The 238,509-nt window shown below is 42.1% G+C and overlaps 5 protein-coding genes and 1 long non-coding RNA gene across 10 annotated transcripts; 4 read left to right on the top strand and 2 right to left on the bottom strand.

Annotated features, from left to right (window-relative positions):
- The first annotated feature begins 4,290 nt into the window (after window positions 1-4,290).
- Window positions 4,291-35,238, top strand: PPP4R3A (protein phosphatase 4 regulatory subunit 3A). The gene is made up of 15 exons (XM_083501827.1): window positions 4,291-5,898; window positions 12,078-12,133; window positions 13,701-13,799; window positions 15,116-15,733; window positions 19,428-19,505; window positions 19,588-19,704; window positions 20,344-20,460; window positions 24,056-24,187; window positions 24,289-24,391; window positions 25,451-25,609; window positions 26,891-27,060; window positions 28,845-28,987; window positions 30,522-30,712; window positions 31,654-31,880; window positions 33,977-35,238. The coding sequence occupies exons 1-15, from the start codon at window positions 5,757-5,759 to the stop codon at window positions 34,073-34,075; spliced, it is 2,451 nt and encodes an 816-aa protein (XP_083357953.1). The 5' UTR covers window positions 4,291-5,756; the 3' UTR covers window positions 34,076-35,238.
- Window positions 35,239-42,795: 7,557 nt separating this feature from the next.
- Window positions 42,796-146,614, top strand: CCDC88C (coiled-coil domain containing 88C). 3 transcript variants are annotated; one of them, XM_083500631.1, is made up of 30 exons: window positions 42,797-44,494; window positions 47,172-47,272; window positions 59,461-59,569; window positions 78,387-78,456; window positions 90,439-90,497; window positions 90,873-90,956; window positions 91,363-91,503; window positions 93,807-93,991; window positions 95,625-95,706; window positions 97,025-97,183; window positions 100,651-100,797; window positions 101,144-101,288; window positions 102,641-102,822; window positions 111,881-112,018; window positions 113,610-114,680; window positions 116,265-116,392; window positions 117,917-118,058; window positions 119,557-119,745; window positions 121,254-121,415; window positions 122,865-123,142; window positions 123,819-123,962; window positions 128,215-128,401; window positions 129,408-129,553; window positions 131,540-131,629; window positions 132,601-132,839; window positions 140,112-140,294; window positions 141,476-141,541; window positions 141,897-141,965; window positions 143,116-143,417; window positions 144,096-146,614. In XM_083500631.1, the coding sequence occupies exons 1-30, from the start codon at window positions 44,435-44,437 to the stop codon at window positions 145,107-145,109; spliced, it is 6,072 nt and encodes a 2,023-aa protein (XP_083356757.1). In that variant the 5' UTR covers window positions 42,797-44,434; the 3' UTR covers window positions 145,110-146,614. The 3 variants fall into 3 exon arrangements, with proteins under 3 accessions (XP_083356758.1, XP_083356757.1, XP_083356759.1); XM_083500632.1 differs by lacking the exon at window positions 141,476-141,541 and having other exon boundaries at window positions 42,796-44,494; XM_083500633.1 differs by lacking the exon at window positions 42,797-44,494 and having other exon boundaries at window positions 47,194-47,272; window positions 59,447-59,569.
- Window positions 146,615-149,272: 2,658 nt separating this feature from the next.
- On the top strand, window positions 149,273-166,012 carry GPR68 (G protein-coupled receptor 68). The gene is made up of 2 exons (XM_083503264.1): window positions 149,273-149,562; window positions 164,266-166,012. Exon 2 carries the CDS (start codon window positions 164,377-164,379, stop codon window positions 165,478-165,480), a length of 1,104 nt encoding a protein of 367 aa, XP_083359390.1. The 5' UTR covers window positions 149,273-149,562; window positions 164,266-164,376; the 3' UTR covers window positions 165,481-166,012.
- Window positions 166,013-168,118: 2,106 nt separating this feature from the next.
- On the bottom strand, window positions 168,119-202,738 carry DGLUCY (D-glutamate cyclase). Of its 3 annotated transcripts, XR_014525890.1 has the most exons (14): window positions 202,555-202,733; window positions 186,997-187,108; window positions 185,456-185,609; window positions 184,431-184,629; window positions 183,881-184,031; window positions 183,135-183,257; window positions 181,779-181,976; window positions 180,288-180,548; window positions 179,075-179,174; window positions 178,564-178,712; window positions 173,634-173,753; window positions 171,482-171,633; window positions 169,566-169,660; window positions 169,206-169,419 (listed from the first exon to the last, which is right to left on the bottom strand). XR_014525890.1 is itself a non-coding variant. In XM_083502203.1 (13 exons), exons 2-13 carry the CDS (start codon window positions 187,097-187,099, stop codon window positions 169,276-169,278), a joined length of 1,854 nt encoding a protein of 617 aa, XP_083358329.1. In that variant the 5' UTR covers window positions 187,100-187,108; window positions 202,555-202,738; the 3' UTR covers window positions 168,119-169,275. The 3 variants fall into 3 exon arrangements, 2 of the variants coding, with proteins under 2 accessions (XP_083358329.1, XP_083358330.1); XM_083502203.1 differs by lacking the exon at window positions 169,566-169,660 and having other exon boundaries at window positions 168,119-169,419; window positions 202,555-202,738; XM_083502204.1 differs by lacking the exons at window positions 169,206-169,419; window positions 169,566-169,660; window positions 171,482-171,633 and adding an exon at window positions 171,834-172,079.
- A 129-nt stretch (window positions 202,739-202,867) lies between these two features.
- RPS6KA5 (ribosomal protein S6 kinase A5) lies at window positions 202,868-232,002 on the top strand. The gene is made up of 17 exons (XM_083501844.1): window positions 202,868-203,479; window positions 209,461-209,532; window positions 210,255-210,473; window positions 212,659-212,774; window positions 214,695-214,802; window positions 215,500-215,583; window positions 216,073-216,176; window positions 217,594-217,744; window positions 219,260-219,421; window positions 222,382-222,507; window positions 223,158-223,291; window positions 224,018-224,111; window positions 225,243-225,413; window positions 226,477-226,668; window positions 227,871-228,030; window positions 229,601-229,764; window positions 231,736-232,002. The coding sequence occupies exons 1-17, from the start codon at window positions 203,383-203,385 to the stop codon at window positions 231,973-231,975; spliced, it is 2,394 nt and encodes a 797-aa protein (XP_083357970.1). The 5' UTR covers window positions 202,868-203,382; the 3' UTR covers window positions 231,976-232,002.
- Window positions 207,394-231,932, bottom strand: LOC310707278. Its single transcript, XR_014526414.1, has 3 exons — window positions 231,834-231,932; window positions 211,977-212,040; window positions 207,394-208,349 (listed from the first exon to the last, which is right to left on the bottom strand). It is a non-coding gene; the product is annotated as an uncharacterized lncRNA (long non-coding RNA).
- Window positions 232,003-238,509: the final 6,507 nt, after the last annotated feature.

Below are 238,509 nucleotides of genomic sequence, written 5' to 3' on the forward strand. Positions count from 1 at the left end.
GGCACTACGAAAGTGTCCTCAAAATTTATAACTAATAAAAAACTTCAGTAATAAGGAACAGCTGAGCCCCCTACATCACTTCCTTGAAGCTGCTTACACTTAATATTTAAGGCTGTTGTGGCAATTGCTTATCTCCTAAAAGGTAGGATATTTTCTGCGGTATAGAACAAACCTGTAACATTTAGGTTACAATGTTTGGCTCTTGCGGTGGAATTCAGTTGCTGAACTTACCTTGGTTTTAAAGGCAATACAGTGGACCCTCGCAAGACGAATGCCTTGCAAGACAGAAAACTCGCAAAACGAAAGGGTTTTTGGTTTTTTGAGTTGCTTCGCAAGACGATTTTCCCTATGGGCTTGCTTTGCAAGACGGAAATGTCTTGCAAGTTTGCTTACTTTTTCTTAAAACCGTTAAGGTTTTTGAAGACTTTGGTGATTTTTGAAGCTTTTCCGAAACCGTGCTTCGCAAGACGAAAAACACCGCAAGACGAAAAAACTCGCGGAACGAATTAATTTCGTCTTGCGAGGCACCACTGTATTTTCAGGAGTCTTTGAGAGGTTGTTAAAGCACATCTAAGAATGGCATGTATGTTTGAAAGTTTTGTTTCAGATTTGACCAGTGTTTTTAAAATGTTTGACTTTGAGCCATCCATGAAGCACGGTGTTCACCATACAGAAAGGAAGAGTCAGAGGCCTGTATCCAACAGTGTCACTCTGCTCATTATAAGGCTTCCGTCAGTGGAACAAGGAGGAAGCAGTTTTTGGTGATTCTCCATCTCCCTTCCTAAGCCCCTCACTAAATTTGCTGTAGAGGTTTGGCAAGGGGCATCAAGAGCAGCTTGGGGGCTCCACAGGGGAGAATAGTAAAAATCGATTGCCTCTCTTTTGGGGAAAGATTATGGGAGCCATCTTCATACTTAACTGTTTACTCATGCCAGGATTTGTTTTTTTCTTCTAGAGACAATAATAACTTTTGTTGGGGAGAGATGCAGCCAGCTGCTGTGTCCTATGGCCGCTGATTATGTTGTTTCAGCAGGACACAGCTCTGCATGTGCTCATCTGATGTGTAAGTCTAAGTGGGTGGCTCCTGTTTTCCTCTCTAAACACTTGATGGATGGATACTATATAAAGAAAACAAACTGCCTTAGTTTATCCAATTTAGCCTTGGTTAGAATAAAATGGGGTGTTGTCATATGAGCAATTAATATTTTAATGATTACAAACCAGAATGTGCTCACCTGGCTGATCAAAATAAGTTGTTCATAAAATTGTTTTTGAGGGTAGTCTAGTCTAAACTACAGGTAGTAGACTAGGACTGAAACCCTTACTCAAACTGAACTGATATGACTAGGAAAACTGCTACTCAGCTAATTGCTGAAAAAGCCTTATAATGCAGATAAATAAAACAATGACCACACTATGATGTTGTAATCAAACGCTGTTTGATTAATTAATTAAATGGTGTTTCCATGTGCTCTGGTACTCGTCACAGTGTCCCATTGCGCCAGAAGAGGTTTAGTCCACATGACCTGGAAAGCTGTCTGCAGACAAATTCCGGCTCCCTCGGCCTGAAGTGAGATGAGCATTGTACCCCATAGTTGCCTTTGATTGGACTTAACCGTCCAGGGGTCCTTTACCTTAACCTTTTTTAAAAAAAACACCTGTAATCAAAATACTAAGCTTTAATAAAAAGCATATCAGCTGTTCAGCATATAGAACAGCTTCCCACAATCTGATGCCCTTCAGATGTTTTTCACAAAAGGTTTGAAAGCTGATAGGAATTGTAGTCTAAGAATTTGATAGAAAGATGACATAGGACAAGCATTTGGAACCTGTGACACTCTAGTCCAGATATAGTTCAACTCAAACTCCATCATGGCCAGTGGTTAGGGATGTTGTAAGCTGTGGTCCAGCAACACCTGGAGGACCACACATTCCCCATCCCCGATCTAAAAGATCCTTGCTATTACAGTTGTACCTCGGCTCCCAAACGCCTTGGGAGTTAGTTGAACATTTCGGCTGACTGACCACTATGTAGGGTTCAGAGGATATGCTAAACAGAAGCTATAATAATAATAATAATAATAATAATAATAATAATAATAATAAATTTATTATTTATACCCTGCCCATCCAGCTGGGTTTCGCCAGCCACTCTGGGTGGCTCCTAACGGATTAAAAACAGAATAAAACATTAAATATTAAAAACTACACTAAATAGGGATGCCTTGAGATGTCTTCTAAAAGTCAGGTAGTTGTTTATTTCCTTGAAATTTGATGGGAGGGCATTCCACAGGGTGAGTGCCACCACCAAGAAGGCCCTCTGCCTGGTTCCCTGTAACCTCACATCTCGCAGTGAGGGAACCGCCAGAAGGCCCTCAGAACTGGACCTCAGTGTCCGAGCAGAACGATGGGGGCGGAGATGCTCCTTCAGGTATACTGGGTCAAGGCCGTTTAGCTAATCTAAAGTGGAAGTGGAAGCTTCTGATCTCAGGTGCTGGAAGAACAAGAGTGCACAAGCCCAGTATGAAAAGGACAGGATTTTTCTTGTAACACTAAACAATGGTTTAGCATTGATTCCAGACATAGCCTGAGTTTCCTACTAGATTCAGAAAGTAGTAAGTCACAACCAGAAAAATTGAGGAGGTGCCACCCTGCATCTCAACAATATCATCCACTTCAAATAGGATGGGGGACTGTGTATTGACATACCTGCATTTCAGGGGTTTGGACTAGATGACCCCCCACAGGGCCCCTTCCAACTCTGATTCTATTATTTTGCAGCCTCTGTCATCTTCAGAAGCAGTATGCCTCTGAATGTTTTGCTTGTGCTCTTCTCATAGGTATATGGTTGGCCACTGTGAGAACAGGATGTTGGACTTGGTGAGCTTTGGGTGTGAACCAGCAAGGCACTTCCTATGTTCTCAACCTTCTCAAGAGCTATCTGTGGTGGTGTCAAGAAACGTTTTCTGGACCCATTCATAATGATCTCTGAATATTCAATCACAAAAGTTGGGACAACTCAATGATGCGACAAAAATATTCTTTTTGGCTTTTGTTGCCGTTGTGCTGAGTTACTCAAGCAATCAGTGGGTATCCAAAGGCATCTTGGTGATAAACTAAGTGGGGTTCTTCAGAACAATGTGCAAACTGTTTATTCAGAATAGTCAGTGATACTGTGTCTCTTCTGGAGCCTGTGGTTGGATGAGTCTCCACCATTGCACTTATACTTATGCAGTAATAGTAATAATAAACACCCCCAACCAGGAATTGCCAGCCTCTTATCAGCTAAACAGGATGCTCCCCAGATACTAATCCCACATCCCTGACCAGTAGAAAAAGTGGTTGGGCCTGATGAGAGCTGGTTCTGAAGAGAACCATATTGGTTACATTTTGTGCTTAAGGCTGGCCTTTTTGACTTCTGCTCAGCAAAACTATGAAGAACTTGTTAGTGTTGTATACAGGATGTGCTACTTTTGCAGAGGTTTCTCTGAGCGTCACTGACTTTTGTTTTGAATATGTAATTGTAAGCAGGGGAGAGACAACTATTATTATTTTTATTACATTCATATTCCACCTTCCTCCAAGGACCTCAAGGCTCTGCCCCCCACCTCATTTTTAACCTCTAAACCCTGTGAGGTGTGTTAGGCTGCTAGACCGGAGGTCACCCAGTGAGCTTCACAGCCTCCCAGGTCTGCAGCACTGTGCACTTACCTGCAAGTCAGCAGAGCTGTTTATTCCACTTGTGCGCTAAATGTTCTGAGCGCCCGAGGTAATCCTTTTAACCTCTTGTGTCTGGCACTTTTGATTTATCTCGGGATATCAGCTAGCATGCCCTGGGGCTGTGCGCAGTGGGGTGAAATCGAACACCAGCTGTTGAACTCGTGGAGGCGGCCGCGCAAGTTGCCGCTTCCAGGCGCAGTTCCAGCGGGATGCCCAGAGCGCATCTGTACGGAAGTGCGCGCGCGGTTGCCACAGGCTCTCTTTGGGGGGAGGGGAGTTATCACTGGAACTGGCAATGGATCCCCAGAACACGTGCAGGTGGCAGAGAGACCCAGCTGTGATTTCCCCCCTCGCCTACACAGGTCTTCTTTGGCACGACAAACTCCTTGTTATACCATGAATGTCACCGGAGCTGCCAACTCGCTGGGGCCCGGGGTGCTCGAGCACCCACAAAAATCCCCCATGAAGGGACCGGGCACCCACAAATTTCGGTGCACGCTACAAGGTACTCACAGCCCCGGGCTAAGTTCGCCCTCCTGAATGTCACGTGTGAATAGGGCCACCTTCACGGAACTCGCTTCTCTACAGGCTGCTTCAGACGCGGCTTTTCCTACGCGGAACAAAACGTGTTGTTTTCCCTCCGGGAGAGTTTCCTGCGCTTCTCCTTCGAAGGAAGGGGAGTGCAAAGTGCGAAGAAGCGCGCCTTCAGGTGGAGCCACCATCCCGAGCGGAGCCTCTGCCAGGCTGCTGGCCCTTTAAATGTTCGCGGCCGGCCCGTGCTGCCTTTCGCTCGGAGACCCCGCGCGCGCAGCGAAGAGGTGAAACCAAGATGGCGGCCGCGCCGTGACTGAGCCTTGAGACAGAAGGACACGAACGGCCAGCGCCTCAGCCACCCAGCCCGCCCACGAAAGGGCCCTGCGCCTCGGCCCGCTGCGTGGGAAGGAGCAGGAGGAGCGCCGCGGGCGACGAGGCTCGAGCCCGGGACTCGGCACCGGCGGCGGGAGCGGGAGCAGGAAGAACATGGCGGCGGAGGAGTCGGGCTGGGAGTTGAGTCGCCGCTGCTCGTGAGGGGAGCTGATGGGGGAGACCGGGCCGTGAGGCCGCCTGCGCGCCCCCGGCCCGCCCGGCCCCGCTTCCTCTCCCCGCCCACGCCCAGCGAGGCAAGCAGCGAGGCAGCAGCAGCACCGTCCCCCCACCGCCGCCGCCGCCGGCTTAGGCCGCGGCCTCCTCTGCGAAGAAGGGGCGGCTCCGTCTCGGTCCCCTAGTCTGGCCGAAAGAAGGGGCTTCGGGCCTGGGAGCTCCGCGCACAATAGAGCCGGGCAGAAGACGAACCGGTCCGCTTTGCCCGTTGTTTCCCCCCCGCTTCGCCTTCCGCTCCCCCCTAAAGACGTCTCCCGATCTATCCTTACGGGATTCCCTTCCCGCCGCTCCCGTGGCACTTTTCGGTTTATTTTTTTTATTGGGGGGGGCTGTCGGTTGCGACTAGCTAATCCCCCCGCTTACCTTTCCTGTCACCACTGATCCGCCCGCTTTCTTTCTCCTCCCGCTGCTCTGTCACTTACGCCTCCGATCTGCGCCCCGCTCCTCCACTTCTTCATGCCAGCCTGCCTTATTGGCACACCCGGTTAATTTCTACGCTTTTAGTCACCTTTGTAATTCGGGACCCTTTTCACACCTTTCTTTTAAGGACCCTCCTCGTCCTTCTGTTTCCCCCTCTCAACTCTGCCATTGCTACTTCCTGTTATCTCGCATCCTGCAAGGCAGTGCTGCTTCTTCACTGAAGAAGTTCTGTGTTCCCCTAAGACTTGCTTCCATTCCCTCCTTTCCTCTCCCCCCCCACTTTTGCTTTGGCCCCCTTTTAGGGGTGATGCAGCAGCTACTCTAGCAGTTGCCATAAAGAGGACTGTTGTGGGACACCGTCTGAGACTTTTTATTCTCTTTCCTGCTCCCCTTCACTGAGGGGGGCAAAGCCCCCCCCCCCCCGCACATCAGCTCAGTCAACTATTGTAGTCCCCTGTGGTGTGGCAAGAGGCAGGATGACTGATACCCGGAGAAGGGTGAAGGTTTATACACTGAATGAAGATAGACAGTGGGACGACCGAGGCACTGGGCATGTGTCCTCTGGCTATGTGGAAAGGCTGAAGGGCATGTCCCTGCTAGTCAGGGCAGAGAGCGATGGTAAGTTTGGCTGAATGTGTGAACATGTGCACACCAAAAGTATTAATCCCTGTGTTCATGTTAGTAAGGTGGGAGGTGGTAATCATATCTTGGAACTGAATTTCAAGTGTTGGGTGATGTATATGGGAGTCTGAAACCAGGTAAGTATTATTCAACATATGTTGGCTATCATGACAGATGATTCCCAACAATGTGCCGTTGTTAACTACATAACAGTTATTGCAATATTCTGCTGTAGAATATTTGCAACAATAGACTTCAGCCACTGTGCCTAGATAAAAATTAAGTACTGATTAGCATATTTTGCTCCTAAAATCTTAGGATGGAAGATAATTACAAAAATTGCATTAATTTTAATGAATGTATATGCTGTCCTATAATCCTTGTTATCTCAGCAGGTGTGTGGAATGATATTGACTTCTAATTCCTGCTTTCCATAAAAACCCATTATCACCTTACATTCTAGAGAGAATCTATAGTTCATGTTTGTCAAACCCATGAACTATAGATTGTCAAAATTATAAGTTGAAAAACACACTTACCTTTTTTAACATGATTGCTGTGGCGAGATTCTTTGTGAAAGCATATGAATAATTTCTTTATGATAAATTAAGCTTCAGGATCTGCCTTGTGTATCTGCTCAAAGTAAATAAAATGTTTTTTCCTTCAGGTTTTAGGCCAACAAAAGAAGTACAAATCAGTTGGGGAACAATAGCAATTTGGAAGTTGAGTGAATCCAGTGTGTGCTGCAATATATACAAGCGATCTTAAGTTCTATTTCATCTTTAACCACATTTTTTTCCCTTCCTATTTTTGTTTTGTTTTTAACTTGATAGTGGCCCTTTTAGGTTGGTGCCGAAAAACATCTTCTCCCTCTTTTGAAACTAAGTAAAAATGAAAGTAGACTAGGTGGGGGGAAACCCCTAACAAATAAATGGAACTGATTTACAAGAGAGCAGTGAGACTTGCTGATAAGTTTGTGCATAATATTTCAGTCTTGCAGCATTATCCTTTCCATATTTACTGTTAATTCAACCCTATTGATAGTGCTGTATTCAACTTACCTGGTTAATTCAAGGACTCCCACTAGTGCAGTGGGACTGCACCCCCCCAAGCCACCCAAATCTGCTCTGGGGCAAATGCTTGTACTTATGGAACCATTGTACTAGCACAATGTTGAATTCTACCCGTAGACTCATGTCATTAGTTACACTAAGTTTGCGTGTTAACTCAGGGAATCTTTGTAACTGATTAGAACTTAATAGTCTTAGTTGATTTATCAAAAGTGTGCCTCAAATTATCTTAGTATGGAAGTCCATTTTCCAAACTTTATAAATGAAGTGAAATGGAATTATTTTATTTCTTAATATTACTTTTAAACTTTTCAGACTTTAAAATACACGTAGGTCCCGCTTACCAAACACAATGCATTCTGTGAAATCATTGGTTAGGCAAGCATTCACATAACTAGTCTATAATTTCCTATAGAAATTCAACTGTGGGATTTGTTTTCTTCCCCCCCCCCCATGGTTTCTTCCTGTAATGGCTGTAGCCAATCAGCAATCAGATAAGTGAATCTGTGGAGTGTATAGCAAGGTTTGGGCGTAATTATTTTCATGGGGACATGACTTTTCAGATAGTGAGCGTGCAGATAGTAGGGGCAGCGTGTAAAATAATGTCAATGAAATGTAAACATATAGATATTGTAGAAGTTTTACACAAGTCATGCTTCATGATTTGCAAGCTGAACCTAGTCCAGTTGCATCTCAGATGATGAACTGTTTTGTTGGGATACGAATCATGTGGTATTAACAAAGCTCCCCACCACCACACCTACATAACAGGTATATACACTGCATCACAGGAGCTACTGCCATTAGGAGTGTTTGGGGGAAAACCATGCACATGGCCTAAGCCACATGGTTGAAATAGTCAAGCACATTTCAGCAGCATAGAATTTCATCATGCTCAGTTGTCTTCCCCAGTGCTAGCAAAGTGATGAGAGCCAAGATAAGGCAATGTGGAGAAGGGGTAAGTGGAGTATAGTACTAGCCATACTAGATCAGGCAAGTAGCCTATATATTTGTATATATGCTTTGACATTGACTTGAATGATAAATTGTCAAGGGAGTTTAAAATGTACACCCCAGATAAGGCTTTCTTCTAAGCAAAAATGGCCAACATATGTGGGCAACTTGATTCTCTGGGAAGCCAGAAATATCTCATTTCTCCTCTGCAGCACACACAGACTTTTGGCTGCATGATAAAACTGGAATGAAAGGAAAGCCTATTTTTATTGCATTTTTCCTTACTATTATTATTATTATTATATATTTATTTATACCCCACATTGACAAGGACTCAAGGTGGCTTACAAATTAAAAATAAGAACAGCTTACTTACTGTGACACTTTTTCCACTTACTGTATAGTCATTTTCCTGTGCAATTCTATACATGTCTACACAGAGGTCTGCTGAGTTCATTGGGACTTACTCCCATGTAAGTGGGTATAGGATTGTAACCTGTGAATATTGCAAATATCTCTCTAATCTCTTAAACTACTGTACAGTATATGAGGTAGATTTAGTGGCAGTTATACACTGTTGGGCAAATAGCATATGTCCTGTCTGTTTTTGAACCCACCCTGTTTCTTATGTTAAAAGAAGAGGACAAACATGTTTTTAACATTAGTCCATATTATTCCCTGGTGAAATCTTTCCATGCCCTTAAATCAATTTTATTGAACACCTGTTATCTCAGTGAACTAAGGCAACAGCCACAACTAAACACAATATATTTGGTAATAGTGTTAATCATTTAACCATTAACTTAGTAACTGAAAAGTAGACTCCTGCTAACTGAAATTTGTGGAAGAGATGAGTTTAAAAGGTAACTTTCAGGTACCTGTTCCATTTGTTCAGTCAGTTAACTCTAAGAGAATGTTCTCTGCACTCTCCTGGGATGATAAACAAGAGACTTGGTCTATGCAGAGAACAAAAACTAGGCACTGTTTCTTTCTTTCTTTTTTAACTATTTCAGGCATTTAAGAAGTGTTGAATCATCAGCTGCTTTTACAATTTAATGGTACTGCTTCTCCCCCCCCCCCCCCCCCGGCAGTAATAACTCAGTATTTGAACTGTAAACTTTTTCTACCCTTCAGATGTGTCCTCAGAAGTATGTTTCCTTTGGCTTCAGCCATACACTACTTCTTCCTAGTTGCTGAATGCTTGAATTCGTTACTTTTAACCCATTGCCATGATTAGTTATAGATCTGTACTTTTTTGCAGATAAAATTGCTCAGATTCGGGAAGAAGTAGACTCCACCGTGGGAGCAGGGCCGGGGCGGGAGAGTGCTAGAGTTCTGTCTAGTCAAGTTGAGTGGGATCAATTCCAATCTGTTACCTCCGAGGATGTGGACAGGCTGCTTGGACGAGTGAAACCAACCACCTGTCTCCTGGATCCTTGCCCATCCTGGCTTATAAAAGCTAGCCGGGAAGGACTGGGCAATGGGCTTCGTGGGGTGGTGAATGCTTCCCTCCGTGAGGGAGCCTTCCCAGACCCGCTGAAAGAGGCGGTTATTAAACCGCTTCTTAAAAAACCATCTTTAGATGCGGCCACGATGGCCAACTATCGCCCAGTCTCAAATCTTCCATTCCTGGGCAAGGTGATTGAGCGAGCGGTTGCCGAACAACTCCAGGCACGCCTGGAAGAAGCGGACCATTTGGATCCCTTCCAGTCGGGATTCAGGCCTCATCATGGGACTGAAACTGCCTTGGTCGCACTGGTTGATGATCTCCGGCGGGCTAGGGACAAAGGTGAGAGCTGTTTCCTAGTTCTGCTGGATCTCTCAGCGGCGTTTGATACCATCGACCATAGCATCCTTCTGGACCGTCTTGAGGGGCTGGGAGCTGGGGGCACTGTTATACAGTGGTTCCGCTCCTTCCTCCTGGGCCGTGTTCAGAAAGTGGTGGTGGGGGATGAGTGTTCAGATCCCTGGGCTCTCACTTGTGGGGTGCCTCAGGGTTCTGTCCTCTCCCCCATGCTTTTCAACATTTACATGCGGCCGCTGGGAGAGATCATCAGGAGGTTTGGGCTGGGTGTTCATCAGTATGCGGATGATACCCAGCTCTACCTCTCTTTTAAATCAGAACCAGTGAAGGTGGTGAAGGTCCTGTGTGAGTGTCTGGAGGCGGTTGGAGGATGGATGGCGGCTAACAGATTGAGGTTGAATCCTGACAAGACAGAAGCACTGTTTTTGGGGGACAGGAGGCGGGCAGGTGTGGAGGATTCCCTGGTCCTGAATGGGGTAACTGTGCCCCTGAAGGACCAGGTGCGCAGCCTGGGAGTCATTTTGGACTCACAGCTGTCCATGGAGGCACAGGTCAAATCTGTGTCCAGGGCAGCTGTTTACCAGCTCCATCTGGTACGTAGGCTGAGACCCTATCTGCCTGCGGACTGTCTCGCCAGAGTGGTGCATGCTCTGGTTATCTCCCGCTTGGACTACTGCAATGCACTCTACGTGGGGCTACCTTTGAAGGTGACTCGGAAACTACAACTAATCCAGAATGCGGCAGCTAGACTGGTGACTGGGAGCGGCCGCTGAGACCATATAACACCGGTCTTGAAAGACCTGCATTGGCTCCCAGTACGTTTCCGAGCACAATTCAAAGTGTTGGTGCTGACCTTTAAAGCCCTAAACGGCCTCGGTCCAGTATACCTGAAGGAGCGTCTCCACCCCCATCATTCTGCCCGGACGCTGAGGTCCAGCGCCGAGGGCCTTCTGGCGGTTCCCTCATTGCGAGAAGCAAAGCTACAGGGAACCAGGCAGAGGGCCTTCTCGGTAGTGGCGCCCGCCCTGTGGAATGCCCTTCCAGCAGATGTCAAAGCGATAAACAACTACCTGACATTCAGGAGACATCTTAAGGCAGCCCTGTTCAGGGAAGTTTTTAACGTGTGATATTTTATTGTATTTTTGGTTTTTATGGAAGCCGCCTAGAGTGGCTGGGGAGGCCCAGCCAGATGGGCGGGGTATAAATAATAAATTATTATTATTATTATTATTATTATTATTATTATTATTATTATTATTATTATTACAGGTAATACAGAACCTTAATGCAACAGTTTGTTTCTCCTACTGCTATTGGTGTGGTTCATATATAATAAAAAGCCAAACTATGGCTTTTTGCAATGCATGAACATGCAGGTTTCTGATGAATAAATCACAACTGCTTTTCTCTTCCTCTGATCCTGATGCTGCTGCTGCACTGCTATGAGCAAAGCCATGGTTTGACATGTAAACCAAAACTTGGTTACAGCTTCTGGTTTCTCTGGAGTGAGAGAAATCCTGAGCCTGTGTTCTGATGATACACTAACCCAAACTATGACTTAGCTCACATAAGTGCAGATGCAAAGTGCTTTTACTAAGCCATGGATTGGCTTTACATTGCATGCGAGCTGATTTTGATTTTTGGATTTCTGTGTTCGCATTGTATACCTCTAACTAGACCAGAACAAGTCTAAATTGGTGTCTTCAGCTGGGCTGGGGGGGGGGATCTGTATTTCATCACAAAAATTCTGGAAGCTTGATAATGGCACCTAGAAATTTGAAATTGTTCAGCCTATAGAAAATTGAAATACTTACCAGCCCTAGAGTCCAGTACAAAAGTGGAGTGTAATATATGCAGGACCTTTTAGGAAGGTTTTACAGAAGACATGATTTGTATGGTTTATGTTTGTTTTCTTTCCAGAATGTTTTAATACCTTGAAACCTTCTTTGAGGGAGAGGAAGTGTGTTTTGATATTAACCTAGGAAAGTTTGCTTTGCACAGTCGAGTCTTAGAAAAATCAATATAACACTAACTAACTGCTTTTAATTAAAATTATATATTACAGGATTTCAGTGCTTGATAATCATTAGAACGGCCTTCACCAACTGGTGTCCTTCTCATTTTTTTGGATGTATGCACTGATAGGAGTTGTGGTTCAAAAGGTCTGCAGGACACCAGGATGGCGAAGGTTGCTTTAGAGAACTGTGTGCAGAATCAGTAACCATTTCTTCACAGGAATAGTTGTGTATACCTGGTGAACGATTATTGTCAGTTTGCTTTGTATAGATCATATAAATGCTACTTTATTTCTAGGGGAGGAAATAAAACACTTTCCCCCTTCTTTTTAGGTTCTCTTCTTCTGGAGTCCAAAATCAATCCTAATACTGCTTACCAGAAGCAACAGGTAACAATTTAGTCAGCTATCTTTCCCAGCGTAGGAAATGTTTGGTGGAAATATGACAGTTGGGTCTGCCAATTTCAAGGTGCTTTCAGGCTGTCGTGGCTTGGGCTATGAACTGCTGCTATGACCCAGAAGTGTATCTGTTGATGCTTTACTGGCAACAATGTAACAGTAACATGGTAATTGTTTGTGTCTCCAGCTTAATCTAACAGTTCAGTTACCATAGAACCTTTTGATGTATGGCAGTTTTCCAGAACTCCTTATATCATTCCTCTGTACAATAGTCTTGTGAGTTAGGTACTCTTGAGTGTAATGAATACAGTGAAGTCTAGTGAACTTCACATTAAACTTAACAGATCAGCTAACACAATAAAAAAGCTGCACCCAAAAAGGTGTCAGGAGATTTTTGGACTGATTGACAAACCAAATAGTAACCAATTGCTTGGATAAATTGGGATTCACCAATGGGTTCTTAAGGAACTACTATGTAAAATTGCAGGACCATCCATACCAAATTACTAGTAGATCAGCAATGTAACACCGTCTTTTAAGTAGCATCCAAGGAACTGTATGCTTCTCAGTCAGATTACCCAAGTAAGGCTGCAGTCAGAATAATGTATACTCAGAAGTAAGTCCCATAGAAATCAGTGGGGCTTGTTGCCAGGCTAGTAGGATTACAATTACAGTCTCAACTAGTAGACAATGTAGGGGAGGACTGTAAATAAAAAGATTTTGTGGATTTTCAAAAAGCGTGCAGCAAAGGGCCTTGTGAAAAGTTCGTTAACAACATAGCAGTCATTAATTAGTCTCTGTGATCTTATGGGTTGGTGACTGATTAAAAAACAGGAAAGAGCATATGAATGAGTAAACAAATTTCTGCAGAAGCCTTTTAGTGTAATTCTGTAGGGGAAAAAGCAAATTGAGATAATAGGAAAAGAGTGGAAAATTAAACAACAAATAATGCCATTACCAAAGTTGATGTTGTGTATATTTGAAATGTTGTGTGCATGCAGTTCAAAACCTTTGGGAAATTGTAAAAAGGTTGCATAAAGGCTGCTAAAATTATCAGATGGATTAATTGTTTTATGAAGAGAGTCTAAAATACAATACAGATGGGAGTGTGGTTATTGGTGATAAAAAAGTGAATAAGAAATAATTCTTTATGAAAGCTGGCTTTTAATCAAAATGAGAATGTAGCAGATGTGACAACCATAATTTTATGCAAAGCATGACATAACACAGTGTTGCCCTATAAAATCTATCTACTTGCCAAAATATACATGATGTTTTAGATCCAGCAGCCCTAGTTTGCTCAGTGGCAACTGTATCTCATATGCTAAAAACACTGCCAGCGTGCCGTGCATGTGACTTTCTTTGCACTGGCTTGGTATCCACTGACAATCCAATATGGGAATTTTTAGTTTGTGTTTTTTGTTGTATTAAGAGTAATACGCAAGTGAAACACTTTGCTTTTTTATCTCAGACATTATTGGATCAAATAATTCATCTTTAGAAAATGTTCTGTAATGTTAAATATAGCTTAACTAAACATAACTCTTAACTTTTAAAGGACACACTGATTGTGTGGTCTGAAGCAGAGAACTATGATCTGGCACTTAGCTTTCAAGAAAAAGCTGGATGTGATGAAATATGGGAAAAAATATGTCAGGTAAGTTTTCCCTCTCAAATATTTAAATATTTGTTCCATTTGCAATATTAAGTGAATATTTCCATCACGATTTCCTTCAGAAGCATCCAGATTATTTAAAACCTGAAATGTGTTTAGTGCATATTCAGACTTCCATTCAAACTAACAAATGGGCTAACTAAACAAGAGGGCCAAATACCTACAACTCCTGATTGTCAGCAGATATGAAAACGAAAATATTCCACTGTTGTAGAACACTGGGAAATCATAAATTATCGTAAACCTTGCCATTAGGAAGGTAGTAAGATAGCAATAGCAAAAGTAGAATTAAATTGGTGCCTTTGCACTTAACAGATGGGTTTTTCATCAAGTGGATAATACCATTAATAGAAGAGGAGATTTTTGCCTGTTCCCCTTTCCCTCTGCAGCCCCCAAAAGTAATCTCCAGAGATTTGTTTTGGGGACCCTCCAAAACAGCATGGAAGGTGCTCTGAAAGCCTGTGTGGGAAAAGGGGAAAACTGAAAACTATCATTTCCTTTAGTAGAGACATCTGCTGATCAAAAGTCCTTTTGCAAGCCCAAGAGCATTTCATTGTTTTTATTTGTTAAATTTCTGTCCTACCCTTCCTCCCAAAGGAGCTTGAGTTGAATTCTACCCATACAGTTAATTTGGAGTAGCAAAAATATTTGTACATAAGTATGGAGCGCAGGATTGGCAAGATGGCCCAGTTTAATTTGTAACAGTAGCCCTGACCAGAGTGTGGATAACTAGGTGGCAGTTGCCCAGGGTGGTACTGTTTGCATTTTATTTTAATGTGCTGCCCTTCATCAAGAGAGATTCTTGGGTGGTTTATAAAAGTTGGTGCTAATACATTCAAATAGAAAAACCAAATATTAGTAGGCAAGCGTTAGCTAGGTAGGAGCAGTCTTCTAAAATATTCAGGCTCATTCTATAGTGTTGGTTAGAGGCTGAACTTGGTATTGTGAAGCAAAAAAGCTCACTTCGGTTTTTAGTCGTAAGATAACGATATCTGAAGACAAACCTGGTGCTGCTTGCATTGTGATGCTTGGCTGCCATGGTGCGGACTTTTCTGTAACTAGAACTTTCACCCACCCGGTTAGTTCTTGTATATTTTTTTCAATACCTGATATTCAAGGTTTAATATTTGGTTTTACCCATTTCCACTGGATTGGGTACAGTTCCCTTTTCTCTGCAATATTGTTTAAGATAAATTTATGGTAATAGTGCTTGGATTGTCTGCATCTCTGTATATAGCTGTAGGCATCTGGCTGTGAAAGCTGAAGAGGTCCCCTTTGGTTTTCTCTCACTTTAATAGGTTCAAGGGAAAGACCCTTCAGTGGACATTACTCAGGATCTGGTGGATGAATCTGAAGAGGAACGCTTTGATGATATGTCATCCCCAGGTCTAGAGTTGCCATCTTGTGAATTAAGTCGACTAGAGGAAATTGCAGAACTTGTGGCGTCTTCGCTGCCTTCTCCATTGCGGCGAGAAAAACTTGCTCTAGCACTGGAAAATGAGGGCTACATTAAAAAGCTCTTAGAAATTTTTCATGTGTGTGAGGACTTGGAAAACATTGAAGGACTACACCATTTGTATGAAATTATTAAGGGAATCTTCCTTTTGAATAGAACTGCACTTTTTGAAGTAATGTTTTCTGAAGAATGTATAATGGATGTAATTGGATGCCTAGAATATGATCCTTCTTTATCACAGTCACGGAAACACAGGGAATTTCTGACAAAAACTGCAAAATTTAAAGAAGTTATTCCAATATCTGATCCAGAATTGAAACAAAAAATACATCAGACATACAGAGTACAGTATATTCAAGATATGGTTCTACCTACTCCTTCGGTGTTTGAGGAAAACATGTTATCAACTCTTCATTCATTCATCTTTTTTAATAAAGTAGAAATAGTTGGTATGTTACAGGTAAGTCAGGAATTGTTTTCTTTAATCTTGGATGTTGTGCAGATTGAATGTTGTTTCTATCTAGATTTCCTTGTTTGGAGCCTGATGGCAAACCTGGGGCAATTCCTGTACCTGGAAGATGCAGTCTGGGATGCTGGGTCTTACAGTTTGGCTCCTGTTAATTGGTTTAATTAAAAACTCAAATACTGGGTTTTAAAAGAATTTTGGGTAACTTCTAAACTCTTGAACATAGTGATGTAAAATTTTGCCGGTAACTTATCAAATTGCACCTCTGCATTCCCTGTGAATATCATGCAAATACTTAGCACTAAAAGGCCAGTGGAAGGAAACAGAAACTAGCACAAACCTGCTATGACCTAGTTGTCTGGAAAGTGACAGAATCCATCCTCTTTGAAGGGGCTCCCATTCCTGCAAATTTGATTCAGTTCTGTTTGAATATGTTAAGATACAAACGCATTGTGATTTTTCCCAATGGGTAATACAGTAAAGTAAATCTTTGTTTACGAAATAAAGGAACCCTAAAAAGTAGGAATGAAACAAAACATTGCATGCCCACAAACCAAAACAAATCCAAACTTTTTTTGTTTTTTGCAGAGCCTTGGTGTTTGTTAATTATATGGTTTCAGGGGATGTTGAGAACTGCAGAGGCCCAAGAAGCTGAAGGGAAACAATTTCTGTTTTAAAATGAATTGTAACTTTTAATAGATACAGTTTCATAGCGCCGAAACTGCTGTAGTATGTAGCGAAGTCAGGTGTTCTTGGTATGCCAGGAAAGCCCAAATTACACATCAGAAATTACATCATACTGTACTTCTTTGTTGGTCAGTGCCAAGTTAGACAATTTCTGATCTATTGTGAGGGTTGGGGTTGGGGGGGGGAAGCATTGTGTATGCTTTGAATACTTTAGGTTTTGAGGTTTTTGGGTTTGCAAATGGCACTGTAATTGGGGGACGGGGAGAGTACACCTAATGGGTAAAATGAATGGATGCCACATGTGAATATTTAAGAGTTAAAAGCTGTAACCCATGAACATTAGAGTCTTTTAATACTGGATTACAAGGCACTACCATATGGTAATTTTGCTCTTGTGTGAAAAACTCAGTGATTCTGTGGTTCTGTTGCTTTTTTATTATTAGCTTGGGTAAAGTTGGAGTTAATGAGCTAATCATATTTACTGAAATTAGCAAATATTCCAAAGAATAGGAGAAATATTTCAGGTAATAAAATGCAGTTTAAGGCCTGATGTAAAGTTTTATGCATGAGAAAGAAGAGTTAAAATGCTACGGCTATAGTGCATAACAAACTGAACTTTTTAAAGAGTTGCTAATACAACTTTAAATATCAGTATGTGATACTGTGGTGCAAAGGGGCCAGATTTGGACAATTTTGACTATATTAACAGGAACATTAATGCTTATGCATTGTACAACTCGGGAGTCAGTAAGACTGCATTTGAAATAGTACAAATTTTGTGTGCTCATTTCAAGCGGAAGTATGCAAAGGTAAATATAGAAGGCAGCTTTTATTGTGAAAACATTAAGATGCTAAGTATAGCTGTTCTACAGAAGTAGAGAGGTTTGGAAGAAATGTTTTAACTTTGGCGAACAGAAAAAGAAGAGTAGAAGAGAGCACTGTTTGTAGGATGCTCTTGCTTTAGGTAGTGGAAGACGTGATTGTTGCTGGTTGCTTTTTCAACCTTCAGCCTCCCTGAAAACTGTTCCAGAGGGTTGAGGACACTGCAGAAGAGCATGGGTAGCGACATGGGCGTGGAAAGGGAATTGCCTCCCACTTTCTTAAATGGAGACTCTCCATTCAATCTCAGTCATGGGAGCCTACACAGAAGGGAAACTCTGAATCCAACCCAATTAACTGATAATCATATTTTTTATCATAACCACCTGGTGCACATGAAACACTCCTAATCCTGTACTATTTGGGAGCTGGCTTTTGATGATCAGAGCTAAGCTTCTGAGTAGTAATAAATTTTAAGTATGCTTTTCATAGGTACATTTTTAAAATATTGATATACATCTAGCCTTGGGAATGGGCTAGAGGTATATGAAGCCTTATTTATTTAACTAACTAACTAACTAACTAACTGCCCTATACCCCTAGATCGCAGGGCATAATCACAACATAAATTGCTATCTGTTCGTGGCAGGGGAGAGGGGATGTTCTTTGCTTTGTAAAAGTGAATGTTGTAAACACCTTTTCATTAATTGATCATCGAATGTTAAATCCAAGAGCTATGGGTGGTATTCAACTAAGTTTTACTTGGTAGACCTGTTGAAATCAACTTATGTTCATTAATTTAACACTACCCTTTGTTAACCAAAAATAAATAGTTAAAAATCATGAGGATAAACTGGGAATCACATATGGTACAATTGTTGTGTCGGTTAATACAGAGCTTGAAACCTAGACTTTGTTTCAAACACATATAATGTGTATTTACATAGAGTGCAGTGGGTGATTGTTAACATTTATCAGTGGTGAGATGTACACTTAACAAACTACTATAGTTGAACCTTGTCACTTTTAAAGTTTTGTCCTAGTGGACAGGATAGCTGGCCGTGCTTGATTGTTAGGTCTTACGGCTATTTCACCTACTTTTTTTGTTGTTGTTGTTGCTACTGCTGCTGCTGCTGCTGTTGTTGTTATTTTTATATTTAATTTGTACCCTGCTCATCTGGCTGGGCTGCCCCAGCCATGCTGGGCGGCCTCCAACACATACAAAAACACAATAAAACATCAAACATTAATAGTAACAATCTGATCCAATATAAAAAGTCACAATAACTTTAAAATAAACAACCTATATCAAATAAAGCAATATTCAATAATCCATTAGAATCTAATAGTAAACAGTTTATTAATATTTAGCAACTATTTCTATGTAAAAAAAAGCACACTTGTTCCATGAAGTATGACTTTTAGTGTCCAGGTGATGTGGATGGGCTAACTAATACCTACAAAGGCTTTATAATCTGATTACTTGGGAGATGGAGAGGAATTTTTTAATATTGTCATACACATTCATTTCTTACAAGAGATTGGTGCAATAATGGCTTATTCACATGTACCTGAAACTGCTTAGAATGTGTGTTTATCAGAAGAGCAATATTCTACTTATGTCTACTGTGCCTACCTTGCCCTTTGTGCATTGGCTCTTAAGTTGTACCTGTCCAGTTAGAAACACAACATATTAACAAAGATGCGAGGAGAAGAAGTGTGATACAACTTCCTATTACATAAGTTTATGTGCAAGTGGTGTACAATTTGTTAGCAGGCTTGTGTAAATATGAAATGATTAAATGTATGGAGTCATTTTGGGGGGGCTTTGACTTGACCCAGGCTGTGTAAGCTCACTTGCAAAGGCTAGGAAAAATGTGGTATTAGATGGGAAATATTCTGTCATTTTCTGTAGACAATGTGAATATTTGATTTCCACCATCAAGACAATTCTTTTTTACATTTTGCACAAGTAATTAGGTGAATTGCATCTGAAGTCAGTGGGAGTTTGCCCTTAAATCAAGTTTTGCTTTATATTATTGTTAAAGACAACGTATACCAGTGAGGCATAGCTTTGTCCCTTCAAATGATCTGATTTGTAACTGGTGTGTTTGGTTGGAGAATATATTATAGACCTTTAGTGTCAATTTGTATTTCTAAACATAACATTGATATATTATAGGAAGATGAAAAGTTTTTGACAGACCTGTTTGCACAACTTACAGATGAAGCTACAGATGAGGAGAAAAGACAAGAATTGGTAAGTGCTTTGAAATGAGCTTAGTGAGGCAATTGCTGCATTCTGTTTCTTGGTGAATAAAGTATTGTTTTTTGTGTTTCAGGTAAACTTTCTTAAAGAGTTTTGTGCATTTTCTCAAACATTACAACCTCAAAACAGAGATGCTTTTTTCAAAACATTGTCTAATATGGGCATTCTTCCAGCACTAGAAGTCATCCTAGTAAGTTTGAAAAGTTTACTTCTAAACTTGTATGTTCTTTTCATTGGGGCATTTTTTGAATAAGAAGTACATGTAGCACTGTGTCAATCATTCCATCAGGGCAAGCATTTTGCATTGCCAGAAGAAGCAATCCCCCCTTCTGCGTGTTGTGGTGGTGGTTCTACTGACTCATCTGAGCTGTGGGTTTTTTGTGTGTTTTTTGGCTGGGGGGCAGGGGGGTCCACTGCACAAGCGCAAATCTTTGTATGGGCTTCCACTGATGGGACTCATTAGCTGAATTCTGCCCATAGTCTGGCAATTAAATGTTTGCAACTTTTTTGTACCATTTTGGGATACTACATTATCTATAAAAACCATATAGTTTTATATATATCCTGTCCTGTCATACTCCAGGTAGGGGAATGGAAGAGGGCAGCACCAAAGCATAGGCAAAGCATCAAAAACCGTACTGGGCGGTTTAATCAGATACACAAAACGTGCAAGAGGTTTTGGTTTCAACCTTCCTTGGGGGCAAAGAATATTATAAAATAGACTTCTTTAGTAAGGCATTTTGTCTCAAAAGTGAGCTAATTAAAACAATGAAAATAAGTTTTAGACTACCTTTCTACTATAGTTACATAATTTGTTTTTTGACTGCAGGGTATGGATGATGCACAAGTGCGAAGTGCAGCTACTGATATATTCTCATATTTGGTTGAATATAACCCGTCTATGGTACGAGAATTTGTCATGCAGGAAGCTCAACAGAATGATGATGTAAGTAGGTGGCTCTTACCGTTTTCAAAATTACATTTCCATTAGTAAAGCATGACAATGAAGTATTTCAACAACTGAAGCTTGGATAGATGCTTCAGTATTCTTTTACTGATGTGTAATTGTATAAACTCAGGCAGTTTTCTCACAGATATGTTACTGGCTTCTGCAAACCACAGTTTGCACATTAGGAGCCAGTCTTGGAAGTTTGTAGTCTCTTCCTTTTGCCTCTTGAGCCCAAATATCCCTCTTGCTTGCCATGTCAGCTTTTACCATGGTTCAGAGTTACCTCTGCATTGGCACTAATTACCATATATACTCCAGTATAAGCCGACTTTTTCAGCACATTTTTTATGCTGAAAAAGCCCCCCTCGGCATATATTCGAGTGAGGGTCCTTTTGGGCTGCTGCTTCCTCTTCCGCCTTTGCCACTGTTTGTGGCGGAGGAACAAGCACCCCGAAAGCAGCCCTTTTGGGCTGCTTGTTCTTCCTCCACGACTGCCGCCACCACAAGGTTTGTGGTGTGGTGAACCGGCTTATACTCGAGTCAGTAAGTTTTCCCAGTTTTTTGTGGTAAATACGGTAATAATGATACTAAGCAAATTTCCTCTAAACTTTTATTTCCAAATCCTGTCTTATAACCCCAGGTTTATTTGGAAATGCTAGTTGCCATTAACCATGGTTAGCATTGATACAGGTATTAAATTGTCTTGTAAACATTTCTGCCCCCCCACCCAAGAGAATCTGGCAGAGGAGGAACTGCGCACCCTGGTTCCTCCTCTGCCCTACCTTTCTTTGGTTTGGAAGCTCCAGATGGTACATCATGCTGCAGCTAGACTGCTTCTGGGAGCTTCTTGTGGAGAACATGTGACAGCATTGTTAAAACTACTGCACTGGCTGCCAAGGTTCAAAGTTCTTGTACTAATTTACAAAGTCCTGAACAAGTTAGTTCCGGTGTACCTCAGGAATCTCTTGAACTCCTTATATCCCAGCCCAATTGCTGAGATCATCTGCAGGCATGTCGTTGGTTGTTCCCCAAGTTGGTGAGGCACATTTAACAATGATGAGAAACTGAGTCCTTAGTGTCTTCAGACTAGTCCTTTGAATACTCTGCCATTAGAGATTTGACAGGCACTTTCTGTGCCAACTTTTAAACGACTGCTGAAAACTATTCTGCCAGGCCTGTACAGGCAATCAATAATACAGTGGTACCTTGGTTTTCGAGTGTCTCAGAAGCCGAACCCTTCGGAACCTGAACACTGAAAACCTGGAAGTAATTGCTTCTATTTTCAAACATGCCTCGGAAGTCAAACGATTTCCGCTGCATTTTTTCCTTTTTTCTCCATTGACTTTGCCAACCACCCTTTGTGCTTTGGTTGTCAAACATTTTGGAAGTCGAACGGTTTTCTGGAGCAGATTATGTTTGACCGCCGAGGTACTGCTGTACATCCTTCCACAAGGGTTAATTGATATGTTTTTAACATTTTAATGGTTTTATTGTATGGTTTTTATGTTTTATTGTTGTAAACTTCTCTGGTATATATTCTATGACATAGTGATATATTAATATTTTTATAAATAACTAAAAAGTAGTAAAACCTCATTCTTCATACAAGTTCAGAGGGCTGCTGGAAGAAGAGAGGAGCCTCCTCTGTTTCTGTGTTTGGTGCTCTACTGCATGCACTGTTTAGAAATAGGAGGAGGAACAGAGTTTCTCCTCTAGCTGCCACAGTCCACATACCTATATATAATTTCTTGTTTTCTGTGGTGACCATGCAAATGATGATATACAGAGGCTGTTTTAAAATATGGTTAAAGCCAGCAAGGGAAGGGAGATTCACTTCAGAGAACTGAGAGTGGGGAAAAGTAAACCAGAGTTTTGTCCCTACTGGGCCAATGTCTGAGGACTGATTCACACTTTCCACTGATAGCCTTTATTTGGATACAGAAACCACTGTAGAGAAATCACTCTTAAGTGCGTCTCTAAGTAAAACTTGTGTGGAGAAAAAAACACCCTGAAAATGATACCATGAAGCAGCTACAAATCTGTGAATATAACTATGCACAAGTCATATACATGATTATTTTTGATAACAGTATTTCTTTGGATGATATAGTTTTGTTTTTCCATTAATATATTAATTTTTTGAATACGTTTAATACAAGTTTTTATGCTGAATTGTTTTGCTTTTTTAAAAAAAAAACCATTCAATAAAATCTCTAAAGTGATATCAGCTGAATTGAGAGATTGATATATAGTATGTTAGACCCCAGAACATATTTTTAAAACAGCAGTAGCAATTGAGTGTTTCTATAAATAGGATGCAATTTTCTTATAGCATGTAGTAAAGAGCATTTAGTAGCTAGTGATTATGCCATACCATCATAAATGGCTGTAGCATAGTGTACGGTCAAGGATCTCCCCATAACGTTCAACGATGTTGCATACTATACAACCAGGGCAAAGGTTTAGGACCAAATATATAGTTACATGAAAGCAATCATTTTTATATAAGTCAACTTTTAGCCGTAGGTCCTACTCTGTTGGCTTAGATGTAAAGGTGTTTTGTGTGGGTGGAAACTTCCATTTGCTCACACAAGGTGGTCCCCAGAATTCCACCAGTTTCCCCCTCCTGTTGCAGCTTCCCCAACTCATCCCTTGCTGATCCAGAAGGTCCCGTGACCTTTTGCACACCAGTTTTTAAGGGCCACTGTGGGACTGTACCTGGGAGGACAGGTGGCAGTAAAGCTCCATAGTGCCTCTCTAGACCCAGACCCTTTTCTGTGTTAAAACTTGCAATAAATATTGTAGCTAATACTTTACCTTTTAAAAAGAGACCAAAATATGAAGGGGGGGGAATCAGTCTCTCCCCACTTACTTGGTTTTCTGTATGTTTAATAGAGCTTCTGAACATGATTTTGGTTCTGCAGTTGTTCAGCGACTGTGGACCATCTTTAGTGGCACTGAGTGGTTTGATTTTCTCCATGTGCATGTCCCTCTTGCCTCCCTCACAGAGCAAGTGCTGGAGAGAAATTATTGCAGCTGTTGCTGGGAACCTTGTCCTCTCTATTCTTTGAATGGGAGAAGGCGAGGAGACTTCATGCCAGGCCAGTGATGCTCCTATTAAGAACATCCTCCTATTTTGTGCTCAGCTACAGGATGATGTAGAATATCTCTGCCTTTTTCTGGGTTGGATTCTTGGAGAAAATGCAGAGAAACTTGATGCAGCACAGCCTCACTTGCTTCTTCATGAGTAGGCAGCAGTCTGTCAGTTCCCTACTCCTCACATGGTAGTGATGCATCTATTGGAATTTGGAAAGTACATTTATATGTTAGAGTACTTGGCTAGCATCTGCATAGCTGCTTCAGGTAGGCCCAAGGATGTGTATCTATCCTGTGGGGTTGCAGACGATCCCATGTTTTTTGAAATTTTCCTCACTTCCAGAAACAGCATATGAGTGGCTGCTATTATGAAAACACCCACCCACAGTTCCTGCTTAGATCCAGGCTTTTGTCTAGAATTGCCTCCTGGTGTGTCTTATTTTGCATCTTAGTTGTTACTAACCAGTTCATTATTTAATTTTATTTTTTAAACCAGGATATTTTACTCATTAACCTCATCATAGAACACATGATTTGTGATACAGATCCTGAACTTGGAGGAGCAGTCCAACTGATGGGTCTATTGCGTACGTTGGTGGATCCAGAAAATATGCTAGCTACTGCCAATGTAAGCAAGTATTTATGTGCAGTCATAATATATGCCCCCCAAGTTATTAAGGCGCTTTGTATTATGTGCATTAGGTATAAATTTATTTATTTTTTCTGCAGAAAACAGAAAAAACTGAATTCTTGGGGTTCTTTTACAAACATTGTATGCATGTCCTCACTGCACCACTACTGGCCAATACTACAGAGGAAAAGCCTAGCAAAGGTGAGGCAAGAAATCTTTTGTTGAGGCATCATTTTCCCTATTAAAATGCTTTGGCAAGAGTGTTTTTCTTTAAAAGCATTATACAAATAATAAACTGAATTATGCAAATAATCTAAATAAATTTCGTAACCAGCAAAATGACAGGGTATGTGTGGACGGAGGGCTGCTGTTTCAGAAGGAGTGGCGAGGCACATTGCCCTGTTTCATCCTTATAAAATCCAGATCACTTACAGCTGGGGGGAAGGACAGTTTTTATTTTCATCAAGCAGGTCTTCCAGGTGTAGCACTTCAGAGCTTCCCATAATAGTGAAAATTCATGTACAGTGGTACCTTGGGATGCGAACGGGTTCCCAAGACGCGATCGTGCGTGGGCCGTGTTTTGCCGCTTCCACACATGCACGTGGCGTCATTTTGAGCATCTGCATCTGCGCGAGCGGTGAAACCCGGAAGTAATGCATTCCATTACTTCCGGGTTGCCGCGGAGTGCAACCCGAAAGCGCTCAACCTGAAGCACATTCAACCCGAGGTATGATTGTAATAGAGATCTGAGCTTAGTCTTGGCCCAGTCACTAAGAATCATCCCTATACCTTTGTGCATAGCCCCATCCTTTGCAGTCATCCAGCAGCTTCATGTGCTCCCAGCAAATGTGGTTTGAGTTTAAGAGCAGGAAGTAGATCACTGCATGCCTGGATAGAAGGCACTTAGACTGTGTGTGTCTTGCTGTCCTCCGTGTGTGCAAATGGGATGGATTGTTCTTGAACATCTCATAAAATGCATCAAAATTGAACCTGCAGCTTTTACACTAATAAAAAACTAAAAGATATCAAGGAGGTGGAATAATGTCTACTATGTAGTGATTTGTCTATGGTGCTGGAATCAATTAGTATGTTTTGCTTTATATGCCAAACAAGTGGAACAGAAAATTAAATAAGCCCAATCTTATTTCTGTTTTTGTTTATGTTGCAGAAAATAAATTGTGAGTTGTTTTATGTATCAAAAATAAAATAAAATAATTGTTTATTTTTATGTGATTTTTTATGTTGTCTGTTTTGTTTTAGATGACTTTCAGACAGCCCAGCTATTGGCCTTGATATTAGAGTTACTAACTTTCTGTGTGGAACATCATACATACCATATAAAGAACTACATTATAAATAAGGATATCCTTCGAAGAGTGCTAGTTCTGATGTCTTCAATGCATGCCTTCTTGGCACTATGTAAGTATTTTCATAAAAATCATGGGGATTTACAAACAGTCATGTAAAACACATAATCACAGACAGCTAATAAGAGCCATACTTAAAATCCCAGAAACTAATTAATCAGATCCATGGAGTATCGATACAAAGCATACTAATAGACTGTTAAGTAAATCAGTTGTGGAAACAACATAAAAAAGATCTGAAGGCCTGACCAGGTGAAGATATGCATATAATTAAGTATCAGGAAGCTGCCCTGCCACTACCTACTAAAGCGTATTGCCAGAAAGGGGTATTGGCAACCAGGCAATAGTTGTCACACATTTCTGGATCCAGCAACAACTTCTTAAGGAGGGGATAAACTGTCTCCCCCATTGCATCAACCAGGGTTGAGGGAACAACCCTTCAAGCAGCTTGGTCACGTCATCAGGTTGCAGTAATTGAAATTCATCTGACAAAATTGTCATTTGTGTGGAGCTGCCGCATGTCTCAACCAACCCAAACCATCTGAACTTTTTGTCTGGAGGATCAGCCATTGTGGTGCTTCCATTTGTTTTGGATTGCAGCTCCTGTCAACACGGCCAATGGTCAGTGGTGATAGTCCAAAACAAGTGGAACATTGGCCTTGTTCACACATCATGGTTAGCCAAGTTAACAGACTATACAAGTGTGCTAGCTTTTGGAGAGGAGCTCACAGCTGCTTTGCCACTCTCCTGTCCTAGCACAGCAGCTAAACCAAACTTAGCGTGTTCAAACCCAGGATTGTGATTAAGGTCTCTTCTCCTTAACCACTACCTGTAATCAAGGTTTATCCTAAGGTCACAGTTTATGGTTGAGGAAGAGAGACCGTAACCATGATCCTGGTTTCAAGACAACATACTTTTCCAAACCTTGGCTTAACTGCTGCACTATGCTGTGCTAAAGACTGAAGAGCAGAGTAGATGTGAGCTCCTCTGCAGGAGCCCATTCGTGCAGTCCTGGTAAGCCATAGTTTGGCTTACCATAATAAGCAAACTAGAGGACTGGCTACCTCTGTTTTATGGTGTTATCTGTAACATAGTGACTTTTCTCTTTTTCATAAAGAGTTTTATATGATACTGTGGCAGTCCTTTGTCAGTATATTCTCATCTGACTGATCTTCAGTGTCCTTGTTTCCTTTTCATCATCACGTACTACTGTGTAAAAGTGTTGTGAATTACTTAAGCTGTGGGCCGTTCTCTTAAACTTTGGGTACTGAGGATGTTGTTATTGAAAACCAAATGTGAAAATTGCTTTTAAATAATGATTTTTCTTCATTAGGTGCCCTGCGTTTTAAAAGAAAGATAATTGGGTTGAAGGATGAATTCTACAACCGCTATATAATGAAAAGTTTTTTGTTTGAACCAGTGGTCAAAGCATTTCTCAGCAATGGATCTCGCTATAATTTGATGAATTCTGCTATTATAGAGATGTTTGAATTTATCAGAGTGGTGAGTACCACTTTCTAGAGAAGGGTGGATGTTAACACTGCAGGTGCTGGTGTCAAAAACATTATTAACTCTGAGTATGTTCTACAGGAGGGAGTTTCAGATAAAATAAGGTAACTCCAAGTATCTTCTTGGAGAGAGAAAAAGAAAGTTTGCGGAATGTTGGAATAGGAGGCCTTTCAAGGCAGAAATATTTATTTTTTATATTGATCACCTCGTTAGCACTCTAGGTGATGTGCAGTACTTCAGTTTAAAACCTAAGTGCAAATGGTGACTGTCAAATTCAACAAAAAAAACCAGACCAACACAGTAAAACCTAATTCTAATGACAATCTAATCACATTAATATTCTGGAGTGCTACAACAATTTTGCAAAAGCTAAAAACAAACTACCATCAACTGTTTTTAACAACTACTGATGTTAAAAAATAATCTTTGGAAGATTTTTTTTTTAAATATTAAATTGGTGTTAAAAGGCCTGAGAAGGGAAAACAGTCTTTGATCAAAAAAGTCATTCATGTAAGTCACCAGGCAGGCATCTGGAGTGCATTCACTAACAGAAAGAGGGCCACCAACAAGAAAGCCCTCTTTCACTCTCTTATAGCCACCCGCCACACTTAGTTTGCTTATCTTAAGGCTTGGGTAGGTACATACTCACCCAATAGTCACATCATATTGATAGTGACAGAAGCATGAGAGATGGCGCTGCTTCTTAGGGGAAAGCATTTGTGGTCAGCCTTGTTTATAAGTAGGAGTAAGAATGTACCAATGAGGGCAATTACTGTGAGTTGGGACATTTTGAGCCATTACTTTTGATACCTATATAGAAGTTGAAAGGATGAAAATCCACCTGGTTCAGAAGATTCAGGGCCCCAAAACAGAACTCTTCAAACAAATTAGATTGTAATGCACTCCAAGAAAATAATGAGTGCCTAAGGTGCAGTACTGATGCAGTTACTTGACTGAACACAAAGGAAAACCCATCTCTTAACTACCCAGCGATAGATGGAGTAATGGTGGCTCACAGTGGGTCATCGCTACTGAAGCACCAGGATGTTGAAGATGAAGTTTTTGGCCTGGAATGTGGTGCAAACATTTTTTAGAATTGCAAGTTTAAAAGTGTTTGCAGATTTATTTTGTAATGTTAAAAACGTAGCAGTCTTCAGCATAGATAATCTGAGCAAAATTAAAATTTGCATGTTCTGGCTAATAGATATCTGGCTAGGCATCCTGCTCAAAGAGTGAAGGAGTTAGACTTCAGCTAGAGTTTATTGTAACAATACATTAGTGGCCATCTTTTGATCACAGCACCTCTTTCATGAACTGTAAAATTGTCACTTGTAATTTTCAGTTCCTGGAAGAAAAATGAGAATGGTTTTCCGAAATTTCACTGTTGGCATATTGTCAGAACCAGCTCCTGAGTCAGGATTTTAAAAAGATTTCAAAACCGTTCAAACATTTTGTTGGACATCATAACTTTCCATCTGTTTACTATTCTTTAATCATAGAAGACACTTTCTAAGCACCAACAATGTGTCAGGGACTGATTAAAAACATGGTTCTTCCTAAAATTTTATATTTTGATTTGCTGCATACTTCCATTTGCTGCATTTTCTGTAATGACGGCCATGTTTACCTCATGCTGCTTAGTAGTTGTTTGGATGAAAAAATGACTAGGGAACAAACTTAGAATAATTCCCTTAAGCATTTTAAAAGAATTTTTTGTGGATTTTCTATGCTTCTACTTTTTAACATCTTTAATTGGAAAAAATAACTTTATTTTCTAGGAAGACATAAAATCCTTAACAGCTCATGTAATTGAGAATTACTGGAAAGCACTAGAAGATGTAGATTATGTGCAGACATTCAAAGGTTTGAAATTGCGTTATGAACAACAAAGGGAAAGACAAGATAATCCCAAACTTGACAGGTTAGTGTACACAAATTGTTATTGGCTCTTTCATAAAACATTTTCCTATTGAGGACAAACTAGGGAAAAATGAACAGCACACTTTGGTTCTGTTTCTCAGATGGCTGCTTTTAGTGTCAGTTGACTGACATATTTTTAAGTGAAGATCATTAAGTGAAGCTATAAGCCACTGTACTGTGTTGGAAGGATTCTTTAATTAAGCCACATCAGGATATACAGAGAAATATACATCTCCATACAATTGACCCAGATAATCTCTGGTGGATGACTATAACACACATGCTTATTTCCCAATGCCAGAAAAAGACATAAAGCCCTGGACCTTATTCTGTGATGCAGTACCAGGTAGGCTAAAATATTGTTCTGCCGGCTGCCAGCTTCATATTGCAGGTGTACTTTGTATGCATATCCAAAGTTTGCAAATCATTTGTGAGAGTGTCTCATTGCCCAGATCAAGCAGTTAAGTCTCACCATTTGTGTACCTTCAAGGTAAGAAACCCATCAGGTTGGATTCAAACTACTTGTGGGCAGAGTTCTGTCCACAAGACTCTGCCATTGGAACAAGGGTGGGAAGTGATTTTGCTTTCCCCCCCCCTTCCTCCTGCAACCCCTCATGTCCCCTTCAGAATAGCCTGGGAGATGGTGCTGGGGGCTGAAGGGGGAATCTGCAAAAATTCACCACCATCTCTGCTTTCCTCCAACAAGAGCCTCTGTTTCATCTTTATCCATTCCGCAAACAGAAGCTGTCTGGATACAGCTCATCAGTTGAAAGCACAAACTCTGTCTACTTTATCCCTATGAAGAAATCACTATTTCAGGCAAATTGTATTATCTCAAAATACAACTTCTTTGGAGAGGGAAACCCCAATAAAAGAGTGTGTGCATTGATTCTTGTTGTTCGGTTTATATACTCACATACACACATGGGGACACACACTAACATTTGCATTCATTCCTTTTGGTGTTTGGATAAAAACCTTTGGCAGCCAACTCTTTTTAAAACATTCCATTTTGATAGATTTTCATCATAAAGGTACATGTAGATTTTTCATGTTGGTGCATGTTGGTCCCTCCCAACACTATGATTCAATGTATTTTTGCAATTAAATAAGGTGCACAATTTTTTTTGTAAGTTGTCTCATTCATCTCAGTGCATCTTAGATGAGTGTCTCCCTGGTGATTTTCAAACTTCAAAATGTTTTACAACTTACACCTACAATACGTAGCTGGCGGTCAGAAGTGCCCTATTCTTAAAGAGATGAGAAGATAAAAAGGCATGGAAACAGTGTCAGGAACACACCTAAATGAAATAGTGGTTTCTTGATGTGCATGTGGCTTAGCTTAATGCTAAAGCACATCCACAGCTTGCATAGTGATTGTCCTAGTATATTAGTTTCTAAAAACATTTCTTTAGGCATTGTATCACGTAGTTGTGTGAGAGAAATGTAAAGGTTTTGGCACAAGGCTCATTTTTTAAGCTCTTGCTTTAGCAATATATGAAAAGTAATTTTTTTAAAAAAATCTTTTTTCATAGCATGCGTTCCATCTTAAGAAACCATAGATACAGGAGAGATGCAAGGACCTTGGAGGATGAGGAAGAGATGTGGTTTAACACTGATGAAGATGATATGGAAGATGGGGAGGCTGTGGTGCCACCATCTGACAAAAGTAAAAATGATGAAGATATTATGGATCCTATAAGTAAATTTATGGAAAGAAAAAAATGTAAGTAACTGGGTGGGATTACTATATTTCAGCTTTAAATAGATTTAGCTACCATAGGGCTGTAAATGGATATTGTAAGGTTTAAATGGACATAAGGCTGTAGCTCAGTGGAAAAGCATCTGCTTTGTAAGCAGAAGCTCCCAGGTTCAATCCCCAGTATCTGCAGGTAGGGAGATAGACAATACTATTGTGTAGTGTATTGTATTGTATTGTATTGTATTGTATTGTATTGTATTGTATTGTATTGTATTGTATTGTATTGACAAAACTAAGCTAGATGTACTTTGACTGTGTAAGGCTGCTTTCTGTGTTTCTGTTGAGGAAGCTTTTAATGCAGGGGTTGCCCTCCAGAAGTAGCTGGACTACAACTTTTATCATCCCTGGTCATTGGCCAGTTACAGTTGATCCATCAGGGCGAATAGAACACTGCCCCACCAAGCTTAACCTCCCCTTAGCTAGACCACATCTGCCTGCCTTCTTCCTTCCAAACAGTGTTGCCCTTATAGAACTCATCAGGAAGGTGGATGGGGACAAAAGTAAAATTAGTTGGCTCTGCCTTTTCTTGGTACTAGATCCACCTATTCTTGGTCTTTCTGACTTCTATTCTACTAGTCCAATGGGCACCAGTCCCATTGGCCATCCTGACTGGGGCTGATGGGAGTTGGAGTCCAGCAATCAATGAGAGCCGCAAGTTCTCCATCCCTTTAGTGTATTCACAATAACTTTTTACACAAAAGGCCAGTGTGTGTGTGCGCGTGCGCGTGTGTGCAGTACAGCTAATTAGGCACAGAGCTGCCTCCTGCACTTTTAGACAGTAATAAATTCGTACTAAAATAAGCAGGAATGTAACATAAGTATGATAATAGTACTTTTTGTCTCCTTTAGCCTCTTGGATTTCATAGTGGAACTTTTATTAAAGCTGTACTTGTTTTAAATTACAGTTAAAGAAAGTGAAGAAAAAGAGGTCCTTCTGAAAACGAATCTATCTGGTCGCCAGAGCCCAAGTTTCAAACTTTCTTTCTCTAGTGGTACAAAGGCTAATCTCACCAGCCAGTCATCTGCAAGTAATTTGCCTGGGTCTCCTGGGTCCCCTGGATCTCCTGGGTCCCCGGGATCTCCTGGATCAGTTTCTAAAAGCACATCTCAGATGGCAGCTATAACTACCAAGGTACTATTTTCACTTGACTCAAATCATGCTGTTATCAGAACTATTCCATGGGACGGCCAATCTCTGAATTTCCCATTTGGGAAATCCATAGGTGATTTGGATGGAGTTTGTGACTATCTCTCTGCCCCATGCTTTTAATATGGTGTATACTTAAAAGTAAAGAAGACTTTAAAAGAATAGTTGCTTTTGTGCATAGATGCCCTTTAAAATATATACAAAACATACTGCCTTCAATAGAAATAATTTTAGGGGAATTCATCTTGTTACAAGCAAGATATTTATTAATTAATGAGTTTTTTACAATTGTTTTGTCCATTTAGACTCCTAACAGAGTTGCTTAGGAAATACTTCTACCTCCCCCTGTACATTGACTGAGATTTGGGATCAGTCAAATCAGGGAGGCACAGCTAATTAATTAACAGAATGTATTCTGTCCTTTGGAGCCAAGTCCAAGTGTAAACACTGAATATAAGCCAGTGGTAAGAATTATGGTATTATTTTAAACCATAGCAGCACAGCCTTCCTGCCCCACGCTGCTTCTAAGCAGAGTACTTGGTAGGTAACTATGTCTATGTAGAACCACCAGCTTCAGTCAGCCAGGTCTCTTATCATACATACCAGGCTAGTTTCTTCTCCTAAATTAAATCCTATATGTTAGGTGTGTGGTCTGTGTAATTCTAAGTCATTTAAACTAGGGTTCAGTGAGTAATTTGGTGTGAGAAAAGAGGACCAGAATATGGGGAAGTTTTAGTGCCCTAAACTCTGTTCCCCAATATTGGCCTCTTACTCTTCCAGTGCTATGCTATTCCCAGTGCTGTCTATGGTTCCACCACTGTGCAACATGTTCCAATCATTGTTAGCATTTGTTTACTTTTCATATCTCAATAATTTTTGTACTTTTATGTATTCTTGGAGCAACTTCAGAATGCCACAAAACAGCCACTTGTCTCAAAAATCAACCAAGTATTGCTAAGCCCCAGCACAGTTCCTTAAGCAGTTCAGTTGCTTCCGATGCTCGTGCATGTTGGATTTTAGGATTAGAATCATTCTGTCATAGAGTTGAAAGGGGACCACAAGAATAATCTAGTCCAGCCCCCTGCAATGCAGGGATCTTTTGCCCTGCGTGGAGTTAGAACCCAGAATTCTTCCCCTAAATTGCACTCCATGTGACAAGCAGTATTTTATAAAGTGAAGCATAGTTATTTATTTATTTATTTATTTATTTGTGCCTAGTCTTGTCTTCTGAGAAACTCAAGGCAGCGTACATGAGGTTCTTTTTATCATTGCAACAAACCTGTGTGTAGGTTTGGCTAAGAGATGGTGACTGGGCAATGGTTGTGACTGAGAGGGAAATTGAATCGCGATCTCCAGTCTTATTCTGACACTCTAACCACAGTGTTTCCCTTGAAGCAGACTTTACTATGACTGCTTTCTAGGATTGCAGCTTTGAAATGTGTACTTTTAAAATCCATCAAAGATGGTATGTCTTTATGTGCAAAACGCTGTGATATATATTGTAACATCTGATAGTGTGTTTATACTATGGGGCTGGTCTGCATGCATCTGTCATATATACATATATAATGTTATACTATCTTTTCCCTCCAGAACAGCCCATTGTATTTCTGGGTTGTTTTTATTTTTATTATGTATTTTGTGGTTTTATATCTTGATTTTATTCTGTGAATGGCCCTGAGACCCCTGCGTATAGGGTGGTGTAAAATTCAATTAATAATAATAGTAATAATACCCACATTATTAATCTTTGCTTGCATAGCACTGTGTGTTCCTTTGTATGTATTAAGCCAAGTACAGCTGCTTTTAGCTGCTCATCATACCTGAGCATTGTGCCCCTTAATTGCTAGCAAGAGTCATCTAAGTATGTATATTTTGGTTAAGATAATAACCTCTTGCACAGTATAGGAATTAATGGCCATGCATTGCATTTATGTTTTTGTCTCTGAATATTGTGAATTTGTATCTCTGTGTTTTACATATATATCAACTTATTGGAGTTTTAAGCAGATCATTTTAAGTCCATTTGAAGGATGAAACTCTGGAATAGCTAATGTTTGTAAATCTTTTTTTCTTTTCAGGGAGGCCTAGTGGGGCTTGTAGATTATCCTGATGATGATGACGAGGATGATGAAGAAAGCATACCTTTATCACAGAAAGCAAAGCTAGAGTCCTCATAATGACAGCTCTGAAATTTAATATCGGTTGAGGGATAAACAAAGTTTCCAGAGGGGGAAAAGTTTATAATTAAAAACTATAATTTCTAATGAATTACTGTGTATAACACAGATCAATTTTTAAAACATGGATTTCTGCTAGTCAAGTGCCAATTTGAAGGAGCAGAAGAAGAGGAAATACTATGCTTTATGGAAAAGACATGCCTTTGACCTCTCCAGCTTGGACCACACATTGCCCTTTTCTCAGGGAAGGAAACGGAAAAAAATATATATGTAAAAGCCAACAGGGCAGGAGTTTTGGTAGTGGAACTCTGGATTGGCTGTTCAGTTTGTTACAATCAGAATATGCTTTCTTGGACCATGTACAAGACTTTGAAGAAAATGCTTTTTCTGCCCTAATTCTTCACTAGCTAAGAATGCCAGCAGTTTCTTTGTCTAAAGAGACCTGCCTTTGAAACCATACATTCTGAACATTTTAGTCAAGCTACAACAGGTTTTAAAGAAAAACTCATTGGGGGAGGGCTGAACATAAGTTTCCTCTTTTCTTTCTTTCTTTTTTTTAAAAAAAATAATCTGTTCCCTTTTGCCCTTTAAACTGCAGATTTTTGTTTGGAGCTAAGGGATTTGTCTATCCCTTGATTAAAGATTGAATGGAATTCTAGATGTGGTCACTTTTGTGTCATATTTTTATTTTGCCCCGAGTGTATGCTTAGTTGTTGAGTATATATTTGGGACCATTAAAATTTTTTTGATGTAATATAATCTCACTGTTGTGCTGGTACCTGTTTCACATGTGTAATTCTGTTCTGCATCACAATTCTTGATATGTTTAGGATTTTATGGGAGATGGTATAGTTTTTATTGAAAAAGAGCAAATGAATCTTGCCACAATGTGCATACAAAAGCAATACTATTTTGTGACTAAATATTTTATATTAAACTTTACATCATCAACTGTCTTGAAACAATTCAGGGAAATAGGTTGTTTTTAAAAAAATAAAAAATAAAATAAAGAAACCTATAAATATGAAATTAGTATTCCAAAGAGATTTTGAAATTTCCTAGCTTGGAACCATGCTGGTACATTTAAATCAAATTTGAAATGGTTATTTAAGAGTACTGACACATTTGAGTTTTTAAAATAAAAACAAATAGAAATGAAACAATTTACTGCATTAGTGGCATTATTTAAAAACTTCTGACTCCCTTTGGAATACCAGTTTTACTTTCACAGATTATGCTGGGGCTTTGAAATATTAATGTTGATTCAGGTTATTAATCTATTCTAGTTCTTGATAGGAAAATATCGGTATAACACTGGCTATCTTTTGTCTGCTCATTGCAAACTGGACTAAAACTTGGATTCCATAAGATAGTTATAAGGACTGAATTTCCATTTGCTGGAAACGTGTTACTGGTTGCTTGTTGAGGAGGTAGAGAGAAGACTACAGTTTAGGATGTGTTCTATTGTATAATTTCCAGAGAGATTTCTCAAGTTGGTATAGTAATAGTTCTTGGGTGAACATGCACCTCTGTCCCTTCCTGCAAAGAGAAAATATCAAGTAGTTGAAAAGTATCCTATTCATTGAATCAAAACACCACCATCTTTCCAGGAAAAGTTCTGTTCACTTATCTCTACAGAGGGAGAGAGTTGCTCAATTTCAAGTTTTGAGGTTGATACATTCCCTGGAAAGTATTGAGTCCCAGTATAACCCAGTCATCCCACCATGTAGAATCAACTTTCAAGAGCTGCTTCAAGCAGCACTGATGGTTTTACCCGTTTTTATATTACAGAATATCCCTTTATGGCCTTTAAGCCCTGAGGGGTAGTTTGATTTGTATAAACTTGTATCTGAGTGGAGGTTTTTGGGTTTTTTTAGTGCTCTCTTTGCTCAGTATGTTTGACATTTGTTATAACATGGAGTTCTCTTAATATATTGGACACACTTAAATTTTTGTTCTTTATCACACTCTACCTCAGTCAATAAAGGAAAAAGTAGGCTGTCTTTAGCATTAAAACTTTTTTTAGTAGGCATTACACTCACTGCAAGGAGAGCATCACATTGCTACTTCTCTTTCCTACATAGGCACTATTAAATAATCTGGATTTGATCCTGTGCCATATTTACCTGATCCTCGTGTTCTTCAGTTAGAATTTTCAGCTCCTTGCCTAAGTGTTTCCCAAGCTTTCTTGGGAGATGTTCCAACATTTACATTGATTCAAAATTATTTTGCTTGTTGTAATGCAAACCTGTGGTTTTACCATGGACCAGATAGCCAATCACTTTCAACCTAGCCTAGCTTTGCAGTGTCCAAGTCTTGTACTCTGCCTGTTGAGTTAAACTTTGCTCTCCGCACAGCACCTTCCCCAGTTGGCACCGATGGAAGTTCTGAGACTGTATTTTGGATTATGATTTGATGCTAGAAGCATAAGGTGAAACTGAGCTGTGTGGCTCAGCCATGCGGCGGGCCTGCCAAGAATACAGAGGAGTGGTTTTCCTTGGATTTTAAGGAAAGAAGGTTGGTGTCTGTAGGGAATGCTGTTTGAATGAGAGCAGGAAAGTTGAATAGATTACATTGATTAGCTTGGAGCCCACAATAAATGGGATATGGATCCATCTTCATAGGTGTGAGTTTGTAGTATGTCTGCTATGAATTACTTAAATCACATGCTCCAACAGTTCCTGAGGATCACAGTATATTTTCTGAAGCACATCAAGATACCAATGGATTAAACAAATAACATCCAGTATTGTGTGTGTCTCCATCATGTGATAATAGGGGAAGGGGATTAGCTAGTGTGCTTGGTGCTCCCAGGAGGCAAAGTGCAGAGTTTTCAGACCACCATGGAGATAGGAAGCTTACAAATTTCCATACAAATTTCCTTTTTCCATACATTGAAAGATGGGGAATTAAGAACTGGGTTACAAATAAAAATGAATTTCCTTCCGCTGATTACCTACTGAAGATGTCTAATGCAAAGGTGGGTAGATTAAAACCCCTTCATGAAACACCATGTTTCACCCCATGAAAACTTTTCTGAAAATTGTAACCGTCATATTTACCTTTTAATGTTTGGTTACAAGTACTACATAAAAAGCCCAGCTGATGTATTTATTCATAGCTGTCCTATTACCTTGCTGGTTTTTGTCTTGACAGAAGGCCAGGAGTAATACGTTTTTAAATGGGATCTTCTGCCACGATGATTTTGGTCTACTGGTGTACTGTTCAACCAACTCTCTTTTCTCTGAGTGTTTATGCGCACACACAACCTGACACGACAACTGTTCCTCTGCAGTAAGGAGAACCCTCCTACGGTGTCAAAACTATTTTAGGGTTAGTTTGGTCCCATGTGGTAAAGGGAATTGGTACCACACATAAGTATGCATGCCATACTTTATTTTCAGGGCTGGGAGGAAATCTGCCCCACTTTTTGGCTTCCCAAAAGTGCTCCTTTCAGATTACAAAAACACAACAAAAATGAGAGACTAATGCCAGCATGTTGTAAAACTGTGGCCTGATAGATCAAGCAGACGTGTGATAAAAGCTTCCTAATTAGGCAAGGCAATGCAGCTTGCAGAGTTCTAACCATCATAGGAATTTAGGATGTGGACACCTGTATGGACCCACCATCTACTGCTTACAGAATCTAAACATTCTAGTAAGCTAGAGAATTGTCACCATTGTCCTCGTCACGTTTTGGGTGCTTAGTTGGAAACATTTTGCAGACTTGTGCTTGCCCACATACATGAACTCTAAAAACCTTCGAGCTTCATTTAAATGTCAGTAAAATTACAACCTGGCCTTTGCCACTAAGGATGGGGTTTATTTCAAAGAGCTCCTCTAGCTTTAAATACATGGTGTTGGGAGGGGGCACCTTTTTTCTGTGCCACTGCTTTGCCTAGCCCATCCACTACTACTTTCCAAGAACCGAGATTCTTTTTAGAGGACACATGAATGGTGAGGCTTTGTTAATGCTTGGGACTGTTGCTAGGAGACATTTGGAGAGAGGCGAATAACTCTGTTTACAGTTAGTGCAAAGTATATGCCAAAATGCCTTCACTTTGGAAATCCCCCGTTTGTGTCAGCTGCTGTGGGATGGCAACAAGGTGCTTGAGAAAATAACAGCATTAAAACATTTTTTTCTTTTCAAGTTTTTTTTAAATTTCAAACAGCATGACCTTTTTTCTATTTAAAAAAAAATTCAAGGGAATCATATCAGGTTCACTTAACTCAAAAAATGTAAGGGTGTACTCAGTTGTGTTCTTGATTTACAGCTTTCACCTATCTAGGGAGACCTATAAATCTTATAGTCTAATCCTCTTCTCTATATTGAGAGAGAGGGCAAGACCACTGAGTTCACACCAGACAAGCTTGTATAGAATTGCATCCTAAGTCTGCAATTGTATGTAATAAACTTCCTGGGAAGTAAATCCTAGTGAATAACGTGACACACAAACATGTAGCCTGACAAAATCTCCTGGGCCCGCTGTCACTAGCAAGATGCCCCAGGAATAGCAGTGTTTGGTCCCTTGGTCTGTGAGACCTCCCCCAGCCACATGCAAAGGTCCACAATCAGTGGTTCACATGGTCTCCCTCCATTGTCCATTTCTTTGGTTTTGGTGAGTTCTGCATGGCGGTTTACTGTTTGCCTGCAGCTGAGCAGGAATAAGATCTTAGCTCTTTAATTATAATTTGCACCCCATGTTTCCATAGATCAGGGACAGGCAACCTGTGGCCTTCCAGATGTTAATACACCCCTGAACATTGGCCATACTGGCCTGGGGTGATGGGAATCTAAAAACATCTGGAGGACTACAGCTTCCTAATTGCAATGTCCACTGTGGCTAACACCATTAAGACTACAAAATACAGTAACAACTAAGAGAAACCAAAATAAAAAAGCAGAAAGAAAAAGGAACATCCAGCCAAAAACAAGCAATGCATAGTAGTGTAAGAGGACAAGGAATCCAGCAATACAATTAGCCAGAGCCCTGCCAAACAAAACAAAAAAACTTGGCCCATCCAGCTGGCTTCCATAGTTATCCCAAATGGTGCCATTGCCATGATTTCTGCACCACTTGTGACTGACTACTTGAATGTCTGTTTTAAAACAAAGTTTGCCATGGTCACAAGAGTTTCTTTTCTTTCTTTTTTTTTTTTACTTTAACTAAAGCGCTCAATGAATGGTGTTTTTCAGCCGCTAGGTGGTGGAAACATTCTTTGCATTGCCTGGTCATGGGGAGTGACAGACATTGCAAAGAATGCCTGTTTTTCTTCTTCTTTGTAATACAGAAACTACAATGTTTCAAATCTTGAGTGTCGGGACTATACAAGCTATGCAGATGTTAGAACTGTACTCACAAGAGTGTCCCATAGCTCATTTTATCTATCCAACACGTGCACTGAAAAGTAGAACATGATCAACAACAAAGTAAGTAGTGACAGAACGGTTAAAGAAGGTGCCAGTTGCATTTTGGAAAGCAAAGAGATGGGGCAATAGCTGTTTGAAGTTTATTTAGCCACATACTGTTCACCATTCAGCTGCCACTTGAATGTTCTTCGTACAGTTCAGTTGAAGAGCGCATATGTTTTTGCCAAGTATTTTCTTGCTCTTCTTTCTGTCCTCTAGAGCGTTTCATAAATCACAGAACTGGAGAGTTGGAAGGGGCTCCAAGAGTCAATGAGCCATCCCTGGGTGGGTTCGAACCACCAACCTTCTGGTTCAGAGCCTGACCCACTGCACCACCTCAGATCTCCTGACACTTTGTTGTTGTTGTTGTTTAGTCGTGTCCGACTCTTTGTGACCCAATGAACCAGAGCACACCAGACACTTCTGTCTTCCACTGCCTCCCGCAGTTTGGTCAAACTCATGCTTGTAGCTTCGAGAACACTGTCCAACCATCTCGTCCTCTGTCGTCCCCTTCTCCTTGTGCCCTCCATCTTTCCCAACATCAGGGTCTTTTCCAGGGACTCTTCTCTTCTCATGAGGTGGCCAAAGTATTGGAGCCTCAGCTTCAGGATCTGTCCTTCCAGTGAGCACTCAGGGCTGATTTCCTTAAGAACGGATAGGTTTGATCTTCTTGCAGTCCATGGGACTCTCAAGAGTCTCCTTCAGCACCATAATTCAAAAGCATCAATTCTTCGGCCATCAGCCTTCTACACTTGGTTAGAACACAAAAGTAAATCCATGCCAGGTCTGCTGGCATAATTTCAAAGTAGTGTTATTAACTTGCAGTGGTCATACATATTTTTTTCTGACATTTCTCCATGCAGTTTATTTAACTGCACTTCTCCATGAAACCAGATGAGTCAGACAAAGGGCAGCAAGGAGTTTAAAAGGAAAGAACTGGCATGCATTTTTGCCTTAAGAGTTAACCAAAAACTCCCAAACCAAAATCAACTGCAGTGCCTGCTAGCCACAGATGCAGAAGTATGAGCTGTGGTAAGCTGCAGTTCAAAACCAGCAATCCTATCTGTATGTACAAGGCAAATCTAAGAGCATCACTATTTGGAATTCTTAACGGTTCCCTAGCTTCAACTGAGAATACCATACAATGCCAAGGACATGATGATACTTACATATAAAATAAATATTTTTAAAGGACATGCTACTGCCTTCTAATATCAGTTATTCTTGTTATTATTAGCAGGGTTTGTGAATGCAACGATCCAAATTTATATTTGTGTGTGCGATTTAATTTTCATTCAATTGCATTTCCTCCCCCTTTATTTTCATAGGAACATGAGCATAAGATGAGCCTGCTGGACCAGGCCAATGGCCCATTCAATCCAGTATCCTGTTCTCAGAGTGGCTGACCAGGTGTCTCTGAGAAGCATGGAAGCAAGGCATGAGCACAACAGGACTTGGCCCACATTTGATCCCAAGCAACTGGTATTTAGAGACACAATGCCTCCAACAGTGAAATCCAGTATGCCTGGGAGCGTTCTCCACCCCCATCGTTCAGCCTGGACACTCAGGTCCAGCTCCGAGGGCCTTCTGGCAGTTCCCTCATTGCGGGAAATAAGAATACAGGGAACCAAGCAGAGGCCCTGTGGAACACCCTCCTATCAGATGTCAAGGAAATAAACAACTATCTGACTTTTAGAAGACATCTGAAGGCAGCCCTGTTAAGGGAAGTTTTTTTATTGTTTGATGTTTTATCGTGTTTTTAATATTCTGTTGAGAGCCGCCCAGAGTGGCTAGGGAAACCCAGCCAGATGGGCAGGGTATATATAAATTATTATTATTATTAATCGGAACTTAACATGGATAGAAACCATTGATTTCCTTATTTCTTATATGCTATTGAATTACATGTTTTGGATTAACTAAATAAGAATAACTATTTTTTAAAAAAAGAAATAGTAAGCCCCACTGTGTTAAGTGGAGCTTACTTCCATGTAAATGTATATAGGTGTACAGACTTAGTTTGTTCAAAAATAATCCGCCTCTTTACTGCTCCTCCCAGATTTCCTCCCAGCATAGAGGAAAAAGGTCACCTATTTTTTATTATTTAACCTGTTCAGAGTCTTGAAAATGAGGCAGGCAATCAACTTTCAAAAAAAGAAAGAAAAGTGTGCCAAGAAGTCTGTGGTTAAGAAACACTTGGCTGCATCATCACTATCAAATGTTATGTGCATCTGGTACAGTAATTCCCAATTATTAGCCCTCCTCCACTGCAAAAGTACAGAGGTGTGTCCGAAATGCCAAGAGTCTGTTGTAACAAATTGTTAAATAAAGTACAACAGAGATTCATATCTCCAGTAGTGTGTGTAGAGAGCCAGGAATATACAAACAGGAAGCAATTTCCTACTTAGTTTATATAGTCTTTAAGAGACCGAGAAATTAAAGTCTGCTATTGTCTTAGGAAGATATGGCCCACCAGAATTCCCTAAGGCATAAATGGCCACTAGAATCAGTAATGACAAAGATTGAAGAAAATACACCTGAAGGTTTTATACAGATGGTATTTTACCACCCCCAGGGTTAATTTACCGTATATCTATGGCTCTGTTAAGCCTTGAGTGCTGGAAAAGAACTCTACTGCTTTGAGTACTACCACCATATGTGGTGGGATTGCCCAAAGATTTGATACTTTTAGGATAAAATGTTAGTGGATGTTGAGAGTTCTAACAACTAAAGCAAATATTTCAGACCAATTATAATGAGGTGTCTGTAAAACAGAGAGAAAAATGGGCCTAAGCAAATCCATGGAGGCAAGCGAGAAAAAACCAGGATTGACAATAGTTTATGGGAAGGAAGGTCACACATAATAAAATAAAATAATGCATAAGTCCCAGTGCTTTCAGTGGAACTTGCTTTTGAGTGTCTGGGTGAGCAGGTAGAAGCGAGTTGCAGAGATGATGCCCCAATTTCAGTGGTCAGACTGGAGGGGCTCACCACTGTTTGGGGCAGAGGCCTAGATGTTTGGTCTCTGTTCCTTGTTTCAGCTCTCCCACTCCTTAAGAAGGTCCTCCTGGTAGCTTATCCACTTAGATCCTCTGGTTTGGCGATGCTGTTTCTGAATGCCAGATCGATCCATAATAAGACCGTGGGACTTCCTTACCTTGTTTCCCCAAACTGTACTTTCTGCAGGAGCTGTAACAAGGTTCAAATTATTGCTTTATCCCATTTATACCCCACTAATGAGCTCTCTTTCTCCCCACATGGACCCTGTGAGGGAGGTCAGGCTGAGAGTCGTGTGACTGGCCCAAGGTCACCCCATCAGCTTCCTGGCACGGAGGGGATTTGAACCCTGGCCTCTCCCAGGGCCTGATCCAATGCTCTAACCACTACACCACCATACCCTCCAACATTTCTTAAATGAAATTAGGGACATCTGAAGGAAAAGCGGGACGCTCTGGGATCAAATTAGAAACCGAGACAGATTCTATAAATCCAGGACTGTCCCTGGAAAACTGGGGCACTTGGAGGGTCTTCACCACACTTGCTCCATCCCCCCCTTGTCTCCCTTTCCCAAATGATTCCCAGGACTCTGGGGTTAAATCCCCTATATACCTACAGGCTCGCTCGACCAATTCCCTTTGTCCTTTGGAAGCTTTTGGCATGAGTTCATGTTTAAACACAATAGGCCAGCCTAACGCTGCCGTCATGTTTGCAGAGACCACGAGCCCAGAAGAAAAACATCCTGCCGCTCCGAAGAGGGGAATCGAGCCCCCACTCGGGGGGCTTTCGTGGGAGAGGATTGTTTCTGCGCTGAAAACCAGAGCCTGTAATTCCTCTCCAGTTTAATCAGCCTGCCCGCCTCCTCCTCCTCCTCCCAGCGGATTGTTGGGGACGCCTCCAAAGTGCTGGAGACCAAGCCAGGCGCCTGGGACTGAAACCAGAGGCGCGTGAGGCCACACTTTGCCTTTCCTTTTTGAGAAACCCGAAGGGGCAGCCGGCGTCTCATCCGCTCGGAAGAAGTAAAGGCTAACTTGCTTCCAACGCGGCTTACATCCACAGAAGCGACGGCGCGCACCGCGGACCCCGCGCAGCTCAAGGGGGTCCGGGTTCCCCTCGCGCGCACTTTGTTCTCGCGGCGCAGTTGCTCGCACCTTCCCAGCCCAATTAAGCCCAGAGGCATCTTCCATTGGCCAGCTCCAACCCTTTACCCCAGGCTCTCATTTGCAACCAGCGACGTCCATCAAAGTGGGTGGTTTGTGTGTGTTTGCCCTCCCCCGCTCCCCTTTCATCTTCAGTTGTAAAAGAGTTCCCGCTACAGGTAATAACTGCGCGGCGCAGGAGGACTTTGTCTCTTGCCTGGAAAGAGGGAAAGGGCGAAGCGCGCTAGAGCGCACAGGCAGAGCGCCTGGGACGCGCGTTCTGCTTGGCTTCCAGAAGAAAGAAAACTTTCGGAAGCTTTTCTAAAAGAAGAGGTCCCTTTCCCGTTTGTTCCTTTCCCCACCCCCGGCCCGTCTTGCGCATCAGCAGCCGCCACGAAAGAGGAGCCACTCGCTACGCCCGGAGGCTTCGGCAAGAGTGCGCCGCCGGTTGCTCAGCTCCCGCCGCCGTCGCCGCTCCTTTGCGCGCGAGCTGCGCCCTGTCCTGCCCATCAGCAGGTTGTTGGCGAGGGCTGGGCTGCCTCGAGGAGGAGAAGGAGGCTGCCGCCGCCGCCGCCGCTTTTGCAAGCAGGAGCGCCGCAGGAGGGCGACTGATCGCGACCCGCGTGTGCGCGTCCCTCCCCGCCGCAGCCCAGGGGGAGGGGAGAGAGGAGATGAGCCTCGTATTGTTTCCCTCGTAAGCCAGTCCGCCCGGGCTATGGGCTCCTCGCCTTTGTTCCCCGCGTGAGCGCAACCAGCTCGAGCCAAAGGCAAACGGAGGAGCCCGCCTCCTCCTCCTCCTCTTCGGGGAGCAACATGGACGTGACCATTTCCGAACTCATGGAGCTCTTTCTGCAGAGCCCCTTGGTGACCTGGGTGAGTTTTTGCAAAGACGCCGCCGCGTTGCTGCTGCTGTTGTTGTTAGCAGTTGTTGCCGGGGCAGGGGGCGGGCTGAGCGCCTCTCTGGCGGAGGAAATCGCCTTTCCTCGTGGGGCACCTAGGAGAGGCCACCCAGGAAAGGGGGTCGATTCGGGTGGGGAGGGAGAGAGGAGCCACTTGGCGGGGCCCCTTGGGAAAACACCAACTCGGAAAGTGTGCTTGTTGCCTTGCTTTTGTTGGCGCCGCTTTCCTCTCGGTTTCCGGAAGGAAAGAAGTTGATGGAGTTTGAAGTGGGTGCCTTGTGCTCCCAAGTAATCCCTGCAGGATTACTTTAAAAGAGAGAGAGGAGAAAGAGTGTTAGATTTCCATACTACCTAACTTGTCGCAAAAGTGGGCTTTCCAAATTGAAAGTTTTTATTTTTTTCGGAGCCATGGAACTGTGCGGTTGGAAATGGTCCATTCATTGTGTTCTTTAAAAAAAGAGAGCTATCCGTGATCAGGCTCATTATTGTTCATTCATAAAAGATTCCTTTCTCTTTTATGGGATGTGGCAGCTTGCTCTCCGGCAAGGTGTCGGAAACCCTAAAAGGAAAGGGGGAGGGGACCCCTTAATCTTTTAAACTAGAAGCACTTGTGCATTGTGACTGTTGAGGCTGCTTTGGCCTTAATGCTGCCCAGATGAAGCTTCCCTACAAGAAGAGTAGCGACATTCAAACCCCACCAAGATCACCAGGAGATTCCCTTTTGAAAGCCATAATTGGCCATAGCTTCCTCTCCCTCGCACACTTCTGTTGTGCCCACATGCCGAAGTAGACATGCGCATGATTGTCACCAAGGGCCATGGTCTTCCTGTGCACAAATCCTGCTTAGCACTGGAGGTTGAACCATGAAAGCAAATGGGGCACTGCCCTGCGGACCTCATTCTACCCATAATTCTACCCATAACCAGCCCCACCCACCGGCCTTCTTACTTACTGCCAGTCTAAGGAGTGGCACTGCTTACCAGCTTCCTCCTCCTTGATGTCAGCGCTGCCCTTGCAGAACTCTGCAAGGAAGAGGACTGGGGGCAAAATTAGGAATGAGTTGCCCTTGCCAGTCATTGGTTCTGGCTCCAGCTCCTGTTGGTCTCCCTAAGCTTCCACCCCACAAGTTCCAATGGGCACCAGCCACCACTGCTACTGTCTTTGGGAATTCATGGCATTGTCTCCTTTCCAACACATAATCCTTCCTTCCTTGGAACAGGAGTTTACAAAGGAAGGGGACATCGGATTTCACTTATACAGTACATGCTAATGACTCTTTCTGGCTCCCCCCTCCCCTCTGGACCTTTCATCCAGGGCAAGAGAAGTTTTTTGGGGTTGGCCTTTGGAGCCAGTGCAGTTTTAAGGCAGAAACAGTCAGCAAAACCTTGCTTGGAACAGAAGGAGAGCTAGTTGAAGGAGAAATAATTGAAAAGGAAAGGTAGCGTGTGCTCTTTCGCCCCACTTGAAGCCTGATATGATCCATGTGTTTAACTCTCCAGTTGAAATCAACTGGACCAAAAAGCGCCTCACCTGAACCTGGATTGTGGCTTTGAGGTGTGGAAGGAAATGAAGGATGATCAATGATCAAATGCACATACCTTTGCCCTATGAGTGAGGATTTCCCCAGTCTTGATTGACCTATGCTGAATTTACACATGCAGTGGTAGAACTGACTGCAATACTTCAGGCAGTAGGGTAGGGACCAGCATTTTACAATACTCCCCTGCATATACTCCCTGTACAGGGCCAAGCCACCTGTTAGCCAAGGTGTCTCAGGTGGCAGGTTTGGAGAAGCAGGGGATCAATTCCTCACCTGGCTCACCTGCCTGCCTGCAGAGCTGCCCACCTCCATTTTGCTGAGTGGCTACTGACCTTGCTCCTGTGGCCTGGACAACAGCAGTGTAGTGGCCGTGATCCAAAGGGTTCTCCTGGTCACCACTTCATCTGATCATGGGTCCTTTCTTAAGAGTGAGCCACTGTGGATGAGGCAGCTCTGACAGTAGTAGGCAGTAGCATTTGGTGCTGCAAACAGGACATTGGTGGAGATAATATCTAGGGCTGGCTCACTCGTGAGTAAGGTCTCTTTGTTCCTCTGAACGATAGATGAGCAAAATGTCCCCAAGGAGGCTTATGCGGCAACCTTTCTCCCAAAGTTGTTACCTGCTTGAGTGGAGTTGTTACACAGAGGAGGGTTCAAAAAAGCTCTCTTCTACTTGCTGTCAGACGGGGTGCAGTCAGTTCTACCACATCAGCAGTCTACCATTTGATTTCTAGACTGGCCACAACACCTCATGCCATCTGGTGTGCCATAATAAATTAATAGTAGCAAGCAATGTGTACCAGGCCTGTAGAAGAGGGCAAACTTTTCAGGTCAAGTTGTTCTCTCTCTTTTTAACGTGTATGTGTCAAGAAGATTAATTGGGGAATGGAAATTGGTTTAAGTAAGATCTTGGAAGGAATCGAGACAATGCCAACTGCTATTGAGATGGATTTGTAGCAGAAATAATGGTGGGTGTGTCCTTAAAGTTAGTGGATACTTTTCTCAGGCATCTTTGCTAACATGACTGAAGGTGACGGGGGCAAAGTTGCAAAGTGTTGTCCCCCCCCCTTTTTTTGAGATTATTTCCTAATAAAGCTTTTTTTTCTGGCAGGTGAAAACGTTTGGACCATTAGGGAACGATAATGAAGACAAGCTCGCCATGTATATGGACCTTGCGGATGGAGTCTTCCTGAACAAAATAATGTTGCAAGTGTGAGTTACAACTAAAGGGATGAGTGGGGAAATTATGCTTTTAGAGCTGGTGGAATGAAAGTATTTGTAATGAAAGTCAATGCCATCGATTCAGCACCCTAGTTTCGTGGGTGACTGTTGCTGCCTCTTTCCTCCTGGGAAAATTAATCATGGTTCACCTCTGGCTTTTGATTGACTTGCTCTTCTGTGCTGTCGCTGAGGGCTTTTCAAAGCCTATGGTTCCATCACTCAATAGCAAAGTGCACACACTCTTGGGAAGCACATGGTTCCAAGTTCAAATCCTGGCATCTCCAGTTAGAGCAGGGGTGAAGGGCCTGTGGTTGCCCAGTTGGCTCTGAGCTGCAGCTCCCACCATGGCTGACTATTGGTCATACTGGCTGGGGCTGATGGGAGTTGGTGTGCAGCAGTATCTGGCGGGCTGCATGTTCCCTACCGTTGAGTTAAAGGCTCTTGGGACCAGGTATGGGGAAGATACCCGAGACCTTAGAGAACAGCTGCCAGTTGATGCACTAGGTGCTAGATTCGAAAGTATAGGACAGCTTCATAATGCCAAAGAGATGCTTAGATGCCGGGAATGGGGAGAGGTTGGCTTTTAAAAAAGGGAAAAAAGGTCACGCCTTTTTATTCAATTTATTCAATAATTCAATTTAGACAGAGAGAACTTTTTCTTTTTTAAACATGAAGTTTGAATGTTCTGAATGTGCTGTCCTGCCAGAAGCAGGGTGTGATGTATCAGACAATTTTAGCAGCCTATTGTTCATAAAGCTTTTGCAATCATAAAATCCTTTAGACGTTAACCTAAAATGGCAACGGAGAGAGGGAGGAAACAGTGGTGCCTGGGGAAATATTAATTTGTGCATAAGTGTCTTTTCTTTCTTTCTGTCTCTGAGCTCAGTTAAGCCTAATTTTGACCACATCCCTTCCTGTTACGGATTCTGTAACATGATGAAACAACCTGTTTCATGTGAGCTTTGTGCTTGGCTTGAAACACAGCTGCGTTTCAGAAGAGTTTAATCTCAGCAGAATATGTGGACTTGTGATCTTCTTGCCTTAAAGAAAGGTGTAAGGTTGTCTTCACTCTCTTAATTCAGTTATCACCAAGCTTCATGTCAGTGTAAACGTTCACAGGTTCGCAGCTCTCCAGAAATACAAAGTTAGTCAGATGTGAAACATGTTTTAAGAGTGGTGACTGTCAGAGCACCTCAGCAGAGCTGGTTTTGCTTCTCCTTGTAGTGGAGTTTTCCGGGGCCAGTGTTGGCAGTGTGCCCAGTTGTGCCTCAGGATCAATGAAATTAAAACCTTACTCCCGAAGGGTTGAATCTGTATAACAAGAAACCAGAACTGTGGCTTTTGTGTACATCCAGCCTAAGCTTCCTGCAAAGGTGTTCACAGCTACTGCCTATGACTTTTGCCTTTCATGTTGAGACATTTAGATTCTGCACAGCAGTTACTGCTTTGCCTGTAAATCAGAGGAGGCCTTTTCTCCTCTGCCTCCCACCAACTCCTAAATTGTTTTTTATTGCTTCAGAGAAAGGAATGAATCTGAGTTTCTAGTGCAGACTCATCAGTTTTTCAGGCCTGGTCTAAAACTGTCTTTTAAAGTGTTTGGCTCAATACCTTTCAGTGCTTACTGATTTCAGATTTGACAGCATATTTTTTGACTGACTGAGATAATGTCGGTTATTTTGGCATGTGAGCACTCCCTTTGCTTCCTGCTTTGAGCATCAGTGCAGTAAGGTGCCAATCCCCTTCTGTTAAATAGTCTGAATGCTTCTGGGTTTTTCTTGCCAATTTTATGTGAAATTACATCTGCAATTGGACACTGCATTTCACTGGTGAAATGTATTACCTAGGTGCCATCTTGGAAGGTGGGCTTCGGCTCTGTATTTCCCTGATTGCTGCTCACTTCAGGTTGCAGCCAGACTGTGTTTGCAGAAACTGGAAACAGAGAAGGCAGTATTATTATTTCTGCTATTGCTGATTTACCTAAGAGCTGGAGTGAATGGGTCTTGGTTGGAAATGGATGCAAATACTGCCTCATGCATTTTTATTTTAATCATTGCTTCCCTATTTGTAAAAAGGCAGTGACATGAATATTATCTTATTCATTCATTCAAGGCTGAGTGGTGGAAATTTATTTTCATTTTATCATTGTGGGTGGAATAGAACTAAAAGTGACCCTTTTTTGCACCATTTGCTGAGTTCTGCATTTGCACATATACTTTTAACTGATCCAACGCCAATCTAAAAAAAATGATTTAAAAAAATATTATTATCAAAGATCCAAGTTTGGAGAGTGTATGTGTGTCATTTTCTTCTTTTAAGTGCAGTAATTTTACCCTCACTTTCCTGAAAGGAAGCCTTGTTGAATTCAGTGGGGCTCACTTCTGAGTACACATGTATAAGATTGTGCTGCATTTTGTTTCATGTAGGATGCAATATAAGGACGCGGGTGGCACTGTGGGTTAAACCACAGAGCCTAGGGCTTGCCGATCAGAAGGTCGGCAGTTCGAATCCCCGTGACAGGGTGAGCTCCCATTGCTCGGTCCCTGCTGCCCACCTAGCAGTTCGAAAGCACGAAGTGCAAGTAGATAAATAGGTACCACTCCGGTGGGAAGGTAAACAGCATTTCCGTGTGCTGCTCTGGTTCGCCAGAAGCGGTTTAGTCATGCTGGCCACATGACCTGGAAGCTGTACGCTGGCTCCCTCGGCCAGTAAAGCGAGATGAGCGCTGCAATCCCAGAGTCGTCCACTACTGGACCTAATGGTCAGGGGTCACTTTACCTTTACCTTTAGGATGCAATATGGTACCATTATATATTTAAAAGAAGCTCAGTAGGTAGGTAAGTCTACTAAATTTCGTTCTTGGAGAGAGTGTGTGTATATCAGAACTGCCACTTGGTGGTTAGACAGCTGGGCAACCTCCCTGAAGATGCTGCGTGTCTGACTGATGGACCTCTTTCCATGTAGAACACACAGCTTTAAAAGATTAACTAATCCATTGGGATAGAGAATGCAAGGATGGCTAGTCAAATGAGTTTCTTGTGTATGCTCCTGGGACTGATTAAACTTCAGTAGCTCTCATGACCTTAAAAGGCTTCAGATAGACTTTTTTCCCTCTCTCTCTCTCCCCATAATGCCATAGCCAATTTAAATTACTGCTATGAAGTGTGCGCACACACTCTACCCACGCCTTGCAAGTTGAGACATAATTGAATATCTTTATCTTGTACAGCATTTTTAGGGAACTATCTTTAGATCTTACAGAGCGAATGCATGGGTGGGCAGAAGGGAGATGTAGATTTCTGGGTGATTTTCAGTAGACTGCAGGGCCGTCCCTGGAGGGGGGCAGCTCCCCCCTCAGTCAAGTCAATAAATAAAAATACTTAACTGACTAATTGCATCACAGATAACTCAGTTCTGCACCCCCCCCTCACATAATGCCTGCTCCTCCAATAAATCCTGGCTATGCTCATGTGCAGAGCTCAGGACAAATCATATTGTATGGGGCTCTCCTTTGCTTTGCTTTGCTTTGCTTTGCTTTGCTTTCCTCTCCTTTCTGCCTCTGCTGTGCTCCACCTCTTTATGTTGGTGATGGTGGCAGACTCTGGGGGAAATAGTGGCAACTACACTCTCTAAGACCACTTATAAAATGTGAAGGTAGAGTGGAGTCCCAGTAGCTCCTATGACTGGGTAAGGGTGGCTGGAAGGAGACAGGTGTTCAGATATGGGTAAGTTATTCTTCCCCCTGAAACACCAGGATTCATATAATAGCAACTGAATCACCAGCAAATTCATTTATTTTAATTAAAAGTTTATTGGCACAAACACATACAGATTGAACATAAAATGAATAATTGATTGAATAAAAATAATGGTAAAGGTAAAGGGACCCCTGACCATTAGGTCCAGTTGCGGACGACTCTGTGGTTGCGGCGCTCATCTTGCTTTACTGGCCAAGGGAGCCAGCGTTTGTCCGCAGACAGCTTCCGGGTCATGTAGCCAGCATGACTAAGCTACTTCTGGCGAACCAGAGCAGTGCACGGAAACGCTGTTTACCTTCCCGCTGGAGAGGTACCTATTTATCTACTTGAACTCTGATGTGCTTTTGAACTGCTGGGTGGTCAGGAGCTGGGACCGAACAATGGGAGCTCACCCCGTCGCGGGGATTCGAACCACCGACCTTCTGATTGGCAAGTCCTAGGCTCTGTGGTTTAGACCATAGCGCCACCCATGTCCTTCCACAGCACCACCTGCGTGAGAGAAGAAAAACAAAACACAGGTACAGAGGAGGGTTTTAAAAAAAACAACCACCCAAGAAACTACTGGAAATAAAGTGCAGCATTCAATTGTTGCCTGGGAGAAGAAAAGGCGGGTCAATTGAGTTCTCAATAAAACCTCTGCACATACTTGTCCGTAGAGCAGGGGGTTTAGTGGGCTGTCCAACTGAGTTAGCATAGGAGAGAAACCTATCAGCAAATTCGGAACAACTAAAGGAAAGTTACTCTTCACACAATGGATTATCACAAGGTGTGCTGCTGGGCCAGCTTCTTGGATGGCTTTGAAAGGGTTCAGATAAAGTAATGGGAGGTTGGTATAGCCAGTGACTGCTGTTCATAAGCACAGAAAGTACTTCCTCTGGACAAAGAGACAAGGGTGGCCGCCTGGCATCCTAGCCTTGGCATTGCTAGAGGGTGTACTGTTGTCACCACTTATCCCTGTTCTGTGGGGCCTGCATGGCTATTGCTGTCCTAATCAGAAACCTGTTTTGCTTGTGCTGGAGAACAGATATAAAGCAAAATTCCCAAATGGCTTTGTTAACTTTTGAGAAAACATTTGCGTGGTCACTCCACCCAGTGAATGGAATTTGACATTTGTACGTGCTGGGGGAAGGGGAGTGCAACAACCACTGCAAATACCTGATACAGTCTCCTCTGCTTTTAAATGGAGGGCTAGATAACTTGGGTCTTCAGCTGCTTTCAAACTGCAGTTCCCATCATCCTTGACTACTGCTCTTGCTAGCTAGGGATGGTGGGAGTTGTAGTTCAAAAACAGCTGGAGACCCAAGTTTGGGAAACACCGGGTTAGAACAATGTTGTCGGACTTTGCAACTCCCAACACACCTGACTGTTGACTATGCTGGCAAGGGATGATGGGAGATGGAGTCCAACAGCCTCTGGAGGGCCACAGTTGATTTAAAGTACAGTGGTACCTCGGGTTAAGAACTTAATTTGTTCTGGAGGTCCGTTCTTAACCTGAAACTGTTCTTAACCTGAGATACCACTTTAGCTATTGGTGCCTCCTGTTGCCGCCGCGCGATTTCTGTTCTCATCCTGAAGCAAAGTTCTTAACCTGAGGTACTATTTCTGGGTTAGCGGAATCTGTAACCTGAAGTGTCTGTAACCTAAGGTACCACTATATTCTGGACATCTTGCTGGGAGCAAACACGGTGTGGCTGTCTCTCCACCATTGTCTGCTCTTTGCGCTTTCCAGAGGTACTTGTCCGGATGGCGTTCGGAGAGAGCGTCGTAGACCTTTGGTCTGGCAAAGCAGTTCATCCATTTTCCTATTATGGTCTCGCCATGCATAGTCATCCAACTGAGACCAAGGTGAAGGACAGCCGGCAAATTGATGCCTGTAAGACAATCTACTTCGATGCCTCCTGTGTTTCATAGGCATGTCTGTTTTGCCAGTATCTGCACTTAATATTTTATTAACCGCTTCCCAGGTGGTAAGCTGGAGAACCATACCTTAGCCATTGTTCCAGGGACAGGGGCTTGTTATACAAGGAGAGTTCAACAAGTTATATTGCTTGTCTTTCATTGTCCCCTGTATCCTAGCCTCCTTACTGATCTCACTGGACCAGTAAAAAATTTGTGAACCCAAAACTAATGATTAGATGGTCAGTTCTCAGTGAACACTACTGAAAATTACCAGAAGACTCTTAAAACACGGACAGCCATTCTTTCATTCCCTCCTCACCACTCCCTGTGTACGTTTCGTATGGCAGAGTGGCCATGGAAACACTTTCAAGGAGTTTCACATAACAACTGTTGTGTGCTGAGTTCTTTTATTCCTAGCTAGAGAAAGCAATAACCATATACGCCCCACATAATAAGGACAGCTGTAGAGAAATGACTAAACTGTATGGGCTCTAAATAGTGCTGAAACCAGGATGTGGTTAGATCAGCAGCTGCCCATCACCAGAAGATAGGTGCATGCTTTCAGCTGCTCATCATAAGTGCAATGTTGCACGCCAGATCTTGAGCACAGGAGCAGGTCAGGAAACTATTGTACAAGTTAGGGCAGCAGCTGGGACACTCTCACAAACTGAGTGCATAATACTGGCCAAATTATTTTGGGAACAGAGACAGGTTTACTAGAGTGGGATTTTCTATCTGGTGGCAGGGGCGGGGGGGAAGGCATTAATAAATTGAAATACATCTCCTGCCCTTTATTTATAAATATTTATATCTTCTTCTTCTTTGGCGATCACTCGTAGCTGAGTAAGATTGTCTTCCATAAACATGGCATGATGCTGGTTTATGGCAGTATTTTTTATTGATGGCCAAAATCAGATTGCCCCACTTTGCCCAATGGTTCAAAGGATTCACTCTTGTGCTTTGCACAATATGGCTTAGCTGTTGTTAAGTCCCCATAAATGTGCAATAAAATGCTTAATAAACTCACCTGCTCCCAGAATAATAAATAACTAAATAAAAATGGGTGCAATAATAAGCTAATAAGAACTTGAAAATATTGAAACAGGTATCTGTGTTAAATGCTCTGGAATTTCTGATGCAATAGAATGGAATTGTGCTCATGAGGTGCTCCTGCCAGCAGAAGTGGGGAACTGGCTTTCACTGATATCACCTTCCCCCTTAGTCCCTTGAAAATCTGTTCCAGAGCATTGGAGGACTGTTCAGCACAGCGTGAAAGGTGGTTCGAGGTACTGTAGAGGAAAGGGAGGATCAACAAATAAATGCTACCAAAGGCTGTTCCAGTGGGGGAACTTGCGCTGGATCCCAGTTCCTTCTGAAAATGGAAGGCGCCATTTTGTTCACAAATGGTTGGTTAGAATCCCAGACATACATCTTTTGAACTGTTCCCTGGGGAACCTGGAGGTTCATTGGAAGCTTCTCAGCAGGGTTCCTCACCATAAAGATAAGAAAGAGTGGACAGCTCTGCCCACCATACCTGCTATTTCCCCCCTGGCTTGTGCAGCCACCGCAGAGTGTTTGTCTTGTTTTAGAACCCGCTCTCAGCTCATCTATGAGGCATTGATGGGAGCGGACTGGTTTTTCTACTGCCTACCTCTACTGAGCGTGTCTCCTATTTATATTATTTATATAATATAATATCCTGCATCTCAAACACGAGGCGAGTAAAATGCTCCCTGGAATTCTCTCTTAATGTACCAGAGTTTCTTAGCAGGTGAGTCAATGAGGAAAAGGTTCCCCGAAATAGGGAATAGCATTTTCCGGCTTTTGAAAGCTTACCCAAGCCTCTGTTAGAAGCTCTTTGAACAAAAACAATTTCCGCACCTATTTGGCATTTCAGTTAATCTTGGCATTTTTAGCATAAAGGTTAGACATGAGCTTGTTTTTCCATCATGTTCTTTCCAGTACACTACACTACACTGTGATTATAATTGCAAGCAATAGAAAACGGGCCTTCGGAAGTCGTTTATCTTTCATGGCTGTAGTACAAGCAGTGGCAGGTGCCAAATATCCTAAATCAGTGTGTTTTCTTTTACTTTCTGTTGACTCAGAACAGTGAGCTAACAGGTACTGGCTCTGCTGAATAGCCAGAAGAGCCTGTTGATATGCATATAAAACAATGTGGAAATGTGAACAAATCTGTGAAACCTCTGCTTGTTCAGTTCCCTACCCCCAACTTTGATATATTTGTTATAGGCATTTGCAACCTGCTCTTTATCCAAAGCTCCCCGGCCAGAGAAGCTCCCATGCCCCAAATTTATTATATAAACAAAGACAAGTACAACCCACAGTTCCTTTCAACTCCCAGAATTCCAAAAGTGCACCTGGACCTGACAGGCTTCTAACCCAGACAGGCTTCTGGATTAGGTCATGTTTGATGCTGAGAGCTCAGTTGGCAGGCTGTCTGAGAGTTAAATGATTGAGTTCATATATTCTAAAATTAAAGGAAAGGTGAACAAAAGAAGTTTGGGCCCACAGGGCACATGGCTGTGATGTGAATTTGCCAGAGTGTGGTGTTCACATGCTATGCCTCCTGTGCAATTTGCTTTCCTTTTGTTTTTAAAACCTACTCATCTCCCATATATCAGTTTCCAAACTTTCTTCCCTACAGACCACCTAATGGGTTTTCCACCTGTTGTAATGTCTTTGCACTTCAACCCTGGCTTTAGACATGATTGGGGGAAACCCACATTTGAAGATAATGGTCTGCTGCTGTCATGTAGTTTGGACATTACCCGTGTCTGGCTTCATCATGGTCAGAGAAGAGATATTATTTATTTATTTATTAATAAATTTATATATTTGGTTTTTCAGCTTAAAATTTTATAATCACATATCCAACGTACAACATAAAAACAAGATTCCAAAGAATCTCCTGGACTTCCCTCCTCCCCTTTTGTGGGTCCTATTGTTAGTCATTTCATCCCGTATCTTTTATAATAATCCAAGCCTTTTACACCTCCGTTATGTCCAAAATTCACCATTAAACTACAAGTATTCCAATCCTACTGACGATTTTAGCTGTTCACAATGGTTTTTAAGATAATTTATAAATCCCCCCCATTCCTTATTAAAATTTTGGTCTTCCTGATTTCTGATGCTTCCAGTCATTTTTGCCATTTCGGCATTATCCATCAACTTAATGGGCAGGGGAAGAGATTTAGCCCCCACCTCAAAGTAGCCCTTTACTCCCCTGCCAGTGAACGGCTGGCAGGGGAGTAAAACCTCCACTGTGGGTGGAAGCAAATCTTGCCCATCGCCCCTGGGAATGGGGAAGCCAACCCGCTCCTGACACAGTAGATTTGGGAGTAAACGCTGTTCCTTCTCCTTTCCCCCTTTCGAACATTTCCAGTGTAGGAGGGGTGTGTTGGTTTTTCCTAAGCTTTCCCAGCTTGGTGGGCTATTGGTAGTGAGGGAAACATTTATCCACTCTCAGGCCATGCAGGTCCGTGTTGGGTTTGGGGGAAGAGGAGCGCCTTGGGTTTGGAAAGGAGACCTTGTGCCATCCATGGCAACTGCTTTCCCCTCCTCTTCCTCCCCTTCCCCATTCAACCTTGATGGAACATCTTGCTACAAGTTAATACAGCCATACCTCAGGTTGCGAACGTGATCCGTGCGGGAGGCACGTTCGCAACCCACACGCGCATGGTGCAATTTGGCACTTCTGCACCTGCGTGTGACGCCATTTTGTGTTTCTGTGCATGTGCAAGCACCAAAACCTGGAAGTAACCCTTTCCAGTACTTCCGGGTTCAACACGGCCCACAACCCGAAAGCGCGCAACCCGAAGCGTTCATAACCCGAGGTACAACTGTAAAGCCCAAAGTACTATATAGACAAACCTGAGTGAAAGGGGAAGTGGTCTGATGAAATGCTGCGCTGCGGAGTCTTAATTCTGCTGCTCCAAGGCCAGACTTTGCCTTTTGTGATGGAGCCAGTTTAACAGCCGCCAGTCTTGATAACCTAGAACCAAAAGCCTTTGGGTTCTAATCTTTCCCAGACATCTTTGAAAGCCTCAAGCTTTTGCTTGTTGCCATTGCCTGTTTTATTTTAAATAATATTATTCACTAGATCTCTGGCATGTGGATGAATTGGATTGAGCTCCTTGTAAGGAGAGCTTTCCCTGTTTTGTTTGGGAGCAGCACAGCTGGGCCTCTTGTGCCATGTTTTCATGCTGGGGCAAGGGGCAGATTCCACCAGTTGGTAGATCAGTCCTGGTGGCTGCACCAGCAGTTTCCTCTCAGTCATGGAAATCGCCTCTGAGGAAGGCTGGGACTGTGTGAGGATGGGGAATTTGTTTAAAAACCAGTTTAAAAATTTCAGTCTTGTGCACCTGATTTGATAAGACTTGGTGAGTAGCTTGGGGTAAAAAACTAACCAAGTGTAAAATGATCACATTGTTACAACAGCTCTTACACAACTGAGGTTTAAATACCATGAAACAATCTGTTTTCCTTTAAGGTAAAAAGACTTCCTTAACTGAGAAATACTCAGGGTTAGGCTGCCAATGTGCCTGCCTTTGTGAAAGACTTCATATGTCTGTTTCTTTATTATATAACCGCCACTGCCGTTTAATTTTTGCACATAATACATATAGCAAGCTAGGTGCTTTTCAAATAAGACAGTTTCTGACTAGTCTATGCATACAGTAGAAAGAATATTGAGGGGGTTGACTTGTATCTGGAAGCCACCCAGAGTGACTGGGGTATAAATAATAATCTCATTATCATCATCACCATTATCACTTCAGTCTGTAGATGAGCGAGTCACTTTTTTATTCTGCCTGTTAAGTGGGGAAACAAGTACAATGGTGATATGTCATAGCTGGCTCTTTCTTTCTTTCTTTCTTTCTTTCTTTCTTTCTTTCTTTCTTTCTTGGTTTAATTTTTTTTAAAAAAAACTGCAGTTCTTTACTTGGTAGAACATAGAAAAACAGCCTTCCTATTTGCATTCTGAAGTGATACTGTTTACAGTACAGTGGTGCCCCACAAGACGAATGCCTCGCAAGACGAAAAACTCGCTAGACGAAAGGGTTTTGCGGTTTTTGAGCTGCTTCACAAGACGAATTTCCCTATGGGCTTGCTTCGCAAGACGAAAACATCTTGCAAGTTTGTTTCCTTTTTCTTAACACCGTTAATACAGTTGCGACTTGACTTCGAGGAGCAACTCATAGAACGCGGTGTGGTAGCCTTTTTTGAGGTTTTTGGTGATTTTTGAAGCTTTCCCAAAACTTTTCCGACACCGTGCTTCGCAAGACGAAAAAACTCGCGGAACGAATTACCGTATTTTTTGCACCATAACACTCACTTTTTTCCTCCTAGAAAGTAAGGGGAAATGTCTGTGCGTGTTATGGAGCGAATGCCTGCGGGTGGCAGGGGGGATCTGCTGCAGTCGTGAGCAGAGGATCCATGGTTCCCTTTCCTTCCCTCCTGTGTGGTTACAAAGCATGGATCCACATGGATCCTCAGGATTTTTGCATTGGGCTACTCCAAACTCACTGTCAGATCACATGTCTGTGGCCACAGCATGAACCACAAAAATCATATATCCACTGTTTTGTTTAGAATATTTTTTTTCTTGTTTTCCTCCTCTAAAAACTACGTGCGTGTTATGGTCGGGTGCGTGTTATAGAGCGAAAAATACGGTAATTTCGTCTTGCGAGGCACCACTGTACCTTTGGTTACATACGCTTCAGGTTACATACGCTTCAGGTTACAGACTCCGCTAACCCAGAAATAGTACCTTGGGTTAAGAACTTTGCTTCAGGATGAGAACAGAAATCGTGCTCCGGCAGCGCGGTAGCAGCAGGAGGCCCCATTAGCTAAAGTTAAGAATAGTTTCATCTTAAGAACAGACCTCCAGAACGAATTAAGTACTTAACCCGAGGTACCACTGTACAACACTTTATAGTCTACTCTATTACCCCATTACCTTGGGAAGCATGGTATAAAAGTCATTATACATGTTAAGTAGAATGAGATGTTCATATTTTGGACCACAAAATTTAATTCTGCAAGTAGTAGTTTTAATTATGGAATATGATCTATAGGACATATTGTCTATATGTAGTGAAACTAGCACAATACTCTCTCTCTCTCTCTCTCTCTCTCTCTCTCTCTCTCTCTGTGTGTGTGTGTGTGTGTGTGTGTGTGTGTGTAAAGGCTAGGTTAACACTTTTAGCCTGCAAGCTTAGTTCTCCAGCCATCTATTTTGAAATCTCAGCCTTGCACCTTCAGCCTGAAATAGACCATTTCTGAATCCTAGCACCTCATTCTATCTAACTTGTGGAATGACCTTGTGATTACGAAGGTCAAAGAGGTTATGGAATTTACAAGGGGTTTGGATATTTCGGGAAGTAGCAAAGGAGCAAATAAAGGGCAATTGAGGGACATAGCAAAGATACTGTTTAAACAACAAAGTAATTACTGAATTCCTTTGGATTTCCTAAAATCCCAGCCTTCCTCTTTCAGAGATCCACGACCCACAAACCAGCGTGTCAACAAGCATGTCAACAATGATGTCAACCTACGGATTCAAAACCTCACCATCTTGGTCAGAAACATCAAGACCTACTATCAGGTATATCTTATGTACTTTTTGTCCCTGCTATGCTGAAGAGACACTTGCCACAGGAAATAAAAGAGGAAGTGGTCTGTGATGAAATGTTTTCAGTTAATGCTCTGATCCTTGCAGCAAATCAGGTGTGGGTGCATTTAAATGGGAAGAGTATTTTAGCTCTACATGACCACACATTCCCTTTTCCACCTCCTGGACTGGAACTGGGTGGTTTGTGTAAATTGTTGGACAGTAGACCTGGCTGCAAACTTGTTGAAAGAAGCTACCTTCAAACTATGTTTATAAGTGTACATTGCCAATTTCCCAGAAACCCTTGACCTTAGTAGGCTTGCCAAGGAATTCCATAGCTCAACATCCATCATTGATCAATAAGTAGTAATTTCCTCTGGCATTCTTCTTCATTAATTTACTCTTCTGTGACTTGCATCCAGTTTGAAATGCGTGCAAAATGTATACATGGTCAGGACAAAAAAATCCATTAATAGGAACCATGTGTGGCCATATGAGGGATTTTGGTTTGTGTACCTGGACTATTGGTCTGCTTGAGTAATACGTTTAAAAAGAATGTCACCCCATAGCTCACATTTTAAAAGGACTTCCAATTTCTGTTCTGCAATAATACTTTGACACAATGGATATCAGACACACCAACCTCGGCCCCCTGAATATTTGTTTTAAGGGAGCCAGGCCCCCTCAAATTAAGGCATCCCTGAGCGTGTCACAGGTTCAGTGGCCAGCTCCTCCAGAGGCCTCGGCCTCCTCTGTCGTGCACAGTTCGTCACACGAGCACGACACGCGCTGGGCCCTCTCAGTCTTCGCGGCAACCTGGCACCTCTGATGAATATCATCCAAAAACTTTATGGAAACCAAATATCAAGTCTAAAATAGAATATACAGTAGTATTTTTCTCTAGATGAATGTGACCATCAAATATTAAGTGACTCACGGTGATTACTATTCTGTACCACCATATCATAGTCAGGCCAGTGTACAATGAAAAGACATGAAATACAATTAAAACCAATGCAAATAAATTTCAAAGTGTCTACCAAAAAAAGAAAGAAGCTAAATTAAAAGGTTAAAGATGTAGGTGGAAGAGTTCAGAAGTTAATGCAGCACAGAAAAACGATTGAATAAGTTATTTTTAAAAAGTCAGGAAGGCAATCAAACCTGCAAACAGTGGGATTTTCAAAAACAAAATCTGTGCTATCTGTGATATGTTGGAAGGGTTAACTTCTGAGTCTCCTCAGCTATAATGCTTGAATGTGCCATCAATGCAATAATTAGAGCAGCTTCCCTTGTGAAGTGCTCCCATTGTGTAGTGTCTGGGAACTAGCTTTCATTGTTCACCCTCAGTTTGCATATGTTGCAAATGTTCCCATAGAGCAGCAGAGGTTGATCAGTCCATGCTTCTCTTGGAGATTCCCTGTTGTGTATAAATTAATTCTGACTACTCAGTTGTGTACTGCTAGAAAGGTCAGGCATGTTTCATTGTTTCTAATGAATTAGGAAAACACACAAGCAAATGTGTGGGTTGCATGCATTCCTGGATGAAGATATGTAGAAAAACAGAGTTTACCTGTGGGGTTTTGTGTGTGTGCTGATGTCCAATTTCATCATGCAGTAGATGAACTACTTCACTACAGAAGAGCATGTGGTTCCATCAGGATGGCTATTTTTGCAATCTAGATTACAGTGAAAGTAATGTACTTTACATATGTCAATATTTCTGTCCAGTGCAGAAGCTCTGACTTTCACTCCAAGGTCATTATAGAACCTGGCATCTAGAAATCATGTCTGAGAAGTATTAAAAGAAATAATAATACCATATAGAGGTGCCCTAAGATTTTGCCAGTTAATCACTGGCCATCCTGCTATTACATTCCTGCTTTTCAGACAGATGGTTCTCTAAAACACACAGAGTCCGAGGGCTTGGAAGTTGGTGGAGGAGAGAGAAATAACTCGAAATCAGGCAGCTAACCTGTTCCAGCATCTTACCAGCAGTTCCAGGCTGCTGAATGTATTTTTATACCCTCATAAATCTAGTTGCTATTCTTGTAATGTGAATAGTAAAAATCTGCATTTCATAACGTAGGAAGGCTGGTAGCAAGACAGAGTGTGTTTTTGTTTCTTTTTATCCTGTGTCTCCAAATGTCTAATTACGTGGCTTCTTTGTCTTGCTGCTGCTTTTGTCTCTGGAATAGGTTGTGTTCTCTTTCAGAGTGCAAAAAGGGCACTATTAGAACAAGTGTGTTGTTTTTGTTTTTCTTTTTAAGTAGAGCAGCTTTTGAAAAAACTCCCATGTGGGTTTAGGAAGACCCAGAAAAGACTTCACATTTCGTAACCAATTTCCAGCAGGCCGAACCTAATTTTGTGCCGTATGTAAAACCAGTTGTGCCGTCTGATAGTTATCAGAGTAATTTCTCAGAGTAACCCCCTCTCTGCCCTTTTCGTTTTTAAATAAAAGCTTTGGGTGCGCTACATTTTAAGCAGTATCTCCTAATAGCAGGAGGTAAGCTGGGTTAGCAAGGGAAAATGTGATTGATTTAAATTGCAGCCTGGAAAGGGGGGAGGGGGAAGGTTCCTGAGAAACAATAGAAGTGAGATTTGCTGCTTCCGCAAGGGAAGTGTGAACTTCAGAATGCCACGTTTTTAATTATGGTTTTCCTTTGTCCAGTTCTTTGCTGAACAGCTATATCTTTGTAGGATTGTGTCTTGGGATAAACAAATGTGGCATGTTTAACTTTGTTATTCTTTGGCAGGTGAAATTGCATAGTAGTCACTTTTTTAAAATCCCCCGTTATATTATAATCCTTCAGCTTGGGCTTCTTAAGAGAGCAGGACCAGTAAACCTTTGATCCACCCCCATCTGCCTGAAAATCAGATATGAATACATTCCATAATGTATGTGTTTTGACATTTCCTGTGTTTTGCTTTTTTGGTTCTGAAGGAGAGCACAGCCTTGAAGCCACACTGCCAATTAAAGCATGTTTGGCTCTGTCCCTGGCCTTTGAAGAATTTATGGCTGTAGCAAAATTCTGATCCGAAAATCCACATAGGGAACCCTGACGACATTTTGGCCACACTTTGGGTGGTAGCGTTTATTATTTGTACAAGAACTGCAGCACGCACAACAGTACCTCTGTTTGTTTATTTGCAAGGTCTCTTGCCCACCCTTCGCTATAAGGGCTTGGGGCAGGTTAGAAATAAAATATAATGTATGATGATAAAAGCAAATAAAACATTTGCAATTATGAAACAAACAAACCCATTCCAGATGGAAGAGAACAGCATAAATTCAGCGAAAGAGGATGGTCCCACAGGGGAAAAAAACCCCCAACATACGCCTTAACTGTCAAGTGAAACACAGGCAATTGTAGTATTGCAAGCCATGTTGAGTGTTAGGTAAGACAAGTGTGGCCTTCCAACAAAATGTTGTAGTGTGGAGTGTTCATGTTTAGGGTGCCAGCCAGCTTGTCATTCCCCTTTGCAGCGAACTCTGTTCCATCCCTCTCCACAACAGGCTTGCTCGGCATCAGCCTGCCCCCAAATCGGTGACCTCCAGTGGTTAGAAAAGATGGGAGTTGTAGTCCAGCAAGGGACGGAAACAATATAAGGAAAGGAGAAACAAGGTGATTATTTGTGTGACTTCCTGACACAAATTTGTTGTACTCAGGGTGAAGGATAGACTCATGTGCTTAAATGTGTTCCTTATTGCTAATCAGGTATTCCATCAACTTTGTTCGATGGTCAGCTCCATCAAAACCAATAAACCAGGGAAACCACTCTGGCTGTTTACTGCAAAGCTGTGAACACTAAAGCATAAGGAAATATAGATACATCTGCGCTGGTGGTGTAAAGCGAAGGAGAAAAATGCATCCTTTTAAACTTGGGGATCCTTCTCTGTGGGTTACATTTGTTTTTAAAAAGAAATTCAAGAGAAGGAAGCGATCAAGAAGAGGAGGCAGCATTTAGGTGTGTTCACTTAATGGGAACAGTTGTCCTTCCGCTGTTTCTGTAAGTATTGTCTTGTGTGCAAAGCTTATTTCAAATGTAATCTTGGTGGGGAATTGTTCTAACCAGGAATTCGTGGGAAAAGATTAGTTACGTTTTCGATTTACAGTAAACATTGCACTGCCTGGCAAAAGAATTGTCATTTGCGTTTTGAGCTGTTTGCTTTGGGACTGGCATGTGCAAGTTTTGAAGTTGGGTAGCTGTGGCATCTATGCTATGGCACCACATGTTTCCATCGATCCCAGCTGGTATTTTTAATATGCCAGGAAGATTAGCTACTTCTGGCAGCCATGCAGAGTGTGTAGGGGCCCACAGGCTCTAGGAAGCCCACCAAACCTGGAAATAATAAATTACGCCATGCAATAATTTTGTTGTCCATTGTTTATATGATTTAAGTTTTTCTTCTTCGTAACAAATGTTTGATGCCCGTTGTCATATCAGTTAATATCAGGTATAAAGATGCAACTGTAATCCATATGCATTATGAAGATACGTGCTTCATAGTATGTGTTTTATGGGGCTGCATCTGAGTGCTACCCATGCTGGAGCTTACAGAGCCTTCTTGGTGGTGGCTCCCCATTTGCAGAATGCCCTCTCTGGTGAGGTGCATCCATCTTCCTCATTATTAACATTCAGGAGGAATTGAAAAACATTCCCGTTCCCCCAGGCATTTGATGGCTCGAAGATACTGTTTGGGGCAACCTTGAAATTATTAACTCTGAGGACATGTGGTTATTTTTACTTTTTCATTTTCAGTTGTGTTGTTCTACTGCTTTGTTAGCTACCCTGGGAAATTCTGGGAAGAAGGGTGGCATAGAAATGTAACAAATATATTCCCTCTTTTCATAACAATGGTTCACCTCTGATCAGAAAGTATGTACTTAAGATACTGGAATATATTCAAACTAAATTGGGTGAGGGGGGCCACACTGTATTTTGTGCAAGGGCCGGAGTATGGCTGCCCCAACTTTTTATGCAGTTGTGTTTGAGGGCTAAAGTTGGTGTTGTACAGCCTCAAAGCCTTACTTTCGCTGTACATTATTCTCCAATGGATCTTGAAGGGAAAATCTTTTTCCCCCCTTTTGGAACCCTCTGACATTGAATTTATAAGGGATAAAACTAAATGTGAAATACAGATAATTTTATGGTGGTCTCAGGCAGGAATCAGACACACAGTGTATGAAATGAGTGGCTTAAGCATTGTGGTTTCCTAGCAACTCTTATCTCATTTAAAAATTGCTGTTAACACTTGTGTGTACAAAGATTGCCGAAAGAGGTTTCCTAGATTTCCTGAGTTCAGACTCTCTGCTCAGAGCAGGGGGGGGGGGGGGGGAGCAACAGAAACTTACTTAACTCTTGGCATGTTTGGCAGTTGCTTGTGAACCAATTTTGAGGCCCGTGTGTGGGAAAGTAGCATATGCATTTTTCTCTTTATACAGAAAGAAAAAATTACCCAGGTAGTAAAATAGATTAGTAGTACAGGAATATAGATTTGATCACTGGTGTATGATAATAAAATACTTGAGTTACAACAATTTAAAATACAGTATCACAACAGTTTAAAGCAAATTAACAATCTCAAAAATAGGATGTGCCCTAAAACTGTACCTCTCGTGTGGCAAAGGCATTAAGAAATGTGTCTTCAGCATACAAGGAAAACTACTGATTCACGAGGGTGCCAGTTGCACTCCTTTGGGGAGGGAGTTCCATAGCTTAGTAGCTGCCACACAAAATGGTGTCTCCTGGGCCACCGCCACCTCAAGCTTATGAGGGGGGTGGGAGTACCAAGAGGGTCACCTCTTCTGATTAACACCTAAGAGGGTCTGTAGGGAAGGGGGCAGCCTTCCAGGCATTTAGGACCTAAGTCATTTAGGACTGTAAACACTAATGTGAGCACCTTGAACTGGGCTTAGAAATTGACTGGGAAACCCATGCGACTGTTTTAAAAGGGAGGTTGTATGTTATCTAAATGGAACGTCAGTTATTAAATCTGGCTGCTGAGTTTTTGGGCCAACCGAAGTTTCAGAGTCTTCTTCAACAGCCTCACATAGAGGGTGTTGCAATAACGCAGTCCGGAAGTTTCCGGAGTATGGAGTACAGGGGCCAAGTGCAACCGCACCTCTTGGATGTGATGACACCAAACACCTCTGTCTTTTCCAGATTCAGCTTCAATTTGCCTGTACTCAGAAGGATAAAGAAGACAAGGAAGTAATATCTTCTCATAGTGACATTTAAGGCTATAGTCCAGGCATAGGCAAACTCAGCCTTCCAGATCTTTTTGAGACTACAATTCCCATCATCCCTGACCACTGGTCCTGTTAGCTAGGGATGATGGGAGTTGTAGTCCCAAAACATCTGGAGGGCTGAGTTTGCCTATGCCTGCTATAGTCCTATGCTCACCTACCTGGGAATAAGTCCCATTGAGCCAACCCCTTTTGGTTGACAAGCCTAGGATTGAACTTTAAATTTAACCAGGTGTTGCCCTAGATCTGACTGAGGTGTCTGGATGGTACCAGAGTATAACGTTGAAGCAGGATACACCTCTCTGGGGAGATGGTGCCAAAGTTTTGGAGTTGGTGCAGCCTCGGTGTAGACGCTTGCAGTAATACATGCTTTTATTGGCATGTTTGGTGTGGGGGTTTTCAACCCAGCACAGATATTGACTTTCGGGTTTTAAGCCATTTCACTTCTATCGCACTTTAATCTGGCTAATATGAATTTATTCAACAGACTGATATACCTTCTGTGTTGCTGTCGCTGTCAGAATCACTGAACACGAGGTATAATTGCAGCAAAGCATCGGAACGAGACAAAAACAAACAAACCTCAGCCAGCCATGGTTGAAACTAATGTGTGCTAATGCATAAGAGATTGGCATGGTGGCATCTGGGGCTGGGTAACGTCTGCAGTTAACCATGCAGCGTCGAGACCATTTTGACATTCATTGGGTTAAAGGGAGGAAAAGGTCACTCTGGGGTTAATGCTTGGCTTATTTGGAACAGCTGTGTTGTGCTAAGGCTTAAAAGGCTATGTTCCCTTGGGAACTTGGAAGAAGAATCCATAGCTAGAAAATGGAAGCAGGTGGATCTCCTTTAGGAATCTGTTGGCTTATGGAAGCCCAACATACTCAGCGTATTTCGGATTCAACACCTCATAAAAGGACCATAAATGTTTACAATTGTTTGACCCAGCAGAAAGTTGTTCCTCTTTGTACTGAGTGTTGGGTGTTCCCCTCTCGCAGAGCTACAAATCCCAGAGTTCCCTGGGAAGAGAGATTGGCTGCTAAACCCCTCTTGAGAACTGGAGCTCCGTGAAGGAGAGAGGGGTCTCCTAAGAACTCTCAGCACCTTTAACAAACTACACTTCCTGGGGTTCCTGCGGGGAAGCCATGACTGTTTAAAGTGGTACAATACTGGCTTAAATGTATAGTGCGAATGGGGCCTGTGACCTGCCCCTCTGCTTCCACTTCCAATGCTGCCACCTCCTCCTGAGCTGTAAGAAAATTATTGTTGACCAGAGAGTTCCCATATTCTTTTTGATAATGAAATAATATTTGGCATGCATTGATTACCATATAGAAAAACAACACACTATATTCTAGAGATGCTCTTTATACCTGCAATGTAAGCATGCATCTGGGCTGCGCTTGCACCGTAACATTATTGGAAATGCAAGCAAACTGCTCTCTACAGTCAGCGTCCCTCTTGGTATATACAGTGGGCTTGCCACTTACATACAGTGGTACCTTGGGTTAAGTACTTATTCGTTCCAGAGGTCCGTTCTTAAGATGAAACTGTTCTTAACCTGAAGCACCACTTTAGCTAATGGGGCCTCCTGCTGCCGCTGCACCGCTGCTGCACGATTTCTCTTCTCCCCCCCCCCCCCGATAAATTTTTCTTAATATTACATATATATACATATAAACATATACAAAATCCATTACATAGCTTGCACCTTTTATATCCACTCCACAAATCATAGGTATAATACAAAGTTTTTACAAATCATACGTATAATATAAAGTTATTTTAGGCTCAGCCGAGCCTTGAACTTCCTTCCACTCCTTTGGTAAGTATCAAATAAGTTTTACAGTCACGTATTTTATCTCTTTTACCTAATAATCACTTGCTGTTAGAGTTATTCCAACCCCACCAGTGTTGTCTGAAATTTATTTCCAATATACATCAAATATTTATTCCAATTATCATGAAATTTCTGTTCGTCTTGATCTCTTAATCTTCCTGTTATTCTAGTGAGCTCGGCATAGTTTATCACTTTAACCTGCACGATTTCTCTTCTCATCCTGAAGCAAAGTTCTTAACCTGAAGTAATATTTCTGGGTTAGTGGAGTCTGTAACCTGAAGCGTATGTAACCCGAGGTACCACTGTAATTGCACCTTTAGGTGTGTGGCCGAAAAGGAAAGAAATAAATGAAGAGCGGCAGAAACATGCCAGAGAAATACTTTTTGAGCCCTCCGTTCTGCTTACCAGGCTCTGGGATGGCCGTGCTCCTAGGGCCCTCACACATCCTTCTCCAGAGCCCAGTAAGCAAGGCAGAGGGCTCAGAAAAGCAAGGCTCAGTAAGCAGGGCAGAGTCCAATAGCTTTTGGAAGGCCACATGTTCCCCATTTCTGATTTGGAGGATTTGAGGCTCCTGATAAATTCCGAAGCCCATCCTGCTTTGCAAATACGGTCCCAGAATTCACTCCATTTCCCATAGGCATGGCAAAATTCAACGTGTACTTCACTTGTGTCATGTTGCAAAGTTAGCAGTGCATCCTGACCTACACACAGAGCACCCAGCGTTTTGTCTTTTCTGGGTTCATTCCTGTTATCTGGAAGCCTGATCATGTGAGCTGTTCCTCAGTATCTTAAGCTGCCTTGACAACAAAGCAACTCGTGTGCTAAGCATTGTTGCTGAATCCTTTGCATAATTGATCGTTTATGTACTGAGTTCTTGTACTGAGTAATTCTTGTTTTTTCGCCATTGCCATTTGCTTTGGCTCTTTTGCTTGACAACCTGTTGAAGATTTCAAAAGCAACAGTATAGCCGTCACAGATGACTGGAACATTTGTTTTTAGTAGCCAATTTAAAACCATCCTCTCTGGTTTATTCCACCAGATTGGTTAAATGCATTCCTTTTTTGTTTAGTGTTGGTGAGTCACCCTGTTGCCGATGAAAAGGTATTTGCACTTCATAATTGGTTTTAGTTACTGTTGCCTACAAAAGTTAAGAAACGTTGCTGATTCCTTCCTAGTCAGATTTCAAGACTGATTTGCAGCTGGGACATACATATTTCGGCTTCGTTACCTACCAACCCCAAAATCTGGGATCCCCTCAAAACTGGTGCTAAAGTTTAGCAACTGGAAGCTGCAGATTTCCACACTGAACAAGATACAGTGGTGCCTCGCAAGACGAAATTAATTCGTTCCGCGAGTTTTGTCATCTTGTGATTTTTTTCGTCTTGCGAAGCACGGTGTCGGGAAAGTTTTGGAAAAGCTTCAAAAATCACCAAAGTCTTTAAAAACCTCAAAAAAGGCTACCACGAAGTCAAGTCGCAACTGTATTAACGGTGTTAAGAAAAAGGAAACAAACTTGCAAGACGTTTCCATCTTGCGAAGCAAGCCCATAGGGAAAATCGTCTTGCAAAGCAGCTCAAAAAACAAAAAACCCTTTCATCTAGCGAGTTTTTTGTCTTGTGAGGCATTCGTCTTGCGAGGTACCACTGTACAGTGGTACCTCAGGTTAAGTACTTAATTCGTTTCGGTGGTCCGTTCTTAACCTGAAACTGTTCTTAACCTGAAGCACCACTTTAGCTAAAGGGGCCTCCTGCTGCCGTCGCGCTGCCGGAGCCCGATTTCTGTTCTTATCCTGAAGCAAAGTTCTTAACCTAAAGCACTATTTCTGGGTTAGCGGAGTCTGTAACCTGAAGCGTATGTAACCTGAAGCATATGTAACCCGAGGTACCACTGTACATTGATTTCTTCACACACCCTGCAGTGCTCCCTGGAATAAGGTTGCCATACATCTGGAATTTCCTGGACATACCTGGAGTATTGCAGTCAGAAGCAGTGTCCGGGTGGAAAGCTAAAAAATGTCCAGACGTATGGTGACCCATGTCGGCAGTGTCATTTTTGGCAATTTCCCTTTAAAAAAAAGCTCAGAAACATCATTTCTTTTTGCAATTTTGCCCAAAATGCTCAACAACTTTCTTCAAGTTAATGAACATGTAGACCAGAATCGTCAAATGACAATTGATAATCCACTTTAAAGGGGGTGGTTGTGCATCCTCTCTTTAAGAGGACCTCTTTGGACCTAGAAGTGTTAAATAACTATTGCCCAGTGGTGAAGATACCCATTTTGGGCAAGGTACCTGTGAGAGTGGTGGCCACCCAGCTTCATGTAAGTTTGAAGGAAAGTTGATTATTTGGAAAATTTGGATAACTCTGAGCTTCAAAGTACGGCTGTGCTTCAGTTCTCACTGCTTCAGCTCATAAAAATTTAGAGTTTGTACACTCGAAGGACCACCTCCATACCTACCAACCTTCTCAGGTGTCCTTGGAGAGGACATTCTCTGTGGTAGCCCCTAAACTGTGGAACTCCCTCCCCACAGTGATGCATCTAAGCATATTCATTGTATTCAGCTTTCACTGTACGCTGAAGACACACCTCTTTGGCATTTACACGAAAGCATTTACAAACTACAAGAAAGAAGATTCCACCTAAACATTAGGAAGAACTTCCTGACAGTAAGAGCTGTTCGACAGTGGAATTTGCTGCCAAGGAGTGTGGTGGAGTCTCCTTCTTTGGAGGTTTTTAAGCAGAGGCTTGACAACCATATGTCAGGAGTGCTCTGATGGTGTTTCCTGCTTGGCAGGGGGTTGGACTCGATGGCCCTTGTGGTCTATTCCAACTCTATGATTCTATATTTTCGTGTGTAAGACTTGGTGTGTTTTTTCACTGAAAAATCATCTTTAAAATCGGGGGTCGTCTTATACATGGGTAGTGCCTGGGGGGACGTGGGGTTATTGGCGTCTGCGGCAAGGGGTGGTGTTGATTTGGTGTTTCTGCGGCAATTTATTTTCTAGAACCCCTATCCTTTGCTGAATTTATACTGTTCTGTTCCATTTGTCATTTTTATCATTGCAATGGTTTCATTTGTTTTTATAACAAACATGGGAACCTGCCCTGGGACCTTACGCTAACGGGCAGGTAAGAATTTCCTATAAGCTAACTAAGTAAGAGGTGCATTGCTGTACCAACGGCAATAAAATAAATTAATGCGATGTACCACATGCCGTACATTGCAATATGTGAATGCCATGTATTGCATAGCTGCCATTTCCACCACTTTACATATTAGGGTAAATGAGCAGATTCAAAAGAGCAGCTGTGCTGCTAGGTATAAAATATTCAGGAACGGTAGAGGAGACAATCTTGTTTGTGTCTTCATAAGAGCTCATTAAGCCGAAAATTGTTATCTGCCACTTTATTACAGGCCCCAGAAACTGGGACAAAACTTTAACAGCAGCTTCTCACCTGTGTTTCATCTTTCAAAAACAAATCCTTTTGAAAAGGCTTATTTCAAGTTGCCATCAACAAAATGTGTGGCATATGCCCTGGAGGCAAGTGGTTAGATGTATGGGTGGTAGCGTGGACCTACTATGACTAGGCAACCTGCATTAGCCTCATTAAGGAGTGCTTCCTCTGAGTGTCTCTGTGTTGCATATATGAGGTGAAACATCTTCCTTGCCGTTAATGAGAGAATCATCCCCTCTGCTGTGCGCTGTCTCTTTCATGTGCCCTGTCATTGCCCTTCATGCCGTTTAATTCAGAACTTAGTGGCCCTTGAAATAACTCCTTCAGCTCTTGATGGACATTTTTGCAGAGGCAAAGTAGTCCGTTCGGTTGCGTTTGTTTAATGTATTGCAGTGGTAGCACGATTGTCATATTTCCTAAGCGGGCTGAGCATCAGCAGGGGCCAAGAGGTATAGAAATGAAATTAATAATATAATAGTAGCAATAATAAATCTGATTGGGGGTGGGTGGGAGGAATGGTGCCTAAGACACTCTGTTGTGGTGACTATGACCTAAGTTTAAGGTGCCATTTGGTATTATCTTATACAGTGGTACCTCGGGTTAAGAACTTAATTCGTTCTGGAGGTCCGTACTTAACCTGAAACTGTTCTTAACCTGAGGTACCACTTTAGCTAATGGGGCCTCCCACTGCCGCTGCACGATTTCTCTTCTCATCCTGAAGCAAAGTTCTTAACCCGGGTTAGCGGAGTCTGTAACCTGAAGCATCTGTAACCCGAGGTACCACTGTATATCTGAGTTTCTAACACTGATACTATCTACAGTATTCAAATTGGATGTTGCTCATTAAAAACTTTTTGACAGGCTCCTGCAGGATTAGCTTTTGCAGAGGAATATCTGAGCTAATATTTGTAGCTCTCTCGTTTCCCACCAGCCATGTCTTAGAATCAACTAGTCCATGGCATTCTTTGTGGGGGGAGAAAACTGGTTTGACCAGGTAAATTAACACCTTGGCATGGATATTCTTTCACAATGACGGAAGCAGAGTTTATTGTAGTAGTAAGAAGGGTTTTTAACAAGGCTATTCTTCTTTCAGCCAGGCCTCCCTTACTTTTATAACGTTGCTTGATATGTTTGCGTCTTTCGTGAGGAGTGTTCGAGCAGACTACATGAATTTAATGTTTCCTGCCCCTTGACATGCTTAAACTATGTATGCTTTCTATACTTCCTGGTGTGGAAGATGGTTTTGGTTTCCGTTCCAAAGAATAGCATCGGAACTGCCTCCAAATAAGAGTTATAACTAAATGTATTGTCTTCCATGGACTCTCCTTCATTGGAGGTTATTGAGCAGAGTTTGGATGGCCATCTGCCATGGATGCTTTAGTTGAGATTCCCGCATTGCAGCGGGTTGAACTAGATGACCCTTGGGGTCCCTTACAACTCTACAATTCTACGATTCTTTGCCCCGCTGACGTTTCCCCCCCTCCTTTCGTTTCCTGCATTTGGTGCCTACCCTTCTTTCAGATGGGAGCCTAACACAAACTCCCTCTAAAACACATTAAAATCTACATTTTGTATGTGTTTTTTTTCTCTCAGATAATTCTGTACCATTCTAAATTTCCACAAGAAAAAAGACTTTAATGGCATTATTCAAAAGACCATAACTCTTTGAACACAAACAAACAAACAAACAACCCTCAAAACATATATTTTAAAAAAACCGAATTAGCCAAATGAAGAAAGTTGGCAATGCTACAAGGAACCTCAAAAACTGGCCTAACCGGGAGAATTGTGTGGGTTAATCTTTTTTAAACGTTAATGATTATATGGTGCCTCTTCTGTGTTTGTGACAGACGGCAGGATAAAGAGATCTTAGCAGGTCTGTGTTGCACCTGTAAATTTTTTAAAAATATTTTTTTTGCTGGTGACTTTCCTGGGCGCTCCCAGGAGAAGTATTAAATATCTCATGATTTCTAAAATGTATTAATCAAGAAAGACTGGTGAACTTTTCCTTGACAACTAAAATGTATTTTTAAAAAGCCACCCTAGTCGGAAATGTTTGGCTGATTATGGGAGATGCTTCATATCAGTGGGAGGAAAACCCCAGAGGAGGAGAAACTAAAGCTCCGCAAATGAATTAGCGTTAACAGTATTAGTTCTACACAAGGTGCACAACAGATTACTTTAAATGGAGATAATTGGTGATGTAGCCTTGTCTCAGATTCTTGAGCGCTGATGATGACTAGTGATGGCATATGAAACATCTGCCAGAGCTGGTGCCAGTGGTCAGCATAGCTGGTCACCTGTCAAGGCCAGTGCCTCAGCAAGGACCCCACTGCCAGCTTCTGGAGCCCCCTGGCTCTGCAGCCGTCTGGTCAGCTGCTCTCTCTGAATGAGTTAGTTGTGAGAGAAGCAAGGAGGAAGTGCATTATCCTTCATTCAACTTTCTTGCTAGCTAGTTATGCACACAGTGGCCAAAGGAAGAGGTTTAGTGAATTAGTAGCAGCAACACCAGCACTCTGGAGTTTTTGTCCAAAGGCCCTCTCAGATCTGAACCCCCCTTCTCTTTTCTGTGGGTATATCATGGAGCCCTGCCCCCAAAAGCTTACAATTTATATTGGAAGAGTTTGTTTTTGCAAACCTATACAGTGTTGCTGAAAATGTACAGTGGTACCTCGGGTTACATACGCTTCAGGTTACATATGCTTCAGGTTACAGACTCTGCTAACCCAGAAATAGTGCTTCAGGTTAAGAACTTTGCTTCAGGATAAGAACAGAAATCGGGCTCTGGCGGCGTGGCAGCAGCGGGAGGCCCCATTAGCTAAGTGGTGCTTCAGGTTAAGAACAGTTTCAGGTTAAGAACGGACCTCCAGAACGAATTAAGTACTTAACCTGAGGTACCATTGTATAGTGCAGCTGGGCTTCTAGTTTTCCCTCAAGGATACATGTGGGCCTTTGAGACTCTGGCAACATGTGCTGAGCAGCTGGATTTAATTTTTTTAGCTGTCTGTAATCTTAAGTGGCAAGCTCTTAACACAACCACACTTTATTATCTCCAGTTACTACAGAGAAACCGCCACTGTGCCATTCGGGAGTGGAATCAAATAAAAATCCAGGGTAATTTAACTGGAGAGCAATATAAACATGAAGAGATACTTGCACACGCTTTAGAGTGAAAAGTTGAGGATAAATCAATAGGATTCTTTCTTTTCTTTTTTTTAATTTCCAGTCAGTGATTAAATTAGTAAAATATGCTGCTGGCAGTAAAAGCTTGCAAGCCTGTACTTTCACAATTGGATTTCTCTTCGGAGAATAGCAGATATTTGATTAAATGAGCTTTAGTAATGGGACTTGGGAAAATTTTAAAAAGGTACCGTATTTTTCCGTGTATAAGACAAAAGTAGTCACAAGCAATAAACAAAACAAAAAAAATCAAAAACTGCATAATCAAGTTGAACCACTTCCACATAAATCATAAGATCCGAAATAAATAAACAAAGAATAATATCTGGTGATTGTGATTTACACACCCCTTGGAGAACATTTTGAGGAGTTTATCCATTTTCTAAATAAATAAATATACAGTATTATCAAGAACAACGTACTGGCCACATTATTACGAATAAATCTATATTAGTTTATGTATAAGGATTGAAAGTTGAATTGTCATTTTATTTTTTATGTATTTATAAGGGGGAAATTGGGCAACTTATCCATAGACTGCAGGTTGATAAGGTCAATAAGGACAGTTGTGAACATATAGATTTTTGTGTGTTTGCCTATTAATTACATGTGAATAGCAAAAGACTGCTCAGCTTTGTCCTGTGGGTAATCAACAAATGGAATTTACTTGGCTCAGGCATTAGATTACAAGAGTCAGCGGATTGTACCCTGTGAATTATTTATTTGGTCCCCTTTTTAAGTTGGTACAAGATTGAAATGTGATTTCATATTAGCTCTGTTCATTCTTTGGATTAAAGGATGAATCCTGAAAGTTAACGTAAAGACGTTGGCGTCTGATCTAAGGCAGGATGAGATTGCCTATCTAAGCAAGGTGGGAGGATGCTTGATCTTGATGACTCTGCGGTGATAGTCTGAAGCCAAAATAGAAGTGCATGTTTGTGGGTTTAGGTCAGAGTTGCTTTTCATGCAGGCTCAGTTGCTTCTGAATCACCAAAGAAGCTTGAAAACAAGTAGGACATATTATCTGCAACAGGTGTTCATATAAAACATGCTTGAGGTCTGGTTGGGTGTTTGTAGATTGACTACTAGAATCCTATAAGCAGCCCCAGCAAATGACAGGCGTACTACTTCTGATTTGCATTTGTAGAGTCTATATTGGCATGCAGAAGTAAGGACAAAAACGAGGGATGACCTTGTGATGATGGGCATGTGGTGGTCCCAGCAGATGGTGTGTGTTTCTAAATTTAAAAATGTGTGTATTAAGAAGCTACAAGCATGAATGTACTGCAATGTGCAACCACATGGTGGCTGCATACTTTTATGACATAAGGAAAGACCTAGTCCTCCTTGTTCCAGGCTCCAAGAATGAAGCCAAATTTGTTAATAAATTAAAAATTCTCTTAAGTGCAGTAGAAAGTTTGCCCTTGATGGTAATCAGGTCCTTTAGTTTAGGCAATAAGAAACCTGTACAATCTCCAGATGGGCCACCTGTGGCATCTTCAGATGTTGTTAGACTCCCAACTCCCATCATTCCCAATCCGCGTGGCCCCAATGGTCAGGGATGATGGGAGCTGTAGTTGAGCAGCATCTGTTTCCAGCCAAAGGAATGCACACGGCAGATAGTTTACCTCTCTGTTGTCAAAGACTTGGGATACGTTGATCTTGGTGTCTCTGTTGACAGTCCCTTCTACAGCTCAGGAGACCTATACACACCAATCTAGCGTTTAGGCAGCTATTCCCAGGTCTGCACTCCATGGAGCAACAGGGGACCCCTTCCCCCGATGAGCTGTGCGCATGGAGGCTACGCCTGTGTGGATGCTTCCTCTGCTTACCTCTTTTCAATCCGCTCCTGGTTCTGGGAGACAGTCGTGCAGGAGAGGGTGAGGAAGCACCTGGCTCTTCACTTGCCTGACCACTGGCAAGTGGCACCTGCCCAATAAGCAAAAAAGTAAGAGGTAGTAAAATACTAATGCCCATCAACTTGGGCCCCCCCTCAAATTTTTTACTGGGTGGGGCTGAATGGACCTTGGACCCTAAAAGTTTGCTACCATACAGCGGTTGGCAAAGTTTTTGTGGCTTGGGCCAGTTCACAGTCCCGCAGACGCCGCGGTGGGCCGGAGTGCATGTGCAAACGCTATTTCCGGCACGGAGGAAGCGTGCACAGCTTCCAATTGGTTGCAGGAGCTTCCTGCAGCCAATGGGAAGCCGGCCAGCATCATGGAAGGCGGTCCCCGCTCTGCTCTGGTTTAGCTCACGGGAGCCGACTGAGCGGGCAGCGGGGGTCCATGGGCCGGTTAAACAATCCCCATGGGCCGCTTGTGGCCCATGGGCTTTAGGTTGCCGACCCCTGCTCCTACACGTCCACCCCATTTGAATTTATCATATGCTGTATACTAGAATGGATTTTGCAGTTAGTTTTGTCTGATCAATGTACTGCAGAATGAATTATTTTTAAAAACCCAAAATCTCTAGATGTTCAGTGCTTTCTTTTGGGTGTGCAGCTTAATTCAAAAGGTCTAGAGTCTACAGATTCTTATCAGCAGAGCTGCTGAAAAATATGCCACTATGCTTACCAGAATTGCTTCCAGGAAGCAGCACCTGCCAACATGGTTCCACCAGCTCATACATTACTTCCTGCATGAGTCTGCAACCACAGGACCTCTCGGTAGGGAGCATTTTAGAGCATGCAAAGCTGCCCCTAGACGGGAAGTGGAATCTATGGTTCTATGCCCACTTGTTTCACTTCACATTCATTTGAAGGCATTATAAGACCTTAGCATTCAGTAATGATGATAAAACCGCTTGGCACTGTACACTATATATATATATTAAAAAGAGCAAATGTTGCTGGTCTAAAAAAATGAGGGAATTTGGGGGAGAGGCAGAGATTAGAGGTCATTTGCAAGTGAGAAGCTTCATACAAGGGGCAGGGGACCCCTTTTTAAGCCAAGGGGACACATTCCCTTCTGGGCAGCATTCTGAGAACCACATGCCAGGGGTGGGAGCGGCCAGAAGCAAAAGTAGGCAGGGCAAGAAATGTAAAGTTTTTTAATTCTACAGTAGACTGGTTTCTATGCACACTGTCTCTCACCCCTCTCTGTATTCTATCGAGGCAGTCAAGAGGCATTATAAGAGTTCAAGGAAACATGTCAGGCAGGAAAAAAGACTTAGGGTGCAAAGCAGTGAGGGGGGTGCTCTGCAAAGAGGGGGGCTGGCATGGGGAGAACTGTGAGGGCCATATAGAGGGTCCCAGAGGGCCACATTTGGCCCTTATGTGTGAGGTTCCCCACTGCTCGTTTAAACATTTGCAAGGAAGGAGAGATGTGCGTGTCTGGATGCTGGAATGTTAAGGGGGCGCAAGTGAAAAACGAGAGGGGCATAAAATGATAGCAAGTAACCCAAGAGGAGGATATTGGCACACTGAAGACAAAATAGGTTAAGAGAGAGAGAGGGAACAAGAGGCTGGAAAAAATAAAGAGATTTGAAAACAAAAGTCGTGGTTGAAATGATCTTACAAGGAAATGGAAGATAATCTGTTCCAACCTCCCTACCTCTGCTCCAGCCTTAGCACAGTACAGTGGTACCTTGGGTTACATACGCTTCAGGTTACAGAACTTTGCTTCAGGATAAGAACAGAAATCGTGTGGCAGCAGCGGGAGACCCCATTAGCTAAAGTGGTGCTTCAAGTTAAGAACAGTTTCAGGTTAAGAACGGACCTCCGGAACAAATTAAGTACGTAACCAGAGGTACCACTGTAAAGCACTCTCTGAATCACCCCTGCTGCTTTCTCTTGTCCCCCCGCCCACAAAAAAACTAAGCAAACACACATATACACATACATGTTCTGGAGGATCTTGTTCACCAAATTAGCAAATGTGCAGCTGTGCTCTAAAAGCCCAAGTCTCACTTATGAGTTTTGATGCTGCCTCCATGAACAAATTCACTTCTTCCAGGCAGTAGTATGTTTGTCTAGGCAAGTCATATTAAATAACTAGTAGTTCTCAAAACTGCTTTAAAAACAACTGTCTCTAAAAACAACTAGCATTAGTTTTCATTATTCTGTCTCCTCTTTTTTTCATATTTTAGGAGGTCCTCCAGCAACTGATCATTATGAATTTGCCAAACGTCTTGATAGTTGGCAAAGATCCTCTGTCTGGTGAGTAGCCTTGCTGTCCTCTTAAATTTCAAAAATATTGACTGTATGGAACAGTATTTGCAACTTTCTCAGCTGAAATTAGTTTGGCGCAGAAGAAAATAAGGAGACTAAAAGAGAGGTGGGTATAAGCAAGGGGTAGCCCTTTACAGTATATGTGTTCTGCGTCCATTGGAAATCAGCACTGGAGCCCTTTGCTCCTGAGTCACGTGGGGCAAATGCATTTTACATTGAGTCAGCACTGTGGAATTGCAGTCATCCGAAAGGTGAGAGCAAGAGTTGTGATTTCAGCTGCAGCACCTTTTCCCTCCACAGCTTGTTGCCAAACTGTAAAAGAAATTCTTGGCTATATTGCCAACTAGGGGCAAGGTCCTGTGGCCGCATTTTGAACCACCTTTATGTTTTCTGTACTGCTAAACAGAACTTGATCCAGAGCGTAATGGAAGCCAGGTACAGGTTCCTCTGCTTCGAAAACAGGAAGCCAGTTGTTCAAGGCTACACAGCAGGTGCCAATAGTGGGTTGGTTCCCTCTGTGGTGTAAGCTTCCAACAACAGAAGGTGGGTCAGTTCAGAGCTAACACGCCATATATGTGTCCCCCGGGACTCATAAATAATAATTGACGGGGCTTTTGTGTGGATGTGCTCAACTTGCAGAAAACAGGTTGAAATTTTGATTTAGCGCTGACTAGGACGAAGGCTCCAACCTTTGTTCAGCATGCTGTATCAATGAACAGAATTGAGCGTGGCCACACAAGGGCATCAGATTTGGGATTTTTTTAAAGAAATATTTATTTCTATAAATGTTTATACACTGCACTTCTGGATGGAGCATACCCATATCTTGCATTGATATGGACATGGCATTGCAGGAGCGTCTCTGATCAGTAAGCCGCTTGCTGCAATAGTTTGATCCTCCGGTGTCTCTTCTGAAAGCATATCCAGTGTGGGGTTTGTAAAACTGCCTTGCAAAATAAATAAATAAAACCTTGCCCTCCAAATCCTGTGGAACCCTCACAGTCATCTGGTAACTTAAAGGAGCTGTCAGGTCTTAGTGATGAACTGGGTGTGTGTGTGTGTGTGTTTAAATGATGTGGCTGAAGTACCCTTTCCCCCTTCAGAGCTCCTCCTCCTATCTAGCACTATCAGCTGATTCCTCTTCTTCTTCTCCCTCTCTTTCTTCTTCTTTCTGTGTCTTGACAACTTCCTACTCTTCCCAGACAGCCACACTGTGAATCTGTAAATCTGATACTGAACTATGTGGAGTCCCAGCAATTGCTTTGAGGGTTCTGAGAAGCTTGCTGCAGACGTCTGTTTTTAGCTCTTAAATGTCAAAGCAATTCTTTATTTTCTCCCTCCCTTTGAACTTTTTAGGGTTACCCCAATCAGACATTCTTGCACCTTTCATTGAATTATTTCACTGAACTTAAATGTTTCATATTGAGAACAAACTGTTTTTACCCCGCATTCAGAGGAACTTGTGGAAGAGGGGAGAACAAGATGTGATTCAGGTGTTTTTTGGGTTGCAATTAGACATATATCATTCCTTAAGTCTTTCAACCCAGATCCACCTCCCAACCGCACCTCAAAACTGTATGGTCATGGCATAGCATAGCATTAATACTGTATCTGTGCAGAAATCGACCAGTTCAGAAACTGGAAAGGCCATAGCTCAGCGGTAGAGGGCATGCCTAGCATGCAAAACATCTCTAGGATATAGATAATACAGAAAAGAGTGCTTAAGCATGCACAGAGTGCCTTTATCTCACCACTGAGCAATTGCATTCAATCTGGAATGTGTGACTTCCAGAGAAGCTTGAGTTCCAGGAGTATAATATGATGTAATCCAATACAGAGGCACCTTTTGTTCTCCTGGCTAAGCTGTTGCTGCTCCATCAGTGACCAGTACCTCTCTGGCATCCACACGCAGTCTATTAAGCCCATGAAAGAGAGGAAAACAAAGGAGCAAAAAAAATGTATATAGGGAAGAAAAAGAGAGGACGGAAGTCAGGAAGAGGGAAAAGGTTAGCAATAAATTTGTACTCGTGCACTGATCTCTTATTCAGAGAGCGACTGTAATCCTGAGCTGTCTCTGCCCATCCATTATGGTAGCAGCCCCATTGTAAGGTGTTCATTGAACTAATGCCTGAGACCCAAGATCATTGTTGGGCTTTGGCCATCTCAATGAAACTGATCTCTCCCAGCATTCACATCTCCAAAGAATCGGCATTTGTTTGTAATGTGCGTCTTTAATTTTGTGCCAACTACAGGTATTTTTTTGCCTTTTCCTTGCAGAAGTGTAGGCAGTTGTGTTGGTTTTCCCGTAACAGGGAAGCATTCTGAAACTGGCAGCATTTGCCAGAGGGAGTGAGGAGCCCCAGTCTCGGGCAGGCAGCAAAAAACGAAGGCTTTTGGAGGCCCTAGTAGGGCATGGCCAATGAGCCGCATTCTGCTTCCTGGGTCTTGTGGCTTCCTGGGCCTGCTTTAGGAGTTCAATCAGAGGACATATTTAGGGATTCAATGAGAACACAATGTGCACATATTAGTCTGGTGGTCTTGAGAGATTTTTCAAATCACCCCCCCCAAAAAAATGAAACAGAAGCAAATTCCCTCCCCTTGAACAAATGTGCCAAAATAAAGTCCTTGTAGAGAGGAAAGCCAGGAACCTCCCCCAATGAATGTCTGTATTTTTGGTCCTTTTAATCATTAAAGGTTTAAGCTCCCACTTCCATATTTACTTTTCACACCCAGTTTCCTTCCTCATTTTGTTCCACAATTCTCCAAGGAGGCAAAATGTAGTACAGGATAAAATGTGTCTGCATAACTCTGAAGTGAAAAGTTGGGTGGCGCAAGTCAGCAGATGCTAGTGTTGGAAATTTAGACGATGGATTTTTTTCCTGCATCCTTTTAGATACCATGTGGCAATAAAAAAAAATGGGACCACACTCAGTTTCTGGTGAGATCTGAATAGCCATTGGCTCAGCGACTTAAAGCGTTACGATATCTCTGTGAGCGTTTTAGCTGCTCAGAGGTTTCTGTTGGCTTGCGAGGTCTAGAGACCAGTTGGAGCTGCTGTAGCAAAATGGTGCAAGCAAGAGGCAAGGCAGCCGGGCTGGCCTTGCTATATAGCAGGCCAAAGCAACCTGCGCCATGGGGGGTGGGGGTGGGAGAGAGAATAGATGAAGGCAGAAATTGGTATCTGAATGACACAGCAAGATTTAGTAAGATGTTTGCCTTTGTTGTCCCTGAGAGAAGTTCAGTTCGACTGGAACTCTGCACATATACCAAGTGGTTATTTTGGCTTTGCTCTGAGAAATGAGTGCAGCACCAGCTCAAGGAATCGGCAGAGTTTATCAAGGGAAACCCCCACTGGTTTGTGCCAAATTTCCTTCTCATGGTAGAAGCTGTAGGATTTCCTTGTTCTTACCGGTATTCATAATGGATTGTGTATGATCAAGTCTGATTGCTCCTTGGAACTCCTACCATATCTAATGCTAAGGTAAAGGGACCCCTGACCATTAGGTCCAGTCGTGGCCGACTCTGGGGTTGCGGCGCTCATCTCGCTTTATTGGCCGAGGGAGCTGGCGTACAGCTTCCGGGTCATGTGGCCAGCATTACTAAGCCGCTTCTGGCGAACCAGAGGCGAAACGCCATTTACCTTCCCGCTGGAGCGGTACCTATTTATCTACTTGCATTTTGACGTGCTTTCAAACTGCTAGGTTGGCAGGAGCAGGGACCGAGCAACGGGAGCTCACCCCGTCGCGGGGATTCGAACCACCGACCTTCTGATCGTCAAGTCCTAGGCTCTGTGGTTTAACTCACAGCGCCCCTCACGTCCCTATATCTAATGCTAGTAGATGCCTTTATATAGCATTAATTAACTCTGTACAGTCATGGTGGCATCTATCGGGAAGCACCTTCCCATGGTAATTGGATTGCCTATCTTTACATATCCAGGGGAACTTTTCTGATTTTCTCACTGTTTCCGATTTTTGGTCAATCTCACCTGAGATTGACCAAAGGCCCCTTGTGGTTACGCTCCCACCATATGACAAGAAACTGGTACTGATCTAATGACCCAGTACATGAATTAACATGCCCTTCCTATCCAGCCCTATCCTTAACAAGATCATCCAGTTATTTCCAGAGTCATCACGTCTGTTGCAGTAGCCTCAGAAAAATATACGGTAACCTGCTTCTGTGTGTGGCTGCATTTGAGCTCCAATCCTGACAGCCAAATGGCATGGGCTGGCACTGAGGACAGCACTGGTACAATGGTAGCCCAGAAACTGAGTCGGAAAATGTATAAGGGTGACTATACACAGAAGGCATTACAAAGAAATGTGTCTGCAAATTTGTGGGCCACCTATTGTGCAATCTCAAATTTCCTTTAGAAAAGAAAATCTATTAAGGGGGCAAACTAGATAAATCAAATGTCTTTGTTTTAAACCAAAGTTCTCTTGCTGTCTTCTCCCATTTTTCCAGCCTACGGCTTTTTCCCTCCCTCATTTTGTTTCTTCACCTTTCTATCCTTTTGTTGTTGGTGTGCTAATCTCTTTTTCTCGGCCTCCCACAACAATCCTACCATCTGTTTTTCACCATCCCTTTCCTGTGTGAGTGTGAGGGGTCCAGGTCCTGTACTGTATGTAACACAGCTTCCAGAGTACAGGTTTTATTCCCTCTGGACTTGGCCTACTGTGGGGAGCAGATGGCCTTCCTGCAAATCCCTTGGTTTAATGGCTCAGTGACCTAGTGTGACAGGGGCTGCCGTGGAATTTTTTAGAAAATAAGGGAAATGCCATTGTGTTCGGTTTTTTTGAAGAGCCTTGGCTGTTTGTGCAGACCTAAAATACCAAAAGTTCTGTGATGCTTTAAAGTCTTGGTTTATTGTGGGATTTAGTTTCTGTAGGCAACCCTACAAAGACATTGACAGAGAAGGAGCTAGATATATATATAGATGCATTGCTTGATGCACTTTGAAGAAAAGGGAAGATCTTAAAGTTAACCCAGGTTTGAATCCCTTACTTCGCAGTGGCACTCAGGGGGTAATCTTGGGCCAGTCACTAACTTACCTTACAGGTTTGTTGTGAGGATGATATGAGGATGGGAGAACCACATGTGCTACTTTGAGCTGCTTGGAGGAAAGGCAGGATATAAATGTAATTGCAATATTAATAATACAAAACCTAATTTAAAAGTAGTCTGCCTTTTCCAAAACTGTAAAACGTGGGTGCTGAAGAATTGCCATTTACACCAAATGGAGAGCAGCTGGCCGTCAGATTCCTCGATTCAGCCCTGTCAGATATTGTTAACTGATTCCTGATCTACAGCTTTCCATACAAGCTCTCCCTTTAATTTCTGTTTAAATATTTAGGCTGAGAACTTAAGTCTCCCAAGGCTCTTGGCTGATGCCTTCTGACAGCACTTAACACACACACAACTACCATTTAATTATCGGTATGGTTTCACCAGTCTCAGCTGGGCTGCGGAGCAAGCATCTTGGTAATGCAAATCTAGACATTAAAAGGACAATGCAGAAGGGCTGCTGTGGCCGGGCCATTCTCAGATGTGTCAATCTGCTGTTTTATGCTTGGCATATGGTACAGACCAGGAGGGTGTTAGCACTAGCCAGCTCTGTCACCAAATCTAATTAGTGTTCCTCTTTGCTTGTTTCTCTTCATGCAAACAGGGGATGGTGAACCTGTTAACTTCACCCCCTGTGAGCGTTAATCCAAGGGTGACTTAAAGAAATAATGTATATGGGACTAGACCACAGATGGGCAACTTGAAGGAATAATGTATATGTGGCCTCCAGCAACTCCTCTGGATCCATTATTCCCTTCCATCGGAGTTCCTTATTATTTATTAATCTTTTAATATAATAATGATCTCCTTAGAAGTTTACGGGAAAACAACAGAAATACAGCATTCAATAACAATTCCTGAAAACAAGATAAAAACAAAGCTGAACTGTCCATCACAAATGTAACTCAGCACTGTGTGAAACAAAAAAAAAAGAAGAAGTTAAAAGTCAGGGTCCAGAGAAGTTTGTGTAAACAGACAAGTTTCAAAGAGGCATTTGAAGGGCTTTCCAATTTATTCAAGGGAGGGCATTCCAGAAGGTCCTTCCTGTACATTTCCTTTGTATTTTTCCTTCCTTTTAAAAGTGGCCCTTTCTGTATAGCATCAGAACAATAATGCTTTTTTTTATTCTTTACTTTTTTCTGATTGTATGACTTGGAGAAAAGGTTTCCCACCTCCGGAACTGTCTTGAAATGAAATTAGTAGCCATGAATAAAGTCAGGAAGGAGTTTTAAGTACTGAAAAGCCATTGCAGGATACATCAATTTGCATTGAACATTAAGTGCCACCAGAGGTAAATAGGTTAAGAAGGAAAATGAGTCAATTTACATTTTCATTAGGTAGTAAATTTGGGGGTGGGGGCAAAGTCTTCCTTTGGCTGTTTGAGATTACATTGATATTATTTTGTTATTAAAAATTTTAGGTGCTTGCATTCCCCCCCCCCCCAAAAATCTGGATTTTATTTTTTTTAATTACATGGGCAAGGTCATAGCCATGGCTTGATAGATGCAGAATGTTTTAAATCAATTTAAAACATAAAAATCAACACAAGAGCAGACCTATCTAGTCTAGCCTCCCTGGCCAGTGAGAAGCCCAGAAACAGAACATGAGTACCATATTTATTTATTTATTTAGAACATTTTAAAACCCTCCCTGCACCAGATGATTCCAGGGCAGGTTACAGTAGCATTGTTATGTATTCAGTGGTCTGTGTTTGCCTGAGCTTGAGTCTGGACTAAGGATTCTGAGCCCCTGTGTTCTGATTTGATACATGATATCCAATCACAGAACATTTCAGGATTTGGGTTTCTACCATTGGCCCTTAAACTCTGAGTCGTGATTTGCACCTTGGAAGTTCAGGCAGCCAATCACGTTGGGAGTGGAAGTGGCCCAGGCATTCAGAAATCTATATAGCTTAGCTAAGGCTCTTTTAAGACCATGAGACTCCTAATCTCAGGGTCGTGGGTTCAAGCCACATGTTGGGCAAAAGATTCCTGCATTGCGGGTGGTTGGACCAGAGGACCCTCATCTGTCCTTTCCAACTCTATGGTACAGTGGCAGCTTGGTTTAAGAACAGCTTAGTTTATGAACAACTTGGATTAAGAACGCTGCAAACCCGGAAGTCTTGGTTTGTGAACTTTGCCTTGGAAGCAGAACATGTTCTGCTTCCTGTTGAGTGTAAATTGAGTCCCCCGCTGCTATGGGAAAACACGCCTTGGTTTAAGAACAGACTTCCAGAATAGATTACAGTGGTACCTCAGGTTACATATGCTTCAGGTTACAGACTCTGCCAACCCAGAAATAGTGCTTCAGGTTAAGAACTTTGCTTCAGCATGAGAACAGAAATCGTGCTCCGGTGGCGCGGCAGCAGTGGGAGGCCCCATTAGCTAAAATGGTCCTTCTGGTTAAGAACAGTTTCGGGTTAAGAATGGACCTCTGGAACGAATTAAGTTCTTAACCTGAGGTACCACTGTAAATTTGTAAACCAAGGTACCACTGTACTATGTTTCCACAGCAGTGGACTTGTTTGCATTTACAGTATTTATATATTTGCATTTGTGAATTTCTTCCTGTAAAACATCTCAAAGCCATTAACAAAAATGTTAACAACAAGAACATATGGAAAACAATATTGGATGTAAAACATTTAGAAGAATTACATAGCTAAAAAGCCCAGGTAGATGGGTTTTTAACCTAGTGCCAAAATGCAAAGAATGACTGTGGCAGTCATATTTTGGTGGGGAGAGCATCCTATAATTAGGGCGTTACTAGTGTAACCACCCAAAGAGCTTCAGCCCATTGTTTTCTCCTGCAACTGACATTTCGGAGGCATGCTATGTTTGATACTGGAGATTACAATCCTTTGCACTGGTATGCGGGTCTGTGTTTTAATGATTTGCTGTTAAAAAGTTAGGTCTGTATATGTTTTGATTGATGTTTGATGTATTTTGCTCTTATGTTTGGTTGTATATAGTGCCCGGAGCTCCTTTGGAGAAATGGCAATCCACAAATGCCCTAAACAAACAAACAAACAAACAAACAAACAAACACCATGACTTGTAGCCACGACTTCCCCTCCTGGCAAAATACAAGCACTTAATGCAGTTACAAGCACAGGTACACAAGGAGTATATAGTCAAATATTCCGAATACATATGGCAAACAATTGAAGAGAATTTATAGCATGGTAAACCCGAATTTGATTTATTGTGATGGAAAGGATGCATTTATAATCCGTTTAATCTGCATATTTACTACTCAATGAAATGAATCGGGCATCCCAGCTTTCTCCTTTTTTAAGCATGCACAAAGGCTTATAAGACCTTAATCAAGCAGAGTAGTTAACATGGGAATGCTAGTGTGTATTTTATTATAGGAGTTTGATTACACCGTCTAATGCAGAACCAGTGGCTTGAATCCTAAAACCCTTTGAAATCTCAGTCTAGACAGAACCAGTTTATGTAAATTTGTTTAACCCACTGTGTGGCCCATGTTTCCTGGTTCGGTTCTGCAATGTACTTGGAAGGATAAGTGTACGTTATTCAAACGCCATGCTACTATCAGGTACGCAGCACCAGAAGGCACTAAGCAGGTCTTTAAAATAATGAAATACGATGGTGCTCAGCATAGCAAAATGCATAGGAACAAAGTAATACAAGGCAGCATTTGATATGCAATCAGCTTCATCAGCATTTGGCAGGAGCAGGTGATATCTTTTAAAGAGCTGCCATCAACTTCACTGCATGTCTGCTGCATTTTTTACTTGCTTGCAATTGTTTCCCATTAATGTCTAATAAGAATTCTTTTGTACCATCTGTCACTTGAGCATCAGTCATTCAAACAGAAGCTGCGAAGAGCTGAGGAGTTCTGCTTAACTTAGCCATATAATCATACAACATCAGTCAAAGCTTTCTTGGTTCTGTGGTGTTAAGTGCTGTGCTTGAAATCACTGCTGCATGCGTTTAAAATATACACTAAATTTTGAAGTGCTTTTAATATGTAGCTCTCCCCACACCCTTTTTACTTAAACTACAGTTTATCTTTGTGTGTTAAAAGTAGCTGCTAGGGAAGGTCATGGAAAAGTCCACCTTTTGAGGAAGGCATTGTGGGAAACAGTATTAAATAGCTTTGTATTGGAGGGAAATTGGGGTAGGAGAATAAACTGTAATTTATTACAGTTGGATAGATACAATTCTGCTATACATTGCAACAAACCATAGAAATGGAATATGGAAGACCGTTTAGCATGCCAACATTCTGTTAAACATGTTGTAAAAAAAGTTTGGCTTGGAAATCGGTTCAAAGGACTTAACTATTTTATGTACATTGGATGAATTCTTAAAATATACTCCTGGGTAAGCAAGAAATAAAAACAGTCCTTTTCTCTTGCCAGTATTTTCTTTTTTAATGGTGAAAGTTTGTCGTCGTCCCCGCCTTCCATACTGAATTTCCACTCAAAGTTGATTAGTAGTTCAGTTACTGTGTCTTTTTGTAAATCTACATTAGCATAATTTATTGACTCCATTCCAGTTTCCTGTAGATAGGATCATATACTAGCACAGTCAAGGGGAGAACTATTTTGGACAAAGGCTCACTCATGGAAAGGGCTGTAGCTCAGGGGTAGAGTATTTTCTTTGGAGGCACATTGTTCCAGGTTCAATCCATGTTATCTCCAGATTAGGCTGGAATTGTCTCCAATCTGAAAACTCTGGAGAGACACTGCTAGTCAATGTAGACCACTGGTTCCACTAGTACATGGGAGACCCATGTAAGCCTCACTGTATCCAGGTCTTCATTGCCACCTGGGTGCAATCCATGCAAGCTTATAAATCAATAACCGTCTACAGACAAAAAGCCGTAGCAAATGTAGAAATGTTATTATTGGAGCAAACTGTTTTTTCCAGGTCTGGGCCCCGTGGGTCTTTGTATCCATGTCTTAAAAGAATAATTGAAGTGTAGTACAAGAATACAGAAAGGGGAACATTTTCTGTAAAATAAAGACTTGATATTGTGATGGTCGCTCCACACTTTGGCCACGATCCAGGAAAGCACTTAAGCAGATCAGCTATCTCACCTGCAGCTACACAACAGCTTTTGTGCATTTAAACTCACTGGGAGGCCCAAATTATTTGGTGGGAGTGGAAATCATTTGCATATACAAGTCTATGGAGCCCTTTACATTTTGGTGCCTTTCTTTAGATTGGGGGGGGGGGGCAACAACCTTTAAATGTTGAATGAATTTCACTTACGTGAATGGCATTCATGTCATGACATTGCCGGTGGCAGAACCCAAGTCCAGAGTGGCAGTGTAAGTGATAAGCGCACGTCCAGAGGAAGAAACTGATACAGCTGCTTGCCTGGGAAGCTCTTTCTGTTTCTTCTTTTTGCCTGCCTCTCACCAGTCTCCTTGGCTACTACCGTTGTAGCACTGATAGGCCAGGTATATAGCTTTTGAAAGCCTAAGAAGTAGTTGGCTTGTTGGGCTGGAACTGAAGACCTGGTGTCAGGGTTCAGCCCTGCCCAGACTTCAATCCTGAGGTCTCCTTAGAGGAGGAGCAGCCCCCTGAGCAGATTTTCACACTTGCAGGAGGTCCTAGGAGTGAAGGTCCCAGGACCACCTTTCTGGGTTCCTAGCCAACTCTCAAATTCTGCCTGCCTTGATGTCACCCAGAGCCACAGGAACACAGAAGACAGCATGCCAAGCTTCAGAGTTGTCACTAAACTTACAGTGCTCTTCAACCTTGGGTGGCCAGCTGTTGTTGTAGTGTATCATCTCCCATCATCTCCAGCCAGTTTCTTCAGTGGTGGCAGAGGCAGGTGGAATGCCCACAGGGCTGCTGCCTTAGGGGCTTCTGCCGTCTGAGGCAGCCACCTCAGTCTGCCTAATGGCTGAGCTGGCTCTGGCCTCCATTTTCTTTCTAAGTTCTCAGTCTAAGCTGCTTCACCGCTGAAGGAACAGCTCTCTTCCAAGCGCCCGTCTTTCTGACCCAGACACTTGCGTTCAGATAACCACTAGGTCAAGGACACTCATTGGTGATCTTGAACCATTCTCCACAGACTGATTTTGTTCTGAAGATTTAGAATAGAAAGTACCACTTTGCATTCAGGACATTACAGGTTCAACCCCTGGCATCTCTAGTTAAAAGAACCTTCCAGAACAAGGGTAGGGAATTTCTTATGCCGCAGATCTTTGAGAGCTGATGCTGGTCAGACTGTATGGCAGTACAGTAAATGGGCAGGTGACACATCAGGTTTTATGTGTTCAAATCTCTTGAAATGAGTCTGATTATTTGGTATAGATCAAGGCAGAGATATTTCATGGCGCCTTTATCGTCATGCAGACAAACTGCAGGGAAACAGCAGTCATTTTAATCACATCTAAAAGAAGCTGTGTGAAGAGTCAAGGCGCTTTATTCTCAGCTGAAACAGAAAACTGCTTTTTTTTTTTTAGCAAATAGGTAGGAACACACATGCCAGTACCTTGGGGAAAAGCAACTTGTTTCACATCAGCTATGCGTTGCTGCAAAAATAAATAAATTTGCACTGATTTGCATCAAGTGCAGTAAAACCATCCACTGCCTTTCATTGGTTTTATATTTATATATACTGCTAATTGTGCCAGCTTGTTCTTTGAGTTTTAAAAAGTATTCACAGTGATGAGGTTTGGGGTTTTTTCCCTTAACAGCTACAAGAGCTATGAACTGTAAACACATCATCTCAAAGCTGAAACATTTCTTTTAAAAAGCAAATAAAATTTGATCTGTGACCACAACTGAAATGTAGAGATATGCCGCCTTTTTAATGCTTGTTGCTGAGGAGACGTTGTTAGAAAATCATTGGCCTTTTTCATTTTAATAATCTTCATAATGATTTTCTAATATTTAATGGTCATTTTTCATCTCCTAGGGAAAAGTATGGATGAAATTAAAAAGCTGCTTCTGCTAGTTTTGGGTTGTGCTGTGCAGGTAAGTTTACTCCTAATTTAGCACTATAGTTATAATTAGTAAACCTACTAAGCTAATTACCAATGCAAGTTATTAAATATCCCAGCCACATTTGTTTTATCATTTCCTCTCTAATATTCAGGTTATATAAAAAAAGAAGGTGCAGTGCATTTTCAGTGCTCAATAAACAATTACTGTATTTTTTGCACCATAACACTCACTTTTTTCCTCCTAAAAAGTAAGGGGAAATGTCTGTGAGTGTTATGGAGGGAATGCCTACTGGTGGCATGCCTACGGATTTTCCTCCTCTAAAAACTATGTGCGTGTTATGGTCGGGTGCGTGTTATAGAGCGAAAAATACGGTATGTGATGTGCCTTTTTTGTTCCTCTTGATAGTGTGAAAGAAAAGAAGAATTTATAGAAAGGATAAAGCAACTAGATATTGAAACTCAGGCTGCAATAGTTTCTCATATTCAAGAGGTAAGATTCTCAACTCCTTTGTTCCTGTTCTCTTGTGTTCCAGTGGACTTTCCTCTAACTTCTCATTGAGTACAGGTGGCATTCGTATCATGGCTTTTTGGTTCATGAATGTTTTGCTTTTCCTGTCTATATTAGGGCCATAAATGGGAAATGCAAAAGAAAGATACTCAAATGGGCATAAAAACAAAAACTGGAGCAACTCTTAAATAATAATGCAGAAGTTGGTCTATAATATCACTATTATGTGTTAATGTTAGAGGAAGAAAATATGTGTCATCAAAACCAGCCAGCATGGCCCAAAGTTCGGAGGTGAAGGTTGTTTGAGTGAGGCTGCTCTTCAGGCAAAACTCATGCACAGCTTCCAAAAAAGAGACAAATCTCCTGCTTTTTTCTTTCTTCATTTCAGGTAACCCATAACCAGGAGAATGTATTTGACTTGCAGTGGCTAGAGCTCCCAGATATGGCTCCAGAAGAACTCGAGTCTCTTTCCAGAAATATGGTTTTCCATCTCAAGAGGCTGATCGATGAGAGAGATGAGTGCACAGAGGTATGGATAAAGTATCTTGAATTGCTTTTTATTTATGTTAAAGACAATGCAGTTTGTTTGAAGCATTGTGCTAGACTTTTCTTTTTCTGTTAACCTTTTGCTCTTATATTGATCTCTTCTTTCAAGTACTGGCCGTTTGGGGCCTGTCTTTTTAAATTAATAAATAAAGCCTCTGTTTCTCTCGGCCATGGTCTTAATTAACAGTGCAGGTTTTCCACCTGCGTGTTTCCATAACATGAAGAGCACAGCTTCCTAGTTAAAAACTGAGCCAGATGTACTGAAATCTTTGATGTTTCTGCTTGGCTCACCTTGTATCTCAGGTGTTCTACATAATATGCAGAATGAGGCGATAAAGTTTTGGACTGTGCCATTTCAGACTGCAGGTGTGGGCAGGATCATGACTTTTGAATGCTTCCCCAGGTAAAATTATCCAGTAAGTCCAATAAGCAGCTCAGGACCAGCAAGTGTCGGCTTTCTTTGCTGTATCATGATTATTGCTTATTGCTGTTGGGCATGTGAGATAAAGTAGTGCATTTGGGAGAAGGCAGTTCTCTCTTTTACAAGCTAGATTACTGCAGGCAGAGAGCTTTTTGTGTGCAGGACTATGCATAAAATAACAAAACAAAACAGCCTCCATCTGCAGTCTGAAGTGGCACAGAACACAAATTAACCACCTTGCTCTGTGTTCTGACTTGCTTCTTGACAACCAAGTTATTTTCATTCCCTCTCTGCACTCTTTGCTCTTGACTTAGCACCCTAAAAAGCCTTCCTCCTGATTCTTGCCAAATACACTTGGGCCAGGCTAGATGTGATAGCAGTAGGGCCCAACTTGTAAATGTGGATCTGTCCTGATCACATCAGGAATCATGAGAGGGATGAGAGGGCTGGTTTTAAGAGCAAAAGGACATGTGGGTGAGTGTTTTCTCTCTCATCTTGCCTCTCCACAGTCTAGGGACTCAGCTACATTAGTAAAGAAAAATACCGGTAGTTTTAAACGCGTTGTATTACCGTGACACCAGATGGCGCTGTGGAGTCCCATTTCCCATTATGAGGTTTACAACACTTTTTCGCAAAACATTTTTTTGATGTGTCTAGATCCAGCCTAGCTCTTCCCCTCCCCCTGACACTTTTCAGTTGGGTGCAGTCCTGGTATCGGAACTCAGTGGAGAGGAAAGCGTGCAGGCGGGAGATAAGCTGCAAGGTGCCAGCCAGTTCTCTTCTCCCCCCCCCACCCCAATTTACATACTTGAGGCAGATCTACATTTCAAGTGATGAATCTGCATCTGCTGTATATGACTGTAGGTTTGGGTAAGGGATGACAAGACCCTTTTTCATAACCAGCTTGGTCTTTTTATGCTCAAATATGGAATTTTTTGGAAGCAGTGTAAAGGATGCTGCCCCCATGCTGTTGTAAATGTATATTATTTTCCATACTGTGTTCGTTAGAAGCTGTACATCAAATACGAAGCAGTTTACATTAACATAAAGGTCTTTATAAGGACGCATCTTATATTGTAGTAACTGAAAAGAAGAGAAGGGGCAGATTTCCCCAGATCTCAAAAAGAGATTGGGATTCGTTAGCCTAGGAAAAAGGCCAAGAAGCCTAAGGACATATGACGTTGTTATAATTCTCAAATTGTATAATAAGCCATCTCAACAACCACTTCAAAAGTTTACAGAACTCTGAATGAAAAAATAATTCCATGTAGGAATTGGCAAGTACCCTGCCCTCTTAGCTCCAGCCGTTGACTGCTGAGATGTGTATTTTCAAGACCCACCCTTGTTTTGTGGTTGCATTTTTTTAATCGTTAAGTTTTCAGACTCCTTTTAATGTATTTTAAATTGCTGTAAGCTGCCCTGAGACCTTAGGGTGAAAGGTGGTTCATAAGTTAAAATGCTACTATTACGACTACTAATAACAGCAACTACTACTACATGGTCCTTCGTGGACCGTGACTTCTGATCATTGTGCATTTGTCTATTTCACTGGCTGTGCACTCACTTTAGACAATGTACAGCTTTCTACCGTATGTGTGCACAGAGAAAGAGGTGTGACAATTGCATGGGGACGTAGTGGTCTGCTTTGCACATCACAATAAGCCGAATTATGGCTTGCCATGAATGTGGGGAACCTTTGGCACCATTGCGTACTTTATTTCTGTGCTAGTGCAACTAAAGCTTTCTGTGTCCAAATCTTCCTATAAAGTCATCGACTTTCATAAAGTAGTCTGAGATCCTTTTATGAATGGAGCTATGTGCAAGCTGTATTCTTCACATGGGTTGTTTTGTTTGTTTGTTCCCAGCTCATTGTGGATCTCACTCAGGAGAGAGATTACCTGCAATCCCAACAGCCGCCCAGTCCATTAAAAACTTCCAGCCCAGCCTCTTCGCCAAACCCAGCCAGCCGCCTCTCCAATGAGGACAAACAGCATCTGTCTGTGGAGCTGGCAGACACAAAGGCTAAACTAAGGAGGATCAGGCAGGAGCTGTAAGTACTGACACTAAGCCCCTGGAGCTGCTGGAGAACTATTGGCCTCTTGGTGTCCTTCGATAACACAGAACTGCATGCACAGTGTGTAGCATTTAGCTTCAGTGTACAGTGGTACCTCGGGTTACAGACGCTTCAGGTTACAGACGCTTCAGGTTACAGACTCTGCTAACCTAGAAATAGTACCTTGGGTTAAGAACTTTGCTTCAGGATGAGAACAGAAATCGTGCGGCGGCAGTGGGAGGCCCCATTAGCTAAAGTGGTGCTTCAGGTTAAGAACAGTTTCAGGTTAAGAATGGACCTCCAGAACGAATTAAGTTCTTAACCCGAGGTACCACTGTACTGATCAGTACTGGTAAGTCCTGCATTTAGCTGTACTTACAGAACAGGGCGCTCAGTCTCCCCTGCTGCCTTCCTGAAGAAAGCACTTCGGGGTTCACTTGTTTTCCACAACACACGCCTGCTTTTGCACACTTGCTCATCAACCCACTACATTTTCTTACCTTCACACAGTCTGCATTCTTAAAAATGTATATACCAGGGTTTCCCAAATTTGGATTTCCAGCTGTTTTTGGACTACAACTCCCATCTTCCCTAGCAGGACCCCTCCTCAGGGATGATGGGAATTGTAGTACAAAAACTGCTGGAGACCCAAGTTTGGGAAACCCTGGCATATAGAGAAAAGAAGACGGAAAGTGGTGGAAGTTGTCGCTGTAAATATTTGAATGATCATGTGACACAGACAGATGGCAAGGTGGCTTTTCCTGCATTTATATGCTTCAGGGCAGAAGGCCACATCTCACTTGACATGGCTGCTGCCAGAAGCTGCATTATCTTGCCACACCTGCATCCCCCAACCCTCACCTGCAACAGTCCACGATGCTGAGTCCTAACTACTCATGTGCTAACAAAGATGCACGTCTTTATTCATGGTCCTGCTGTTTCCCTGTGTGCAGTTTTAGCAGGACCTGCCCAATACATTTTGCTGGCTGGGGCAAAGGGCGATTTGGCACCCCACACCCACTTCAGTTCATGTATGGAATCTGGCAACACTGGGAGCTGAGCCTTTTTTTGACACTAGCAGTGGGACAGCAGCCTCAACTGCACATGAAGGCAGCTGGTTAGCTTGGGGTGGAGGGGCATACACACCAGGCTATGTGCAGCACGCAGCTCTTTCCTCTCCTCTCCTTGGCACCTGCAGCCTGAGCCAGCTGTCCCACTCTGCCTAATGGTAGAGATGGCACTGAGTTCTTTAAAAAAAGCACCATGAAGATATAACACCAGATAGCATTATTTTGCCTTGCCTCTTTTTCTTTTCTTTTCCTGTTTTTACTTACCCCTTCCCATGTGTCATTGTTACTGTTGATTCTCTTTATTTTTTGATGTATACATTTTTTTTTGTTCTTGGTTGGTAATGGATAAACCAGAAAATTAAATGACTTTTTTTAATACTGTAGTTTGAAACTGCTTTTTAGTAGTATGTGGTGCTTGCTAAATTTGGTAAATTAGCAACAAGAGAACTTGAATCGTACCACATTTCTCATCTAGGCCTAGATATGGGATATTCACAGTGCCTTAATGGTTCTTGGGACTAATGTGGCAAGATCTTAATCAACTTTTATGAACTCTTTAGGGAAGAAAAATCGGAGCAACTTGTTGACACTAGACATGAAGTAGATCAGCTAGTCCTGGAACTGCAGAAAATAAAGCAAGAGGTAAGGAAATCTATGCAGAAGTGCTATTCAGTTCAGAGGTGGGGAACCTTTTTTCAGCCAAAGAGCAGCATTCCTTTGTGAGAACCTCATGCCTGTGGTGGGTGGGGCCAGAGGCAAAAGTGGGTGGAGCAATGGAATGTGGCTACATTCCAGCCATACAAGGTCGAATCCCCACGACAGGGTGAGCACCCGTTGCTCTGTCCCAGCTCCTGCCAACCTAGCAGTTCAAAAGCATACCAGTGCAAGTAGATAAATAGGTACTGCTGCGGCGGGAAAGTAAACAGTGTTTCCATGCGCTCTGGTTCCTGTCATGGTGTTCCCTTGCACCAGAAGCAGTTTAGTCATGCTGGCCACATGACCCAGAAAGCTGTCTGTGGACAAACACCTGCTCCCTCAGCCTGAAGAGCAAGATGAGCGCTGCACCCCATAGTCGCCTTTGATGGGACTTAACTGTCCAGGGGTCCTTAACCCTTCACCTTACCTAGTCCAACCCCCTGCGATGCAAGAATCTCACCTAAAGCATCCATGACTGATGACCATTCCACCCCTGCTTAAAAACCTCAAATGAAGGAGAATCCATGGTCTTCCAAGGGAGTCTGTACCGCTGTTGAACAACTATTACCGAAATGCCGCTCTTAAATTCTTTTGGCCTATTTCTATTAAGTATGCAAGCATTTTTGTTACTCAGATCTTAAGCAGATAGTTTTACCTGAAGCATAGAATGCCAAAACTTAACTGTCAGAGGATATGGTGGACAAAGCAGTTGCTTAAATGACTAAAAAGGAATGAAACAGATTCATGGAGTAGAAGTCTGTTAGTGACTCTTAGTCATGTTAGCTACATAGAAACTCCATGTTCAGAACCGTATGCTCAAGATTTCCCGTTGCTGTGGAACGGTGGTGGCAGAGGACTATGGACTTTGTGATACTGATCTATTATTTTTATGCTGTATTTTTGGATATCACTTATGGTATATGTTTTTAAAATATGAAGCAGCCTAGAAATGCTTTAAAATAAATAATGAAATAAACAGGAAGTATTGGGGGTTTTTTTCAGGGGTGGCACCCATCCATTGCAATGCCCTCCTGCTTTTTTATGGCTTTGGCATTTTCTTATGGTGGTTTAGTGCATTTTGTGGAGTTCTTTTCATTATATGCATATTTTAGTGTTGCAAGCCATTTTTAGGGGAAGTGGACATGGAGGACGGGGGTGAAACAAGTTTCTACATAAGCAGATAAAATGAGTGTCCATCATTAAAGTGTTTTAAAACTTTGCTGTGCTAGTTTTTTCTCCTTTTTTGGTTTTTGTTTTAACTCAGAACATTAACCTCATGGCAGATGCCCGCTCTGCTCGGGCCTATAGAGATGAACTGGATTCCTTAAGAGAAAAAGCAAACAGAGTGGAGAGGCTTGAAATGGAGCTGGTCCGGTGTAAAGAGAAACTGCATGATGTGGATTTCTACAAAGCACGGATGGAGGCAAGTCAGGTTTTTAACCAGGAGTTTATGTATTTAGATATATTTAAAAAATGTACCACTAAATATAATAAACGATCTCAAAAATATGTAATAAAGGTGCATTCTGTTTCCCACAATGGTCAGCCAGATGCCTACAGGAAGCCCACAAGCAGGTCCAACGCGCAATGCCTTCTCCTGCTCACCATCCCCAACAACTGGTATGCCTCTCCTTCAACGCCAGTATGTACCTCACCCTTGAAATGGTCCCTAGGAAAACATGGCGGCAAATAGCATTAGAGAGGAGTGAGTCCTCTGCCAGCCTGCGGCTCAAACTACATCCCCAGTTGCTGCCTCTTCTGCTCCACAACAAGTTCCGACAAGCAGGAAGAACTGAGGGGACAAGATGGCGGAGTCATCGCTCTAGCCATTGCTTCAGCCCAGGGTTGCCTCCGCTTAAAGCTGCAGAAATCTTAAATCTCCCTTGTCTCCATATGACTGCCTATACCAGCCTGACAGCAGAGGACCTTTACGTTTGTGTTTTCACTAGTAATAGTTGGAATTGTGAGGCATTAGTGTTGAGCCTGTCAGAATTTGAGGGAGCTTCTCTCACCTGTAGAAAAGTCTGTGGCCCTCACTCCTCTTCATAAAATTGAATGCTAAAGGAGCGTGTTTCTCTCAAAACAGTGCTATGCTTCAGCCCATGAGCGCTGCTTTTGCCATCCATGGTTGCTTCATTTTGAGAAAGTAACTGAGTGCTGTTTTAATTTGACAAGCCTTCCAGGAAGCAGCAAGGTGCATGTGGTCTGTAGGCCGCCCTGCTGTGTAATCCCAATGTAGTGTGTGTTAATAATGCACAGAAGAGCAGTGTTAGTCCATTTCCTCTGAGGAGGAGATTCCAGCCCGTCATAAATATGCCATGGCATTCCTCTGCATTGAGTACCATGCTGCTCCTGGAGACTGGATTCTTTCAGAAGCTAGGGAATCTCTGCTTGAGTCCCCTGCTGCAAACACCAGTCAAGATTCCCCAGAAGAAAATGAGAAGTGAGTGGAATAAAAATGAATACCAGTATGCAGTTTTTAAAAGTGCACACAGAGAGTGGTGTTTTAATACTAAACTGTAGTATTCACACACACACACCCCACCTCCCAAGCTATGAAGTCATCTGTGCAGTTGTTTTAGTTAGTTACCAAAGAAATTGTGATTAATGGCTTTTTTGTTAATTAAAGTAGAGAATAAATCTTTAGGCAGGCATTGTTTGTCTTTTATTGCTTACCTAACACAAATATGATTTGCAGCTAAGTGCCCTTTGAGGTCAATGCCACAGGGTACATTTTCCAGGCTCTGACTTGCAGCTTTATAGTTTTGTGGAGTAATTATTTCAATTAAAATGTTGCTTGTAGGCAAAGTTTGAACAGTGGTTTCACTATGTGAATGATACAGGCCACCTAAAGCAGAATTTCATCTGATTCCAACAAACTGCGGCCAAGTCAGCTTTAAACCATGCTTTATTAAGCTGGCTTGTTGCAATCAGCTGTAGTTAGGAATAAGCACAGTTTAGGGTTTATATTAACTTCTGGCATGATAAACCATGGTGCATCATATCAAGAATAAGGCACATCAAACCTCAGGCTCATGCCTTCACCTTCCTTTTTTACCATACTGGAGGGCATGAGCCCGAGACTTGCTGTGACTCTTTCTTGACACAGTAAACCATGATTTATTACCATGATGTCCAAGCTGACCTATCGATTTGACCAACCGTTAAACCTTCAACACATTCACTGATTCTTTTCAGAACTAATTAAGGATTAGATATGTGCTGTTCTTTCAAGTGCTTTCACCTGTTTAATACTATGTAAAACAAGTATCAGTCTGCAGTTCTGTGCACACTTACTTGGGAGTAAGGCCCATTGAACTTTCTTCCAAGTATATGTGTTTAGGGTTACGCTGCAAATACAGAGCTAAATATTGCACTACAGCCTCATGTAAGCTTAGGCTGACCTGCCTCCTTGTTGCAAAGTGCCCTTAAAAGAGGTTCTAAACACATGTTGGCCTTGCAAAGACGACTCTGAGGGGAAGCAGAGCGTTTCTGTAATACATTTGAGCAGGGGAAGCAACCTGCGGGCCTCTGTCCCTTCCCCACAGCAAAGCCTCTCCTCCTAAGGCAGTGGCGTAGCGTGGGGGGTGCCAGGGGTGCCAGCCGCACCGGGCGCAACATTTGGGGGGGCGCGTTTGGCCGGCCCTCCTTGAGGAAGCAGGAACCCCACTGTCCAGGTGGAGAGACCTCCTCCCGCCGCCAGCCTTCGGAAGGCTGCTCCGAAGCCTGGCGGTGGGGCAGAGAGCAGTGGCGTAGCGTGGGGGGTGCAGGGGGTGCACGCCGCCTGCCATGCCGCCCTGGCTGCTTCAACCGCGTCCGACAGCCGGCTCGAGGCTCCTTCCGGCCGGGTCTCCCGACGGGGCGCTGCGGGCGGAGGCTCCGGCACCAAGCGCCACGCCGCCCAGGCTCGGGTCGCTGTCTGGACGCGCGCAGCCCGCCAAACGTGCCAGCGGCGGCGCTCTAGTGCCTGCGCGCCAAGACCGCCCACCCGCCCCGACGGGGCCCCCCCTCACCCGCGCTGGAGGCCGGCCGACGCACTGGCCCCAGAGCCGCCCCCTCCCCGCGCCAGAAAGAAGCCGCGTCGGGACTAGCCGGGCCGGGGAGGGAGACTGAGAAGGCTGCGCCGCGACGCCCAAAGATGCGCGTCTTGGCGCAAAGGGGCCCGCGGCACCCAGACGCGGAAGGGACCCTCTCCCCCTGACCCGCCACTGAACTGCAATTTCCAGCTCCCTTGGCAAATCCCAGTCCCCAATCCCCAAGATGCTTTATTTGAGGCAGGGGTCCTTTAATTGCAAAAACAACACCACGGAGGGCAGTAGTCACCAGAGTAGAGCCGTCAGTATTAATGACCATGGTTAGGGGTTAGGGGGCGCAAATTACTTGCCTTGCCCCGGGTTTGGGGGCACAAATTACTTGCCTTGCCCCGGGTGCTGATAACCCACGCTACGCCGCTGTCCTAAGGGCACCAAGCTATTGCATATGGCTGTTGTATAACATATATTTTGGTGCTAAGTCATGGTATTTTTTTTGTCTTCCTCTTTCTCATGAAAATGAGATGGAAGGATTTTAATATTGGTTCATTCTTTTGAAGGATGCCAGTTAACTTTAGCATTTCATTTGTTATCTAGTTAATGGTTTTAACATATGGATTTTGCTGATCTGAGTAAATTTCCTGCTCTGCAAGTTATTTCTGTCTTTCTACAATTTCCATATCAAAAGTGGCCTGGTCTTGTGATTCTCGAAAGTCAAACTTCTGCTAGGAAAACAAGAGTCTTTTAATTCAAGAATGATGTTGCAGCACACGAAGATTAAATTTCAGTACATTAAAATTACCTGCCATTTGAAGTCTCAGTGAAACCATCCTTTACTTTGTGAATTTGCCATTTTCAGGAGCTTCGAGAAGACAACATCATATTAATGGAAACAAAGACGATGCTGGAAGAGCAGCTGATGATCGCAAGAGCTCGTGGTGATAAATTGCATGAAGCTGAGAAGGAAAACTTGCAGCTGAAATCCAAGCTTCATGACATAGAGCTGGTATGGTGACGTGTTCTTAATTATCAATGGGAATTTTCTTTTAAAAACTAATTATTATTATTATTTTTGAGTGAGAGCTACGATAATACACATCTTTCCTCCAGAATGAAATGCCCAGTTCTTCAGCCTGAGGGCCAAATATTCTCCCACCAATGATATCCATGATCATGCTGGGGATTCTCCCTGTGAGCAGTTTGGCTGGAGAGACTACAGCTCTCCACATGCAGCAGGATGAAAAAATTGTCCATCGTTGTCTTTAGTACATAGCAGCCTTTGCTAGGTATAAATGCTAAGTCTCCAAGCTCGATTATTGTTATGTCTTTCTGTGTTGCCCCTTCTCCACTAGGACAGGGATACGGACAAGAAGAGGATTGAGGAGCTGCTGGAAGAGAATATGGTGCTGGAAATTGCACAGAAGCAAAGCATGAACGAATCTGCACACCTGGGCAGGGAACTGGAGCAGCTGTCAAAGAGCACAGATCTCTCTGATAGTAAGTGACATGGGGTGGTTTGGCACATAGCTGCCTGCCCATTTTTTTGTTTTTACTCTGGTTTAGATACACATAACGAAGGAGGCTTCCCCAGTAAGTGCTTCTCTCTTGTATCTAGGTCCTCTCTCATACATCTTTTCCTTTTCAATCTTTTTTTAAAAAACCCAGGCCATCTCTGGCATCGGGCAAGGTGAAGCAGCTTCCCCCAGGTGGCAAATTCTGGGCTTCTGTAAAGACTAGCAAATTGGCAATTATGATGCTCATTATCTTTTACCAGCTTGGGTGAGGCACTATTTGAATCTTCTGCCTTGAGCACCAAAACATATCAGGCCTTGCCTGCTTGAAAGGGCGACCAGAAGCACACCTTACAGTGTCTCGCCAGTTTTTCAGCACTTTGCAGTAACACATCTTGCTGCTGGCAGAAGCACTGGCTATTTAATTAATAACTTTCTGAATGGTGGATTTTCTTGGATGATGGCCTAATAGAAATGCCTCTGGTTCTGTAGGTAGCCAGATGCAAACATCTGGGCGTGATTTATAAAGCAGTTAATTTCAGGTGCTGTTAATATAATATTAAATGGGGGAATCTGTTCTTTTATACCCATAGTTCCTCACTAGCTTTCTCTGCTGCTAGTGATCCAATGGGCTGATACATATGTAATGCTGATTCCCTTGAAACCACTGTGCATATATTTTGTTAAATAACAATTATCTAAGGAGGTCGTGAGCCTTTGGGAGGGTGTGCCCCCACCTGAGGCGATTCTTCTGCTGTGAAATTCCCCAACGTCTGAGACAAAATGACTGTGGATGTTATTACTGTGAAATTCCTTTGAGATACTTTATTGGATTGTGATTCATAAATGGAATTTTAAAGGCAAAAAATTATTATAAATAGTGAGTCCATAATTCTGCATAAAGATATACATGATCACCAGTATCCTTAATAACAAATCATAGTAAATAGTGATATGTATCTTGCTAGGATTTATTTGTTTTTAAGGATATTGATGATAATGTGTTTGACTTAAAAATATATTAAAGGAATTATTATCTTCCTTTAAATCAATTCCATTTAAATTGCATCTTCTGTACTCAGCTGATCAGTTGGTTATAGTAATCAATAAAAAAACTGTTTTTATGAATGAAAAGAAGAAATAATTTTCATGGTGTTTTAGAATGAAAGGGCATATAATTCTCAGAAGTGAGAATTCTCTCCTTTCCCCTCTTGTTTTTAAAGAGTTGAGTATTGATGCAAGTCAGGTGATAACACATGGGGTTAATCCTATCCTGGATATAGATGCAGGCATACAAATGTTCTACAGTCTTGTATTCTGAATGTTGTATTTCAACAGCAAGGAAGTCTTTTGTCTTTGAACTGAATGAATGTGCATCAAGTCGCATCTTGAAGCTCGAAAAGGATAACCAGAGTCTGCAAAATATTATCCAAGAGCTCAGGGATGCATCGGTAACCTCTGAAGAGAGTAGCCTTAAATTTGTGGAGCTACAAAATGAGAATCAGCAGCTTGGCCAAAAGGTAATTAACAAAACATTAATTGAGCGTACCAGGGGCTGTTTGCCACCTTCTCCTTTTTTGTTCTTAAAGGGATTGGTATTGATCCATTCTCTCATAGCAAGATTATTCATTTTCCCTGCTAGGAAACCCAGTACAGTGCTAGTGTGAGCAAGGAAAGATTCTTGTCTTGGACCTTGAAGAGCAGCTGCCAGTCAGAGAAGACATTATCAGACAAGCTGGATTAGTAGTCTTGACTTGGTTTAAGGGAATTTCATTCACGTTCGTATGAGTAGCACAAACTCTCCACTATATAGATGTACAGTATTTAAGACGTTATGGGGCTGATGATGAATACTTGATAGTCTCTGGCTGGTAAGGTAAAGGGGTAAAGGGACCCCTGACCATTAGGTCCAGTCGTGACTGACTCTGAGGTTGCGGTGCTCATCTCACTTTATTGGCCGAGGGAGCCGGCGTACAGCTTCCAGGTCACGTGGCCAGCATGACTAAGCCGCTTCTGGTGAACCAGAGCAGTGCACGGAAGCGCCATTTACCTTCCCGCCAGAGCGGTACCTATTTATCTACTTGCACTTTGATGTGCTTTCTGACTGCTAGGTTGGCAGGAGCTCTGGCTGGTAGCTCTTGACAATTTAACTTTCATAAATTCACTTAAGCCTTCACTATATGTCAGAGTTACAAACAAACCATGGGTATCGAGCCAAATTGCTTTAATTTTTCAACCCCAATGTCTTCAAGAAGAAGCAAGCAGATTAAACAGACATTTCCATTTAATTTCTGGTCCCCTCTGGTGCAAGAATCTTGTGCTCAGCAGTGGATTTATATTCCAGCCTTTGGCAAAACATGCCCCAGGGAGCCACTTCTAGATGTTAAATGATCTTCTCTACATACTAGGCAGGGCTGCTTTATCTAGACATTTCCTGTAATAGTGGCTGATACACATTTGTAATCTGCCAGCCCTTTGCCAATTTCTTTTCTATAACTGAGGGCTTCCCCTAGGCATCTGTCTGGCTGCTGTGCAAACAAGATGCTAGATGAGCCACTGGCCTGATCCATCTATCTGGCTGTTCTCATGTTAGTCCAAGTCCATTGGAGACACCCAGACCTCTGTTCAGATGGAGTAGAGAGATTTTGTATAAAGCATAAAATCATCTGAGGTTGACTCACCAGCTACATTCAAACTTCACACTGAACTGTGGTTTAGTAGTTTGATATAAACAAGGCTTGCGCTCATATACTCTGCGTGGCCATAAGAAGACCAGAAGCTTCCTCTTCCATTTTTAACTGCAGTTTAGCATTAGCATCTATTCTATCTGTAAGCTGCCTTCAGTCCCTGTCTGGGGAAAAGACAGGATATAAATAAATATAACAACAATGTCCAAATCTAGACAAGCTGTGCTTAATCATAAGGATGGTTTACTAAAGCAAGCCTATTTCAAACCGTGATTTGTGAAATTTGCTTGTTTCGGTAACTTCTAATTATGACCAGCAGTGGTTTAGGCATCATGCTAAACTGTGGTTAATTGATACAAAAGCAAAAAACTTCTGCTCTCCTCCTTGCTCAGCCAGGGGAGCTGAGAGAACATGAGCCAACAGCTTCTTCATGTAACCACATTAAGTCCAAACGTAGCCATTAGCAGGGAAAAGGGGGAAATGCTTTCATTGCATAGAGATTACCTAAATTAGCCAGAAGCTTGGCCAACCATACCAGACGGCAGCAGCTGTTTTCAGTGCTTAACATTTTGTATCCACAGACCTCTTCCTCAAAGAAGTCTGCTGGATATTCTACAGGACAAATTCAGTTTATTTTAATTATCCTAAAGGCTATGGGTCCAATGTGTTGAGATATTCCAGAACCTGGTCAGGCTGTAGTGAATATAAAAATAGGCCATTTGTAAGGCTGAGTATTTATTTTGCCAGACAAAGCAGGTGGTGTTTGGTATGTTGATGCTGGAGTGAGCTGGTAATGCTGGATTGGCAACTGGCTGGATTAGAATCAGAAAAATTGGGGGGGGGGGTCCTATCTATTTCTCCCCATCCCAGTTTATTTTAATTTTACATGAATTAATTGGGGAGGATGGGGAGCATTAGAAAAGATGGATTTTAATTAAAACATTAACAGCAGAATTGTATAAAATGAACGAGAGCTTACTCTTTTAAAGCCCTTTGAGCAGGGGTCTCCAATCTGTGGTCCTGTGGTTTGTGGGCCGCCAGTGGTCTGTGAGCTTCATTCAGATGGTTCCCAGCATGCCTGTGAAATTGTGACTGAAGATAGGCAAGGGCACACCTATCTCATTAAATATTTGTACTGATTTTTAATCGTTTTTACTGCTTCTTTTATTGTATTTTATTGTTTTACAATTTGCTTTCTATGGAATTACAGTTGCTACAACAGGCAAGACATCAATGTGTGGTCCACCAAGGTCTTCAAGAAGTGCCTATGGCAGGGGGTGGGGGAGTTTAGGGAACCCCTTACCTCACAGGTAGATAGAACATTCTGTCACAGAAACCCTTCTTTCCTTATGCCAATGCCATTGCAACATTGCCTGGACTTCTTCTGCTACTTTAGCAGTGTGGGGATGAGCTGGACCATCTGAGCTCCCGCATGGCTGCCTTAATATGACAAAAGGGGGGCTACAGTTGTGCCTTCTAGATTGTGTCCAGAGTAGAGGTGTAGAATTTCTGGAAATTTTGAAACCATGGGAGGGTAAACATCTTTTGTTTTGCTTTTAAATCAGACTAATCTTTTGAGCTGTTGCTGTCGTGGAATTATAAAAACTGAAGGTTTGCCCTGCTTGAAACAAGCTTCTCTACCCTTTCACAAGCAAAGGAACCACTTCTTCCTTCTCTCGTGAGAATGGCAAAAATGCGTCTTGCTTGTGTTTGAGAATTTCCATCTCAGTTTTTTGGGTGAGGACTTGCCTGTCCTCAGTGTAACTGTAAAGGAATTGTAATCATCTGACACTGTATATAGTCTTACATAACAGTCTTCCTGTTACATAGTTTTTAGGTAACATTTTGAGGGATAATACTACTTCTTCTTCTTCTTCTTCTTCTTCTTCTTATTATTATTATTATTATTATTATTATTATTATTATTATTATTTCCCCAGCCACTCTGGGTGGCTCCTAACATAATTAATGATGATAATAATTGTTATGTAGTGTAGTTTCCCCCTGGGCCAACAGGGGGATACTGTATATAGTTTTCACTCAGGTCTGTAGATAGTTTTCACTCAGGTCCGCGGCAGTTATTTTAGGCGGGAACTCTGGGCTGTGGTGGTTACAATGTTGACAGCCGGCTGCCTATAAATACAGGCCGGCTGAGCTGTTCTCAGTCAGTTCTATTTCAGCTTACCACAATAAAGAGCTACTTGGAGAAATCGCTGTGCCGGCTGCTATGTCAACCCACGACTTAACACTGGCGACGAGGGTGGGATGGATGGACATCAGAGCACAGCCAGATGCGGCCAGCCTCTGAACTGAGCTGAATCACTGAGCTGAATCACAGAGCGAAATCACTGAGCGAAATCACTGGGCAGCAGAACCCTTTCAGAGCTGACTGTTCTGGCTAGAGCACTGTGTTCCATCCATCGCCCTTCACACCGGCATCGGAATCATGGCTTCACTTGTGCCTCTACCGCCGTTTGCGCCAGCCTCTGAATCATGGGACTCCTACCTCGCTCGGTTCGACTGCTATCTCCAAGCCAACGAGCTGACAGCAGTATCAAAGGATCGGAAGCGGGACCTATTCCTCAGCCTCTGTGGGCCTGAAGTGTTTGAGACGGCCCGAGCGTTGGTTGCGCCTGAAGCAGTCCAGGCAACACCATGGGACACGATCCAAGAGAAGCTCCGCAACCACTACGCACCAAAGCCGTCCAAGATTGCTGCCCGCCATGCGTTCTACCACCGGAACCAGGCAGAGGGGGAGTCAATCAACAACTACACCACCGCCCTGCGACAGGCTGCAATGCACTGTGAGTTCCGAGACTTAGACGATGCCCTGATGGATCGAATCGTCTGCGGGGTCCGGGACATCCATCTGCAACGGCGCCTCCTAGCCAAGCCAGACCTCACGCTACAGAAAGCCATTGAGGAGGCTGTGGCCTCAGAAGCTGCTGAACGCTCCGCCCAGGAGATCCGCAAGTCCAGCAGCCCGCGTCTTGCTAGGGAGCCAGTTCCGGTGCATCATGAAGAGGCCAGCAGTGAGGAGGCATCCTCCAGTGAAGACGATGACGTGCACCAGACAAAGCGGGAGCGCAGGAAGTTCCAACAGAAGTCCAAGGGCCAACCGGAATGTGCTGGCTGCGGAGGCAACCATTCCCGTGCCAAGTGTCGATTCAGAGACGCCATCTGTAGGAAGTGTTCCAGAAGGGGCCACATCGCTAAGGTCTGCCGATCGGCTCCGTCTGACACCCCCCCTTCATCGACTCGCAAGTCCAAGTCTTCACTCCAGTCTGCCAAGGAAAGTTGTTTCGCTCTCACCAACTGCCGCTGCCCGTCTGGAACCACGATTGGCCAAACCGACTCGACTACGCGACGCAAGCTGAACGTCACGGTGCTCATTGAAGGAGCTCCATGTGACATGGAGATCGACACCGGGTCTGCCCTGTCCATCGTGTCATGGAGCACCATCAAAAGACTGGTACCCAGAGTGTCCAAAAGGCAACTCGACTCTCACCGCGTACACCTGAGAGACTACCAGGGAAACGACATTCCCGTGGTAGGCGTTGGCCGGTTCCGGATCGCCTTCAAGGATTTTTCGGGCCTGCTCCGGTTGGTGGTGGTCGAAGGTCAGCGGCCAAGCCTTCTAGGGCTAGACTGGTTTGATGCCCTCGGCCTGGAAGTCACCGGCATCAACTGCATCTCTAACGCAGAGACTGAGGGTCTGGTCAAAGACTTTGCCGAGGTTTTTGACGGCACCTTGGGCCAATATACAGGTACGCCCATCTCCTTTAGCCTTGATCCACAAGTCGCCCCCATCAAGCTAAAGCCACGCCGGGTTCCCTTTGCTCTCAAGGCTAAGGTGGACGAACAACTGGACAAACTGATCGCCCAAGGAGTTTTGGAGCCGGTTGACCACGCAAAGTGGGAAACCCCCATCGTCACGCCTGTCAAGCCAGATGGGTCGGTGAGAATCTGCGCTGACTACAAGTGCACGATCAACAAGGCACTTCAGCAGCATGCTTATCCGGTTCCTGTTGTCCAACACCTGCTGCATTCCCTGGGTGAGGGTAAGGTCTTCGCTAAGCTGGACCTTGCCCAAGCCTATCAACAACTGCCAGTCGATGATGCCACTGCTGAAGCCCAGACGATCGTCACCCACCGGGGGGCATTCCGTTGCCGCCGGTTGCAGTTCGGGGTGAGTGTAGCTCCTGGCATCTTCCAAAGCCTTATGGAGCGTCTCCTGCAAGGGCTTCCGGGCGTGGTACCATATTTTGATGACGTCTTGGTGTCTGCAGACTCACACCAGCAGCTGTTCGAGCGCCTCCGTGCCGTGCTGACCAGGTTCCAGGAGGCCGGGCTCAAGGTAAAGAGGGAGAAGTGCCAGATCGCCGTTCCACAGGTAGAGTTCCTGGGCTATCTTATCGATGCCTCCGGTCTTCATCCAACCACATCCAAGATCCGCGCTATCCAGCAGGCCCCCACCCCAAAGAACAAAACGGAGTTGCAGGCATTCCTGGGGCTGCTGAACTTTTATAACATGTTCCTGCCCCACAAAGCCACAGTGGCTGAGCCTCTTCACCGACTCCTTAGCACTAAGACGCTTTGGGCCTGGGGTCATCGGGAGACGGCGGCCTTCAACGCGGTCAAGGCTCTCCTTTCTTCAGACAGTGTGCTGGTACAGTACAGTGAATCCAGGCCGCTGGTCCTTGCCTGCGACGCCTCACCTTTTGGCATCGGTGCTGTCCTTAGTCACCGTTTTCCAGATGGAAGAGAAGCACCGCTCGCCTACTTTTCCAGGACACTATCTCCGACGGAACGGAATTACAGCCAGCTCGACAAGGAGGCATTGGCACTTGTGGCTGGAGTGAAGAGGTTCCATGAATACCTCTATGGCAGGACTTTTGACCTCATCACTGACCACAAGCCACTCCTGGGCCTCCTCGCCGGTGATCGTCCAACTCCACCGGTCCTCTCACCACGCATGCTGCGATGGACTGTTTTCCTGGCTGCCTACCACTACCGGCTCATCCATCGCCCGGGAAAATCGATGGGCCATGCCGACGCCCTCAGCCGTTGCCCTCTTCCAGCATTTGTGGAAGACCCGGCTCCAGCTTCATCGCTCCTTCTGATTGAGGATCTTCCGGCAGCGCCTGTATCGGCTGCCACTGTGGCCTCCGCATCTGCCCAGGATCGCACCATCAGCCGGGTGCTCAACTGGGTGTGGAGGGGGTGGCCACAAGGGCCTTTTGCATCGGAGTTCCAGCCCTTCGCAACCAGACAACATGAACTCTCAGCTCATCGCGGCTGCCTGCTGTGGGGAGACCGCGTCGTGATTCCCCAGGGACTCCGTCAGCGCGTCCTGGAGGCTCTGCACGTTGGCCACCCGGGAATTGTCAAAATGAAGGCGTTGGCTCGGTGTTACGTCTGGTGGCCTAATATGGACGATGCCATCACTGCCTGGGTGTCCGCCTGTCAAGCGTGCCAGGAGTCGAGGCCTGCACCACCGGCAGCTAAGGGACACACCTGGGAGACGCCAAAGACACCCTGGTCGAGGGTGCACATTGATCTGGCTGGTCCCTTTCATGGCCGGACCTTTATGGTAGTGGTGGACGCCTATTCCAAATGGCTGGAGGTCGCCCTGATGCCCTCCACCACTACCGAAGCTGTCATCCGGGTGCTGCGAGGCCTGTTTGCAACGCATGGGTGTCCTGATGTCCTTGTCTCTGACAACGGACCGCAGTTCACGTCAGGCACGTTTGAGCGGTATCTTTTGGGACTGGGCATCCGCCATGCCCTAACGGCACCCTTTCATCCATCCAGCAACGGGCAAGCGGAAAGAATGGTGCGCTCGACAAAAGAGGCACTGGCGCGCCTGGACCGGGGAGACTGGCATGAGCGGGTCGCCGAATACTTGTTCGTGCAACACATCACCCCTCATGCGGCCACAGGGAGGAGTCCTGCTGAACTGCTTATGGGCCGCCGCCTCAGGTCACCGCTCGACCGGCTACACCCAGACTTTGCCGTGGCTGAACCCCCAGGCTGTGCCAATGCACCACGGTCATTTGTCCCAGGAAACCAGGTCTTTGCCCGGAACTATGTGGGGGACATCCCTTGGGTGCCAGCCACAGTAGTGGGAGTCACTGGACCTCGCTCGTACCAGGTGGCACTCGAAGACGGACGCTTGTGGCGACGGCACATAGATCAGCTTAGGCGCAGGGTTGGGGACTTGGACACTACCGAGGTGCCCCCAACTGCGCTTGCGGCTCCAGAAGAGACACGTACAGATGGCGAGGCCCCACCTACACCTTCCTCGCAAACTGCCAGCGTGGAGCCGAACCAAGCCGTTTCAGAACAGACTCAGACCACTCCACTTGCGGAGGCTCCACCCACAGCAGCGGATCCAGGGGAGTTGGTTCCAACGCCACCTAGGGTTGCACCACAGCCTCAGCGAGAACTGTGTGGCCCTCCGGACTTGGCTACCAGTCCCCGGCGGTCTGGCAGAGTTTCCAAGCGCCCAACGTATTTAAAGGACTATGTTGTTGGACAGGTATCACTGTTGGTCTAAGTATGGGAAATGTAACCGATATGCTTTTGTGCCTAATTGAACCATTACGCGTAGTGCTGTATATAAGGAAACCATTACGATTGTAACTAACGCCTTATCTCGGTGGGGAGGGGTGTTATGTAGTGTAGTTTCCCCCTGGGCCAACAGGGGGATACTGTATATAGTTTTCACTCAGGTCTGTAGATAGTTTTCACTCAGGTCCGCGGCAGTTATTTTAGGCGGGAACTCTGGGCTGTGGTGGTTACAATGTTGACAGCCGGCTGCCTATAAATACAGGCCGGCTGAGCTGTTCTCAGTCAGTTCTATTTCAGCTTACCACAATAAAGAGCTACTTGGAGAAATCGCTGTGCCGGCTGCTATGTCAACCCACGACTTAACAATAATAATAAATGATAAAACATCAAACATTAAAAACTTCCCAAAACAGGGCTGCCTTCAGATGTCTTCTAAAAGTCAGATAGTTGTTTATTTCCTTGACATCTGATGGGAGGGCATTCCACAGGGTGGGTGCCACTACCGAGAAGGCCTCTTCAACTGCCAGAAGGCCCTCGGCGCTGGACCTCAGTATCCGGGCTGAACAATGGGGGTGGAGATGCTCCTTCTGGTATACTGGGCCGAGGCTATTTAGGACTTTAAAGGTCATCACCAACACTTTTAATTGTTCTCAGAAACATACTGGGAGCCAATGTAGGTCTTTTATTTTGTTTTGAACATTTCATTCACCATTCTGACAAAAAATTTCCATAATGCAAAAAAATTTCAAGGGGGGAGGGGAAAAGCTTGGGGAAAAACTGTTTTTATCTGGGTCTCCACATCTCCACACCAGAGCACTGAATGGGGAACTCTGCTAAGGCAGTGACACATTTGAGGCCTACCCCTTCTGTTCCTGAGAACTTGTGATACAATTCAAAGAGCTACAATTTTTCAGTAAGGGCATACCTGAGAATCCTGGTGCACACAAAATGGGTATTTTTGTCCATTGCCCATTGGATAATCCTGGTTTCTGTATATAACATGTAACTTGGCTGATAGGGATGAAAACATCTAGTTTGGGGAATGACAGACACTTAAAGGTTAAAACAATGTCAGTTTCCAGCACTGAAGTTCTACTGCAAACTGAAGTGAGACATTCAGCAACCTTGCAGAAGTAAAAGGTTGCATTGTTTATATATACAGAGATAGAGACCCAGTTTGTTGAAACTTGTTGCTTTGAAAAAAGTACCGTTGAATGGACAAATATGCAAGTATTTACATTCTCATAATGTCTTTGCATGTGAACAATGTTTGTTCAGGCTTGCATATGATATATTGTGGTAATTTTCTCCCATGCAGATTGAAAAGCTGCAGAACCAGATTGAAAGGGAGAAGCAAAGTAATCAAGACTTGGAAGCTTTAAGCGAGGAGCTGCTAAAGGAGAAGGAACAGCTTCAGGGCAAGATGGAGACCTTGAAAGCTGACAAAGAGAGACAGGTGCTTGCAGATGTAACCCAGAGGCATGTTTGCTTGGTTAGTTGGCTGGTTGGTTATTTAGAAAGACTTCTTGGCCCACAAATAAAAAAAGGCACCAAAACTTCTTCCTGCCAGGAAATTAGGGCTCCGCAGGATCAAAACATGAAGCATTTCAACTTATCCATCACAGTCCACATGGGTGTCTCCACACTTTCAGGTCACCTTGACTTGCCAGTTTGAGTGAGAGTCAAGAGGAAGTAACTCAATTTTCATACTGCCAGAAGCAAAATTGAGTTGCATAAGCAGTTGTGTATGGATCAAATTTATAAAAATGCTGAAAGAATTGCATCACCCTTGCTGCTGTTCTGAATAGCTTCAAGAATTCATTGAAACAACGAAAACTGCCTTATACATTATATTGATCCATCTAACTCAGTTTTGCCTACCCTGACTCCCATAACAGTCCACAGGAACTCTCTTGCAAAGTGACAAAACCAAAATCCTAGGTATACCTAAGTAAACAACTCCCATTGTGCTTGCTTAGTCACATCATCTGTTTGAGTAATATTTGGGCAGAATAAAGAGTAAACACAACTCAGTTCAAGGTGGTGTGGAAATTTCCACAGAAAACCGAAACACTCTGCTTCCCCAAGGTTGATTGGGATATCCCAGACAGATATCTCAGGCCATCTCCTCCACAACTTTAATCCTGCATTGGGAATGTCTTGACACTGACACTGCCATGCTCTGTTACCCCGGGACCTCATAGCACCTCCAGCCAAACCTAAAATGTTTGGCCTACAGTACTTGTCACAGAGGTGCTAACTGCTATCAGGACAGCGTGTCCATAGTGCTATGAGATTTAATTTTATTTACTTATTTATTTATATACCACCCTATACCTGGAGGTCTCAGGGCAATTGAAATGACACAAAATAGAGCAAAAGGATTATTGAACCAGGTGTATAGTATTTATACTCAAGTATGGGTGGTTCTGTGGTGTAAACCACGGATCCTAGGGCTTGCCGATCAGAGGTTCGGCGGTTTGAATCCCCGTGATGGGGTGAGCTCCCGTTGCTCGGTCCCAGCTCCTGCCCACCTAGCAGTTCAAAAGCATGCCAAAGTGTAAGTAGATAAATAGGTACCGCTCCGGCAGGAAGGTAAACGGTGTTTCCATGCACTGCTCTGGTTCGCCAGAAGTAGCTTAGTCATGCTGTCTACATGACCCGGAAGCTGTCTGTGGACAAACGCCGGCTCCCTTGGCCAGTAAAGCGAGATGAACGCCGCAACCCCAGTCATCTGCGACTGGACTTAACGTTCAGGGGTCCCTTTACTTTTACTTCTTGAAATAATGCAATTTCATCATGTATCTCACCTGTTTGGTCTAGGCTGTGTTTCTTGAAAGGTGAATTCCCAAGGGCTTGTTTGAAGCTTTCTGGTACTGAATGCCTGGGAAGGTACCATTACATTTATGTCCTTCTCATGGACTTCCCTTAGACATCTCATTGGCAACTGGGGGAGCAGAATGCCAGACTAGTTGAGCTTTGGGTTGGATGCAGCAGGGCTTTTTGTGTTTGCCTAATATACCATCTTGTTTTGTTTCTGAATGTAGATAAAAGACCTAGAAAAGGAAACGGACCATCTCAACCAAGTGGTTTTGTCTCTGAGGCAGAGGTCTCAGGTCAGTAGTGAGGCCAGGGTGAAAGACATTGAAGTGGAAAACAAAGTACTCCATGAAACGGTTACAGAGACCAGCAGCAAGCTCAGCAAGCTGGAGTTTGAGAAGAAGCAACTGCAGAAGGACTTCGAGCAGGTTAAAGAAAAAGTGGAAAGAGTAGAGGAAATGGACAAGGAGCTTCATCGACTAGAGAGGGAGAACGAGCAGCTCACAAAGAAAGTTGCTGCCATGAAGATCACTACGGAGAAAGTACAGGTTCTTGAGGAACAAAACGGGAACTTGGAAGTGGAAAACAGGAAGCTGAAAAAATCCCTGGACACCTTGCACAATGTTTCTGTCCGGCTAGAAAGCCTAGAAAAGGACAACAAGGAGCTAGATGAAGAGAACCTGGAACTCAGGAGAATGGTAGAGACAATGAAGTTTGCCAGTGCAAAAATGGCCCAGATAGAAGCAGAAAATAAAGAGCTAGAAAGAGAGAAAGAAGAGCTCAGGAAAAACGTGGAGATGTTAAAGATTCTGATCAAGAAATCGGAACGGCTGGAGCTGAGTTACCAGAGTGTGAATGCTGAGAACCAAAGACTCCAGCAGATTATAGAGAACAGCAGCAAGAAAATCCAGCAATTGGAGAAGGAACTGGAAGGCACTGAAAATGAGAACCAAACCCTCCAGAAAAATTTAGAGGAGCTGAAGATCTCAAATAAGCGGTTGGAGTGGCTGGAGAAGGAGAAGAAACTGTTGGAGCAAGAAGTGTCCCAGCTGGATAAAGACAAGAAGATACTGGAGAAGGAGACAAAAAGACTTTGGCAGCAGGTGGAGCTGAAAGATGCTAATTTGGACGAGAACACTGCAGAATTGGCAGCAATGGAGAAGGAAAAGAGAACACTAGAAAGAGAACTGGCTAGGTCCAGAGACTTGTCTCATAAGATGAAAGACTTTGAAAAGGACAATAAAGATCTCCTAAAGCAACTTGCCATTGACAAGAGAACACTAGCTACATTGAGAGAGGTGAGTACATGTAACATTAGTGTCTTTGTCCGAAGTGTGCATTTTAGCATGTAGCATATTAGAACGTTTTATACAGGGTGAGTCCTTTAAAAGAGGCCCCATGGATACAGAGTACAGTGGTACCTCGGGTTACATACGCTTCAGGTTACATATGCTTCAGGTTACATATGCTTCAGGTTACAGACTCCGCTAACCCAGAAATATTACCTCGGGTTAAGAACTTTGCTTCAGGATGAGAACAGAAATTGTGCTCTGGTGGCGTGGCAGCAGCAGGGGGCCCCATTAGCTAAAGTGGTGCTTCAGGTTAAGAACAGTTTCAGGTTAAGAACGGACCTCCGGAACGAATTAAGTACTTAACCCGAGGTACCACTGTACACATATTCCATGGGGCCTCTTTTAAAAGACTCACCCTATATATAACGTATAGCCAATGCAACTGAGGGAATTAGGGGGACACTATGTGGCCATTTGGAGCATAACATCTTGTCATGGCCCAGAGAGGGGGCTGAATTCTCATTACCATTTCTGTTGACCTCAGGCTTGTTGGAGCCACTTTTTAAATTTTTTTACTAGAACCCCAAGGTCTGCCAACCAGAGCCAAGTAGAAAAGGCATTAGACAACACAAAATAATTGAAGAACACTGTGACCCCTAGAAACTTGTTATCTGCAACTGAGCTGAGCTTAGCTTATAGTCCTTTCCCCCCAGTGTCTACCTTTGTTAACTTTCTTCATTGCAGCAGCCTAATGTAAATGAACAAAGTTCATTTGTTGTTGTTCATTTTTGAACTAATGGAAGTTCAGATCCCAATCTACCTTCTCCTCACCCCCACAATAGGTGATGTGCACTCTCCTCTGTGATCCACAATCTAGATGTTGTAGAGTTATTAGTAAATCACTGCCTAGTGCCGACCTGATTTCTGAATCACAGAAGAGAGAGTCATATTTCACAGGCAGGTTGTGATTTCAAGAACACAGAACATCGAAGTCGTAAATCCTCAGCAAAGGTTTCTTCACAAATTAAGGCCTGGTTCACACAGTTAAAATAGGCTGGTTCCAGAGTGACTTTGCTCAAACACCTGCTAAGATATTAAGCCAAGTTAAACATGAGCCTTTGGCTTGTACACAGAGCCTCTTTGATTCCTCTTGTACTGTGGCCCACAATTGAACTGGGAAGTTCCCAGTTATCCATATCTGTTTGTTTCATACAAACTGACAAATTTTACAACAAGCCAAGATACCAAACCATACTTCAGAGTTCTTATTATGTCAACTTTTTTGAAAGCTGGTATCATACTTTGCCAGTTCAGACTAAATGTGCAACTATGGTTAATTAAGGACTATTTGGTTTAACTGTGGTTTATCACAAAGATAAATGCAGTTCTTCATCCAGTGCAAATTTTTATCTTGAGAAGTATTGTACAGTAGATGACATAGTTTTTCTTCCCAATAGTGACAACTGTGCAAGAAAAGTCTTCTGTGAAGTGGCCCAGAGGGCTTCCAAAATCTAATATTGTTGTAAAGAAAAGCAATTATGTTGTTGCTTTCACTGTTAGGCTACTAATTAAGTTTGTTCTTATTTGCAGGATTTGGTTCTTGAGAAGTTGAAGAGCCAGAGATTGTCTAGTGAGATGGACAAGTTGGACCAGGAACTGGAGAAGATCGGATTAAATAAGGAGCTGCTCCTAGAGACTGATAATGGCAACAATGAGAAGTGAGAAGACCACCTTTTTGTTTTGGAAGGATTTCTGGCACATTTTGCCTCAATTTCCCCTCATTACAATTTCCCAGGTTCTTTGTACTCTTGTCAAAAGTTTGTGGGATTTCTCCTATTTGTTTCTTCTAAAGGAACTAAATTACCACATTACTTGTTTCTTAACAGAAGCTTCTATAGGTAGATGAAAGTCCCCTATTAGTCCTAGAGTTGCTGTGAGGTTGACTTTCTCTTCAAACAAGGCTGTCAACAGAGATGCCAGTTGCACAGATGTAGGGACATCTTGCAAGCCATAGTGAATTAAATATGAAGTTTTAGCTTCACTGAGTTTCAGTGAGATCAGGGATTTACTTACCGTAAATATTGCAATTTTGCCAAGTAATGGTTCTGCTTTCCATATCACTTGCTATTTGAATTATTCTCAGGGAGATGTGGATACATGGCATCTGCAAAAATATCTGTAATGTAGTAGAATGGCATGAGCACAAGGATTTACCTTTATTTTGCTCTCCCTTCCAACTGCACTGTTCACCATAGGTGGCAGTGCTACTGTATGTTTAACCCAGTGTGGGGCCCAAGTAGGTCCTCCAGGTCGCCTTGTGTGGCCCACCAAACCATTTGGGCCAAGGCATGCACACCTGCCCTAAATGTGTAGCATCACGTATCCCATCAAGTACCATTGTGACTGGCCCAAAAGGGGTTTTCCCTGTGCTTTGCTGATTGCCAGGGCTTACAGAGTGCTGTGTACAAGGGCTTCACAAGCCCCAACTATCAGCTGGCACAGTACTTGAGAAGAGCTTGCAAACAGAGATGCACAGGGGGTTGTAAGCCCCAGTGATCAGCTGATCCTCAGGACTTGCAATGGGCTACGGCTTTGCCTACACAGTTTGATTTGAAGCTTGACATCATTGTGATGTCAGGAGATTGAAAGGAGCATAGCTTCACCCACCTGTCAAACTTGGCCCTGGGGGTTGTAATGCAGGAGATAAGAATCTGGCCCACTGCCCTGCCCATACCCAGTTCTCTATACCTGGTCTAGCAGCATGCATCCATGGATGCCAGTATACAAGCCCCCACCCCAGGCCAGTCCCCATACAGCATCCTTATTCTAATTTAAGGGACCCCCTGACCATTAGGTCCAGTCGTGACCGACTCTGGGGTTGCGGCACTCATCTCGCTTTATTGGCCGAGGGAGCCGACATACAGCTTCCGGGTCATGTGGCCAGCATGACTAAGCTGCTTCTGGCGAACCAGAGCAGCGCGGGGATTCGAACCATCGACCTTCTGATCGGCAAGTCCTAGGCTCTGTGGTTTAACCCACAGTGCCACCCACGTCCCTAACCCCATAAGTACATCTCTGCAAATGAGAAAGTAGGATACTGATGGAAAGTCAATGGTTCTGTGGGCTCTTTTCTAATATTCAGGAAGAATGGCTGAAACGCCTCAATATGGCAGAATTTTTGCACCTCAGTATGGCAGAATTTTTGTGCCTTTCTCATTACTGATATGGTCATTGTTTCACAGGAAGTATAAGATACTGGAAAGCAAAACTGAATGTGACCTAAAGACAACGCTATCCAATAAAGAAGAGAAAATTGCTGTATTGGAGGCCCAGCTGCAAGAGTTTCTCACCTTGAATCAGCAGTTACAGAATGAACTAAACACCGTAAGAGGGAAACCTTTGCTTCATAATATAAAGGGTGAAACTGCATGTTATGAAAAATTGATTATTTGAAAAGCATGTGGGCCACTTTTTATTCTGGAGAAAAGCGAACTGTGGAATTTGTACTCCATCCAGGTCATGAAATTGTACCCCATGCACACCAGTTAACTGCCTATCGTGCCACCACCCCTGGCTGCTCTTTGCCTTCAAACACGCTGTATGCAGGGACAAATAGCAACTTTGTCTGTTTGTGTAGTTCCATAGAAAACCCATGTGGGGCCCTGACTGGATAAAATAAAAGTGCATATCAACAAGAAGCTTGGCACAAAGTTTAGATGTTTCATTAGCTTGCATTATGATGTTTCTTCAATCTCAACTCAAGAAAGATGGCCTAATTTATGCCAACGTAAGTTACATTGTCTTGATTTACCCAGTTCCAAACTCCGTTCAGGAGGAATTTCATTTGCACTACCCTTTTTTACCATCTAAATTATGCTGAGATGCTAGGTCATGTGACTGAGCTGAAAGAGATTTGGAAGGGGTGTAAGTCTCTCTTTGTCCTTTTCTGCCTGCATCACACCCCTGTAACCCACCTTTTTTATACATTGACTTAATATATACAGTCTCAGGGATTTACATTGGTATATCTTCAGCTTAGCCAGGAAAGCTCAAGATCTGTTGAATCCAAACTCTCCCATCGCAACAGATTTTGGGTTTGGATCATAAAAATCCCCAAACTGTGTGCCGGGATGCATTAGTGTTTTTTGAAATGGATTAAAGGTTCCTGTAAGATCAAAGCATATGCTCACAAAGGAGTGACCTCTGCTGAGGGTAACTAACTCTACTCCATTTGTGAATGAGATGTGGTTGGATCATCTGATCACACCAATACAGGGAGACCAAATTACATGTCCTCAGAGAAGGGTGCCCATTGATTTGCTGAATGAGTCAAGAGGGACACTCAGAGCAGTGGCTCAAAAAAGAAATGGGTTAGGCATTTCTGAGGGCAAATAATATTGGGTTCCATCACTGAAGAAGTCTTGTTTTCATCTTCATACCTAAAAGTAAAGCTTTTGGGATGTAAGAGCAAAGCGTCTCTCTTGTTTTAATTTATAATAAATGTTGCCTCTCCTATAAGAAGTTTGGGAAATACTGGCCTAATGAAGTCTTTAAAAACACAAATTATTCAAGAGATAGATTGCAGAAATTCAAGACCCAGAAAGCAATGACAGGTTGTTATACCCAATGTACCATCAGTGTAAAAACAGTTGAAAACAGGTTTCCATATACATTGCAATGTTTGGGTTAAAAACCTCACAAATATTAATAGAAAAAAGCAATAAAAAGTAGTAGTTAAAGTGATGAATGCTGAATGTTTTCAACAGATATATATGGTTGTGATCATCTGTTTTTTGATAATGGGTTTAGGGTTAGGCTAAGTTACTCCTGTAGACTTCACAGTTCTATTTATTGGCATATTTACAAACAACGTGTATTACAGATGAGGAGGCACTTTGAAGGTGCCAAGCAGAAGCAAGAGGATGGAATCCTTCTGCAGAATTCATTGAAGCAGCCCAATGAAAATTTGGTTTCCTGTCATCAGACAAAGGAAAAGTGGGAAAAGGGACACAAAGAAGCAACAATGGAGCTTCTGAAAGTAAAAGACAGAGCTATAGAACTGGAAAGGAATGTAAGTTTTGTCCTTTACTGGGTTAGCTTATTATGTTCATCCTGTGCGATGCACTGTAGCCAGTGTTGCACTAAGGTGAATTCACTTAGTGGTATACTTGTTCCAGCAAAACACTTTGCTGACGGTGGAACCTTGTTGCACAAGAGACATGCATAAGCAGGTTGCTGATAGCTTTGTTTCACGATGCATCGCTCAATCTGTTGTGCAACAAGTTTCTTCGAGTGCAGCTGTTGCATTGGGTTCTTCTGTTGAGCAGCTTTAAAACTCACCTGTCCACGTTAGCGTAAGAGTCCTGGCACTAGCAGACAGACAGTGTTGGGTACAGCCCATTGATGGTTGATTTCTGTGTATGTGTGCTGAGAGGGAATGACGTGCCAATTACACAAGCCTGTGGCTCTGAAAGCTCTGACATATTTTCCTATATGGAACTTCTCTCTGTAGGAAAATCATAATGTGTGGAGCATCCCTTATTTTATGAATCTGTTTAAACCTGTATTTCTCCTCATTATGGTAGCAATCTCAGAGCAGGTTACATTAAAAAATAATCAAAATACAACATGTACAATGTAACATCATAAATAAATATCCCACGTTACTCTCAGTACCTAAAACTAAAATATTGACAGCAAACAGGCAGTAATGTTCAGCAAATGCCTGAGCAAAAAGGTAGGTCTTCAGCTGGTGCCCAAAACTCAATATATTTGATGCCAGCCATATCTCTGTGAGGAGCCATAACTGAGGGGCTACCCCTGAGAAGGTCCTTCCTCTGGCATGCATTTTCAGAATGCTTTCCCTTCATACTTTATGTCAGTCTTCTACAGTATTACACCTTCTCCCATACAGAGCTCAATGAATGTGCCTGAATAAGAAAGAGGAACAAAGCTCTCTTTTCTTTTGCAGATGCTCGTTATTAAGGCTGGTGGTTTCCAAGCTTCCACCTACAGGCAACCCTTTCCATATTCAGTGGTCTGCCAAGGCATTCATGCATTCTGCAGAAATTGCTGGTGCACATTTGATGGTGTTTGCGCACACTGTTGACACTGTATCGGAAGAATGAAAATGTGACAAAACATACTCAGCACACCTTTGTTTGCATATTGGAGATGATCTGCATTGGTGGGCAATTCAAGAAACTGTCCTGACATTATAGACCTTGTCATTAAGACATCCCTGATTAGCTTCCTAAGGGTCCCAGTTCTCTCTTGAACACAGCTTTAAACCATTGATTTAGGGGAAGAAGGATGAAAGTCCACTACCATTGCTGCTTCATTACCTGTATGAAAGTCTGGGGTTCAGGGTACTTGCAACCATTATTTCCTGCTTTTTTCTTTAACATAGGCAGTATTGGCCCCACTTTAGCATCTATAACTTTTAAGGGTACTCATGAGCTGTTTGCTTGTGAAAAATGGAAGACTGTGTAGGCTCCCCTTGCATCAGAGATGCTCTGAAGAATCTGTAGCTGCTGAATCTTTTTCCTCCTGCCTTTTCATTTCTGTTTCTCCTATCAGAATGCAGCCTTACATGCAGAGAAGCAGCTTCTGAAGGAGCAGCTAAGGCATTTGGAAACCCAGAACACCTCCTTCAACAATCAGATCCTGACACTACAGAAGCAAAATGCCTTCCTTCAAGAGCACAACACTTCCATGCAAACACAAACAGCCAAGCTCCAGGTCAGGAAAATCCCTACTGTGCACATCTACCAGAAACATTTTAGGTGGCTCAGTTTAAAATGGGATGGGATTAGCCAATTTCTAGCATCAGTCTTATCATTTTGAGTGTCCATCTGGTGGTAAAGAAAGATTACCCTCTCCTACAAGGTTGTGAGATTAATACATTGGTGTATTTTCAGGGAAATTGAGGTATGTTTTGATTTTATGGGCGTGATTCAGCTTATGACTTCTGCTTATGCAACGGGGCTTTCTCCCCTTTCCTCCCACCCCCCCACCCCCAAAATTGGCACCACGGTGGTCAGGAGAACCCCCAGAACTGAGGGAGGAGAGGGAGGATCATTCCCTCTAGCAAGCTGAAATGTTTGTGCTAATGGAACGAGTGGAAAAGCACAACATTGGATTTCACCCTTTCTTTTGTTCTTGATTTAGTGCTGTTACGTAATTTGGAAAACTTAATGCACAGGTGGAAAACCTGATACACTCCAAATATTGTTGGATTCCATCTTCCATCATTTTGTGTGATACAGTTCTCAGCTCAAACAAACCAACAAACCAAAATGTGCTTAAAAGTGAGCTTGTTGGCTGTTGGGTCAATCCATTCCTTCCCATTCCCACCAAAGGTAAACATCGGAAACCTGAGTTTGTTGTTAATGGATGTTATATTGCATATTGCAATATAGCATGCACATCTAACAACAATATTTATTTTAAAAATGCATATATTAGGACAAGATGCATTTAGAAAGGCTTGTATTGGGATCAAAATTTATTTTAAATATCCATTTTATGGTTAAAATACATATTTAAATTTGAGTTATTATATCGATTTTTTAAAAAATGAAAATGAAGGACGGAATGGACTTGTGAACACACACGTGCAAGACTTGACACAATCCAGAGACACACCCCTCCCTAGTATGTGTTCCACGGGGGATAGAATTCTGCCCTCCCCCCCCCCCAAACTCCACTCCTTTAATTTCCTCCCCAGCCCAGCTCGGAAGTATAAAATATTTAACAACAATTGTCAGATCAGGGTACAGTACTGATAAAATGCAATAAAAACCATGCAATCAGTATGCAGTAATCAATAAAGCAAGCAAGAATACATACATAATCAAAGGACTCATTGCAAAGTGCAGCAAGACAAAGTCAACCAAAGGCTTGGGTGAATGAGTAGGTCTTCAATTGGCACTGAGTCAACACAAAGCACACCTGAAAAGGAAGGAAATTCCGCAGTCAGGGGGTGCCTGGGTAATTAATGCCTTTCTTCAGTTGCTCCTTATTGATTCCCCTGTCAAGAGGACATTCACACTAGATCTTCGCATATGAGCAGGTAGGTATGAGAGAAAGGTTCTCTATCAGGCAGTGGTGTAGCAGTGCAAGCACCTTTTATTTAATTTACCCCTGTGTGCTGATGAAACGTTTCTTGATTCTCTGAGAAACTTTTAGGTGGAGAACTCAGCCCTAAATTCGCAGAGTGCCTCCTTGATGGCCCAAAACGCTCTACTCCAAAACCAGCAGCTGACCAAGGAGAACGAATGTGACAATCTGTTGAAGCAGAAAGATCAGCTCAAGGCAGAATACGAGTCCCTCCTGCAAGACCACGAGCACCTGGCCTCGCTGCACGAGCGGCAGTCGACAGAATATGAAACGTTGATAAAACAGCACAGCTGCCTCAAAGCGCTTCATAAAAACTTGGATCTGGAGCACAAAGATCTGGGAGAAAGGTTAGTGGGTCTTGCATAGCCTCTTGGAATAAATGAGTTATTCACATCTGAAGCCCCCCTGGGGGATTTACTGCAGGATGGGGTTGTAAAAAGGGTTGCCAACTTAAAAAAACAACAACTCACAAAAACAGGTCTCAGCCTTTACTTAGCAGTTTGCTCTGCAGATATTAGCAGATGATGTTTCCATGTAATGAAAAGCATCACTTGCAGATTTCAGCAGATCAAGCATCTGTTTGAAAGCACAACAACAGGCCGATCTGCACATTCCCCCCCCCCCCCCCGATGACTTGGCAACCTTCTCAAGTTCCTTGTGTTGGAAATATTGTATGTGCCAGTAGTTTCTCCTGTATCAGATGTTTGAAAATGTGTGTGTGTGAAAATATATAAATTACAATGTATGTGGTTTAAGTACATGGAATAAACCAAAAAAATATGGATGTTATCCAGCCATAGATAAGAACTTTCAGGTCCTATCAATCCGAATCACAGACAATTAGGCATGGAAGAGAAGTTCCTAACTTTGGTTGCATTGTGGCTTATGCAAATACATAAATTTACAATAGACCACCAGAATCTGTTGACACAGAGAAAATTAATCTCGATTTTCTGAATCATGTTTTAATCGTGAGACGCATTAAGGCAAAATGGCAGCCATTCTTTTATCTATTTCCTGCAGATATAACAGCTTGATACAACACAAATCCAAACTGGAGGAGCTGGAAATGGTTTTAAAAACAGAAAAAGAGGTTCTGCAGCAGGAAAAGAGAGCAAGTGCACTAGTGACCACGGAGAACCAGAAACTGAGAGAAGAGCTGGAAAGGTACACATCCTCAGAAATTATGCCAGCCCCTTTTACATGTTACTGGGCAACGCGGTACATTCCAGATAATAATAATAATAATAATAATAATAATAATAATAATAATAATAATAATAATAATTTATTATTTATACCCCGCCCGTCTGGCTGGGTTTCCCCAGCCACTCTGGGCGGCTTCCAAAAGAATATTAAAATACTGTGATACATCAAACATTAAAAGCTTCCCTAAACAGGGCTGCCTTCAGATGTCTTCTAAAAGTCTGGTAGTAGTTGTTCTCTTTGACATCTGGTGGGAGGGCGCCACTACCGAGAAGGCCCTCTGCCTGGTTCCCTGTAACTTGGCTTCTCGCAGTGAGGGAACCGCCAGAAGGCCCTCGGTGCTGGACCTCAGTGTCCGGGTAGAACGATTTGGGTGGAGACGCTCCTTCAGGTATACTGGACCGAGGCCGTTTAGGGCTTTAAAGGTCAGCACCAACACTTTGAATTGTGCTCGGAAACGTACTGGGAGCCAATGTAGGTCTTTCAAGACCGGTGTTATATGGTCTCGGTGGCCGCTCCCAGTCACCAGTCTGGCTGCTGCATTCTGGATTAGTTGTAGTTTCCGGGTCACCTTCAAAGGTAGCCCCACGCATTGCAGTAGTCCAAGCGGGAGATAACCAGAGCATGCACCACTCTGATGAGGCAGTCCGCAGGCAGATAGGGTCTCAGCCTGCGTACCAGATGGAGCTGGTACACAGCTGCCCTGGACACAGATTTAACCTGTGCCTCCATGGACAGCTGTGAGTCCAAAATGACTCCCAGGCTGCGCACCTGGTCCTTCAGGGGCACAGTTACCCCATCCAAGACCAGGGAATCCTCCACACCTGCCCGCCTCCTGTCCCCCAGAAACAGTACTTCTGTCTTGTCAGGATTCAGTCTCAATCTGTTTGCCGCCATCCATCCTCCAACCGCCTCCAGACACACAGGACCGTCACCGCCTTCACTGGTTCTGATTTGAAGGAGAGGTAGAGCTGGGTATCATCCGCATACTGATGAACACCCAGCCCAAACCGCCTGATGATCTCTCCCAGCGGCTGCATGTAGATGTTGAAAAGCATGGGGGAGAGGACAGAATCCTGAGGCACCCCACAAGTGAGGGCCCAGGGTCTGAACACTCATCCCCCACCACCACTTTCTGAATACGGCCCAGGAGGAAGGAGCGGAACCACTGTATGACAGTACCCCCAGCTCCCAGCCCCTCAAGACGGTCCAGAAGGATGTTATGGTTGATGGTATCAAACGCCGCTGAGAGATCCAGCAGAACTAGGAAACAGCTCTCACCTTTGTCCCTAGCCCGCCGGAGATCATCAACCAGTGCGACCAAGGCAGTTTCAGTCCCATGATGAGGCCTGAATTGGCCAGATAGAGATGCCTAAAGGGCTACATTCAGCCCATGGGATGAAGGTTCACCACCCCTGCTATATTGGCCTCCAACAGATTGGAATTCATTAACACTAGAGGACAGCAGCTTAGCTTCCCCTGCTTTGGGATGGCATGGTTTATCCCATATCATTGCTAGGGGTGTATACAAACTTCTGCCCAAGTGAGCCCACCTCATTGAAAACAGCAACAACAACAGTAATAATTTTATTTATACTCCGCCCATCTGGCTGGGTTGCCCCAGCTTCTCTGGGTGGCTTCCAACACCCATAAAAATAAATATAGAACATCAAACATTAATAGTTACAATCGGATCTTACATAAAAAGTCACAATAACTCAAAATAAACAACCTACTTCAAATAAAGCGGTATTCAACAATCCACTAGAATCTAACAGTTAACAGCAAAATCAAACATCAGCAAATAAAAATTAAACAGTCCACACCTATCAGCTACAATAAAGAATTACCAATCTATAATCAAGAAAAATAACAGCAAATCACAATGCATAAAATACCACAAAACATACAAAGACCTTGCAAAAGGATCAGATTGAAAAACAAGGACACACAACCCATAAAACTATCTTTAAAAACTATCCCTGAGCTACTCTGTTCCCAGCTGCCTCTGCTGCTCTCAAAGTCATAGTCTGGGAAAGGCTTCCAGGGCTGAAGGGTGGGGCAAGGCAGGTGGAAAAGCCATTGCCTGCAGAAAAGTCTCTCTCCTCTCAGTTCTATGTAAAAGGTGAAGGAATGCGGGTGGCGCTGTGGTCTAAACCACTGAGCTTCTTGGGCTTGCCGATCAGAAGGTCAACAGTTTGAATCCACACAACAGTGGTGGGCTCCTGTTGCTCTGTCCTAGCTTCTGCCAACCTAGCAGTTTGAAAGCACACCAGTGCAATGAGGGGCCACTAGAGGCGCATCGGAAGATGTCTGACAATAACATCTCTCCGACCCACACGAGGTAATTAGGCTGTGATGGAAGTAAATAGCCTCCCTACCCCCCCAAGGTTGTGGGGGGGGCTGCCCTTGCCTACTGTGCCCTATACCACCCCCAAATTTGTGGGGATGGGGGCACTAGGCAGAATGCCCTCCTGTGGATCTCGGCGCTCCTGGACGCTGTCTTTGATCCATGCCTCTAGCTGCAAGAACTTCAAAAGAAACAATTAGGAGGAAGTGAATGCACATATTTCAAGGAAGGAGGGGGAGTAAAGACTGCTAACTGAAGAGATCTCTGATAAACAAGACAGGTCGGAGGAACAAGATAAATCATGAGAAGATACGCCAAGACTCGGTATGGCAAAAGGACTTGATGGGGGAGGGGGGAAAAACTTTCCTTCTTTTTTCCTCTAAGTGATTAACCAAGAATCCCCACCCCTCACAAGTCAGAAATGACTTAAGCTGTGGATTTATGACTGTGGAGATAAAATTTCTAACCAAAGCATGTTTTAAGAAGATCGTGGAATGTATAAGGGCTTTGGTATGACGCAGTTAAAAATACCGTCGCCATGTTTGCAAGTTCTGTCAGAGGACTTAAGTCTGGGAGGAGAAATAGAGCTGTTTTTATATTGTGGGTGAGACTCCTCAGAGGGACTTAAGAACGACAGTTTTGCAATTAATGATGGAAAGAGCGATGTTATTTATGAAAGCGATGATATATGGAAACCATCTCGATTTGAGGATTGGACGAACGGAAAAATTCACACAGGATTATAATTGGTGTTTATCTGCTTAAGGAGATTACCAGAAGAGATCATAAAGAAAAAAGAGAAAAAATATACGAACAAGATGAGATGTGGAAACAGCAAGATAAGACTGGATAGAATTCTGAACTTTATTTGGACTGATTTGGACATTAACGCAGTAGCAAGAAGATGATCGGAATCCCCCTTTGGAACTTGAAATATGGGTCCCCTCAACAAAATTTAAAATTCGGCTTTGTAATTCGGAATTTATGTGATGTGATTTGATTTGATTTGATTTGATTGGTCGGTTAATAAAAATTATTTTTTTTAAAAAATGAAAGCACACCAGTGCAAGTAGATAAATAGGTACCGCTGAGGCAGGAAGGTAAGCGGCATTTCCATGCGCTCTGGTTTCCATCACAGTGTTCTATTGCGCCAGAAGCGGTTTAGTCATGCTGGCCACATGACCCAGAAAAGCTATCTGTGGACAAATGCTGGCTCCTTCGGCCTGAAGCGAGATGAGCACTGCACCCCATAGTCGCTTTTGACTGGACTTAACCGTCCAGGGGTCCTTTACCTTTTTACCTTTTACCTATATAAAAAACATAGTGTTTGCAAGTACATTGCATATAGTTTAGGTATGGAATGTTTTTATAGGCCTTCCATTATACCATTGTCATTTTAACATGATGACGATACTTTCTGTGTCTATGTTGTATATTTTTTTCACCCAGTAATCTCCTTCCCTAGTCATAGGCAAAATTTTGGGGACATAATGCAGGATATTATCTATCACAGGACTGAATGAACAACTGAAATATGCCAGTATTAAAAACATACACCCTCAAACGCTGCTCTGGTAATTATTTTGGGCAGGGCATAATTGTGCTTAAATGGAGTAGGATTAAGTTAAAACCTTGCTTTTGGAAAACAGAGGTACCATTGAAACTTGTAATCCCTCTCAGATTTTACTATTAGCAGATCTAATGCTTGACTAATTATTTGCTAATAGAAATTTGTTTAGCATTCAGAAACACTGTATTCTTACCCTTCAGAAGGACCAAGGTTTTAACTGTTCATTTCTGGTTTGAATTGCTGTTGGAGATTTGGACAGGGAAGCAGTGAGATGTTTGGCTTTTCCCATTTAGGGTTAATTTCTTGCACAGCAAGCTCAAAGCAGAATACGAGGGGCTTCACGTCCACACCAAGGAACTGAAAACCTCCTTGAATAGCTCCCAGCTACAGCTGAACCACTGTCAAGCTCGCTATGATGAGCTGAAGGAGCAGTACCAGACCATGGACATTTCCTTGACTAAATTGGACAACCACTGTGAGGTGAGATCTATGGACCAATAAAATACAGGTGGTTATTGTTGGGATCAGGAAGACTTTGCCAGTCCATAAATAGATGCTGCCTCATTCACAGAGGACCGTAAGCCACGGAAGATCACTCCCACTTCACTGCTTCTCTGTGGTGCAAACAGGAGGAACAAACCACAATCCTTGGCGTAACATTAATGTCCAATCTGGGAGTTATGGCTTCTTTCACTCCAAGCAACTGGTAAGCCAAGAACAAACCTTGGCTTCGGATTGTCCTTTGTTTGGAGTGAAGCAAACAACAATCCCTGGTTCAGCCATACTGTGAAGCCCAGGAAGATGGATTGTTGCTAGCAAGGAGAAATGAAGTGAGAGTTATCTGCGTGTTTGTGGTAAATCATTTACCATGGTTTACTGTCATGTGAGAATGCAGCCAAAGGGAGCAGAATGTAGTGGCGTTGACTTGCACTTAAATGCCAGTAATTTGAAGGGGAAACCCTGGTGTTGGGCTTGGGTTGCTGCCAAATCCTTAAAAAGTGAGATGGGTGGACTGGAGAACAGGATGGGGTTGGGGAGCTCACCTCTTCCATGCCTTCATCTTTTCCTGTCTCATAACTGTTACTTGTTTTTTTAGCTTCTTTATTCCAGCAGGGACTCAGCTTCACAATGCGCTTGAAAGCTCCCCCCACCTTGCTTTGTTAGGGTTTCAGCATCACCCAAGCTGGATTATGCAGCCTGTCATGCCTAGTTTCACTCCCAGTTAAAATCAGTGAATGAATGGCAATGAAAGCGATAGGCTACCACAATATAAATGCAGCAAACAGCCAGTAATTTATTTGAGTGAGACATACTTATGCATGTGCATCTTAGCACTGGTGGCAGTGGTTTGGCACTCGCTATCTGACCGCCAAAGTAGTTGGTGAGCTTTAGGGTACAAAGGACCTTTGGCTTGGTGCTGTTTTATTAATGGTGAATAGACAAGCGCAGGTAGGGGAACTTCACCTGTGATGTGTCTGTTGAATAGCTTCTGGCTCGCCTAAAAGGAAACTTGGAAGAAGAGAATCATCATCTCCTGAGTCAGATCCAGATGCTGAGTCAACAGAACCAAATGCTGTTGGAGCAGAACATGGAGAACAAGGAGCAGTATCATGAGGAACAGAAGCAATATATGTAAGACTCCCCTCCCCGCTTATTTATCCTGTTGTCAGTGAGACTGTTATTGAAGCATGGCGATGAGGGTGCATGGAGACATCCAAGGGGATATCTGAGTCCCTTGGGCCACATTACAGCCAAAAGTCAATTTAAAAAGCTTCTGAGCAACTGGGTGATCCCTTTACTCAGCTTTACGCAGTTTACAGAGTATTGCATAGATCCCTGCTCCTGCACTTGAACAACCTGATGCTAGGGTGTGAAAGCAGATGCAAGCTGCAGAGAGTTATTTCCTGAAAGCACTGTACTGACTGCAGTGTGAGTTGCCACACCTAGTTCAAGGTGTTGGTATCAGTGTGCAAAGCCCTAATGGCCTGGGATGCCAAGTAGCTAGAAGATAAGCCATTGCAGACCTCAGTGGTTGGCAGGCAATGCCCTATTGGTGTCATCACCACTGGGTGCTGCCTGTCTGGTGTGAACTTGTGTCAGGGCCTTCTCAGTAGTGGCCTCTTGCTCATGGAATGCCCTCCCTGATGAGGTGCACCTCTCCCCCTAGTTATTAACATTTAGGCATTTTTAAAAATGATACTAATCCTGTTCATCCAGGCATTCGATGGCTGAAAGATATTGACTTGTATCCAACTCTGCACAAATGGATTTCCACTCAGTGGGACTTCCCCTTCCTCTCCTCCTCCTGTGCTCCCCCAAAACTTCTCTAAGGGCTCCCCCAAACTCTCTGGAGCAGATTTTGGGATTGTGCTGGGGACTGCAGGCAGCAATAGAGGAAGGAGAATGTTCACTGCACATGCAGAAGTTTGTTATGGTGCTGAAACTTGTGCTGGATGCAACCCATTGTTTCTGTCAACTTAATTATTTCTATAAGGCTTGTTTTTTAAAAAGGAATCTTTTTGCCATCCTGGGTTTCTTTGGGAGGAAAGGTGTGATTTATCATTATTATTTCCCAATATATAGTGCAACTGTGCAGGACACACTGATGCCAAGTAATTGGTTTAAGAAGTGCAAGATATAAATACTTAACTAGTGATGCTGCCAATTATCACAGATAATCCTTACGATGTGCTGTCTTGTATTAGCCTCTATGTATAATTCAGATTTCCTCTGGACCATGAAGAGCAGCCTCCCAAGCTTTGTCTCAACCTGTGGCTGAAACTTTGGAAAGTTGCAAAAGCAATTTGCAACAAGACATGGAGGGAAATCAAGCCCTGAGACTTGCCTGAGACTTGCCTGGTGCACGCAAGCCTTTAAGTGCGCCTGAAACCCCAAGTACTCTTGAATGAGTCATGGCAGGCAACAGCTGGAGCAGCAGTCTTGTTTCATTCACTCGTAGTGTATATAACAGCATACATAAAGGTAGTTTTGGGGTTTCTTTTTAAGTGCCAAATGTGCTTACCTGGTATATGGCAGATTGAATGATGCACCTGGTAAGTTATGTAAAATTTGTTGGGACAAGCTGCAGGTATGAAGGTGTGAGGTTCTATTTCACATGGTACTGGCTGATCCCTAAACTTTTAGCAGACATGGTAACAGCCCTGTACTATCCAGGCACCCAACTACATTGTCCAGAGGCCCAGATATACTGTGTGGTCATTAAATCCTGCCATGAACTTGTCGTGATTGTATTGAACTGATTTTGACTTAATCTACCTAGGTAGTTTAGCTCACACGTTCCACAAACAAAACAAAACCAGCACTTTTCCCCCCTCAAGGACTGCAAGCATTTTAAAATCCTCCTTGTTGTTTTCTTGTGCTTCAGCTTTTTGGTGGTGGTTGCCCTACCAACTAGACGGCTGACGTGCTTAATCATGAAGCTAATTACTTCTGTGTGATAGGTACTTTCTCAGAAGGGCTTTTCATCGCTCAAAATCCTGCCCTCGGGGACACGAGCTTTGTGAGAGTTGAATTATTAATTATACTCAATTCCTAGCAAGTAGAACCCTCTAAGTGCTCATGTGTTGTTTTTCCCCTGCCGCTTTGGTTTTTCAACAGTGACAAACTGAATGCATTAAGGCGACACAAAGAAAAACTGGAGGAGAAAATAATGGATCAGTATAAGTTTTATGATCCGGCTCCAAAAAAGTAAGTTTTCTCAAGCTTAAATGGCACAGGGGCAGTCCTGTCCTAGGCAGAAAGATGCCCCTTAAGTGTGCGAGGGCAACTTGTATTGCGAGGGCCTTTGTGTTTGGAAAGGCGGCCACTTACTGACAGTTCTTGCAGTCTAGAAATTCTGTTTATTGAGGCACAGGCATTTCCTCTTAGGGAAGATATTGGGGTTGGGGGGTTGGCCACACCTTGCAGGTTTCATCATGTGTGGATGCACAGATAGTCACTGTTGATAAGGCAAGGGTGGGGGCGTTTTTCAGCCCGAGGCTGCATGCCACCGATGAGTAGGGTCAGAAGCAAAAGTGAGTGAAGCTACAGATGCAACTCTTACTTTGTACAGTAAGCTACATTTGCCACACAAAAGCCAAAGATCTCTAGACACCACACAGACCACTTTTCTCCACCCTCCGTTCCGGCCAGCAAGATACGCAGTTCAAGGACATGCAACATCCAGGCAAAGGCACTTGAGGAAGGTGCCAGTGATGGGTAGTGACCTGGGGTGAGTCCCAAGGGCCAGACAGAGGGGCCTAGAAGGCCACATTCAGCCTGTGGGATGAAGGTTCACCACCCCTGCTATATAAGGCTCATAGATAAGGGCACTGGTGTCTGTATGTATCTCAGCAGTGAGCAATTACAGTGTTAAGTCCCCATCTTTCTCCCAGAAGTTTTTAATGAATGGAATCCAAAAAGGTCCTCATAAGAGACAACAAATAAAAAATTCATGGGATGTTTGTTTATGTGAAAACTCCATGCAGGGTCTTTGCCCAGTGTTTGGTTTTTAAATCCTCTGGCAAAACGCGGCCCAACTTTTATTGAGTCAGGGAATGTCATCTTCCTAATGCCAAGGCAGTTTCACAGTACTCTTTTATGGTGGAGAGAAAAGATAAGTATTGCACTGTGCTAAAAACACGAAACAAAATGATTGCTGCTCCTTCCCTCAATAATAGGAAAAACCACTGGATAGGAGCTAGAGCCTTGGTTAAACTCATGAAGCCAAAGAAAGAAGCTACAAGAGAACGGTTGAAATCCTCAACAGAGAGCCCTCCATGGCACTCAGAAAGCACAGACACAGCTGGGTCACCATCGCCATCACAGCTGCCCAAGCAGCAGGAGAATCTGGAGAACACCTCCGCAGAGTCTGGCTCAGTGGAAGGCAGAGAGCAGAATAATGGACCTGTGGGGAAAGGTAGGTGGTGTTGCACTTAATGTATAGTTAATCAACTGCTGGTCTGTTGGTGCTGGCAAGGTTAGCTAGCTAAGAAAAGAAAAAAGGGTGCAATTCAGCCACAGCTGAGCATTTCTGAATGCCACTGAAATCAAGTGGGAAATTAAGAGTGAAGCACATCTGTTTTTAGTGGGCTATTTTAAATGCTCTTTCATGAGGAAGGGTAGACAAGGAGACCACCTTGTGGAGATGGTAGAAATCGAGAGAATAGTGGTACCTTCTGGTTCCACAGAGGTGATGGTCTCTCACCTGTTTCATAGACAACATGATAGGGGAGTGGGTGTTGTGTTGAGAAGTTAGGTTTGAACATGTTGTCACTTTCCATTCACACATTCAGTAAACATGGGATTCCTCAGTGGGGTCGCACCTACTGACCACTATCTCTGTATGTTGAGTGGAAAGTTTCAAAAAGTGTGAGTATACCTGGTACTCTGTAGGTGCATAAAGCCTGTATGTGTGATTAGGAAGTTCATTGGTACAGGGTTCCCAGTTGGAGGCAAGAATCTACAGAACATCTAGCTCCTTCTCACTTTTTGCTGAGCACACTGGCAAAGCAGAGCTAGCAAGCATAATCTTGAGCCTATGCTTACTGAAAAGAAGGTGGGCAGCCGAGAGTTGCATGAAGAGAAGAGGAGATTGGGGTTAATGGCTGATGAGAGAACCTAGAGGGATTGGGAGGGGGGCAGGATTTGAGGTTTAGGTGAAATGATTACCGTATTTTTCGCCCTATAGGACGCACTTTTCCCCCTCCAAAATTAAGGGGAAATCTGGGTGCGTCCTATGGGGCGAATGCAGGCTTTCGCTGAAGCTTGGGGAGAGAGAGGGGTCGGTGCGCACCGACCCCTCTCGCTCTCCAGGCTTCAGGAATACATCAGCAGCCTAGGCAGCCCTGCGGGAGTTCCCGCAGGGCTGTCTAGGCTGCGGATAGCAACCTGCTTCCCGGAGCACCGGGCGCGCTGAAAGCAGAGCGCCTGGCGCTTCGGGAACACATCCGCAGTGTGGGCAGCCCTGCAGGAGTTCCCTGCAGGGCTCCCCATGCTGCGGATAGCAGCCTGCTGCTCGGCGGGCGGGGCGCCCTGAAGCAGAGCGCCCCGCACGCCGGACAGACATGGGCCAGCTCCACAAGCTCGGAGGACAGCAGGGAGGCGCAGCGCCGCCATCCCGCTGTTCCTCGACCTGGTTCGGTTTCTCTGACCTGCTTTTGGGGGGGAAATAAACTGAATTCCCCCCCCTTTATTTCCCCCCAAAAAAACTAGGAGCGTCCTATGGGACGAAAAATACGGTAGCTCTTTATTCCCTGCCCCCCAATACACACACACACACACACACACACACACACACAAAATACACAACCAGCAGAAGCAGGAAAAAGTATGCAGAGCATACTTTCCCATTCTAGAATAATGAGTCCTTTGGAAAGTGGACTCCTTTAACTGCAAACACAGATGGAGAATTATCTTGTACTGCCTGGTGTTCTTGGGTGCTCCATACAAAGTGAGGTTGGTTTTGCTGTTGCAGCAATGTCCCAGTTCACCACTCTGGAGCTACCTCTGAAAATGAGTTTGTACTTATTTATACAGGGTTGCTAAACAGTTTTTTTTCGGGACGGAATGTTGATTTGCTTTTTAAGCATGGATTATATTGAGGTTGCAGCCACTGCTTATCAAACTTCTGAGATGCAGCAGGGGTCAATATACATCTGATAAACCATTTCCCAGCATATTAAGCTCTGCCATTGAAGCCATGACTACTGTGAGTTGTGGATCCTCAACAATGCAGATACGGAACTCCCATCACCCCTGACCATTGGCCATGATGGCTATGGTTCATGGGAGCTGGAGTTCAAACATGTCTGAAGAGCCACTGATTCCCTACCCCTGTTCAATAAGGAGCAGAGTTTTTAGTTTGGGGACCTTTTGCCCACCAGATGTCAAAGAGAAAAACAACTACCAGACTTTTAGAAGACATCTGAAGGCAGCCCTATTTAGGGAAGCTTTTAATGTTTAATAGGTTATTGTATTTTAGTGTACTGTTGGAAGCCGCCCAGAGTGGCTGGGGAAACCCAGCCAGATGCAGATGGGCGGGGTATACATAATAAATTATTATTATTATTATTATTATTATTATTATTATTATTATTATTATTATTATTATTATTATTATTATTATTTTTCTGAAACTTCCTACTATTTGGAGGTTCATCAGGCACAGTCTGTTTTCTGGGGAGGGCAGTGTGAAACATAAAACTTTTTTACTGAGCTATCAGCACGAAGATGGAGTAAAGTTTTTCTTTTGCTGCTGCTTCTGTTTGAAGGTTTTGCTTATTCTGATGCTGTGGTTTGGTTGTCCTGCCATTGCTGCTGCTAAATTAGACTTCTTGTCTAGTGGTTTTTAGATTATTATTATTATTTACTTCATCTTCAATTTTATTATTTTAAACTGCTTTGGGAGGCATTATGACTGAAAGATGGTTTATAGTAAATAAATTTATTTTGGATTACTGAATACTAATAGTATTACTGTCACATGTCCTATTAGACATAGTAGTTCTCTGAGTTTATCAGATTCATCCAAATGTCTGGGTTTTTTAACAGCATCTCAACTCAACATGTTTTCTGAGTTGATTGCGTGAGATCTATTAAATACTGTTTCAAAATTAATGGATGGAGATTTTGCACTTCATGCTGTCCAAAATATATAAAGAATATATAAAGGTTCCTCCATATAGTGCAATTTACTATGACATTTTATGCACTCTGAAGGTGTGGCCCATCTCTTAACAGTAGAGGGAGTAATTAGGAAAGAAATGGTCGCACAGAAACAGTAAGAAAAGTGGGAAAGGTTGGTAGTGATTTCAAGAGACACAGGGTGTTGGTTGGTGTTTTTCATTTTATAACCAGCTGTTTGTCAGTAAGAAAGCAGAGTATGTTACACTAAAATGCAACTAATAATTATTGACTTGGAGGTAAAAGCAATTTTCAGGATTATTGGAAAAGGCTGGCATTTATTAAAGAGCAGGAAGAAAACAAGAGCATTGAGTGAAATTCTTCTGAAAACTTTTCACAACTTTTCTTTATGCTGTACAAATATTTTCTAAAGGAACTGTGTGTGTGACCCACGTGGCACATTGGGAGAGATGGAAGGTGCATGATATTAACTAGCTGAGACTTAATCCAGAGGAAGTTAGGCCTCAATTGTATTTGTAACTGGTGGAATTTAAGTGCTTAACCTTGTGCTAAAGTCCCATTGTGTTCAAATGTGCCTTACTTACTTTGCAATGTATACAAGTGTATGGGGGGAAATGATGTGAAATCTTAATGTAGACCTTAATTATAATGGTAAATGTGTGACCATTGTACACATGCTGGTTCACACAGCCCAGTAAGCCAAGTTATGGTTTATGAGGAACACAAAAATAATGTACAGGCTCCCAGCGAGGAGCTCATAACTACTTTACTTCTCCCCGGTTTCTCTCACTCTTGTACCATGCTGAACTAAGCCATGATTTGGCTTAGTGTGTTGTCTGTGCCTGGGCTTGTGGGCTCACTAACCACAAGCTGCAGCCAGAGCTGAACCACAGGGCATTAATAGGCATCTCTCCTGGATCAAGAACCACGTAGATGCAGCTCATGAAACGGGGAATGCTCTGTGTCCCTTCTCATTTACAAATTCTGTAAGAGATGCTACACAAAGTAAAAGCATATGCCCTCAAATGATTAAGAAATGCAGGCTTGGTCTGCAATTACGCAGTGATATTTCTAAACTGCAGTATAGTGGTACTTTGGTTCTCAAACTGAATCCGTTCCTGAAGTCCGTTCCAAAACCAAAGCGTTCCAAAACCAAGGCGCACTTTCCCATAGAAAGTAATGCAAAATGGGTTAATCCATTCCAGACTTTTAAAAACAACCTCTAAAAACAGTAATTTAACATGAATTTGACTATCTAACGAGACCATTGATCCATAAAATGAAAGCAATGTACTGTACTATAAAATAAATAAGGTAGTATTGTAGATTATAAAAATTAAAATTAATTTTTTTTCTTACCTGCACTGATGATAGTCATTGTTTGGATTGCGGGGGGTGGGGTGGGGTGGGGTGGGGTGGGGGGCTTTTATCCATTTCCACAGTTACACAATCAATCATTCAGTAGATGAACTGGGTTCCACACAGTCACAAAAACAAATTTACCGGAAAAGCCTCAAAACCACAAAATAAATAGCAAAAACAAAAACGCCAAACTTAAGCCGTTTCAGAAGTCCGTTTGACTTCTCAAATGTTCAAAAACCAAGGTGCAGCTTCTGATTGGTGCAGGTGCCCTGGAAAACAATAGCCGACAGCCACATCAGTTTCCAAAAAACGTTCAAAAATCGGAACACTTCTGGGTTTTTTGGCGTTTGAGAACCAAGGCGTTTGAGAACCAAGGTACCACTGTACAGAGAAAAGCAGCAGATGTGTCTATTGCATGTATGATTTTACTATGTATGTATAATCGTAGATACTATTGGCTGTGGCTGCACCATTTTCTCATCTAATCCCTCACCTGATTTAGTAGTTGCTGTAGAATAAATAATTGGTCCATTTTCATGTTTAGCTAGTCTCTTGGTTGTTTGAAGTACATTTTAGTTATTTCTGTTACTTTTTTTCTTCCTTTCTTCTTCCTTTTGGGATCTCTGGGTGATAACATTTAGCTGCTCAACGCAAAAAGATTCCCTTTTTGAGAAGCACAAGCAAGCCCAAAGAAAAGTCTCCCAAGTCTCCATCGAATCATCCGTCTCTCTCTAACCGCTTCCGGTTCTGGCCGTCTTCTGACATCCCATCCTCTCCTAATGAGCCACTTTCTTTCTCGGAAACGGGAGATCTCTAACACCTTCTCTTATCATTTATTTTCAATGCATTTCTGAATAGATATATATACCAGACTTATAACTTCTCTACATACACAAATTATAGATGTTCAGCATATCATTGACACAAACTAAATCCAAGCTCAGATCAAGTCAACATGGACTACATTTCCCCCTCAGTAAAATGAAGAATCTTTTATTGCACAATCTGGATCGTTTCTTCACCACAGTACACTCTAAAGGAACACACAGTGCCCATTTCTTTACAGGTGATGGTGCACATCTTAAGTAAGTGGGTTTGCTGTGTGCTTCACTGGTGTGCCTCATGTCCTGTCCAAATGCGGAGATGAACTGCTGTCGCTGTGTTGCCAATGATCCTCTTTAACTGCCTCTGCATATTCTGTGTTAAAGATTCCTTTTATCTAACAGACCCTTTGCAGCACTCACCCCTTCCCGATATGCTGTTTGTCTGTTCTCTGATAATATTGCAATGTAGACATCGAACTATAGACTTAACCATTGGCAAATAGGGACGCGGGTGGCATAGGGACGCGGGTGGCGCTGTGGGTAAAACCTCAGCACCTAGGACTTGCCGATCGTATGGTCAGCGGTTCGAATCCCCGCGGCGGGGTGAGCTCCCATCGTTCGGTCCCAGCTCCTGCCCACCTAGCAGTTCGAAAGCACTCTAAGTGCAAGTAGATAAATAGGGACTGCTTTATAGCGGGAAGGTAAACGGCGTTTCCGTGTGCTGCCGTGGTGCTGGCTCGCCAGCTGCAGCTTCGTCACGCTGGCCACGTGACCCGGAAGTGTCTTCGGATGGCGCCAGCTCATGGCCTCTAGAGCGAGATGAGCACGCAACCCTAGAGTCGGACACGACTGGCCCGTACGGGCAGGGGTACCTTTACCTTTATTGGCAAAGGTAGCTGAATGTTATGATACTTGAGCCCAGGTATTGCCAGTGTGGAAAAACCTACAGATCTTTGCTGAGCTCCCCTCACTCTGCACCAGTGCTCAGGAAGAAGGATAGGAACCACAGCCCAGCAACATGGGGTGAGCACCATGTCAGCTGCTCCTGCCGTAACCTACTCTAATTTTTAGAAAGTGCAAAATACTACTATCCGCAAAACGTCCAGTTTTGTAGTGAAGAAATGCCATTGCATTTTGTCTCCTTTTTACATTAAAAAAAAATTGTCCAAAGCAAGAGGTGGGTGATTTTAAAATGTTTGTTAAGTAAGAGTAACTGTTCTGAGAGAGCTGACCCTAAATAGGATGTGCATCACATCAGAATGTGCAGCATAAGTCACTTTTGTATTACAACAAATGTCTCTCCTTTTTTTACATGTAGATGACTAGGAGGCAGCATTATAAATCAGCCCTAAAGTTGCTTTTCCTCTTACTTCCCAAGTTCCACGAGCTTCTAGAATATGGGACACATCAGATTTGAGTGTTTGCTGCCAGTATTATGTTGGCATTTTCATATTTCCATTGCACCATAGCCTTACGCACAGCTTCCAGGCACTTTTCTCAGGCTTACTTTGCAATTTTTAACTCACCTGTGTCTTTTGTGCTAATTTAATTTGTCGCTGTTGTTTGTTGTCTATGCCAGCCATTTGTTACTTGTGCCTTATCCTATTCATTTTTCAGGAATTCAGTGGTATCGTTTGCAGAGAATTACTCTGGAAAACAATTGTAACATGCACTTCTTGGGCATTTGAAAGTATACAAGACCCTTATTATTTAATGAATACTAACTCACTTTGACAAGTAAATAATTTTGGCGTTTAGTACTCCAATGGGCAGTTTAAATTTATAACCGAGTATGCCAGCGTAACCAAGGCCATATTCAAAACTATTGTGTTGAAAAATGAATTATTCCCTGAAGGAACACTAGGAACAATATGTTGCATAGGGCATCAAACATTAATTACCTTCTTTATTGTAATGCTAAAGGGAGAAAGCATTTGTGATATCTGATCCTATTCTTGAAATAGATCCCTATAGGTTCATTAGGGCTTACTCCCAAGTAAGGGTTAATAGCTTTCCAGCCTTAGAGGATTTTCAGTGCTCTCACCCCATCCAGTGTTGGTGTGTGGCCATAATATCTACAAAACATTCTCCCTGCTACTCAGGACACTCATTAGGTTCTCACTGAGCTAGCATCCGGTTGCAAAACTGAATGCAAATATAACCTGATAATAAACTTCAGTGATACAGCTTGCATAATCAGCGCATCTTTTGTGCCACTGTTTTTGTGCCTGCTTGCTGCATTTATAGGGCGGTGGGTGGGTAAATTTGTGCCTAGTTTTGGTGTGCTTTATTCTCTCTCTCTCTCTCTCTCTCTCTCTCTCTCTCTCTCTCGTTCTTCTGCCTTTCCCACTCAATATTAGTGGATTCAAAGCCGAAGAGAAATTCTCATTATGGAGGCAGCAGTGACCACATTGAAAGTGCAACGGACTCTGCTCTTAAGCAGTGCTACGTGGAGCCGAGTTCCAGGACTTACTCTGCCTCAGCCGCCTACCTGGCTGCTCCTGGTTCTACCTCCACCTCTAGACAACAAAACAGACCCAGAGGTATGTGCCATGGCTGACTTGACTTCAGGTTAGCAATGGGGGCCTTGGCTTTGGGGAGGTTCAGCAAACACTTTCCAAGTTCAAACGAATAAAAAGCCTCAATGTGCAGGCATTGCTTCATTTACCATCTCCCCTTTCATAGAACTGGCTTTGGTGCATAAGTCCTCATGTGTTAACGCTAGCGAACTGTGTACAGTGGTGCCCCGCAAGACGAATGCCTCGCAAGACGGAAAACTCGCTAGACGAAAGAGTTTTCCGTTTTGGAGGTGCTTCGCAAAACGAATTTTCTATGGGCTTGCTTCGCAAGACGACAATGTCTTGCGAGTTCCTGCTGTTTTTTTTTCCTACCCCCCCTTTTTCTAAGCCACTAAGCCGCTTATCAGCTGATCTGATCAGCAGATAAGCCGCTAATAGCGCTAATCCGTCAATGGGCTTGCTTCGCAAGACGAAAAAACCGCTAGACAAAGAGAATCACAGAATGGATTCTTTTCGTCTTGCGAGGCACCACTGTACATCATTTGTGTGTGGGGAGAAGAAGATAGAGGAAACAAGTAAAAAAACCAACCCAAAAAACCAATTTGGCCTTTAATGTGGCAGAAACGTTTAAGGGTGTAGACATGTGGTGGTTGGACAGTACATTTTACAAGCATGCTGTTTGTAAGTATGTCACATGTTCTACCGTTGGCATTAAAATCACATGTTCTATGTCACGTGTTCTACAGTTGGCGTTAAAACTGAAAACAGGTTTGTGCCATGGAATATGGGACTTAGTTCCTCTGCTCCTCCAATGTGTATCTTCAGTGATTTGCTACCTTTGGGGCGCTTTGCAGCTGAAACATTGGCCCTTGCACATTATTGGTGCTGCACTGAAGAGAATAGATTTTTGGAGAGCGTATATTGGGAAGCATCCCTTGCTAAGTCTGGAGAGTTCCAGGCAGCCCCCTTTTCTCCATGCTTCCAGCCTAGCCCTCCCTAGTGTGTGGTCTTCACTCCCATGACCAGACCTAGCATTTGCACCTAGTTCAGACTTGACAGGTTGCCTGTTTATGCAACACACCTTCACATCTCCCTGTATTGACCTATACCATTTCGAAAGTTAAATAACATGGCTGGACACGTCTGCTGGTTTTGTTCATCTCTGTTGAACATTATGTTCTGATACCTTGCATTCTTCTATCCAGGCCATAATTCAGAGGGTGACCTGTATGAAACCTTCCTTGAGGTAGAGCTTTCAAGCAGGCAGCACAGTAAGTGATTAGTCGTTCCCCCTTTGTCATTGATCCTCAACACTAAACACCGTTCAGGGAGGAAGGCTGTCCCCAGACCTCTATACGGTGCCTTTTGGGGGTTGAGGAGGCTGCAATGGGAGGTGGGGAAAACCCGATTCCATGAGCAAAGTTCCATTCACAGTTCTTAGGATGCAAGGCATTATCACTGGAAAGAATTTGTTGTTGTCGCTGCTGCCGCATGATTTCTCGGAGCACCGTGAGAGACCTTTCTGGTCTCCAGTGAGTGGAAATGTTGACTTATTTTCTTCCTAATTGATGCTACTCGGGAGGTGGGACTCACCTTAGGCTCTCATGTGCCTCTTCTCCCTTCCAGTATCAAGGCCGAATAGCTTAGAGAACAGTGAAAATGCATCCTCCAGCAGCTCCCCTCTGAACTTCAAAGGTAAGATATATTCCCAAATATATGGTGGATTGCATCCTGGCATACTCACCTAAAAGCTGCACTGGAATTCCAGTGCGTAAAGTTTTAATTTCATAGGGTAATGCCCTCTTATTAAAATGGGATGGATTGATAGAGGACAAAGGCTAATATTCATGATGAATATATTACCTCTATTATCCAAGGCCGTATCCATATGAATACTAGTGGCTGGGAATTATGAGGGGGAAGAGTTCTGTTGTACTCATGTCCTGTTTGGCCACAGTGGGAGCAGAATGCTGGAACAGTTAGGTGTTTGGCCTGATATAAGCAGGCCTTTTCTCATGATCACATTACTAATTGTGCTGTTGGTTGGTGTGTTTATCAAATTTACAGATGGCTTAATAATAACAACAAATCTAAATGGCTTACATAAAATACAGATGTATTTAACATGGTTGGTTTTAAATCAGTGCTTCATCATCTGTTGATTTGTAGGACACCTTTTTCAGAAAACTACCCCAAGTCCAAATGTTGTTTTACAATTAAATATATATATATTAGAAGCAATTGTAAATAATGATATCCATATTTAAGTACAAAAGAATAAATCCACACATTATATGAAACAATACAAATAAACTAACCTGGTTTTGGGAACATATGGCCAAGCGTGTCTCTTATTCTTTGGTATGGACGCTTTCGGTAGAGGAGGGGACACAGGTGGCATTGTGGTCTAAACCATTTAGTCTCTTGGGCTTGCTGGTTGTAAGGTCGGCAGTTTGAATCTGCATGACAAGGTGAGCTCCTGTTGCTCTATCCCAGCTTCTGCCAACCTAGGAGTTCAAAAGCACACCAGTGCAAGTAGATAAATAGGTAGTGCTGTGGTGGGAAGGTAAACAGCATTTCCGTGTGCGCTGGCTTCTGTCATGGTGTCCTGTTGTGCCAAAAGCAGTTTAGTCATGCTGGCCACATGACCTGGAAAGCTGTCTGTGGACAAACACCGGCTTCCTCTGCTGAAAGCAAGATGCGCACTGCAACCCCATAGTCGCATTTGACTGGATTTAACTGCCCAGGGGTCCTTCATATTTGGGTGGTGCTCAAAGAAAGCTTCTTCACAGAGTGAAAGGGAAACAAGATGGTAACTTTGATATGTCTTAATCTCCTGGCACAGGTTCTTTTGATCGTATTCATGGCAGATCAGAGAGTCTCAGTAGTGAAGACACGGTGCTGACTAAAGACACACCTGGCTCACCTAGAGACGGCCTTTTTTGTCCTACCTCTTCTGCTCCTGGGGGCTCAAACACTAAGCACAATGCCTCCCTTACCAGGAACTCTGCGTTTTCATATGATATATCTCAGAAAAGTAACCCAGCCCATGCACAGTCTGCTAGGCATCGGCCTGCTTCTCCAGGCAGCGAGTTGGTGACTTTGGAAGAATTCCTGAAAGAAAGCCACAGATCAACGCCACTTAATGTAAGCACCCAGAACTCCATTTATGATTTGAAATGATTTATTCAGTGATTGACTGGTTGTGGTTTATTCAATGAAATGAATACATTGACGTGTACACAGTAAGCTAGTGTTGGAGGAGCTGACGAAGGGGTGAATTTCTTTCACCTCATGTATGAGATGAGCCAACAGGTGCAAGGTCAGCCAAGCCAGTTGCTATGGCAACGGCCCAGTGGCATCTTTATAAGTGATTAAGGCATGTCAGCGCATTCGTCAGTCAGTGATTCTGCCACTGAGTTTGAGTCTGTGTTACGTCTTGAATTGCTGGAGCAACAAGATTGCTTTCTACTTGTATGTATCTGTATCTGTAAAGCCTACAAGCCGTATGCATATATCCATATCTGGAAATGTATTAGAAGCCTGATCTTCTGCAGCAGCAAAGGCACCGAGTTGTGCCCAATATTGGGGGGGGGGCCCTGTCATGTGCCCCCTCACCTGGCCAGGCCAACAACCCGCCACACCCACCCACCCTGGCAATCATGAAAGGGGCGTGCTGGGGTGAAGACGCTTGGTGATCCTCAGAAGGTTTAAGTTTATCCATCCGTTAATCAAAGCATAGAAATCGGGTGGCATCTTTGTGTATCCATATTCAGATAGTGATTTTATTAGCTGCATGTTCATTCAGTTTCTTTGTTTTCTCAGGACGCATCCAGCAGAGACGACTTCCTGAGTGACTATTTCAGAAAAGCAAATGAGCCTCCATCTATTGGAAGTCAACTTTCTCAGGCAAATAGGAAGGAGGCAGCCAAGATGCCCACCATCTACGTCACACCAACCGTAAAGATGTCTGGTGCTAATGAAGACGGAAGGCTAGCCAAGCCAGGCCACTATGTCAAACCAAACCTTCGTCCAACAGAATCTGAGTTTGCAGCAAACTCCAACAATTCCTGCAAGCTCCCTCCTGCATCTCAGAGGGGTTCGAGGCAGGTGGCACAGTCTTCTCAGCAGGGCAGTAACATGAGCAAGCAGAGCACATCGTTGAACCGTGCATTTAGCTTGGCTTCCGCAGACCTCCTCAGAGCCACTGGTCCAGAGGCATACAGACGCTATGACAGCCTTCCAAAGCCTGTGACTGCCGATCTCCAGCTGGGCAAGGACTCAGATATCCAGACCTCTCCACTTCCTGTAGCGGGAGGCTCCCAGGTCTTGCTGAGAGAGAGGCCGCAGTCTGCAAAGGTGGCGGGTTCTCTGCAGAGCGTTAATTCTCGCTGTCGGCAGCTTGATGTCAGGCGGCTCTCTCTTGCGCCTCCAAAAGATGAGAAGTCACTCTTGTTCCCCCCGTTTTCTTCCTCCCCAACCACTTCCAAGGATGACCTGAACTCTCAGCCACAGGAGCAAGCCAAGCCAGGTTTGGAGCAGCACTGCTCCCCTCCACAATTTGCTGTTTCTAAGATCAAATCCAAGCCGGTGCTGCGGTCTGGGGAGGTGGCCACAGTGACTCCTGTCAGAGTTGTCTCTGGCAGCACGGAAGGGAGCAGCCCCCAGGGGCCGAGCCCGAGTGAGGCCTCTCTTACCAAAGGTCGATCCCCAGAAAATAAAATTCCAGCAGGAGGCACTGAAGAAGCAAACAGAGGGGGCAGCTCCAAGAACCCTCCATCATCACCAGATTCTCATGCTGATCAGCAGACTGTTTGGTATGAATATGGCTGTGTGTGATGCCCTTACCTTCCTCCCCTCACCCCCCAAAAGAGATGTACAATATGTGCTTCACTACTGAAAATTTGGTGGCGTCAGGAGTGATGGTGTCTCTAAATTCAGAGCCACCTGCCAGATGTCTTAACTCTCTTTTAGATGCTACCGTACAGCCTTGCTTGGCCTGACGCCTTCCAGGTGTTTTGGACTACCGGCTCCCATCATTCCTTGCCAGCCTCAGTGGCCAGGGATGATGGGATTTGTAATCCAAAATAATCTGGAGGGCACTGGGTTGGGGAAAGCGAGTGTAATGGAACGAAATGCATTGGTGTACCCTCGAGGTGAAAGATTGAATTGCCAAATGCAGCTGCTGCTCTTGTGCCTAGATGACTATGTGGACAGATCAAGTGTCTCTATTTCTTCCTGCTCTCCCTCAAACCCAGAAATTAAGCTGAACTCCTGGAAGCACAGAGTGCTTGCAGTGTTGCTTCCCTTTAACTCTCCTGCTGGCCCTGTTGCTCTTAATTAATTGGAAAACTGCATATTTGTGTGTCTTTGCCTACTGAGTTCAAGCCTTAATAAAACATCGCCCGATAAAACAGGCACCTCCCTCCTATTTTAAAATGGCAGGCAATTTTTACTAAGCTGTTAAGTCTCTTATTTGGTCTGGGTTGGAGCAGCTGCTGTTTTAAAAACGAGGTGACTAAAACGTAGAGGTCTCTGTCTCAACCCTTCCCTCTGATGGCTGTCACAGTACATTAGGAGGCCTGTTCAATGTCCTGGGGTTGTGTGTTGTTGTTTTTACTGCACCTGCATTGTGGTGCAGTGGAGGTGCTGCCTTTTTTATATATATGGCTAACGTTTTATGAAAAACACTGGAACGGACGCACTGTTCTTGTGGGGTAACAGTGACTCCATGCACTAGACTGATGTGTTCACTACTGCAAATGTTATATTTCTGCGTGGCTCTGCTGGGAGCCACGGGGAAATGAACAGATACTGCAATTCTGCTTTCCTCCTAATGTGTACAGTTGCTTGTATCATAAATGATACGTAGCAGATTCTTTCGATGACTTTATGACTGCTGCAATCTTCAGGCTATTTTTTCCACCGGAGCCAGTCATTTTAAGTAGTTGATATTTTCAGGCCCAGATTCTAACACTGTTAACTGGAACTGTGTAGAAACCAAAACACATTTCTATGCACATGAAATAAATGCTTTTTTATTAAATCATATTTATGCCCAGCTGAAAGACTTTTACATTTCGGGAGCTTCATTGAGTGCTTATGTATATCTTGAGTGTTTTGTGTGTTTCTGCTGTTTTTTCTTGTAAAGATGCTTCCCCTCCCTTTCTGTGTGTGACAGATTACCTTACAACAGAATTGTAAAAGTTCTCCTGATTTGTGATTTACTATAGTGAGAGAACACACAAATCTGTAACAATTGCACATAACCGGTGACTAGTGTGTAGCGGATCATATTGTAAGAAGAGTGAGATTGTTTATAATAAAGCTTTTTTTAAAATACACATTTCTGTCAATGTCTCTCCGGAGGATTGCATTAACAGCCATTCCAAAAAGAAAAAAAGGGGAGAAAGGTGATGGTTGACAAGTTGTAATTTTCATTCCCTCATATTAATATTTATAGAAAGGCTTCCCACATTTGCCTCCAGACAGGGTCCTCCAACTTCTTCTCTAGGGTATAATTCTCAAATACAGTTTTAATAATAAATTCATAGTACTTTTAATAAAAGGTTCCCATACATGCATTAGACCTGTTCTTTGACAGGTACTAAATTTTTGTGAATTATCTCTTAATCTTTTGGCTTTATTTTTTGTCTCTTGAAGCTTGTTTACATAATTCAGCCTTTCCACAGCTGTTATTAACTTAACTAGTCTATCTGCAGGGTTCTGTACAATTCTCTGGGTGGGCTCTGTCCACAGGTCTGCTGCAGGATTCCTCTTATATCAAAGAGAAGGGAAGGAATGGAATGGAAGAAACGGAGTTGTACTTATTAATGGGGATGTTCACAGTTAATTAACTGTGCCTGACTTTGATATAAAATGCTCCACTCAGCTGCTAAGAGTCAGGCACTTGTGAAGCTGTTAGAAATACTCAAACCCATTGAAATCATTGTGGACTTCAGTTCATTACAGTGGCTCTACTCTGAGTCTTACTAACGGTGGATATCGCCTAGTAACTTAAACAAGGCTACCCAGTGAATTTCACGGCTGTAGCATCTCGTAAGCCTTCCTATTGCTGGTTGCATTGTCTTATTGTTGAACTAATCAACTATTAGCCATCAATAGGAACCCAATCCAACTCCTCTGCGCACACAAACGTCCCTCCCATAAACACAGCTCTACTCTCATGGCAACTTATGAGTAGAAGAAGGAGGGTCAGCCAAAGTGGACAGACAGGGAGGAGCGGATGTGGTAGGGGACTGAACTAGATTAAAAACTCACAAATTATAAGCTATTAGTCATAAAGTTGCTCAATACATTGGAATATCAGACATACAAAGAACTGCAAGCAAAGAATCCATATTTCATGTTCCAAAATACCATTTCAGCACAGACGAGGAGAGGAGACAGCAATTTAATGGGGGAATGTCTTATATTATAATGGTCCTTCTCCAAAGTTGGGCAAGTGGGCATCTGCTCTGGAGGTTTTCCCAACCCCCTGGTGCAGATTTTCAGGAGCTGCATGTGGAAGGAAAGATGGGGAAGTGTGTTGCATCAGGAGAACTGCAACGTTTGTGGAGGGAACCCAGCAGTTTACACATAGTAATACACAAATTATAAGCTATTAGTCATAACATTAGGACCTCTTTCTACTCCTCTGACACATTGCATAGGTCTGGGGATATTATAAGCTCCCTCCCCACTCCCGATCCCACCCACTACAAGTCTCTCCAACTGTCCAGCAAAGCGGGAGGAGCCAGGAGCAATCCATCCATCCTCTTGGCCTTACAAGTAAGATGGGTTTAAGGTGAAGAAAATCGTAATCTGTGAATTTAAAATATATTGCTAAATGGGGGCCAATTTTGTGGTCTGAAGCAAATATTGATAAGAAGTCAGTATTTTAATAGCCACATTTTTCTCCCTGGAAATTGTTGCATGTTTTAGATGAAGCTTTTTCCTTTTCTCTCCCTGCCATTTTTTTTGTGTGCCGTCGTACAACTGTTTTCCCCCTTGATTGTATTAACAACCTTATCAATAGAAACAGCAGTTGGCAAGCTTTCTGGTTATTAAATTAAGGTCTGTGTGTACTGTCTGTGAATAAAAAAGGCAAAACAATATTCCCATGTTATTTAAAGGTGATGATATAAATATTTTAAATAAATGACTGGGATGCAAAAGAGATATTGCAGAATTACAAAATGTGTACAAATCATAACTAAAATTCTGAAGGGGATAGAAGTCCCTGCTGTGGGGAAACTTAACACATTTGATCCTGGGGTATGAGCTGGAGGTATATGAGGCCAGTAGCTTTCTGAAGCTAAGCAGCTCTGTGTCTGGATAGGTGAATGACTCTGTGGGAACCACATGTTAGGTGTCATAGAATGATTTGGAGAGTTGGAAGGGACCATAAAAATAATCTAGTCCAGCCCCCTGCAATGCAGGAATATTTCACCCAATGTTGGGCTTGAACCCACAACCCTGAGCTGAAGAGTCAGACGCCCTACCCACTAAGCTATCCCTCAGGTCATAACAGAAGAAAGGAAGGGTAGAAATGTAAAGGGGGCAGGATTTGGGCTTTTAATAACTATGATTAAGAAAAAAGAACACTAATACCCAGTGAAACGCCTATAAAGTTGCACCCATGCTGTAGAGAACAGTGAATGTAGATAACTTCTGCCCCCCTCCGAGAAAACTGGAACTCTGTGCCATTAAATCGGAAGCATTTCCTCACATAACACACAATTTATGGAAGATGTGTAAAAAGATTAGGCACATTAATGGGGGATATGGTCTCCCCACACATGTCAGTTGTGTCCTTGGTTAGAGCTTCAGCTTCAGAGGCAGCCTGCCCCTGTCGACCAAATGCCAGGGAGGAACAGCGAGAAAGGTCTCGCCTGCAGGCTTCCCAGGGGCACGTTGGCCCCTGTGAGAAACAGGAACCTGAACTCCATGGGCCTTCAGTCTGATCCCGTGAGAGCTCCTCTTGTGCTCTCCATAATGACAAGAACGGATAATTATTGTTGCCTCTGCTTTATATACGGTACATTATAAAATGAATTTTTTTATATAAAAAAACTACACCAAAAGAAGACACCAAAAATCTCAATGACAAGAGCAGCAGCTAAGCTGCTCCTCCTCCTCCGTTTCAGTCTCACTGACAGCTTAGCTCTGAGCTGGGAAGAGGTGAGTCAGACAAGAGCTGCAGTCCAAGCAAGAGAGACAGAAGCTCCCTGCTGCTGCTCAGGCAGTGAACTTTCACAACTCCCCCTGACAAGAGGGTCCTTTCCTACAGGTGAGCCTTGCCTCTCTCTATGTTAATAAGTAGCTATGAAAATGGGTCAGCAGGAAACCTAGGCAGTATACCTTGTTCTTGTCAATTTATTAAGCCTGTGCACACTTACCTGGGAGTAAGCCACGCTGGAAACTATTGGAACATCCTTCTGGATAGACGTGTAGGATTGTGCTTTAATGCTCTTATATCTGAAAACTTTTTTTAAGGGTTGGGGAAGCGGAGCATCTAAATAGCTGTTCCTGACATTTTAAAGGAAAGAAGTGGCTGTGGTTAAGAGTTCTCTGAAATAACCAAGCTGGTTTGTGACATTCGGTGAGGATGAATAAAGTACTTAAATAGCTTGTAAGAAAAGATGTAACTGGTTTTCTTATCTTGATCTGGTTGTAGCATGTTAATTTACCTGGGATATGGCTCAGTGGGACTTATTTACAAGTAGATATGCATAGGATTGTATTGTAAAAAAACTCATTTAGAAGATGAATGTATGTACGAACTTCAAAAGAGCACTTGCTATCAATGTTACCTGCTGTTTTATATCCTGAGGAAAAGACAAGTTTGCTAACTAACTCCAGGATAGTGACTAAACCGCTTTATTGGAAATAGGCTCTAAAACATTAGGCATGCGAAAAGCCTTACAGAAATATAGTTTTTCATCTGCTCCCAGGTCTTGTCTCTAGAGCTCCCCAGCTTTCTGTAAAACCAGGACTAGAATTCTAGTGAACTGGAACACATAAAACACAGACCAGACAGATTCCTTAACTTTACGGCAGACAGGGGTGCCAAACTGCTTTGAAAAATCAGGAACTGAGAAATATGCACAACGCCCCATCCCTGACTTTTGGGATAGCTGTCTGGGCCTGTGAACTGGTGTGCCTTACTCCCCAAGGTGTCAGTTCCCAATTCCACCACCATTCTTCCCACTGTCGGTCACTTAAGGAGTATGGAAAGAGAGCTGTAACTGGGGAAACCTTGAAGAAACCGCTCCCCTCAAATAAACAAGAGCAGGGGCAGCAAAATTAATTTTTGCCTAAGGCAGCAATTATAGCCCTGACTTCAGTCATTCCTTCCATCCAGCATAATATTATTGGTCTATGGAGCTGGTGCCATATCTCAAAACACATAGACTCATCACCAAAGAAGCCATTTTTAATTTTTTGGCCACAAGTTAATCCCGAGAAACCTTGAGATTGGGTGTTGGTTTCTCTATTTCGAGCAGCAGCACAATTTTTATTTGCTGCTCATTTTAAACTCATGCTTTGTCGCCTTCAGCATTGCCATGTCTGGCCCAATATGTGCTCAAGTCTCTGAGCCATATTTGTGGGATTTCACTGCATGGGAAACACCCTTCCCCACACAGCTTACCAAAACCTCTTTCCCCTTTCCAGTCAGAGTCCTCTTTCAGTCCAATTTCCACCACAACACCCTCAATGAGAGACTTGGAGGCGTTTATTTATTTGCCCTTTGTTCCATCAAGCTGAGAATAGACCTTGGCCAGCTCAATACTATAAGCTTTTGCCTGTTGTCTCCCCGGTTCAAAATTACTATTGTTTCTCTCTCCTTTAGCTCCCGTCCAAGGGCTGTTCCAGATGTGACACATTTCCTCAAGGAAAAAATAATTGCGTGTCAGAAATATTGTGCAAACAGCCCGTGGGCCTAATTGCGTGAGAAGATTTTTTGCCCTTCTATTTTTGCCACACTTAGGTATACTGTGGGGACCAGGCAACAGTAAAATGTGGCCTCTCAAGTAAATGTGTTTGCAGCAGGATGTATGTAGATGCACGTATGTCAGGTTAAATGAGCTCACTTTGGGGTGGGGGGGCAGGGGAAGAAGCAGCATTGGTGACAGACTCCTTCCATGACTTACATACATGCGTGTAGGGGAGCCCCGGGTGCACAGCTGTATGTACAGAGGGTTCTCTGGGACCCCAATTCCCATCGGCATGGATGATGGTCAGGGATGATGGGCCCCACAATCCAACAACAGAGAGTCACAGGTTCCCCAGCTCTGCGCCAGCTTTCCTCAACCTTCAGTCTTCAGATAGTCTTGGATTGCAAACCTCCATCTTCCTCAGCCTGCAAGGGCAACAGTCAGAGACAAAGGAAACTGGAGTCTAAAAACATTTGAGAACCCAGGCCGTTGTGTGTAATTGGGAACCCTTTATCTGCTGGGGTCTCAATCGTTTGTAGGGAGTCCTCTCTGCATACAACTTTACAAGCAGGGGCCTGCTCCTGCTCCTGTTTCAATAAATGGAGGACAAGTCCAGCATCACAATGTCCACTGTTCTTGCCACTACATCGCCCCAATGCGCAATCGTTTCATACAGGAGTTAAGTGAAGAGTTTTGTCACCTCAGGAGGCAATATTTGCTTTCTAGGAGCAGCATGGGAAGAGCTCCTGGTGGCAGTTTGGATATTAATGTATTTGATAAGGTAGGTGACTCGTGTTAGAGTCTCTAGGCCTCAGTTGTGTTTTTTTATTAAAATAAACAGTTGAGTTCCATCCGTAAGTAGCAGTGTCTGTATTTACTAAGAGTCTGAGGACCCTTCTGGCTGTTGTACAGAAGCCGTAAGGGCTATTAGCTTCTTCATTAGTGCGGGTGAGACATCAGGTTAAAACTCTGCTGCTGCAGAGGGATTTTGGAATAAAAGACTATCAGCTGTGCATATTCCCTAGCTGATTCTTACTGTAGTGACTACTGCTAATGGGTTTTGCAGTATTGTTGGGTGTGCTGCATTTTTAAAACTGTATTGTTTTGGTATTAAGTCACCTTGTGGAAAGGTGTGGTATTCGTATCCTTAAAAAAAAGGCCTTCTTGATGGCCATCTTCAAATATCTGAAGGGCTGTCACATGGAGGAGGATTTTCTTCTGCTCTGGAGGGTAGGACTCAAACCAATGGCTTCAAGTTGCAAGAAAGGAGATTCTGACTAAACATTCGGAAAAACTTTCTGACTGTAAGAGCTGTTCAGCAGTGGAACAGACTTCCTCGAGAGGTGGTGGACTCTCCTTCCTTGAAGGTTTTTAGCCAGAGGTTGGAAGTCCATCTGTCATGGATTTATTAGCTGAGATTCCTGCATTTCAGGAAGTCGGACCCTTTGGCTCCCTTCCAACTCTAAGATTCTATGATTCTGCTACACAAAAGTGCTTTTATGTATAAAATCTGAAATTTTATATTGTCTGCTGAATTAGAGGCAATAGATAGGGAAGGTCCCATGGGCTGTACTGAGGAATTTTGTTCTTCTTATGAATACTGGAACAGTTTAAGCATTTAAAAAAATACATTAAATTAAAATAAATTTAAAGATACTAGTTTTGATGGGCCAAACTGACCAGCCAAGTACTCTCTTTCCCCTCCAACCACAGAGAGCTTGAGCCAGATATCTGGTGCAGAGTCCTACCTAAAAATGCCTGGAGGAGAAATACTACTGCCATAGTGTTAGACCACCCTTGGATCAAATGGTACACCAAGCAGGCATGTCTTTGGTCCTCCTCAGTCTGATCACTTTTTGAATAACTTGATTTTTAAAAATTGCATCCTGAGCCCGTTTCATTATCTTTGCACAATTTGTGGGCATGGTTTTACGCTTTCATCTAAGACAATAAATTTGAACACCTATGAATATGATTGCAATCAGTGTTGCACTATTCCCCATTAAATCAGAATCAGAACCGTTTCAAAAAGAATGCCGTGCTGGCCACATACAAGTCAAGATGAACTATTTGCATTACGGGTTTCAGCTGTTGAATGGACTGTTGAGTAGATAATCTGTGATAGGAACCCCAAGGCCAGCACTAGGCTGCCTACGCCTAAATCCAGCCCAGCTAGGAGGAATGGCAAGTTCAGAAAAAAGTGTCCTCAAGATGGCTAGAGCTCTGGGTCTGTACATAGATGGAGTCAGTTATCTCTTGTGAGAACCTATACAGCCAAGAATGGGAGTTACAATGCAGGCCTAGATTTCCATTATTGGCTATGTACTGCCGCAGCTTAGCTTTCTCAACACAATCCCAGACACATCCTTTCAATTGACCAGACACATCTCCAATTAGTGACTAAAAATATGTTGCAACGTTAGAATACAAATGTGAATGTTTTTATGAGCAGCAGACATCAACCTTTTCCGATCCAAAACCTATCCTTATTTCAAACTGCAACACTGGAACCATTAAACAACCCCCCCCCCCCAAAAATACCATCTCTCTGGGTTGTTGTTTTTTACTTTAGGTTACTGTACGTGATGGAAGTGCAGGTTCCTTTATCCGTAATAGTGGCAAAGAAAAATAAATTTTAGTCAGTGGAACTTGGCATGAAGGGTCAAAGCAGGACCTATTTTCTTCAGAACTATTAAGAAACACACACAAAATTGCCAATTTTTAACATGGGTCTAGGAGGGCAATGCAGGGAATTATAGGCCAGTTGCCTTAATTATAGAAAAAAATGGTGGAAAACATTATTACATATAAACCCAGCACCCTCATACCTAGTATTGCTCAGAAATTCTAAGAAATCAAAACGTCAGTGCAGTTTGAAACCAGCAGTTAAAATCAACGCTTAATCTCAGGAACCATCATGCAAAATTTGGTTACGATCTCTTAAGAGGTGTCTGAATGCATAAAAAACAGACAAGCAGCTTTCCAGAATTTATAGTAAATTATTAAATGTGCAAGTCTTACTGAAGAAGAATCAACATGGCTTCCGCGAAGGTAGGTTCTGCCTTGCCAGCCTTTCAGAGTTCTTGGACTGTGTCAATAACCATGTGGAGAGAGGGGTGATCTGATAGACCAGTAATGAGAAACCTGTGCCCTTCCAGATGTTGTTGGACTCTGCATGGCCAGTGGTCAGGGATTAAGGGAGTTGTGGCCCAGCAACTTCTAGAGGACCAAAGGTTCCCCCATCCCTGTAGTAGCTGACATTGTGTACTTAGACTTCCAAAAAGCTTTGGACAAAATCTCTCATCAAAAGCTCCAGCAAACCTAGCGCAGTCCAGGTGAGGTCACAGCTGGTACATCATATGCCTCTATTGACAGAAGTAGTCAGGGTAGTGACAGCTTTCAAGTTGAGACTGAAGATTAAAGGGTCACATCCTGATAATACAGACATGATGCATGATCCAACTCAACTCAAACTGAGGAGCACAGAATGAGGATAAATTACCTGTTGATATGAAATGAAAGTTGGTCACCCTATGATTTCCCTTCCTCGCAGTATTTTCATTTTTACCCCCTTATTCTATTCAAAACAAACCATGCCCACCATTCTGTGTACTTTCATGTAACTCTTCGGCTATTTAGCAGTTGTTATGAATGGAAGCCCAGTCAACTGTTTCAGTAGCCTTTTATATCTGAATTTGCTCTTCTCTGGAAATGCTGCCTCCAATAGTTCTGTATGTCTGTTGTGGGTGTTGTGATGTACTTTTAGGTTTCCTGCTGCCCTTCATCTGAGCTTTGCTAACTGCCATTTTGCAACAGACCCTTAAAGGTGAATCAGACAGGCTAGGACCAGTCAGGAAAATAATTAGTCATCTACGTTTGTTCTTTTAAGGAACAAACGTCGGGTGACACAAGGCCGGCACAAGCATGCTTGTGTCAGAAGCATACCTAAATATCTCATTAAAAATGTAATAGAACTCTGGGACATTTTGTTGCTGTCCAGCAACTCAAAGCGTGGCTGCTGTCTGCGCCTTGTCCTATCGAGGGCAACGCAATGACAGTCTTCCAAAGTCCTCTGTCCCCAGTGTGGCTCTGGAAAGTGGTTAGCTGTATTAAAAGAGGTTGCTGCAAGGTGTACAGACTGTGCTGTTGGAGAACAGGTCCTGCTTCTTATGAGAGGCCAGATAATCAAATGCCTTTTAGAAAGAAGGGGGGAAAGATGAGCAGGAGTGTAACACAGAGATGTACAAAATTAAGCATGGTGTAGAGAAAGTGGATTGAGAGATGTTTTTCCCCTCTCACAGTGCTAGAACCTGGGGGTTGTCCAATGGGCGGCTTCCAACATACAAAAACATAATAAAACATTAAATATTAAAAAAAAAACTTCCCTAAACAGGACTGCCTTCAGATGTCTTACAAAGGCTGTATAGTTATTTATCTCCTTGGCTTGGGGGTTGCATAACACCATACCCTCCAACATTCTCCAATGAAAATAGAGATGTCCCTTCCAACATTTCTCTGATGAAAATAAGGGGACGTTCTAAGGAAAAGCGGAACATTCCAGGATCAAATCAGAAACCAGGACTTCTGTAATTCTGGGACTGTCTCTGGAAAATAGGGACACTTGGAGAGTCTGGACATGTCCATATTTAGGGCACCATATCTAATTCTGATTGACCTGTATCAGAACAGTTACCTTAGAGCTGGGAAAGGTAAGCCAAAGGACGATTAATTCCCAACATATATTTGGATGGTAAAGTTCATTTTAGGTGATAGTGTTCAAAACGTCTGGATTCAGCAGCACCTTTTCAGTCTAACTGACTTTTAATACAGCATCAATGTTCCTAAGTTACACCCTGAGGAGCAATTTCCTTTTGGTGAAAGGCTTCTGTATGTGGGGCTTTTATCAGGAGGGGAAAATGATCTTCATCATTGGATGTTTGTTTATGAACATAATCTCTTTTCTCGGATGATTTACCGTAGCGCTTGTGCAGGTTGACTGAGCTGCTGATAATTGGGAAGGAGGGAGAACCACATCCTACCAGATGAAAAATCAAGCAGATTTTTTGAATTTCTTAAGCTCTTTAATGATGTTAATCTTATGTTCTTATCTGATTTGGGGGAGGCACTGTACCTCTTTGAGACATTAAATCTTAAGCCCAGAGGAGATTGCTTGTGTTTGTGCATTCTTGATTCTAAAATACTGCTCTAGCAAAGTTACCGGGTTGTGTGGCATAGTATGCGTATGCTTTCGATGCCTCAGAGAAAAGTGACTAAAAGCAGCAATGGGAACAAGAATGGAGGAGCTTATGTGGGCAAACAATGTGGGCAGGGAGGTTGCAGGATTGCTTCTAACTGCTGGGCATTTGAAAGCCCTTTTGTTGCTTATTTCATTTATGCCACAGAACAAACACACATCATCATCATCATTATTTTTTATTTGTATGCCGACTTTCCACAGTTAAAAAAACAATGCTCAAGGCAGCTTACAGCATAACAAGATTTACATAATTACAAAAGTCAAACAATAAATAAACCACATCAAAAAAATATACAACCAAATGGGAAACAATTTCCACATAAATCAAAATCTAAAACTAAGAATACAGCATTAATATCACAGTTTAAAATGACATAGGTAAAAAATAACAGCAATTTAAACAAAAAACCAAACCAAAACAAAACGGAGCCCTCTCTGCCCAGCAGCACACACACACACACTCACAGAGCAAACCAGAGATATTTCCAAATTATGCAGACTTTCTATAGAGATATAATTGCCACTCCCAGCTCAAGCTCTGAGATGTTTAAAGGATGACTCACAGACCCAGCCAGCTGGCAGGTGTCAGTGCTGAAGGCCCCTGGTACCTAACGAGATGCCAAGTGTTGGAGGTCTTCGATGATCAATGTGGTAGACTACGCCCCTCTTTCCTGCCTGGCAGTAATAGAAGCAGCGGGGTGGGAGGAGAGAACCTTTTGGTCCATTTCTTCCATGACTGCGAATCCAGGGGGGTCAGTTGTGGCAAAGACTAAGTAGGCTGCCAAGTAGACGAAGCATGCTCCCTCCCCTAACCTGCAATGAGAGGCAAATATTTACAAGGGGAAGCAGAGATGGCATCCAGCTTACCTGTCCCTCCCCAGAGTCCAAATTACTTGCTTTTCCCTCTCAAATCCCAGTCACACACACATGAACCAAGTAACTAGGCATGTGAGAGGTTGGGATAACCCTGAGAATTTTCACACAAATACACCCAAGACCATAGCTGTCAACGTCCCCCTTTTTTTAAGGGAAATTCCATTATTCCGAATAGGATTCCTCGCAAGAAAAGGAAAAAGTTGACAGCTGTGCCCAAGACCCCAACAGTCAGATGTTATCATATTTATTAAGAATGGGTTTTTAAAAAAAAGAAAGAAAGAAAAGACGGAAGAGCACAAACGGAAGACGTAGAAAGTAGCTTCTAGAAAATAACAAAAACAACCTTTTAGTTCATGTTTCTGCTAATATAGCTACTTTGCAAACAGGTTTCTGGACTGCTGTTTTCTCCCACCCAATTACTGTTTTAATATCTCTCACTTCCTATTGCATAAAGCCCCATCTGAACTAAGAGGGTTTATTGTCTTTCTTTGCCTGTGACCCAACACCAGTTTCATACCACCAACAGCTGACTAGCTAGCATCAAAGGTAAAAATGCCATTTCCCCCAATAAACTAAGTGTGTGGCCTTGGGGAAGCCACTTGGAACAGTTTCAGTTCCTCCTCTGTAAAATGGGGAAAATAGCAACATGCTCTTCCGAAGTTGTTGTGTGAGCAAACACAGTCACAATTGTGTCAAACACTGAGAGCTAAAATACATACCTCTTACGCAGCTGCAATCTTGGTCTTGTTTGTTTAGGCAGAATTGGCGGGCAGCATTCACTTAAAGAGCTTTTTCTGGTTTTGTTTGCTAGCTATATTTGGACTTAATCCATGGTTCACATTACAAATTGCCAGCAGTATTACATCTGTTGGTGCAGAATTGAACTGAGAGGAAATGATTTGGTTAAACACAATAGCATCTGGATCTGGAGGAAACAGACTAAAGGGAACTCCCATTAAATACTTCGTTTTCACAGGACACGATAAAAATGGACTCAAATTATTTCCATTTGACTGTAGGCAGGTTGCCTAATGACCAGTCTTCTTTTCTGCAGGTAATTTTCCTTTGACTACCTCCCAGAGCAGATCAGATCAGAAGAATATTTATTTGCATCAGCCGCTAGCCATAGCAATAAAACAAAATACAATGTACTGAAGATAGAGGTAAAAATATCCTGGAGGTTTACATCAATAATCAAATAATGGATCTTATTCTAATTGCCCCTGCTATTTTTTCTACAGTTTTTGCTGTCTCCTGGTTATCTTGAGCTACCTCCCATATTAGCCAGTGTATTGTAGCTTCTTCTTCAAAACAGCAGTGGATCCTTCCAGAATACCTCAGGAGCTCTTCTCAAGATGGCACCATAACAAAATAGGGGCCTTCACATTTAGGCACCTTGGAAGTGCTGGGTCACACAAGTGGCACCACCAAACGGATCTAACATGATTGAGAGTCTGGGCTCTGCACTGTCAACATCCATAAACAAAACTGCACACCCAAAAACATTTCAATATGCTTTTAGTTGTTGATGGTGGTCTGCAGTTCTAAGACTGTCTCAAGGCAAATCTAAAAAAATGTAGTATAAACACTGACAACTGGGAAACACTGGCCTGTGAGCGCTCCAGTTGGAGAACAGCCTTTACCAAAGGTGTCATGGGCTTTGAAGACACTCGAATTCAGGATGCAAGGGAGAAACATGCTAGGAGGAAGGCACACTTGGCAAATCCACACCATGATCAACTTCCACCCCGAAACCAATGTCCCCACTGTGGAAGGACGTGTGGATCCAAAATTGGCCTCCACAGTCACTTACGGACTCATTGTTAAAAGCGTGTTTATGGAAGACAATCTTACTCGGCTACGAGTGATCACCAAAGAAGAAGCAATTCTAACATTCTTACTCCTACTGTGTTTTTGTCACCCTGGTGTGGACAGGGATGCAATGCTGCTATCTTATTTTATTTTAAAAAGACTCAAATATATACATAGAAGTTGTAAGGTGGAAATGAAGGAATAACATGTTTGTGTGATTTTTGCGTTAAAACTTTTGATGAAGACCCAAACACGATGTAAGATAAATTCATTTTTAAAAACCCTGCAGCAATGGATTTAGTTGCTGCTTACTCTTACCTTTCTGTCTCAATATACAAAAAAAGACCTTCCTAATCTTACACAGTTTGTGAAGTTTTGCAACCCTTTGGTTGTGCATTATTCAAGCTGCTTAGCCTTAAATGAATTTGATGTGAGGTAACTTGTTGACGATTATCTCTTTGCTGAGGTGGTTCAGTGCTTGTTGGCATGCACCCAGTTCTCTTTTTAGTTGGTTTCCTGTTTAGCATTGGTTATTTAATTGCATGTTAGGAGCACAACATCCAGCCTTTGAAGCTATGCCTAGTAACGTTCAGGTTCAGGGTTTATTGTTTTCTAAAAGAAAACTTTATTTTCTTTGGATTTTAAAGATTTGTTAATTCTCATGGGTGTGTGTGTGTGTGTGTGTGTCTGAAAATAATCACTAAAAAAATTAGGAAGATTTATACTATAGTCAATAGTATCTATGATGTCATATTTCTGGTCCTGACTCCTTGTACAGTATATCTTATCTGACAGTGACAGGTCGAAGGCTATTTTGCATGGCAAAATGAAGACTCTTCAAAGTCCAACGCCAACCAGAACACATACTGCCTATCCAATAGGAGAGCAAGCTTTTACTACAGTTGCACTAAATATTATCCAAGTTCAATATTTGTTTGTAGAGTAGCAATTTTAATGCAAGCAAGTAAGTCATGGGGGGGGGGGGTGGAGACACTCATACAATATGCTGCATTCTCTGTGTCACTTTCTTCTTCTTTGTCCTCACTGCCATTTGCTTCATTTGCCATGTAATTCTTTGGTGATCCTCATTATTTTGTTTTAGCTGTATTCGCAAACTGTCCATTCAACACAGTTCATAACAGTAGGGAAAGATTGGAAACAGGAAATATGAATGGAGTCGCAGTGCGGTATTGTTGGGCTATACCCCAAGTCTGCTTTATACATTCTGAGAAGTTGCATGCAAAAATACTGCCCTACCATTCACAGTCAGAATTGTCATATAAATGGTATGATACCTGGAAAAGGAAGCTGAACAGACAAGGGAAATTCCAAGTGCAAACAGTTCAGTCTCTTAGTAGATGTAATGAGTAATATAACATTTTGGGGGGATGACTAATTAGCCTCTTGTTTATGTTTCATTTAATCATTGCAGTAGTGTTTAAAGTCATCGTTTTCAGATTAGTTTAATGAAACACACACAGTTATGTAATTATTTTGAAATATGTTGGGGTCAATTTCAACGCCAAAGGATGTAGTTCCTATTCATGGAAGCCACCATGAAACTTAGATTTTTTTCTCTCTTTAGGAAACTGGAACCTGGAACAGGGAAAGCAGAGGAGGGCTCCTCCTTTCCTTCACATGCTCTGGTCTTTTTCTTTCCAGGAACAAGCCATGGCTGGCAATACTGGACACTTTGATTCCAATCAAGAAAACATTTGTCAAAGCTGTCCCATTGAAACCAATGGAACTTAGGTTCTTTGCTACTAACCTAAGTCCAACTGCTTTAAAAACGACTCACTCAGAATAACCTAAATTATAGCTATTGACTATCAATTCATCCCTTTCCATAGGTGGGAAAACCTCTACAAGTCATACCCATGACTAAAGTTGTAACATGAGAATGCTTTAGATACACTTTTTCTTCACCTTATTCACATGTAGCACTTAACCAAACCATGGCTTAGCAAGAATGAGCAAACATGCAGGTACCTAGATTGAAAATAATGGCTATTTTGCCGGTTATGCACTGATATGACTTAGTGTTATGGGTTCATGATTTGCCTCCCTCTAAACTTTGGTTGCAATTTGTTATTTGCTGGTAGCGAGACAAACCATGAGCCTAGGTAGTGTTCTGGGTAGTGCACCAGCAGCAGGAGAAGAGGAGGAGGAGAGTGGTTGTGATTTTTGCTCTGGGTACTTGCTGGCTTGCTTCTTCTTGCTGAGTTATAATATGACATAGTGTTGCAGAAAAGGCCTCTCCGAGTCCAGAATAGCAAGATCAGAAGTAGTGGTGAAATATACTCGGAGTCGAGAGTGGATTTCATGCTCTTTATTCAGCTCATAGTGGTGAGGAGGAATGGAAGTTCCCCCACAATATCTGCTTTATATACATTATTTACACAATGGGCTGCACGTGATTGGCTAATTCCAGGATTCTCCTGTAGGCCAATCAGGTTGTGGATTCACTTCCACCTGGAGCTGGATTGGGTGACTCCTGTGGACCAATCATACTGCTGCATTGTTTGAGGACCGATCAGACTGCTGCATTTTGGATCCTATTCAACTCAGTACATATAAAGTGGTATATTTTAATTGCAAAAGTCAGCCATGGAATGGTGATGCCTCCCTTAATTACCGTACTCTCAGAGTAGGGACATGGGTGGTGGATAGGTACCTTTCTGGCTCAACCCCAGAGTCATCCGCAACTGGACCTAATGGTCAGGGGTCCCTTTACCTTTACCTTTTTACTCTCAGACTCACTTTGGAATATTGTTCAAAAAGTTGGATTTGGGTCTGGATTATTTTTTGAAAGTGTACAATTTATGCCATGGATTGGTTGTGACCCTAGGAAGTCAACGTTTTCCCATTTTGGTTCCCCACCTGAAGAAACGGGGAAAATTGTGACTTGACTCAGTTTCAGATCAGGCAGGAACATTAAGAAGCTGAAAAGCACAAGCAAAAAGTAGTATATGACTGAGAATTGCCAGTAATATTTGCCCTAATCAGGTTTCCAAAATACAGTGGTACCTCAGGTTAAGTACTTAATTCATTCCGGAGGTCCGTTCTTAACCTGAAACTGTTCTTAACCTGAAGCACCACTTTAGCTAATAGGGCCTCCTGCTGCCGCCGCGCCACCGGAGCACGATTTCTGTTCTTATCCTGGGTTAGCGGAGTCTGTAACCTGAAGCGTCTGTAACCTGAAGCGTATATAACCCGAGGTACCACTGTACACAATGATAGTCAAATGCAGCAGAAGAACAGAGTTGCATACATTTTCCTCGCCGCTGTGCACTGATGCTCTAGCAACGCTTGTCAGGGTTCACATTCATAGGGACAGCATACATGTGTTTAGCAGAATGAATGCCCTCAACCTGTGAACAGTTACTGAGGAGCTGCATACAGTGTGATGGCAGATAATATTAAGTAAGCATGATCCCACTTCCCTCCTTCACATGGCTATTGTAGCTTATTTTTCAGTGTGCTTTAATAGGGGTGATGGTTAGGTTACAGAATGGTTATGGGGCTTATAGAGCAATCCTATGCATGTTTACTGAGAAGCAAGCCCCACTGTGCTCAGTTGACCTTTACTCCTGGGTAAATGTGCCGGTGTTTATAAATGCACTAGTCAGAACATGGTACAGAAGTGAGAATTATTATTGTGACATGAAGCTAGCAGAATATTAGAGAAGTCAGTCTGATTTGGAGGTATCCTAGTATTAGATTGTGCTTGAATATTATTCCGATGAAGATGCTGTGTAACACTCCCTTACTCTTAATGGTCATTTCCTGACACTGGAACACTGAAAAGACTGAGCTTATCTTCCTGCTTGCCAGTGTGTTAAACAATGGATGCAGCCTCCTACAGAGAAATGACATTGTTCAGTATTTTTGCATCCCTTTGAACCAACACATTTGCACCCAAGTTTGTTTCTACAAAGGCAGATCTAAGGATGCTACAAGCTGCCTTTTATTGGCTGAATGTTCAAAGACAGCAGTTGAATATATCAGTACTGCAATCATTTGACAGGAAGGTAAAGAGAGGAATTTATTCCTAACTTCAGGGGACTTCTATATCAGTGGTAGCCAGGATGCAAAGTACACAGGGATCCACAGACTCTAGGGGCCCCGCCAAACGCAGAAATTGTATTGGATTTTCATAGAAGGGAATTTTGTTGTATAATAAAATCGGTTCTGTTTTTCCCCTCTGACATTAACTTTAATATTATAACATTTATAACATGCATTTTTGGTGCAAGCTGTAGCCATGGACATGCTATGTGATCTGATTGTGAATTTGGGGTGACCCAGTGCAAAAATCCTGAGGATCCGTGTGGATCCGTGCTTTGTAACCATGTTTGAAGTGGGGAGGGAAGGAAAAGCACTCAAGGGACAAGGAACACGCGTGGGGTGGGTGGAGAAGGATGCTGTTAATAATGCAGAAGAGGGGTATAAAAGGAGAAGGCTCTTATAAGAGGAGTGGGGAGGAGAGAGAGACAGAGAGCCTGCTTGAAAAAACTTGGCTGCTATTTAGCGAGTGGGGAGGAGAGAGAGACAGAGAGCCTGCTTGAAAAATCTTTGCTGCTATTTAGCAAGTGGGGAAGAGAGAGAGAGACAGAGAGCCTGCTTGAAAAATCTTTGCTGCTATTTAGCGAGTGGGGAGGAGAGAGGGACAGAGAGCCTGCTTGCTTTAAAGGAGCCAACCGGACAGGAGCCGCTTACACACGAGTGTAAGCGGCTCCTCTCCTCTCCTCTCCTCTCCCGCTTTGCTCCTTTAAAGCAAGCAGGCTCTCTGTCTCTCTCTCCTCCTCACTCAGCGGGTCTTCTCCCACTTTGCTGTTTCAAAGCGAGCCACGGAGGAGGGAAGGAAGGGGAACCATGGATCCTCTGCTCACGACTGCAGCAGATCCCCCCGCCACCCGTGGGCATTCGCTCCATAACATGCACAGACATTTCCCCTTACTTTCTAGGAGGAAAAAAGTGAGTGTTATGGTGCGAAAAATACGGTATTTAATGTGGTAGAATTACAAATGTTTATGAACAATATTCAAGGTATTATTGTTGGTGCATTTCATTAGAAGAATGTTACTGTGCTTTGTTTCCCCCCATGCAGGTGTTCACAAATACTGACACTGGTATGAAGAAAATGTAGAAAGAATGAAATGACAGACGATTAAAATTATGCCTGCCTTGCTGGGGCTTACGTGGTCACTCTTTGCAGAAGATGGATAACTTTTCCGAGGACATCGCAAACGACAATAATACTCTGAATTGCACCATTGATCACACCATACACCAGACATTATCACCTGTGATATATGTCCTTGTCTTTGTAGTAGGACTCCCAGCCAACTGTCTCTCGTTGTACTATGCCTACTTGCAGGTGAAGGTCAATAATGAGTTGGGGATCTACCTTTGCAATTTGACCATAGCAGATCTGCTTTACATCTTCTCCCTGCCCTTTTGGCTCCAGTATGTTTTGCAGCATGACAACTGGACCTATGATGAACTCTTATGCAAAATCTGTGGCATTGTCTTGTATGAAAATATTTACATCAGTGTCGCCTTCCTCTGCTGCATCTCAATTGACCGTTACCTGGCTGTGGTGCATCCTTTTCGCTGCCATCAGTTTCGGACAGTGAAGGCTGCCGTGGTGGTGAGCATTGCCATCTGGACCAAGGAAATTCTGACCTCCTGCCTTCTTTTTACGCACGGTGAAGTGACTAAGGACTCGGAGAGCCATGTGGTGTGCTTTGAGCATTATCCCATCAAAACGTGGGAACACAACATCAATTATTACCGTTTCACGGCTGGTTTCCTATTTCCCTTTTGTCTGCTCATTTTCTCCTACTATGGCATTCTGCGAGTTGTCCGCAAGAGCCATGGCACTCAGAAGAAGAAGAAGATTCAAATCATACGTCTGGTGTTGAGCACAATTATCATTTTCTTGGTGTGCTTCGGACCATATCATGTTCTATTGCTGATACGCAGCATCTTTGAAAACAGCTGTGAATTTGCTGCCAGCATCTTTAACTTGTACCACATTACACTTTTGTTGACTACTTTTAATTGCGTTGCAGACCCAATATTGTACTGCTTTTCAAGTGAGAGTACCTATCAGTATTTTGCAAAATTAGGAGACACTTGTTTAAAGTGCCTAAGATGTATACAGACAGAAACCAAGGAATCCTACGCAATGAGTACTCCAGAAACTGTAAAAAAAATCCGGGAGCAGGCTGAGCTGGACCCAGAGTTGTTAACTAAGTTACATGCTCGTGAAGTGGAAGAAACATATATCAGCACTTTACCAAAGGAAGGAGTGATCTAACGTCTCTGTACATTTGCTCACTTCCCTTTTTGGAGTTTAGATGTATAGGAATTATTATATATTGCAAAGAGGGACAATAGTTCAAAAAGGCAATCAACTGCACTATGCTGATATTCTTTTTTTTGTGTAACATAGTTTTCATTCATTTTCAGCTTTAATATGTTTTGGTTGCATTGAGATATACCTTTGTTAACATCAGAGCATATGATATGCAACAATTTCATAAAATTAAAACAATAAACACTCAGATAAGCATTTCTGAATATATTAACAAAGTTGTGTCTAAGGGTATATACCAAAATTATTACAATTATTACAGATATGATATGATTTATAGTAACATGTATTGCTTAGATTGATGACCACAAGGTATTTTGTATCAATAACAATTAAAATTTATAGGATAGGGCAGGGAGGAGAGAAGGTGTGAGGGGGGAAGTACTTAATGCACACCAGACTGTGCTGTAAACTATGGGTACCACGTGCTTCATTATTTGTGTAGCCAATAAAATCATACCAGACTACATAAAAATTGTTGTATTTCATTTTGAACCCTTGCTACTTTTAATTTTTGTGTCAGCTTTTCCATAGTTAATAACTGTAATGATTTCCATTTCCTGGCAACAGTTGTTCAGGCAGTGGTTAAATTATGTTTTCTTTGTTTCTAATTCGCAACATATAATGACTATACAAGTTGAGAGGATCCAGTTCTGGGGTCATGAGGACTGTCTGACTTGTAATCAAATATATTTCTGTAAATACATTTCTCCAGAACCTTTCTATTTTTTGACACTCCCACCACATGTGCTATGTCCCTATAGTGGGGCATCCTCCCCAACACATGGGAGAACTGTTTGGTTTTATATAGGCTAGGTGTCTAGGTGTTAAGTACTAGATGCACACAATTTTAAGGGCTCTTTTCTGATCGTTGCCAATGTGTATGGTGTTTTTATCTATAGTCTGTTCTGTGTCAGTGGGTCCCTAAGTTCTAAACAACCATTTTGGTTTCCCTATGCTGATATTCTTCATTCTACTTGGGGAATTCCTTAGTTCCTTTAAAGTCATTTAGAGCTTTACTCTAGAGCAGGCTAATTATACAAAGTGACTAATCATACATCCTATGCATATTGCTGACTCAGTCCTGTAAAATATTCTATCTGAGGACAGGACTTGTGGAAATAAATGTATTAGTGTTCCGGTATTGTTTTAAGAAATCTGAATGTAGCGAAGCATTATTTAACAGATGACCAAAGCATGATATTCGAACGATCATTTAGTTTAAGAGGTGGAATATAATCACTTTTAAAGTGCAACCTGTATATGGGATGTCTTGTCTATCAATCTATGCATTAAAAAAGTTCTGAAATGGTTCATATCGCTACTCTTAAATGGGGGAAATGAGCAGCTAAATCATTGCATTAATGCAGCAAGAGAAAGGCCCTTAATCCTTTTTTTTTTTTTGCAAACCATGGAAAAAGTTAGTATGTTGATCTGAATTAGTATAATTCTTTATTCATAAAAGCATACCGGAAAGAATTCATACAGAAATCTGTTTCCATAAAGGTTACCCATACCCACTGAGTTTCACAACTGATTGTGGACAATTAAACATATTTTAAGGACTCCCAAACAAGCTGAAGAACTGTTTGTAAATTCTGAGTCACAACTGAAATGCTACAGCTGTGGATTCCGGCTCTTAAACCATGCTTAGATGAGGATTATTGGGATTTCTATAACTAAAGCAGTAAGAATAGTGCATATTGTATGAGATTTTAAAGTGGCAATTAACAAAAAGCAGCGAGAAACCCAATGAAGAAAGTCAAGTTGTATATTGTTGCAAACAAAAACCATAGGGTCCAGGTGCTGGAATTAATATTTGGCAAGACAAAATCTTGATGAAATATGCTAGAACCGATTGCCAAAACAAAATGTATTCTAGCCCAGAAGAGGATTAATTTTGTTTAGCTTAACACTCAGTGTATTTTATAGTTCTGTGTAGCGAATTTTTACTTTGAGCCAAGAATCTAAACTGCACAGTTATCTCATGGTCACTATTTTGTTGTGTTTGGGTTGGTTTCCTTTGCGGTGTGGGCTAACATTTTTTGAATGCAATATTGCTGAGCAGGGCCATATACAACTCATGCTTACTGTCAGCTGCTGACATGGAAATGAGCAAGACAGTATAAGACATAAGCATGACTTGAATAAAAGTGACTGAACCCATTTGTTGGGATTGCTACTTTATGACTGTGTTATCTTAAAGCAAGAGGACACAGCAAAATGTAGTTATCCAGAAAAAGGTTCAGTACCGAAGTGCATTCCTAATGCTCAGGAATACACTTTCCTCTTCCCAATATGATTACAATAATAATAATTATCTTTAAGGAAATATCAGGAACACCTCAAATAGACATAGGGACACATTGGCTGCTTCTCTAATGGGCCAAGGGTGTGACACTTCAAAATATAGACACAATGAGAAACAATAGCAGCCTTGGGGATGTCTTGGTAAAAATATTTCCCCATCTGCATAGAAATTCACTGTCATTGTGAACAGCCTGTTCGCATTTATATTAAGGAAAAGATTGTAACAACATAAACAAGATTGTGCTGGAAAAAACAAACACTGTGGCAATAATTCATTGTAAGATTAATTTATTGTAAATTCATGGTAAGAGATCACATTCATCTTTTAAAAAATAAATGTCTGACTTGTAGCAATCATTAAGGCAAATGAAGTAACTTTTAAAGTAATGACCGTATCGTCACTCAGAAAAAATTCTGGGTCAGGGCAAACATCTGTTGAAGATGGCAGTAATATTTCTACTAGACTAAACATTCCACATGGATAAACAAACCAGGAACTGGTTCTGAATGCAACAGAGCTGAGCAGGGGCATATAAAACTCATGCTTACTGTCAGCTGCTGACATGGAAACCTAGATTGCCCAATATCCATAGATACAGACCATTAAGAAACATTTCCACAAATTCTGAGGTTTAAACGCTGTCTCATTTTTCCAATCTTAAATTCAGCTCTCCACATTTCTGCATCAGCTTGAGATTTTTTTTCTAAGTGTCCTCATGAAAATTCACCAGCATTTTAGTGCAAATTTATCATAAAATGCACTTTTCCATATGAAAATCCATTTTTCTGTGCTGTTATCACCAATATACAGAAAGCATTTTTATCCACACTTCACCCTATTACATGTATTTTTGTACACATTACTTGGCTGGGAAACTGCACTGCAAAATTCAGGGAAGTGCAAATTTTGAAGGATGGCTGTGTTTTGATTTGTGTACTGCTGTGGACAGCGTGAATTCAGTGAGTTTTACTGTGAACTGAATTGAATTTCTCGTCCATCCCTACTGAGCCTGTGTTTTCCCCATTCCTTGCCTCCAGCACAGCTACAAGGAAGAGGAGATCAGAAGCTTCCGCCTCCATTTTGGCATCATACTGGAAGCCTAAGGTATGGTCAACCTTAACTAGGTGCTATTGAAACAAACCAGCTTAATAAACCAAGATTTGAAGTTGGCTAGTTTCATGTTTAGCATTATGTCTGAATGAGGTGAGTGTGTTTGCTTTATCACTCTGAAATGCAGAGAAAAATAGATAGCTGAACAGAATCACAGAATAATAGAGTTGGAAGGGACCCCGAGAAGGTCATCTTTTTATCAGTCTTTTTCTTCTTTTTGAAAAGTCTACATATCTTTATTTATTTATTTTATTTATTAAAATATTTATATATCACTATTAGAAATAAAATAAAAATCAGCATCTTGTTGGGTAGAGTTACTTCAGAGTTTCCTCCAGCAGCTTCTCAAGCATAGCTGAATGAATGTCATAGAATGGCAGCCCATCTACTTCCATTTCCAGACTAGCAGTTTTCCCACTGCGTACTTCGAGTCGCTGTAATATGTTCAGCAACTTTTCTTCCTGCACAAAAAAGTAAGATATTATTGTCAGTACAGCTGTTATTGAGAAACTGTTCAACAAGACCATGCTAAACCATTCAAGATATTCCACTCATTGGTTTTTGAAAACTACTTCTCACACAACCAATAGACAGATCAGAGACGTACCTCGTGAGATAAAACTCTGGCGTGGTCTGTTTGCTGTCTTTTGAGATTATGCAAGACTATCAGTTTCTACTGACACCTTTGAGAATTCAGTCATGCTGAACATCATCACATGTAGAGTTCAGTACATATAGGATAGGTTAGGAAAGGAAAGGAAAGGAAAGGGAAGGGAAGGAAAGAAGGAAAGGTCAATATGGTAAGCCAACCTCTCAAAAACTCCTTTGAGAAGATTGCTTACCTTCTTGGGCTTGATATCCTGCCTTTCACTCCCCTTAAGGAGTCTCAAAGCAGCTAACAATCTCCTTTCCCTTCCTCCCCCGCAACAAACACTCTGTGAGGTGAGTGAGGCTGAGAGACTTCAGAGAAGTGTGACTAGCCCAAGCAGCTGCATGTGGAGGAGCAGGGAAGCGAACCCGGTTCACCAGATTACGAATCCACCATTCTTAACCACTACACCACACTGGCTTCTGAGGGCCAGCGCCTCCTTCCCATCAATGATGCAGGGCTGGGACACCAGGGCTAGTCTTGCTGAAGCATGAGCTTCGGCATGCACTCCCGGCTTGAAATCCAGCTCCACACCATCCTGCCGAATTGGCCAATGGCAGGCTGCCACAGAGGGCGGGACTCCTCGGGGGGCATGCCTGAGGGAACCATCAGGCTTCCCTCAGGTCCATTCCCAGGGGATTTAAACAGCCCACGCCAGCCCGACACCCAGCTCTTCTCCTTGCTTTCCCTCCAGAAATAGGGTATCCCATTAAAGGGATCTGTGAAGGAGTTGCTTCTGTCCATTTGCCCAGACAGGGGCTTTTGGGTCTCAGTGCAAAAGAAATGACACCTAAACTATGCTTTTAAAATTATATAGTAATAGAATTTCAGGAGCTGGCATGTTCTCCAGAGTGAATGAGCAATTCGGATTAACAGCTGGAAATCAGATGATGATTCTTAATTATTAGAAGCAGAAAACTGGGGAGCAAAAGTTCATGAGAGGCTCAGCTTAGGTGGACAAATCTTTGAAGGATATAGTTAAATTTAAATTCTGGGGGCTGTAAAGTGTTGTCCCTCACAAATGTTGAATTGTTCTATGTATGAAGCCACTCTGCATTACATTTCCTGGGTTTGGTTTTACTTAAGTCTGGAGTTTGTGTAGTTGCCTTATTTGGGAGTGCAGAAGGAAATTTCACCTGGGTCAAACGGACTAGTGGACTTTTACTTTTGCTTGATTATTATTATTCTACTGTACAGCTTCACTTGAGTCATGTATTGCTATATGGTCTTTAGGTAAGGTAATTCAGGTACCACACTTTCTCTCTTATAAGAGAACACAGGGTTATAGCTTGTACAGGTAGATTAAAGGATGATGAATAGGTTGTTGTTTGTCTTTTGGACAAAGGACATTAGATGGCCTTTGGTCTCCTATCTGCTGTGAGACCCTTTAAAAATGAACCAACCAATGTTATTTGTTGCTATTAAATTCAGGCAGTCATTTTTGGGAGCAAAAAATGAAAATGTTTTTAGTCTCATATTAATATCAGGCTATTTAGAGAGAATAAAGCAATCTCTTTGGCCAATGACTAGTGTTTAAAGAAGAAAATTTGTACAAATATATAAAACAACACCAAACAAAACAAAATACTATAATAATAAAATTACTAGTGTTTGTATATACAGAACACTAGCAATAGAAAACAACATTCTAATTTTCTGAAATTAGTTTCTGGAGAATTTTGCATACAGCAGCACGGTATTTAGCCACACTGGAAGAGGGGGACTTATAATATGTCTTTGTCCCTTAAGCACTTAATGGGCACAGCTCTTTTCCCACGGCTACAACAGTGATGACTTCTACATATCAGAAAATGAGGCCTAGATGTGAATATCCTAATACAATCTTTTTGGACTATCTTCTTCAAAGAGAATACCTTGGCCACAGATGGAAGTGCTGATGACCATTTCATTTTGGCAGATGACCTAGGAAATCCCACAGCTTTCCTCAGATAGCGGTCATGTATTTCACAGGTGTTGAGGATATATAGGGCGCAAGCGACAGCATAGCCTCCCCAGTTGGAAACCCCTTAAAAAGGAAAAAAAATACTATTAAATAGCACAAGTTTTGAATGTCTGTAAGGTGTTCAAACAAGGTATCAACCGAACAACCTATAAACCTACGGACTGCCAGCTCTTTAATAAATAATAATAATAATAATAATAATAATAATAATAATAATAATATATTTATACCCCATCCACTCTGGGCAGCTCCCAATTAAGTGTTAAAAACAATACAGCATTAAATATTAAAAACTTCCCTAAACAGGGCTGCCTTCAGATGTCTTTAAAAAATAGGATAGCTGCTTATTTCCTTCACATCTGAAGGGAGGGCATTCTACATGGCGGGTGCCACTACCGAGAAGGCCCTCTGTCTGGTTCCCTGTAACCTCACTTCTCGCAATGAGGGAACCGCCAGAAGGCCTTCAGCGCTGGATCTCAGTGTCCAGCTGAATTTAATGCCATTGACACCTACATGATAGAAGGAAATTTAAAAGGGAGAAGCATTCCCTCACTGTTAGGTCTAGGCTCAGACGGCAGTGTACAATCCTTTGGTGGGCTTCCTCTATGGTGGGATTCCACTGGGTCATGCCAGTGAATCATGGTTGGGTTAGATAAGGAACTAACATACTGTTATGAGTACGGGGGGGCGGGGCGTGTGGATCCCCATAATGTCTGGATTTAGTAGATGATAGAATTAATCAAGGTTTGGTTAAAGCTGTGACAAATGCTGTAACCCCTGGGCTAAGCTTATGCTAACAGCAGGCCAACTTGGCATAGCCGCTAAATTAGGCCATTAGCAGGGGACTATCATGGAAATCATCGGAGGGCAAAGGCTGCCAGACATGCAGGGAGGGGCTCCTCCTTCACCTGTGTACGCTAGTGGGCAGGGAAAGAAAAGGTGTGGGGTTTCAGTGTAGGTGATACAGGCGGAAGGAAAATTATGGTGTTTTGCAAGAGCTTTGAAAATCGGGGGGGGGGGAGAAGGAAGGGGGCAGAACACCATGTGAGCTGAGGAAGACAGGATGGAACAAAGACACGAAGAGAGGATGGCAGATTTCTCTGTCTACTAAGTTTGCTAAGCCTATGGAAGAATCTGAATGAATGAATCTTTACTGCTAAAAGCTATAAGCCATCACAAATGGTCACAATGTATAGGATGCAAATAATTGATTTAAAACTGAACAGCAACAACAGCAAAGCAAACGTACAAAAATGCAAAAATCACTCTTGCATATGTTAAGCACTCCACGTCTCACACTCCCCCTTATGATACCTGATCAGATCTGCAGGATCTGATTTCTTTCCGCAGGGCCTGTAAGACAGAGTTGTTCCGCCTGGCCTTTGGCTTGGAATCAACTTGATCCCCTCCCCCTCTTTCCTTTTTCCTTTCTCCTTCTGTGATGGAACTCTTATCTGGGGACTTCCCTAGCTTTTTTCTGGCCCACGTAGGACCAGTCTGGGTAGTTGGCCTTGGTAAAGATTTGACATTTTCATCCCCAAAAAAGTTTTTCATTTGAGTTTCTACTGAAATGAGGCTGCATTTTAATGTTGTATTTTAATCTTGTTTTTAGGTTGTATTTTAATCAATTGTTTTTATACCTGGTGTAAGCCACCCTGAGCCCGGTCTTGGCTGGGGAGGGCAGGGTATAAATAAAATTTATTGTTATTATTATTATTGTCTTGGCGCCTAACTCTCTTCTATGGAAGAATCAAGAGATGATGATGATGATGATGATGATGATAAGCTACCTGCAAAATTTCATCTTGGCATCTCAATGCAAATAATAATAATAATAATAATAATAATAATAATAATAATAATAATAATAATAAATGCCAGTAGTGAAGCAGCCAGAAAATTGTGGGGTGGGGGGTGTTGTTGGGCACATGCAGGTTGAGTGAGGCAGGTAAGTCACATTGTGCAAGTGACTTGCACAGATCAGATGCATTTGTTTAATAATGCCCTCTGTTCCGTGTAAGTGTTCCAATTTCATATATACATTTGGCCCGTTCTTCACTTACCTGCAACAACTGTAAAATCAGCGTCCACGTTACAAGCTATAACATCTCCATTTTTAATGTACATCTTTACAGCTTCTTTCACTTTCCCCATTCCCAGTTCATTTCCTCCATCCCCAATGCCTAAATTAAAATTGACAAGGTATGGTGAAATATCACACTTATTTATAAATACAGTATAAACCGTTAATGAAGCATACAATGTTACTTTAGTGGAGGGTTGGGTGTATTGTTGTTTTTTAATAGCTAGGTGGTTCAATTCTTATTTAACATACAACTTTTATTATAACACTAAAAGCATCGAACAACAACTACATGAAATCCATGAATACAAAGTTAAAAACACAGCAATGCTTAAACTAATTTAACATCAAATTATCAAGGAAAATTTAAATTATTGGTAAATTGTTAATCCTGGCATATATTATCCGGGAGCAAAGGTCCTGCTGGTGGGCGACCTAAATGCAAGGTTAGGTCCTGATGACCCCAGTTTACAAACCAAATAGGGTACCCTGATGATTTGGGCCCGGAGGTTTTACAACTACCAAGGCAGTCAAAGGATAAACATTCAAATTTTGCTGGAGCCTGCCTCCTCAAATTCTCTAGGCAGCTAAGTCTTCATATCCTAAATGGTTGCACCAGGGGCGACATCCCCGGGGAATATACATTCATGTCTGGGGTAAGATCCAGCACAATTGATTATATGTTGGCGGACAGCGAATTGCTAACAAAAATAGTGAATTTAAAAGTGCTCCCATTCATAGAGGGGGACCATTTCCCTGTGCACCTCCAGGTGTCTCCGTTAAACGAGTCACCCTTCCTGAGAACAGTATACCCTGCAGAGATCACTGCATTAGAGCGACCTGGCTGCCGAGTCAAATGGACCCCTGCACTTGACTCCAAACTGAAGAAGATTCTAACCTCTGAAAAACTCCGTACAATTTTAACTGACTTTGGGGATAATCCTAGGCCTGAGGACCCAGTTTCCAAATATGAGAGCCTGCTCCAACAATTGAAACCCTATCTTTTTAATACCACAGAAAAAAGGCCAACTAAACCAAAAACATCAAATAAACCCTGGTTTGATTACACCTGCTTTGAGGCAAAGAAAGCCCTGCAAAATGCTTACAAAGCTGCCCTGACAGCTGAAAATTCTGTCAGACACCAAGCCTGTCTTGCTGTCCGTGCCCTAAAAGAAGAGTATAAAGACCTAATACTCCACCAAAAGAATGCCTATACCAGAAAATGCTGGCTAGAATTAATTAGTGTGGCAAAAGCAAAAGATCAGACACTATCCTGGAAACCGGTAGCTTCTGGCACCCATAAAGCTATTTCCCCCCTTAACCTCACAAATTCCCCCTAGCCTGTGGGTCTCATTCTTCCAATCTTTGTGCGAGGACGCTGAACCTCCACTACGGAATTATAATATAGAACAACTGGCTAAATGGCCTCCAGTTTCAATAACTGAAGTGAAATCATATATAAACCAACTGAAAACGGCCAAAGCCCCAGGCTCAGACGGTATTACACCAGAAATGATAAAAGGACAGGCGGATTGGTGGGCACCTTTCTTAGCCAACCTCTTCACTTACATAGATGACACTGGCCGCATCCCAAGGGAATGGGGAACAGCCATAATAGTCCCAATCTATAAAAAGGGCAACAAAGGGGACCCAGCGAATTATAGGCCGATTAGCTTATTGAGTGTGATTAGTAAACTCTACTCAAAGCACCTCCTTAATAAGTTTACAGAATGGCTAGAGAATGAAGATATCCTGGCAATAGAACAAGCAGGCTTCAGACCCGGAAGGTCCACGATAGATCACTGCCTAACGTTACAACATCTCATCGACAAATACAAATCAGGAGGGCAGGCCTCACTATACGCTGCCTTCATTGACCTAAAAGCAGCCTTTGATACAGTCTCCAGAACCAGACTCTGGGACAGACTACAGGGTACCTATATAGATAGAAGGCACCTGCTCCTAATTCAGGCACTGCATGCAAACACGGCTCTTAGAGTCAGGTGCAGCCGCCTAGGACACCTAACGGACCCAATAAAAACCTTCAAAGGAGTCAGGCAAGGGTGCCTATTGGCCCCTCTACTATTTAATTTCTATCTAAATAACTTAGTATCTGCACTCAATGACTGAGAACTCCACCCGCCAAAGCTTGCAAATCGGCATATTTCGGTCCTGCTATATGCCGATGATGCGGTAATTCTATCTAGAACCCCCATTGGACTCAAAAGAGCACTAAGAAAGCTCGCAGCATACTGCGACTCTGAATGTCTCAAAATCAACTATCAAAAGACCAAGATACTAGCTTTTGGGGAAAAACTAAAGCTTAGAAGCTGGAAACTCCAAGGCCATAAATTAGAACAAGTCACAAACTACAAGTATCTAGGAATGGTGGTACAGGCCTCAGGAACCAACAAACTACACATAAACTCCATTGGGAGCTCAGCGGAAAAAACCGCAAATTGTATTCTTAAATTCTTCAGTGCACAAAGGGGCTTCTTCGTCCCCGCAGCTCTAAAATTATACAAGGCCAAAACTTTGGCACAACTCCTGTATGGTTCCTTTTTGGGTCCGCCTTTCTCTGCTTTCTCCCCCCTTGAGAGAGTTCAATCTAGACTTCTTAGAGCTCTCCTCCAAGTCCCCAGATGTGTCTCAAATGCATGGGTGAGATTGGAAACGGGGATGATGAGAGTGGAGGCTAGCATTTGCTTAACATCAATTTACAAATGGCTGACATTGAATCTGCTCCCCCCTGAGGGATAGCCCCACTGATCCTCTGTGATCAATTCCAGTCAGGCTGGCAGACTGCAATTCTGAACACCCTCCAGAAACTGGATTTTGCCCCTCAAGCCCTTCTAAGTCTGGGCTTGGGCCAGGCAAAAGCCACAGTCAGGCAAATAATATTAGATACCGAGAGACAACAGGACTGCGCAAAGTTCCCCGACTATAAAATTAGAGAAATTGAGAGATATATAGCCGCACCGGCAGCATATCTCTTCTTTCTCGTATCTAGGGATGCACGAAGGGCCTTTACACTCGCCAGAAGCTCGGCTCTTCCCTCGCCGGTCCTGGATGGAGCCTTTAGAAGGGTCCCATATGCTCAGAGACTTTGCACCTGTCCATTGGGAGAGATAGGAAGCCCAGAACACTTGTTCTTTAGATGTCCCTTTTATAAAGAGGCACGTAGTAAGATCATGGATCCCCTACTGGTGAGGCTTGCCGACCTCCCGCAATAGCAAAAATTTGACCTTTTGCTGTTGGGCAAAGATCAGAAGATGACCTGGATGGTCGCCAGATTCTGTCTACAGATCTGTAGGCGCAGACCATCGCCCAACTCAAAATAGTCCAGCATGAAAAGCCCCAAACACGGTTCCATGGGTGATTCTGAGTCAACTCCCTGAGACAGTTTATTGCTGTACATTGATTCTAAATTTAGTGTTGTATATTGTTTTAATTGTCTGTTTTAACCATATTTGCACAGCAGTTTTAAACGTTGTGAGTGTCCTCTATTTAAGAGGCTTCTACTCTGCAGCCTCTTATAGTTGTCTTATCTGCGAGTCTTTTAGTTCTTATGCTCTTACAGTTGTTTTAACTGCATGTCTTTGTTGGTTTTTAGCTCTTATCTGTTCTAATTATTAGTTTTTTATCCACCCATTATCTGTGTTTAATCTTGTATTTTATTCGGATGTTTTATGCCTGTTTCCTTGTCCTCATTTGCCCTAACAATTATCGGTCAAAAATCCCAACTGCTATTTTATCTATATGCTTTTCTTAATCTGGTCTATGACCGTAATAAAGTTCATCTCATCCTGGCGTATAGTCTAGATTCTACTTTTGCTGCTAAACTAATTGTTTAGAATTGTGGTCAAGTTCGTTACAGAGAGAGGAGGGATGCAGGCATTGAGTTTTATCATTTTCTTGTTAACAGCTCTAATCATTTTCCTGCTAAAGGACATCTCAACGCTTCTCAATGCACTTCATCTGCTGAACAGTTCTTCGTTTAGAATTGTTAACAGAGTATTTAAAATGTCATTTCTTCTTTTTTTTCTAAAATGGTCATGTTAAAGTAATGTTTCTTCTCTAGCAATAGGAGGCAATATAGTAATAGCCAATTAAGGATTCAACAGTTAATCAATATAGGCCTACATTTCATTTGACCAAAGTGAAAGTCAACATCTGTCTTAATCAACATGGATTCCAACATGGACCATGATTTATTGGGGGCTGTAATGGTCAACCAAGAGTACATCAGGTACATTTTGGGGAAAAAATAAAAATCCAGATCAATATATTTGCGTATAAAACAAATAAATGCAACTTTGTCAAATTAAAAGTAGGTACTGTAAGTCCATTAATCATTTTATTTCACTTTAGGATTTGAGCAAGCTTACTAAACCCCTTTTGAGTATGCAGCTTGGACCCATTTCCCAAAGGTTATCCCATTATTAAAAGCTTTTGATATAAAATGACCATTCAATATAATCAAAGGGCTTTTCATCTTACAGAACAACATTACTGCCTTTCTAACCTGTGCTAGAGATCTGCAACCTCCCAGATCATCATTTTCACTCCTTCTGAAGATTGGGATATTTGCCCATCTCCAGCCTTGTATCACTTCACCCCTCCCCCAGGATTTCCCAGTGATCATAGACAGAGGTCCGTAAAGTCCAACAGGAAGCTCATTGGGTCTTGAATTCAAAGTAGCTATTTCCTGACCAAAGTAGCTATTTCCTGACCAACTCTTTATCCATCTTGAAATTCAGTCCTGAACCGTCATCGGTCATTCTACTTCTGCAAAGTTTTACACGGCAAACAAACTGGAATAACAGACATCAACCTTTATGGTTTTCACTAGCATGTAATAATAGTAGTACATCCTTTAGGTTATTGAACAAAAATGGCACCACACTTACCTGTTGTAGTAATTCCTGGGATATTTTGTGCAGCTAGAAAGAGTTCATCGATGGGATCCACTAAATGCTTAATATTAATTTTTCTTGCATTATAATAATTGCCATCAGCAGCCATCCCAGTACGTTCAATTGCTATCAGGTGATTAAATCTAGTTAACGGGGGAGAAATTATATTATGAGGAGCAGTTCTACGATTCAGATCTAATAGATTTACTTCTGCTCTTTTTCTTTGTTCTTGTACAGCCCCCATGTCAGGCGAATGCCACTATCTCTTGCCCCTACCCTCCTGCAATCCCTCCATTCACATATATCTCCTTGTACTATTCTGGATTATTCCTCAGGAAACTGGCTATTATAATTCCACTGGCAACCAGCTTCTTCCACTTTCCCCCATCAGGTCTTTATTCTCACCCTTCACTCTTTACTAGTAAGAGGGCTTAAAGACTGCCATGAGATAAACAGTTGTGTCTTCCTCAGTTTGCTTACTCCTTTGCTTTTTTAAGGAACATACCTAGGCTTTTCTGGATTTCCATCTTCACACAAAAACAGCAAAGCTGAATCCACAGAATCACTGTGATAGCTAATTATAGGGACCGGTGTCTCCAGTATCCCTAGAATATAACAGAAACATAATATATTCAGTGGAGGATAAAAAAACAGTAAGGCTCATGCAATAATTGCATTAAAGTAAAGGTAAAGGGATCCCTGTCCAGTCGTGACCAACTCTGGGGTTGCGGCGCTCATCTTGCTTTATTGGCCGAGGGAGCCAGCGTACAGCTTCCGGGTCATGTGGCCAGCATGACTAAGCCGCTTCTGGCGAACCAGAGCAGCGCAAAGAAACACCGTTTACCTTCCCACTGGAGCGGTACCTCTTTATCTACTTGCACTTTGACGTGCTTTCGAACTGCTAGGTTGGCAGGAGCTGGGACTGAGCAACGGGAGCTCACCCCGTCGCGGGGATTCGATCCGCCGACCTTCTGATTGGCAAGTCCTAGGCTCTGTGGTTTAACCCACAGCGCCACCCGCGTCCCAAAATAATTGCATTATTTCCTTGCAATTATAACATTTTATCAGCTGCTCAGTGGTTTGGGAAGCATGGACCTAGCTCATTCATGCTTTACTCATATGGCCTTCCATCACTTTTACAAAGATAAATGATCTTGGAAAGAGGAGGTGGAGTGTTACTGCAAGAAGGCAAAACCAGAGACATAGAATGTAGACCCAGCCATAGATTTATTTTGGTATTGCAAAAAAACATTCAATTCAGGGTTGAAAAATCCAGGTGCTTCTGCCGTCCAATTCCTACCAGATCCAGTCAACTAGGCCAATGGTCAGGGATTTAATTAACACTATATACACCGTCTTATCCACATGTGGGGAATGTGCTATGAAGACATGGACCAAGGGGTGTCCTAACTTTGCAGAGGAGAGAGAATCATGGGGATGCCAGTTCTGGTAGCATCACCATGATAAACATAATACTTAGGAGATGTCTGATCTGGCCATGGTGATACATGGTGCACTTTCTTTTCTCCATGACTGTATATGACCTGGGTCCAGGCTGGGTCCTCCCTATATCTTTCTGGAAGTTGAGAATGTGGTCATTTTTTTAAAAAAAAAAAAGTCAAGATATTTACTTATCTTCCTCTTAGCTCCACTGAAAACTCTTGTTTTTAAAGCAAGCAACACATAATCAAGTTATGTTTACAATGGCCACGCCGTACCTTGTTCAACGGCTTCCTTGATGATCTTTTCATTCAGATTCAGAGCTCTTTGATCAGTTACGATAGCTACGTTCTTCCCCAAGGCCTTCAACATAGCTGCCATTGCAATAGCCCCTGGAGGCCCATCGTTCTCTTCAGGCGGCTCATACTTGAAGTGGGTAGGGAATCCAGTAGTAATCAGCACAGACTGGGCATGGGAAATGGACAGACATGCCTTCAGGAGTTCATCTTGAGTAAGCAGATGAGTCACACCTCTGTCCCCTAAAGGCAGATGAAACAACTTTTCGAGTGAAATCATCCCTGAGCATACTGCCTTGCTAGTAACATATTAACATTTAGATAACTATCAGAGAATTCACCCGCACATTTCAAGCAAGGCCTAATCTGAGCACAATGCTGATCCACAACAGGTTTCCACAATATCCACTGCACTATCTCACAGAACCAAGGCACCAGAATTAAAAACTTAGTGTTGCTTTGCAGCTCTTTCTCCTTGCCCATAATGCAATACAGAAGTTAACCGTGCCCTGTGGAATGCCCTCCCATCAGATGTCAGAAGGAAATAAACAACTATCTGACTTTTAGAAGACGTTTGAAGGCACCTCTGTATTAGGAAGTTTTCAATGTTTGATGTTTTCCTGGGCTTAATGTGTTTAATTTGTTGGAAGCTGCCCAAAGTGGCTGGGGCAACCCAGTCTGATGGGCAGCATATGAATTACTGATAAGAACAAGAATAAGAATAGGTATATATTGAATGCTTCAGTTTTTGCAGGAGTTATTAGCATTGGCTTCCTTCTGTTTCTGTTAAATTTTTCAACGCATAAACATGAGTGACACATAGGCAAGGCAAGGGTTAAAGAGGCAGCAGGTGAATTGCATGGCTAAGTGTTCATGACCCAACCAAAAATCCAGCCCCATTTCTCTTCCTTTTGAAGAGAGGGGCAAGCACAAGCTTTAGCATGGCAAATGACAGGCGTCTTTGCTCTGGGCAACCTAACAGGCACTTTTGCAAGTGGGTGGGGCCTAGTGTCTCTGTATCCTTGATGCTGGAGGTGCTGGCTCCAACTTACTCTCCAGTAGCTTTCCTGGAGGAGACTCCTTACTGACAGGAGTGGCAGTAGGGGTTGGCAGTGGAGGTGGCCCTTGAACCTTCCTCAGGATCCAGCTCCTGACTCTCTTGATCACTGGTCCCCTCTTCTAGCTTAGACGTTTATTGATTTCATCTCTCTCATCTCAATCAAGCCCTCTCTTGGGTCCTCAGGTTCCAACTCCCTGTCCTGTCCTTTCCCAGCCCTGCTTCCTCCTCACAACACTCCCATTACCCTCCATGATTTCTCTATGGGGCTCATGACACAGAAATGGGCATATGCATATTATCAGGAACAGAGCTCCCCTTTAGTGTCTCGATCTTCCCTTTGACAAGAGTTGATGCAGGAAAATGTGCTGCAGACAAATCTTTACAATAAAGTTTTTCAATAAGAATGCCTCTACCTGGGTCTACTCCTACCATGTCTTCCAGACATCTGATTTTTCGCACAGCTGCTGACGACGTGATGCTGTAATGCAAAGGATTCTGACAAATACGATAGACTTCAGGGACATCTTTGCCATCACCCGCTGCGGCATCCTCAACTTTCAGGTCAGTAATAAACATGCAACCAGGAGCATGGGTAAAAGCAAGCGGAGACTCTGAAAAAGACAAATAGGCGGAGGACAGATCTCTAAAAACTCTCTTCTTTGGACTCACCCATGCAGCAATAAAAATATGTTGGATACTGCTGTTTAAGCCATGTCAAAGGGGAAGGCTCTGGCAGAACCGGAGAGGCCGCGGAACAACAAACCTCCCTGCCCAGGCCTGATCCTGGATAAGACCTTGCCGGTGGCCATTTGGAGGCCAAAGGCCTGAAAGGGAGAGGTGGAGCCCATAGTGGAGTCCGCTCAGTGGCCAGGAATCGCCCCTGGCACCAGCAAGTGTGAGCCTTCGTGTGAAGGGTCTGTCAATATGGCAACCCTAACGGGGGGGGAGGAGGGGGAGAGCTGGTGGGTGAGGAAGGGGTTAGCAGCAGGCAGGGGGCAAACGTCAGAGATGAGGGGGGGTGTCCTGATGGGAGGGGTGTCTGGGTTTGTGCCTTCGGAACATGGCAACCCTATAAAAATAAACAAGGGCAGCAGTAGCATCGCAAGCAAAGGCTTGAACTGCTCACCTCTGGGGGTACCCTATTTTAACCTGAAAGGCAGAGTTGTCTGGCTGTACCTCCAGTCAGGAGACAGACCCCACATTTAAGTATGGTCCCTGTACAGGAGCTGAGAAACAATTTTGGAAGTCTTTGGAAAGTACGGATGTTCATTGGAAATTGAAATTGAAGCAGAATTTGTAGTACTTTGCTTGTTTGTCTGCAGTCAGGAAAGGGAAAAAATCAAGTGAATATTATGAATGAATATTCATGAAAAAATACATTACTCAATAAATGACTTTTTAAGCATTGTTTTGATGTTTACAATGAAATGAATCTAAGTTACATAAGTTATGCAACTTATGCTAAATAGAAGGCAGTGAGATGAATAACATAATATTTGGCAGAAAATTTGACAGTAGCCAATAGTCTTTTCTTTTTATGTCTGTGGCAGCATCCTGACAAGGTTGGAGTTGTGGTAGAGGGTGATAGCTTTTTTTTAAAAGGCAATTTCCAAGTTTAGGTCAGGCTTAATAGAACAGTATATGGACCCACACTGGAAACAAATCTGTCAGGTTTTTCTGGCTGAGTTTTTAATTAAATTTGGTAGAAAAGGTAGCAATTTTCTATACTATAGGAGAAATTCTAAAAAATCTTCATTGTTTATACATACTGCAATTGCTGACAGCTTCTGCACCTGTAACCCCACAGGCCCAAAAGACTGGAATATCCCCAGGTTGAGCCTGTATCGCATCGCCATAGTCTGGATTGGAAAGGTCTTGGATTCCTAAAAAACCTGTAATCCCAAACACGATAAAATCATATGAATATTGCGGGAGAGCTAAAGGAAAACCCAAGGACATCAGCCTGCTGTTATAAAACAGCAATAAATGAAGCGATCCTATACATGTCTACTCAGAAGTAAGTCCCACTGAATCACAGTATGGCAGCCTTATGTCCTGTTCGTGGACATACTTTCTTAAGGGTGTGGTTGGCTGAATGTTGCTGGAGGATCCCATTCCCCTTACAGAGCTACAATTCCCAGAATTCCCAGGGAATTCTGTTAAACAACTCTGGAAACTGTAGCTCTGAGAGGAAAATGGGGTCTCCTAACAGCTCTCAGAACCTTTAACAAATCACACTTCCCGTGATTCTTTGGGGGAAGCCTTGACTGTTTAAAGTGGATTATACAACTTTAAATATATTGTGTAAATTGGGCCCAAGTCTTACATTAGGTGTCAATGTGAAGTTCACTTAGGCTATTCCTGTATTTGTGTATAAAGTCATCCCAAAACTAAGCCTGGATGGGAAGTACGTTTCCCTAGAGAAACACATTAGCAGCCTATGATACGTCTCTGTCTCTCTTTCACACACAAATACAGATATTTTAATTACATACTTTTTTTCTTATGCACTGACCAGGGTTACCAATGTGAATTGGTGCTCCATGTGCCTTTTTCATCAGATAGGTTGTTCGCACCACTGCTTCCAATTTGTCTTTAGGAATAGGTCTCATGGTTGCTACTAGGTCACAGTGAAAATGTTCTGTATCCCAGCAAGCCACAGCAGTCTAGTAAAGTTTTAAAAATATATATTTCAAGAACTATTTGAGGATATTTCCAAGAAAAGCTACGTTGGAAGCAAAACAGGACCACCCAAAAATGAGCTTATTAATGCCCCCTCCCCCTATATATGGAGGATTCCCTGGATATGCTTGTCTATACGTTTGCAAAATCTTTTTAACCAGCCTCCCTCACAGCCCAATATGTCCTTATCAGCTTGCAGAATTTGTAGGATGTCATAATACTGAGAACATAGAGATAAAAAAGAAATACTGAAGTGACTCACTTCTTTGTCTGGATAGAAAACTGGGGGGGGGGGGGGAGGGAGAGAGAGATGCTGTTGCAGCAGGTTTTGTTTTGCTGATGTAAACCACTAAATAAGAAGCCACCAAATAATCTCTTCTTACCTTGTACATGCTAACATTACATTTCTGTTCGACATTTCTTACAGGAATGCCAACATCCTGGAGCGCCTTTTCAAATGTGAAGCTACAGCCCAGGTAGAAGGTCACCATGTCTTTAAGCTGCTCAGAAAATTCCTTCAGACTTGTCAGAGTGCCTGTACATGCTCCATTCTCGTATTTCTTGTACTGCAGACAGTCAGTTCTGCAAAAATAAACAAATATTATCCCCAAGAGCCTTCTGAAAATGATGATTTGAACTGGGTAACAGGATTCAGGCTGCACTCTTTTACTAACTTGGAGCGTGGCCCACTGAACTCAATGCGCTATCAGGATACTGCCCTATTTCTGCGTGTACATTCCACTATGTTTTGTCCACACCAATGGGCATTAGACAGCTGCTGTGGGTGGAGGCACATGTTCACTATAACGCTTGTGGTGGGTGCCATTTCATTACTCCTATTTATTTTTAAAAATAAATGTTTCCATTATCACTAAACTACTTTTCTTGGGGTTTTTTAAAAAATGTAATCGAGCTGTAGCACTGTAACTATTTTATGAGGTTTTAACCATAGCATTATAGTGTAATAGCCTTCTATATCTCATGCACACATGCACACAAACACCCCAGAGAAGTCTTTCTGGAATAATTATAAGACTGGTTTTGTGTGTGGGTGTTTTTGTGAGTCTTTCCTAGATGCAAATGTAATAAAGTTCTGGCATATGTAAATTGAAAAAAAGATCTGGCATATGTAATTGAAAACAAATCTGAGGACAAATTGTGGTTTTAGCAACCCTGTGAAAACAGTCTCTGATAATATTAAAGAAGCTGCGGTAAAAAGTACATTGGTGCTATAGAATGCCATGGCAACTGGCTTGCATGTCCTCCATGCTCAGGTTTGTTCAGAATGATTTGGCCATTAGAAACAGCAGAAAGAAAATAAGAGACATCACTAAAATCCTGATTATGAAAGGAAAAGAAAAACCACAATCATCTTATGCCTCCTGGCAGAACTTTTATCTATGCATACCTAATATCAGCATCACTGCTCAGAGATGGGCATTTCCATTCCCCTGGTTTACTTCTATACAGCAGTGGAAGTGGCCCATCATTTGCTTGGCAAAATTTTTCAAAGTCATCCGCAAGAGATTTGTGAAGAATCACAACGTTTGCCTGTTTAAATCCTGCGAACATTACAAAGCTCACATTTAAACTTATACACATGCAATCGGTATGTGTTCTGAAAGTATTTCTCAGGCATTCCATTTTCAATTGATGTTTTCAACATTACCCATGTTTAACTTGTGAATATTATATTGGAAACATATACTAAGCTGAATCAAGAATCCAGACTTGAGGCTAGGGGCTGACATTTGTGCTGTAATACCAGTTTTCTGCTATTTTATGGCAGGGAAATAAATGGATGTGCCTTTGATTCAGATGTAGTTTCTTCACTGGTTTTAATACACAACATTTTGTCACGTTCTTTTTCTATATGTTGTTCTATGTTTTTGACTTACAACAAGTTCTCTAGCCTATTCATGAATTTTCAAACTGAGGACAAAAAGGCAAAACAACCTGAAAAGGCAAACAACTTTAAATAGCAGCAACTAGTAGGTTTGCTATATTAAGCCAATGAGTCAAGTTTTATTTTATGCACTTTGTAAACAGCCTCAGGCCACAAACAGTGAAGCTTGCAAGTGAAAAGTTGGTATTTGTGGCATAAAGTTGGTATTTGTGGCATACGCTGAGAAGTAATTGTGGTTAGGTAGCACTCTAAATTCTAAAGCTGTACCCTTAGCAAACTGGTTTTAAGTATTATGCAGTGTATATAAACCATATTTTGACTGAACATTATACTTGTCACAATTCACTTAATAAAAATGAAATGAAAATTTAAAAACAGGAAAAAGACAAATATTAAATGTATACTTTTTTATTAGTATTATAAATCAAATGTATATTCTAATATGTTATTGTTGATTACAGTGAAACTTACCTGAGATGTAACTTAGTGAAACTTACCTGAGATGTAACTGAGTATTGTACTAAGTTGATATTCGTATTCATGAAACGACTTTACAGTGTATAAGAACTGTGCATACCCATTTATCAAAAATACTTATGATGCTTTATATAAAATAAATATTCCTAATTCTGAAATATTATTATAAACAAATAAGTTGATCTAAGAGACAACAAAAAGTAGTGTTCTTGTGATAAAACTGAGTGAACCAAATTGTTGCGGAAGGGTTTTAATCCGAGTTACCGGTATGTTGGGAGCTAAAAACCTCTTCATTATAAGCCATTTTTTAATACCTGTTGATTTCCTCCTAAAACTGGGTGGCTAATCCCAATGTTAGGGCCCTGGTCCAGCCCCTCAAGCAAACTCCCCCCTGCCCCCATAGGGGTACAAATCGGTCCCTCCTCAGTCATCAACTTAATCGTTTTATGAGCAGTGAGCAAGGATGAATGTGACCCTCAGCTGAAAAACAGATTAGTTAACGCCTATCATAAAAGAATATCACTAACATCTCCACTTATATTCAACATGAGGAATATTTTTTTTACCTTCTGCCATTCCAGAAGTATTGCTAATGTGGAGTTTATTTGTTCGAATTAGACTCCTGGCAGCATTGGGCAGAAGGGTTTTCAAGCCGCCTATGAAAACCATATTTTCATCCTGAAATAACAGAAATAATGTGATTACATGGGGGGGGGGTACCCAATGTCAAGTAAATGAAGGTGACGGGACTTCCCCTTCCTCTCCTCCCTGCTGCAGCCCTCCCTCAACCCACTGGAGCAGATTTCCAATTGCAGAAGAGGAACTCCATTCTACAAGAGGGGTGACACAATTGGATGTCGTCCGTTCGAATTATATACAGTGGCACCTTGGTTTAAGAACAGCTTAGTTTATGAACAACTTGGATTAAGAACGCTGCAAACCTGGAAGTAGGTGTTTTGGTTTGTGAACTTTGCCTTGGAAGCAGAATGTGTTCCGCTTCCTGTCGAGTGTGTTCCATTTGTAAATTGAGTCCCCTGCTGCTATGGGAAAGCACGCCTTGGTTTAAGAACGCTTTGGTTTAAGAGCAGACTTCCGGAACGGATTACGGTAAGTTCATAAACCAAGGTACCACTGTATTTTTACTCTTACATGCAACTTTGTTGCAAATTACACCATGGAATGCATATGGATTTTGTATTACATTTTTTTGTCTTTGGGAAATTGCAATATATTTAAAAGTACTTATAGAAACAAAGAGAATACCCAGTAATATTTAAAGCAGTGATTTTATCACTAGGTTGAGAAACATCAGTTTTATCATTTATTCACTTTAAATTGTCACCTCAGAAATATTTTATTTGGACCTTTTTAATTTAGCTGATTAAATTGCAAAGTATTGATTATAAGCCTGGGCAAGTAAGTCCCTATTACTTTCTTTAGTAACTGTTCGATTGATACATGTTTTAAAATATTGCTTTAAAATATTACTGAAATTACATTTTATTTTATTTTTTGTTTCTAACAAACTCAGGCTAAATCTATTTACTTAAATTTACCTTGCTACATTATGGCTTCGCCACTTCAGACATAACAACAAATTATATACTAATGTTACCATTTCAAGCATTTTACAAACTTCAGTTTCAATCAAAACAAAATGCTAATTACCTCACCTCTAAGGTTAATTTTAATTCTTCTGAAGACATTGCTAGGAAGAAAGATAATTTCCGAGGGAGAAACAGAGGTTTAAAGCATGAAAAATTCACTGGTGTTCTTTTAAAAGTAATGAGGTAAATATTCAACACATAGTTATACATTTCTAGCAAATGCTAATCCTTCTTAACAACACCTGGTATTTTTCATTATCTTGTCAGTGCAAGACTCCAAATAAACAGCTGTATATTTATGCCTATGATAATCTGTATTTTTAGCAATCTTTTTGTAGGATATTCTAGAGGGGTAACTGTGTTAATCTACTTTTTATAGCCAACACAAACACATACACAAGAGTCTTGCAGTGTCGGTTACAGATTTATTGTGGTATAAATTTCTGGTAGTAGAGTCCACCTCATCATCTGGTGTAAGCTCCAGTGGACTCTAGTTAGCCATTAGACTCTCTCATGGAATTAAAATTTTAACAAAAAAGGAATTTAAATCTCAAAAGTGCCTTCCATAGCAAAAACCCTCTTTGAAATGTGACATTTGAAGTTACTTTCTCCAGAATGACATTTAAAGAGCATATAAATTTGGCCTCACTCTACAGCAGAGCATTTCACTTGTGGTCCAAGGACCACCAGTGGTCCATGAGCTTCATTCCGGTGGTCCCCAGGTGTCTACGGATTTGTGGTTGAAGATGCATTAAATATTCATGTTGATTTTTAATTGTATTTTTATTGCCTCTTTTGTGTCTTACATTGCACTTTATTGTATTACAACTACAATGGCGTGGAATCAAGTATAACATATAATAAATGAAAGATATAATAAAATACATTAAAAATCATGCAGCATCTAGGACAACGGGCAGGAAAATAATCAAATGCTCTGCCAAGTCCCTCAGCAATTTTCAAATTGTCCATGGGAAAAGAGGTTTGGGAACCACTGTTCTACAGGAAACTTTTCTCTCTTTTTTGTAGCTTAGAGTGTGCTTTAAAAAAAATATCAGAACAGAAAATTGCACAACACAATTCATTAGTCAACCTTAACATAGGGATAAAACAATTCAATATTTATTATTTTAAAACAGTTCTGATGCAACATGAGGAATGAAAAACTTAGAAAGTACAAACATATGGGAGGAAACCTGCTCATCAAAAAAGAACCCCAATATGGACTGAACTTGTTTAATGGCCACATGATACAAATGGTTGGATGGGAATCTATCATGGATGCTTTAGAGATTTGTGCACTGCAGGGGGCTCAACTAGATGACTCATGGGGTCTCTTCCAACTCTATGATCATACTATTCTATTAGATGCTAAAGAGCCTGAAACAACTTATCCATGGGCATAGCTAGGATTTATGTTGGGAAGGGAAAGGCTTTATGTTAGGGGGGGCAGAACCTCAGTTAATTAAGTAATTTTATTGATTTACTTAATGGGGGGGGGAGCTGCTTTTAAGATTTTAGAACTTCTAGGATTTATTGAGTGTTAACCTGTGACCCCCTTTCTGTTTGGTGATGCCATCACAGCACTGTAGGGGACACAGGTGGACTCCCCTCTGACTGTTAGAATTCCTGCTCCATAATTGCAGCCATGGGATTGTTGTCTATCACATGACGGTGTATGTTTTGACTCCACAGTGTGGGAAGTGACAGAGACAGGATGTTTGTGTTACTGTGTTCCGTGAAGTGGGACTATTGTCCTTTGTCCTTTTTCTCTTTGCTGTCTGATGCTAAAGAGAGAGGGAGCCATGTTGCTGTGCTCTGTGTGTGTTTATATGTAAATAAACGTAGATTAGCCAAAATGCTGAGTTGCTGAGGTCTGTTACGCAAACTGCGAACACTCTGCGGATCCCTAAGTGTGCTGATGTCTGTTGGCATCAGTAGCTGTGACGTTCAGGCTGAAAAAAGCTTTTGAAGCTCCCAAATGAAAGACCAGGAGGGAGAGAACATGCCAGTCGGGCATGTGTTTCTGCCAGGGTCCTACTCGAGAGTAGGACGAGCTCCTGACAGGGGACACATGTGGACTCCCCTCTGACATCGTGTACGATTTACAGCAGGACACCGTGTTGGGAGAAGTAAAACAAAATTAACTTTATTTTCCTGCTTGCCACTTCTGACCTCCCTGTCAAGTGCCACCTACTGGCCCTTGTGCACTTATAGGTTTCTAGAATTCTTTGGGGCAGGGGTCTGCAACCCGCGGCTCTGGAGCCGCATGTGGCTCTTTTACACCTTTGCTGCGGCTCCGGGGCGGATACTAGCGAGGGGAGGAGGCGCATTGTGCGCCCCGACACTCCCCACTGTGGTGGGCGCTGTACTGGCTGTGACGTCGCATGGGGGCGGTGTGTGCGTTAGTCACACACCGTCCCGACGACACCTTCCCGCCCGCCCGCTACATTGTAAGGGGCATGTACGCTGGTCACTGCATTAAAAGGGGGCATGTACGCTGGTCACTGTTTTGAAGGGGAGTGAAGAACACACACACAAGAAAAGGTAACTTGTTAATTTAACGTTTATTTCTATGAGGAGGAGTAATTCTGAGGGGTTAAACAAAGAAATAATAATAAAAAGTGACAAAAAAAATATTTTTATAATGACGAGTTTTGCAGCTCCCAGTTTTTTTTCCTTCGGAAACGGGTCCAAGTGGCTCTTTTTGTCTTAAAGGTTGCAGACCCCTGCTTTGGGGGGAAGACCAGGACTGTGTAAAGTGGTGTGACACTGCTCTAAATGTATGGTGCAGACCAATGTTGTGCTCCCTTTTTCTCATGGAGTGCTGCAGAAACTATAATATTCACTTACAAGACTATTTGTTCCAGAGGTTGGGTTTTACATTTATTAGGCTGCAATCTGAAGGCGAACACGCAAATCATCTTTCAGTTAGAATATTAGATTGTTGTTTTTATTTTACTTTGTTTTTTAACATTGTAGTTTACTAATCTGATTGGTCATCCGTGGGTGGCACATTCTGACTTTTGAGCATTATTGCTGCAAGTTGACTTTTTCAAATCCACATTGTCAGTGAGATTTAAGCGACCTAACCACGAACAGGATTGAGGTGTTTTCTTTCCAAGGTTTAATTCAGAGCATTGTTTATAAATAAGGCTTATAAATAACGCTTATGCTCATATATATATATGTATATAAATAAAAATAATAGCTATCCCTGTTTGTGCTAATCTTCAGTAGTAGATAGGTAGCCGTGTTGGTCTGCCATAGTCAAAATAAAAAATTCCTTCCAGTAGCACCTTAAAGACCAACTAAGTTAGTTCTTGGTATGAGCTTTCGTGTGCATGCACACTTCTTCAGATACACTGAAATAGAAGTTGCCAGATCCTTCTATATAGTGAGAAGGTGGGGAGGGGTGTTACTCAGAAGGATGGTGGGAATGGGAGATAGGCAGATAGCTGGGAGAGCCTGTTGACAGGCTCTCCCAGCTATCTGCCTATCTCCCATTCCCACCATCCTTCTGAGTAACACCCCTCCCCACCTTCTCACTATATAGAAGGATCTGGCAACTTCTATTTCAGTGTATCTGAAGAAGTGTGCATGCACACGAAAGCTCATACCAAGAACTAACTTAGTTGGTCTTTAAGGTGCTACTGGAAGGAATTTTTTATTTTGTGCTAATCTTAACACTTTCCCAAGTTGCACTATTGTAACCTGACTGTAGGTGGTGTATGAAAACTGTCTAATCACAAATATTTATTTTTATTTCCTCTATCATCATTCACATGCCAGTTTTTCATTGCTGTTCCATTATATTTCTTGTTGCAAATAATATTATGTGTTATATTCAGCATTCATCTTGCCCTCCAAAACCGTATTTACTTATCTATACTGCATTATTCTCAACTGAACTTACTGAATTTCCTACCCTTCTAAACATATTACATATGTTAGGGAGAAAATGTATAATTTTAACAAAAAGTCAGAGAACATAGATTATTCTACAAGGTATAATACAAATAATGCAATTTTCACGACACATTTGTTTACTGCATTTGTGAATGGGTAAAATACCCAGTGTTATTCCTAGTGGGCCCATGGAAACTAAGATTTAATTACTAAAGTCAGTTGATTTAAATGGATTTACACTTGTAAACAATAAATCCTGGAAGTTTAACAAATCTATTTCCAAGATCTCAGATGTTCAGTTTCCTGTGACAGATGTGGTATCCAGGGGTCAGCAAACTTTTTCAGCTGGGGGCCAGTCCACTGTCCCTCAGACCTTGTGGGGGGCTGGACTATATTTTGAAAAATAATAATGAATGAATTCCTATGCCCCACAAATAATCCAGAGATGCATTTTAAATAAAAGGGGAAATTCTACTCATGTAAAAACATGCTGATTCCTGGACCATCCGCGGGCCGGATTTAGAAGGCGATTGGGCCAGATCCAGCCCTCGGGGTTAGGTTGCCTATCCATGATTTAAAGGGACTCACTCTTGTGACTTGAAATGATAAATCCTGGAAGTCTAAATAATTCTATTTCCATGATCTCAGACTTCCAGTTTCCTGTTCCTGTGACAGATGTCGTCTCAAAAGCCTTATCAGTCAGTGACTACCATACAGAATCACACTGCCTTGGTTCTTGCCCCATGGAGTGACCTTTCCCAAAGTAAGACAAAAATGGGGTAGCTTGGTAAAGGTCCTGAAAAAGCGATGTCCATAACATTTTTTTAAAAAATGCTGTACAGCTTAGTCCTGTGTTGAAACCAGGAGTCCCACTGTGCCCAGTAAGCTTCTTCCCTAATAAATTGTTTAGGATTGCAGCACCAAGATGGTCTTAAGAAGCACTTATTAAGTCTTCTGTGTTAAGTTGTGGGTGAACATATCAGATGACACAGCGATTCTTCAAACAGCTCTTGTTTATTCACAGGCCAGAACAGAACTGAACTGAAGGGTTCAGCCAGCCTGCTTATATAGAGCTCCAGAACAATGTAATTGTAACAACTTTCTGTAACTATCCAATCACTGAACGTCACTTTCGATCCCTTATTTGCATATGTGAACCTGAACTATCTACAGTATCCCCCTGCTGGCCCAGGGTGAGAACTTCAGTACATAACACCCCTCCCCACCAAGATAAGGCGTTAGTTACAATTGTAATGGTTTTCTTATATACAGCACTACACGTAATGGTTCAATTAGGCACAAAAGCATATCGGTTACATTTCACATGCTTCCATTAGACCAACAGTGTTACATGTCCAACAACATAGTCCTTTAAATAAGTTGGGCGCTTGGAAACTCTGCCAGACCGCCGGGGAGCGGTATAACATTCTGTCCCACATATAACTGTGCACAAGGCTGCCCCATTAATTTTAATACTGGAGAAAACATCCATATAAGAGGAAACTGAAGACAGAAACCGCAAACTGACATACACAATAGAAAATAGTGTGGTTTTTCTTCTTCTTTGCCAGTCTGTAATGTTCCTTATTAGAACTTGGTTATTTGAAAGACTACATGAAACCAGAGAGAGCCTTAAATACACAGCACAATACTGTAAAGAGATTAGTGAACAGATTGCTAAACGTAATGGTGCCAAACACATCTACATGTGTGAGTTTGGATCACTGCCTGATACACAGTTCCAAGAAGAATAACAGCTTGCACAAATTCACAAAATTCTTTCAATAAAAAAATGCCAGTTTGTTTGCTTTTCTTCAGAAAAACACTGTCTATAATTCATAGAACACCTACTCCAGTGGAAAGAATTCTGGTGGCAGCTCTATACTGTGAACTGTTGCAGAAAAGATATCGGAAGCCTTTGCACAAAAGGCACTTGAGAAGTTGTACAAGAGATTGCCCAACTCCTTACATTAGCAAAAGCACACCACTTTATTTCAGTTCCCTTTTTTGACAGTTCCCTTTTCTCTCACTATGTCAGGAAAAACCTCCACAGAACACTACTACTGGATCTATTTATATATCAACTGAAAGGTGAGGTTGGCTGGAGAAAACCCCCGGATGAGGTTGAGGAACAGGAGAAAATCTGTGGAAAGGAAGGGAGGTTGAAAAACTGGGTGCAAAGATGCCTCATGCTATGTACTGAGTTGAATAGGATCCAAAATGCAGCAGTCTGATTGGTCCTAGAACAATAGGATTCAGAATGCAGCAGTCTGATTGGTCCTAGAATAATAGGATCCAGAATGGAGCAGTCTGATTGGTCCACAGGAGCCACCCAATCCAGCTCCAGGTGGAAGTGAATCTGCAACCTTATTGGCCTACAGGAGAATCCCGGAATTAGACAATCATGTGGGGCCCATTGTGTAAATAATGTATATAAAGCAGACATTCTGGGAGAACTTCCTTTCCTCCGCACCACTATGAGCTGAATAAAGAGCATGAAATCCACTCTCGACTCCGAGTCTATTTCACCCCACAATGTAGGATGGCTACATCTCATTCCCTTCCCCAGCTCCAAATTCAGAAGATGGGCAGGTGATCATTTTTGCTGTGCTGTGCTTTGGAGGTGCTCTACCAACCACAATACCAAGTGAGATATTCACTGTCATTCTCTCAAGCCAGAGGGGTCCCCATTGTCATTTCTTCCTCCACCACAATATTCCACTGTCTCATCAGCTATCACCATTGCAGTCTCCTCCCTCTGGACTAACCAACATAAATTGGTATATAAAATAACCTTCCCCCCAGCTTCTGCTCCTAGTGGATTTCAGAAAAAACAAAAAAGTGAACGTAAAGCACTCGTGATATGAGTTTATTGTGCTATTGGCAGGAAATGTATCGGCAAGAGTGCAAGTAAGTGGGGATTGAGCTAGACAGCTAGGTTGATATTTCTGCAACTTTAAGAGTCACCTAGAAGGTAGATTTCTGCCTGGCAGGGCTCCTTTGTTACTACAGTGCTGCCAAACCTAAAACAGCAAGAAACAGGCTAGGATAGTGGGTTCAACTGCTCATATTCATTTGAACTTAATTGAGTACTTATTTACCTAAAGGCCTCTATAATTTTTTCCTTTAAAAATCACTTCAGTGTTTATCTTCTGATTCTAAACAGTAGTTTGGTGACAATTTTATACCAGTGATTTCAGCTAGAGAGGACAATGAAAGTAAAAGAAGTATATACAGTAATTAAGTCAACAAAAATCTATTTTGCTCATATTCCTGGAACACAGCGCAATCCTATACAGGTGACACTCGGAAAATTAGAATATCGTGGAAAAGTTCATTTATTTCAGTAATTCAACTTAAACGGTGAAATTAATATATGAGATAGACTCATGACATGCAAAGCGAGATATGTCAAGCCTTTATTTGTTATAATTTTCTGATGAGAACAGCTTTTGCATTTCATTTGGAAACCAAGGACCCAGAGTCTGGAGGAAGAATGGGGAGTCACACAATGCCAGATGCTTGAAGTTTCCGCAGTCTGTGTTGATTTGGGGAGCCATGTCATCAGCTGGTGTTGGTCCACTGTGCTTCATTACGTCCAGGGTCAACACAGCCATCTACCAGGAGATTTTTGAATACTTCATGCTTCCTTCCGCACACAAGCTTTATGGGGATGCTGACTTCATTTTCCAGCAGGACTTTGGCACCTGCCCACACTGCCAAAAGTACCAAAACCTGGATCAATGCCCATGGGATTACTGTGCTTGATTGGCCAGCAAACTTGCCTGACCTGAACCCCATAGAGAATTTATGGGGCATTGCCAAGAGAAAGATGAGAGACATGAGACCGAGCAATGCAGAAGAGCTGAAGCATCCTGGTCTTCCATAACACCTCAGCAGTGCCACAGGCTGATAGCATCCACGCCACGCCGCATTGAGGCAGTAATTGATGCAAAAGGGGCCCAAACCAAGTACTGAGTACATATGCATGCTTCTACTTCTCAGAGGTCCAATATTGCTGTATTTGTAGTCCTTGTTTTGCTGATTTCATTTAATATTCTAATTTTATGAGATTGTTAATCTGGGGTTTTCATCAGCTGTACGCCATGATCATCACAATTATAACAAATAAAGGCTTGACATATCTCACTTTGTATGTCATGAGTCTATCTCACATATTAGTTTCACCTTTTAAGTTGAATTACTGAAATAAATGAATTCCACGATATTCAAATTTTCCGAGTTTCACCTGTAAGCTTGTTTAATAGAAGTATCATGAACAGCGCTCACTTCCAAATAAATGTGCATAGGTCCACAGCCTTCGTGCCATAATGAGCTGCAGATAATAGTGATAATAATAATTATAACAATCCCAGGAGCACTGAATGTTCACTGCTCAGTAAGCAAAATAATAGGCCTGTCCTTAAGCAATGTCAATAAAGACAAGCTTTCTAAAAATATTAACAGAGCTGTCATTTTAATAGCTGAGTGAACGCTAATATTCATACCCAACAGCTAACCTTTCAAGGAGATAACACATGATGTGCATACAAACAGTGAGGTAGCTATAATAATCAGTGACCATATGCAGCAACTAGCCCAGTGCAACTGTATGACTAAGGTTGAACACTCCTAGCAAGTTTAAGAGTAAGTTCAACTTACTTTAGGATGCCAAAAATAATAATTAAAAGTAATAAAAAACCAATCCTAATCTTCTCTAAAAATAAAGCAGACATGATAGCCAATGTCAACAAGACCAAATGTAAAGAGAGATTTCCTAAGTGCTGGCAGGAATGCAAAGGCCATGGAATGTTCTGCATGTCCACATGTGATAGATTTGAATGGTGATGATGGGCAGAGCTGTCACCACCAGAACCACAGCCCTGTCCTTTTTATTGACTAGGGAATAAAGTGGTAGTGGCTGTGAGTTCCTCTTTTCTGCTATGACAGCTCCAGGCTGGTGCAGCTGAGGGGCCCAAGGATTAGCCCATGGTGGTGGGAATCTGCAGGGATTTCTAGCCAGCAGATCCAAAGCCTCCAGTGCCTGGCAAGGTGCTTTGGGGACCTTCTGCTGGTCACTGCTGGCAAGAGGTCCATGAGTTCTAGTTTACCACTTGCAGTGCAAAGGGCTCAGGGCTTACGTTGTGGCAGAACACAAACACACCAGCTGCATCAGTGGCTCTCCTCTCTGCTGGTGGAGGTGACTGAGTACCTGAATCCCAACACACACACACACACACACACACACACACCACTACCACCACATCAACATCTGCAAGGTTGGACTGCTATCTAAATATTGGAAAGCATTTTGGGGGGAAGAGTCTAAAATCACCACACAGGATATTTAGCTTTATGGCTGTTTTTGAACAAGGACACAAGAAGGACATTCTCTATACACCATATATATAAAGCACATGGCTTTCCCCAAAGACTGTAAGGGTGCTGGGAATTGTAGCTCTGTGAGGGGTAAACTACATTTCCTACGATTATTTGGGGGAAGCCCTGTGCTTTAAATCTACTGTAAATGTAAGGTGTGTGTTTGCAGCTGCTCTGCAGTAAAATCAAAGCTTCATGAGTACTAGTTTATTGACTTTGATCAGTTCTAGATGTCTCGCTTACCTCTTTCCTTTGGTAATTATATCTTTATCTGTTTTGCCAAAATAAAAAAGCAGCTACAAATAATACCTACAACAAATACAATACAAAAATATTCATCTTATCTAGATTGTTCTCCTAAACTGATTTTAGTCCCATGGTCGACCCACAATGTGCTGAGACAAGCCTGCATTGTATTTATAAAATGTTAATATTCTCAGAGGCTCTTGTGTATGAAAATTGTATCTGCTTAACAATGGAATCAGCATTAGCTATAGCCAAGGGGGCCTCACCTCCCAGTCTAGTTCATGGGCGTAGCCAGGATTTATGTTGGGGAGGGCAGCCTTCAAGTTAGGGGGGCAGGTTTCATGTTGGGTGGGGAGAACCTCAGTTAGTTAAGTATTTTTTTGCTTTACTTGATTTAGGGGGGTAGCTGCCCCCCTGCTCCCCCCTTGGTCTAGCCTGCAATTGTTCTGTAGATAGGAGGCACCCCATTGAAGAACAAGTCCACCACCCTATACAGACCCTTCCCCTCCCACACTTCAAATTGGTTATATTTAGACACGTCTGCGAAATGTGGGTATTTCAAAATGGGAGTAAGAGGTGATTCAGAAGGAGCTGGTACTATGAACCACCTTTGTTATACTGAGAGGATAGTCGGATTGTATGGGTTCTTTGTGTTTTGTAACCTGGTTGCAGTCAGCTTAAGAAACTGAAGGGCCCTGTCCAACAGTTGTGCGCTCCATGCCTACCCAATTGAAATCGTAATTGCCCTTGACCAATTGAATCAGTTGCATTAAATTGTAGGCTTCATAATACACTTGCAGACTTGGAATTCCCAAACCCCTATCTGTTGGCAGTCGTACAGCATATTTTTATTCACCTTGGGTTTTTCCATTACTCCTGATAAACTGGTTTACTAGTTGCTGCCAAGTATTTATTTCTGCCTGCAGCAGAACAAGGAGTGTTTGAAACAAGTACAGAAGTTGAGGGAGATAGCCATTTCTATACCAGCCAGGTGAGATTGTTATTCCATGCTTGCAACTCCCTTTTCACCTCTTTCCTCAATGGGCCACAGCTTTGCCTTTTGAGCCGGATAAGGCCTTTTGGGGGGAACCATCTCCAAATAATTCATGCTATTCCCCAATAGTAGCAAAGCTGTACCGTTGGCTGCAGGTTCTGTGTAAATGCTGTGGGTCACACTCATGAATTTATTGCCCGTGTTCAAATGGGTTAGAACCTGAAGGCCATTTGATCTGGCTGAAAACCTTATATGCATCTAGAGAGACCAATGCCACTGGCTCCTGCTTAGTTTTACAATGGTGCATAATATTCAGGATCCTCTGGACTGAGTCAACAATTTGGCTGTGAGGGACTAAGCCCTGCTGATGTTTTGGCACCTATCAACCTACCCAGTCAATTAGCCAATACTACATCTCAGATTTCCCTGTCCTGATTAGGGTCCCAAACCGGTTTGCTCAAGACAATGTCTTGACATATTCCACAAAGGGTGGTACAGTACTAGCATTCATGATGGTATTAAGCAGGGAGGCTAGTAGAATCATAGAATCATAGAATCATAGAGTTGGAAGAGACCACAAGGGCCATCTCTTTGCAAGAGAATCTTTCAAAGCTTTATAGAACCCCCCCCCCAAAGCCATCTAGCCCATGGGCTTTGCTTTGTTTACATTTTTTTTTTTTTTGCTACCTTATCTTCAGTCGTAAGATACCTGATCAAAATATCAATTTGGTCTTGCTTGAATACAAGTGTCCTGTAAATAGGTTGGATCAGTACTGTAAAGGTTTTCATACAAATCTGCAAAAGTTTTGAGAGTAGCTCCTGCTGCATAACAAGAACAACTTGCAGGGCTACACCTGGACTATACAATTTCACTATCTTTCCCCACCATAGAGCTTATTATTACTGAACTCATGGAATTTTTATTACCAAGTTTTTATTACTCATGAGCTCTGTGGAATGGACCATTGCATTGCTAATGTGATCAAGAGTTCAGATAGCTTACTTTGCTTATGTAACAGCTTTTGAAGAGTTTGAAGGCTACAAATAGCCCCGGGCTTCCTCTCCAAGCCCTCTATTTCTATTTCCACCTCAATTCCAGCTTGTTACAGTTAAGGGTGAAGGCTATCGTTATGCACTTCTTGCTTAACTTCTCACCCCCAAAACTTTAATAAAAGCCCAATCCTGGGCTCAGCTGCATGGAGGCAATACAGCATAGGACTGAACGCCTGGGTCCCAGTCAGAACTGGTGCACAGAGATCCTTCCTTTGCTGTAAAACTTTGCTGTAAAACTGGTATGACATCATTATTCCCAAGGAACATTCAAAGTGGGATTTGTTTGATCTTTGAGTAATTGTGATAACAAGAAGAAAGGGGGATTTTGACTTATGGTTAGAAGCAAGTGGGGTGGAGTGACTCGGCACCACCTACCTTGCAGAGGACAGGAAAGCATTTGCCACCAAAGCTTGTGACTATGCCCCTGCAGTTGCTGGAGAAGATCTGGCTTTCCCATCAACTAGATAGCACAGATCGAAGCAGAAATACCTAAGTGTATCTGAAAGATTCTTTATAAAATGTTTTGGGGACTTCAGGATGAGATAAGCCTTATCTGATAAGGTTTAACAGATAGTAGTGAATATATGATTTTAGGATAATTTTAAAGAAAATAAGCTTACCTCATGATAATTTTGTTGGGCAGAGTGGGGTGCCCTGGCCTCCTTGCCTTGCTGCCTAATTCACACATTTGCCTAACTCGCTTTGCTGCTTCCTCAGCCAGGGTTCTCTCCAGTTTGTGGAGCAGGCTCCCTCACTAGCTGGTTTCTGTGAAGATTTTGGGACATGTGCTCATTAGTGTCCTACTAGACATACAAATTACACACAGTCAGCAAAAGGTTCTTAAGTAAGTTAGTAAGCAGCAAGCCACTGAATGTGGATATTGAGAAAATATTCCTCAACTATCAATGCAATATCTATCTCCCTCTATATCTGTACATCACTTTTTACATATATATATTTATATCACACACACACAAACAAACATATATTCATTATGCTGTATAGAATAATTCATCAATATCGTATGAAAGCAATGAAGGTATACTTCAGCATTACGTAATTCAGTAAATACAAATAGTTTTAGTATTTCAGCTATTAAATTCTAGTGCCTGTGTACATGCAAGACAGATCAGTTCTTTACATGGAGAAGTACAGAAGATGCTGATTTGGGATTGCCATCAGGAATCATCCACATCTCAACACCAATGTGTTTGCTAGCTATTATGGTAATTCCGTACACACACACCCCGCCTTGGATTTGCTTTAGTCGTGTAAATGAATGCAAGTCTAGATCAAATTAACAGGGTGTACAAACAAGCCAAGAAACACTTCACTGCAATGTATTTGAAGGACTTTCTTAGTACTCCATAATTCTGTAACTCTCCAGCAGTCCTCGTTATTTTCCAGTGCTAGGAAAGTAATAGCTAAATTCCTCTGAAAAGCAGGTGTTCCTAAATTTTGTGTGCATATGCATACAATCTTCTCATTGTTAAACCTAAGCCCAAACATAGATGTGCACCTTCATCTTATGCATGTTGAATGGGGCTTTCTTCCTAATGCACACCTAGTCAGAAATAAGTCCCATTTAGATAAATGGGCCTTACCCCCATGTAAGTGAGTACAGTATTGCAGCCCGAAGGCACAATCCTATGCTAAATACATGCTGCCTGAGAGGCTACAGTAGCATTTGATGGAAGCCTTGCTTTGCTGCATGAACGCCAGATGCACTGCTGCCAAGACAGACACAGTGGTAGAATATGTCAGATACACAAAAATCCAGTGGAGTTGTGGGTGGGATGGGACCAATATTATGGAGAGCCATATGCTATACCTGTTCAGTCCATGGCTATTCCTCCATTAATGAATCAGGGAGTTTCCAGTGTCTGTGGGCAGGTCTGCCATATATGCATATATGTTGTATTTTCTACTTGTGTGTTTTCCTACACCCCTTCTGGGCATAAGAACGAAAGAGCATAAGAAGCGCTTGGCTGGATCAGGCCAATGACTTATCTAGTCCAGCAGCCTGCGCTGACAATGGCCATCAGGTTCCTGTGGTACACCTGCAAGCAGGGTGTGAGGGCAGCTGCACTTTGCCCACCTGCAGTTCCCAGCAGGTAGCATTAAGAGGCATACTTCTTCTGACAGTAGGGACAGAACATGGCTCTCCTGGCTGACAGTCTTAACCTCTATATGAGATGCCTGGAACAGGCTGGCTGTTCCACTGGTGCAGTCACAGCGTATCTCAGGATACGCAAGTACGGGATTGCTCTGAAAACCTGAGTTAACCTCTAGAGCTGCAGTACTTTGTTACCAGTATCCCTAAAAGAAAAAGAAAAAAGCACTTGCCTTGCACTAAAGAAGCAAGAAACAAAAACAAAACATTGGTTGATGATCAATGTATGTGTCTCTGGGGGGGGGGTATCATTTACACCCCAACTGTACAAGGAAATAAATCACGGGCCTAATTGCCTCAGAAATATACTCTGTGCTTTGACATTTGAAAGTCGTTTGCCATTTCTGGCCACCTCAAAGCGAGGACTATTCCTAGCTACGTCTGCTGGCTGTAGAAATGACTCCCCACCATAGCTGTCAACTTTCCCCTTTTCTTGCGAGGAATCCTATTCGGAATAAGGGAATTCCCCTTAAAAAGGGAGAAACGTTGACAGTTATGCTCCCCACCCACCCCGAAATCACTTGCAGCTTGACTACATCAGTTGTACTTTCCCGTCACTAGAAATGAGATCGGAAAGCTGCTTCTGCCCGCCCTGCGCCTCTTAAACGCGGAGACACCGTGTCCTCCTTTTTTTTTTTTTTTTTTTTGCTTTTGCATTTTTTGCTCTTGCTGAAAGGCTAATGACGGCTGCAAGAAGGGAGGCAGCATTTCCGCGAGACCCTCCAAGCCCAGCTGGTGACAGCGCCGCCAAGGGTCCACTCACCGGCCATCCTCCGTGTCTAGGCAACCGATCTAGCCTCTTCGAGACTCGGCCCGCTCGAGAGGCGGGAGCATAATATTTACTCGAAAGCGGGGAGAAGGTGAACCGGGCGGCGGAGAGCCGAGGAGGGGGGTGAGGAGGAGGAGCAGCAGCAGCAGCAGAATCCCCTCAGAGACAGGAAGCGGAGGGAGGGGCCAGGCGAGAGAGCGAGAAATGGCGCGAGCGATTGGCCCAAGCGCTGAACCAATGGCGGGCCGCGGCTTTTTGGCGGAGGGAGGGTGGTAACATGCAAAGGGCGCTGTCCAATCGTGGGCGCCGTGTGTAGCCTGGCGGGCCAATGGGCGTTGGGCTCGCCCCTCCCACCTCCTTCCCCGAGTGCTTCAGTGTGGCGGCGGCGGGGAGGGGAGGGGAGTCGATAGAATCTCGTCGATAACGGAGCTTCTTCACCCTGCCGCCCCTCCCCCCACCCTCTTGGCGGTCTCTCTACTCCCTCCCGCCCCCCAACTAGGAATGGGGGTCGGTGGGTGAGTGAGAGGAGCTCTGAAGCGCTTCCAAAGGCGCCGATGGTTAAACGGGCGCTTGTCAATGTAGGCGCCTCGTTTCGTTATTGTCTTCTAAAGCTCTCGTTGGTTGTTTTTTTCTTCCCCTCAGAACAACAGCAGCAGCAGCAGCCCTCGGAACATGGGGCACCTTCGTTGAGGGATAAAGTCTCCCTTTCGGGCGGCGCTGGCTGAGCCTCCCTGCCTCACCCTCGGCACTCCGTGGGGTGGGGGGCAGGCGTGGAGAGAGTGAAAAGTGGGGGGCGGCGGCGGGGGGGGGCTTTGTGAGGAAATGGAGGGACCCCCGGAGGAAATGGAAGGAGCCCCCGGGCGCTCCGCGGAAGAAGCGGACCCGTCTCTCTTCACCGTCAAACACGAGCTGAAGAACGGTGAGTAGTAGGTCAGCCTCTTGAAAGGAAGGTCTGTTGGGGGGGGGGAAGAGGCGCGAAATGTGGGGCTGGGAAGGGAGGGAAGCGCGCGAAGATCCCCGTGAAACTCTGGGGGAGGTTAGAGGGGGGGGGTATCAGGGAGTGCTTGTTTCCGTGTGCCAAAGTGAGCTGCGCGTGAGGTGGTAAGGGGGGGGGGGGAGAAACGGGGGAAGTGGGTCGCCGAGGCGCCTCGGGGCAGCTCTGGAGGAGGACGCTGCTCGATGGGGCTAAGGAAGGGGCGGCGACTAAGGCCGCAGAAGAAGGGCTCGGGGGAGAACCGGGGAGCGCGGGGAGGGCTTGGGCTGGGAGGTTGGGGAAGCGGGACGGGGACAAGGACTCGGTTGCAGCGTCGGACGAGGGGGAAATGTTTGGCGGCGGGCGAGTGGCAGCTGCGGGAAAGCGGCGAGCGATGTCAGGAGAGGAGAGACCTGTCGAGGCGGGTACGTACTTTGGTGAACGGAGGTTTGGGAAAGATGCCTACTCCTCACCCATCGCCTTGCTGCGAATTTTGGCAGCGGTCTTCGTAGGAAATCGCCCAGGGCATTTGCAGTTTCCCCCCTAGATTGCCCTGATTCTTCTGTTGCTCAAAAACGCTGCGCTTTATTGTTATGCACACGGTATTTCTGGTAAAGAAACCTTGTTGTTTCTCTCACTCATTCCTCACCATGCATTAATATTGTTACAATGGCAGTTGTTGCTGTTTTAAACCTAGGAGCCAACTTCTAGGGGCAGAGGTCCCTTGGGCCCCCCCAATAAAATAGTTGAGGGGGTCCAGGCCTTCCAAAGTTGATGAACATTTCCATTCAAATAGTGCATGTGTGTGTCATGTGATCGGTTCTGCAGTGTGGGGGGCTTACCTGCCCAATATTTTATTCAAGTTGGCACCCCTGGTTTTAAATAGCTTTCTTGGTAATATTGGATGCAATCCTATGCAGGAGGTGGATGTGTGGCCCTCCAGATGTTGTTCACTGAGCTCCTGTTATACTTGGACTGTTGGTGATGCTGCTTGGGGTTGGTGTGGAATAGATCCCAACAACATTTCCAAGTCCACGCATTCCCCATGCCTGCTGTGCATACAGTGGTGCCTCACAAGACGAAAATAATTCGTTCCGCGAGTCTTTTCGTCTTGCGAAGCACGGTCTGTCTCAACTGCGCCTCTTCAAGCGGCTTTAAAAAAAAAGCGCAAGACGTTTTCGTCTTGCGAAGCAAGCCCATAGGGAAATTCGTCTAGCGAAGCAATGCAAAACCGAAAAACCCTTTCGTCTAGCGAGTTTTTAGTCTTGCGAGGCATTCGTCTTGCGGGGCACCACTGTACTTACATAGAAGTAAGTCCCAGCGAACGTATGCTGTTAGTGTAGTAACTGCTGAACCTCACAGTACTGAATGGGTACCTCCTCAGTTACTATGAATTGCACATATTATGGAAGATGAGGCAGTTAGTGCAATGAAATCATTAAAGCCCCGATAAAGCCCCTGACTTAGGTGACTTGATAGCTGAATGCTACAAATTGTTCATGAACTTTCTAAAGAAATCACTAGCAGATAAACTGCAAAAAATAGAGAAGATGTTGAGGGATGGGGAAACTCTTTCTCAAAACTGTAATGTGGATATTGCATCTTACTGTTCTATGTCATCTAAGCCTAATAGAATTAAAACTAATTATCAGGTCTGGATGACATGCATCTGAGAGTTATCAAAAAATCAAATGTGAAATTGAGGATCTTCTGATAACATGTGTCCCTCAGATCAGCCTCTGAACCTTTGGATTGGAAAGTAAGGCAGTGTGACACCAGTTTTTTAAAAGGGTCCTGGAAATTACAAGCTTAATGTCTGTCCTGGGAAAACTGGCTGCCCTTTATGTTGGAGGCAGAGCAATAATGGATAAGATCAGGTTTATAGGTAGATAGATACTGAAGAGGTGATAGAGTGCAAGAGTGCCATGTTTTTGGAATAGAATGTCAAGTTAGAAAAATGGCAGGTTCTGTGACCAGAAATGGAATTGTGGAGGAATATGAGGGAATATTTTGGTGTGGCAGAGGGGGGTGAACCAGAGGAAAACAAATGCTTGGTAAGAATTAACTGAAAAGGAAATGATTTGGGCATTGGTTTCAGATCTCATCTCTACTTTGTACTCATTTAACTTCCTTAGGCAAGTAACTTGTTTTTATCTAGATAATCTTGTTTCAGACAGTGATGAGCCAAATGTTCTGAGCAGCTCCCAAGCAGAGCATGAGAAAACAGGGGTCTTCTGTTGTATATATCCAGTGGCTGGTAACTGAAATGATACTGTTTCTGAATTTACAGCAGTGATGGGGAACTTACATCCATGCATACCTCTGCAGGCCACATTTGACAGGTGGGCAGGACCACCCAGCTGTCAAACACCTGATGTAACAATGAAGTTAGGGGACCTTTTCTGACCCCATTGCGGTGCTGTTTGAAATGAAAACATAGGGGCAAAAAAATTGTGTGGCACTTCTCAGTTATCAACAAAAAGGTGATTGTGAGTGCTGGGGAAGCACTATGCACTGCACTACCCAAACATTGACAATCAGCTGGTTGTCAGGGCAGGGGAAGCCTTGTCTGTAATTCTTCCCAAGTGCTCACAATTGATGGCGCATGGGAAGTACTACACAAGAGGTTTGCAGACCCTGCTGATCAGCTGAACAACAGTGCCTGCAAAGCCCATTTTGCCCAAGCCTTCCTTTGTTTGCCCCATATATGACATCATATATGACACCAGGTGTTGAGCAGGTGAGCTTTGCTCGGCTGAAACAGCCTCTTAGGCCACATGGGTTTCCCACCACTGACTTAGAGATTTCATTTAGTTATCACAGCTAATGAGGAGGGTTTCAAGGGTGGAATAGGTAGAAGCTGCTCTGGTTGACTAGAGCCAAAGGACGGTGTGATGGGAATGTGTGGAGGAAAAGTAAATAGGTGTTTCCTTACAAAACCTGACTTCCATGCCAAAGTTACAAAGTTAGTTGGATAGAGTTACTATATTTAACCAATATATTAGTGTTTATTTATTAGGAGATTACACAGTACACAAGCTTAATACAGTACTGTCTCTTTAAATGGGTACCGTATTTTTCGCCCTATAGGAGGCACTTTTTCCCCTCCAAAAATGAAGGGGAAATGTGTGTGCGTCCTATGGAGCGAATGCAGGCTTTCGCTGAAGCCTGGAGAGCGAGGGGGTCGGTGCGCACCGACCCCTCTTACTCTCCAGGCTTCACGCAGCCCTCCGCTATCCGTGGGAGAGCCACTCGGCTCTCCCACGGCTAGCGGAGACCTTGCCGGCACCCAGAAGCTTGGGGCGCGCTGAGCTCAGCACGCCCAAAGCTTGGGGCTTTGTGCAACGCTCCGCTAGCCGTGGGAGAGCCCCGCGAAGTCGCGCGGCTCTCCCACAGCTAGCGGAGACTTTGCCGGCACCCAGAAGCTTGGGGCGCGCTGAGCTCAGCACGCCCAAAGCTTTGGGCTTCGCGCAGCGCTCCGCTAGCCGTGGGAGAGCGGCGCGGCTCTCCCACGGCTAGCGGATAGCAGCCTGTTCTGGGGGCTGGGGTCGGGGGAATCTTGGGCTTTCCCCGCCCCAGCCCCGCACCTGGGGGGGAAATAATTTTTTTCCTTTATTTCCCCCCCAAAAAACTAGGTGCATCCTGTGGGGCGAAAAATACGGTATATGCCATGTTAACTAGTTATTAGCACTTTAAATATCTACAATAAAGGGTTTAGGGAGGTGGGGAATAAAGTGATCAGACAAGCAGTTCTACCCAGTTTTGATCTTTTTCAGAGCATTTTTTAATAATAGTTGGCTCAGTATTTCTATTACGTCCTCCTTTGTGTGTGTGAACACTGACAATATAGTATGAGGTCTTCAGTTTTAAAATAAGCGCCACCATCTTAAACAATGTTTACGTTTATTGTTGTATTCTGCTGTATGTTGCCACAGAGAACATAAAGTATCAAAATATACTATCTACTTAAGATGAGTTGACACCTGCTTTTCATTTTTAATTTCTACTTCATCTCCTTACTTTGTGACTGTTATTCATCCTGACAGATAAGCCAGCTAAATCAAGCAGAAATTGGAAGGAAACCATTGCAAAAACTCCCTGAATGTTTCTCTCTTTTTTGAAATGATTATTAATGCTTCCCTCAAAACGGCTGCTAGGGAGGGATTTGTTTATAGTGCTTCATTTTCTTTTTACTGCTTCTCCCTCCTTTATCCTGTGCTTGATTGCTGCCTAAAATCTTGCATAAAAGCACATTTTACAGTATGTCACTGATTAAATTCTTGACGCATTAGTCCCAGCAAGAGTGTAGGCATCTTGTATAGCACTGTGGCACACCTTGAATTAAACATAGAATAAAGCCTTCTGGTTTTTCATAGATGCTAGGCTGCTGCTAATGGACATGATGTACTTCTGTAATGGCATACAGCTCATACTCATTACTTTTAGTTTATTCATGCAAATGAATAAAATGGATAGGTTTAGCAAGTAGGGTTAACAATGCTTTGTTCATATTCATCTCAGCTACTTCAGGTATTGCCTCAAAATCACAATAATTTGTTATTCAAATAAATTGTTCTTTATGTTTTATTTTACATATATGAATATATGTAGATATTGCAAGAAAGAATCACATCTAAGAAAAACATATCTTTTTCAATTCAGCATGGGCATCCAGTTGTTGTTACATTGGTTAGAAAAACATTGAAGTCTCATTTTGAAAGGCAAATAAATTTCACAGTCTTTCTTTTGTAGTGTTTCCTCAGATGTGGTAACTCTTCAGTTTTTCTTGTGGTAACTGTTTCACACCAACCATTTCCTATGTAAAAATGTGATAAAACCACAGTGTTAGAACCTGACCACTTCAGAAATAAATGTGAATTAGCTCTGTTATGATCTGTAATAAAGAGCCCCTGAAATCATGCCGGTTTTTCTCTCCGGACCTAGTTAGTTGCACATAGTTCCCATTTGAATCTCACTGATTTAAACTGAAATTAAATCTAACCAAATAGGTCTGGATGCAACCCATAATTTCTACAACATGTTAAAATGACCCATGTTTCATTTCCTTCATAAATAAAAACAGTCACTCAAATAGCAAACTTGGATAGTGAGTGCCTGTCAGTTTAGTAGTGACATGTGGCCACCCAAAAACTATTGTATACTCCCAAGTAGTGTGGGGGGGGGTGCATTAACTTGTAAATTATGATAACAATGTTAAAAGAACAAAAAGGGTTGTGAGCTTCCAGGGCCTATGGTGTGTTAGGGGGTTTCACTTGAGTGTTGCGGGGAATGGCTTGCTCAAACCCTTAAGTTGATTAGAATTTATAGGATGCATTTCACAGCCAATGTCCCAGCTGCTAGTGCTGCTTCACCAAGTTGCCATGCCCTTGAAAAAAGGGGGAAGTGGATAGGAGGGACTAAGTTTATTTCACAGGCAAAATTCTATGCCTCTGAACTTGACCCTTTTCTCTTGAGGAAAGGAGATAAAAGATGGGATGCAGAATGTCTGTGTAGGTTTTGAGAATGTCAGGAATCAGTGGTTTTCTCCAGCTCAAGTAATGTTCCATTATTAGTTCTGCATCTATAAAAGGGTTGGGAGGAGAGGCAGCAAACAAGAAGGGCTGGGAACTTTTGTTTTCCCACCTCATTCTACATCAGCAGCTGTTGACAGCAGCAGAACTTGTGAATGTTGTGATGTCTCAACATAAGCTAAGTTCTAATCTTATTTATTCATTTATAATACAAAATGGCTTTTAAACAGTTTTAATACAATGTGGTTTGGAGTCTAGACATCTAGTAGCTATTGTTGATAGCAGCTGACAGCAGCCGTGACCTGTTTGTTCCTTGTTTTGTGTTTGTTTGTTTGTTTGTGTGTGTGTTAGACAAAGCTAGTAATTTTACAGTGAATTGTTTTTGTGTTTTCTTAGCAAACTTGACTGGTCATGTAGAGAAGGTGGGCATTGAGAACTTTGAACTGCTGAAAGTTCTTGGGACAGGAGGTAAGAATAGGTTCTCTTTGCTAATTAAATATGAAAATATTAAAACAATTGTTAAGTAGGGTTTTTTTATTAAAAAGATCTTAAGTTTAATGACTGCATACACAATATGTTAAATGTAAAGTGCTCTTGTTAGGGTTCCTGCGTGGGACCATTATCCTTTTCAGGATATCCTATTCTATTCACTTCCCCATACCCTGTTTTTTTCTCAATAGCAGTAACAAGTAGGACTGCTTCTTTACCCTTCTACCAGAAGTGCTTCCAGACAAGCTCTCCTCCAAGTTATACCATCCGTTCCCCCTTTTTCTTCTTCCAGACTTACACTCAGTATTTTATGGCTGCTGAGAATGCTGAATACTTATTGGGTGGTTTTCCACCGTAGGTTTTTGTTTTGTTTTGTTTTTTTAAAAAATCTGCTTCTGCAAACCTTGGGTATCCCCCATGTATTCTGACATCTCCCTTTTCTCATTTTTCCATTTCTATTATCACTTTTCATTCGAATTCAGTATTATTTCAGTCAACAAGGTATAGAAATGCCATTTAGTTCAGAGATTCCAATAATTGTCTTTCTATGTGTACAGGGTTGGAATTACCTTGATTTAGGTACTTTGCTCAGTTGTGAAGATGGGAAATTGATAGGAATTGAATCCTATGGTATCCAATTACTCGTACAAATATCTGTTGTTTTTTGAGTGTTTTATACTGTGTCATATGTTTGTTTTTAGCTTATGGGAAGGTGTTTCTAGTCAGGAAAATAAGTGGTCATGATGCTGGCAAGTTATATGCCATGAAGGTTTTGAAAAAAGCAACAATAATTCAAAAAGCCAAAACAACTGAACATACGAAGACTGAGCGGCAGGTACTAGAACACATCCGACAGTCACCATTTTTGGTGACTTTGCATTACGCGTTTCAGACAGATGCAAAGCTTCATCTCATTTTGGGTAAGTTTTAATATAACAACGAAATATTTTCACTGAAACAAAAAAAAATCTAACATTAAAGTTCAGTGATTTCATGTTAAGAGTGCCAGGCCAGTCAATGGTAGAATATAATAAATATCCAAAGAGTTTACAAACTGAAGAATATGCTTTTTAAATTATTTGTTCTTATCATGGATCTATAAGGTTGTATTCAACATGCTCAGAGCAGACCAACTGAAATCAATAGACAACTTTTGCAGTGATCTGAAAGCAAGTCACATTAGAAAATACAAACATTCATGCATTATGTGTGTTAGATCTCATGATAATGTTACAGAGGAAGCAACCGGGGTTGTACTGAGAAGAAGACAGAGGGGTTGGCTTGTGGTTCTATGCTGGAATGGAACACAGTTACACTGGAGCACCTGAGATAAACCAACGAGCTGCTGGTTGTTAGTTTTAAGCCATTTATAAGTACCTTCTGACAAATCAGAAGGAGATGTGTGTTGAAATTGTATTTATGCAGGCTACCAACTGTGTGGCAGCTTAGATAAGTTTTCTCCCTTCAGTGCTGACATGCCCCACTTCAGGTTCATGAATGTTAACACATCTAGACAAGACTATAATCCTGCCCCCCGCCTCCCACCCTGCTTTTGAATATTTTCCTTTAATAACACAGCTTGTCAGTTTTGGTTTCCAGTTCACGGCTACAGATAGTTCAGTTGCATAACCCTTGTTCAAGCTTCTCTTATGCCTCTGAGAGATTTTGGGCTTGTCAGAGGCAAAGAGGGATCTCTACAAGGTGGTTTTAATCAAAATGGGTACCCCTGAAGCGCTTCATGGCACCTCGGTGATCTAGACATTTTTTTAAAATGCTGCAGACAAGTGGCTATTTTCACTTTCAGCAGTTGGGATCCAGGGAGAAGAGAGAGCAAACGCTACAGTGAGGAGACTATGTAGAAGGAGAATTGCATTGTGATTGACTACTCTAGCTTGTATTTACAGTAGAGAGACTGTGTTTACCAGTGCTCTCAAACTCTAGTGCTTTGAGGGAGAGAATTTTGCAAAAGTGGAATTTATGTATCTAAAGATGATGTCAAGGTGAGAAGTCTGTTGTGACTGACAGGCCAAGTATATAATCCAGGGACTGGGCAACCAGCAGCCCATGGGTCAGTCTTGGTCCATCAGGAAGTCAGATTTGGCCCATGAGGCTTGGACCCCTGTGTCAACTTGGGCAGCCTCTGAATTGGTCCAAGCTGAATCAAGCTATTTTACAATCTTGTGGTTCGTGCTCAGCCCTACTCTAAATGAACCTGTAGTTGAAACTCAATGGGCCAATTAGATTTTTGGTGCTTCCTGAAGGAGAGGGCCCTTCAAATTCTCTAATTGTTTCTTTTCCATTTTATGTTGCATCCAGAATTGCAACAGAGCATCTACATTAGTGGGATTTTGTTGCACATTCTGCTGAGCCTTTTCTCTTCTCACCCAACTACTCATGGTTTATATATTTCTAGAAATTCTTACCTCCTCCCAGCAATGAGATAGAAGTTAATGCAGAGACTTTCACACTGGTTGAACATTCTCTGTTCTAAGGAAAAAGAGAGGTTCAAATTCTAAAACTTCAGTTCCTTCTGTCTTTGCATCAAGGGTAACTAAACACACACACAAACATGCACTCTGGAGGACAAGCTAATTAGAGGACTATTTAGATTAGCACTGGTGGAAAGAGGAAGTGATTAATGACACAAGCCAGCAGGAGGAGCTTTTAAAAAGAAGGAAAAAACAGTGATAAGGAACCGCTACTGTGTTTCTTTTTGGTCTGATCTGTGGTAGGGGAAAACTTCATACTGTTGCTGAGAAAACAGACTGATTAGGCAAGGATGGCATAATCCCCACCCCTCTAAAACGTGAGTGAGTGAGGCATTGTCATCCCATGTTAAATGCCTGGAAGAATCCTTTGAGGGGAGAAATGGAACTCTGGGTCAAGCACCCTGGTGGAGTCATTTCTTTTCTATTACAAATGGTTGTCTCAGAGCAGCTTTTCCTTGGGGTCTGTCAGAGTTTTCATGTAACGTGTAGTTGGGTTCTTAAAGGTCTGTTATTCTTACTGAGCAAAATTGAGCAATTTAGAATAGATGATACTGCTTTCTGTTGTTGTTGTTTTTTAAATAAAGCTACATTAAATAATCAACTTCCTGTATCTTAGATTACATAAATGGAGGAGAACTTTTTACTCATCTTTCACAGAGAGAGAGATTTACTGAAGATGAGGTACGAATATACATTGGAGAGATTGTGTTAGCACTTGAACACCTGCACAAGGTAAAACTATGATTTGAACTTTCCTGAGAAATTCCATGTGTTTTTTGAAGTGTGAAAAAGGGGGAAAGAAGACTTGCGCTTTAAACTGTATAAACATTAGACATGACAAAATTTAACATGCTGTTTGCATGGGTGAAGAAGGCCTATTAAAAACATGCCTATGGTCAGTTGTCTTTCTTTTTTTTTGTTAATAGAATGTATACATTGTTTGATTATTTTTGAAAAAACAATCTCAAAGTGATTTACAAAAAGATAACATTTAGTTTCCTCTAAGATGGGTTGCTGTGCCATGCACAACAGAGATTGTGGGTTAAAACAAACTGGCCTGTTTCAAAACAAGCCAACAGCATCACAAGGCAGGATCAGGGGAAATTGCCATTAAATGCTAGTGAAATCCTTCTGGATACACAGGAGAAGGAGGCATGAAAGAATTTCTCTCCAGCTTGTTTCAGGTTGTGCATGTAGTTATGGACTATTCTTAAATGTGAACCAATATTAAGGTTCTTCCTATGTACAAAATACCTCCTTCACCTCCCACCACACAGCAAGTAGCGTGTTAAATGTCTGTGGTTAATTATTGTTAACTTCAAACAAGTCATCTTAAGGTTCTTAGACTGGCAGGTTGAAACTAGTCATAAGTTTGAGATCAGGATGACATGGCCAGCTATGATTAACTGAAAGTAGAACCCAGATTCCTTCTCTTTGACCATGCAAGAAGAGGAAAGGGTTGAGAGAAGTATACAAGCCTGAGGATCACTGCAGTTTTTGCATATTGCACTAAATCATGTTTTAGTGTGAAGCATGAACCCAGGCAGTGTGTGCATGAAACGAGGCTCACCGTATTTCCCCATAGCCATATTTTGGATTGTGTCATAATTCTGTTATGCGGGTCGTTGACCTTAATAATCAAGATTTGAGTCAATAACATAACGTAAGAGGAGCCTGCTGGATCAGACCAGTGGCCCATCTAGTCTAGCATCCTGTTCTCACAGTGGCCAACCAGATGTCTTTGGTAAGCAGGACCTGAGCATCCAGTGGTTTAGAGATAAATGCATAAGCCTCAGGTTTGTGCACCCCACCACTGGCATGTCAGAAGCATTTGCTTCCATTTTCAACTATTTGTGTGTCATTGTGTATAATCTGGGAGAAATTGTGATTAGTTTTAACTATAGATTATCAAAAGAAGCCAACTTCAAACTGGTTAATGATCCTGCTTTGTAACTGCAGTTCTAGATTCAGAGATAGCAACAAACAGTGGTTAATTGAAAAAGTTTTTCATTCTAAATGAAGCAATGTCATCATTTCTCAAATATTTATTCCATGCTTACTACACATAGAAAAAATCTTCTCTAGTCTGCCCAGAAACTTCAGTTCCTGTTTTGACTTACCAATCATGCACATTTAATTTAGTTTGCTACTTTGATTTAATGTGGGTGTTGCTGGGCCAAAGCAGAGTGAATAAAAAATGACCAGCACTACAAAGAAGACAATATCGTCCAGTGTGTCATTTCCTTTATTCCATAAACTGTCACACCTGCTAGTTGTAATAGGAGTATTTAAAGTATTTGATTTAATATTCAGAATTATTTCTAGAGGTAAGTAGCATAATATTGCTCTAAAATTAATAAAAAGCAGGTTATCTTACAAGCATACAAAATACATTTCTCCATTTGGTGTTCTGTTTATATGTTAATAATTTAGTTGTAAATTAATTTCAGCTCTGCACCATTTTTAAATATACATAAATGAAGATTTATTCATAGGAAACTTGATTTAAATCAGGCCACCCTGTGTAAATATAGAGCACAGATAGGTTTTTTAATGCTAATAACCACACCTCAGTGTATATAGCATTCTAATAATTATGAGCATGCTTTAATATGCTTACTAGTATATAATGAATTAAATTTCTTTTTTCAGTTGGGAATTATATATCGTGATATAAAACTTGAGAATATTCTGCTTGATTCTGATGGCCATGTGGTACTGACTGACTTTGGCTTGAGTAAGGAGTTTGTTAGTGATGAAGTGAGTATCTTCATATGAAGTGTTTGAACAAGTGATTGTATAAATGAAGGCAGAACATAAACAAGTTGAAATATTAGCTCTCATTGAAATCGTCACATATGCATTTGAGCACAGAATTTGCTTCATAAGATTGTTCTCCAATTGATCATATGTCTACAACATAGTTTGTAAGCCTACAACAAACCATGGTTTCACATTTGTTTCTGCAAGACAAACCAAGATTGGTTCTGGGTTCAAATACTTAGGCAAGCTACACTTTGGCTAAATCATGGCTTAGTGTTATGTGCAAACCAGGAATTGTCATTTTACTAGTAAATACCTACTTTATCATTTTTTAAAAAACAGAGTAATTGTTGATGGTTTGGCTCCACTTAGGCACCTGGTGTTTTCTTTTTGTGATGATAAATGACAGCAGGCGCTACTTTGGTAGATCAGAGAATGTAGGTTTATAAAAAATAAAAATCTTGATTCTTATATGAAAACCTGTAGCCTTCCAGATGTTGTTGGTCTTAATCACTCATCAGCCTCAGCCTGCGTGATCAACTTATATTTATAATATATGAAGTAGCATCTATTCTCAGAGTTGTCAGTTTGGACCGATAATAGAGGTGCTAGGAACTGTTAGTCTTTTCTCTTATCCTCATTTTGTCTTGTGATTCTGATATCAGTTAGTGTGTTGTGTGCCTTCTTTTTTCAGAATGAAAGAGCATATTCCTTCTGTGGAACTATAGAATATATGGCTCCAGATATTGTCAAAGGAGGGGAGACAGGTCATGATAAGGTATGCTTTTCCTTAATAAAGCATATGGTGAAGTTTGTAAAACATTTAGATGTTGCTGAGGGAATGGAAATGTACCCCTCTGCTTGTGGCCACTCTTCCCTACTTATGAACTCACTGCTACCAGATAAAGGGGGAAATTATTTCTATAAGACTACCCCAGGATGAATCAAGTTACACAAGTTAACCCTATAATCCACAAATGAATAGACAAGAATGATGGGCGATAGACAAAAAGATACATAGTCCCATATAATATGCAACAATCCATAAAACAAGGTGCATCCAGTCAGTCCAGGACAGTAAAGCCCAGATCCTTCACATGAGTTATAATAATTTTACTTTCACTTATAATTTATATTTTATAAATTCATCTATCTTGATTTACCTCTAGCTGTGAAGATAGCAGTCTGGATAATTGTTATTTCTTAGAATAATTGTATTGTCTTAGTGTATTTTTCTGCTTTTATAACTTACATGATTATTTTATAGGCTGTTGATTGGTGGAGTCTAGGTGTTCTTATGTATGAATTATTAACTGGAGCATCACCTTTTACTGTTGATGGGGAGAGAAACTCACAAACTGAGATATCTAGGTAAGTTATAAAATTGGCTGCAAATTATTAGATTTTTAAACTCCACTTTTAAAGAAAATATTATTTTATATAGTCTACATTTGTTTAACAATTTGTGGAAACCAGAGTACAATAAAAGATGTAGTGTACAAATTCTACAGAGCTTGACTGGATGTTGTCAGAGTACTTTATGTTGAGCTTTAGACTTGCAGCACCGGATCCATTTCACAGGTAAAATATGCTTATTAAGATGGTCCGCCCACAAATTCTTATGTCACTGATGGATTCCTGAATGCCCGTAGGAGCTTCTGTATTATATTGCTGATGATCCTGTGAATGTTCTAATTGATAATCCCTCTCTTGGTTGCAGGATAAAATATAATCCATTAAATAAGCACTGGGTAGATATATCCCTGCTACTTATCCAGAAATGATTTTTTAAAATCATATTTAATATTTTTCTGAAAGGTAGTAAAAAGTTGAATACTTATTTTGATTTAGGCATAAATTCAAAGAGAAGCACAGTCTGCCAATGTTATTTGAAGTTAATAAATGCAATTGGAAAAAGCAACTGCATCTTAGAAACCTTCCAGTATAAGCAGCTAGGATATATCAATTAATGCAGGAGTTTTCAAACTTTCTACTCTTAGAGCCCATGTGAGAATACTGAAAATTACAGAGGCCCATCAGTCACAGAAATAATTACTGTTTTTATAATACACCTTTGGAAATGGTTAAATTCTTTGCCACATTGTTTTCCTTCTGGCAAAGAATCCTGTAGCTTAGATTTCCGCAAGCTAAGTACAAACATTTGCTCTGGAGGTATTATTACTCAGCCGTTCTGATTTAGAAAGAATTTCCTGATCCAAATGCTGTAAGTGGAGATGGGTTTCTCTAATTATTTTTACTCATCTTCTGTAATTTCCCCTCCTATTCTCCTTTGGTACTCAACTTCTTCCTAATTCCCCACCCTTCCAACTGCCAATTTCTTTCATCCCTTATCCCTGGAACATCAGCATGCAGTGAGTTGCTAGTGCTGGTATTGATCTAAGCAGTGGGCTATGGCACAGATGGAGGTCAGGGCAAGCAAATGTAGAGACACTGAGCAGGCTGTGACACTGAGGCCCACTGAAAGTGACCCTAGGTCCAATTCTTGAGAAACACTGCATTGATGGGTCATATTGACGCTTCCTAGATAAGGTTTATTGGCACCACCATTTCAAAGGGTCTTAGGTAGCAGGACTGGTACTAAAATCTGGGTAGCAAGAGTCTTTACTCTGCTAGTGGCTCTCCATAAAGTTTTGGACTAGTCACTAGGTGGACCCAGCTGTCTTGACAAGCATATGGCAGTTTGTACCACTTTATGACCACAATTCTACAATGTTCACATGTGGTGAACATTTCACTACCTTGTTGTGATTTTCTCCCTGTTCTCCAGGAGAATATTGAAAAGTGAACCTCCTTATCCCCAAGAAATGACTGCTCTAGCCAAAGATATAATTCAAGGTCTTCTGATGAAAGATCCCAAGAAAAGACTGGGCTGTGGTTCAAATGGTGCTGATGAAATAAAACAGCATCCCTTCTTCCAGGTGAAACAAAACTAGATATTGTCTATTTTTCATTTTTGCTTTGGAAACATGTTACTTTTTGTTTAGAAATATGTCTGGCAGGCATTAGAGAAAGGACTGTTATACTACTTCCCCTTAGCTACGTGGTTCTCTGACATCACCCTCAGATCCACCTCAACTCCCCTGTATGTGCTTCACTCTCTTTTGGGGGTATAGTCCTGAGCTGGGTTGCTGCCAGGTGTTTTAAATCCTCGTTCTTTTCTCTGCCACTACAGATACCAAGTACTTAAATAATTGCCATCTCTAGCATAGCTGGTCAAGTTGCCTGTGTGTATGATGCAGCAATTATATTGATAACAGAAGTAATAAAAAGGTTTACAATTATTCATTGCACAGAAGCATATGGTTTCAATTATGTGCATTCTTACATGCTACTTGGGTCCATACAAACACTCCAACCCAATCTACCCTTCTAAATAGGCCTAAGGTAAATATCAGCATTTATTCCCAAACAATGATCAACAACAATGCTGATCCTATTGTATCTTACTAACCTTGCCGCAACCTTGCAAACACTCTCCCAAGCCAACTGCAGCTGTCTCCCACCAGTATTCAAATGCCCTTTCAAAACTCATATTACTCATTCTGAGCACACAAACCCCTGACCTTATTTTTACTATAGTTCACTTAATGTACTTACTTACAAATTTAACACAATACATAGTGTTACATATTAATTTCCCATAATTACTCTATTATTTATACAATATTATTTACGTATAAGGTTTTTTTGCGGTACGAAAATGATAGAATGTGATCTCCAGGGAAAGCCATGAAACTCCTCCTCTTCCTGTGTTAAAAATAAATAAATATTGACACAACTGAAAGATTCTAAAGTACAAGCAAGCCTTGATTTATATGCGTGACTGTGCACACGCATATCGTGCTGAATCCAGAAGTGACCCAAAAACGACACTAAAAGGTGTGAGGTGGGGGCAGAATGGGGTGTTTCAAATATACACAATTTCACTTAAATGTGCGGTGCCTTGTAACATAACCCTCACGTAAATTGGGAGTTGCCTGTAAAAGATAATTAAAAATTTCACTCCTATACACACCTAGCTGGGAGTAAGTCCCATTAAAAAGAGCAGGCCTTACTTGGGAATAGACATTAATAGGATTACAATGTAAGTCATAGTTAAGAAGGCTGAAGTAAAATAAGCAAAGATTGCAAGCACAATATGTTAGTTCTGAAGTTTGTGAACAAAGTGGAGAGCAAAGCTTTGGTTGCATCGTCTGTATTTATGCTCAACCATAGTTGCCCAAAGAACATATCTGAAGTCTTAGGCTGCAGTTCTATACACGTTTACCTGGGAGTAAGTCTCACTGAATATAATGAGACTTAATTCCTGAGTGGATGTACATCGGATAGCACTGTAAGTCATTATTAAACTTCCCTGAGAAATTCTCTTTGTCAGCTGAAATGTTCATCTTTTGCTCTTCTTTCATTACCTTCTAAAATTACTTTCTGTTTAGAAACTGAATTGGAATGACTTGGCTGCCAAAATAGTGCCAGCTCCATTTAAACCAATAATTCGTGATGAATTGGATGTTAGTAACTTTGCAGAGGAGTTTACAGAAATGGACCCAACATATTCTCCAGCAAGCACACCACAAGCTGCAGATAAGCTTTTCCAGGTAATTGCGTATAATAATATTATTATTATTAGGAACTCGTGCAAAGATAATTTCAGAATTAAATAAAATGTAGTGATGTTTCTGAAGGTGATTAAAGTGAATGAAGTTTGCTAGAGATGTTTTGATACTAACATAAACAAATGGACTGAATAAAGTCTCATCATTATGACTTCACTAGTGTGGGAAGGAATAGGCATGCTTGCATGACTATGTAACCCATCTTAGGATCATTAGAAAAAGTGCAGACTTAGTTGACAAGTAAAATTATAAAATAAAAAATATGACCATCAGTTATATATCCCACACTGAAAAATATGGCTGTGTAGCACTATTTGAAATGCATTGAGTTAAGTTGGTGACTGACAGTATGCAAAGAAAAGTAAAAATGGCAAGTAATGCTGTAGATTGGCTGTAAAGCATCATTTATAAATCTGAGAGTCATCAGATCAAAATTGTTACTGATTTTGAAGGCAAAGGTATTAAATCTTGATTAGATAGTCAAAGATGATGATTAAGACTAATTTTGATTCCCTCCTGCCAACCCCCTGAGACACAGTGAGGAATTTGACATTGCTCTCTTATAGTTTTGTCAGTGTAAGCATTTCTGCTTGCTAGATGGAATGATCCCCCCCTCCCCCCCCATGCACCATTCTGGGGGTTCTCCCAACTCTCCAGAGTGGATTTGGGGAAGGAGCGGAGGGCGTGGGGGGGGGGAGAGAAGGGAAGGGAAAGCTCTGTTGCACTAGTGGGAGCCCTTTACTGGCTTTTACTAGCATGCCCAGTTAGTTGAATCTGGGCCATGTTGCTTAACTGTGCTTGTGTACAAGGGCTAATCTAGAGCTCTATGAACTTCAAAATGGGCAAAAAAAGAAATGTAAGCAGTATATGTGCATACATTCTTCTACTCTTATAGTTGACAATAATAGAAGAGAGCAAGGAAATATATTTGTTAGTCTTGCGCACTATAGAGTCAGAGCCTCTCAGGAAAGAGAAGATTTATGTTTGTTTCTTCAGGGTCGGACCTTTTTCAATGAGCTGGATGGACTGTGGCATCTAAGTGAGGGGTACAGCAAAGCAAGAGAAGCATGATGAGATATGTATCACAGAAAGCAATTTCAGCTGGTGTGGAAAGCAGAGCAGGCTGCAGACTGGGGAACCACAGAAAGGCTTTCAGGATAAGAAAGCGAAATAGGAACAGCCTGAGACGGTTGTCTGAGGGCTGTGCATGAGGCAGACTTTGGTACACAGACAAAATATGGGGAAGGTAGCAGAATTTAATAGTGACTGAAGTTTTAGAGGAGAAGGTAGCAGAAGAGTAGAGAGGCAAAACAAGCTTACCACTAAAACTAAATGGACCCATTCTAGCCAGGCCACATGTAAGGTACTTGATTCAAGTCCGTCTGTGATTGATAATGCTTTGCCCTGGTTTGTGTGTTTAAAAATCCTTCGTGCAAAGTGTCCTCATCACCTTATCTACATTGGGGAAGTTTGAATGTATGAAACCCAAGCATTGTCACAAACTCTCCCTATACTGGAGGAGAAGAGCTTCAGTTGGTTCCCTGTCAGGTGTCCATGCAAATGTTCTGGCTCATATTTTATTTCCCTTAAATAAGTCTGGCAATGGACTCCTTATGTTGGACATTTTCAAATGTATGAAATGAGTCTAAATGTAAACTGTAATGGAAAAAAATAAAAATATAAAGAAAGGAGCAGATCCTTCTTTTAAAATTGGAAGATTTGTATGCTGCTTGCTCTTCTGATGAAAAAAAAAGAGGTGTTGCTATTATCTTACAGAACAGGTCCTTGGTAGTCCAAGAGGAAATACGAGATAACAGGTAGATATATTATTCTTATTAAATTAGCAGGGTCAGATGTATCAAAAGTGTTAACCACTCTTTTATTTTTATTTTTTTAAAAAAAAAACCTTGATGAACACTATATAGTGCATTATTTTAGAGAGATACTTTAATAGTGTTCATGGTAAGAGTATGGATAGGCTCCACATCAAAGATAGCTGAATTTTCCCCTAACAATTCCAAGGGAATTGAATAGAAAATAACAACTGATGTATGGAGTTTCTTCAATGCAAAACCTAAAGATTTTACTCATAGCCAAATAAATCTTACTCAGTGATATATTGGTTTCTTCCAGCTTAGTTCCAAAAACTTCAAAAATTGTGAAATTCATCCAATGAATTTTTGCGCCCCAGTCTCATTTACATTGAGTTTTTCTTGAAATCTGACTTCTAAATGGTGGCGGTATAACAGAATTTTGCTTCAGTTTTATTTTTGTGGAACGTGTTGGAACTCTTTACGAGAATATTTTCAAAATTAATGTCACTCCCAGTATAAGCAGGTTGAATATATGAAACACATGTAAGACATTAAACTATTTAAACACACACACACACACACACACAAATATAAAACCATGATTAAATTTGAGGAGCAATTAACTTTACAGTTTTAAAAAATCAGAAATAGAACATAAAAGAAAATTGGAACTAAGGAATAAATCATGGTAATTCCACTGAGATTTTAGAATATAACATTTGTGTTTACCAGATAAAAATCCATTTACCCAGTCATAATGTAAGCTTGTTTGATACCTTAACTGTAGGTTTCTTGAGAAGCTAGCCAGTTTGACGTATCACCCTTTGTCACCAGTGAAAAAGCTGTGAGTCAGTTTTTTTAGCATTCTTTATTTTTTTTACAAACTGAGCTTTTAATTGATTTTTTTTAATGGATCAGAAGATGGTTTAATTTCTTTCAGGCAGGCTTCCTCTTACGGTGATAAGAAGGTGCATAATTTCCTTGAATATAATGATTCTGGCTTATCTTGGATGCTGATTATTTTTTTTCTGTCTGAATTACGCTTACCCTAAATTATTGAAATTACAATTAAAATTTGATAGCTGGAAACTCTGGGCGTGATGGATATCTTTTCTTTTTGTTCTTTAGGGATACTCCTTTGTTGCTCCTTCTATTTTATTCAAACGTAATGCAGCCACTATGGATCCTGTTCACTTCCTGACAGCAGTGGACCGACCTGGAATTACAAGTATTGCCAGGAGTGCTATGATGAAGGTAGTGTTAAAACTTAATATAGCAGTTTAATGGCCTAACTAAAAGATGTAACTCTGTTTTATAACGTATTTATAACTTGCATTTCCCCCCTGATATTTTCAGTTTAAGATATTTTAAAAGAAAATATTTAATGATAGAATTCTTAGTGGCCTTTTAAATGTGTCTCTGTGTGGGTTGTTTTTCTTGTTGTTATTATGTTGTGTATTTTAAGTTTTTATTATGCCGTAAGCCACCATGTGATCTATGGATGAAGAGCAGTACAGAAGTCTAAATAAACAAACAAATATTACATTACTTTGCTATTTCCCAAGGCAGGAAAAAGGACATACTGTAAACTTGCAATTAGTCAGGTGGTGATCTTTTTAGGCACATCCAACTGACGCGTGACCACTGATGCACTGGTAGTTTTGGACCTGGAAGAGGGAGGGATGGGGCGGAATGGGCTTATGGGTGCTCCGCCAACACTCGCGAGGGCCAGGAATGGAACCCCTGCACAAATTGGTTGCTGCCTGTGGTATTCTAATACAGCACAAAATATGTTTTGCTGTAATTAAAAATTATCAAGTAACTTTGTTCTTTTTATTTTTTCTTTTATTCAGTAAAGATTACTAAATACAGCCAGTTTCCCTCTCTACTGCTATCTCTTGCAGGACTCTTCGTTTTATCTTCACTATGAACTGGACCTGAAAGAAAGACCACTGGGAGAAGGAAGTTTTTCCATCTGTCGAAAATGCTTACACAAAAAAACTAGCCAAGAATATGCAGTAAAAATCATTAGTAAAAGGTTAAATGTTTTCTTCTTGTTGTTTCTTATAAATTTGAATAATGAAAATAGCTTTTTTGTTGTTTTACCTTAAAAAATGTCTCTGCTGCCCTTCAATATAGATATTCTCAGGGCCGCTTACTCAACAACATAATTAAAAAGCATAAAATAATGGCAGTGGTTAAAGAATAATGGTTTAACAAATAAAAATGCAGGGAAAGAAAGAAGCTTTTGACTGACACTAAAAAGACAAGCAAACCATCAGCCAGATGAGCTTCCCTAGGGAGAATTTTAATTGAATGATTGATTGATTGATTGATTGATTCATTCATTCATTCATTCATTCATATACTGCCCTATACCCAGAGGTCTCAGGGAGGTTCACAGAACAAAACCAGAATATAAAACCACAAACTATATAGTCAAAATATTTCATGATTGAGGTGCCACCATTGAGTAGGTCCCTTTCCCAGTTGCTGTCCTCCTTGCTTCTGAGCGTGTAGCCGAAGAAGGAACTCAGAAGATGACTCCGCAAAAGCACAAACATGTCTTTAAAAAGGCAAACATATGGTACTTGATTGATTAATCTGAAGATTTACTACCAAATTGCTGCCCTGTTCACAATACAGCCAAATGTGCCCCTATAAGATATTTTTAGAGTTTGTATAGTACAGACTCATAATTGTTTAGGTCCAAGAAAATGTTTGGATTGTTAAATTGTTACAAACTGACTTCTTAATATTTCAGGCTAGAAGCCAACACTCAGAGAGAAATAACAGCTTTAAAACTTTGTGAAGGACATCCCCATGTCGTGAAGCTGCATGAAGTTTACCATGATCAGGTATTTGAAATAGTAAATATTGTAGAATAATTTGCGAACTAAACATTTTGCAAACTAAGCTGACTTTGCACAGTATAGGCATGAGATCCTGGAAGCCAAATTTTGATTGCCAGGTAGGATGCGAGGCTGTTTTCATGCTAAAACCAGGCCTAAAACCATACAGGAATGGGCATAGATAATCTGCTTTCTCCAGGCTTACCCACACCTGGCACCCTAACCAAACATCTTGCCCAGGAAGGGAATATTATGTAGCTAGAGTTAGTTTCAAATCACAATATTTGCTTCTTAACTTTTACCATACAATTGCATGGTGGTAGTGCTACTGTTGCAATCCAACTTGGACAAGGCTCTGACACGCTAGTGGGTCCTGATCTACCAGTTGAAGACCGGTTGTTGTTGTTTAGTCGTTTAGTCGTGTCCGACTCTTCGTGACCCCATGGATCAGAGCACGCCAGGCACTCCTGTCTTCCACTGTCTTTACATGTATGTCTTCCTGTATAATAAAAAATCTAAGGCTGTCGTCATGGTCTGTAGTTCACGTAGCTGTCTACAGATGACCACTCCAACCCCAGTGTGTGGGACAGCAGGAAGGAGAGCACGGAAACACATAGTAGAGTGTATTTTAAAATGGGGTTTCAGAGTTTTTAGGGGGTTTTGAATGTTTTATGTAGTTTTTCAATGTCATTGTTCTGCATGGGACAATGACAATAAAGACATCGTATATCATAAACAGTGCTGGTGGCAGGCAGCCCAGGGGAGCTGTTTAATGGAGCAGGGAGAGATGTTTCAGAGGAGCTGACCAAGCTGCTCTCTGAAGTGCCTTCTGCCTTTCTTTAAAAGGGATTGGGGGTTTGGGCAAGCTGGGGAGAGAGGGAGAGGGAGAGCTGTGAGGGAATAGGCAAAGGGGTGGGTGATGTTTAAAGAAAGGGGGGTTGGTGGATACGCAGGGTTGGCGGGGGCGGGGCAGACTCTAGTATACTATATACATACAATAGCTTTTTGAACCGGGAGGAATTTAAAAGTAAACAGTATATATACTTGAATATTAAATACATCTAGCTGATTATTGTCCCTTGCATTTTGAAATAAATGTTCTAAAAAAGAATTTGCATGCAAATATATTGTTTATAGCTCCACACTTTTCTAGTAATGGAACTTTTGAAAGGAGGAGAATTACTTGAACGTATCCAGAAAAAGAAGCACTTCAGTGAAACTGAAGCTAGTTATATAATGCGTAGACTTGTTTCAGCGGTGAGCCACATGCACGATGTAGGAGTAGTCCACAGAGACTTAAAACCTGAGGTATGACATTTTCAGCTTCTTGTAATAAGTTTTCTAGTAATGATAGAGACAGTTCACTTTTCTCATTAGGATGGAGTTGATGTGTTGCGATTTGTTCATTAAATATGAAATGAATTATCTCTGCTCCTTGTGGTAAATTTTACCTGCACCTCCTGCCAATGGGACTGCCCATTGAGCATGTGTATTTTATTTTATACTTTTTCTATTTTAGCTGTAAGCCGCTTTGGGTCCCTATCAGGGAAAAAGGCTGGGTATAATTAATTACAATTATTATTAGCATTATTCTGTGTTGTCTAGAAAATCTGTATTATGAGGTGACTAATGCATATACATTATAATATAAACAATACTATTTATTTTTGTTTTTTATGCTCTCTTCACTTAATTGTGTGTGTTCTGTTCTTGGTGATGACTTAATTCTGCTATCAGGCATATATGTATTTTAAAGTGTTTCTCAGATGGATTCCAGTTTCCATCAGCCCCAGCCAGCATGGCCGATGGTCATGGGAGTAGATAGGGAGAAGTCCCGTCCCTCCAGTAATACTAGAACTGGAATATCAGAGAATTCAGGACAAATAAGTACTTCTTCTAACAACGTGTGCTTAAACTATGGAATTCCCTCCTGTAGGATGTAGTGATAGCCACTAATTTGGATGGATTTAATAGCAGATTAGACAAATTAATGGAGGATAGCACTTTCAATGAATACTAGCCATGACAGCTACTATGTTCCACCTCACTGTCAGAGGCAGTGTGCCTCTGAATACCAGTTGCTGGGAATCGCAAGTGGGGAGAGCATGGTTGTGCTCATTGCCTGCTTGCAAGCACTCCATAGGCATCTGACTGCCCACTGGACTAGATGTGTCTTCGGCCTGATCCAGCCAGGCTTTTCCTACGTTTTTATGATGTGAGTTGTAGTCTAATATCTGCAGAGCTACAGGTTCCACATCCCTAACAGAAGGCATAACTGCAGTTATCTCAAGTATATAAAAATAAAGAATGTATTTAGGTTTATATTGACAGCATATCTTGCAAATCTCTAACTTAATTTTCTCTCTCTCAGAATTTATTATTTACAGATGAAAATGATAGTTCAGAAATAAAAATAATTGATTTTGGATTTGCCCGCTTAAAGCCACCTGACAATCAGCCTCTTAAAACGCCGTGTTTTACCCTTCATTATGCTGCACCAGAGCTCTTAAATCATAATGGCTATGATGAATCATGTGATCTCTGGAGTTTGGGAGTCATTTTGGTAAGCTAATTGCTCATTTTATTTTGCATTTTTAAATAACTGACAAGCATTTGGTCAGATTGCTAGTGGGAAAGGCCCCAGATTATAATGGCCCCAGATTAAAGTATGAGTGCTGACCATTAGTTAGTGGAATGTGTATTTACTGGACTTGTGCAGATATAATATTGGCTATCTTAATCATAGTTAAGAGGGGAGGGATTGAATTCAACCTTAGCTTTTTGCAAATCAAAGGCTTTTGATCCATTCCCGCTGACAGAAGTAGGGATTTACAACACTGGGAAAAGTGGGAAAGGAGGAAATTTTCATTTGAGTGGAGTGAAAATGTTCTCAGGTGGGATATGAAGTCCTTCTAATGCTTGAAGGCAAGATTGCTAATTTAGAGGACTTTACTCACATCCAGCTACCTACCACTCAAAGAATAATACTTTTCATATAAGACCAGTGGTCCTTTTCTACTGATTACGCTGCCCCCTTGCAGTCACCACATACCTTTCCAGAGGGTCCAGAATTGGCCAAGTGAGTTATTAAGCGGGTGCAAGGGGTTGCAGGGCGAGGAGGTAGCGGCAAAAATCCCTTCCACTGGTGGGAATGCCCTCTCAGTGGAACTCCATGCAAGTGATGTTCCTGCTGACAGGAGGAAAGCTTGGATCTGAGTTAAGGAGTGGACCATAGAACCACATACTTTTCCATAGCAGCTTTTCTTAAGCAAGTTCAAATCATAGGTAATCAAGAAATCTCATTAGTCTTAAGCACAGTTAATACCTGTTGTGACATATCCCTTAACTATGCCTAGTGCAGGGTGTGTAGTGCAGGAGGGGAACGTGTGATACCTCATCTGGCTACTGAGCTCTTAATAATGACTAAGAGAGAAAGTCTTTATGTTTTTCTGCATGGTCCACTGTTATAGAAATAACACCAAAAGGATAGTATATTTGATGCTGGAGATTTTATCACTTGGTTTCAGGAAAGTTTACTGAACCTCAACTGTTCTGTAACTTCTGAAAATATTATCTTAAATTGTGTGGACATGTAAAAATTGTCCTGTTTTCCCCCTAATATAATGTAAATTGCTTAGCTAACTGTAGATTGGTTATGGCACGTTTAATTTGTGTGTGTGTTTGTGTATACATTTCTCTCTCACACACAGACATACACACACCCCTATATGTAGTAGTGATTCAGAATTTTTCATTTTTGAAAAGTATACAATGCTCTCAGGACAAGTACCCTTCCAGTCTCAAGATAAAAATGTAACATGCACAAGTGCATTGGAAATTATGAAGAAAATTAAGAGAGGAGAGTTCTCTTTTGAAGGAGATGCTTGGAAGAATGTCTCTCAGGAAGCCAAAGATTTGATACAAGGTATATATATTGACCCAGAATTTCTTTACTATGTTTCTAGTAATTCCTGTAACTGTTAGTAGTATAATTCTATAATTCTATAATATAGAATAATTCTATAATATAGTAGTATAATTCTTGAAATTAATTAAAATGAAGATTTCTAAGGAAGATAGTACAATACGTACAATTGCCTGTGATTTAATTGGTATTGATAGTACAATACGTACAATTGCCTGTGATTAATTTGGTCCTAACCTAATGTGTCTGCACCAATCTTTTGTTGACAAGCTTCAGTTAATCTCTTATATCCCAAAATTTTAAGTGTGAAAGTTGAAACAAAATATTTGGATAGTTTGATTAGGGGGAACTTTTGAAGACAAAATAGTTAGAAAACAGAGTATAAGGATTTAAATTAATATGAATCATTGATTTAGATCAGCAGTAAAAAAAAGTCGTCTTCCCCGTATTGCTCATTTCTACTTCTTGCTTCTTTGACCCAGCCCCACCTTCAGAAAGCCAAGTAGCAAGTAAAATTGAAATGTTTATGATTAATAGGTAGATAGGCCAGGTAAAAAGAGGACAATTGTGTAGTTTAATAGTTCTGTAGAACACTGGTCCTCAGCTGGTGGGTCAGGATCCAATAGTGCAGCGCTTCTCAACCTGTGGGTCCCCAGATGTTGTTCGACTACAACTCCCATCGTCCCTGAGCTCTGGCCTTCCTAGCTAGGGGCGATGGGAGTTGTAGTTCAACAACATCTGGGGACTCACAGGTTGAGAAAGGATGCAATAGTGGTTTGCAGCCTGATCCACTGTGAGTTGTAACAGGAGCATTAGCACCATGCAAATGTATGGTAAAATAATAAATGGGTACCCAAATGGGTTATAAGTGGGTCCCATATCTGAAAAGGTTAAGGATACATGTTGTGGGTGAAGGAATTTCAGCAGATGTAGCTGACTGACTGAAGCAAGGTTTGATACTTACTGGGAAGACTAGAGCAGTTTGTTTTCATCAGGTGAAAATAAAATGCCTAGAGTTAGCTAGAGTATAAATATTCATATCTAAGAAATTATCAAATTTGTTATTTGTTACATAGGTTTTTTGAACTCATTGTTTCTGGGAGGGGGATTGATTTAGGTTAGATATTGACTCGAGCTAACATGCTTATATCCTTTTTTAATATTAACAAGTTATATGTAAGGGAAACATGGTATTTGCAGTTTTTTTAAACTAAAAGTCTGATACATTTTAATCATTTACTTTTATATACCCTGTTAAATAAAGTTTGGAGTTCATACACTTCAAGATAGCTGCTGTCGTGATAATTTAATCTTATTTCCTAGATGTTATGAAATGATTCCATGCAACTTCTACAAATACTCAATAAATACTGTTATAAACTATTTATTTAATAATGATGCTCTGAGTATATTCAAGATTGATTTGTATGATTCTAAAATCTAAATTTAAAGTTATAATCTGGATTGTTGAAGCAGCTCATTTTTGTTTATGGGTTTGGTATTCCTTATTTAATATTCATTTATAAACTGTGGTTCATTGATTTAAGAATGTCTAATAAATTCCTATTAGGACTTCTTACAGTGGATCCAAATAAGAGAATTAAAATGACCAGTTTGAGATACAATGAATGGCTTCAAGATGGTAGCCAACTGTCATCCAACCCGTTAATGACTCCAGACAATTTAGGATCTTCAGGAGCTGCTGGACACTCTTATGTCAAAGCAACCTTTAATGTAAGCTCATATAGTCTTACTTTCTAAACATTAAACCATGTGCTTCTTTTGTCAGCCTATCATTTAAAGTGGGATGCACTTTAGTTCCATATACATTCTACAGCTTTATCTCAAACTGAGGATTCTTCACCTTGACCCCTTTAATGAGGCACCCCTGCTTTCTCTGTTAGTCCCAGTGGGGTTCTTGAACATGTGGATCATGATGTAAAATTGGGAGAATAGTGTGGGGGGGAGGGGTAAATTGGAAGAGTTAACACTCAAACTACTGTTGAAAAAACCTTTGAGACATCAGGTCCTGTTTCTGGTTCTGCCAATAGTTGTCTGCCCCGAAGGTAATGATCTCCACTTACAAAACCCTTCCTGCTCACTTGTTCTTCTGGCTAAAGCCAGGGCTGCATTTATATATCAAACTAAATGTGAATAAAAATTAAATAAATTTTGTTGTTTATACCCTGCCCATCTGGCTGTGTTTCCCCAGCCACTCTAGGTAGCTTCCAGCAAAAATATAAAAAATAATAAAATGTCAGACATAAAAACTTCGCTGAACAAGGCTGCCTTAAGATGTTTTCTAAAAGTTGTGTAATTCTTTATCTCCCTGACATTTGATGGGAGGGTGTTCCATAGGGAGGGCGCCACTGCTGAGAAGGCCCTCTGCCTGGTTCCTTGTAACTTTACTTCTCACAGTGAGGGAACCATGAGAAGACCCTCGGAAGTGGACCTCAGTGTCCAGGCTGAATGATGGAGGTGGAGACATTCCTTCAGCTATACTGGGCCAAGGCCATTTAGGGCTTTAAAAGTCAGAACCAACACTTCAAATTGTGCTCAGAAACGTACTGGCAGCCTGTGAAGATCCTTTAGGACTGGTGTTATATGGTCTCGGCGGTCCCCAGTCTAGCTGCCACATTTTGGATTAGTTGTAGTTTCCAAGTCACCTTCATAGGTAGCCCCACATAGAGTGCATTGCAGTAATTCAAGCAGGAGATAACCAGAGCATGTACTACTCTGGTGAGACAGTCTGCAGGCAGGTAGGGTCTCAGTCAGCATCCGAGATGGAGCTGGTAGGCAGCTGCCTTGAGATGCTAAGAGAATAGAATATACAAGTATTATAAAGATTATAATAATAATACAAGCATTATGACACACATCTTTTGAGATTCAGAATCTGTCTTAACGAAGGATAAAGGTACGCTGAAAAGAGCACTTTCTAAATCCAACCTTCTATAGTTCTTTTCCTCAAAAGTACTTCTTAAACTAATTTTTAAAACCTAAACCAAATTCTCTTCCATTCCTTACTATTATTTGAGAAAGATGGTACCCTTCCCCCAAACCCTGTGCAACTCCCACAAAGCTAATAAGTTGTCAACTCTTATGCCCCAGCAGCCATTTCTGTCACCAAATCTACAACTGACTCCAGGCCTCATATTTAGCCAAGATATGGACTAAGCCCCTCAAATGGGTGTCAGAAGGCCTTCGTGTCACCACATTGTGTTTGATAGCTGCTGAGGTTCCAGCATCACTGATGCTTACTCTGCCCCAACCTTTAAAGCTGCTTTTGCACTGGGTCTAGGTCTGACACGTAAAGGTGTGAGTCCATCAGAATGTAGTTTGCCTAGGACCTCTTGGCACAGCCCCTGAGACTAATAAGTATTTCTGGAAGAAATGGTGGAATGAATTAGGCTTGTTGCTTGTAGTATGGAAGCCTACCTCTCTTTCTGCTTTTAGGATACCTACCATTTGTGAAACTGCCAGGAACAATAGGTAAATTTACATTAGAAGCTAGGATTGTAGCCTACAACAATATTAAATGGTATATTAATTGTTGGATATTTAAGCAAGTCTTTTTGCTAAAAATATTTTGAAGTCCGTAATGCAATTCTTTAGGGGAAATATTCTTAATACTTTTATATTTAAGCAACTATAAAAACTGGTTTCAGTTTGAATATACACAAATGCATTTATCTTTTAAAATAGGCCTTTAACAAATATAAGAGGGAAGGATTTTGCCTACAGAATGTTGACAAGGCACCTCTTGCAAAAAGAAGGAAGATGAAAAAAACAAGTACAAGTACCGAGACTCGAAGCAGTTCCAGTGAAAGTTCTCATTCTTCTTCTTCTCATTCGCATGGTAAAACTACTCCTACAAAGACCCTGCAGCCAGCAATTCCTGCAGACAGCAATAATCCAGAGAGCATCTTCCAATTCTCTGACTGAAAAACAGAGATTTGCTCTGATGAAGAATTTGCTGGCATATGCATTCCTTTAAAAAGAGTGTTTATATGTGTATGAAAAATCCAACTGATACCCTTTTACTGATGGAAGGACTTCTGATCCAGTGGGGGTGTCCACTAAAATAGGGGAGGCATTCATTAACTCTATTCTGGAGTGTCCCCCAACTCTCTGGTGCAGATTCTTGGGGTGGGCACTGGAGACTGAGATGGGGAACTCAGTAAGAATTGAATCTCATCTCTTCTGTTAGCAAATGCCTCTGCGGGATCAAAAATCCTTCCGTAAGCACAAGATCACTTGTTGGATTCTGCCCATAACTTAAAAGCACACATTTTATTTTCTAATCTTTTGTTTCAGTCCTAGTCTGAAATAGGACATTTTAAAATACTGCTGTGGTTATAACCAGCATTGAAGTTGTTGAAGCTACAGTGGTGCCTTGCAAGACAAAAATAATCCGTTCCGCGAGTCTCTTCGTCTTGCAGTTTTTTCGTCTTGCGAAGCACGGCTATTAGCAGCTTAGCGGCTATTAACGGCTTAGCGGCTATTAACGGCTTAGCGGCTTTAAGAAAAAGGAAACAAACTCGCAAGAACTCGCAAGATGAAACGTCTTGCGAAGCAAGCCCATAGGGAAATTCGTCTTGCGGAACGACTCAAAAAACAGAAAACTCTTTCGTCTTGCGCGTTTTTCGTCTTGCGAGGCATTCGTCTTGCAAGGCACCACTGAATTAATGAACAAAACTTGGGGTGGAGTTCAACATCATACTAATAAAACATTTTCCACCAGCACAATAATTTTTGCTTGCCAGACAGAACCATCTCCCCTCTCTCCCCCCCCCCCCATGTACTGTTCTTGGGGTTCTCCCAACTCTCCACATTTGTGGGAGGAGCAGGGGGGAAGCCCAATTGTGCTACTGGGAGTCCCAGAACTGGCTTCCACAAGCACACTGGGCTAGTTGAATCCGGCCCTTGTAGTCCTTTGAGGTAACTGGACATGCAAAATGGGCTTTCTCATTGCTAGTTAAGGAAATATAGTTTCATAAGCTCTCAGAACTCCATTTACTAGCAGTGACTGTCCAGGATTCATGCAGACATCTTAATTAAGGCTGGTTTTCTTTGGAAATTTCTGTATATTAGAAAGATGACAGTATGATTTTAAGAGTCTTGAAACATATGCAGCAGCTTTTGTCCTCAAGTTACATCCAAAGATAAGTTTCGGCGTGTGAAATGGATGCACAAATCCTTGCACAATACACAGGCAACATTTTTGCTGTTCAGGGCTTGGCAACTAGTATGCAGAACTTTGTGATTACTTCTTCTGTAGATTTTGGCCATTTCCTATTTTCTATTTTGAACGACTTTTGGGGTTTTTTAATAGCTTCTAATACAGTACTTATAAAAGGAACTTACTGTTTTCTTAGCATTCAGTGCTAAAAACATGTCAAGATTTTCTGAACAAATAGGTTTATCTTATATATTTATGCCTTGTTGCTAAATATAAAAATGATTTTCTCTTAATTGCAAATTCTATATTCCTGCTATCGTGTGGGTCCAAAAATTAAGCATGCTGTGATATATCTGACAGTGTGCTATCTAGTTGTAGCATAATATTAGAGGTTTTAATGATACGTAATGCTTACGCATGATTTGGTACACCTATAATTGCATTTGGTGAGTAGCTGAACAAAGTGAAAAATGCCTTTTGGAGATGCTGTGTAACTTGGAGATGCTCTAGTAACTTCAGTGAGAATTATGAACTTAATACATCATTCTGCTTTGCAATATTAAGCTTTTGTTTTCTTGCCATGATTTCCATACCTATACGCAATACTCTTCAGATTTTGCCTCCTCTCATGTTGGGGCATGTTTTGACTTTAAACCATATATGCACTGGGAAAACTAAAGGGATATTCTATCAAACACTGTGCTTCACATTTGTACACTGTGTTTGTAAATACGGTAAGATTTCCTACCGTAGCTGTAATATATTTGGAATCATAAATGTGACTTACTGATGCATTTAAAATGGTAACATTTTTAATTGTGAAGCATAATTTCTCAACATATGCAGAGCACTTCTACAGCACCTGTGCTCCAGTCTTGCAAAAAGTTATTGAGTAGTCCCATTGTGAATTCTTTGGGGCAGTTTATTTGCATGATCAGAGAACATCTGGTCATTTGTAAAAACACCTTGCTGCATTGTAAAATAAACTAGATCCAAATCCTATGCAAAATTTATATATATATATATATATATATATATATATATATATATATATATATGGCTTGTTTACAAAGTTGCATCTATTAGTGTTTTGAGAAACCTAATGCAGGCTTACCTATGGAAATTGGTGGAAAACTGTCTTGAAAAGAGTATATTTTTCTGTGTTGCTGTAGTGTAATTGGTAGCACTTGCATCAGGAATGAGATAAATGGTCCCAGAGGTATTTTTTGTGTGGCTTTCTAGATTCTTGTCAGCATTCTTGCAATCAAGTTGTCATTTACGGAAAAGTTAAGATACTAGCTCTTGTTGTAAAAGTAGCCTTGCAGATCTAGTGATAGAAACTAGAAGGCTTGTAATTTAGCAACAGATGAGCAGTGTGATCTTTTGCATGTTTGTTAATGCATGCTTACTTAAAAGCACAAGCTGCTGAGTTCAATGAAGCTTAACTGACTAGCAAAGATCATATAATTGCAACCATAATTATTTTGTCCCTTGAGGTGGCTTAAGTGACTTAATCATTTGACATCCTAATCTGAGTTTGTTCACATTTGGAGTTGTTAATTCCAAGATCCATACAGCACAGAATTAACACAGCTTGTTCACCAGATGTGCCTTGGCTTCCACACTGTGTTTAGGAACTTAAATTATGCCTGCAGTCTATATATTCAAACATGGACGGGACAGAAGCTTGTACTGCTTTTCTTTCTTTCTTTTTTCATTTTTTAAGGCAGATAAGCTGGAAGACTTACAAGTTTCCAGTATGGCCCTGGTGCTAAAGAAGTGGCACATCTTTGAGTCTGATAAGTTCTCACAGTTTATTTATATGAATTACTTAGGCTGTAGTCTTTTGCATACTTATTTGGAAGTAAGCCCCATTGAATTCATTGGGGCCTAATTCTGAGTAAATATGCATAGGATTGTGCTCTTAATTGAATCCTTTGAGATAAATTGCCACAGAGTTTCTAAGCTGATGGAAAATATGAAAACTATTGTTTACATTATCTGGATCTTTATATTTTAAAGTTTTATGTGATGATAGCACAAATAACTTAAAGTAGTAGTTTAAGTTAAGCTGTTCAGTACTATGCCAGCATTTAGTTTGGATTCACTTGCTGAATCTTTCTTTGAGAATATGACCTTCCCTCCCCACACCCCCCATTGTATTGACCTATACAATGGAACATTTTCTCTGTAATAAATCAAGGCGTCATGATTATGCAAAAAGCACCAATTGATAGATGAAAGCTGTTTTCGTGTTCAGTAAATTAAACAGAAATGTTTTGCTATACTTCTTTTGATTTTCCATTTCACTTTTAAGATTGATTAAAATGCGTACTTTTAAAATAAAATCCTAGTGGCTCAGCAGATTAAATTGCAATGCGATGAGCCCTAGTTTAAATTTATATATAGTTTAAAATAATTATTTTAAAAAAATCTAGTCCCTTTTGGAGAAATCCAAATAAATGGTGTTTTATATTAGAATAGTTTCATTGATATTTGGTAGGACTTCATAAAATGTGCAGAGTAAAATAATGATTTAATTTCTCAGGAAAAAGGGGAGTTTGTATTTCCATTGTTCTCTTGCACAGGCAGCTATCAAGAAAGATCGTGAACATTTTTGTACTCTTGGGAGCGGATTTTATCTGATAAAAGCATAAGTGGGTGCAGAGCACAACTTTCATTATGTTTTTGTTCAAACAGATATGTTTTCAAAATTTTGAATGTGTACACTATATAATTTTATTGGTTACATTTTGAAATAGGTATAATATGCTAAGTAGAGAAAGTAGTATAATAATAGTGATTAGAGATTAAGTGGTACAGATGCAGTTGTGTTGCCATAAATGCTTTTATGGTATTGTTACTTGCATCGGACAATTAATTAGTTTAATAAAATGTTATTACTTTAAGTTGATAGAAAAAAAATACTAAAAGCGTGAAGCAAATAATTTCTTATGGCTTGATCCTGTTTAGTGTTCAGCCTTTCAGGCAAATGGATATTGTTTCCTGTCCGCAGTGCAACAGAACTGGGGGCAGGGCTGTGGATGACTCCCTTCTCTGACTAATTTGTTAATTGATTCTCCAGGACACCAGTAAGGTTGGTGCAATATTACTTTAGTAAACTCCTCCAGTGAAGCTAGAAAACTTTGTTTTTCTTTGTTTTCATTTCAAGAAAAAATGTTATAATATATTTACAGAGAAAATATTTGTATCAGGTATACATAAAAACAATCCATATACACTGTTACATGGAGGAAGCAGGGAAGATGTGATTTTGAGGAACCAGGCTGGGCGGGGGCGTTGCAAGGAGAACGGGAAATAAATGAAATTTTCCATCTTCCTTTGGGAGAATTCTGTTCTGGGCAAATCTGGATCCTACATGATAAATCAAACAAGGATAAAATGTAAACCCCAAATTTTATATAATTAATCAGGGTTTCTTTTCTACTAGAGTAAGCAATGTAAACACACAGATACTGGTATGGCTAAATATATAATTTTCTGTTGTGTTTATCTTAAGGCTTATATTGCTACAAAAGAGAAGATAACGTTGTGGCATGAAACAGAATTGTTATGATAGTTATCTGTGTGCAAAGCTTGTTCCCCTTAATTGGTTTTGTGTCCTTCACTGGTTAATGTTTTTATGCTAAAATCCTTTACATGGTTAACTGGGAGTAAGCTCCGTTGAACTCTGTGGGATTCATTGCTGAGTAAATATACATAGGATTGTGTTATCCATAATCCTGCATAGTCAATTGAATGTTTAATTCAGCTGAACTAAAATCAAAACAATAGGCTTTATTTACTTCCATCTCCTTTTTTATTGACTTAGTCCATCCAGCCCAGTACAGTCTGAATGGCAGTAGTACATCTCCAGGATCTAAGGCAAGGCTCTTTTCCAGTCCTGCTTCCAGAGATTATTTAAACTGAGTTGAAAACACCCCCTTTCTAGTCAATTGTGGCACTAATATAGAAGAGTTTGCCACAAAATGTTGATGTGCTAGGTGACATAATACAATTTTGAAACCCTTATTTGTAATCCAATTAGCTCCATTTTAAGCATGTTTGTTCAACTTGCTGAGAATTTTCTGTCCCTTTCTATTATCAAAATATAATAAATGTAAGCATATTGTTTGCTAGATGTTAAAGATATGCACTAATTAGTCCCTAACATTTCTAAATAAAGTTCTTAATTATGACAAATATTTAGAAACAGCATATGCTATTTTTAGGCTTACACAAAAGGCATGAACTGAAAGATGTATAGATCGATAAAAAGTACATTAAATGTTCATTGGGATATTTCTAGAAGTTTAGGAATAATTAGTGCTTTAAAAGTGCTTTTGTTTTTAAAGCCTAGAAATCTTTTTGATTGATTGGTCTCTCCAGTTTTATTTATATAAATTCTTCTTACAACTGCCACTCCTCTTCAGACTAGCCCAATAGCACATTCTGTGTCATCTGTCCTGCATCCCTCTATGGGTGACACTGCATGCTTAGCCAAACCTTCTCCATGGGATTGGGGGACTCTTCAGAACAGTGAGGGTGGTGGCGTAAACAGGGTGGAGCACTTAGAAATCTCTTGAGGAAGCCTCAGCCATTTTAAAGTGGTAGAATGAATGGGAAGGATGAAAAAGCCATGTCTCGAGAGAGTTGCAACTGCTTGCAGCATATTTATTTTTGTGGTGGAAGAAAGTTTGCTTTGCACAGTGGAAGGGGATATATCCAGCACATTAAAAAAAATCAGTACAAGTTCTCCCAGGATAATTGGGAGATTGATTTTTCACATTTCCAGTGATGTTATAAGCACACCTTTAGATGCTTATGATGCTTGTACAATCCCCTTCCTCAAAACACTTGCAGTGACAATGGAAATGCTAACTGCTGGGGAAAAAGTGATATCCCTTAACCAACTACCAGCATAAGAGCTAAGTATGTTCCTGAGATACTATCACAAATATCATTTTGAATATAATTAATTTGGATGGCTTTAAGAGCAGATTGAACAAATCAATGGAATACAATGCTATATCAGTGGCTACTAGCCATGCTGCCTCCACTGTCAGAGGCAATATGAATGCCAGTTGCTGGGAACTGAAGGTGGGCAGAGTGCTGTTGTGCTTGTGTCCAGCTTGCAGGCTTCCCAGAGGCATTTGGTTGGCCACTAGGAACAGGACTTTGGACTAGAAGGGCCATTGGCCTGATCCAAAAGGCACGTCCTTGGACTATTGGCTTGTCTTATGCTCCTAGCAACTCCAGAGTTTTGTACTGGTACGTTCTTCAGAGTATGTGCTACA

This window comes from Podarcis liolepis, assembly GCF_965112155.1.
Source record: "Podarcis liolepis genome assembly, chromosome: 1".
NCBI lineage: Eukaryota > Metazoa > Chordata > Lepidosauria > Squamata > Lacertidae > Podarcis > Podarcis liolepis.

Coding starts and splice junctions, on each gene's coding strand:
- DGLUCY (XM_083502203.1), bottom strand. CDS start 187,099: ATGGTTTTCATAGGCGGCTTGAAAACCCTTCTGCCCAATGCTGCCAGG. Junction 180,549..181,778: donor CATGGTAGGAGTAGACCCAG/GTAGAGGCATTC, acceptor ATCTGCCTTTAG/GGGACAGAGGTGTGACTCAT. Junction 178,713..179,074: donor GGAAATCCAGAAAAGCCTAG/GTATGTTCCTTA, acceptor CCCGTTAACTAG/ATTTAATCACCTGATAGCAA.
- PPP4R3A (XM_083501827.1), top strand. CDS start 5,757: ATGACTGATACCCGGAGAAGGGTGAAGGTTTATACACTGAATGAAGAT. Junction 15,734..19,427: donor AAATAGTTGGTATGTTACAG/GTAAGTCAGGAA, acceptor GATATATTATAG/GAAGATGAAAAGTTTTTGAC. Junction 20,461..24,055: donor AAGCTCAACAGAATGATGAT/GTAAGTAGGTGG, acceptor TTTTTAAACCAG/GATATTTTACTCATTAACCT.
- RPS6KA5 (XM_083501844.1), top strand. CDS start 203,383: ATGGAGGGACCCCCGGAGGAAATGGAAGGAGCCCCCGGGCGCTCCGCG. Junction 223,292..224,017: donor GTAAAAATCATTAGTAAAAG/GTTAAATGTTTT, acceptor TTAATATTTCAG/GCTAGAAGCCAACACTCAGA. Junction 224,112..225,242: donor ATGAAGTTTACCATGATCAG/GTATTTGAAATA, acceptor TATTGTTTATAG/CTCCACACTTTTCTAGTAAT.
- CCDC88C (XM_083500631.1), top strand. CDS start 44,435: ATGGACGTGACCATTTCCGAACTCATGGAGCTCTTTCTGCAGAGCCCC. Junction 90,957..91,362: donor TAGTTTCTCATATTCAAGAG/GTAAGATTCTCA, acceptor TCTTCATTTCAG/GTAACCCATAACCAGGAGAA. Junction 143,418..144,095: donor ACAGATCAACGCCACTTAAT/GTAAGCACCCAG, acceptor TTGTTTTCTCAG/GACGCATCCAGCAGAGACGA.
- GPR68 (XM_083503264.1), top strand. CDS start 164,377: ATGGATAACTTTTCCGAGGACATCGCAAACGACAATAATACTCTGAAT.